General features: G+C 43.2%; 14 protein-coding genes and 2 long non-coding RNA genes across 66 annotated transcripts; 9 read left to right on the top strand and 7 right to left on the bottom strand.

The window, feature by feature from the left end:
* Positions 1–7,999: 7,999 nt before the first annotated feature.
* On the bottom strand, positions 8,000–24,962 carry wt1b (WT1 transcription factor b). Of its 2 annotated transcripts, none has more exons than XM_048969339.1 (9): positions 24,228–24,962; positions 20,539–20,682; positions 19,560–19,662; positions 17,207–17,287; positions 15,309–15,408; positions 12,790–12,937; positions 10,451–10,540; positions 9,609–9,701; positions 8,000–9,220 (listed from the first exon to the last, which is right to left on the bottom strand). In XM_048969339.1, exons 1-9 carry the CDS (start codon positions 24,622–24,624, stop codon positions 9,099–9,101), a joined length of 1,278 nt encoding a protein of 425 aa, XP_048825296.1. In that variant the 5' UTR covers positions 24,625–24,962; the 3' UTR covers positions 8,000–9,098. The 2 variants fall into 2 exon arrangements, with proteins under 2 accessions (XP_048825296.1, XP_048825297.1); XM_048969340.1 differs by having other exon boundaries at positions 9,618–9,701; positions 24,228–24,745.
* On the bottom strand, positions 10,553–12,671 carry LOC125704051 (uncharacterized). 11 transcript variants are annotated; one of them, XR_007381030.1, is made up of 6 exons: positions 12,639–12,671; positions 12,471–12,554; positions 11,911–12,162; positions 11,558–11,658; positions 11,297–11,391; positions 10,553–11,184 (listed from the first exon to the last, which is right to left on the bottom strand). It is a non-coding gene; the product is annotated as an uncharacterized LOC125704051 (long non-coding RNA). The 11 variants fall into 11 exon arrangements; XR_007381021.1 differs by lacking the exon at positions 12,639–12,671 and having other exon boundaries at positions 11,911–12,246; positions 12,499–12,616; XR_007381024.1 differs by lacking the exon at positions 12,639–12,671 and having other exon boundaries at positions 11,586–11,658; positions 11,911–12,246; positions 12,499–12,616.
* A 135-nt stretch (positions 24,963–25,097) lies between the features above and the next one.
* LOC125704050 (uncharacterized) lies at positions 25,098–30,419 on the top strand. The gene is made up of 3 exons (XR_007381020.1): positions 25,098–25,283; positions 25,447–25,532; positions 29,383–30,419. It is a non-coding gene; the product is annotated as an uncharacterized LOC125704050 (long non-coding RNA).
* Positions 30,420–47,886: 17,467 nt separating this feature from the next.
* Positions 47,887–56,008, top strand: eif3m (eukaryotic translation initiation factor 3, subunit M). The gene is made up of 11 exons (XM_049031503.1): positions 47,887–48,044; positions 48,630–48,762; positions 48,995–49,133; positions 49,950–50,073; positions 52,701–52,795; positions 52,881–52,964; positions 53,056–53,155; positions 53,360–53,441; positions 54,863–55,006; positions 55,226–55,286; positions 55,826–56,008. The coding sequence occupies exons 1-11, from the start codon at positions 48,003–48,005 to the stop codon at positions 55,947–55,949; spliced, it is 1,128 nt and encodes a 375-aa protein (XP_048887460.1). The 5' UTR covers positions 47,887–48,002; the 3' UTR covers positions 55,950–56,008.
* A 1,724-nt stretch (positions 56,009–57,732) lies between these two features.
* On the bottom strand, positions 57,733–75,372 carry LOC125751808 (coiled-coil domain-containing protein 73-like). 28 transcript variants are annotated; one of them, XM_049031104.1, is made up of 20 exons: positions 74,373–74,689; positions 73,942–74,007; positions 73,558–73,596; positions 72,257–72,335; positions 72,043–72,180; positions 69,470–69,541; positions 68,620–68,691; positions 67,982–68,017; positions 67,697–67,771; positions 67,211–67,249; positions 64,426–64,561; positions 63,729–63,808; positions 62,342–62,458; positions 62,134–62,193; positions 61,837–61,941; positions 60,414–60,521; positions 59,850–60,101; positions 59,508–59,670; positions 58,989–59,267; positions 57,733–58,832 (listed from the first exon to the last, which is right to left on the bottom strand). In XM_049031104.1, exons 3-20 carry the CDS (start codon positions 73,572–73,574, stop codon positions 58,015–58,017), a joined length of 2,646 nt encoding a protein of 881 aa, XP_048887061.1. In that variant the 5' UTR covers positions 73,575–73,596; positions 73,942–74,007; positions 74,373–74,689; the 3' UTR covers positions 57,733–58,014. The 28 variants fall into 28 exon arrangements, with proteins under 28 accessions (XP_048887061.1, XP_048887059.1, XP_048887063.1 ...); XM_049031102.1 differs by lacking the exon at positions 74,373–74,689 and adding an exon at positions 74,162–74,340; XM_049031106.1 differs by lacking the exon at positions 74,373–74,689 and adding an exon at positions 74,162–74,272 and having other exon boundaries at positions 72,257–72,369.
* Positions 75,373–75,758: 386 nt separating this feature from the next.
* On the top strand, positions 75,759–82,335 carry prrg4 (proline rich Gla (G-carboxyglutamic acid) 4 (transmembrane)). 2 transcript variants are annotated; one of them, XM_049031132.1, is made up of 7 exons: positions 75,759–75,874; positions 76,162–76,277; positions 76,582–76,745; positions 76,830–76,857; positions 80,844–80,982; positions 81,112–81,291; positions 81,536–82,335. In XM_049031132.1, exons 2-7 carry the CDS (start codon positions 76,172–76,174, stop codon positions 81,561–81,563), a joined length of 645 nt encoding a protein of 214 aa, XP_048887089.1. In that variant the 5' UTR covers positions 75,759–75,874; positions 76,162–76,171; the 3' UTR covers positions 81,564–82,335. The 2 variants fall into 2 exon arrangements, with proteins under 2 accessions (XP_048887089.1, XP_048887090.1); XM_049031133.1 differs by lacking the exon at positions 75,759–75,874 and having other exon boundaries at positions 75,881–76,277.
* A 1,233-nt stretch (positions 82,336–83,568) lies between these two features.
* Positions 83,569–97,556, top strand: qser1 (glutamine and serine rich 1). The gene is made up of 13 exons (XM_049031284.1): positions 83,569–83,967; positions 87,857–87,960; positions 88,054–88,215; positions 88,423–91,998; positions 92,229–92,500; positions 93,376–93,492; positions 93,797–93,930; positions 94,034–94,254; positions 94,770–94,907; positions 95,044–95,141; positions 95,581–95,727; positions 96,115–96,210; positions 96,409–97,556. Exons 1-13 carry the CDS (start codon positions 83,861–83,863, stop codon positions 96,547–96,549), a joined length of 5,313 nt encoding a protein of 1,770 aa, XP_048887241.1. The 5' UTR covers positions 83,569–83,860; the 3' UTR covers positions 96,550–97,556.
* Positions 97,557–99,627: 2,071 nt separating this feature from the next.
* depdc7a (DEP domain containing 7, paralog a) lies at positions 99,628–107,065 on the top strand. Of its 4 annotated transcripts, none has more exons than XM_048969372.1 (9): positions 99,628–99,779; positions 102,230–102,641; positions 102,915–103,045; positions 103,331–103,523; positions 103,828–104,048; positions 105,444–105,586; positions 105,795–105,920; positions 106,286–106,364; positions 106,440–107,065. In XM_048969372.1, the coding sequence occupies exons 2-9, from the start codon at positions 102,241–102,243 to the stop codon at positions 106,652–106,654; spliced, it is 1,509 nt and encodes a 502-aa protein (XP_048825329.1). In that variant the 5' UTR covers positions 99,628–99,779; positions 102,230–102,240; the 3' UTR covers positions 106,655–107,065. The 4 variants fall into 4 exon arrangements, with proteins under 4 accessions (XP_048825329.1, XP_048825328.1, XP_048825327.1 ...); XM_048969371.1 differs by lacking the exon at positions 99,628–99,779 and adding an exon at positions 100,306–100,410 and having other exon boundaries at positions 102,233–102,641; XM_048969370.1 differs by lacking the exon at positions 99,628–99,779 and adding an exon at positions 100,306–100,410.
* A 348-nt stretch (positions 107,066–107,413) lies between these two features.
* On the top strand, positions 107,414–114,637 carry tcp11l1 (t-complex 11, testis-specific-like 1). Its single transcript, XM_049030178.1, has 10 exons — positions 107,414–107,696; positions 108,865–109,031; positions 109,276–109,408; positions 109,644–109,764; positions 110,410–110,630; positions 110,971–111,107; positions 111,375–111,565; positions 112,063–112,244; positions 112,834–113,006; positions 113,339–114,637. Exons 2-10 carry the CDS (start codon positions 108,899–108,901, stop codon positions 113,563–113,565), a joined length of 1,518 nt encoding a protein of 505 aa, XP_048886135.1. The 5' UTR covers positions 107,414–107,696; positions 108,865–108,898; the 3' UTR covers positions 113,566–114,637.
* On the bottom strand, positions 114,635–131,045 carry cstf3 (cleavage stimulation factor, 3' pre-RNA, subunit 3). 2 transcript variants are annotated; one of them, XM_049030168.1, is made up of 21 exons: positions 130,880–131,045; positions 129,903–130,004; positions 129,638–129,733; positions 123,432–123,464; positions 122,538–122,635; positions 122,371–122,437; positions 122,255–122,289; positions 122,036–122,162; positions 121,789–121,866; positions 121,381–121,543; positions 118,733–118,842; positions 118,529–118,645; positions 118,087–118,161; positions 117,718–117,861; positions 117,270–117,372; positions 116,872–116,941; positions 116,543–116,738; positions 116,207–116,357; positions 116,013–116,107; positions 115,868–115,928; positions 114,635–115,412 (listed from the first exon to the last, which is right to left on the bottom strand). In XM_049030168.1, the coding sequence occupies exons 1-21, from the start codon at positions 130,904–130,906 to the stop codon at positions 115,210–115,212; spliced, it is 2,151 nt and encodes a 716-aa protein (XP_048886125.1). In that variant the 5' UTR covers positions 130,907–131,045; the 3' UTR covers positions 114,635–115,209. The 2 variants fall into 2 exon arrangements, with proteins under 2 accessions (XP_048886125.1, XP_048886126.1); XM_049030169.1 differs by having other exon boundaries at positions 114,635–115,409.
* A 4,799-nt stretch (positions 131,046–135,844) lies between these two features.
* On the top strand, positions 135,845–180,321 carry LOC125751408 (homeodomain-interacting protein kinase 3-like). 6 transcript variants are annotated; one of them, XM_049030151.1, is made up of 17 exons: positions 135,848–135,992; positions 136,110–136,217; positions 144,996–146,202; positions 170,115–170,238; positions 172,111–172,230; positions 172,319–172,405; positions 172,791–172,975; positions 173,212–173,371; positions 175,132–175,255; positions 175,479–175,600; positions 175,990–176,117; positions 176,202–176,381; positions 176,916–177,233; positions 177,630–177,776; positions 177,865–178,118; positions 179,404–179,543; positions 179,649–180,321. In XM_049030151.1, exons 2-17 carry the CDS (start codon positions 136,142–136,144, stop codon positions 180,102–180,104), a joined length of 3,828 nt encoding a protein of 1,275 aa, XP_048886108.1. In that variant the 5' UTR covers positions 135,848–135,992; positions 136,110–136,141; the 3' UTR covers positions 180,105–180,321. The 6 variants fall into 6 exon arrangements, with proteins under 6 accessions (XP_048886111.1, XP_048886109.1, XP_048886110.1 ...); XM_049030154.1 differs by having other exon boundaries at positions 135,845–136,217; positions 175,993–176,117; positions 176,202–176,369; XM_049030152.1 differs by having other exon boundaries at positions 135,845–136,217; positions 175,993–176,117.
* Positions 180,322–180,641: 320 nt separating this feature from the next.
* Positions 180,642–242,106, top strand: LOC125751407 (UPF0606 protein KIAA1549L-like). 3 transcript variants are annotated; one of them, XM_049030147.1, is made up of 22 exons: positions 180,642–186,155; positions 211,748–212,077; positions 214,995–215,480; positions 215,688–215,803; positions 217,828–218,047; positions 219,039–219,172; positions 219,527–219,695; positions 221,400–221,459; positions 222,863–223,014; positions 223,371–223,542; positions 223,954–224,117; positions 224,225–224,260; positions 227,294–227,484; positions 232,303–232,436; positions 233,405–233,529; positions 234,524–234,747; positions 235,507–235,639; positions 236,810–237,175; positions 237,476–237,573; positions 237,884–238,032; positions 239,425–239,576; positions 239,941–242,106. In XM_049030147.1, exons 1-22 carry the CDS (start codon positions 185,945–185,947, stop codon positions 240,223–240,225), a joined length of 4,107 nt encoding a protein of 1,368 aa, XP_048886104.1. In that variant the 5' UTR covers positions 180,642–185,944; the 3' UTR covers positions 240,226–242,106. The 3 variants fall into 3 exon arrangements, with proteins under 3 accessions (XP_048886104.1, XP_048886106.1, XP_048886105.1); XM_049030149.1 differs by lacking the exons at positions 180,642–186,155; positions 211,748–212,077; positions 214,995–215,480 and adding an exon at positions 232,131–232,193 and having other exon boundaries at positions 215,696–215,803; XM_049030148.1 differs by lacking the exons at positions 180,642–186,155; positions 211,748–212,077; positions 214,995–215,480 and adding an exon at positions 232,128–232,193 and having other exon boundaries at positions 215,696–215,803.
* Positions 242,107–247,731: 5,625 nt separating this feature from the next.
* Positions 247,732–251,528, bottom strand: LOC125751406 (uncharacterized). Its single transcript, XM_049030145.1, has 2 exons — positions 248,185–251,528; positions 247,732–247,865 (listed from the first exon to the last, which is right to left on the bottom strand). Exon 1 carries the CDS (start codon positions 251,512–251,514, stop codon positions 248,431–248,433), a length of 3,084 nt encoding a protein of 1,027 aa, XP_048886102.1. The 5' UTR covers positions 251,515–251,528; the 3' UTR covers positions 247,732–247,865; positions 248,185–248,430.
* LOC125751409 (uncharacterized) lies at positions 250,634–258,365 on the bottom strand. The gene is made up of 2 exons (XM_049030156.1): positions 255,044–258,365; positions 250,634–254,724 (listed from the first exon to the last, which is right to left on the bottom strand). Exon 1 carries the CDS (start codon positions 258,335–258,337, stop codon positions 255,290–255,292), a length of 3,048 nt encoding a protein of 1,015 aa, XP_048886113.1. The 5' UTR covers positions 258,338–258,365; the 3' UTR covers positions 250,634–254,724; positions 255,044–255,289.
* LOC125704129 (uncharacterized) lies at positions 258,339–262,093 on the bottom strand. Its single transcript, XM_048969458.1, has 3 exons — positions 261,903–262,093; positions 258,403–261,583; positions 258,339–258,346 (listed from the first exon to the last, which is right to left on the bottom strand). The coding sequence occupies exons 2-3, from the start codon at positions 261,359–261,361 to the stop codon at positions 258,339–258,341; spliced, it is 2,967 nt and encodes a 988-aa protein (XP_048825415.1). The 5' UTR covers positions 261,362–261,583; positions 261,903–262,093.
* A 3,080-nt stretch (positions 262,094–265,173) lies between these two features.
* LOC125704127 (uncharacterized) lies at positions 265,174–273,780 on the top strand. The gene is made up of 4 exons (XM_048969457.1): positions 265,174–265,179; positions 267,110–267,448; positions 267,485–268,048; positions 273,664–273,780. The coding sequence occupies exons 1-4, from the start codon at positions 265,174–265,176 to the stop codon at positions 273,778–273,780; spliced, it is 1,026 nt and encodes a 341-aa protein (XP_048825414.1).
* The last annotated feature ends 12,534 nt before the right edge of the window (positions 273,781–286,314 follow it).

The raw sequence follows: 286,314 nt of genomic DNA, 5'->3' as shown, positions 1-286,314 counted from the left end.
TATGATACATTGTTATACAACATATGATTTATGTATCATTACAGTTTTTTCAATTGTTAAGATATGTTCTGCAATACTGAAATCACTTTCTCAAATCTCTTCACACAGTTCCCATAACATCAGTTTATATAGGCTACCCTGTGCTCATTATTTTCATACAAAATGCATTCAGTGCCTAAATGCTTTAAAATTCATGGATTCGTCTCTCACTCAAAATCCACCATCATAAAAACTTTATGTCACACATACTTACATACTGTTATTGAAACTGTTAAAAAGACATTAAAACTGGATTTCTGCAATCTGCTACAGAACTATCAAGATCCTTCCAAAATATATTGTATAACTGACATGATATAATGATAAAATTAAAATGAGAAAAACACAGCAGGCTATCCCAGGTGATTACCTAATCAGGTGTGTATTGTCAAGAGCTGTTTCCTTACTTGTATCACTAGAGAGGACATCAGATGTGATGTTGATCAGAACGTGTGCCTGAATCCAGAGGAGAGGATAGATTAGCAGTACTACTACTATACCAATGGCAAGTGTGTGTTTATGTGTGTGTGTGTGTGTGTGTATGTGTATATGGACAGTGTATTTTGTTTCTGTAGTATTTCCTGAAATCTTGCATTTTTCTGTTTTTGGATTTTTAAAAATGATTGATTACACTACAATAACAAATAAAGGCCATTGAAATATACTGCAACACAATTTTCTCATTCCTTGACATTTTATAGAAAAAGCGTTCTGTTTTGTAACGCAAATGACAAATGACGTAAGGGTCACTTTACAGATGATCCTTAATGATGATCCATATTATACTTTATGCAATGCTGCCTGTTAGTACTGTTAGTGCCTTTTCTTTGTGTGTGATATATTGTCCTTCTAGAAAGATATTAGGTGCTAATGTTTGTGGAATGAAGTCTCTTTTATGAGGTATGAATTAACTGTTTTGGTGGCTGTAGAGTTTTGAGAAAGTGACTTCATTATTGCAGAATGTATCTCAGGAATTGAAAAAAAATATATAAAGCAGCGTGTTTTTTAAAGATTTGTATCATCAATAGGAAGTACATTTGTTTTTCCTTTGATAACAAGAATTCTTCAAAAGCATAAATCTATGTCAAGAACTAAGATGAAATAACATAAAATAAAATGTAGTCCCTATGCAACTGTGTTACCTAGTTTTTTTTTCTACATAAACACACCAAAATAGCTTGCAAATAAACTTCTTTTCCTTAGCTATGGGACTCTTAAAAACCTCATAAGTTTTTAAAGAGGAAGGCTAATTTTGTTCTGAACTACATGCTCTATTTTTCAATGCACCATTGTCTACATTTTTTGATAAATCATTGGTATTTCATAAACAATTACTGGAGACATTATCGGGTAACTTTAATTAGTGATAAACAGGGGAAAATGTGCCAACATGATAACAGATGGGTGCTGTGATACTGAGACACTGCTACTGGCAACAAATGGTGGAATGAACATGCATGTATGAACCATGGTTGTTTACATGAGTACAAGTGGGGAAAACCCATGGAAGATTTCCCTAGGAAATGCACAGACTGGATTTAGGCTACGTGTCATGATAAGGCTCCCTTACAGTGTCCTTAACAAATTATACCTCATTGGGCCATTATAAATTGTTATTATATAACAAATTAGTTGTAATAAATAACATAAGCTCAGATGCAGAAAGACGGTTAGGTACATTTGTACAATTTGCTGTTAATTTTTCCTTTTTAATAAGTCATTTGGTTAGTTTTTATGGCAGCTATGAAGCATTTCGGCGGAAATATCTGAGCGTATCACACACTTTATTCAGAGAGATTGTGATTTCGACATTAAGGGATGACTTCACACGCATTACTGGAAGCGCCTCGGCGTTGATGAAGACCAGCACCCGGGCCGAGAGGGAGAAGCTCTCGTCCACCAGAGACGGGAATGTTAAAAGGCATTTAAATCAACGGCCAGTCCAGTCACTTTGTTCCTCACTTTCCTCGGGGGGGTAATTCATTAGCCCCCTGCGTGTAAAACAAATACAGCTGCAAGCTGGAGCTGTGTTCTGGGGGCTGGGGAGGGGTGTGTTCATTCGCTGGTAGTACCTGCTCCTTGTGAAAGCTGAAAAAGCTGCACCATCCTTAAAGGGACGTGCAGTGAGATGCACAGGAAACACATCACCTCTGTGGCTTCAGAGCTGCTCATCTGTTTACCACCATCCCATCTGTCATTCCCTTTAAAGTCATTAATTTTGTGGCTCAATCAAAAAATGCAGTTAAAATATTATCAGAGCTTAGAACTGGTGACAGGAATGGGTAACAGGAATAGCGTCTCTGCTCTGCAGTGAATCCATTTAACAACGACAGTAAACACTCTCTGTGGAAGATTAATAAACTGGCAAACTGAAGCTGGTCTGAAAGTAGCATAATAATATTATATAAAGAGGCAAAGAATGATAATATCTGTTTATCTGCATCGCTGTAAGTCAGGTGGGCAGTGGCACCTGGTAGGACAGACCCGTGTGAGGCGCTGCCTGTGCTCCACCTGTGTGGATCCACCTTGAGTAACTTTGCCCACTCCTCCCACAGCTATCTCTGGAGAGACATTAAGATCCACAATACCAGTGTATCAGAAAACATTCACGTCGCAACAAAATCTATTGCAGCAGTTGTCATTTAACAAACTAATAATGGAATTTTTATATAGCCTGATTATTAAGTAACATGGTTAATATTGTTCGGTGGATCTAATATAATTTCTTACTGTCTGTTTGGTTAATTTCCAGAGCCCCTCAAATACAAATAAAACCAATACAATACACCACCATAAGCTGAAAAATTCTTCATCCACCTCACAAAGGTCACCTCTTCAGAAATCACAGGAAATACTCTTGCTAACACATGGATAGTCTTCAGCGTTAAGTGAATGGGTCCCAAGTCAGTTGCATAGGGGATCAGCAGTACTGCCTGGTATTGTGAAAAAATTCCTGACAACCAGGAAGTGATCTACTTCACTAATTACAAAATGAGACCACCAGCAAAAGGCTGCCAATTGTAGGTATTTGACGCTTTGATTCCTACTGCAGGGGGCACGTTCACACCCCCTGTGATCTCAGAGACATGGCATGGATATAAATTCATTTTCAGTGGCTCCGATTCTGTGGGTTTTTGGTTTAGCCTTCAGCCGCTTCCTCCAGCGTTACTGATGGGATAATTAATTACGGTCCAAGTGAATAACACCCCAAGCAGCCCAGTGCACCACACACTCACCGCAGGGACTGGTGCACACATCACCTCACACCCACTATTAGCGCGCCGGTCAAGGCAGCAGCACTGCAGCATGTCAAAGCGAAATACTGCATTTCATTTAGTCATGAGGTACAGTCACGGCATGGTACGCCACAGTAACCCCGTGCTGGGGCCTCGCCGGGTGGGAACTATGCCAGAGAAGCCAGCCTTGCGCAAGCCGGCAGGATGAAGTGGTGCTTCACTGTCAGAAACTGACAGAGTGCAGCTGCAGCAGCTCGTACCAAGGGCCTAGTAATGGGGTATCACCCGTACCAGGGCCCCAATAATGGGGTATCACCTCTACGGAGGCCCTAGTCACGGGGTATCACCCGTTCCAGGGCCCCAATAATGGGGTATCACCTGTACGGAGGCCCTAGTCACGGGGTATCACGCGTACTGGGACCCCAATCATGGAGTATCACCCGTAGGGAGGCCCTAGTAACGGGGTATCACATGTACCAGGGCCCCAATAGTGGGGTATCACCAGTACCGAGGCCCCAATTGGTGAGTATCGCTTGTACCGAGGTTCGAATGACAAAGTATCACCCGTACCGGGGCCCCAATCATGGGGTTTCACCCGTACCAGGGCTCCAATCGCAGGTTATCATCAGTGCCAGGGCCATAATTGGTAGGTATCACCCGTACCGAGGCCCTAGTCACAGAGTATCACCTTTGCCAAGGCCCTGGTTGTGGGGTATCATCCATACCAGGGCCCCAATAGTGGGGTATCACCGGTACCGGGGTCCCAATAGTGGGGTATCACATATACTGAGGCCCTGATCATGGGGTATCACCTGTACCAATCACGAGATATAATTCATACCGGGGACCCCATTGCAGGGTATCATCCATATTGGGGCCCCAATCGTGGGGTATCACCCATTTCAGGGTCCCAATTGTGGGGTATCACCCATACTGGTACCCCAATCACGAGATATCATTCATACCGATTGGAATGACACACTATGGGCCCCCCATTGGAGGGAATCACCTGTACCGGGGCGTAAATTGTGTAGTATTATCCATACCACGGCCCCTGTCGCATGGTATCACCCATTCCAGGGTCCCCATCACATGGTATCACCTGCATCGGGGTCCCAATCACGTTGTATCATTGGCCATACACTCATGGTCCAATAAGTCATTTCCTTTTTAAACCTCAAAGCATTTAATACATCTGTTCAAATAACTGCAGTAATGTGCTTAGCCGGAACGCAATAAGCCCAATTTAGCTGCCTTCTCAGTTGTTTTTCAAATTAAGAATTTGGTTACACTGGCTTCAAAGTAATATGAGCAGAATCACATGAAAGACCCTACGCACACTGTTTCTGCTTAAAGTAATCAAATTCAAGATAATTTTATTTCTGTGCCTTTTTAAATACTGTTCATTGACTTCGGAACCTGTAGAGCTCAAACTGAGATTATCAGGCACCTGTAGTTTGCTTTGATGTTTTTCCCACTTTTCCTTCTCCGTTTCTTACCTCTACAGACTGGTGTCTCGCTCAGGTTGCACAAAGGGCGTGTGGGTGTTTCCCACTTTAACTGTATGCCTGTGTGAGTGTTTTTCTTATCACAGTATGTTTTCCCACAAATACTTAAGTGAACTCAACACACCAAAAACTAATTGATGAATCATACATGTATCACCATAGCAGTCAGCCACTTTCACAAGGGCAGTGCTTTACAGGAAATCAGCTGAAAATGAGTCACCGGGTTTAGACGTTCGAACTGTAAATCACTCAGTGTTACTTATTAATGCAAATCCCTCAGTATCACTCCATATGTTCATACATGCATATAATGATAAGTGAAAAGTCAACTTACGTTACAATAGAGTATTCATTTTTTGTTTGGTATTTTTTGCTTTTGTTATTTGTGCTTATTAAACTTACTATAATATTTGTGGTGTTTAGCCATTGCGACGTGTGTGTGTCCTGTTCCTCCTTTAATTTGTTTGAAATTGTAAAGGACTCACATCTCATAACTGCATAACAAAGTCAACAATATTTCTACTTCTTATTTCTTCATTCACACACAAATGACACCCTGAGGGTTCCCTCAGCACTTTGGTGACCCAGAGAGCAGATGACACTACAGCTACTATTAGGTTTGATTTAACTTGGTTTTGGAGAAACCGCTGCAGTCACAGATACACTTTCTTTCTTTCTTTCTTTCTTTCTTTCTTTCTTTCTTTCTTTCTTTCTTTCTTTCTTCTGTGTTCCCTCATCCCTGTTTTTTAATTATTGTGTACAAATAATGCAGTGATGTATTAAACCCATGTAAAGGGCCCTGGGGTGACTCTGTTGTGAAAGGCGCTATATACAATAAATGGTGGCACATTCCTTGAGGGGGCACAAATAGTAACTCACTACTGAAGTACAAATCAAAAACATATATACAAACTGAATGAAATATATGGACCTTTTTGAGTTACACTAACGAACACTTACTTTCTGGTTAATTGATACATTAAGTAAGAGTGCAGTACTACATTATTTGTGCCCCGCAAGTAAAAGTGTTACCAAATAAATTGAACTGAATTGAACTGAATATGTTCATGAGACTCAGCCACAATATTTTATTGGTTTTACATTATGTGGCATCGCAGATGTGAGACTTAGTTTCTTAAGTTGATTATGAAGTGTCACTTCTTAAAAGCTGAGACCTGTACTTATTTTCTGCCTCTGTTCCTTGTAAATGCCAGACAATGTCTGAAACACTAAAGTGGTGAATATAAACAAATATAATAAGCAATATATATATATATATATATATATATATATATATATATATATATATTCATAATGACAGGAACATAGCAAACGAAAGAAGTATTATCAACGGTACTTGAATTTGGATAGTAGAGTAGCAAGTGCAGGTAGTTAAGTATAGTAGTAAGTAGTATGTTCAACTATAACATTAGTTATTAGTTGCATTCCTGGAAAAACAAATGTATGTTATAGAAACATGAGGGATTATGGGGAAAAAAAAGGGGCTGGAGTGAAAAATTTTATAACTTTGTAAGTAGACACGATAAAAAACAGGAACCTGAAAAGAATGATACCATCGTCTGATAAATAATAAATAGATCAATTCTGCAATAAATATGGGCCTTTACCGCCCCCCAGCCAAAAGCCTGACTTTTGCTGGTGGAAGTTTGTGTCAGAAGGTTTCTGCTCTCACATCATTGGTTGTAACACAAGATACAGTTGACTGCAGTACATTGTTCTCTTGATGTGTTTTAAAATACAAATCCAGCTTTTGTTCCTTTATCAATGTCCTCATCTCATACAAGAGCTGCTCTTATGGCTTATGATCATCCTTTTTCCTATAAAAGTTAACAAATCAACGAATGTGGAAAAAAATAAAAGTAAAACAGGATAATGTGAGAAGCAGGTGTTTCGACACACGTCAGTTCATCTGGGTGCTGTTTTATGTGTCCACCTCATTCTCATTGATGACATCACACATCAACAAACCTGGACATCATGGGTTATAGGAGGATATACTGTGCACATGTTAGTTATTTATGCTGAGGGATGAGGAAGGAAAATCAAAAGCGGATTTGAATCCATGGAAGAATCTAATGGAACCAGTTTATATCACTATTATGTCTTTTATGTAGCAATCGATGCAACATTTTGTGATTAAATGTCAAATACTAATGTGGTTAGACACTAACTTGTGGGGAGATTACAATAAAAAATGCAGATGTAAGGTGTTTAATCACAGCAGTTTGTACTTCTGTAATTCTCTTGTGTGATGACCTTTGACCTTGAAAGAGATATGAACTCCCGGGGTAATGCATTGTGGGATAGGTTCCTGATAACCATGGGCGTCTTGACTAAGCTCCTTTAGTCATCCAGAAGGCCTTGGGTTTTGGTGATCTCATCCTGTCTTTTTTCCCCATAGGCTTCTAGCCTCATACTGTAGATCAGTTAAATCTGCTTAGAGCTGAAGTTTACATAGAGACAGGAGATTTTCATGTTCTAAAATAAATGTTGCACTGTCAGTCAGGCACTCTGGTAGCCTGAGAGCATTCAAATGTCTTCTAGTAAAACCAATGCCGTGCCGTCCTCCTACATTTGTCATTTACCTCATTATGTGGTACAGTACCCAGAATTCTCTCTGGGTTTCTGATCATTATTACCAATTGGCCCTTTTATCAGTCATCCCTAAATAAGGAATGCTCTGTGGTAACAAAAAGCAGCGATCCTTCTTCAAAGGCAGCTCAGCGAGGACATGGACCAGAAATGTGGGACAGAGATTATGCACTGTCATTTGGAGATATGGTGGGGGTAGGGGCTGCTAGGGTAGGGTGGGGTGGGGGGAAGGGCTGGATGAGTAATTGGGGGGGGGTCAGAAGGATTTACACAACACTAGTGCACTGAGTTGTGAATTATTAGATGGATTCCCCAAATACATCTGTAGGAGAACAGTAATGCAGACCAAGCCTTCCAGGGGCAAGAGCTTGAAAAAGCTCATTTTAACAGTTAATATCTGAAAGCACTCTAGCCTTTTATTCTTCTATTCCGTTGTGGCTCTTAAAAAAGTTCTTAACAAAGAAATTGTTTTATTTTGCAGGTGGAGGGCAAATATAACCACAGAGAAAAGGTGTGTAATATGCAGTGAGCCGCACTGCTGGACTGAGGTGGGGGGTGGATGCTGAATAAGTGGTGAGGAGGTATTGCTGCTGGACATTGTGCACAGGGACAAAGACAGTGTAAGACATTTTATTTATGAGGAAATCTAACTGAGGTGACCCCCCCTCTTCCCTGCCTGCTCCTGACAGGTGAATTGAGTGCGGTCAAGACCTGGGCAGGTTACTTGCTGGTCAGTGACTCGCAGAGGCGGAAATCCAACACCGGCGGAGAGCCCACACAGCTGCCCGCGAAAGTGCTCCCTCAAAGTGGCCTTTAATTCAAAGCTTGGTGAAAAAAATAACAAACGCAGCTTACAGATTTAGAACCGTGGCATGGATACATTTATGGGCAACGACAAACAGTTTGATGTGCTCTACATTTAATACACCTTCTAAAATTAAAAGCGTTTTAGTAATTGGTGTTATCAGACATATAGACAATAATTTTGAGTGACCTATGTAAAATACACGTTAAAAACCAAAATACCTCTTTCTCACACTATCAATGTATTCTTTATAGCTCAACTCTATAAATTTAAGATTTAAGTTATATTTTTGTATGGGGAGTTTGTCAAATGGTATCCGTGGACCAGCACTTCATAAAATGACAATTCGCACAACAATTTAAGTCACATATCCAGTGTGACTTTCACATATTTTACAAACTTCACGGTTAGAGAATGTTGTCAAGTTTTCATACAATTACTTATCAAAGAAAGAGGCTCTCCCCAAATCACTGACGTATTTCAGCGGGGTAAGTTAGGGTGCTGGGTATTAGAGTCATCATCATCGATTATTGTCATCTGGAAATGCAATCATTCTGGCCCCGAAGTAATGTTGAGGCCCAAGGATGAGAGAAGTTCTCCTTGTGAACTGTTTTTGCAGAATTTTTAATTTAGAAAATTAAATAAGTTAGTATTAGACTCCTCACACGTACAGCTATATAAAAGGGCTCGCAGGTTGCATTTCCATAGTAACAGTAAGTAAACAAAATGCAAAGCTTTGTCACTGCAAGGATGCACAGAAAACAGGGCACTTTGGTGCCAATGGGGACAGCCGCCCGGCATCCTGGGTCCCAGTCAGGTCTGAGCACCACTGCACCATACACAAAGCCACACCCCCCCTTCACCGGCAAGCCGTGGGTGCTGGGTGGGTCCCCCTCCTCACAGTGCCAGCTGCAGTTTGCTCAGGTTCCTCTGGTGCATGTTGTGATGGCGTACCAGCTCATCCGAGCGCGCAAATTTCTTCTGGCAGTTGGGCCACCGGCAGTTGAAAGGTTTCTCACCTGGGGTAGGAATCATAGTTTCACTATGAACCAGTCTAATAAAGTTAGTCGTAAAAAATAATTTAATTGAGAAAACATTTAAAAAGTTAATAATACTAAAAGAATACTAAAGTTTACGGAATAACACAAATAGCTATAAGACTGTATTGAGGCTATGTAATTTCACATTCAAGCTGATTTGAAGAGACTGCTTTTTGAGAAATACAGCATATTAGTACCAAATTTACATGGACATGCTAGGAAACCTAAACGATTCCTCTGAAATGTTTCAAACTCAATGTCATCTCGAAGAGAATGACATGACTTCAAAGCCATTTCACTGTTTGGGATTCTGCTCCTTAAAGCAGCACGGTTTTAAATAAATGTGAAAAATAAAAATGTTACGCACTTGTTTTACCTGTATGAGTCCGGGTGTGGGTCTTAAGGTGGTCAGACCGCGAGAACTTTCTCTGACACGTCTCGCACTGGAAGGGTTTAACTCCTACGCACACACAGAAGAGGAGAGAGACACGTCCAGAACAGGAATCGACCCGGAAGGGGGCCGAGCCACTGCGCGTGGGGGACGGACTCCAGTGCTTTTATGTCACAGGGGAGACTTTTTTACTGTATGTACGTATATATGAAATATAAAAAAATATATTAACCCTAACATCCATCCATCTTCCATGCTCGCTAGTCCTATGCAGGGTCATGGGGTGGTTTGCAGCCTATCATGGAAGCTACGGGCGCGAAGCAGGAAATAACCCAGGATGGGGCGCCAATCCATTGCAGATAACCATTACGATTTGTAATAAGTTTTATTAAATTTAAATCTACTAATACTATGTTATAGTATGTAAATGCATTACTCATTATTATTTGGAACATTTTACAGTTTCCATCTTCCAATTTATTGTCTTATCTTCCTATGATATTCTATTTTCAATGAAATCATGCGCCTGTCTTCAAGCCATGATGAGGAAATATTTATTACCTTGATTATAATTCATCTTGAGAAATTATTTATAAATTACAAATTCTGCATTAACAAAACTACTTTGGAATGATTTAATGATCAAACCGTAAAATACAACAGACTGTAAAATATAATTGTATGTTCTGTAATGTCCCGGTTCCCTGTGATACTGTAGTCAACGCTGGTGGAAGGCACACGATGAGGACAAAGGGAGCACGTGTGTGCGTGTGCGTGCGTGTGTGTGCGTGTGTGTGCGAGGCGGGAGCTGTGCTGACCCGTGTGCCTCCGCTGGTGCCTCTTCAGCTGGTCGGATCGGGAGAAGCGTCTGCCGCAGTCGGTGAAGTCGCACTGATACGGCTTCTCACCTTAGAAGGAGGAGTCGCGTTTAGAATAAGCCTCAGGGCTAGAGACTGATATATGGATGAGGTCTAGCGTGAGATTAAGTGGCTCCTCAGAGTAACTTCGTGGCGGCGTTTACAATCATCTAAAAGTTACTTGGTCATCTTCATAACCTGGATGAACATTTTCAGAAAGGACGTGTGTTAATGAATCTAGCAGAGCTGCTCCATTCCCAAGTAGTGCATGCTGGAAACGGACACAGATCCAGGTACCTGAGGCTGCAGAGTTATAAGCAGGTAATTAAATAAAGGTTTCATGCAAAAACTAAGAAAAAACATTGATTCTGGCCTCTGGCCCTTCTTCTGAATTGTGTGCTCTACAAATCTATCCTGTTGAACATGTAATGGCTACAACATTATGGAAAATTCATCAGTGAAAAGCTCATTAAACTCATGGTTATGAAGCTCACTAAGTTCGAAGCCATCTGGGATTTTGTGATGTATTAGTATGCAACCACACCTCCCCGTGTGTTTCCAGCATCTTCCACTTGCCTGTGCATTTTTGGCACCTTTCTTTTACACTCTTTTTTTCTCTAACCCGTGTATTTCCTGCACCTTCCTCTGACCCGTGTGTTTCCTGCACCTTCCTCTTACCCGTGTATTTCCTGCACCTTCCTCTGACTCGTGTGTTTCCTGCACCTTCCTCTAACCCGTGTGTTTCCTGCACCTTCCTCTAACCCGTGTGTTTCCTGCACCTTCCTCTGACTCGTGTGTTTCCTGCACCTTCCTCTAACCCGTGTGTTTCCTGCACCTTCCTCTAACCCGTGTGTTTCCTGCACCTTCCTCTAACCCGTGTATTTCCGGCACCTTCCTCTAACCTGGTGTTTCCTGCACCTTCCTCTAACCCGTGTGTTTCCTGCACCTTCCTCTAACCCGTGTATTTCCGGCACCTTCCTCTAACCTGGTGTTTCCTGCACCTTCCTCTTACGCATGTATTTCCGGCACCTTCCTCTAACCCGTGTGTTTCCTGCACCTTCCTCTTACCCGTGTGTTTCCTGCACCTTCCTCTAACCCGTGTGTTTCCTGCACCTTCCTCTAACCCGTGTATTTCCTGCACCTTCCTCTAACCCGTGTGTTTCCTGCACCTTCCTCTAACCCGTGTATTTCCGGCACCTTCCTCTAACCTGTGTGTTTCCTGCACCTTCCTCTTACGCATGTATTTCCGGCACCTTCCTCTAACCCGTGTATTTCCTGGACCTTCCTTTAACCCGTGTGTTTCCTGCACCTTCCTCTTATCCCTGTATTTCCTGCACCTTCCTCTTACCCCTGTATTTCCTGCACCTTCCTCTTTCCCGTGTATTTCCTGCACCTTCCTCTAACCCGTGTGTTTCCGGCACCTTCCTCTTACCCGTGTATTTCCTGCACCTTCCTCTAACCCGTGTATTTCCTGCACCTTCCTCTAACCCGTGTATTTCCGGCACCTTCCTCTAACCCGTGTATTTCCTGCACCTTCCTCTAACCCGTGTATTTCCTGCACCTTCCTCTGACCCGTGTATTTCCGGCACCTTCCTCTAACCCGTGTATTTCCTGCACCTTCCTCTAACCCGTGTATTTCCGGCACCTTCCTCTAACCCGTGTATTTCCTGCACCTTCCTCTAACCCGTGTATTTCCTGCACCTTCCTCTGACTCGTGTGTTTCCTGCACCTTCCTCTTACCCGTGTATTTCCTGCACCTTCCTCTGACCCATGTGTTTCCTGCACCTTCCTCTAACCCGTGTATTTCCTGCACCTTCCTCTGACTCGTGTGTTTCCTGCACCTTCCTCTTACCCGTGTATTTCCTGCACCTTCCTCTGACCCATGTGTTTCCTGCACCTTCCTCTAACCCGTGTATTTCCTGCACCTTCCTCTGACTCGTGTGTTTCCTGCACCTTCCTCTAACCTGTGTGTTTCCTCCACCTTCCTCTAACCCGTGTATTTCCGGCACCTTCCTCTAACCCGTGTATTTCCTGCACCTTCCTCTAACCCGTGTATTTCCTGCACCTTCCTCTGACTCGTGTGTTTCCTGCACCTTCCTCTTACCCGTGTATTTCCTGCACCTTCCTCTGACCCATGTGTTTCCTGCACCTTCCTCTAACCCGTGTATTTCCTGCACCTTCCTCTAACCCGTGTGTTTCCTGCACCTTCCTCTTACCCATGTATTTCCGGCACCTTCCTCTAACCTGTGTGTTTCCCGCACCTTCCTCTAACCCGTGTGTTTCCTGCACCTTCCTCTTACCTGTGTGTTTCCTGCTGTGCATCTGCAGGTGGGACAGCTTGAAGTATCTCTTGTTGCAGCCAGGGTAGGAACACATGAATGGTCTCTTCTCATTAGTCTCCGATGATCTCACGATGGAAGGCGTGATACCGGGCACCCGCCGCACGTCCTGCTGAAAGGGGCACTTGTGAGCAGGTGGAGCCACCTCCCATGAACATGTGGTGGGACAATGTGACATTCCATGTATAAATGGACAGTTATGGGGTGTGAGCACAGTCGATGTGTTAATCGAGTAGCTATGAGGTGTAAGGGCAGCAAACATGTTAAACGTACAGTTACGGGGTGTAGGTGCAGTGAGCGTGATAAACGCGCAGTTATGGCATGTGAGAACAGCAAGCGTGTTATACATACAGTTACGGGTGTGAGTGCAGAAGACATGTTAAACCTGCGGATAGGAGGTGTAAGTGCAGTGGACATATTAAACACATAGTTATGGGATGTGAGTGCAGTGAACGTGTTAATTGCACAATTATAGAGTGTTAGTGCAATGGACATGTTACATATGCAGTTACGGAGTATGAGTGCAGCAGACATGTTAAACGGGCAGTTATGGAGTATAAGTAAAGTGGTTGTGTTAAGCATGCAGTTACAGCATGTGAGCACAGTGGACATGTTAAACGTGCCGTTATGGGGCACAAGCACAGTGGATGTGTTAAACGTGCTTTTATAAGGTGTGAGCTCAGTGGATATGTTAAACATGCAGCTATGAGGTGTGAGTGAAGTGAATTTGTTAAATGTTTAGTTATGCGGCATGAGCACAGTGGACATGTTAAATGTGCTATTACAGGGTGTGAGAACAATGGACATGTTAAACATGCAGTTATGTGGTGTGAGTACTGCTGACGTGTTAAACCTAGAGTTGCAGAGTGTGTGTGCACAGTAGATGCAATAAACATGCAGTTAAAGGTTGAGAGTGCAAAGGATGTTTTTAATGTGCAGTCATATGGTGTGAGCCCAGTGGACATGTTAAACATGCAGTTATGGCATGTGAATGCAATGGACACATTAAACAGGCAGTTACGGGGTGTAAGCGCAGTGCACACGTTAATTGTGAAGTTACAGGGTGTGAGTGCTGCAGACGTGCTAAACTCACAGTTACAGGGTGCAAGTGCAGTGGACGTGTTAAACTTACAGTTACAGAGCCTGAGTGCAGTGGACGTATTAAATGCACAGTTATGGTGTAAGCACAGCAGATGTGTTAAACGTGCAGTCACAAGGTACATGCACAGTGGAAGTGTTAAATGTGCTTTTACAGCGTGCGAGCACAGAGGACGTCTTAAACACACAGTTGCATGGTGCGAATGCAGTGGATGTGTTAAACATGCAGTTACACAGTGTGAGCACAGTAGACATGTTAAATGCGCAGTTATGGGGTATGAGCTCAGTGGACGTGTTAAATGCGCAGTTATGGGGTGTGAGCTCTGTGGATGTGTTAAATGCACAGTTGCAGCGTATGAGAGCAGCAGACGTGTTAAACGCGCAGTTACAATTCATGCAGCCTAAGGGACGTTAATCAGGCCACCAGAGACAGACAGGCAGACAGTGCTACATGGCGATGCTTTCCAGCTCAAGAACAAATCTATTTATCTTTCCTAATGGCCACATTATGTTAGAATTAGCTGTAAAAAGATCATGCGAGTTTCCCTATGTAGCTGATTTGTTATTTAAATGGGGGCCGTTCGTCACGGACACTGGGCAGCCCCCATCTCGGCCAATCTGCCCGGGTGCGCAGTATTGCCCTGCGCTGCACCCCATCTGCTCTTAATTAGTGGCAGCTTAATATAATGGGCTTTTTATGCCCCAGTGGTGTAATTAATGCACTTTGGAAGTTATTGATAAGTAAATTACTAAAGAGTTTTATGACTCTGCCTTGTGGATTATCTGGTGACCCCACTGGAAGGCCGACACCAAAGTCAGGGCGGGAGTCTGGGTTCCTCAAATCAAAGCCATCTGCCCACCTCCATTACGTCACGTTTGTTGCTACATTACATGCTGTTTATTTTTGACTGCAAACATATTGGCTTAAAATACACTTATGGAAAAACAAATATTCCGCCCAGGGCCAATTTAACCTCATTTCAGAAAAAAAAACAATGATGAGGACTAGATTAAATACGTCGCTGTCACACGGAACGTCTCCAAAGCTTTCCCTGGAGAGCAGCTGCCTTCCGACGTGCATTAATTAAGAGATAATGATTTATTAATGCTGGCGTGCACACAGAAACGCATCTTTATTGCTAATGGACTTTCTTAAGGTGGTTCCCATCTATTTTCATTCTAGAGTTTCTGTGAAGCGGCAGGGCCAAAGCGTGCCAGCGAGCCCGCGGGACACAGGACAGCCCACAAAAGCCCCAATCATGGTTAGGCACTCGGGAACGCCATGCTCTGTGGTTCGACCTTGGACATGTTGGATGAACAAAAGGCTCGGGGGGGGGTGACCTCCAGGCGAACCCCGGTGTGCTGGCGGAGCGGCGGCTGACCTGGATGCCGCGGAAGACACCATGGGTGTGGATGCGGTACTGCGTGCTGCAGCTGTACACCATGGGCGTGTTGGGGTCACTCTCGTATCCCGAGGCGTGGCTGCAGGGAAACAATGCGGGCGCTTCAGCACATCGTACTGCATGCTGGGCTTTTTGTCTCCACTGTGCCGAGCGGGAAAGCTGACAAACAACAAGCTACATCTGGTTATTTACAGATACAGAGCATAAGTGGAATGTTAGGAACGTCACATTAAAAAAAAAATAATTTCCTTCTACTTCAGGTCAAATGGCCTTTCAGGTTCCTAGAAGGTAAATGATCAACTTTGCATCACACAAAAATAGATCATTCAAAGATTATCTGTAATGTTAGAAAATATGAAAGTGACTAAATGTAAGTATTATGACAAAAAAAGTTTTTTTTATATCACATTATGTCACCTTCCACCACAGCCAGTCCTCACAAGCCTGGCTTTGCAGGATCTATACTAGCCAAAGGAACTTATCTTCATAAATGGGTTATTGGAGTCACCTTGGACAGTACAGCCAAGTAAAAACAGTTACCTGGGACAACCACTATGCCCAAATGAAACAAGATGTTTTTTTTTTAAACAGAAAAACATACTTCTTTTCTAAGAAGTAGCATAAACATAGCATGTGCTGTAATTCACTTGACGTTTGAATATTTTTTTAATATTCTTTGAGTATTCTTGAGACTGAGTTGCAGCCTACACCCCGGCACAACCAGACCGACAGGAATTGTTGCTACGTTAGAGAGAGAAAGTGGCTACATTAATGGAGGGTCTCTCTCTCAGCCCCTCTCCTGCATGATTTCAGTGCCATAAAGCTCTCTTTATCCAGACAGCCAAACCTGGGATGGTGAGAGCTCTTTGCATGAGTAAATCGTCACACAGTTCATTCATTCATTCATTCTGCAGATAAACGCCTCAGGTTCATGGCAACTCTGACTTGAGAGATTGGGAACTGTGGCATTTATCTGGAAAACACCCATAAAAACTTTGGCTTGTGTCCCCAGAGATGAGACCACGTCTAGGGCTGATTTTCCACAGCTAAACACTGTCGTCCCCACACTTAACAGCAGATTACTCATTCAGTCATTGCTCTGGTGGGGTGGAATCGGGGTCAGACCCTCCCCCCACCCGGGGTGGATCTGGGTGCTCTCTGGGGGCCTCGGTGCAGAGTCGTTCGGTTGTGTGCTAACTGCTTGCCGGCTTTCCGGGCATGACCTCTTCCTCCATTACATCTTGGAGCACGGTCAAGGCTGATGTGTGCTTCAGGAAATATATCACAGGATATATTCCGGAGGACAGACAAAACAGTGTCTAATTCTGCTCGCTAGTGGAGTGAGAGCACATGGTCCCAGGAAGAGGGAACGACAGGGAGGTGGGGACCTGCATTAGGACCCTGTGGCAGCAGTCACGACCACCTCCTGCACTGGAGATAACCCCTGGACGGGCCACCAGCCGGCTATCAGCATGTGTCAGCGGCCTGTGGCTCAGAGTTGCAGGCCACAGAGTCGCAGGCAGTCATGCGCTGACGGAACCTTAGATCACTAGCACCAGTGGCTTTGATGGCGCACATTGCCAAAGTGGCAGGGAGATGTGATGGATTGGTTCAGATAACAAACGATATCAAAACCGGGACGTGATTAGAGTGTGATAAGTTTAGGGCCAAACAGACAGCAAACAAAATGAAGCATAAGAATTTCTCAGACCCTGGGTGATTGGTATGCAGGGCAGCGCGTCACATGATTCATCAACATAATTGGTGGAGTGTATGATTTAATGAAATGCCTACTGTAGAGGGGCTTACAGTAGATTAATGGATGCTAATTCTAGTTTGAGAAGAATCTGTGAAGCAGTGCGGGCAGAGTGACATACCTCTTGATGGAGGATGCCAGGGTGTTGACAGGGTTCCAGGCCACACATTCCAGCTGCGACGCCATTTGGTATAAATTATCACTGCCGGGATCGAAACAGCCAGGAGAAATGGTCAGTTTCATTTCAGCGCCGCCAGGGTATAAGCAGGCAATACTCCGAACACTACAGGAAAACTGGACAAAAGCTGCCACGATTGAAAAATGACGTCCAGCGCAGGAACACGCTGGGTAACTGTTAATAAATGTGCTATATGAATAGGAAAATCCACACAGCGTGCGAGAAATTCATCCATTTTCACCACTTGTTCAAGTCAAATGCCAATCCATTATTAAAGGGCAAACTGCAGGGTTATTAGTTAACTTGGCAGATTCTAACACGACATTTATGTATGTGTATGTATGTATCTCCCATAAGAAGCCTTATGTCTCAATGTTTCAGCAATACATGGGAGTGTATGAGGCAGCTTGGTGCCTGGTACTCCGCAGACAGTGAGGCTTTAAATCGAATGTTATCAGGACGGGATTTTGGATGGGGGCACATTCCTGGCCGCGTTGCGTGAGCCTTATTAAGCTGAGGCCTTCAAGCATGCAGCCTCTCATTTCTCACAGGCACGGACGATGTCATCCGTTATGCTGACTGCGTTGTTAGACTGAGCCCGCAGCAAACGCTCGGGCTGGAGGAAGACGAGGGGCACCTTCGTCATCTGTTATCCATAATCCTCACAGGGTCAAAGGGCATCGCCCCCCTATTGGACAGGTTCCGGGCCAGTTCGGTTCGGTTTCGACCGGCTTGTTTTATGAGAAGTGCAGCGTTTCAGTGCGTTCCAGTAGATCAGTGGCTGTGTGTTTAATGGAGCCCATTTCAGCTTGACAGAGTGCGTGCAGTGCCGCCCGTACCAGGCATCGCCGGTGGGTTTGAGGACTCCCAGCCACGCTTTCGACTGCTATCGTGTGTTTATGACAGGGGAAGTAGCGAGCCCTCGGGAACGGACCTCAGCGCCAGAGATGCCGCTGACTCATGGAGGCTTATCAACGCCTGATGGTTATTTTGGAATCACTCTGTTCCCCCAGCTGAAAACAGCACATTAGCGGCATCCGAGGAATGCTGGCTAATTTAGCGGCTGCTCAGGCCTTTTGCATATAAATAATATGGCGGTTCAGGCCCGACCGGGGCGAGGCCCCCCCATGCTAATCGGGATAAGAATTCTGAAGGAAATCGGTAGTAGATCATGCAGAGTTTATTTTGGCCCCATGGACGCAGCTGTGCAGCCTGCAACCTTTGCACAGACAGAGTTGTACTAAGGGCTAAGTTTAAATTGATATGGTACATTCCCCAGGTAAGGTCTGAATTGTAAGGGACGCCCAGCAAACACTGCGATCACAGGCAGAGTGGATGTGCCCCCCCCCACCCCCCCAACTGCAAGCGCAGACATGGTAGCGGCCATTTCGTGCATAAAAGGAATTACGACTTTCGACAGCTATCATCATTTTTTCTTTTTACAAAAAAATGAAAAACTCAATTTTGATTTTTTTTTTCTCAGCGTTGCGGCAGTTAATAGTTTTACAGCAGACTGTGAATCATACCGGCGCTGTCGTTCTCGGACGCAGAAATTCAGTTACGGAAAGTACCCATCATAAATCTGAACCGTAGGAATGCTGCTGTTTTCAGCCTTGAATTTACAATTGTGACTGCAATTTGAGGAAAGTGCTTCCTTAACCCAGCTAAAAAATAAGTTCCAGAAAAACAGGAACTACAATGTAATCAAGCACGAGTTTCACTGAAGTTTCACCGAGTTTCTATTTTTATACGAATGTAGCGATTTAATCAGGGCGGCGCGGCTCTATCCGTTTGCTGTGTAGCTACCAGCTGTTGTTCTTGTGATAATGGTACACGTGAAGGTCCCCTGAAGTCCGCAGGCTCACACCGACCCGCTTCCTTCCTCCTTTACCTCGCTGCCTCCTTCCTCTGCAATGGGCAGCCTGACATTTGGACTCCAGTTAAAAGCTGTCAGTTGCCTTCCACCAGATCACGCCAAAGAGGATTTGGCGTCTGTGCCGGATATCCAGCCTTGGGCATTAGGTCCAAACCTCTGCTGGGTGCATCCGAAAGGCCCCCAAAAATCTATTTCAAGCATTTATTTCAGGTAAATTTATATTCCCTTCAGAGAATATCGTGATAATTATGGTAAATGCTCTTGAAATTTTGTGAGTTTCCCCCAATGAATCCTCAGCTTTCTGCTCAGCGAAACCCAAAACACATCAGTCAGACAAAAAGGAAACACTGGCAGGGAGGATGAACCCACCCTAACCCTAACCCAAAGCTTAACCTTGATGGAGCGCCCCCCGCTGGTCACCTGTTGTATGGATTCCTCAGGAGCAGCGCTTGGCTCCCGGCGCAGCTCTCCGATGGGTTGTGGCATCCGTAGACTGGGGGTGGGACAGGATACTGCTGCTCACCTGAACACAACATGTGCCTTGTCAGACCCCTGATGGCAAGCCGGTGCCCCGCCCACCCAGGCTCTGCCCTAGCTCCACCCAATCCCTGCCTCTCCCCACGACCTCACAACAAGCCATCTGTGAGGCAAATATAGGCCTAAATGCCAGGGCAATTGGCTACATCCATTAATAAAGCTGACTTGCTGATTCACAGACAAAGGGCTTAAAAGGTAGAATGAAAGGAGAATTGGAGCATTGGAGAGAAGTGCTTTGGCATCAGAAAATTTACTTGGGGATGGTATAAATGTTTTAAAAACATTTGCAAATACAACCAGTGGCTGAGCAGTGCTGCAGTGACCCGGGTTCTCCTTCAGGAAAGCCGTGGTCCATGCGAAGCCCCGATGGAGATGCAGCTGCAGACTCGGCAGTTATGAAAACAGCAGCGCTTTCTTTGAAAGCGAAAGCTACACCCAGCCACTCAGGCCTTCAAAGCGACAGTGAAATATCGCTGCTTTTCCTTGCCATCAAATTTTGTGAATTGGTCTCATAGCAGCTTTAAACTTTTGGGAAGCTCTTATATCGTCCTTCCTTCAAGGTAGGATTTACGTTGGCAATATCAATAGCAAATAGCCCTTGTTGTTTACTGATGTTTCACACACTGCATGGGGGAGCTGGAGTAAGATGTTATGCATTTATTAGCCTGACATGAACACACTGTGTAACGTTTAACCTTTGCATGACTTCTCAGAGGTAACCATAACCTCAGTAAAAAGCCACACACAATGTCTCAAAGCTACCAGTGGCCTCACACACAGACACACACAGGGGATATTTCCTCAGATTACTCCATGGTTGCACATACGGAGGCAGGCCGGGTATGAATGTGATAAACGTTACCCATGTTGGTCTGCTGTGCAATGGGGTCCTCGTGTTTAAAAGAGTGGTTGGGGAACTGGGAGGAGTGGTTGGGGAACTGGGAGGCATGATGGGATGGTGTGTGGCCGTAGTTGGCAGCACTGTCAAACGGCATGGTACTGTAACCTGCGGAGAGAGACAGACAGACAGAATTGACAACGTGTGGAAGAAAACGTCATGACAACAAAACAGTTTATCCTCTATAGATTAGGGTTAGGATTATGGTTTGGGTTTACAATTACCTTGTACTGTACTCTTCTGTAGGTTAATTCATACTATATTACTCTAAATGTTAATTTATGTTATAGGTTAATTATATAGGTTCATTCAGACTGTACTTTTCTATAGAAGAATGCATACTGTGCTCTTCAATAGGTTAATACAGACTGTACTGTCCTGTAGGTTAGGTACAGTTCTGTAGGATATTTCAAGACTATACAGTATTGTGTAGAAATAGTGAAAATGGGGGGGGGGGGGTCACTGATAAGTTCAAGTACTATACATCATGGGTCAAACACTGATTTATCTATTCATTCACTTATCTGTCTTACAACTGCATACAATTAACTGGTACAAAAGCTTTTTTTAAAAAAAATTCAACATACATCTGACACATTAATTTTCATATCTGCCCACCCCCCCCACATAAATATAATTTACCCCCCTCCCCGCACCCCCAATCACTGTCAGAGATACTTGGCTTTGTGAAGGCCAGCCCTGTCCTGGTCTGCTCCTTCTGGGTCTCCAAACAGCTGAACACCGTCCCGCTCTGGGACAAAACCCAAGCCCAGCGTAGGAGAGACCGGTCTCCGAGCCCACGGTGGCACTGCCTCATCAGCACCCCCACCTGGCTGCTACAGCCATTCACTCATTATAACTCCTTGACTCCTTAAAAACAGCGCCCTGCGCAAAACTCATTACAGGCCCCAATTTGTCTTGTACTGGCCTCTGCCTCTCGGCGCCAGGGCGGGGCAGCATCATTATAGAGAGCCCCTGAGCCTGATGGCAGTGCCACCCTGGGGAAGCTGGCATCCACACATCACACCCCCCACCCCACCCCATTAGCTTTGACTTTTTCCTCGTCCATGTTCCGGGAGCATGAGTTGGGTGTGAACTGTGCAAGGAGGGGGCCGTAAGCTGCCATGGGATTCCTCCCACGAATTTCGGGAGGGGGGACAGAGCGCCCTCAAATTACCCTCGGAACTCATTAACTCCTTATCAAAACGAGCAGCTCAGCTTCCAAACACCCTCCACAGGAGGCTGCCATCCACAGCATTAAAGAAGCACATGCCCTGTATCAGGGTCCCCCACAGGAAATTTGCCAGGGAAATTTTTTTTTTAAGTTTTGTCATTAATTTACACTTTAAGCTTACATCAAGATGGAAAATCATGTGAAATATCCTGAAAAGTAAGACAAGCCAGTGGGATCCATTATAGACCTCCTCATGTACTGTGCAGACTTTTGGCTTTTGAAGAAAAAGCAAGAATAAATATTAGTAACATTTGTTTATTCTTCATACATTTAGTTAAATAATTTCCCAGTATATGAATAATGTTTATCTGCTTCAGGTCAGTTTTAAGTGAAAATTATTAAATAAGAAAAAAGGAAATTGAAGAACAGAGTTAAAATATTGGCTCTCAAAATTCCCTTTGAGGGAGCAGGGGTGGGGGGGCAGGGGGTAGTAGGCAAAACTAAAAAAGTAATTTCCAAAGCAGATCGTATTAAAATTTATGTCTGTTGGCCCTGATAATTACATTTTGAGTTCAATGCTTGTTTCAACATTGCAACAAAAGGGTCGTCTTTCACTTGCTATTGTAAATCTTGAGGAAAAGAAATATTTGCAAGTGTGGTCTCAGAATCATGGGGTCAGATGCAAAGCGAGCAGCTGCCCGGGGCGGGGTCTTATCAGCCCAATAACTCACACACCCACACACACACATACACACACACACACACACACACCAACACACCGACAGAGACACACACGGACTCACACACACACTGAGACTGCTCGGACCCTGGTGACCTTCGCTCATTCCCGGCCACATTTTCCGGTGTTTTCCGAGCCAAGCCCCGCAGGAATGTGATACGGGGGTCACAGTGTGGGGCAGACTGTTGTGATATCGAGGATTGTTTAATAAAACCTCGTAAAAAAACAGCGATTGATTAAGATGTGTGGAAAGTTCCAAACAACATGCACCCATCTCTACCAAGTCCCCCCCCCCCCCAAGTGAATCCAGATATGGGGGTAATACCTGTTGATGGGGGCTAGAAGGAATAGAGGCCAGAAGCTGGGAAATATTTTAATTTCTTGAAAAACAAGGAGCCAGACGAGGTGCCACTGCATCACAGACAGAAGCCTGATGACTCTCTGGCCCAGAACAGCCTTTTGCACTCATCCCCGTCAGATCATAAGCTGAATACTTCTTGGCTGAATAATTCTCGTAATGGTAATCAACAGCACAATAATCCAGTTGAAGAATCACATGATCATCAACCTGCCTTCTAGAACTGAAATTTTCCATCGTGTCTAAAATTATTACCATAAAATGAATCCATAAAATTATATGGATATGACAGAAACTCTTTATGTGGTACTGTGCTCATGTCATTTACAGAAACATACAGTTTATATTAAAGTAACCCTAAATATCTGTTACTGAATTTATCTATTTTTATATGTATTTAGTTATGAGGCTGCTTTTGTGTCTTTATTAGCAATTAATTTCACTAAATATATACTCATATTTATTTCTTAAAAATACTTTAACGTTATGCCTGTTAACTGAAGTTATTTCTTGTAGTAAATTAAATTATGTAAATTACATTTAGTCAGTTTCGATTTTGGCACTTTTATCTGTTTAAAATATCAATTTAGATTTTAAAAAGTTAGAAAAATTTTGATTTTTATAAAATGAATTTGCATTAGCTGCTGATAGCTGGTCTGTTCATTTTAAGAGCAATTATTAGTTAATTATTGGTTCACATTTCATGAAAACTGTTATTTATCATCTGGTTTAACATCTAAAACATATAGTAAAAAACCTAAAATGGTCCACCAAACGATGCCAATTTAATTAACATATGTTATTAAATGTATGTGCTGTTGAAGGCAATTGATAATATTTCACTCCACACACACAATATAAAGTAATAGTTATTTTGAGTAAACTCTAAATATATAGATATGATTGAATGATCTTGGTGATTCTATGAAAAACTTCTGGTGAGATCAATTAATAATGTTTGCTCCTAATGGCGCTGAAATATATATTACACTTTGCTGCTTTCGTTACAGCTTCTGTTTCCTGTTTTGAAATATGATACATCCTTAAAAAGAATGAATGAATGTAACAAAAAGCACAGCAGTGGATTGGGATCCACTTCAGTGACAATGACACAAGTGTACATTTGCCGTCACAACAAAACATGGAGACTGTGTGTGTGCCGCACTCAGGGTTACGTAGCAACAACAACAATAATAATAATGACAACCAGCATCTTAGTCCCTCTAAACAGGTGCCTTGCATCACAGCAGAGATGCCACACTATTTTCTTATAATACACAGAGTGAGTCAAATTCTTCCAGAAGGGCAATGCCAGGGCACCGACTGTGACACAGAGCGGAGCCTCACCACCTAACCCCAAGTTCGGATTCACGCTCTCTTACCCTGGTTCCTTGATGGCGGTTGGCTCTCCATGCAGTTGGGCAGGTACGCTCCATTGGCAAACATCCTGGGCTGGCTGGCTGTGGGCTGTCCCGGTGGAGGGGCACCAAACGCTCCGTACCGGCAGGCTCCTGTCCCGGTGAACTGGCCAGAGAAGTGCACGGTGAAGGCACTGAGGCCGCAGTGCGGGTCCTCGTGCGGCTCGGCCGTGTTCCAGCCTGGCTCCTGCTTGATGAAGGAGTGGGAGGAGAGTGAGCTGTAGGGAGACCCGGCATGAAAGTCTAAGACGGGTGCCCACTGTGGGGCGCTGCTCACGGGTAGGGTGCAGCTCCCGTTACCCCCCGGGAGGGCGGGCACCGCTGGCAGCAGAGCATTGAGATCTCGCACATCCGATCCCATCGGGCCTGCTAGAGGTACCGGGGTTTGGCGTACGCCGTAGAAAGTAGCCGATTCCCCAGCGATGACAGTGTCCAAAAGCAGCTTGAGGTCAGCAATGAGAGAGAAATTAAGTCCAAGGAACTTTCATAGTCACTCTGTGGAGGTATTCTTTAAAAAACCAGAGAAGAAGCCAAAGGAGAGCGCTACAGTCTGGTGGAAGAGCATGTAGCAGCGAAGGTGGTGCGGCGGCCGTGCGCAGAAGCAGCCGTGCGGGCGATGAGGCGAAGTGTGAGAGTGGAGGAGCTGCCTTCAACTTCTTTTCTCATGTGTGTTTTCTCTGAAGTCCCGAAAGCTCAAATACAGCCTGACTCTGGGGGCAGAAGGCGGAGCCAAGGCCAATGAGCAAGGACGATGAGTCTCCTACATCACTCCCTCAACGTCCCATCTACACACACCGGCCCGCTGGGCGTCACAGAACCATGAGCAGCAGAGAGTGTTTCTGTGTGTGTGTGTGTGTGTGTGTGTGTGTGTGTGTCAATGCATTTGAGTGAGAAAGAGGAAGGGGGGGGGGGGCGGGGGGGTCATCATAATTCAGCCCTAGCATGCACATCTTTCCATTTACTCCAAGCACAACCAAACTTACTGTTAAACAAGTAATGAGTGCATTCTGAGACTGAATTGTAAGTATATTTCATAATGGAAATTATTTCTGTGCATTGGGAAAAAATCACAGTATATGTATTTTAATTAAGAAAATAAGTGTTATTGCTACAGCGAATGTTTAGTTGCATGATTAGAGTCAAGGATGCTGCTATTTATGTTAATTTTTTCCTTGTGCTACAGATTTATGATGACTTGCGTTGTCGAATTTCATGCCGTTTTCATTCGAACAACAGAAAGACTGAAGCAGATAACACTGGCTCTAAACGGTAAAATTTACGTATATATATGCTTGCAATATTAAATGTTTTTCTCTGGGTGCCTCATACAAACGGAAAACACGAAACCTACGTTAATATTTGGAGAATACCAGAAATCCGTTAAGTACTTAAATAATTGGCAACTGACATACATTTTAAAGTTATATAACTGACAATAAGAATATCGAAATTTGTACTTTGTTATATGTTTTCCTTTTCTGAGGATACAGCTAGCTATAACAAATGGTAGAGACAAAATAAGAGGCGAGCGCTTAACTCTGAATGTCGAGGAAGTCCATTAACATTCCCGCAGACCCGACGCATTCACACGCTCCATCACTGTCTGCACAGGGTCCACTGCGCGTTTTATGTCACGCCTGACATAAAACGTGCCTAAAGGCAATTATGGTTCATAACTTCAATTACTTCGCAATGAGTAGACGCTGATAAACTAAATAAATAAGAAGATAGATAGATAAATAAAATTGTGTCAACGGATTATTTATATATGCAAAAGTAGCGGTTTAAAATTATATAGGCTACTTTAAAATATTTCATTGTACGTAGTAAAAAAAACTAATATGAAAATGACGGCGATTTTAGATAAAAAATTATTTTGTTTGTAAATTTAATTTTTATTGCTTTTGAAAAATTCGTCTCAACATTTTTATACATTAACAACAGCAGCACTAATCAAAATAACAGCGTTTAAACTATAAACGCATAATAATAATAAGAAGAAGAAGTATATAAAATGCAAATAAAGCATTCGATATTTTTAATCATCTTGGAGGTGAATCAGACATTATACATATATAATGTTGAGAATAACTTCTAGTTGATTATTCGCGTGATCGATGTACAGTACACAGAACTTTCTGTTCAAATTTAGGAAGGGCAATATCTATGCTGATAATAATTATTAATAGTCACAGTATTTAGGAAATAATATTTATTATTTATTGCACGCAACAATAACAACAAGCACCAGGCGATATAACTAGTCTAGTATTACTAGTGCTATAGTATAAAAAGTAATGGTGACGATTTTACAAGTATAACTACTGTAAGACCCAGGTTAATTATAATGAAGTTGTCCGAAACAAATATTCGTTTTGAAGAATAGATAGATATTCGTTCAGAAAAGTCTTTTACGAAAACGCTCCGTTAAAATTTGTACGACTTAAAACTCCTCAATGGGGTAAAAAGAACGATTTTTATTAACATGAAAAAAATTAAACGCAAGAGAAGGCGACATTCTAATTTTATACACGATATACATATAAAATTTAAAACCATACCTTTCTAAAAACCTTTATATATAATATCGACAATCGCACAATTTGAAATATTCTTTAAACAATCAACATTCATTAAAACAAAATAATTATGCGAAAATAAAATAACAAAAAGGTATACTTATTTTGCTATTTTAACAGGTGTGTAGTCAGGGAGGGCTGTACAAATTTGTAACATCAAATTCTTCAAATTTCTCTTTAATTTGAAAGTAGAAATGTATGTTTATTGAGCAAGTATATCAGTCATTGTCAATAATATGCATTCTTTATATCAATCATTGTTACAAGGGAAAACTAATGCAAGAACGTAATAGATTTTAATAGAATTATAAGGTAAATATGAAAGTTTTATCACAATAGAATACGATGTTCTTTTAATACGACCCATTTCCCGTCTATTACATTTTGGCACCTGCTCCTCAGTGCATGGAAAGTGTATAGTTAATGCTGATTAATATACTTCGGCGACAGACAAAGTGCATTTTGAATACACTTAAATCAAATCGCTTATTAAATGCCACAACGGCACTTTGTCAAATGATCACCGGCAGGTCTGCATGCGCTTCAAGATGGCTTGTCTGTATTCGGCAGCACATGTATTAGCGGAATCAGATGCGCAACGTCAGTCGCTTTTACTTTTATTTGCTGAATATTTGTTTTGTTTTGCATTGTGATTTCAAAGCATTATTTCTGTCTATCTATAAGGCCAAAATCACAAACGTAAAAACAGGGGCACAGTGTGACTGACGAGGTATCTGTCACCTACAGACACAACGTTACATACATTTCAGGCCTAGATGACAATTTCAGTCTGATTGGACTGGATGAATTTCACCTTTTGACAGAAAAGAGCCATTAATATACAGCACTGCTTCTACTGCAAAGCCCTCATTTAGCTGTCAGAAGATGCCGGAAGTCCATCCTTATTTGTTGCCATTTTGCCAAAGCCAAAGGAGCAAAAAGCAAGTGAGGTTGCTGAGCTGAGCTGGACACATTATGAGAAGGAAGTTGTGGGAATCCGCTCTGCTGCACAGCCAGTTTTGTGAAAATGGCTAGGGCGCATTACTGGAGATTCAGCAGCTTTAGCATTACCCAGTTTCTGTTGAGGGCTTTGAACGCCTTAAAACCGGGGTGAAAGCGGGCAGGGAGCCAGCCGTCTGGCAGGTGCTACGTATGCGATCTTAAACACATCAAATGGACACAGTAATAAACAATGGGTGGGGGGGGGGGGGGGGGCACGACTTTGGCCCATAGCAGGATGATGAGAAATTCTGGGGGGGGTCATCATCAAAACACATTGGAAAACACGGGAGGATTCCTGCCTAGCAAATCATCAGGGAAATGCAGCAGGCAGAGTTTGTGTCCATGTGCGCGTCCGGAGGCTCTTAAGGCTGAGGGCAGTATGGCTGCTTTTGCTCCTAGCATTCAATGACAGAAGGATGAACAGCTAATGTAGCATGTCCAGCTACACGCATCTGAGCGATGCAAGTTTCAAAGCTTGTGTATATTAAATTAAACAAAGTGATCTAGACACTTTCACTTTCATCAAGTCAAAGAATTGTCAAACTTACAGACATATTTTCAAGACAATAAACTATTAAACCAGAAATGTTAGCAAACATTTAGTTCAAACAGCAACAAACAAAACAAACAAAAAAAAAATCTGAATATATAATCAATAAATGCAAATATTATCCTGCCACTGACAGTCGGTCATAATTTTATAAAGGTATCATTTGCAAAGCACAGGCAAATTGCTAAAGGTCAATGACATATTTTTAACAAATCTTAAGCTTATTTTCTATAATTTCTTCTGTCCAAAACCAAGTGAGGTGCTTATTTTGCAGTCTTTATCATTACTTTTATTTTATTGTGGCACACATTTCCTTTCCTGCTGATGATGCGAAGAAAAGTAAACATGAAAAATACTTATTTACTTAGCAAATCAAAAGAAACAATTTAGTGTGAATGTCTACTATAGTAAACGTAAGGAGCAAACATAAGAGTAACAGACGCATTAAAGCATTCTCTGAACACTCTTCATGTAACTACAGATTGGTTTGGGCTCCATAAAACATTTATGTTTTAACAATATCTACAGATTAAGAAGAATAACCAGAATCAATATAATAATTGTATTATCTAATATAATGATTATATGAATATTATTCATTTCATATTGTTTTTCAGTTTTTTGATTGCAGTCATAGATTTTTATAAAACTGAGGTTTATAAAATGGGAACATTTCCCTACAAGTTACAAAGTAGCAGGTTTTACCACATTGTGGGGAGACAATGTGATAAATACAAACACTCATACCCACACACACACACTCATACGCACCCACTCATACACACTCATACATACACACACACACTCACTCACACACTAATACACACACATACACACTCACTCACACATTCATACACACACACTCACACTCGCACACACACACATTCGCACACATACACATACACACATATCCTCCCATGTTCAGTGTAAATCGCCGTCATCCTGGAACCAATTAGTAAGGATGTGTCTCAATTTGTTCCGTGTTTAGGGCGCAGTGGCCTGCAGCTCAGCCTGCGCACAGGGCTGCAGATATGCGGTGCGCATGAAATTGATGAGCTGAGAGCTGCCGCTGCGCCGTCGACTGCACCATCTGGAATTCCAGTCTGGGCTTCTGCTGAAAGCTACTGACCCAGGATTCAACTTTCTAACTCAGGGAAGGGAGCAAGAGAAGAAAAAGGCTGTCATGTCAGAGAAGCCACTGTGTCAAAGTCCTTTATCTTGCCATTGGCTGGGGAATTAAAGAATCGTTTGGAGAAAGTCCATTTCTTGGCTGGACTGGGGGGTACATAAAGATACTGAGTGATGAAAAACAAAATAAGGTCCTTTCACCTGGACTCGTGTGCTAAATCACCGCAGTGGGAAATCAGACAACAGGAGGCCTTTACATGTACTAATGTCTCAAACAGCATCTCCACTCTCCAGAATTCTGTGTGCCGTATTGCGCTGTAAAAATCTCTCTTGATCAGCCAGTGCAGAATTAGAATAAATATCTCCTAACAACGGATCCTGATGTAGCTGAAGGTTTTCAAAGGGGAGAGCTGTGTACCACAGAGTACAGCAGGGGGGTCTTATTTGTAAGTGTTTGACATGCGGCTCTGCGACAGTACTTTTCATTTTAGCCTAATATGAAGAATCTGAGAAGAATGGAGAACTTATCTCATGGCAGAGATGAACACGTCTGTTGTAACCAGTAAACATATATGCTCTGTGCCCAATGTTTATACTATCGATGTGTATAGTCATTTAATCTGTGATTCAAGTACTAATATATTTATATAAAATAAGTAATTTAAACCTTGAAGATTTAAATGTTGCCAACGTACTTCCTCTTGTTATACTCATATGTCTTCAATTTTATGACACTTTTTAAACCTTATTGAGAGAAACAATGAAACATACATCACACTAAGGTTGTCATCCAATCTAGTGCCTAAAATCCCATTTTTATATCGTTCACTTTCTTTTTTAAATGTATTCCTTTCATGATTGCTGTCACTAAAAAAATAAACAGCACAGTGAATGACACTAGTAGTAACTTCAATTGAATTAATCTTCAGATGTTGAAAGTTTAATGTGTGTTCCGGCGGAGGAGCCCCGGCTTGGAATAACAAAAGTTCCGGGTCCCCTCGGTAACCCTGCTCCTCGTCCTGGAAAAGGGCACACAGGCTCCCCATGTCCCACAGGAACACAGAGGTTCAGTGGATGTCTGATGAGGCATTTTTAAATAATAGCAGAGAAAAATAATGACTCCCTTGGCTGTTATAATGCATTTTTCCCGCACAAACAACAAATTGTCTTAAAATAAAACCTGACTGCGCTTTGCCCAAGAGTTCTCCAAAAGAAGTGATCTGACTGACCTGAAAAATCTGTCAGTTATCTACCATCAGTAATTATATTTAATCAGATTTTCATTATGATTGACGCCCAAACTGCTACATTCATTCTTGCTGTTGATCTGTTTTATCCAAAAGCCCCTGTTTTTTTCATGATCGATCTTTGGATAACTCAGAGTTTAAAATAACAGCCCTTACATGAAGAAGAACGTCAAGCCTTTGTTATCCCAAAGGTTTGCAGAGGAAAGGGCCACAGAGGGAAGTCCATAGAGGAAAGGGCCTCATAGGGGCTACCAGAGAAAGACTGCAGAGGAAGGGGCCACAGAGAAAAGGCTGTGGAAGAAAGAATCACAGAGGAAAGGACCATGGGAGAAAGGGCCACAGAGGAAAGGGCCTCATACAGTAGGGGCCATGGGAGAAAGGGCCACAGAGGAAAGGGCCTCATACAGTAGGGGCCATGGGAGGAAGGGCCACAGAGGAAAGGGCCTCATACACTAGGGGCCATGGGGGAAAGGGCCACAGAGGAAAGGACCTCATACAGTAGGGGCCATGGGAGAAAGGGCCACAGAGGAAAGGGCCTCATCCAGTAGGGGCCATAGGAGAAAGGGCCACAGAGGAAAGGGCCTCATACAGTAGGGGCCATGGGAGAAAGGGCCACAGAGGAAAGGGCCTCATACAGTAGGGGCCATGGGAGAAAGGGCCACAGAGGAAAGGGCCTCATACAGTAGGGGCCATGGGAGAAAGGGCCACAGAGGAAAGGGCCTCATACAGTAGGGGCTATGGGAGAAAGGGCCACAGAGGAAAGGGCCTCATCCAGTAGGGGCCATAGGAGAAAGGGCCACAGAGGAAAGGGCCTCATACAGTAGGGGCCATGGGAGAAAGGGCCACAGAGGAAAGGGCCTCATCCAGTAGGGGCCATAGGAGAAAGGGCCACAGAGGAAAGGGCCTCATACAGTAGGGGCCATGGGAGAAAGGGCCACAGAGGAAAGGGCCTCATACAGTAGGGGCTATGGGAGAAAGGGCCACAGAGGAAAGGGTCTCATACAGTAGGGGCCATGGGAGAAAGGGCCACAGAAGAAAGGGTTTCATACGGTAGGTGCCATGGGAGAAAGGGCCACAGAGGAAAGGGCCTCATACAGTAGGGGCCATGGGAGAAAGGGCCACAGAGGAAAGAGCCTCATACAGCAGGGGCCATGGGAGAAAGGGCCACAGAGGAAAGGGCCTCATACAGTAGGGGCCATGGGAGAAAGGGCCACAGAGGAAAGAGCCTCATACAGCAGGGGCCATGGGAGAAAGGGCCACAGAGGAAAGGGCCTCATACAGTAGGGGCCATAGGAGAAAGGGCCACAGAGTGATGCTGTGTTTGAGGCAACTTGTTGCTCCTCGAGGGTAGATGGCACCCGATGAAATGATGAAATGTAAGTTTTTTTGCAGGTGGAACAGAACAGCATAGCAACCAGGCATGTATGATGGGGATACCTAATGGTGGGTGATATCGGAGGGGGTATGTAGCAGTGGGGGGGTGAATCATGTGAAGGGAGCTGTCTTGGGGGGGGTGTATCAGTGGGAGATCTTTTATGAGGAGGTGTATCATGCAAGGGGATCTATTTTGGGGGGGGGGTGTATAGTGAAGGGATCTATGTGGGGGAGTGTATCAGTGGGGGATCTATATATAGTTAGGGGAATCTATCCTGAGGAGAGTATCGGTGCAGGAGTGGGGTGGGGGGATGTGGGGGCGAGGGGTTGGAGCTAAAGGTTTGGTGACACAGGCTGTTCCTGAAAAACGTCCACAGATGTGTGGGTAGTTTAATCGCAGTGTCTCCTTATCAGCAAACTGCATACAATGTAAAAACGTTGGTGCTCAGCCTGAGCATGAACAAGGGCAGCTCTGTTCACACGCGAGCGCAGGACACAGCAGCCAGCCGGCAGATTACACTTATCCTGCCCCCCAGCACATTCATGGTCCTCACTCTACAGTAAATGGGGCATAAGCACTGGAGATAAAGGGGGGGCATACTTGTGTGCAATGAAGCCTCTTTTTGTTCAGGCCTTTGAGATGGGCCCGTGTGATGATGGAGCCCAGGTTGAGGGAGTGAGCTGACGCAGATCAGGAGGAGGAACAGCCAGCACACAGGAAGCAGGGGCCGGGCCCTCAGCCTTCAAGGGCCGCATCCTGACGGACTCTGAGGAGCAGACAGTCGTCGGAGGACACAGGGCACTGAGCACCATCGGTACAGCGCACTTTCTATGTAGATCTATTCACATTTATTCACTTATTAACAGCAACTTACACGTTCATAAAAGTAAAAATTAAATTTAATATTAACAGCTCTCATTAAACCAATAAACGTCTGTGTCACACTAGCTGGTGTTCTTTATAGCATAATGAAACAACTCAACTTAGCCACAAGACAAACTTCTCAACAGACCCGATATATCCAAGAAGCAACATATAACAACTGAAAAAGTGAGAGAAGACTTGAGTTTGAATACTCAATTGAAAGGCACGGTGGGTACAAACAATGTTTGTTGCCTGGGCAGATATTAACTCCATTACCTACAAATGGAAAATAGGCACATCAAAAATCTGAATTATTTCTTCAGAAATAATATTTTACACTTACTAATGAAACTTAATAAATAACGCACGGGAAAGTTATATTTGGGTTATAAATTTTGAAGTTATCGGTTAATTTATCCATCAGAGAATTCGGTGATTTTGACCCAGAGCTCGGGCAGACAAAGGAGTCGTTGAAAATGCAAAGTTCAGCGTGGAGTTTTATAACAATATGGGATAGAATGGTACATTAGGGAAAGATAAAACCTCTCTGTAAAACACACTCTAAAGTATTTCAGAAACTGGCGTCTCTTCAAAAGGCTGAGCAGGGAGATACTCTGTATTAAACGGGATGTGGGAAGCCATCCAGCATTAGCTAAACAGAGGAGCGCAAAGGCAGCGAGGCAGATAGCGGATAGCAAGCGCACCAGAGTGGTACCACCAGCTGCAGGGCTATTAATTAGAGCACCTCAGCATTCTGCACCACCGACCTTGGAGACGTGGTAAGAGCAGAACACCAAATTCCTTATAGGTTACCATCAGTAAATCTTTGGTTCAGGGCCGCGACCCCAGAACATTCTGACCGTGTGTCGTTTGACAGACTGGTTGCATGGACTCTTTGGGAGGTGTTAAAACCCGTTTGACAGTTTTTGGACTGAGACCTCAGAACCCCTCTGGTCTGCAAACAGTGTGCAGTAAAACATCTAGAAAAAGCAAGAAAATGGCAACTTCTATACCCTTGGAACACACAATCAATCTTTTGAAGATAAATATTTCAGCCTTCACTAGTTTATAGGGATGAAAACTCAAGAGAGGCTGGCCAGGATCCAAAAGTCAGCAGGAATGATGTTTCTGCAGGACATGTCTGTGAAGATAGCATCTCCACATTTGAGTACTATGCCATTGCTTTAGTAGAAATCAAATAGCAGGGCCTACAAATCACAGCAGGGTGCTTATCTCCTTCCTGACAGAGAGTCCCGCACTTTACGCCAAGGAAGATGTCAAACTTGTTTTCGGTTAAGGGATCAAACTCTGGCCATAATGAAGGAGAAAAAGGTATCGCTAAAAATGTTACAGTGTTTGAATGAAAAAAGAAATTTCCCAGCCAAGGACACGGACTCACTCATGTGTTCACGGTCAAGTCTTTGTGGTTTTGCCACTGCAAGCCGGATCTTGCATGTAAGTAAGTAACCCTGATAACTGCTGTCAGCTGCTGAGCAGAGTCAGAGCATCTGCAGGTGGCTCTGAGTCATGCTGCCGGCTTGTGGCTGGAGGCGGAGCCTGGACACCAGCCCCCCAGGGACTGCCCCCACCAAGGGGATTTCATTCAGAGCTTCATCACACAAATTTATATCATAAAAATTATTCATACACAAAAGTTATTCTTTTCCATCTGAATTTGACTTAATAGCATCTTCAAGCTCAGCTATAAAATTCCTGAACATTATTATTTTTCTAAAAATCAGTTTGATGCAAGCAATAACAATTTCATGCAGTCAAAGAAATGCCTGATCACTCTATTTTTAAACATAGACTGCAACACATTATTATATAATTATTTCCTTTTATACACTGTAGTGTAAGAATTTTGAACAGCAGGGCTTCTTTTCGGGTTGATCTTAACTTTATTTCAGAAAACAGCAGCTATGTGGGTGAATGCCGTGCCCATCTCCTTTGGAGCCACAGGCTTTAGTTAGCGAGCACCAATGATTTAAACGCCCTCCAATGACTGGAAAGCAATCTGTCATCCTGGGGCCGACTGTGATTCATCTCAGCGATTGGTCCACTCCAAGCTGCGGCATCCAAATTCCTGAAATGTCGTGGCTCTCGCTCCGCAGGTTAAGATAAAAACACATTCCTCCATTAAATCATTGACATTTAACTTAACATAGGTTTCTGTTCAGTGTATAAAAAGTAGCTTTTTTACTATCTGTGACATAAAAGATGTAAAAGTTTTTGTTTAATATGTTTCTGCGGTTGTGGTCCATCTGTGGTTTAAATTGTACCTTTCTTTAAATTCCTTTCATATAAAAAGTGTGCAGTTGCATCTCGAAAGACATTAAACAGAATTCCAGCTGCAGTTTGTATGACCGCACAAATAAACAATATATTTCTTATCATATCGCAGAATGAATGAATGCACACAGAGGCACCAGCAGGGCAGGAACTGCTATTTGCCATCTAAAAACATTTTCCTTCATTAAAAGACCCCCTCTCTCTTTCTCTCTCTCTGTACACACACACTACTGCTCAAAAGTTTTAGGTCACTTAAAAGTTTCCTTGCTTTTGAAAACATCCTTTGAAAATGTGAATAACTTTCTTGTCCATTAAAATAACACCTGATTGATTAGAAAACCTTTGCAGACATTGTTAATGTTATAAATGACTATCATAGCTGGAAACGGCTGTTTTTTAATGGAATATCTACATAGGTGTATAGAGGTCCATTATCAGCAACAATCAGTCCTGTCTTCCAGGTGGAATATTCTGCTTGCTAACTCAAGTTTATCATTTAGGGGCGGCATGGTGGTGCAGTGGTTAGCACTGTTGCCTCACACCTCTGGGACCCGGGTTTGAGTCTCCGCCTGGGTCACATGTGTGCAGAGTTTGCATGTTCTCCCCATGTCATCGTGGGGTTTCCTCTGGGTTCTCTGGTTTCCCACCACAGTCCAAAAACATGCTGAGGCTAATTGGAGTTGCTAAAATTGCCTGTAGGTGTGCATGCGTGAGTGAATGGTGTGTGAGTGTGCCCTGTGATGGGCTGGCCCCCCCATCCTGGGTTGTTCCCTGCCTCATGCCCATTCATTGGATAGGCTCCGGACCCCCCGCAACCCAGTAATATAAGAGGTTTGGAAAATGGATGGATGGAAGTTTATTATTTAAAATTTTTAATTGACCATTATAAAACCCTTCTGCAATTGTGTTTGCACAAATGAAAATTGTTGTGCTGATTGAAGAAGCAATATAACTGGCCTTCTTTGGGCTAGATGGGTATCTGGAGCATCAGCAAGTGTAGGTTCGGTTACAAGCTCAAAATGGTCAGAAACAAAGAACTTTCTTTTGAAACTCATCAGTCTGTATTTGTTCAGAGAAATGAAAACTATTCCGTGCGAGAAATTTTCAGGAAACTGAAGATCTCATACAATGATGTATCTCATACAACGATGTGTACCCCTCCCTTCACACAGCAGCGCAAACTGGCTCTAACTACAATGGAAAGAGTAGAGGAAGCCACTGATGCACAACTGAACGAGAGAATAAATATATTAGAGTTTGAGGTCTTCAACTGGCAGCTTCATTAAATAGCACCAGCAAAAGACCAGTGTCAACGTCAACGGTGAAGAGGCACCTCTGGCATGCTGGCCTTCTAGGCAGAATTGCAAAAAGAAACCTGCAGAATCCCAGAATGGCCAATAAAACATGCTGAGATCGGCAAGTGAACATGGACAATGGACAGAAGAAGATTGACAAAAGGTGCTATAAATAGATTCTAAGATTCTAAAGTCTATAGAATCTTATAGCTATAAATAGAGTCTAAGATTGAGGTGTCCGGATCACAAAGAAGAATGTCTGTAAGATGCAGATCAGATGAAATGACGCTGGAGGAGTGCTTGATGACATCAATCAAGCATGGTGGAGGCAATGTGATGGTCTGGGGCTGTTTTGATGACGGTAAAATGAGAGATTCGTACAGGTAAAGGGGATCTTAGAGAAGGCAGGCTATCACTCCATTTTGCAACGCCATGCCATAGCCTGTGGATGAGGCTTGATTGGAGCCAATTTCATCCAACAACAGAACAATGATCTAAAAACAGCTGCAAATTATGCAAGAACTAATTACAGAAAAAGCAGTCAGCTGGTATTCTGTGTATAATGGAGTGGCCAACACAGTCACTGGATCGCAACTCTACTGAGCTGTTATGGGAGCAGCTTGACCGAATGGTATGTAAGAAGTGCTCATCAAACCAATCCGACTTGTAGTACATGTTTCAGTAAGCAGTGGGTGAAATCTCATCAGATTACCTCAACAAACTGACATCTAGAAGGTCTACAGGGTTGTAATTGCTGCAAATGGAGGACTATTTGATGAAAGCAAAGATTGAAGAACAATGTTTAATTTCTAAAATTATTTCAAATTTTGCCAATCACTATTTCCTATTTATATTTTTTATTCAAACTCATTTCTTGTATGGAAAACAAGGAAATTTCTAAGTGACCCCAAAATTTGGAGCAGTAATGTTTTGTTTGTGTGTGTGTGTGTGTGTGTGTGTGTGTGTGTGTGTGTGTATGTGTATATATATATATATATATATATATATATATATATATATATATATATATATATATATATATATATATATAGCAATTTTGATACATTGATTGATTAATACTGAAAATCTGCTGTTCTAGAAACTTCCTTCGTGACTCTCCCATTCATAACTCACCCAACAAGAGCAAAACAAACAAGGTGAAGGACTGCAAACACAGGAATGTATTTCACAGTCACACATTAGGAGGGAGGGAGGCGACTCACCACTCTGTGGTGCTTTGAAAGAAAACATCTACTCAGCCATTGTTATTGGGTAGAAAATTAGAGAAATATTGCTCTGTACATGCTCCATAAGAGCTCTGCCATATCCAGGCCGTGTCACAAAGTGTACTGGAGGAAGAGAAAGCACCTGCAGGGTTTGCTGGTTCCCCACCATTAATCCTCACCCACCCAGGCCTGTTAGGGTCCTTCCACACGCAACATACCGGCCGTTCACTCAGATGGAGCATCTTCTGATGAAATCCTCCGTGCATGATGGGAACCTGGAGACCAGGGCCAGGCCAGTGAAAAACGACACCCACTCGGCTAATTGGGAGTCAGCGGGATTGTGGGAAACAGAGAGCCTGAGGCCCGTCGTGGAACTCAGAGAACGGTATGGACAGTCCAGCCACCTGGCCTCCTTACACCGTTTGCCCGTTTCAGGACTTTTTTCAGGTTTTTAAAGCAAACATTGTGCCTTTTGTCCTCCCCCTTTATCACAGCTTGGCTTGGTGTCTTTTTTGGGCAAATAAAGCTCAATGATATTTATATATTTTACAATAAGAAAAGAGTCATCGTGCAGGTTCAGTTTTCTACGTTGAAAATAAGGAACTTCTCTTTCTCACGACTCACAAAGCTGAGGCGACACGCTGCGCAGACCTCAGTACGTTCTAATAAAATATGACCAAATGAGCTGAGAGCTGGTCAGTTTTACCAAAGTCATCTGCCCATGTTTCGGTCTCATGGAACCTCAGAGTGGTAACTACATGTAGCGGTGCTTGTTACATATTCCTTGCTGCAGACTGGCCATCCAGGGTCAATCCCTGGCCTAGGAAGCAAGAGACCACGGAGTCCCAGTGACATCAGGAGGCCCGACTGAGCCATTAATCAACCGGGGGCAGTCAAGGGTCGCTGGGTGAAACTAATGATGCGCATGAGTGGGGCGACATGGGGAGCACAAAGAGTCTACCCCCCCCCACTGCTGTCGTCTCATGGCGACAAAGAAAACAGCGCATCATTCTTATCTTAATGGCGTTATGAGCCTGCATGCCCAGCTCGGCACTCAGGAGTCGTGATCTCAGGTCTTTTTCAATACGACAGAACATTCCTCCCATTTTCCATTTTATAAGAGGCAACATGTAAAATGGACAAACAGAAGAACAATAAAAGCACCATCCGCAATTGATATTATATAAATCATATAAGCCTTCACAGGCACTGAACTGCATGACACCAACATAAATCGCAATATATCACAGAACGCAGAAATCCTGCAGGTTTACCTCAAAACATTCACGTTGAAAAATATCAGGATGTCTGATTTATCGTCTATGATCCAGAAAAATGTTCATTGTTTTCCACAAATGCCCTTATTCCTGCATTTTTTGTAATTATTGTGTAACAATGATTAATCATGGGAGCATGAAGCTCTTTTCAGATGTGTGTGCTATCCTGGATTTCTGGCTTTCTACTGAGGAATACTCATCTGACAAACCCCATACTACAACAGAAACTCATAACAACAGGGGGGTGACATATACATAACTTCCACTGACACACATGAAGGCACATTCTAGTATGACGGCTGTACACGGTAAACCAACAGCCTGAGGCAGACACTCCGACACTGAAAAAGCTGGGGCAAAGCAAAGACTTTTCCTTTCCACCATATACAAAATTGCTTTGATTTAGTTCTGAGTCAAACTAAAAAAGACTCAGACTAAGGTCACATTTAACAGAGGTTTTATGCCATTATCAATATATTTTGTCTCAAGGTAATTTTAAGTTCACGAACATAAAATGTTGTCAAGGAAATCTGATACACCTTACACTGTATATAGCCTCCAGAAATATCAGACATTTTTCACTGACTCCAAAGGCATTAAAACAATGGCTATGTACCAAGTGACAAGCACCTGGAGCTACAAATAAAAGCTTCTTCTCAGTTAAATATAAGGTCACTTGACAACAGCGGATAATATCACTTTATGAAATACTTTATGTTATATAAGCAAACCATCATAAATTCCCATATATAACATGCTTAACATCAAAGCACCAGTGAAATTGCTCATGCAGCTCGCTAGTCCTGCCAGATACGCATAGTGCAAAACACTTCTCTGCATCATCTTTACATTCCGTTTAGATTTCATCCCATTGAACTCAAAAGTAAGCGGGTCTCCCTCGATGCTACTTAAAAACACTACCGTTACAATCTTTAGAAGTCACAGTGACAGACGTTCAGGCATTCTTTATCAGTATTGTTGCTGAGTTACTTCCTTAGTAATGTTTTGGTACAGAAAAAGGAATGTATTCTCTGAGTATGTGAGGACTTGTTTATGGACAAGAGTGTGGAGCAAGCAGTGGAAATGGGAGGTAAGGAGTGCTGCACCAATTCATAAGATGGTTTTCTTCAATTCAGCACTGTCATTGTCACAATCAACAGTCAAAAATTTACAACCAATTGCCGATTGTTTCCCAGCCTTCTTTACTGTCAAATGTGGGTCTATTTATTTAGAATGCACGTGGCAATTATTGTAAATAATCGTATTTTAACTGGAGCTTTCCAAGTTTACAATAAAAACAAATTAATTATGCAAAAATAACACCGTGAAAAATCTAAATGGCTACTATAAATGTGTTTGGCTTTCCGAAGCTCCATTTCCAGGTGCAAAAGCAAACTGCAGGCCAAATATAACATTGGAATTCTTCCAAAGTGCCTTTTGATGTTATAATAATGGAATTCATCCTGCTAATTTTCACTATTTTTGAAAAATCATGTATTTTTAAGCCAATATAGTAAAAGTGAATCTAAAATTATAGATCATCTGAAGAAACTGCCCCAAAAACATTACTTTACCAGATCTAGAATTGTCTCAGAAAGCTCATGGGAATTAAATGAATAAACACTTCCTGTTGTTCCAAAAAGGTTGATTTAAGCAATGTAGAGCAGACAGCTTGGGGATATTATTAGGAACAAGGTTATTTATCTCAAATTTGACTTTAGTCTACTTGTACAGCAGATGAAGATTGCTACCAAAGATTATGATTCTTTATATTAATTCTCCCATAAATTAATCGTTTTATTATTGCGCTTCCTGACAAGAGAAGAAAAAAATACAGTTGGAGTTTTAACTTAATCATCCTAAATAACAGTAAAAATAACATTTGATTCCTTCAGTTCCTGAAGAACCCGTAACGTTGACCCTAAGTAAAAAATGATCATTAAACGACAGAATTAGGCCGCACAACTAAAATGACATAATGTAGCAAACCATGGGGTCATTTCTATCACAAAGCACTTAAGTGAAAAAAGTGCTTTAAAAGATATGTGTGCTTGAGCTTCACATATTCTCCCCTCATCAGCGTGCACACACCCACCGCACTTAACCGGAAAAAGATGCTGTGGCAGAGAAAGAAGTATAATTAATTCACTGAGCAAGAGAAGCGGGTTACGCCCTAAATGATTTTGCCAACAAGCAAAGTGTGGAACATGGACTTTTTCACTTACATTGTGAACCTAACTGAAATCCACAGAAACCCTTTAATTTGCAAATTGAAAGCATGGACGTAGCCTACTATATGAGAATCCTTTGACAAAAGACGAAGTGTTACAGTGAAATACAGTGTTTGAATAGTGTGCAGAGTGTTTAATAATTATATTAAAATTGTGTAATTTATAGCTCTAATTTAATGATTTGTCAGCCATTTAAAGGATTTTAAGATCAAATAACACAAAACTAGATAAAAATGTTTTTATATCGTTCAACTTTGCTACTAATAGAAAAACATTGAGTATAGTATAATTAATTTCTTCAGTTTTCTTGCATTGTCTATTGTCTTACTCCAGAACCGATTAACTACAAGAGGCAAAATCAACATTTTAGGGCCACTATTAATAAAAATAGCATAAAAAACTTCAAGAATAAGTTGTAACTTTCAAGAATAAAGTTGTCATTTGTGAGAATAAAGTCAGAATAATTCATGAATGAAGTTATAAATGTACAAGATTAACATTTTTTGGAATAACATCAAAGGCCACACTCCATTGCTTCCAGGATAGGCTCCGGACCCCCGCGACCCAGTAGGATAAGCAGTTTGGAAAATGGATGGATGGATGGATGGATGGATGGATGGATGGATGAAGTTATAAATGTACGCGATCAACATTTTTTGGAATAACATCAAAGGCCACACTCCAGGTCGGCAGGCCCATCCTGGGTTGTTCCCTGCCTTGTGCCCATACCCTCCAGGATAGGCTCCGAACCTCATAAAACTACATTTAAAAACTAGAGAAAATCGACGTGTTACACTAATGAGTTCATAGGAATGACCTGTATTGTTCAACACTATGGCGGTGACTCTTAGTATCTTACAAAGACTAGCTTACAAAAGGTATTTGCTTTCCCACATATGTTTCCCAAACAATCTCTTAAAAGACTGCTTGAGGGAGAGCTTCTTAAGAGGGACCTAAATAGGCACCGGAACAGCTAATAGGTTTACATAAATGGCTTGAGAATTGATTATTCCCTCCATGCAGCAACTGCTTAACTGCCGCATGAGATAAAGTGGTGTTCTTTATAAATATAACATTGCATGAATGCTTCAAAAAATAGCATTAATCAGAACTGGGGAGAACCTAAAAATAAAATTCAAAATTAACAAATTGGATCATCTAACAGTAGTTATGATTTTCGCTGATTGGGTGCATGAAGCCACCTCCCCAGAATGTAGTATCACCATTTTAATTTGTTATAAAACACCTCTGTACACCAATATGTGTGCATGTCATTGATATAGAGATGAGCAATGGTGCAAAAGAAAGAAAGAAAAGTTGCATTACAGTCTTAACATAAGAGAATGTCCTACGTATGTCAGTCTGCATAGCATATTCCAGGGTGCATTTTTGGGGAAAAGACAATAGAGAAATATGTAGATGAACCTGCAGTATCAACTACTATCAACCTCATGAACAAAACGTTTTAAATACTGTGACTTTTGCCCATATAGAGACGTGCGTGTCACAGAGCCAGAGCATGGTGCGGGCAGGAAAAGGTGATGATCCACTTGTGGTTCAGAAACAAACAAGAGTGGATTGATTTAAACAAAGACCACTGGGGAAAAACTCAAAGCAACACCATGAGGGGCCAAAACAAAAATGGGACAAAAAAAACCCCACAGATCAACAAATTATAGAAACCATAACTAAACGCAGCTAAAGAGTGGGACTGGGAAAAGCAAGCAGAGCAGTAGAAACCTAATATAATGACTTACTGGATAACAGCGCAGGGAAAGCACTTAAATACACAGAAAACTGGGGCAAACAAGGAACAGGTGTAAGAAAATCAATTAACCAATCAACAAACACTGCCACAAGGAAATGGGCAACAGGTGGAACTAATAACTAATGGGCACAGAAACTGGAGAGCTTTGCAAATACCAAAAACTAGGTAACGTTAGCTGGGAATTAAACACTGGGAATAAAATGCAAGGATAATCAAACCTAACCAGAAAGGAATAGAACACAAGTACAACCTAGGGCAAGAAAACTAATATGGAAGATAGACACTAAATAACAAAATTCAAGAAATAAAAATAAACAGATAAGGTTAGCCCAAAGGCAGCCACAAATCCCTGATCAGCACTTCACACACTCAGCCTACTGAGCTATATGGCAGTCAAGGAAACAAGAGAAAACACACAAGGACATGATGAGGAGTGTCAGGACGGGATGGCCAGCGACACCTGCTGGCCAAACGGGGAAGAAACACAAAGGGTACAGGTGCTGACCCTGACATGTGTGTGCATTCCAGTGGTGTCCCCCCTCCCTTTCCTTCCCAATCAATAAATAAATACGTTGTTTATCTTTCACTACAAATCCGCCCATTACTTAGGCCAGTTCACAAGGATGAAACCTAACGAAGATTGCAGTCATGAATCAAACAAAATCATTTTACCATATGGATCAGATATTTTTTTACTTAAGTGATATTTGGTTATAAAACTGTAGCCTTAACTACGTTAATCTTATTTAAAATGAACAATATGAGCCGACAACAGCGATAAGAGACAGCTAAGAGAGACTCAGGCCAACCTTACGAAAGAACAGAAGATAAACTTAACTAAGAACGTTTCGGGAAACACGTCCAAGTGTTAGCCTGATAAGTACATTCCGCTAAAACACAACTAATCCCTAGCAAAGTAATCATGCTTGTGTTTCTTGCTGAAAGTGCGTAAACTAGTTACTGTTTTAGTTCCTCTTCCAGACAGCAATCGTACGTTCTTCCTCTATATATAAGCAATGATAGAATAGGTTTGTCTTTTTTTGTTATGATTGTTATTGTTATTATTAAACTCCATAATTTCGTAACTGGGCATGATTTATGTTAATTGTATAATAATGACCACTACCGGTGCGCTGTTTATTTGGGCAACATTTCCTGCTCCTGTTTCAACTGGGGAAAATAAAAGCTGAAAAGAAAGCCTTATTTGTGTATTCAGTAGTTTCGCATTTGTCATGATAAAAGTGACTTTCACCTGCTAGTCTCGCTATAGACTGTAACGTGTTCTGCCCGGTAGCCCTGCTTTGTAATACAGAAATGTAGGTTTTACAAAAAATGTGATCCAAATATTAGAAGTTGTAGGCTGTACACAACTGTTTGAATGATATTTTTAAGAAATAACATTACCTACGCTTGCAAAATATGCTATATAAACGTATTTTCATTCATGATTATGTGTTGAGATATTATCAATAATCTTGATATTTTTGTAGCAATAATACACAATCCAAATTCAGATATCGGCGCAACCCTACTTTGTACATTTAGAATATTTTCTGTGTTGATATTTGCGTTACTTTGACTCTTGCTTTGCGGGTTCCGCGGTGTGTAATTGCAAAGCTAAAATTCCGTCATAGTGTCTCTCCCGTAATTTTAATTTTCGTCTTAATGATAATAATTAAATTTTCATTCAGTCATTTTTATTTTTAATGATTATTATACATGCTTATATATTATGTATTTATATGGGTATGCAGGGAAATGATGAACAGAGAGACCCAATTAACGTGCAGTCATTTCATGTTAATACCACACAAAGAAGATGAATTTCCTTCTGGATAAATAAAGTCTCTCTTCCGCTCTCTCTGTCTGTCTGTCTATCTATCTATCTATCTAATTTCCCGCAGTCACATCCTCCACCGCATATCTCTTTTTTTTTACTTAGATTGTCAAGGCTATCACAATTATTGGCTAGAAACTTAAAACACTTGCCGTGACATTAATGTGACATTAATATGCACACTCGCCACCAACTGCACAGGGGCGTGAATCACTTTGAGTCACGGCAAACTTAAACTTATTTTTCTGTAACATTTTCACAAAAACAGCAACTGTATGGATAGCACAAGCAATTTAGCTGACTGAAATGTTACCGGAAATACGTCAGCACCCCCGTATGCAGCCTACGCTATTTTCTCGGGTTAAATGCGGTGGGAGAACAACTTAACTCAAAAGTGCGTAACTGTGTATGCGTTTTTTTAACGTAAGTGTTTGATGGGAGAATCCACCCAAAGTGAAAATAGCTAGCACCTGCGTGTTATTTTAACTTAAGTGCATAGGAGACCTCTATGCAATCAGATAATCGTAGAATAAAACCGTTAAAAAGATACGGCTCTAAAATAACAAAATGAATTATTCATTCGATCAATGAATGAATGAATCAATTTTATTATTATTATTATTATTATTATTATTATTATTGCAACCATACTAGTAGTTTTTCAAGTTTTAATGTAATAATGTGATGAGCCCTTTCAAACTCATGTAAGTGCAGGTACTAATCAGGGATTGTTCTACCTTGCATTTTCCGGATTTTTTTTTCTTCAAATCAACATGAGAATTGTTTTACGATACGATACCTAGTATTAAAGTTGAATAAATATTAATATCGTATTGATGCGTTTATCCAATATTAATGGAGAGATATTATTCCTACTTCCGTATCACCAGTCACCTTCAGTACTCTTTAACTTTATATCAATCAACCATAATTCCAGTGCAGCTTTTAAGTATATTGATAGATCTACTAAATGTTTTATACAGTTACATTTACTATAAAATCTATACAAAATGAAACGCTACAATATAATATAAATGAAAACCAAGTTAAGCTGTTTAAAATCGACCTACTGTTATGCCTACTATTGACAAATTATTAATTATGCAAAATAACCTTTTAAAAAGACCGTATCTGGTAGTAAATGAAGTCATAAACATAAACAACAAGCATTGTTGTGAAACTGATAAGAAAACGATACTTTTCAGCCAATGAAAGGGACTGTAAAATAGCCCAACTGGGGGCCCAACAAAGGGATGATACGAAGATTTATGGGCTGCCGCCTTTTAAGAAAAGGGTGCAAAACCCAGCTCTGGTTGCACCTTCAGTCACTGTTAAATTGTCTGGTCCATCACGCATAGGCCACCAGATCCAAGCGGCAGTCGTGGGAGGAACCGTGTGCCAACGAAATGAAATTGAAAAAAAAAACGTTGGTTTCTTGTGTATAATTTATTCCAAAATACTGAGTATTACACTTACTTTCACTTTTTGCACTGAAGTCATTGACTTCAAATGCCTGAACGAAAACAAGAAGGAACTGTAAGAAACGCGATGATACTTATTTATGAGCAGATAAATGACTTGACCTGTACACTTTAAACCCCGACGGCCTCTTCCTGCACTGAACAGACGGCGGTTATTTTTCCTTGCGCAAAATGGTAATATGAGATAGGGAGTAGGGAGATGTGTCACATTTACCGCACAGTACTTTTTGACGTTTCCCATAAACTAGACAATTATACTGAGTTTAGACGATTAATGGAAGCATACTGATTTTATTTTAATATGAATATGTTAAATAATAGCTAAAGAGATTACTAACATTGAGGCTCCAAACTAGTATCCCAATATCCAATACTGACTGACTGCTGTGAAAAGTTTACTGAAAAACAAATGTCTCTAAATATCCATTTAATTCCTGCTATGACAATATATGATGAACTTTTTGTGAGGCTCTATCACTTTATGTTGGTTTGAAAAGTTTATATGCCTGTTTTATAGGCCAGCAGCTGTGGTTTATCACTAAAGCAGGCGAAGGGCTTACACAGCCAACACTGCACTCAGCTTCTCTTGGAGGACATTTTCCCTTCAACTTAATAAGATTTCCTGGCTGAATTTATTATGATGCCTTTTGAAGTAAAGTGGCATATTATGACAAAAAGAGCTCTATAACGAAAGGGTATTAAAAAAGCATTCTAAGAAGACTTGCAGAATTTGCTAAATATTACTACCCTATTTTCTTCTCTCACAGTCATTATAATTTTGGGATAAGTCAATTCTTTATTCATGTTCTTGTACATGTAAATTGTTTTACTGCCATATATAGAAAAATGTCACAATGACTATAAAACTTGCTAATGAGTACATCCTGCGTTTTATAAGATAAATCATTTTTTCATCAAAATAAATCAGGTCTAGCCAACACCAGGTAATAGGCCTATTTTTTACCAGCACTTTCCAAATACCACTCCATCTGCCACTTGTTTTCACAGATATTAAAATGTTAATTAGGCTAAGGCTGTCCAAACTGAATTCAGCTGAAAAACCTGACATATCTTGAGGGAATTTAGAACCTTAAATTTGCAGTCAAAGATCAACAAAAATAGTCACTCGGTAATTTTTACACCGCCCTCATGTAACTCAACAGTATCTCCTTAATTATGAGCAGAAAATCGAGGGTGCATGAATTATACATAATGTATTCATTTCCTAGGAAAAACACGCGAATGATGTATCAGTAGTCCAGTTAAAATGCATAGGTGACCATAAAAAAAAATCTGATAATTTAGAAAGCTCGTGCGAATATTCCTCTGATATTCAATATGAAGGGCAAGTAACAACTGAGACATTTCCATAAAAGGTTAGGCAGTGAACATATACTCGTGGAAAATCATGTCGTTAAAGCGTTTTAATTTTACATACTTAATCGCCAGCGGAAGCTGCACTGTTTCTTTAACGACGTGACCTGGAAGTGCATCATCTGGCCGGGCTACCACTGAAGGAGCCCTTTTGCTACCTTATCGGAGCAGTTACGTTTGGCGGTGGATTGAGGTTCACGAAACTGCTTAAAAATGAGCGTCCCGGCATTCATCGACATAACCGAGGAGGACCAGGTGTGGCCATGAAAGGAAAAGGGGAACCGAACTCTGCGCTTACGTTGTACATAAGACGCGAACAGCTGTCTGTTATACCGCTGCTGCGCCTCGCGTGCGTCGGGCCGCGTGAGCTCGCGAGGCAGAGAGCGCCAGCTGAGGATGCAGCTACGTAGCTAGTCACCTAGTAATGCTAATGCCTAACCATACTTAGCGCTGGTGGAAACCTGCTGCATAACTCGGCTTTTACGCATATAATTAATCTTTATGTGTATATGTCTGCGCTAAATCACTGTCTGTATGATCATTCATCCATGAAGTGATGATTTTCCTCGTTTCGTGTAACTAAGAACTGGCTTTGATAGTCTCGAGATGTCTTAATACAGCGTCATCCTCGCTGTCAGTCTTATGCAAAATTAAGGAAATGTGGTATATTCTAACCATTGCTGAAAAGTCTTCAGTAAGAGAAGCAGGCTGTAAGTGAGACTTTATGAACAAAGGCAATGCCAGATGGTGCTAGTGATCATGTATGAAAACCAGACTGATAGTCAGAAATAGACTGTGAATGTGTTTTTTTCCATTGAACTCCTTATGTTTCACCTGTAGGCCTCAGAGCTCAGAGCATACCTCAAATCAAAAGGGGCTGAAATTTCGGAAGAGAACTCAGAAGGTGGACTTCATGTGGATTTGGCTCAGATCATCGAGGCCTGTGATGTTTGCCTCAAAGATGATGACAAAGGTAGGTGTCTATATGTACTTTGACTGACATACACAGACCAAGGTTATATAAAAATGTTTTTTTCCCCAAGTGAAAATTACAGTAATTTATTAAATTATGTTTTGTCTTTTATAAGTGTCAAATTTTGTCACATGCACAAACATACATTGAACGTTTGCACAGTGAAAAGCTTTTAAATGGTATCATGTTAATACTTATCCTGATGTACCCTGATAAACTGTCATCCTTGCAGATGTGGAGAGTGTAATGAACAGCATTGTGTCTCTGTTGCTGATCCTGGAACCAGACAAGCAGGAGGCGCTGATTGAGAGCTTGTGTGAGAAGCTGGTTAAGTTCAGAGAGGGGGAGCGGCCCTCACTGAGGATGCAGTTGTGAGTGTTTCAGTAGTTGCCGTTTTCCTTTAATTAGGTGTCCAGTCAAAATCTCCATTTCCAGGATTACTGCTATGGTAGACACTTTTGTTGGCCTTTATGAAAGTGTAAAGCAATATGTTATCATAATCCTGGTTTCCTGTTTTAACCTGTAATAATGAGCTACAGGGTCACTCAGTTAATAAAATGAGCAGTACTTAATATCTCACATATGATATATACATCTACATAATATACATTATTACTGAAGTACTGGTTTGAGACACTCGACATGGAGGTTCTCAAAAGTTAGAATCCCTTTATGGTCATTGTCAGCTGTATGATGCATGGATAATATCCTAAAATGAAATAATGATCATGTTGTTTATAGTGCTAAATAGAATATAATGATAAATAGAATATAAATATGACATTTTAATCATGGACAGTCTGACAGTTTAAACAAGATATACTGAGACATGGGTAAAGATGGAAAAATACAGTTAAAAAAATATAAAGCTGTGCAATTGGGCAAGAGTTGTATTGAACAGAAAGTGTAATAATAGATTATGGTTGCAGCATTGAATGTGCAGTATGGGTTTTTTGATACAGCTTCATGATTCCAGTGCAGAGTTGGGAGAAAGTTGGTCTTTTTTTTAATAGATCTAGTCTTTGACTAGGGCCAGACCTTTTAGCAGTCAGATTGCCTGGGGAAAAAAAGCTGTATTTTAAACTTTATGTTCCTGGATATTGTCAAATGGTGTTTTGTTGAGCCTGGGAACCTGGCTTTTAAATGTCTAATGCTACTAACTAATTGGAAACTCTTTTCGAGTCTAGGTTGAGCAACCTCTTCTATGGCATGGATGAGAACACCCCTGTGCGCTACACAGTGTACTGCGGCTTGATCAAGGTGGCTGCTACCTGCAATGCCATTGCGTTCATTCCCACAGAACTGGATCAGGTGTGTACAGGAATCAGTGGAATAAGCTAAGTGCTTACGTGTGCTCATATACTTGCATATATTTATTTAGATTCTGTTGTGTGTTACCTTGTGGCAACATTTTCCTGGTCCCCACAAGGAGAAAATCAATTTTATAAACATCTGTGGCAATCAAAAAACTGAAACTGCCAAAAGTTTGTATTTTGTTTGGTCCTTATGGTTAAGGTTAGGGCTGGGTAGGGCTAAAAATTAAGGTTGTCATACTTAGGATTAGGGTTTTGCCAATAGAAATGAATGGAAGGTCCAAAGAAAAGATATAAATAAAAGCTCTGTGTGTGTATAAAATATAATAATATGACCATCTCCACATGAAGCCAATAATGTTGACTAAAAAATGGTGCTGATTAAAATCTGGAATGTCACGTGGTAAGCTAATGAAAGCATTGGAACTGGACCTTGGCACAATGGAAGAAGGTCATCTGGGCCTATGGAACCCATTTTTGGTTGTATCATGTGGACACCCGGGTACATGTCTGGCATCTGTGAGTTGTGTTGGAACAAGAAGTCCAATCCACAGCTGTGCAGTATCGTACACAGCAGGGCTTGATGCTCTGTGTGTTGTGATACATTACTTCCACCACCATTAAAATAATCTGTAATTTGTGTCATAGTAGCTCTTCTGTTGGTTCATACCAGATCTGATAGCATTGAATCTTGGCCACCTTGTTGGACAATTATTGTTTTACCCTCCTTGGACCACTCTCAGTAGGTACTCGCTATGGCTGACCTTGAGTGCCCCACAAGCCTTGCCGTTTTGGAGATGGTCTGGCCATAACAATTTGGTCCTTATCAAAGTCATTCTGATTTTTACCCCTGCCCATTTCTTCTGCATTCAAAACTGAATGTGGACTTGCCATTTAATATGTCCAAAACCTTGACATGTTTTTACAAGATAATCGACGTTATTCATGTTACCTGTATAATCCTCCCTCCACCACCTTTATACTTGGCACAATGCAGTCAAGCAAGTACCATTTTTCTGGCAACCGCCAAACCCAGACTCATCCTTCCAATTGTCAGACAGGAAAGCATGATTTGTCACTCCAGGGAACACATCTCCACTGCTCTAGAGTCCAGTGGCAGTGTGCTTTACACCACTGCATCCGACACTTTGCATTGCACTTGATGTAAGGATGTAGCTGCTTGGTCATGGAAACCCTTTCCATTAAGTTCTCTACACACTGGTCTTGAGCTAATCTGAAGGACACAAAGTAGGTCTGTAGCTGAGGGGGGACATGGTCCAGGTATACAAGATTCTAACGGGTCTGGATGCTGTTCAGCTAAATGCCTATTTCAATATTAGTTTAAATACTAGAATTTGTGGCCATAAGTAGAAATTAGCGGGAGAACATTTTAAAATGAATTTGAGGAAGCACTTCTTTACACAGCATGTAGTTGGAGTATGGAATAGTCTTCCTGCTAGTGTAACACAAGCTAAAACCCTGGGTTCCTTTAAATCAGAGCTGGATAAGATTTGAACAACTCTGAGCTATTAGTTAAGATCTCCCCAAATGAACTAGATGGGTTGAATGGCCTCCTCTCATTTGTAAATTTCTTATGTTCTTAAGCTTTGCAATTTAATGATGGTTCCGTTTCAGCATTATCTGCTATGTTTTTTTTTTAAAACGGAGTATAAAATTTACCGCCACTGCTTTTGCATGAGGTCTGTGTGAGCTCTCTGAGACAACCATAATCTTTCTGCTCCTTAGTCTGCTCCAGACTCACTCAGACAGTGTGACATGTTTGAGACATTAAACAAAAATGAGTGAAAAGGAGAAAAGTAAACAAGAACCGGTCATGAAATGACATTGGTCTTCTGCTGTATGGAAATACTTTGTATTTCATTGAAATGAAATTGAGCAAAAGCATGTGATTTGTTAGCACTGCTTTGTCTGTTGGCATAACTCACAGCAACACCAAACTTACTTGATAGTTTCTTCTGCCAAACTCCACACATCAATCGTATCACTGTGCAGAAGATATGAACACAAGCACCCTGTCGCTATCTTATGCACAGTGATATGATACGTGTGTGTGTGTGTGTGTATGTATATATATATATATATATATAATTATTTATTTTATTTTTTTTGTTTTGCTTTATATTTGTTGCATGCACTATATATTTATCTATAGCCATGTCTATCCTCATGCCTTTTGTACCAAATACAATGCCTTGTGCCTGTTTGTGTTTCATGAATAAACCTTGTTTCTGATTCTGAATTGTTTCACCATAGTATTGCAAGCGGTTTTCAGACTTGAGTTTTACCAAGTGATTGCAGAACAGTTCTACATTTTTACTGTAATGTTTCTTGGTGCTAATGGAATGAAGGTCTTTTCCACAGTTAATCATAATGGACCTGATGTTAACAGAATTTCCCAATTAAAAAGTTACACAACTGTTATGAATGTTTCAGAAATTATTAAACCAGATTTTTTTAATTGCCGATTATGATCTTAAATGTTACACTGAAAGATGCATTCCTTTGTGGTTCTCAGATCATGATGAAAGAGCTTTTGTCAGTTTGTTATAGTAAATAGATGTAAATGAATTTCGCCCATAACATTCATAGTGTTCTCCGCTTCAGGTTCGGAAGTGGATAACAGACTGGAACTTGAACACTGAGAAAAAGCACACGCTCCTTAGAATGGTCTACGAGGCCTTGGTGGACTGCAAAAAAAGGTTTTTCCCTTTACTAATCCTACATGGGAACAAAAATAAGTGATTTGTATGTTGCATTTTTTTTCATGTCTGTTTGTTCTGACAGTGAAGCTGCAGCTAAAGTGATGGTGGAGCTCCTGGGTAGTTACACTGAGGACAATGCTTCCCAGGCGCGCGTCGATGCCCACAGGTGATGCAACTTTCATCATGTCTCTTGATCACATTGCATGTTTCTGTGTATCCAGCCATGATCTATATGCTATGTTCATGTTTTTCACTAGGTGCATTGTCCGAGCTTTGAAAGACCCCAATACTTTCCTGTTCGATCACCTTCTGGTCCTGAAACCAGTGCGGTTCTTAGAAGGGGAGTTGATCCATGATGTGAGTGCACTCTTTATGATGATTGGTTTATTTCTGTTAAACCCACTTTACAAAGTATATATGCAGAAAAAATATATACAGTACTAAATTACAGCAGACTTTCCCCAATACAATATTTATAGGTAATACATCTGCTGTTTAATTCAGTTATGAACCAGCAGAAAATCCTTGTTTCCTTACACTAGTACTTTCTGTGTTCTGTAGCTCTTGACCATCTTTGTGAGTGCAAAGCTTGCAGCATATGTGAAGTTCTACCAAAACAACAAGGATTTCATTGATTCCCTTGGTAAGTCTGTCTTAGGCAATGGTACTGTATCGTCTTTAATTTTATTGGACTGTAAACACCCAAAAAAATGTATGTGACACCTCTACATTGATTCAGTAATTAAAATACTGGATTTGGTAAATAGACTTTGGTTTGTCTGAATGAAAATTGGAAAGATGCTAGTATATCCTAGTATATAGCATGATCCCTTTTTCATTTCTCAGCAGTTGGTTTTGAGTGTTGTTCTAATTGTGAAGGGGTCCGCTCAGACCAGCGGAGCATTCAGTGGACCCGGCTAATTTGCTTTGGCACTCGGGTCGCGGTGATGGAATGTCAATGTCAGCAGCCTCTCTATTTACACACTATATAAAAAGGGACTAGTAATTAACACTGAGGCCCTCCCTCACTGCTGTGTAATTGACTGTTTCAAAGGAGCAATGCTTCATAATCTAGTGTGTGTTAAAATTACGCTCTCCATATTGCCCCCCCCCCCCCCCAGAAGATAAGGGTCAACCCTATTGGAAGAGGCGTAGAAACACATAAGGGTTCTTTATGAGAGCATTAATATTTTGACATATTAATAATGAGTTAGTGTATTCTGATTTTGATGAGCTTAAGGTGTAGAAAGCTTCCCCCTTTCCTAACAAAAATAATATAACTTGGAGTTATTGAATTAATATGCTTTATGGTGTGTATTAAAAAAAAGATTAATTTCCTGTTTGGCACTGAGCAAAATATTTCTTGAAAGCAAATGTTTCCTGTATCAGAGAACACTTTAGTATGTGTAAGACTTTAAACAAGGGGTAGTTAAAAATAAGCATTATAACACTGTGTTTTGCTCCAGAACTTTGCTGTTTTGGTCTTTTTTAATTACTGGTAAAAATTTCTTTATGATTAGCCATATATTCTAAACTTATTGCTCCTGACAGCTTGAGCCAGGTGCAGTAATATATTTTGTCAAGTGTATCGCCCTAACATGTGTCTTTCTGGTCTCCAAGGCCTCCTTGCAGGGCATAAACTTAATGAGCAGCTCATTTGCATTTGTTAATTGTGGTTAATGTGCATTAATTGATTCTTGTTGCTTGTATATTTTAATTAAGCCCAGTTATAGGTGTGCATGCTGATCATGCTGCAAATGATCTATTTTCCCTATTAAATTTCTCTTGATGCACTGTCAAATTGTTCTATATGTAATTAGTGCTAATTAACTTGTAAAATTAGTCTGAGGTGCTTCCCCTGTGTTTATTGCTCAGGTTAGTTTCAGAATGCAGATGGAAATATGACAGATATCAAGGATCTTTCCCTTTTTGGGTGCTTTTTTTTCCTACTTGCATTTTCACGCTTCCTGATAAACGATCATTTGATATGTTCTTTTTAAGCATGTATTATAGAATTTCATCAGCTTATGACCATATAGTTCATAAAACTGTTTTTTCCCCTAGGTCTCTCACATGATCAGAACATGGCCAAAATGAGGCTGCTTACATTTATGGGAATGGCTGTCGAATTCAAGGAGATATCGTTTGACACGATGCAGCAAGAGCTGCAGATTGGTGCAGATGATGTGGAGGCATTTGTCATTGATGGTAATGCCAGTTAGTTAATGGATGAAGCTTTTTCTGTGTCTCTCTGAAAACAGGATGTCTGTATACAGCCAAAGAAGGCAGGGGACCAAAGGCGAAATGGTTTTAACATTGGCTGTCATTTTTGTCTTGAGGACTGTCTAATGGGAATGTTACATTGTTGATGTGCCTAAATTGTCACGGGATATCCCACCCTTAACTGCCCCCTTCTCCAATTTTTAGCTGTGCGCATTAAGATGGTGTATTGCAAAATTGACCAGACACAGCGCAAAGTTGTGGTGAGGTAGGTCATTTTTTTCCTGTTTCATTTTATTTAGTTTACTTTGCTGTTAGTGCTACTTTAGTGGTCTGTAGTTGGTAATTTATCAGTTTATTAAGTGTAAGCCTGAATGTAATTAGCTGCTGTAATGAAAGCAGCCTTCTTTCCAGCACACTTCCTTTAATGACAGAGCCTGGTCTGGAATATTAATGTACCCACTGGCAATGCAGCTGTCATATTTTCTTCTTCCTTCTAACACATTCACTGCTTTGTCTGAAGTGAGAGCATTTTTTTCCTGTGTTTATAAAACCCTGCCTAGAAACAGTATTGTGATACTTAGATATTGATTCTGAATACTTATTTTTGTGCTTTTGAGTAAGATTATATTTTTTTGCACTATTCTGAAATTGAGCTGTGTGAAAACTGGCTTTAGTTAGAAAGATGATTATATAGAGGAAACCACCCACATTTCTTGTCAGGGTTTGTAGCAGCCAGGGCTGCAGAAGCTGCAGGTCTTGATTTGTCTGTGGGGTGTAACCCAGTGGTGTGGCTCTTGTCTTCAGCCACAGCACACACCGCACCTTTGGGAAGCAGCAGTGGCAACAGCTCTATGACACCCTGAGCTCCTGGAAACAGAACTTGGCCACTGTCAAGACCAGCCTGCAGGCCCTCTCCACCACCACATAGAGCTCCTTCATGTATCTTGCATTTTTATATTTACTCAATAAAAGTGGCTTCGAGAACAATTGTTTATTCCCTTCATTCTTTATGTTAAACAGCTGAGTTAAAAACTCCTGGTAATACTTCTTGGGGAAAAATTAGTGTGAACTGTTCTGTCTTTTGGCATGCTTGTCTGAGCATTGGATACAGATATCTCGTTTGCTTTCCTGTAGGCAATCAGAAATGTTTGCAAACCCAGGTTTGGTGACAACTTTTGTTATGTAAGTGGAATTGGAAATCTTGGAGAAATGGTTATCCAGCAGTGAGCTGATGCCCGCAGATAAGTATACAGGAAATGCAGATGTTTGTGTAGAGCAGGAAATCTTAGTTCTGGTCTCTTAGGATAAAGGAATGTTGCTATCAAAATAGTCCTCATTCATTTGATGCTACGTTAACGATTGTTAACTGCACTTTTAACAGTGACTTTGGAGAAAAACCCATCCCTCACAACCATCAACTCTGCTGTTCTATCTTAAGGCAAAAAAACATTATAAGAAATGTATCTATCCATCACAATAATAGACCATTGTGAGAGTGTAGTTTCTCTTTTAACCTTAATACCAGCAGCTTCTACCGTGCCAAAACAGTCAGAGGAAATGGCCAGAGGCTGTCTTCTCATCCACAGAAAATTCTCCCATTGCTCTCGCAATTTGAAGCATCTGGCTCTAATAAAGCACAAAGCGACAGAGTGTGGTGGGATATGAGAGAGTCCGGGCCCAATGCAGTAATGAGGGTTATAGGCTAGCTAGTCCCCACAGGTGATCCATCGTCAGCAAGCTTCATCTCGGAGCAATGCATCCAGAGGTGTCTTTATGAAGCTTCCAAGTGAGTTTTTTTTAAGTGTTTAAAAGTAAGTCTTTCCTGTCTTTTGAAAGTACAAGAAGATGCCAAGTATTTTTGGGAAATTACTCCAACTGGTGCTACTCATGGCTTATTTAAATTGTTCCAAAAACACAGATATCCCAGTGTGTGTTCATTTTAAGCATTTTTTGGCAACTGCTGTTAAAAGGAAGAATTTAATCAACGCTTTAAAATGTTCTGCTAGGCAGTTATGCTTTCAGCACGATCAACAAGTTGCCCTTCCCTTCCTTCATGGTCCCTAAATGCTGGCTTGCATCTATTTAGTTTATATGATGTGACTATCCTTCTGTTCCCCATCAGTTTTAAAATACTGCCATCTTGCATCAGATAAATATTTTTGGAAACTGAAATGCCCAGACCTATTCAGAACTACACATATCTTAGGAATTAATTCACTTCATCCTCCGCTGTAATACCTTTGGTCAACTTATATGTTCTGCTGAGATTTCACAAAAGGCCTGCATGATTACATTCCAGTCCCCTTGCATATCTCTCTTGTGATGAGGGTGGATCCTGGAAGCATTCAACATGTCAGCAGTCCTTTTAATTGTAGGAGAATCAGAAGGACAAAGAGGAAATGGTAGCTAAATGCACTTACTCTAGCTGGCCAAGCAGGAATGGCATTAATGCTTGTTTTGCACTGTAAGAAGCCTGCTCTCACTATTCTCTACATTTTAGCCCCATATTAAAAACTGAAGCCAGAGATAATGAAATTTACCTTAAACCTACAGAAATACTTGTCTAAATGTATAATGTACATGCAGCAGCAAAATGTGAAGAGCCGGGCTTTGATCTGTTGGGTAAAGCACTCTTCAAAATACCAGTTCTTGCTCCCCAGTGCAATAACTATTTAAAGTTCATTAAAAAACTTGATCTTACTTCATAAGTGTTATGCTTAGAAGCAATCTTTTAATGATCAAAGAACTTGAGATTTTGAATACACCAACACCTAAAATTCCCCATTTAAACCAAGGATGTTGAATAGTGAACTGATACTTGTTCACATTTTGCCATCTCGGAGGATAGATCAAGCATTGTAACAAAAGACATTTATCATCTTCCATTTGTATCCTCTTCCTGTAAGTAGTAATTTCTTGTTCAGTTTATCATCTTGAAGTACAGGCACAGATATTGCTTGAGGTGAAGGAACACCCTTGCATCTTAAAAGGAATCATATTTTTTCTGCAGAAAGAGAAGCTGCCACTGATGCTGAGGAAATATTTATCTCCTGATTGCTCTGAATCCCTTGTGGAACCATCATGAAACCAAAAGAATTTCTCACAAGTGTGGTCCATTTCCATTTCTCTGGTACTCCTAAATCGAATGATGACCTAAACCTTTTGTTTCTTGGATAAAATGAATAGTCACTTCCAGCAGAATTGTGCTTTATATCATCCTTGAGAGGCTCTGATAAAATAGTAGTAATTTCAGTTTCACTGAGTGGTGCGCCATCCTTGCTTTCACCTAGACAAGTGTTACCTGAAGTAATATCTATGTCATTTGATAATGATGCATACTGATGCCTATTTTCTGCCATGATGTTTAGTGAAGTGTGTTTTTCAGGTATTGAAGTTATTGAGTTGTCTGGACTTCCTCCAGCTTCTTTTATGCCATAAGCATGTTTCACCTCCATTTGTGGACGTGTGCTTTTGTCAGATAGCTTTGCCTGTGACTCTTCAGGTTCGATATGGGAGTGTGCAGTGACCGTAGCAGAGTTGTCAGAGATGGTGTTATTTTTTTCTGAAATAACCCCATGATAATATTCTCTACTTAACTCTGAAGGTGGGCATGAATCTGAGGAGTTAAGAGATTCTCCTAGGTTTTCATATGGATATCTCTTAATACCAGCACCCTCAACCGTGCCAAAACCTACAGCCCAGGTTCTTTTCTGGTTGATGTCACTGTGTATAATGGTGAGCTCTTCTCTCTTGACTGGGATGCACTTGATTTGCTCCTGCCTCCCGCCTTCTTTTATTTGTTCTCCATCACCTGTAATTTGAGTGCTGCAGTCAGACAACTTGCTAATAAAGTCACCTTCATGACATGGGAAGCTGCTGGAAACACAGTTCTCATTAAATATACTGTGCCCTGGATGACTTTTACCCATGCAGAGCTGCAGGTTTTGAGAGTCTGGAGCCTGCTGACCTGTACTGCCTCCACCGACACCCAATGCATCAGCAGTATGTTCAGACAGAGGCCCTTTGGCGGGGAACCGTGCCAAACGAGCAGGACATTCTGGCAGCTGGACAGCTGCACAGGCAAGGTCAGCGTCACAGCAGCCCCTTCCGGTCCCCTCGATGTCTGCATGTCCAGAAGTGTAAACAGTGGTGTCCGGCGCTTGGATAACTACACGGTAGTCTGCCTGTGGAAGCCTATCGCTCACTGTCTCCCTGAGCCTGGTGGGACCAGGATTCCTGCCTTCATCTGTGTGGATAAATCACACAGCACATACTCAAGAAGAGACCAAATTATATTCCGGAAGGGGGGAAGAGTATAGGTTTTGACAAATGTTTTCAAAGAGATGCCTCTACAAATACTTATGAACACAATGACCTGTTGCTCTCTGCAGTACAATTTGATTTCTATTTCCAGCTGATTATGTCATACTTAGGGACTATGTGTTTTTTGAGATTTACCAGTTATAGATCTACTCATTAATCTTACCATTGTCATCTGATGGACCTTTTTTAGTGCTTGCTGGATAGCACTGTTGGACTAGCTCCTTGCCATTTTGCGAAAGCTTATATTCACTCTCTTTATTCTTTGTTTCACAGCTGCTGTCACCAGATGTGTCCTTATGATCAGATATGTAGTTTTGGATACTGTCCTTTAAAGAATTGCAAGAGATAGCAAAAATAATATTTAGGTGTCAATTTCATGATCAGTCTTGGCTTATATATATGGCAGGTTCTCATAGTGATTCAAAAACATTGTAAGCTATGAGATTCTCCACACAAACAAATTGAGGTTATGTTGCTATGATGATGTTCTTGCTGAAGTGCCCACCTGTACTGACTGTGTGTGATCCACAAGCTGCAGGTCAGGACACCCCTGTACTGTCTGTGTGTGATCCACGAGCTGCAGGTCAGGACACCCCTGTACTGTCTGTGTGTGATCCACGAGCTGCAGGTCAGGACACCCCTGTACTGTCTGTGTGTGATCCACGAGCTGCAGGTCAGGACACCCCTGCATTGTCTGTGTGTGATCCACGAGCTGCAGTTCAGGACACCCCGGCACTGCCTGTGTGTGATCCACGAGCTGCAAGTCAGGACACCCCTGCACTGTACGCCTGTGCTCCATGAGCCATTTGCTACAACACGATATCTGGTTCTCCATATAACCATGGCTCTCATTCACTTCTCCAAGTCCATGCTGTAGCTCATCACACAAACATATATGCAAGTGATGTATAGGTACCTATCTAAGTTTCAGCACATATTGGCAATTTGTACAGGCATAAGTATTTAGATAAAAAGTATACTGAACAGTTCTGAAACATTTTGGAAATGTGCCTATTGGCTGAAACATTTTATTGAGAATATCAATTAAAATTAAGAATGTTTTTCATACCTCTTCCTGCTTTGTTTTGGAGCTTTTATATTCTTCCCTCAGGCTTGCAAATCTATCATTCTTCTCTCTAGTCCTAGCTCGAAGCAGTTCATGTTCTCTCTTAAGAGTCTGTCGTAAAATTAATCACCCAAGAAAAATTTTATACAATAATGAATTTTTTATATGTTTGTTTAACCTGGACAGATGATTCCAAACATCAAGAGAGCACTACAGAATCAATCAGATTGTGTCACCATCACAAACTCAATATATATTATTAATATATGGGGATTCTATGCTATAAACCAGGTGCAGAAGGACTGGACATGGGTTCCATAGAGGAAGAGGCAGTAAATGGGAAGAGAAAAACATTAGCAATTATTCAGTTGCAGTTCATGGTTCCCAACTTGCAGTATAATGTGATATATAAGCCACATAGCCATGTTTATGTGCAGTGGCTTCATTAATTATCCTGCTCCTTATAGATTCATGTCATAATCACAGTAAAGTACTCAAAGAACCTGTCATCCAATGTGCTGCACAATACTGATTTGAAGGTTTTTTGGCAATGCAAATTTATAATCATGTCCTACCCCCCAGCAGGGTACAGAACGTTCTTAGATATTGACAAAGTGCACATTAATTTGTAACATACTTTATATTGTATGTCACAAGGGCTAGAGTTTGGCGAAATAAAAGGGATTTTATTTAACTTGAACAAACAGGGACTGGAGAGGGACTAACAAGATCACAAGGGATCAAAATGAGAGGGCTAGAATGGACATGTGCTGACAGGAGGAGCGACATTAATGATCAGACAGGCAAGGATGAGACAAACAGGTACTTAAACACACAGAGTAACGTGGGGCAATAAGCATCAGGTGTGGCCCATAAGGCTACGCGAGGGAAGAGACCAGAAGGTCAGGGAGTAGTAGTAGGCAGGATGTGACACTGTATTACTGCATGCCCATCTTTAGTGCCACTCAAAGTAACAAAACTACATTTTAATACTAAATTGTTTTAGAATGAATTATACAAAATAAAATAAACACATTTCAGGGTAGTGACCAAGTGTAAATACCTCTATATTACTGATTTTTTTTTTTATTTTGTGGCAGTGTTTCAAATAAAGTTTACATACAGTGTTAAGCTACTGAAATTGTCAACATGTTCATTTTTTCTTCAAATAATGAAATACAATTCTAAAAAGATTTTGATTGTTATCATATGAAGAGTATTGACTGAAATGCCCAGCAACTCTAAATTAATCAAAATGGAAGAGAAAATCTTGAGAACGGCCATGAAAAACACAAAAATCTCAGCACAATCTTTGTTTAAAAGACCTGTTTACAAGAGTCGTTAGGAGCAGTTTTCTGCCAATAAAGGCCAGATTTCGTTTACAGTTGGGACAGACACAGACAAACGACCCTTGGAAGACCCTGACCTGATAGTCCTCCCTCTGCCTGGTCAATTCTAGCTCCAATCTGCTGACGGCCTCAGTCTGCATCTGCAACAGCCGCTGGGCTTGTTGGAACAACTTCACCACCTCCTTGAGCACAGTTGACAGGAAGGGGGATTCCTATTAATGACATACATCCCTGCCTGCTCACTCACCCCACTACCGTTCACCCCCACCTTTCAGTCTTATTTACCATTTAGACAATGTTGTCTTCTAGACACCCCAAGCATGGCATGGCCCCAAAAATGGTAATAGCCACAATGGGTGACAAGCCATCCTCACCTGTTTTTCAGCCCTTACAGCAGAAACCTCCTCAGATAGATTTTTATTCATCTCTGCTTGCTTGAAGTATGAAAACAAACAAAAATGCAGAACTAGTTGTAAAGTGATTAATTTTATAAGCCTACTGAAAATTTTATAATTTTTTGGTTCAATGTATTCTGATTCAATGAGCACACATGTTTCCATTTTAACAATTCAGAAGAATTACCAAATGTAGCTTGTGCAGCAATTCTTTCTGGTCTTTAACTGAACTTCTCTCTTCTCCAGATTTACACACTGACATGACTTTAAACTTAACAAATTCACAGTTTAGTTTTTCCATGTCCTGAATAAAAAAGAGGAGAAATATTTCGAAGCAAAATACAAACAAATTAATTCGGTAAGTTTTCTTAAAAGTTTTCTTCCAGCAACGAAAAACGATACTTTGAAATATCAACGCATGAGCAAAAGTTCACTTTAAGATCTTAAGAGTTCAGAAGATGGGATGTAACTATGACATTAATATTTGTTTCGGTGACACAACTTCTATTGATAAGCGACAATCCTTCCAAAAGACATTTCTATGCAGAACAGAAAGGTGTAACAATTAAATACGGCTGGCTTTAATCTCCCTAAACGGTAACTGATTGTGGGGCACACTTGCAGATATAGCCTCTTTTGCCCCAGCTTTCCCTTTTTGTTGCATAGCTGTCTGTTTCCTGCCCCCCCCCCACCCATAGGACACTGACATGCTCCATGCTGATAGCAGATATGCTTCCCCTCCATAGCAGTGGCACGATGCGAATAGAACCGTCTGGCATGTGATGCAGTCTGTTTAACCTTTCTCTGAGTTCAGCCTTAATATGGAATTCCTCACATTTCACTAGCAGGCTCAAAAACGGTAAGAAAAAAAGAAATGAGAAAGAGCAGGTATCTTTAACCTGTTCTTCCTCATTTTTCTTGGTTTTTCTATCAACCCAATGCTAAGAGGTGACTTAGATGAGCTGCAAAAATGTGGCAGTTTATCAATCATTTTATCTGGCAACTTCATTGATATAACATAGTCTGATATTAATAAGCATTTTGCTTTGCGACAGTTCATACAAAATCACATTTAGGTGAAACATACACAAATGAAACTTGACAAATTACTCTTAATATAAAGGTTTGTTGCAATCATCATCTGACTATGTAAAAGACAAATGAATAAAGAGTAAAGATAACCACATAATTTTATCTAAGAGATGCAATATTTGCTGACTACAAATATGCAAATATTTCAAGATCTGAGAATGATAGAGTAAAATCGCCCTGGCCAACGCAGACCCTGATATCAACCTATACAATTTTATGACAAAATGGAACACAGAACAAGGCAAAGATGGCCTTTTAGCACTGGGGTTTGGAACTGGTTTCAAGATATAAGAAAACAAGATACCACCACCCTCATTCCAATCACATTTACAAAATGTCCGTAATTTACTTAAGTAATCATTAACATGGCCAAATACAGATCAACATGTATTCCATTTTCAAACAAAATTTAATTCCTTCCTTAAAAATGTAAGTCACAAAAATAATCCACAGAAAACATTCATTCATAGAAAATATTTTACCTGTTTTAAGCACTTAATAGTTACTTCGTGTTTGTAATTCACAGCTGATAGGTTCTTATTAAGCTTCACAGTTTCTCCAACTGTAAACACAAAAATACATACCTAATATACAAGTTGTTCTCAACTGTTTTATACAATAGTCATATATGTTCTAATACGTCCTTCACTTAATCATATTGTTAGTGGTAATGATTATGATTATTATATACAGTTTACCCCAAGTCTTTAAATTAAAGTTCTATGATATGTCATTTGCCATGACCATCCACTTGGGCGTGTAAAAGATGAGACTGATTCTCCCTGTCAGACCTGCACAGTAAACATTAATGTGCAATAGTTTCCAGACCAGCTTTACAAGATGTAAAAAATGTTCCCTATCTGTACTGAGACAACTGTGACGATATCACTGCTTTAAATAAATAATGATACTATGGTTTAGAAATAACAGATACACATGTTTATAAAATTCCACTTGACATAAATACAATATTAATGTAACCAAATATTGGACAGACGCCAAGCAAGAACAACTGCCAGATAGTGGAATGCTCTGTCAATGTTTAAATTTCACTGAAACATAAATTCTGTAACTTAAGAAATTTTCATGCATCCGATGTTTGCATGAAGGGCAAAGAGCAAAGCTTGTTATCCAGTTTCCAAAGGTTGCATGTCCCCCTGATCCCAGCAGATCATGTACCGCTTTGTTCAAGTTTTCCGTGGGCCTCTTTCACTGTGGCACATTGACGAGTCACAACTTCCAAGTGCCTCTCCACCTCTTTTAGCTGCCTTAGCTGACTGTCTTTAGTCTGCATTTGCAAGTACAACTTCTGCTCCTGCCAAATACATTTAACACGCATTCAACTTTCATGCTCCACAAGGGTGTGTCCTGAGTGTACTGCTGTATTCCCACTACACTCACAACTGTGTAGCCAGATACAGCATTACTGTTATGTTCATGGATGACGCTGTAGTGGTGGGTCTCATCTCTAACAATGAAAACGCCTATCTCATTGAAGTCGGTAATCTGGCATCCTGGTGCAAGAATAACAGGCTTTCACTTAATGTCAACAAAAATAAGGAGTGAACTGTGGACTTTAGCAGAAAACAGCAAAGGAACTACACCCCTCTCAGCATCAGCGGGGCCATTGTGGAAAGGATGATGTCTTTCAGGTATCCTGGAGTACACTCTCTGAGGACCTGTCATGGACCCAGCATGTCCAAGCTTAGATCTCAAAAGCACAGCAGAGACTATACCACCTGAGGTAGCTGAGGAACTTCAATGTCTCCCCAGCAGGCCTAAAAACTTTTTAAACTGGTGCTATGGAAAGCATCCTGCCCATGAACATTGCATCCTGGTATAGTAACTGTACTGTTCAGGACTGCAAAACTCTGCAGACAGTGATCTGCCTAGTGGCACACACCTCCAAATCTGCACTCCCCTCTCTGCAAGACACCTACATCAGTTATTGCAAGACCAGAGTCACCAAAATTCTTAACAAATCCACCCATCCCAGTAACTGCCTGTTCAGCAACCTGGAAAACGTCTATGCTATCTGATGGCCAAAACAGAAAGCCTCAAGAGAAGCCTTTATCCTAAGGCCATTTGGTTTCTCAGCTTGGACATGCCTAAACATACACTATATTGGCAAAAGTATTGGGACACCTGCCTTTACACAGACATGAAATTTAATGACATCGTATTCTTAATACATAGGCCTTAAAATGGAGTTGGCCCACCCTTTGCAGCTATAACAGCTTCAGGTCTTCTGGGAAGGTTGTCCACAAAGTTTAGGAGTGTGTTTATGGGAATTTTGACCATTCTTACAGGAGAGCATTTGTGAGGTCTGGCACTGATGCTGGACGAGAGGGCCTGGCGCGCAGTCTCCACACTAATTCAACCCAAAGGTGTTCTATCGGGTTAAGGTCAGGGCTCTGTGCAGGCCAGTCAAGTACCTCCACACCAAACTCGTTCATCCATGTCCTTATGGACCTTGCTTTGTACATTGGTGTGCAGTCATGTTGGAACAGAAAGTGGCCATCTCCAAACTGTTCACACAAAGTTTGAAGCTTGAAATTGTCCAAAATGGCTTTGAATGCTGCAGCATTAAGAGTTCCTTTCACTGGAACTAAGGGACCAAGCCCAATCCCTGAAAAACAACCCCACATCATAATCCCCCCTCCACTAAACATCACACTTGACACAATGCAGTCAGGCAAGTACAGTTCTCCTGGCAACCACCAAACACAGACTTGTCCATCGGATTGCCAGACAGAGAAGCGGAATTCGTCATTTCAGACACGTCAATATATTTATGTATTTGTGGTTACAAGCAGGGCCAAAAGCATGACTAAACCATGCTGGTTGCATTACCACCATCTGACTGATCGAAATGCACAGAGATACCAGTGATCTGTGTCAATATGCATTGATTATCTGAAGGAAAAAAGAGCATATTCTATATATTATCCATTATTAGTAGTACCGCACATCACAAAATGAAAATTTGCAAATCCCTACTTAAAAATGTACTACAGAACAGAATGGATTCGTAATGCAAATGTATATAAGCTAATGCTAATTCTGCTAGCGTTTGATGCTAACATAGCATGACAATTCTCATAGACATGCTAGAGAAAATTAGCACATTGTAAATCATGATGTACACTGCGTGAACAGTAAACAAGCTTCTCTTTGGTTTTACATCACTGTCACTATCCAAATTCGGCAAAGCTTTTCCAAACTTAAACCATCTGCAGGGGAAAATCAACACGAACTAGAACCTCACCGTAACTAGTGTAGCTTGGGTATGGCTTGGTTCCTGTATGCCAATTGAGAAGTGCCATTGTACAGCTCACTGTTAATCAGTCACTGCATTACATGTCTATTGCAATCTGCACATCCATGTTTAAGACTATGCCACTTGTGCTTTACTGTCTCCTTTACACTATTGAATGTATATTTTCAATACAGTCTTTATATACGTTTGTATTTATATTATGTGCATGTTTGTACAGTACAAAGAGGAACCAGATTTTCATTTCACTGCAGTTTGTACCTGTATAACTGTATGTAATGTATAAAATATCTTGAATTAACATTTGATTTTACAATGAAATACAAGCTGGAGACAATTTTCCACAGATACAGAAGGGACAACACAGCTCACTGCTACTCTATCTTATACAATCTTTGTCTAACATTTAAACCAGCAACTTCATTTGTCAAGATGCTTAAGAAGTTTTGAATGTTTATTATTAATATCTATCATTATTGTTTGATTGTCTGTATCAGGCAGTTTTTCCCTTCACCACAGAGGTTCAGCAGAGCGGGCCTTAGTTATAAAATATTTTGATAGTGATTTTTTCTATGCTGCATCCGAGGTTCACAGAATGTCACACACTCCCTATCCGTTACTCCTGATGAGCCTTTCCCTCTTGTGTTCCTCCCACTCCCACACAATACATATCACTGAAATCCTTACCAGTTCGTTTAATGTCTTCTGCAAACTGCACTTGGACAACTGTAAAACAGTAGCAAAAGATATTATCTTTTTCTGTGTATCTGGAAATTATATAACCTTAAAATATTTATTGTGTATTATCTGATCAAATTTTTTTAAAAGTAAAGTTTTTTACTTTTTATATACCTTTTCTATGTCTATATAACATCCACAGTAACATGAATACAACCACAAATCGTTTATTTGTGCTATATACTACTAATTATACAAAAAAAATATTATAATATTCTAAAAATCCCAAGAGCCAAATAATTCATTTATTGTACAGCACTATGTATGGCTCATATGTGCACTGGAGCATAAGAGACAGCAGCCATCCTGTGCCATGCTACAGCCAAGACAGTAGCCCCCACTACAAAGGTTGCCAATGAGAGCACTTTTCCCAGTCATCAGATACAGTTAATGAAGAAGGGCAATTGCCCTTTAGGGAGCTTGTTATTTTTTTACCTTCAACAATTTAAGCTCTTCCTTAAGAGTTCTGATCTCCTTGTCCTTCAGTTCAACAGTTACCTGGTATTTTCCCTTCGAAATAAAGAGTGATATTAAGTTAAAGTTCAATGACAAAATGTAATATAAAGCAATCTTCAATACCTTTCTCAATTCCTGTGTTTGAGCCACTATACAAGCACGTTATTCAATCTGACAGTTAGCTAACATTATTGAACCTCAACAAAATAATATTTGACTTATTGTATGCTCATTAGCAGAGAACACCAAATATTTCAGCCATACCTTCTCTTCTTCCAGCCCCTTGATTCTTGCCTGAAACTGCTTGTTAGGATTTTTGTAAGGATTATAAGTAAATTCTTCATAATTTATTTTGTCAGTAAAATATTATTGCATCTATGAAAGTGAATCAAAAAGTTAATACAATGTTTTATCGATATAAACAAATTACTTTCTCTTCTACAGTCTGCTCCTCTAAAATTCTCAGGTTGTACTTAATGTCACCTAAAGAAAATATTTTCACTAGTTTATTATGCCTCAAGGAAAGATAACTCTGTTTGTCAACCACACATGCAAACCATCCCACTTATTCATGTACCTTTCTTTGGTACACAAACACATATTTAAATACACATCATCAGTATATTATATTAATATTCCTCCACTAATCTGTGAATGGCTGACCCCTTCTGACCAGTAGGGGTCTTAAGAGCAGTAAGATATATCTTATGCCTCAAATGAACAAAACAGACAGAGCTGGCAAGATACATCTAGACTTGCCTAACAGTGGCAGAAATGATAGTTAGGAAGCATGTTCCAACAAGTACTGTCACTTTTGCATACCAACTACCTTTAGTTATTGATTTACCACTGAATATTCGTTAATCGGTAGTTGATGGTCACATATAAGACAAATACAGCACCTTCTTCTTAAGAGCAGTTACAGATTCAGTATTTTGGTTTTGTAACATGTCAGTTTGATGTTGGAGGGATTCCTGAAAAAAGAACACACGCTAAATGTTAGAGGTGTGAAAAGACACAGATTATGGGACCAATAGAAAATCAAATGAAAGTCTCTTAAAACACAATTAAGTCAATAATTAAGAAAAAAGACTAGGCCATCTTCCCATACTAAATGGTGAGATAAGGTGTAAGGATATTGGTAAGAAATGCAAGCAGAAGGCCTCAAATGACTAATAATGCCATATGCAAAATAATATTATGTATATATCAGCTAAAGAAAATATAAATTTTGCCGAAGTACAAGCTAGAATGAATGCAGCTAAGCAGGAAATCCCCAAGGGAAACCTTTTTATGTTTCAGCAGAACTTATTCAGGCTTCGGTTTACAGAAGACTGAAGCTCAGCAAGAATTCACCTTTCAGTGGGTCAGTGCCCTGAAGTATACACCAAAACAACTAAGGAGTATCTTATAAACAAGAGAGCCAATGACCCATTGCCCTGAAGCTAGACCTGAATCACACTAAGAATCTGGAGCAAGAAATAAAATCCCTTTCTACGATAACAGTTATTTAAATAATGTTGGTAAGATGAATGAACAAAAAACAACATAGCATGTAGATGGAGGGGTTATACTCAGAGAAAACAGTAAAAGTGCAGAGCGAATACTTCTTTAAGGTGCTATCTAGGACCTATTCTACATCATGTGAGATACAGCAGTTCAAAGAAATAAATATAACTGACAGTACAATACACAAATACATTTTGAAAACTAAAAAGAGAACCATGTGTCTTTACAATAACATGTACATACCTTTTGCCATTCCAGTTCTTGCTTCTCCAACAAAAGTTGACTGATACGCTCTTCAAATTCTATTTCAGCTTCCTAAAAAATATTTTAAAACAAAATATGTTAAATATACACATTTTAATTATTTAATTTTTTTTTTAAACTTTCTATTTTTCTTCACTATTCTTAAGATGTTTCACTTATGCTCAAGATAGAATCCTTTAAATCATTTATGAACATGTTAGTATATGCATTTTAAACATTATTTTAAGGTTTAAACAAAAACTGCTAGTTTGTGTGTTACTCTGGATGCTTTCAGCAACATCTTTCAGATTATTCACATATGACATGAAGCCAAAATGTAATGTTTGCCCATGACTTTGTTCATTGAAGGAAATAGTGGACATTAGACCTGTAATATTAGCACATAGCCATCCTTATCCGCCTTCAACTCTCAAAGGTAGGTAAAAGTCAATTGCTTTCTACTATGTAGTGACTTTTTATATGTATGTGGGAGTGGGCTTGTGTGGTTTATTTATAAGTTCCCATTAAAGTGTGCTCCCAGCATGGAAAATTCTAAAGAAGTGCACACTAGATAAAGCAGTTAACAGTTTGGAGTGAAATAATGAATAGATGTTTTTTTTGTCCTGTAAAGACACCATTAAACTTGGTTATCCTTGTAAATATTAGAGACAAACCCTGATCTAGTGGAATATAATCCATAGTGAAATACAATTCCAAACATTGTGTGAAAATACAGAAATAAGCCAAGGAGCAACAATTAGAGATGCACAAATTGTATCGGTCAACTATCGGTATTGGCTGATACAGCAGCAATCCACCAAAGACTGAGACAATATTTACTGTCGATAATCCCTTTTAAAATGGTGATCCATAATGCTTTGCATACCTGCGTACTAAACAGTTAGAAAAATGTCTGCTGTGTATAACTATTTTAATGTTAGTGAAAACAACATTAGAAATGCATTTTGCAATCATTGTTAAAATTTCACAAGGAGGGTCTAATAATAAACATTTCAACACAAATTTGATTGTTCAGCTTAAGGAGAGACAGTAGAGTATGAAGAGTTGAATAATAATCTGTTCCAATAAAAGCTGCAGTACTGCCCTAATAAGGCTAGTCCATCAGTAACGCAGGCGTTTGATAACAAAAGAAAATTCAGTGCAAACAAAATAAAGAAAAATTACTCAGAAAGTTACGAATTTTACTACACTTGATGATCAGCCGTTCTCTGTTATAAATGTTATACTAGAGGCATAGTTATAAAATATAGTGCTCTGTTGTTGTTGTATGTCACTTGGTTTTTTCTTATCCAAAAAATATACTTTTTCATATTTTGTGATTTATTATTTTTAAATTTATTTGAGTCGAATGTTTAAACTTATTTAAGAAGAACCTCCCAAACAATCGGTAGTAGTATTGATGTCAGTTTTTTTAAATAATCAGCTATCGGTACTGGCCAGAAACTTCCTTATCGGTGCATCATTAATAACAATGTTTTTCCTATGTACATCAATGGTACATAACGATATATAAAGTACATAGAGTGCCTACAGCTCATGAGATATCCAAATACAAAAAATATTGCATTTCAAATCACTTTGGTATAAGTGAAGTATTTGCTTATTCCTTGTTCCACACACACTGTATTAAGAAATATTGAATCACCTTGTTTTGTACAGAAGTATGTTATATCCGAAGTACAGGAATATTTTAATAACACCTTCTATAGCTAAGACTTAGAGAAATACCTCTGTTTAGCTTAGACATACACTTCTTGTTTAAGCCTATATCAACAATACAATGAACTGTCAAGTGCTTCTCTAATGCATGCCTGAGGATCATAGTTATTTAATCGTTCATGGTTTTTTGTGATGACCATAACAATAAAACAGAAATGATTCAATCATTTATTTATTTGTTATAACCTTTAAAACATGTTCAGAGCCTTTTAAAGTGTTTGCTCCAGGGTACCATTTTACAAGCAAGAATAGGTACTAGCCAGATCCTTTGTTTGTGACCACATACTGATGTGATGTCTGACTACAACTGATTGCTAAAAAAGTATGTTTAACTTCTTCCGAAAACTCATAATACACCTCCCACAAAATGACATCCCTCAGCTCCTCATGACTTCGCCAAATTGAGCCCATAACTCTCGAGTTCCTACTACCAAATGACAATATGGAAAACTACACTGTGGAACCTGGTACAATGACGTCCTTTCTAAAGACACATATTCCCACTTTGCTTGAACACATTAGCAAATGGTTCCCTGTCTCTTTATTTTAAGTATTTTCAGATTATGTTATTTGCCACTAAAAGGAGGGATTCATTCTTTGTCCACTTAAAGCACTTCTTAAAAAATTGCAAAACAATTACTTGCTATTATTAAACTTTTAAAATGTGAAAATACAAGACATTCTTTAATATAGAAAACCACATTTACACATTTTCTTGTAAAATATTAAAGCTTTCTCTACAGATTGTAGTGAACAATTATGTCATCAAACATCACCTTAAAAACAGTACTAAATATATAATTAAACAGAGTTTGTGGTGCTGAAATCCATACCCTATGAAAACGTAGCTCTTCCATTGCTTCAAGAAGACTGGCTTTAAATTGTATAACTTGAACAGCCAAATCACTCTGATCCAATTCATGTGTGGCATAAGATGATGACAGCTGATATTCAAAACCCTCCTCTCCAGTCTAAAAATAAGCAAAATGTTAACTTGGACATATAATACTGGTATAATGTTAATTTTAAAAATGAACATATTCTTGCCTTGTCATCAGAAACATGCTTTGCTGTTTCTGCCTGAAAGTCCATCTCATGTTTGATTATACAATTCTCTTGAGACATCCTGACAATGCCGGAGAAACCTTTGATGATTAAACCTAAGCACAGATCAGTATTATTATATAAAATACTAAGTTGGCACTTGGATTGTGATTTTTCATTATTATTGACCAGCAAAATATTAGTTCCCCGAAGATAGAACATGAAATACCTCATCTTGAGTTTTTTGAGGATCACGTTCACCTAGAAGTCTTCACAATTCTTACATAAATATTATGCACAACATATGAAATTGAGCTAATTCTGACTAAAGTTTAATTAAATGACATGAGAAGTTTTGTCATGTGTGTTCTTCTCACTATTTACTACTCTGAAAGCTGTATCTTTGGTTTATCAAGGTGGAAAGGAGGCCGGCCTAAGAATCTAATGGGGGTCAGAGTAATAACAGTGAATGGACAAATTGCACTGTCATTTCTCTTAAATTATACAAGTTATTTAATTTGACCTATGGATAGTCCCCTGTCTCCTCATCATGTCTGACTTTTAAGTGGGAGGTCTTCACTCAAGATGATCCTTTAATAGAAGAGAACCTTTCTCCATTTAACCCATGCTGTTATCAATCATGTGCAGGAATAAATGATCCTGTTAGAATTTGCTACTACCACAAATGACATTGTGACCCGAGGCCAATGTCTTTATTTGCTTCTCCACTGATTCACTTCAGCAGATATTAAACAATTTTATAAGCCATGAACAGCAAAATTAAAAGGACATCATCCATAAAACTGAATAATTCCTATCAGCAACATGATGTCTGTATTATCTTTTCTGAGTTATATGACTATATTGCACTGCATTATAATAGGGTAAAAGACAGGCATATCCAAGGTCCTATGCGTAATAACAAAAAGTATTATATAGTTCATGAAGAAGGTTTTTGAAAACATTCTACTAGGCAGTAAGAATAATATAGTAAGAATAACATGGATAACACGGCTAATTGTTATCTAGAATTTATTTAGACCGCTAAAACGTTAAATGTTATTTCATAAAGAAATAACCTAATTATCAATGCCAACTGATACTGTAAAACACCGTTTCTTGCAGATATTATCATTCGATAAAAAAGCAGTATGAGGCACAGATACAAGATTGAAAACAGACGATTAACCAACACGTATATCAATTTCATATTTCTAATGTTAAAGAAATAAAAGTTGAATTAAGAAAATCGGCGTCCTAACGTATCAGCAACAGTGTTTTCTTATGCAATCTCAAACACTTACCCAGCTATAGTAGTCATTAGATTAAACAGTTGAATTAGCCTAGATACAGAAAAAAGCACCATTAACTAGCCTAGCGGGTGGTCAAGCAATGGCGCGTCTCTGAACCACCAATAACGAACCAGACACTCTCCTTAAAAACGATATATAATAACCACAAATACTTGCGCTAATGCTCGTAAAATGAAGCGCACATTTTGGCCAGCTTCAACTCTCTAATATGCTAATACCGCATTCATTAGCTTATCAAGTAACCGTGGCCATAAACTGTTTCATACACAGCCACAAATGAACAATTTAATGACTTTATCATTATATGTACTTGTATTTCGTTTCACGAGTAGAATGATTTAACGGTTTTATCATTAGATAGCCATTATAACTCACCAACGGTGGTTAACTGAAACAAATATACCACAGATAGGGTATATTTAGGCCTTAGAGTTGTCCCACCTACAAAAACATATTTTGAGTTACATTAACAAGCTTTACCACTGCCTTCGCTTCACAGTTATGTTACAAGCAATTCAGCAACGCTGTCCTAAAATACTACCGAAATGCAATGTAAAATTTCAATAAGTTAAAACGTTTTACTAGGTTTATTTACCTTGTCAAAGAACCGTTACCTTCAAATGTCAAGCAACACAGCGATTTTAGCGCGAGAACACTTTTGGCGGGTTTAGTCATAGAGTACTACGCCAATGGGTTAATTACAGTCCTTTTGTAGGGTAACAAGTTACAAACGTTGGTAAAATACGTTATTAATATAATAATATTATATTAAAGAAACCACTACAACTTTGTAACATTAAACCTACTGTTATAACTGTTATAGCCTTAATTCACTGTCGATTATTTTCCGTGCACGCCGCCGTGCGGCTGGTATTTCAGAGTTTCTGCTTTGTGGATGATGACTTGAAGTTTAACGAATCTTCGTTTTTAAATGACGTACGGCCTCAAAAGCACTGTATCTGCATGTGATAACAACAACCATTACTCCCTAAAGTAATTAAAGCTTTCCTCCCCCCATAAATAACAAACACATTTATAATTTTCTGATGTAAATGCATATCCTACAACCAAATAGTTAAAGGAGGAGGCGAAAAAAAGCTAAATGTTGCCATCTTGTGTTAGAAAAAGGTAGGCTATTGAAAAGCACTTCGGTGAAATTACATTTTATTTTAGGTTGCTTTAGCTGACGTCCAGGGCGGGACTGGCTGTCAGGCCTACCTGGCATTTTCACAGTGGGCTGACGGGGTATGTGTAGACATTTATTGCCCGGCAAAAGTCGTTACAGGGAAACGTCAGTGGTCGGCATAATTTATCGAGGGGACCCCAAAGTCTAGTACAGATTTTAAATCCTAATCAAGTCCTGTCGAGGTTTTAAACAAAACAGATTCACGGCAGTTTTACTAAATATGAAAACCTGCATTAAACGCAGAATATTTGCATTTTGGATTACATTACTTAGAATTGTTGCAGTTGGTTTCAGCTTTCTGACAAGGCTTATACAAAAACGCACTACTACGTATACAATGTATTTAATTAATTTAATTTGGGAATACATGTTTTAATAGCCTACGTAATATCCACACATTATCAAGTTAATTATCGCTGCCGCCTGTCCTGTGCGCATGGTCTTGGTAGTGCGGAGCCTATCCCGGAAGCAATGGGCGGAAGGGAAAGCAGGGAATAACCCGCGCAACTGCAGCTCATTTTAGCATGTTTTTGGACTGTGACAGGAAACCGAAGAACCCGGAGGAAACCCCAAGAAGAACGAGGAGAACATGTAAACTCCACACATGTAGAGGCAGGGCGGAGACTTGTTCTCCAGGGGTGTGAGGCAACAGTCCTATTGTACTGCGTAATGTCCAGTCATCCTTTTTTACATAAATGATTAAAATGAGCAAACATGATTTTTTTTTCTCCAGGTAAACAGATATTATAGAGACATGTTCTCATAAAAGGTTAGAACTGTGTTTTGAAGCGCGAAACGGATGTGCAAGAACAATTACATCCAGTTTCACACTGACATCTCTGGCCGAATCACGTTTCCAAGCTGAATGAGTACATATAGGCCTAAGTTTGTATATTTCACTGACAGTTTATTTATTATTCAATTAATTGTTGCAAACTTTCACACATATTACCTCTATTAATTTTTCTCGAAAGTTATTTCAGTTAGAAATAACAAAGATGGACTAAATCAATGTTTTGTTGGAAAATCAATATGTAGCAATCCGTTTATCCAGGTGAAACTTCAATTAGTCAGGTCTGAACGAATACTTGCTCCGAGGCGGTGAGGTCACCGGAGTTGGAGGTAAACAATCTGTTTATTTGCGGTCATTATACTTGGTATTTTCGTGTCTTTCATCTATAAAACTATCCTTTACTTGTGTAAATATAGCTTTTTAAAATGTACTGAACTTACTTGTTTCGATACCGCCTACTTTATATTTTACCGACGTTTTTCGAAGAGGGCGGTAACTGCGTAACTAGCGAAGTGCTTTAGATACTTTGTATGCTGATAAGATACTGATGTCTAAATACCTGAAAACCAACAAATGATTACTCTCCGGTTACACACAGATTTTTAATCCTTCGCAGGTGGATAGAAATGCTATTATATTTATTTCTATTGTGCCAAATTCTTCCATCTGGACAAACGGCATGTTTAAGACACTTGTCTCAAATCGGAAACTCGGTGGAACGGTCAGATAATGGTGAGTTATTTAAACGAACACTGTAATAATTGATTTAGCTTCTGTAGCTGATACTTTCTAAATCTCAAATGTAAAGTTATGTTGCAAACGAAGGATTTTGAAACCTTCGTTCTCATTGTGATTATAATTTTTTTTTTATTTTAAAATTCGTTTACGCATGTTAATTTGCGGGTTAAATAAGCGGAAATAACAGGTTGTATGACACTTAGGTTAGTCATTCATTAGGTTAAAACGACAGTATTTACAAGTAATGCCTTTTGATTTGTGTGTGAGAAAGAATGATTGAGCCATATTACGCTTTTAGTGTTCTTGGAGGAGGCTGGGGCAAACAACGTGCTAAGGCGGCATCTGCTGTTCAATCGATTCGACCTGGAGGCCTTCACGCCGGGGAACCTGGAGAGGGAATGCTTCGAGGAGATCTGCAACTATGAGGAGGCCCGGGAAGTCTTTGAGAATTACCCAGAGACAGTAGGGGCCGCTCCGATCAAAGATGTCTCAGGGTATTTGGATGTCGAGAAGACTAAAATCCTTTAATGTTTTAATCTTTTCCAGGATATCTTCTGGAAAGGCTACGTCGAAGGTAATACTCGTGGAATACAATGTAAACCGGTCTAAATGCTACCTCTTTATTTGGCTTTTCTAGAATTGTATTCTTTGGGACACTGACAGAGCACTAATTGTCTTTGGGTGTGGTGGGTGGTTGGATGGAGAACACAGCTTTAGGGAAGAAGCTGCGTTTCATTCTTTGCGCTTGCTTTGATTACTGTGAAGCGCTTGCTAGAAGGCAGAGCAACAAAAAGGCTGTAACCGGAGTGAGTTTTGCCCATGATGATACTGTCCAGTTCTGGCAGTTCTGATCCGATGACCTGTTGTGCCGCTTTCAGCACCCATTGAAGGTCCCTCAGATCCCTGATTGTGTAGTACCAGACAGCTATGCAGTGGGACAGTATGCTTCCCATAATGCACTAGTAAGAGTGTGGAAAAATATATATATATTTTTTTCAAGTAATCATTTTTACAAATGTATCTGATTCTATATTGATCTGTAAAATTAATGGATGGATCTTTTAGGCTAATAGGGTTTTTTTCTGGTTTTCTAGGTTAATTTCTGCAATGGTTTAACATAGTGTTGCACCGGACCATATTGCAACATTGGTTTTGGTGCCACTTAAATGCCTGAGCCGTTGATTGAAATTTTTGCCCTGTGGTGTTAAGGCAACAGGAGTATCACTGCACATCATGTGCCATGTTAACATTACACTTGCCCTGATGTCAGCAGACTTCTAACATTTGCTAATAGCTACCGTAAACACGGTTAAGTGCCTAAAGGTAAACGGTCTGAATTGTGGCTGTATTTCACTCAAAAAGGCTTTCTCTTCATGCAAAAAATGACTGATTTATGTTTTAGCGCGTATCTTTAAGTTGAAGTCCTTCTGAAACGTAGCATGTTAGTTTTAGACTTGCCCATTTTTATTTTTAAAATAAAATATTTTTTATTTAAAGCTTTTTTAACATCTCTCCAAACATTGAAAGCCACTATATAGTGTTTCATGTTTCATTACTATTTAACTGATACCGAATTGTTAGCTTGTGAATCAGAGTTGAATCGGGCATCTGTGCCCGTATGCAGCCCTATCAGCAGATGAGAGGGCAGATGGGCATTTTTCCGTTTTCTGAGGAAAACAGGCTTTGTTGATTTTTTTTTTTTTTTTAGCAAGGGTTACAGTGTTAAGAGACCAAGAAAGATCTTTTGTTATGTAGATTCAGAGGACTTTGATGCTTTCCACCCTTTCTCCATGGATGGGGAAGGAGGTGGACCTGCTTCATTTACCTAATGTATACAGTTATGCTATGTTCCATTTGAACTCATAACTGGAATGCCTGAAGTCAGAATTCCGACTAATGAAGTCCAAGAAATCTACGCATCCCCGAGCTCAGAATCCAAGATGCCTGCACCCTTTATCAACAGAAGTGAAAGTTGTAGTTTTATACTGTTTATTGGCACTTGCGTCTTATTTGTGGCTCCTTAAATCGGTCGTACAGACAATACGGTGTGTTGCTACAGAGTTTTATGCACAAAACACCCTGCAATGTGTTATCAATTGATATTGCTAACAATGGCTAACACTTAAGTGGGCTAGAACTGGATTTCATGTTTAGTCTGATTGTTGGATTCATGGTAGTCCAGGATAAATTTAAGTGAATCAAGATAAACCCCATGTAAGGGGTCGTGTGTGATGTCGTTCCGAGGTCTGACCTCCGAGGTAAATGGAACGCAGCAGTATCTCCTTGGTTTTGGTAGTGTTCACAGCCAGGTTGTTGACTAGGAACCATTTTGCTAAATGTTGTACCTCCTCCCTGTATGCTGTCTCTTTGTTGTTGGACATCGGTCTAATTATGGCGGTGTAGCCCACAAATTTGACTATGGTGCTGTTTGGGATTATCGGAGTGCAGTTACTAATGAAGAGAATGAAAAGGATTGGGCTTAGTACACAGCCCTGTGTTATTAGTGTGGAAGAAGTGAGTTTTCTTATCAGAATCATAATTCACTTTATTGGCCAGGTACAACTATGTACTAGGAGTTTGTTTTGGCAGTATTGATGCATATGTTCACAGACAACATAGGGCATAAATCCTTTCTGAGATCTGTCTGATTGGAAGTCCATAGTCCAGGTGCACAGTGGGAATTATGGTAATTAATGCCAAAGTGATGTCAACAAATAACCTCAAACCCCTATGTCAGGATGTTTTCAGATGCGTGAGAGTGGAACCGACGCAAGCAGAAAATGTACACATAAACTGTGCACACAGCTTTATGATTTAACAAACGCATCATTACAACACACTTACTGTTACAGATCAACAGTTTCCAGGAAATGCATACCATCCACATCATCTCATGACAACGACACTCTGATAGCTTGATTTCAACAGAGCCAACAACGTTTACTGACATAAAGCAAATGAGTGTTTTAAGCAACAGCCAGTCATTTTTTTCTGGCTTGCCTGTGTTGACCTGAGCAGTTGGATGGTCAGTGCTGGTTGATATGCTAGTCCCCGGGTCCCTCTGTCCGTGTTTTTTTTTTTTTTTTTATCAATTCTTGGATATTCATTTTGTTTGGTAAAGGTCAGAAAAACTAAGCTAGCTACCTTTATACTGAGTCCACCACACACAACGCAACCCAACAACCTTATGCTACGTTAATAGCTCGCGCTTATCCAGACAACCACTCAAGTGGATTTGTGAGGATTAAAAATGTAGGCTTCAGTTTTAGCAAATTCAGCACTTTTTGTGTTGAAGAAAACACAGAAAGAAAAGCGCTATCACACAGTACAATGGAGTTCATGATTAATGTCCTTTGTGGTTTATTTGGAGTAGTTATGGCCCAATTATTTATATATATATATATATATAATATATAATATGCAATGCAGCAGTTTTCATTTAATCCTGTTGCATGTTTAAGAAGATATTTTACCAAATATCTGAGTTTTTATGTGCTGCATCCAATTGTTCCTACTCTTGTCAGCTCAAATTTCCAGCAAGCACGGCACCTCTGCTGTAGACCAAAGTAATCCCTTAGTGGCAACGTTTGTTAAATATTCGTTGCTACCCAATCTGTACAGCCTACCCAATCCGTTCTTTCCAGGTACGGCATTGTTAATACTGAAAAAAATGCAGACACCAGACCATTGTTATATGTACTTATGTACTTTTTTTTTTTTACAATTTTTTTACTGATAGCATATTGTTGTCTATGTAGATAAAAACATTTTAATTAATTAACAATTAATATAGGCTAGTCATTTTTCAGCAACAGTTGTTACTCCTTTTTTTTAGCAGTTGGTAAATTTAAATTCTCAGCAGTTTGCCCATCTCCGGTACTTCATTCAACAACATAAGAACTGCACTACACACCGCCTAACTCTGTATGTGACTCAGTCAAAATTAGTGGGTTTGTTGTGGGAAGCATGTCTCTTCCAGTCTGTGATCCCCTTTCACATACAAAACCCATTAATGTATCAGGTAAAAACTACAGAGTACAGATAAATTTTCATTCCCATTCAGTCTTCCATGATGGTAAAATATCAGGTATTATGTACTCCCAACTAATATCAATATAGGGAATAAAGGAGAGAAATCCCCTCCGCCCTTCGCGAACATTGTAATCTATTATGGTTTTGCGTTCACACTGGAGCCATGATAGAAAGTTACTGCTGATGTTTACATGGTCACCAGGGGACAGATTAACGGTTGGACTTTATGTTTAGCTTCCATTCCCACACGATTAGATGATTGATTGGATGTATTTTTACCATGTCGGCAAAGATTTTGGCATAGTGGGCTACCACGGTGAAATACTGCCAGCAGTAACACTGGGGATCATAATAATAATGATAATAAAGTTCCATTTATATTTCGCCCTTCACAATCCCAAGGTGGCTTTACACACACACAAAAAAATGTAGTTTGTGTTTGTTACGATGCTTCTGAAACAAGTGGTTTGGTAGATTCTGGCTACACATAAAGTGTATAAAAATACTGAAGTACTTCATCTGATCCAGGATACAAGGACACTAATACATCAAGACTAGATGTGACTGCTCTTTTGGTTGGCATCGTGGTGGCTGGGGTATCCATTTTCCTCATTGGTCTGCTGATCTGGTACCTCTGCCAGCTGCAGTACAAAAACGCCTCCCCTAGGTAAGTATTCTACTATGTGTTAATGTTGGAACTGCTCATTTGTGTGATGCTATTGTAAGCTTATTAACACTCAGAATGAAGAGAATGTGGTGATGAAGTTCTGACTGCCATTATGTGGGGGGGGGACAGTTCCCCCAGGTTCTCTCTGCAGCGGAACAATGCATCCCTAATGCTTACGAGGCTGGAAGAGATCTCCCTGCAGCCTGTAGGTCCACATTCAGAGGAAATGCAACCCCCTGGGCTCCCCTCCTATGAGCAAGCCCTGGCAACGTGCGGGCCTCACGATGCCGCTCCGCCACCATACCCAGGGTAGGAACAGATGTAGTGTTCCTGTAAAAACACCTGTGTTTCCTTGCGACACCAGAAGTGAATTTTACACGGAAGATGCCAAGATCATTACTATAGTAGCAGGGCAGCTGTATATTGTTTTGACTTTTGATGATAAATATGTAATACATGGAAAACATGAAAGGATGAGTCAGGTTTATGCTACCAGACGAATTCATGGTGGCTTTGAGTGGATTCACTGACAGTTCTCATGGTTTGGTTCTAGGTCGCGACCAGGGAGTCTTTCAGAATGAAGCCTATGATGTGATTCGGAGTGACATTTTGGAGGATTTCAGTTTTGTTTTGTATATTAATGAGTGTAAATATGTGCAGTTTTTAAAAAATTCTTCAATATATACATTTGCTAAAACTTGGATCATCAATGAATATGCCATGAGATAAATGGGAAGCATGTTTAAGATGCTGATCAGAGTGTTTCTGTAAAATGTTTCTGCCAGTTCCTCTTTTTTCTTTCACAGCTCTTATAAAACACTGCTACTCACTTTAGGGTCTCTGACTCAAACTACATATGACGAAATGAAGACCCTCTCCCTCCCATACATAGTCAAACTTTTTTTCTAACATGGCAGTAGTTTTTTTTGTTTACCATTTTAAATACAAGGATTGTACAAGGCTTTACTGCTTGTTGAGGGGTATTTTAAATGAATGTATCAATGTTATAGTGCCGTATGAAATGCTCAGGGTTTCGCAGGTTTTAGGTTTCCTTGCTGTAGAATCGGAAATGTTTAGTACCTAGAGTTCAAAGTTCAGCATCATTTTTGTTAATTCTGCTCAGGCTTTGAGGAAGAGGGGTTGGCTGATTGTCGTAAATGGTTTGTCTATTCTATAGCCTATTACAGTGGAACATAAGCTGATGTGTAAGTTATTAAATCCTATTTGCCCTCCTAATGAGTGACAATTTCTAATTTATGTAAAAGTTGTTTTTGTTCTAAAGAATTAGTAGTAGTGCTTTTATAGGGAATTTTTTGTAAAAAAGAATGTTATTAATAAATCAGTATGACAATATTTGTGTTGGTATGATGAAAATAATTCAGTTGATTTTATTTTATCTTATGTTTTTGAATAATTCATATTAATTCACAATAATATGGAGACTAACAAATGATGTAATTGATGGATTATTTAATTTTACTATATCTGAATCTCATTGAGCACGAATGGAAAGCTACAGAATTTGATCAGAATGTGTTGTCTTCATCATGTGACCCTGAACTGCATAAGTGCTTGGAAGATGGGTGAATGGTTGGATATATGGGTGGTTGAATAGTACCTGTCACCACGTCTTTGAAAATGACTACTTCACAGGTGTGTGGAGATGGAGACTATCCCTTGCAGCACAGGGCACAACACACGGGTAAACCCTGAATGGGACGCCAGTCTATCACAGGTTGCACACATGTACCAACACACTCTGAGTGATTTACAGATGCAACATCACCATATGGCCCTTTTTGGACTGCAGTAGAAAGCTAGAGTACCGAATAATCAGAGTAAAGTAAGCTATAGCCCTTAAACTGGATTTGACTGTTTTGCTGTCTATATTGACACAATTGTATACAATATTTCAGTATCTTTAGCTAATTATATAGTATGTATATTTTTATACTTGGACAAAGCAAAATAAAAGCCGCAATATCACAGATGTTGAATAAGTCCACACTTTTAAAATAATGTGTAAATTGATCAGTTCACCGTACCGTATACCCGATGGCATCAGCTGAGCATAGATGAACTGCATCACGTATATATTGCAGCTATTATTAATTAATACTATATATTAATAAGGTTTAATCTAAAGATGAGAGTTTTTGTTTCAAGTGTATATCATGGACCTCTGACAAGATTTGATTGCTTACGTTAATAATTACCGAAGGGTAATTAAATCGTTTTCAGGAGGTATGATTTGAGATACCGTAAATTGCTGTACATTTGAAACGTTACAAAATGCCATGCGCATTGTTCCGTTTGTACTCATTTACCCCCGCACAAGTTTCCACGATTTATTTGTTTGTTTGTTATCCCCTTTTTATTTATTGATCCCTGCACACATTTCCATGATGTATCTGATTATATGTTATCCTGTTTGAATTCCTTAATCCACGCACACATTTACATGATTTACCTGTCTGTCTTTTTTTTCAATTTGTACTGCTTAACCCCAGAAAACGCACACAATTCAGTGATTTACCTGTTTATATTCAGTGACATAATTTAAGAAACTTCCAACTCAATGTGTAGGAGGTGCATCCTGGGAAATAAAGCAACATGGGGATCTGATCCAAGCCGCACCATGCAGCACCGACACCATGACTGACTGAGAGACAGAGACAGTAATAATAATAATCATCATCATAGAATAATCTGATATTAGGAGGAACCTTGCAGATCCCCCAAGCTTGCCGGGCAGCCGGCGTGCATTTCCCGATTTATCCTCCGAGAATGTGATCGCTCCTGGCCGCCGGAGCGATCGTATGTGTGCCTGCTTCGGGAAGGGCGATCGGGGAAGCGCATCCCTCCACATCTCTGCCGGATGATGGACAGGAATTACCCGGTTTCCAGCTTCGCAGAGCCGGCAGCTCCAACAGCACAGCCCGCAGCTTGGGCCTACGATCGGGGCACCGCGGGCATTAAGCCGAGGTGAGGGATGGAAGAGAGGAGAGCGGAGGGCCGTGTGGTTGCCGAATAAAGCCCGGTGATGGAGGGCCTAGCGTAACAAATTATTAATGTGTTGAGCTTTTGAAGTTTGTAGGGCATCCGGCGTTCCGTATCAATGCACTTTTTTTTATTATTTTAACAAGCGCAAAGAACTAATTTGCAAAAGGAAATGGGAGGATTAGTGAAATAAGTAGCAGACCCATTGTAGCACATGTATAGCAGTGCTGGAAGTTGATTGGCATTATGCAAAGAGCACCGTGCATTGGGTGATATATAAATATAATGCGCCTGCTTTGATTAGCAGAGATAAAGGGCTCGTATCCGCGTCTTCATTTTGTTGCGCTTGAGAGACGCAAACGCTTCACTAAGTGTACCGAACTGGCCCATTGCTAAAGAAAACAAGTTACCAGCTGCTTATAACGTGCAGCTCACTAATGTAGCACGATTTCGATTTTTCATTAGCTGACGTGTCGTGTATTAGCTTTGGTGGAGTACTTGTGGCAAATGCATAAAACCATGTTTACACCCACTTTTGATCATTTTACATGCAGATAAGAGGCGTGTGTGGTGAGACTTAAACTCCGATAGAAGTCCTTTTGTTCGTGTCTATTTGCAGCATATCATCGATAAATAGTCTAATACCGGCGATGATTGATCTGCTTTCTCCTAAAACGTGGTCGAGTTCTGCTGCAGCGTTAAATTATCGCGGTCTGATGTGTGTCACAGTAACAGTACAAAACTATGTATAGCATATGACATTATTTTATGTTTTAACAAATAAAATAACTTTTGGTTGCAGTCTGTTTTGAGCTAGAGATGTTTGACTAATAACTCGATTTCAGGTCACTAGCTGGTTTAGAGGTTGGGGCATAATGCATAATATCACTCATCTTTAATGTGATAATATTTTCAGGGGACAGAGCAGCCATTCAGTGTACCTGTCGCCTGATACTGCTATGACCAACCTGAGCCGATATAACAATGACAGTTTGCTTGTACAGCTTAGTAACATATTCAAATAATTGGCTCGGGACATCTTGTCAGATAGTGGAGAGCTTTTTTGTTATTCTGAATCAGAGCTATTGCACAGTGTTTCGAAGCACAACTTAATTTCTTAAGAAAACACTGGGTGGGCGGGATGATTCCCGCACGACTTGCGGGGCTTTACGGACAAAACGACAGGAAGGCAAACGCTTCTGTTTGACAGCAAGTATTTCTGAAGGGATTAATTTTTCGTATTTTGATCAGTGAAATACTTAAGTGGGTGCTCAGGTTATTTGCTTACTATAGCAGTGGTGTTGTAGCTGTTTTTGGGTCTGTTGCCGAAGAATGATTGCTGTTTCAGCATAATTAAACCTGAAATAATTCATGAACAGACTGCGATAAATGTGCTGCCAGCTTTAAGCTGGGGCAGGCCATTTTCATAAAAGTATATCCATGTGCTTCAGATACCTTTAGGTGTGTCCAAACATGTCTGCCGAGGTAATGTGTGTGCAGGGACGCTTAACTGTGACATGCTGTCTGTAACTCATGCAGAGCAAACAACAAACATTGCGACAATTTGTCAGATATTATTACACATGAAAAGGGAGTCAGGGAAATTGTCTTCTGCTTCACCAGACTTTTTGGGGGCCTTAAACCTGGAATGTGTCCAGCAGTAAGTCAGCCTGCCTGGGTTTGCCCCGGTCGAGACCGGTGTCTTCAGATGGGGGCCCTGTATTATGTGGCTCGGATTTTAGGTTGCCGTTCAGTTTGCCCCCAGGTAAGACGTATTCGGTGGAGGTGCCCCTCCACATGAAGAGCAGAGTGAGGTCATCTCACCAGTACTGTCCTCTATGTGGGACCGCAAGCTGAGATACAGAAGCACAGAGGCTAGAATGGCTTCATGGACCCTCCTGCAGGATACAGGCTCGGCACAAGACCAGTATATACATTTAATGCCTTTTTAAACTCCTGTCATGCTGTTCATGGGAAGGTCAGGTTCCATAAAAAATTTTTTTTTTTTTAGAGAACTGTGATACATGCACAGTGAATTGAGAAGTTGGCTTGCCCAGAAAGTTAGCTGTTGTAGTTTCAGTATAGCTCATCCATTTTTGGTTCCTCACCTGAAAGGCACCTTGTGATTAACTGCAGTGTGTATCGTAAGCCTTCCTATTACCATAACGGTCAAGCACATGATGTCTGCACAGTATGAAAGTACCAGTATGACCAACACACAATGTTATCTTCTGGAAAACTTTATTTATTCTACATTTCTGGTCAGTGTTTACTTTTTTTTTTCCTTTTTACATACATGTAGGGAAATGGTTTCCAGTCTAATTTGGGAAGAGCAGATGTCGATATTTAAACATTGATCCCATGTATCTTTGGTGTCCTGTTGTCTGCCTGATGCTGCCCAGTACACTCTGTCATACCCCTGACACTATCCCAGTCTGAATTTCAGGCTTAACTTGTACTTTCCTGTTGAAAAGTGAATTGTAGGTGTGTAGCATTGGATCAGACTGTTTTAGACCCTGTCCAGCCTTCCATATCTTTTAACGTTTCTCTGTCGAGCCTCCAGGAAAGTTCCCCAAAACCAAAGTGGCAGTAACGCCTGTAAACTTGGGTTTTTACCAAATTTCTTTTGCATTACCGAGGCTCCACATGCATGCTTTGGGACATGTTACTGAAACTTTTCAGCAGAGTGTAGGATGAGTACAGCTGGTAGCATGTTAGCAATTATTTTGGGATATGAAATGAACTGGACAGTTGAAGACCTAAGACAGGAATAGTGTTCAGCTCAGTTAGGCTGCTCTGCCTGTTATAGGAAGGATCCTGGTTCAGTTCTAGTCCCCAGCAGAGTAATTCTCGAGCAAACCCCCTATCACCCCCCAAAAAGGGCTCCAGGCAGGCTACCTGGATGGCTGGCCCTGCTCTCTGACCTCACCTCACTTATACATGTGTGTATATTTCTGTCATTACAAAGACATGATGGCATACGTGAAAACACACCTGTGTACCTGGGCCTCTACAAATGGCAAATGAAGCTTAATTTCATTTTCATTTTAGAGGTTTTAGCTCTGAACTGTCCCTATGTATTCTGGAATAATGATAAACTGAGCAAATAAATGGTACAGTTTTTCATAGCAATTGCTGGTGGTACTACATTGGTGTGGTAATGTGCCGTACTCTAGGTCAGTCTTCATGTGCCTGCTGAGGCCACTCACCTCTGAAACTGGTTTTCAGTTTCGTATTAGCTGTGAGGAAGGTCTTGCTTCCATAAAATTGGTCTTAAATATACTCATAATGCTCTAATTCAGTTTACAGTGTACTGTTGCATTGTTTACTTTGTTTACTGATTTATGCATTACAACTTGATTGAAATCTAATATTAGAAAAATGACTTGTCAAATGTTTCCCCTGGGTGTCATGCCTATGATTATATGACCTTGAGGCTCTAGGTCCATATCCATATTGGTGGAGCAGAGTACCTCTCACTGGTGTGTCTCACTCTCGGGGTGTAGAGCTGAGTACCTCTCACTGGTGTGTCTCACTCTCGGGGTGTAGAGCTGAGTACCTCTCACTGGTGTGTCTCACTCTCGGGGTGTAGAGCTGAGTACCTCTCACTGGTGTGTCTCACTCTGAGGGTGTAGAACAGAGCACTTCAGTGCTGGGGTATCCAACATGTAGAGCAGAACACCTCTATCCCTGAAGGAGTCACACTGTCGGGGGGTGGAGCTGAGCACCTCTGTGGAACTGTCTCACTCTTGAGGTGTGAAGACCCAGCTGTGTTCTTTATGTTAATGCTAGTTAGTTTTTCAGCTCATCTTTAATTATTGCCATTTCTGTACTACAAATGTGTGATTGCTTAATAATATCATCTTCTGTACAGCTTGAACTATGAATCCTCGCACCCAGAACCTGAGCTCATCCACCGGCAGACCTACACTTCCACTCCTCAGATCCCCTCCTACGCTGCTGCTCACCACCCCATCGGTGAGGTGTCCCAGGGTCTACTGGATCTTATTGGCCTTGGTCCATATCTAGTTCTTCCTCGTTGATGCTTCATGTTTGTATCTGTCCACCTAGGCCTGTCTGGGATCTTTGATCCCAGTCTGCACACCACAGGTAGTAACACTACCGAAACGCCCGTCATGAGCTTCCTGTCTGCTATTGAACCCCGAACCCCCCAGGCTGGACCTGCTACTGCTTCCCTCCTTCCCCAGTTCAGGGCTCCGTCATGGCAGACAGGTATGGAGGAAAGAATGAGCCCGTGAAGACGAACACCTATATGGCTGCTAGAGTGTCTGTGTGTTCATGTGTGTCTTTGCCTGAGGTAGAATATTCCATGTGTGTAGAACATGCTTCCATAAGTTCTGCAGGATTTGGGTGTCTCTCTCTAGACTTGCTTACTCGCATATATGAAAACAAATAATGTGCATTGTGTGTCCCTGTCAGGCATGAATTCATCTCCAGCTACAGAGCTGTTTATCACTGGAGCCCTGCCTTCATCAGGAACGTTCCCCTCCTATCAGCACCCCAACAGCTTCTCCGCTCGGAGTTTCACCGCCCCCTCATCGCTAGCCATACAGGATGCCGCCTTCAGCCTGCCCTCCAATGGCTTGCTTTCCTCCCATGATCCTCTGCTGCAGATTAAATCTACCCAGGGTGCGGTTTGCTCTACCCTGACCTATGATCGCCTTGGTGCAACGGCCCTGAGTACCAGCGTCCCGCCGCAGTCCTCCACTTATCGCTCCGCGCAGGAGTCGGCGCCGCACCACCTTCAGCCTCAGTTCAGCGTACTGCCTTCTGCGATGGCTGGCCCTCAACAAGCCCCACAGCCTTACAGCCCGTCCGTCTTCACGGGCTCCGTCGAGAGAGCGCTTCAGCGGGAATGTAGTGTGATCAAGCACCATCAGCGGCCTTCCAGCACCCCGTCGGTTCAGGCACAGCTGCACGGCAGCTCCCAGCATTCCCTGCAGGGCTACCTGGCTGACAAGAGTGACACCCCCTTCCAGGACCCCTCACGACAGGCGGTCGTTCCTTGCAGCCCCTCAGGAGATTCTACTCAGGTGAGCAGTGGTGGTCTACAACAGAAGACATCTCAAGCCACACTGGAGCAAACTCAGGCCTATGCCTCTTCTATCCCGTCCCCAAAGTTTTCCCCAGTGCAGTCCGCTGCAAAAGTCAGCGACTCTTCCTCGAAAAAGACTCCGCTTCCCCTTGAGGTTCCCACATCCATCGGCGCCTCTCCTGACCAGCCACTGCAGAGCTACCCTTCTCCCACTCAGCAGCTGAGCCCGGTGATTGCCAGCCAGTCGCAGGCTTACACATCTGCGCAGCTGCCCAGCTTGATGTCCGTCAGTCCCTCACAGAGCTACGTTACATCCCAGAGTTTGCCAAACAGTATCAACCACTCACAGATGTATTCTTCCAGTCAGTCCGAGAAGTTGCCTTTATATAAGATCCCTACCACTTTTGCGGATCAGTCTGTCAGTGTATCTTCTGCAAACCTGGTGCAAGTTTACTCTTCCAGTCAGCCGCAGGGCTTGGCTCCGGCGGGACATCGAGAGGACTATGGAGTTCAGGCACAGGTGCTGTGTTCAGGGAACCCCTCTCAGAGGTATCCCTCTGGTCACTCTCAGGATTTGCCTGCTGTGAGCTACTCTGCAGCATCCCAGAGTCTAGTGACAGTGAGTCCCTCTGAGAGTTACGATTCAGGCCAGTCGTCTCAGTCCCTCACCTTTTCCTCCTCCCGTGGTCATAATATGCCAACGCTGCAGCCAGCGCAGGACTACATCCTTGCGCATCCACCCACTGATGGGAAAACGGAAAACACAGTGTCCCCACAGCCTCAGAAGTATGTGACTGTTCAGCCTCCCTCTTTTGCCCCTGCCCCTCTTTCGGAAGCCTTACAGAACAACAGACCCTCTGATGAGTATAAGCAATCTTACAACAGGAGAAAAGTAGGATCTGAATCATTTGATGCAACTAAACAGGAGGGAACGGAGTTTTCTGTTCCGGATTTGCAGAGCCTACAGCAGACTTCCTTGGAGGCATCAGCTCAAACCCTTGTGGGCGGCGACATGGGAGCACAGCATGTTGTATATGTCGTCTCCAAGATGGATGACCGGTACAACTCGCCGAGCGTGATCAGGAGCAGCTTGCGTCCAGAGGACCAGATGAACCCGGCACTCGCAGAGTCCAAAAAGAACAATAGAATGGCTTCCATGAGCCATCACGGACATCACCTGTTAAGTGCAACCAGTCAAGCAGAGCTAGATACCAAGAAGAATTCCCCCCAATTACAGACTTCACATTTAAGCATGAGCTCAGAGGAAATGAGTCAGCGTAAAGAAGTGCAGCCTCAAGGCCAAGAGTCCGAGGCTGTGGGCATCCAGCATGGTCAGATCCACGCTGCACAGCCACATCTTGCACAGTTTATTCGCCTGCCTAGTGCTCAGGTCCTGCTGGAGCCTGAGCGTGACCTACAAATGATATTATTGCAGCAGCCCAATCTTCACCCAGGCACAGAACCATCCAAAGTTTCAAATCAGATGCAGCAAATTCCAATGCAATACCTGCATATGGACAATCAAATTATTAGCCCCACCAGTGGGCAGAGCCAACAGCAACCTACTGTTCCTCAAAACTCCGATATCCTCAAAATGGACCTCTCCGATTCATCGAAGTCACTCCACCAGCACCTGATGCTGAAAGAGAACTTCAGCCAACCAAATCAGCAGGATGGAAAGCAGCACTTTGCTCTCAGCTCCATCTGCTTTTCTGACTCCATGCTTCTGGGCGATGAGAGGAATATCTTGTCCAATGTTGATGACATTTTAGCTGCTACTGCTGCTGCCTGTGGAGTCACTCCTCAGGATTTTGTCAAAGCCACCTCCTCTGAAGGGGAAATGACGTCATTAGCAAGCCCTACAGATGCAAAGGGACACTTTCAGTTGGTGGAAAGCAGACATATGTCTCCTAGCTTTTCCTCACAGCATTCAGCTATTTCCAACACTCAGACTATTACCATGTCTCAAAATGGAGGCCACTTACCTATGGGACTCCACTCCCTACCTAAAGGAGGTGTCACAGATCACCAAGCACTTGACTTGTTAAACTCGCATAGTTTGGCAACCTCTGTCAACTCTATGTGCGAGAGGGTGGTCAGCTCTTCACAAAAGCCCCGAAGCAGTAGCCATGGTTCAGTAGAGGACAATGAGGATGTGCCGGAAAAGCATGCTATGAACCACAGAAATGGCATAGAATCAACTGGGAAGAGTAGCAGTGACAGGAGCCCGGTGTCTGAGAATGACATCCGCCTCACTAGCGAGGAGAGCAATCAGATGGGACTTGTAAGCAAAACCAAGCCGGCTCTGGGTAAGGAGCACAGCCAGTGTACCGAAATGGAGAATCTCATGATGGATTCTTCTGCGGATGGTTACCCCAAGAAGAAAAACAAGTGTAAAGGCTCCACAAAGCTACCTAATGAGGAGGAGAACAGTCACCCGAAGTCCATAAAGCGCAGTGGCCAGGGCAAGCGGCAGAACTCCCGTGGGAGTGACACCAACTCCCCCTCCACATCTGATACCTGCTACGATGGCTACCAGCAGCAAGAGAGGATGCGGCAGAAGATCCGAGAGGTGGAGGAAAAACAGCCAGAGGTCAAAACTGGCTTCATTGGATCCTTTTTAGACTTCCTTAAATCTGGACCAAAACAGCAGTTCTCATCTCCACCGATAAGAATGCCAAACAGATCCAGGAAGCCTTCTGCATCATCCAGGCGGGCCTCCTGCCCTCTGCCCTTGCCTCCCAGGCCTCAACCTCCACTGACGCCACTAATGTCACTAGAAACCTGCAGCTCAAGTCCATCCAAGCGGCTGGATGATGAGCTGAACAGAAACCTAGAGACCTTACCGTCTTTCTCTTCTGATGAAGACGATTCTATGGGCAGAAATCAGGATCTTCAGAAGAGCATCAATTCTGCACTCTTTTCCCTGGATGAAAGTGCAGATAAAAGAAGCAAGCTAGGTAACAATGGAAGCTCCATTTGATTTAGTTCATTATCTCTCTCTTTTTTTTTTTTTTTTTTTTTAATAGGTCAGCAAACTCTGTAATCTGAGATGTACTTCTCCTCTCTCTGTGGGAAAGGAACCAGAGATGCAGTCTTTATCTTTTTAAGTTTTATTCACCTAGTTGAATAATTTCTTCTGTTGAACACCTTCCTGCCACTTCTATACACGTGCTGTTTCACTTTACAGATAAACTTCCCAGCGCTGCTGTAAAGCCAGAGAAATCTCCCAGCATGCCTCTCACTGAACAAATTGCCCAAGATCAGCTTCATGCTGCAGCCTCAGAAGCTCCTGTGCAGGAGTTCCTGAAGGACGTCCCCCTGGATCAGCTCGCCATGAAGCTGACGTCCGTGGCCATCGAAGGCTTAACAGACGAGGAGCTGTCTGACAGTGGCGGGGAGGGGATGTACCGCGAACGGGACGAATTCGTCGTGAAAATCGAGGACATTGAGTGCCTGAAGGTAAAATACATTGAATCTAGGGCTGTAGGCTTTTAAATAACTGCACATGTTACATTTTAAAAAGGAAATCATACAAAGCCGTGGCACTACGTAAGAAACCGTAAGTAGAAAGTATCCTATTTACTGAAATATTTTAAATGCAATAGAAAATGTGTACCTTTTTTGTTTAATGGAATTTTATGATCTCACCACGTGGCAGAGAGTAAAGCAGGAGGGAAATATGGATTTTTATGCCTGCGTGTGTCATCACCCACCCAACCTCAACTTATTTTCATCTTGAGAAAACAACTTTCGTAAATTCCACCCAAACTTATTTCCCATTTCTCTTTTTTCTTTTAAATTTAAATTTAAAATAAAGATTCATCTAGTTATGTTTTATTCTACTTCTAAAAGTTTCCTTTTGAAACCAAATATTTCCGGGGGGCTCTCTAGGGTTGTACGTATTTACAGGTCTTGCTGCTACTTGTCCTGGAATTTTGATTGACGTGTATGTGTTTGAATATTTGACTCGGCTAGCATCCTGACCCACACCGCATGGAAACAATAGTATTATCCCAGCTTTGTTAGAGTTATGATCTGCAGTGTTGGAAACATTTAAGTTTCAGGCCTCTAGATTTTTGCAGCTGTTTTCACAATATAAGATCACACGGTATTTTCTTTCTCACTTCGTGCAATATTAGTTTGGTCAAACATCTGGAAGAATAATCATTCATTTTGCTCTTCAGAAATGGAAGCTACAAACATATTATAGCTACAAGGTATATCTAGAAGGTTCCAGTGGGAGTAGTCACACTCTACTGCCTAAGGCCTCTGATGTTGTAGTCTCTCCTCTGTTAGCTGTTGGATCCATTATTGGGTTGTTGTTGTTTGAGCAGATGACCCTTAAAGCCGGACGGGAGCCACCCGCCATCTGGAAAGTGCAGAAGGCCTTGCTGCAAAAGTTTGTGCCAGAATTAAGGGATGGATCCAGGGTGTTTTCAGCTACTAACAGCGTAAGTATAAGAGCATGTTGATGAGTGTAGCATTGTTCCAACATGATGTGCTCTTCAGATCCTGTTAAGAGAGATTTAAATCTGGCGCTGTTCTGAGATCAGTTGTGGTTGCCATCCCCGTACTGGCTGAATGATCAGCCTGCTATGCATTCAGTGTATATGTAAATACCAATGTGTAAAATTAGAATGTAATTCATGCTAAATAGAGATTCAAATAAAAATTCTGCACTTTATGCAAAGGGACTTTTTCTATATGGAAAACCAAGTTCGCTTCTCTATTAATCTGTACCATTTTTTTCTGTAGTATTTAGGCTACTTTGGAGATGCAAAGACCATGTATAGACGAGTGTATGTAAAGTTCATCGATACTGTGAACAAGAGGGAATATGTCCGTGTCTGCAACAGGAAACCGCGATGCAAGCCGATGCACTCAATGAGGTAAACGGCGAGGCATGCCATCCTTCTCATGTCTGTGTGCAGTCTTCAAGCCCTTCGCATTTTCCCTCCATCTCCGGGCTTACTTAAGTTTCATTCTGTTCAGAGGGTCGCAGGCCAAAGCCCTGTTTGGTCACAGGATTACAGTCGGTTCAGCCTGTGCTGCATCTGTGCCGAAAGCCGTGCCCACCAGGCCGTCGGCACGGCCCAAAACCAAGCAGAGCAAAGTGAAGGCAGAGCCGCCGCCCAAAAAGAGGAGAAGGTGGAAGGAGGAGTTCTCTCCTTCTCCCTCGGAATCCTCCTTGGAGGCTCTGAGTGAAGATGATGGTGAGTTCAGTAGACATTGCTGGGTGCTGAATCTTAGGTCTCATTTCAAGACTAAGGATCTTTGGCAAAGGAGTAACATTACAGGAAGCGCTTACAGTCTGAGGGTAATGAAAAATGCCTGTCATCTGATATATTTAATTTCAAATGTGCATTCTCTGTCCATACACTGTGAACTAGACATGTTCCTGATCTCTGTTTGCCTCTGCATGTGTCGTGCTTTGTTAGTGAGGAGGTTACCGTCATTGCCTCGTGTTACCAGGGCTGGAGCTTCAGATCCCACCTTTTGCTCCGAGTGTGGAGCTACCATGTTCTTCCCGTGTTGCATGGGTTTCCTCTAGGTACCCAGAATTCCTCCCACTGTCCAAGGACATGCTATTAGGCATCCTTCCCCAACCCTGAGTGCAATTGGATGGATGGATGGGATGGATGGATGTTTTATACTTGGCTTGTATTGATTTAAAACAATCCTTTTTCATGTAATTTTTCTATAATGTTTCCTCTGCTTTATGTCCCAGAGTTCACACCTCCGGTCCCCTTTGCCTCACGGTTCCTGAACACCAGAACCATGAAGGAGACCTTCAAGAGCTTTGTGGAGCTGTTGATTAGTGTGGCCCTGGATCCTGATGTAATGGATGCACTGGAGAAGGAGAGCGGTAGGTGTTGCTCTTCTGGTAAATAAATGCATAGAAACATATTGCTCCTGAGAGTATGCCATGAGGCGTAGCTACTAGCTGTATTATGAAGGCGCATGCTGCACTGACCACTGTGGTCTCTCCATACTCCACCTAGATGAGCTCCTACTTCCTCATGTGAAGAAGGTGGATGGGATGATCACAGACAACAGGAGGAGGCTGCTGCCCAAACTACGCGTTGGCCAGCTCTTCAAGGTGTCTCTTTCTCTACTGGCAGCTCAACAAGTAGAGCATTGTGTTAACAGTGCAAAGGTTAAGAGTTCAAATCTCAGGGAGCGTGCGATAATTTGGGCGACACACAAATTTTATCCCTTCCCTCAACCGAAAAATGCTTTGGGTAAAAGTGTCAGATAAATAAATGAAATGAATCTTCACGCTCAGATTGCCCTAGAATTTCTCCTGGTTGGATGTCATATGTAAATTTTAGAAGTAGTTTTCCAAATGTCAGACAGATCTGGGCAGGCTTTCGCTGGCCATTTAGAGTTGGCCTTGGGTTGCAATGTGCAACCCGTGATTTTGATGAATTTGGAACAACGGCAGGTGCTGCGCCCCCTATTATTAGTAGGTGATTTTCTATTCTCAGTAGACCTAAATTTACCCACCCACCCCCCCCCCACTAATGTTGTATCGCTAGAGTGCATTGGACAACTTCCCAGAGTTATCCCTGGTGACCGAAGCGAAGAAGGATGAAGACAACCCCCCCTTTAAAGTGCGATTAAGCGGAAAGGCCTACAACAGGAAAACCATGAGGCCTTCCAAAGCCGCCAGCAAAGTACCACTGGTAAGTAACACAAAACCATTCTCACTTTGGTAGGCAAATCCATGGTTTTTGTTGTCAATATATAAATACAAAAATAGTTAAACGCTAAAACTTGCCATAGTGTCATCAAATTGCCCATGCCTGAATTTGCACTTCTGGCCGCTGCCCAAATGTAGCGTCTTTGTTCATCTCTGATACCTACCTGTACTACAAGGTCTGGCCTCTAGGTGGCAGCCATGTCTCTGATTACATTTTTCCATGTTCTCCCCATTGGAACTCAAGCTAACAATTTTTATGTAAATGATTTGCCTCAGCATTGAATATTTGTTTCTCTGAATGTTTCTCTAAGATGATATTTTTTGTAATCTTTAAAAAAAAAATGCCTAAGAGTAGTTGCATCTTGTACAGGAATACACGGTGGACAAAGAGAAGATACAGTGGATCTCACTTTATCACTCGCTTCAGCACTACAAGTACCACACATATCTGCTGTGCAAAGACGAGGTGAGAGAGCATGTTCCATTCTGTGGCTCCTGGGCCCAGCGAGTCTCCCGGTCCTGGGCCCTTGTGTTTCATCCTCATCCGTGCTTTAGCATATCTTGCCCTGTGTTGAGTGTATATGTAGCTAGAGCTGATTCGACCTCTCGATTGACCTGCTGATGTATTTATTAATGCCTTATGCCCCCATCCCTCCCCGGGCAGATTGCATCCCTGCAGACGGGGGGGCAGGACCTGGGCCAGGAGGAGACCGTGCAACTGTGCATGCGAGACCGGCGCTGGGTGGAGAGCCTCTTTGACAAGTTTGGCCACCTGCTGACCCAGGTGCAGCAGACCTGTCTGTAGGCAGAGCAGGAATGCCCCTCTGCTGTGACTGACACAGGTTCAGCTGAGTGGGGACGCCCCCCTCCCCCATGACTGACACAGGCACTTCACACTCTGACGGGACTTTTTGAAAGCACTAATGGACATGCAATGAGGTCCAGCTCGGCACGCTGCTGTCCAGGTCTTATGTGCCCTTAGGAATTTGGTATTGGTCTCAGTCATTAGAGGCCTTAATACCAGAAAAAAAGTAATTAAATCACATTTCAGAAGGGTTGTTAGACTTTTTATTTTGATTGCCTTGATGGATCAAGCATAGGAATCAACACTTTCGTTTTATATTAGTATGTCTCATCACAGTGTATGATCCAGACAGGTCAAAGTGAGGACTGTGTGTAGATATAAATGCCTGTGTATGTGTAATGTTAATACACACACACATGTTGTATGGAAAGACATCCATTCCTACAATGGAGTGCCAAATTTATGTAGAATATTGTATATTTTGTAAAGAGAAGTTTTGTCAGTATATTGTCAAAGAGAGAAATTTACAAAGGGTAATATAGATGCTTCAAAGACTCCTTTCATTATATAACACTGGTTATACATCTGAAAATGGAGTTGGTGCAATTCTAATACCACTTTTTGTGATGTATTTTTATTGTAATGAAATGCAATTACCTGAACTATTTTCTCTGAGTAAAAAAATCATTTATACTTTGAAAATGTACATTTTATTCACTAATAGGTGTATTTTTCACAGAAGAAAATATTGTGGTCCAGTTTGTTCCCTGTACTTTGTAATACACTTTTATTGTTCTCCAGAGAAGTTATAGACTCTATACATTTATATGTCTATTTCCTATTGTACACTATATATCTTAAGATAATCTCTTTGTTATTAAAAGTTGGCCTCGATTTTAACCAGAAAATGCTTACAGTATTGCATTAGTTTTGCTTTACAAGTGTAGCCTTGTTACACACTGCAGTTATTTTCTGATAAATGAAAATAAATTTCCTACTAAACCAGACCACCTGAGCCTCATTTTTTCTAAAGCTGCTATAGGTTTTTGATGGCCTCCTGTAGACAAATGTCATCCGTCTTTTTAAATGTGGTGTCACATTTGTTCGCATAAGCAGTGTCTGCATGCAATCTGGCCTTCAGATTGTTTGCAAACATTAAATCTCTAGAAATATCTGATATCAACAGCTTGTCGTGGCAGAAGACGGGAGGCGATATCACATGCATACCTTTCTGGAAAACAGCCATGGGCTCCCTCGTGTGACACAATGACCCGGGAGAATGCACTGTCTGTGATTGTGTATGGATGTGTAATCCTCCTTTTAAATCCCCCCTATTCAAATATGGCACTCGATTCCAAATCCAGGCCATGTTTTCAGTTTTCCCAGGCAGTTAGTTAAATAATTATTATTGATTCTGATTGGCCAGAGGCTTCACACCAGGCTCGCAGGTAAAGAACGGCTGGAAAATCAGCAGTGCTTGACCCTTGAGGACTGTGATTTGAACAGCCCTGCTTTAAATGCAAATATCTATTTCTTTATTCTCTTCAGTGTGAATGACAGAGACTAACTGGTCAGGTCAGCATTGTGTGATGCTGGTAGCATCTGGTACTAGGTCTCTTTCCTTTTCTCACCCTTCCAGTTTGAAGGTAACTTCCAACATACAAAAACAATAATGCTTAATGAAGTTAGTTATTGCCATCTGCTACTGCTTACTGCTAGTGTTAGTTGCTACCTTTTTTAGTAAGAAATAAAAAAAGACTAACACAGAAGCTTTTATAATGTTTCTATGGATATTTTCCAGCACTGTCAGCTCAAATAATAGGCAATATTGTTAAAGAGAATGTGCTTCTGCAACAGCTTCCCCAGTTAATTTACATTGATTTATGCATTCTTGTTTCCTTGTCATAAATGGGGAACTTTCTGGGGACACGCTAAATAAAATATGACTGCATGGTGCAATGCAGCCGCTTCCCAGTTCCTGCACACAAAAGCACATCTGTCAAGTCGGGCTCAGAAATCAACGAGAGCACTGTCACTAATGGTGATGTCTGTCCAAGTGCCCAGCTCAGAATTCCACTCTATGTCACTGGAAGAAATGAATGTTTGTTAAAAGCCAAATGTCTGGATGAAGCTGAACATGAATGAATACCGATTTCGTACATAGTTTCTCAAGTGGGCTTGACCTGACAAACCTTTTGTGGGTGTGGGTGCAATTGGTGGATCTTTCTTTGCTAGCACTGGCCTTTAACATAACAGTAATTCAAATCTTTTGCTGATAATGGCTGATAATTACAACAAACATGTTTTGAAAATTTGAGAATGTGTTTAACTGAACTTCAGTACTTTGTCCTATCCTGAGCAAACACTAAAATATGAGGATGTTAGAATCGTGAACTTGACTGAGCCATAAAGTGTATTGTGACGACACTTGATAATCAGGCTGTCACTTGTTGTCTGAAACTGCCCGCAATGTTTCGAACAAACAGTTCTAAGCTGTGTTCTCACAGGTCCCTCCAGCCCTGTTTGATGGCACTCATGCGGTGCCCAGGGCCATAACCAGCTCTCGCTATTCTGCCGATGACAACACAGACAAGCCGATTTACAAAACATCTCCATTTGGGCTGAAGCAGCTAAGTGAACTTGTCAAGCCAGTTTGGGTCACTTACGGCACATTTCCAAGCCGCTCGCCGCGCTTCCTCTCGCGCCTTCTGCTATTTGGTGTTTCAGTTTACTGGAATATGCTTAATTATACTAGTACTCAACTGCAAAATAAAGGCAAGCATTATTTTATAGTGATATTTACATTATACATGCATGTTAAAGACTAATTATTAGCTAATTACTAGCTAAGTACTAGAAATATTATACAAACTCATTGCTTTCATATGGTTTATGTGGTCAGTCATTTTTGGTTTGAAATGTAGCCATTTTGATTCTTTGAAAGAGTAAACAGGTCTGGTCTGCTTTCTCTGGAATGTGTTTGACACTCTGAGGAATGGCAGCTCACAGGACGCCTCTAGTCAGACCAGTTCTACTGCATGCTACCTTTTCCTTTGTATTTGTCTTTACGCCTGTAACAGTGACACTTATTGGTCTGTTATTTCTAAATAAAGCCAGAAGGGCCCGCCCTACCGTATAAATGCCTACATAATCTTAATGACCTCAGAGGCTTAAAGTTTCTAACCCTAAGGACACCCTTATGTCATCAATGGGTTGTTTGTGAGTGGAAGGTAAGTGCAGATTTTGACCATATCCTTTTCTTTGTCAAATTTTGTCTGGGAGCTACGTAAAATCCTTAGGTATAAATATACAGGTGCTGTTTTAACTGGGTGCCTCTTTGCGGGGACAGAGGAAAAATTGCCACAAAAGTGGTCAAAAGATAAAATTATCGGGTTTAACGTAGCACTGAAGAAAAATCTATTGATAAATTAAATATTACAATTTCCAAATCTTGCCATTTCAGACTTCCAGCCATTGCCTCTTGCTCATAAGCTGTTAGGCCCTAACATGTATGCACCAAGCGTTTATATTTAATAAATGTTATCACAACTGAGGATAGTATACTGTTAAAGAATTCCGTCCCTTTTGCAAAGTCAGTTGTTCTGTTTAAGGTGGATAGTAATATCTTCATGATTTAATAGTTTGTTCGATGACTGTTTAATATCTCCTGATGTGTACGGATGTCTGTGACTGTTTAATTGATGTAAGGGTACAGTAACTTTAGGGGCCGCTTGCTCCCTGTGTGCCCTATAAGAGGCGCTGTGGGGGACGCTACCGGCGGACCCATGGCTTCGGTACGGGAGAAAGCGGCCGCTCTCAGTTTCTCCGCAGCGTTTTTCAGCCCCAGGCGTAGACCACCCGGTAAATTGTCTTTATTTTATTTTTTACGCTGCGTCGCAACAAACTTTGTCGGGTTTAGACGATACCGCGTTTACTATTTAACGATTTCTGCAGATTCCCGTTTGTCTGCCGCTGTACGATCTGTGTGCAACCCGTGTAATCACATCATTATAGAATAATTGTTCAGAAGAGATACATGTATTAGAAATCATAGGTAAAGTCATATACTGTTTCTCTCTAAAAGAGTGAAATATAATACTTTGCCTGCTTTTTGTGTCTTTGAAAGTTGCGCTCGCTCAGTCATTTCCAATTTCTAAACTCATAAAACTGAATATTTTATAGTGTGGAAAAAAACAACTCGTGTTGATCATTTCTATTTAAGCGTTATGTGCGGAACGTGTTTCCCACGAGCACTGTGGCGTTTCCATGATAAGATACCAAACCGGTCCGACCGGAGCGCGGCCAGCGTAGAAAGTAGCGTTAGTCAACCAGCCCATCATAACCCTAAACCATTAACCCACCCTAGCCGCAACTAGAACCATAAAGCAGCGAATTCTGCAGACGGCAAAGTCCTGTAGGTTACAGGGAAAATGACCTGAGTGGTTTCACTTGATGAAACGCAGCGTTTATATATTTCACACGGACGCGACATTAAAGCGGCAGGTAAGTGCCGTTACAAAGTGACCGAAAAGTGCGACGGTTCTTAAAGCCTAAGCGTTTCACACGGACTCCGGACGCTTATGGGATTACGGTGAAGTCAGTTTCGCTCCCTTTGCGGTTATTTACCCGTAGTTGTGCAAACAAACCGCGCGTTGTTACCTCTGAATGAGCGTTTAAATCCCGGCTGGCTGAGTTAAATCCCTCGGTCCGGGCAGCCGGGAGAAGACCTGCTCTGAAGCTTAATTTTAATTGCCAATTTGGAAATTACAACTTTTTAAAAATGATATTCGTCGTTATATTTCATGGTTGCTTGTTGAACTGGCTGGTCATTCAGATTTGACAGAATTTCCCCGGGGATCAAGAAAGTATTTGGAATGTAGATGAGCTGACATTGTTTTAATAGTTGTAAGCTGCATCCGTATTCATTGGAGTTGGTGAGTGTACGCACTTGTATATGCTAATATTGTACAGCGAATTTTTAGCCAGGATGAAGGAAATGCCAGTGACGCGCTTCACCCTACTTTGCTAATTAAATTTAATCTTGATAATTTCTCTTCCTTATCCTGGTATACAAGCATTTACTGATGTCCTGATTTATCTCGCATAATATTCAGTACCTCCTCCCTGTTCGATGTCAACATAGGTCTGTCTACGTTTTACTCCAAATATAAAGTATACAAATAGTTAAACCCTCTCCTCCCTTGTATTATAACCACCACCCACCCAGGACTGACAGAGCAAAGCTCTGATCAAGTGGGTAGATGTTATGAACTTGAACTGGGGCCATCCATTGTAGGGCTGTACAAAACGGGGTGGGTTTAATGATGTCTGAATCTGTAGCGAGTGTCTGTTCTGTGAGCTGCCTTGAGGAACACGAGCAAAGCCACAGAGACATTGCTACAGACTCGTCATTGTACTGTATTTCGGTGGTTCTTATGATGGAGCAGGCTGCAGGACCTGCAAAGGCCTTCTAGTGCACTCATCGGACATGGGAGGAGTTGGTTTTGGCTTGGAATATTCTTTACTTTGGGCTTGGAACCCAGGCTGTTCTTTGCTTTCCTTGAAAATGTTCAAAACATTGAAAATGGTGGATGTTTTGTGTGTGTAGTACTCATTGGTGTCAAAGTAAGACAGTCAAACCGTATGTGGCTCTTTACCGTTCATTTGTAACTCTCTCTAGAAGATCACGGGATGGCCAACAAGCCATTCCGTGCGACATTTATCTGGAGCAGCATCATCACCAACCTGCAGGCAAACGTGGAGGTCAAGCGGAGGCGACACAACCTCAAGTTCCACAATGACTGCTTCCTGGGCTCGGAAGCCGTGGACGTCATCCTGGCTCACCTCATCCAGAGCAAGTTCTTTGGAGATGCCGAGATTCCCCGGGCCAAGGTGGTCCGAGTGTGCCAAGCTCTGATGGACTGCAAGGTGTTTGAAGCGGTGGGCAACCGAGGCTTTGGCAAGGAGAAGAAGCAGATGACGTTTGAGGACAGCAGCTGCAGTCTGTATAGGTTTCTGAACACGCAAACCTCCACGAACAGTCATTGTTCTTCCAGTTTGCAGAAATCGGTGTGCACTACTGCCTCTGGACGGTATGATATTTTTTTTGCTTTTATTTTAAATTTAATTTTTTAACAATTATTTATTCTGGTTATTAGATTTTACATGCATGTTTGATATAGACTCGAAGTCAAGTCACACACGATTGGGGCTTTACTCTGCATAGCTCTAGTATTTCAGCTAGGTAATTGTATACACCAGCCCGCTAGGAGCAAGAAATGAATTTCAGTTTGTAATGGTACCTGGGCGAGATGATCAGTGGCTATATGACACCCAGACTTGTGTATGTTCTCTTGAATCACCAGGTCAGACGAATCATTATATTCAAACGCCACGCCTGTCAAAACTGACAAGTCTTTTGAGGAGCTCTTGGGAAACTTAAACCTGAATCCGAACAATACGGCGCACATTATGAACCCAGAATTATCTCAGCCATGTGAGTGTTTCTCTTAACTGGAGCTTATAAGTATCTAAAACACCATTGACACAAACTGTAATTTCATCCTATGCCTCTTCTGTTTGTTGTGCCTTTTTAAATACCAAATTAACTCTATTCATTTATTGCATTCTGGTCACTTCTTAATGTTGAGCTCTTTTCTGGCTTTGTGCTGCATGTTGGTTATCTGCTTGATAGCATGTGAAAGTGTTCCTGGTGACCTTGTGGCATAATGGTCAGGATTTCTATCCACCCTATTCCCCCCCCCCCCCCCCCCCACCCCAGTGGTGAACGAAGTGTGGCAGGAGCAGACAATCCTGCGGTTACTGCAGCTGATAGAGCTCCCCCTTCTGGATAGTTTGTTGGAAAGCAAGTCAGGCCCCCAGCCCCAACTTCACAGCATGGACAGTGACCCCGACCTGTTGCATACCAGCAACTACTTGGATCGGGAGATCCTGAAGGCTTTCAGTGACTCTCAGTACGTGCCAGTTTGATTCCATTCTGTAACCCATCGGTAGCATTATGGGTAGTTTCAGTGCAAGGTTTTCATACTGGACTGAAGTTTGTTCATGTTCATTAAGTGCACATGGTCATTTTCATCCGCTCCTCCACATATTTGAATTCCGCAGTTGACACTGTAACCCATAAACTGCACCATGGCTACTGAATCCAGTGTCCGCAATGTTGTTGCTGTCTTCGCTCTCTGCTACGTGCCATTGTTAGACCCTTCAGCCTTGTGATTATTTTGTCGTCTCAGTACTGGAGTTCGCCCTCTTCCACAGGGCAGACCGCTGGCTTTCGGCTGCCGTCAACTGTCTGGAGTTCCTGCCTGACCGGCTGGTGGTGGAGGTGAGCTGTGGTCTGCCCAGATGTTCGGACGACACCCAGCAGTGCAAGCGGCTCCTGTTTGACGTCCTTGCCAAGCACTATGACCACCCACAGCAGCCGCCCCTACTCACCAACCGTCTCTTTGATATCCATACTGGTGTTGCAGACCTGCTGGGTAAGGGGGTCTTTCTCTGAGGGGTCTTCACGAGGAGTCCATCTTCAGGAGGGTTGGTGTTTGGGGTGTGTTTAAGATTTAGTTGTACTGCATGAGATCTACCATCATTTTATTTGTGGTTCATTGCAATTCTGTTTTGAATAATATTGTTAACTATTTTGGGGAAATAAGTGAAATGGACAAAAAAATATTTTTTTAAAAAAGGAATTACCTGTGTTATCTAGCCTAAAACAATTAAATGAGGGCTGTTACAAATTGCAAAGTATTTAAGAGCATAAAGTCGATCGACAAAGCAAGCTTGAGAAGATGCTGCTCTAGGCTTGATGCAGTGACGAACAAAAGGGCTGCTTCACTTAAACAGGAGGTGTAACCTGTACGGCGTTGCACAAACCAAATTTGTGAATAGGCACCATTTCAGAACTACACACGACATAAGAACTTTGTGTAGCCTATACGTTCAAACATGTCAAGTTAACCTTGTTTACTGCCTCTGAGATGCTGTGAATGTCACAATGCAACAACCCGATGTGTAGAGTTATCAGTACATGTCAGGAATGGCGAGACATAGGAGGGGTTGAGAGATGCATTTTTACTAAATATTGGGTAGGCATGTGCCTACTCAACTGTCACAACCCCACTGATAACCTGTAACCTAACAAGTCATGTGAATTAACACTGAACATTAAACGTTGTACTGCTTTTTAAAATGGTGGAATTTTGGTGATTTCCCGATCTGGCATCGTGATTTGCATGCATTAGAATTTCGGCTACTCCCGTACCATTACGGAAATGGCTTTAAATCTGCTATCAAATTTGGTCACTGGGTCTAGTCCTTTCTGTTCCAGGAACATTTTAGCTAGCGTCATACCACACCATAATCCCAGAGTGCTCTGTTTTGCACTTTCCGCTGACTGAACAGGGTCTTATTTTTATATTTTTTTTAACTTTTTATTTTTAATTTTATTTTTCCTTTAAATGTTGTGTAGTTCCTGCTCCAATACTGTTCACACTGGGCATTTATTAGAAGCTCAGGTAGAATTGTTGGTAAAAATTTTTTTATCAAAGTTGATCCCTGGCTTGGAATTCTGCGCTGGGTCATTTGCTTTTCGTTTAATTCTTCAGCTCGTGGCTGTAACGTGGCTGCTGTGTGCAAAGGAGTTTGACCCACACATCTAGAGTTCTGTAGCTGACATGGCTGCCGTTCATTTCAGCAGAGGTAGAGATTTCAGGTCCAGAGAGTACAAATCCAGATTAAGATTTTGTTTCAACTAACCAATTGAGTATAAAGAATCAGTCAAGGTACTCAACTAGTTGGTTGAAATAAAATCTTGGTCTGGATTTGTACTCTCTGGACCTGAAATCTCCACCTCTGCTTTTTGGCTTGTTTTTCGACAGTGAATGGGAAGCTGGAGCAAGCGCTGGAGGCCCTACAGCTGTGCTTGAAGCTCCTCAACGAACGCAACCGTGAGGAGCTGCGTAGACTGCTGTGTTTCATGGCTGCAGCTGCAGACCCAGCTGAAGTCCGACTGCACAGGGAGGTGAGGCTGCACATCCAGTGTGAATCCTGGTTAACACGTCGACGTGGGCTCGCTTCAGAATCCCACCACTATTGACCTCCTTGTGATGTGCGTCATTCCTCACCTGTAGAAGGGTCTCTCTACCGAAATATTTAAACACCTGGTTAATGTAATATTTTCAGCAGACTGTTCCCAGAATTATTCGGTGTAATTTGGTTGTATTTTCTAGATCGAGAACAGGATGGCGGTGAAACGGGCATTTTCCAGGGCAGTCATCAACCACAAAAACCTAGCAAAGGGAAAGGTGGATCTGCTTCTGCTCTTCATGCTTGACAATCATTGTGATTTGTTCAAGGTACTTTATTCACATGAACTCCACAAGCCCCCTCTCGTATCTGGTTATGCAGCCAGAGGATTTGCTCAGTCAGGGAGCAGAGATTGTTTACACTGGGTAGCAAGCAGATTCCAAATCAAATAATGGGCTTGACCTTGAATGATTTGAAGGGCATATTGCCCCCCCTCCCCTCCCTTTTTCATGTTTACTCTTCCAGTAAATCATGAGCTCTGAGCTCATTTCCTGCTCTTGATGTGTATATTGACACCCTTTTGTTCATTTCAAAGACTAGCTACATTGCAATGGAATAAAAAAAACCCCACCTATGGTCCTTTCTGAAGGGGTCGTGTTTTCATACATTTATGATTAGCTTTGCTTCCTAACAGATACCCGGATCATTGCACAAGCTGGTTAGTGAAAAGCTTGCAAGCCTTCTACAAGGAAAGGATACAGATTCAGTAACCGGTATGTCACATTTGCATAGAACATTGTGCCTTGTCGACAACCTGTATTAAATGATATATATCTTTGTACCTACAGGTTCTGCATTTTGTCAGCGAGTCTCAAGCAAAACTTACACAGAAAATGTTCAGAAAACTACAAAGGAGGAGCTATGGGCATTACTCAGGACTATTCACGAGAACCCAATGCATTCCACAAAGGAGAAAAAACGTTTGCTTGGGCAGTTTTACAAAGGCCATCCTCAGATTTTCATGCAGTATTTTGAAATCACAAGTTCAGCTGTCAATGTGTAACTTAAATTTACTGGTGTATATGTTGTACAAAGTAGTGTGTGTGTGTGTGTGTGTGTGTGTGTGTATATATAAACTGTTTTTGTCAATGTGTAAATTTATATCTAAATAAAATGTTTTATAGTGGTGTATCTGTGTAAATGAATACTGTACATGTTTAAAGCACTAAAATTTGTGAGGATCCGAAAAACTGAACATACAGAATGTATGGTATTTTATAGTTGCTGTATCCATACTTAACTGTTTTCCTGCTTTGCTCATACATACCCTGTATCTCATTCGGTTCCACACAAGTGTAGATTGATTTGGACAAGTTATCAAGTTTAGTATCAAATTATGAAAAGTGATTGTATATAAATCAATACACAGTTGTGTAGCACATACGGCACATGTAGATTAAAATTTTAAAACTGAGTTTGACAATGTCCTAATACTATTCAATTCTAATTACTCCCGGTAATTGCTAATTTTTCGCGTTTATAAATTTGTGCTGACATTTTATCTGAAGAGCCTGTCCGAGATCTTTACATGCCGAGATGGTAAATATTCATCTCCTAATTTGTAGGATAATGGCTGTGTCCAGATGACCTAAGTGCAATGAAACTGGGAGTTTACATTAATCACTGCAGGCGTCCTCCACTTCCACTCTGAAGATTCCTGGCCACGCCGTTATCCCTGCGATGAGCGGAAATCTGTCCGGACGGTCAGCTGCCCTCTGGTAGTTGTAGTTCAGCCTTCGTTTCAAGCAGAACCGAGACCCCAAGCAAACTACATGAGTCAAACTGATCACTTCCGTAAACAGAAATGGCAGCATGTAGAACATATGAAGGAGTGCGATGCTATGCATATATTTAATGCTTTAGGCTATATTGTGGCAAAGGGCACATGGATACCTATAAAGTCCTCTACCATAATTTGACCGCTAACGATTGATCGCTGTCGGCGGCTGTGAGGCGTTTCTGCCGCTGAAATCCGCAGGCATCCAGTCATCAGTCTTGCTGACTATAGGCGTGGATATTATTGAATCACGCTCCCAAATTTAAAGGTGAGTAAAGGTAAATGGGCGACTTGGCTCTCGTATGGTCAAGCGAAGCTCTTTTTCACTGAGGGATTCATCATACTTCATGAAGGCACCGGATATATATATTATGTTCCATCGGTCCATCATATCCAGCACTTTCTCACAAGTGATTAAAAAGGAATATCCTTACAGGGTTATAAATTTTCCATTATAAAAGTGTGATAGATGCCTTAACGATATTAATAATGGTTATGGTAATGAATGCTACACATAGAACATGAAACTGCTTGCTTATTTTGTTAATGATAAATATAGGGAACGTTATAGCTACTTCCCATCCATCACCGTTATCGCTTAATCCCAACCGGGGTCGCGTGGGTTTCCGCTGGAGGCTCCGGTTTCCTCCCACAGTCCAAAAGTATGCACGATAGGTAAATTGGCGAATCTAACTTGGCCCCGTAATTGTGTGAGTGTGCGTGTGGCTGTGTGAGTGTACACGGCTTTGTGAGTGTGTGTGTGTGTGTGTGTGTGTTTGTGTGAATGTGTGCCCGACTGTGTACGTGTGGCTGTGTGTGTGAGTGTGCGCCCGGCTGTGTAAGTGTGCGCCCGGCTGTGTGAGTGTGACTGTGTGAGTGTGCGCCCGGCTGTCTGAGTGTATGTGTGAGTGTGCATGTGGCTGCGTGAGTGTATGTGTGGTTGAGTGTGTGTGTGAGTGTATGTGTGAGTGTGTATGTGGCTATGTAAGTGTGTGTGTGACTGTGTGCGTGTGGCTGTGTGAGTGTGTGTGTGGCTGTGTGAGTGTCCATGTGACTGTGTGAGTGTGTGTGTGGCTGTGTGCGTGTGGCTGTGTGAGTGTGTGTGTGGCTGTTTCTGGAATAGGCTCCGGTACCCCTGCGACCCCAGTTGGGATTAACCGGTTACGGTGATGGATGGATTTAACTACTTTCCTGTAGTATAACAATATTTGTAAGGTAAGTAGCTTATGAAGCATATACAAAAACTCAGTTGTGTAATATCACGCTGGAGATGCCAAATAGTGTGTGTAACTACAGGCAGTGATACAAATTGTACTGTTTCGAAATTTATTATTATAGTGATGTTGTATTTGCATATGTATGACAGTGTAATAATCTGATACCATAAACACCAATATACATTGATCAGCTGTAGAAGGACCATGTGTTTTCTTCAGTTTTGTCAACAGCATTCTTTGGCAGAAGACAAGCATGCCGAACTCCACTGATAAGCCCAGTGAAGAAGAGCAGCAGAAAGACTCTGGCCAGGCTGTGGGGGGCGCTGATGCCCACGAGCCGACTGAGCAGTCCCTCAGAAAGAGGGACCGCCAGAGCACGCCGCACTGTAAGCCGTACTCTCACATACCGTATCACATGTTTTATTACCTATCGCAGCTTAACTGTTGTCTGAAACTGTTGTGCATTACAGACCTGGCAGAAGAGTAGCCAGAATGAAACTATTTCCATAGTGCGTATCGCACATCAGAGGTTCTTGATCCATGTGGTGTGGTCTCCTTCACCTCCTCCACCTCCTGTTCCTGTCTGTGGCTCAGTGTTCATCTGATGTGATGCCTGTGTGTCCCTCACAGCCAGCCCCCCCCGCTTCGTGTCGGTAGAGGAGTTAATGGAAACTGCTAAGGGCGTCACCAACCTGGCCCTCGCCCATGAGATCGTGGTGAATGGCAGCTTTCAGGTGAAGCCTGTACAGCCTGCAGAGGGCAGGTAAGGTCTGGAGACACCAGAAGGGGTCAGAAATGTTCTGCATGAAGAAATATTTCAAGTAGGCTTTAGTTATTAGGCTTTAGTTATCATTTAAATAATACAGGTGAATGATAAACATTTAGCGATTATAGTTTCTGCCACCACAAGTTCTGCTATGTATGTATTTAAAATTCTTTACTTTTGCTGTGGCATCTGATGCCGAATGATATCTATGGACAATAAAGTCTCCCATTAGTTTGCAGAAGAGAGTGAAGGACATAATGCACAGAGCATTCTGGGACTGCCTGGAAGCTCAGCTGAAGGAGGACCCGCCGATGTATGACCACGCCATCAAGCTTCTGGGAGAGATCAAGGAGGTACACTGTCCTCCAGCATCCTATATTATAGTCATTATGATTGGCAACACAAGTTAATATAGCACATTATCATACACAGAGATCATTCAATGTAATAAATAATAATAAAATGCAACAGTAGTATCTAAATAAGAGTGCAATTTTTTGAATAAATTAAAAGCAGTAGGTTAAAAGTAGAGGGAACTAAATAAAAGTGAAAGTATTGTGGCAGTATTACAAAGACAAAGGAAAATAAACAGATTTTTTTTGTATAGAGATAATGGCATCTGTTTTACCGTCCTTAATGGGTGACCTGGAAGCCTGGAGAAAGAATGGGCGGGTTAGGGCTAATCCTGACTCTGAATGAGGGCATCCACAGGCTGTTAGTGCAAATGTGCTTGGTTGGTAGGCAAAATCTGGCATCTTCTCCCCATTTAGAAAAGCTATAAGTTAAACGCTCAGATTTCACCCCCCGGTGTACCTGTAAGTAAGGCGACTCACCTTGGGTGCTCCTCAGAACATCCAGTTACACGTATAGGTTGCGGTGTTGAAGGGCCAGGCACTGTGGTCAGCGAGCAGGAACCTTTTCCGTCTCTATCTCTGTACCCAAATCCAGGTGACCTCCCCTCTCACCCAACACCTTTACCCACCATCCACCGTTCACAGACGCTGCTGTCCTTCCTGCTGCCAGGACATCGACGCCTGCGGAACCAGATCGAGGAGGGACTCGACCTGGGCCTGATCCAGCAGCAGGCTGAGAAAGGTGCCCTGGACATCAACAAGGTGGCTGAGTTCGTCATTGGCATGATGGGCATGTTGTGCGCCCCATCTCGAGATGACGAGATTCAGAAACTGCAGGCCATCACTGGCATTGTGCCCCTGTTCAGGTATGTCAACATCACAAGAATGACTGTCACAGCATGAGCAGTTCCTCCTGATGCTTTATGTGTGTTTTTAATCTCCCTGGCCATCTTAAACTATTAGAGTATTTAATGCTCTAATAAAACTTACCTTATGGATTTTTGTTACTGTGTTCCTAGACACATGGATGGATGAACTGTGTGGAAAATAGAAAGATAGATAGACTTGCGGTCATGAGTATGTGCAAGAACATTGAAATATACAGCATCATCACTTTTCTTCTTACCGCTGCAATATATGAATGTTATAAGATTTGTGTGATGTGTAAGATGTGATTGGATGGTCATTTTGCGGTTGGCAACACAGGGCCATTTTCCAAGTGCTGGACCTGATGAAGATCGACATGGCCAATTTTGCCGTCAGCAGCATCCGGCCACACCTCATGCAGCAGTCAGTCGAGTATGAGCGGAAAAAATTCCAGGAGTTCCTCGATAAACAGCCTAGTGAGGAACTTCTGCTTTTTGTCAGTCGTTGCGTCTTTTCAGACGTGAAAAATTACAATCAGAATGCAAAATGCTGCTGTCCAGCTGTTATTGACCCACTAAGCCATTGGTTCTAAACTCGTGTAATATTTTCAAAATATTTAATCTAGAAAGTAAAGTATTTGGCAGTGACTTCCATTGTGATTGTGTTACCACAGTAAACAGTTGTTTTGCACCAGTGTTGTGCAGATTCCTGGAATTACCCATGAAGTATGTTGCTCTTTTCAGATGCCCTCGATTTCACCCAGAAGTGGCTGCAGGACACAGCCAAAGTTCTGCTTAACTGCAGGTGGGAGGAGCAGGTCCCTGGGGTGGAGGCTGCTGCCCCCAGATCCTCTGTGCTGTCTCCCTTCAGCCTACATAATCACGCTTACCTGCGTTTGCTGAAATGGGACCACACCGCAGCGCCCTTCCCTGAGGTACGCGACAGGCCAGAGATAGCGGGAATCAGGGTCCATTTAAGTGTTCTGGTTACACTGTAGTGCAGGCTTTGGAGTTTGTGTGTGTATGTTTGGTGCCTCAAAAGGAAACTCTAAGGAGGATGATGAGGTCAAAGATCAAGAAGCCATATTTGATGTAAGAGATTTGTGAAATAGGGATGCAAGCACATTCCAGATACCAAGCTAGTAAACTCTGGTTTGCTATTATAAACAGTTGAAATTGTAATAAGGAAACAAACAGAGAGGCTTTTGCACTTTCCTTGTCAATACGTGGCAAGTTTGACTCATACAAGGTGTCTAATTAGAGATCAAGCTTAGCCACAGTATTCTATTGTTAGGTCCTTTGTACAAAACTCGTACAAGTATTTTTTGGCTAAGCTACATGTTTATGTGTATTTGTTGAGTGTTGCATCATATCATGTAATCAGGAAATTACAGAAGATGATTCCCTCCCACCCACCCTGTGTGGGTTACAGACCCTCCTGATGGACCAGAGTCGCTTTCAGGAGATGCAGCTGGAGCTGGAGCAGCTGGGCGTGACAGCGGCAGTGCTGCTCGTCGTCTACAACAGTACTGGCGCCGCTTTGACGGGCCTGCCCGACCTCATGAGGCGGCTGAAGAGCGCCGCCCTAGTGCTGCTGGCGGCAATGCACTCTCCGTAAGAGCAAAGCCGAAACACCAAGTGAACCAAGTCAGAAACAAAGAATTCATAAAACAGATGCTCTGTTAGACTGGGTGTGTCATGTTGAGTTATAAAATATATCAGTTATCATCATATCTGGAAATTTGATCAGCTTGGCAGCTGTCTTCGGGATCCTGAGGGTGAAAAGCAGCTTAAGACGCAGGCTGCCTCTCATTGTCAGCCAGCTGCAGTATGATTGCACTCACATACGCAACAGCTTATTTGACTTAAGAAATCCAGTTAATATTTCAAAAGGGTCCAACAGCAAGAAACCCAAAGGATTAGCTATCTGTTTTGGTATTACATAAGTATTTCATAAAAATGTCATACCATAGTGAGACAATAGTGAAAAAATAGCTTACTAGGCCACCAGCGTTCAGTCATTTCAGTGTTCCTGGATTTGGTTAAAAATAATTCACACAAAGCAGCTGCCCCCTAGTGGTAGTCTTATTAATTAGACTCTATCTTCCTGGATTTTTAAACTTGTTCAGTATTGCGTTTTTACTCCCTTTTAAGGTGTGTTTATATTTAATGGACATATTTGTTTAAATATGTCTCTCTCCAGCTCCTTTGATGCCGAGGAGGTCTTTTCCACCATAGCAGAGAAAATGTGCGCAGAGGTTGCGAGCTGTCTGGTCCAGCATGGCTACTCTCCACTCTCCCCTGATGGCCAGCGTGCCCTGAAGGGTCAGATCACTGCAGTCCGATGTCCAGACAACTCCATTCGCAAACTTATCGGTACATTTTTATTCTGGTGATTACTGCAGTAGGAGTAGTAGTAACCCTTTACAATAAGGGTCCCTGTTGCCACTTGTAAATGGTAGTAACTCAATAATAATAATAATGAAAAAAACTGTTTATAATTGTCTATTAATGATTTATAAAGTGCTACAACCTAATTAACTTTATTATAAACCATTCATAAACCCTTTATAAGGGTAGTCTTATTACAAGGTGTTACTGTAGTAGTAATACAATATAAATATTTAATGAGAGGTAGCGTTAATACCAATGATTTAACCATTACAAATGTTACATATATAATATATTTAAACATTCCCCTGTGCCAGACTCACGTATCTACACTTTCCTGCTGGGATTTCTGGAATCCAGTTCTCAAAGGTCTACGCCACCCCTCCCTGGGGGCTTGGCACCAATTCAAAAGGAGCTGGAAGGGATTGCAGTCAAGCTCAGCCACCTGGTCAACTACAACAAGCTGGTGTTTGCCCCATATTACCAGAAGATCCTGCAGGATGTCTTGGAAGAGGCAGCGAGGACGGGGACCTCAATAGGCTAAGTGGCATGGATCAGTGTCAGCATCTGAGAATTGCCAATCAGCAACTACATTAAAACGCCACTGTTACTAAAGAGATAAAACAGCAGCTTAATACAGAGTGCAGCACTCCCAATAGTTCTTACTAAAGTTAGACCATGTTTCTGGTGTTAAGCTATTTTAACACATTTATAAGCTTTTTAATGTAGTTATAGCAGCAATGTGGTGCCGTATTCTAATTAGAATGTATGAACTAACAAAAAGAATTTAACTTGGTGATCCCGGTTTCTGCATCATATAAGGCTGGCGGATGTATTTGATCCGTGTCCAGAACACCATCAGTGGTGTGGACTTGGGCTTCGTACGTTACCAAGTTCAGGATTGGATTAGTTATGCACATCATCTGAACTAAGTCTGTTGGCATTTATCCTGGTACACAAACAAACACTGTCATTTGGTTACATATTTACTTTGGTGGAACAACTGCTTTGGTGGTTTAGCTGCTAATTTGGAGAGGATTGTTTCGAATCCTGTGATCTAATAACGAAGGGTAACAGTGTCAATACAGATGCACTCACTTCACTGATAATCATTCAGGGAAGAAAAAACCTCCATCTCAGTGTCATATAAAGCTTATGGTATAAAATGATTTATAAAATTAGTGATGAAACCTTGAAGAATAAGAAAAAAACAGGTGAGCACAAGGATTCAGAGGTTTTGGTAAAATTATACATTTAAGTTACTACTATGAAGTTTTCACCAACCATCTAAAATGTATTGGCAATTTGACAGTGGATTGTATGTCAAGTTCAGAATTATTTCACTGAGCCCTGTGTAATATGAAAATATGTTTAAATGATGTGTTTACGTGGGCATCATGTGCCAGTTTTGATTTGTATAACTTTTGCACATTATTTTGCACGTTGCCCAATGCTATCCCGAGGTTTATTGTATGTTTTATATTGTTTATCTACAATGTAGGTGAGGGTACATTGCTGTTTCTTACTGTATGGACACTGCCTGGAGTGCTTGCCTGAGTAATACGAATGTGGCTTTTAAACCAACGGAAAAAAATAAAAACATGCATCCACACTGAGGTTTTTTCCCTTTTTTATTGGAAGGAACTGAGTTTACTCCATTTCACAGGAAAGAATCAACCTTGCCACCAGCTTCAGAACTACACAGAGATGGCCAATGCGGTGTAAACCAAGGTGTGTGATTTTAAAAATTTGTACAGAATAAGCCACTGTCTTTTTAAAAAGAAACTGTTAAAAAAAATAAAATAAAAAAGCTCGATGCAAAGAATAGCATACAGACTCTGAAATGTCCTTGTCAAGTAATCTTCATCTATGACAGTGTTTCACAAGATGGTCCTCGGGGACCCACAGCCAGTCCACGTTTTTGCTCCCTCCTAGCTCTTGGTAGCAAAAATGTGGACCGTCTGGCAGGGAGCACAGAGAGACCAAAAACGTAGACTGGCTGTGGGTCCCCGAGGACTGGATTGGGAAAAACTGATCTATGAGATGCCAGGCTTCCGGCTCGGGCGGCACCAGACGCTGCTGATGGTCCCTCTCAGCGGCCTGCCCTTGTGCCAGATGATGGCTGGGTCTTGAACAGCTACTCAAATCCCGTGGGGTGAGCTGGGTCCAGGGCGCCCCGCCCTCCAGCTTACCGGATCCTTTTTTGCTGCCGCGCCCGGTAGATGTCGTGCACAGGGGGTGCGGCAGTGCCCTTGTCCTCCTCCTCGTCCGAGTCGGCGTTGGGCCTCTTCAGGGCCTTGCTAGCGATGGCGTTGCTCTCCACAGGGCCGTTTCCCTCGCCGGCGAGCTCTGGTTGCCTCCCTGTGATGATCTCCACGGCGGCTTCCACTGCTGGGCAGAACAGAGGCAGTGTTAGGGCACCGTGGGTAAACACAGCCCATGTAACACCTCAATGGAGGGCAGTTTTAGGGCATTTCCAGAGTTACTCAGTAGGACTGTTGCAGTCACATAGTAGTACATAACCCAAAAAAGGGCAAAACCTGCTTCTCTGAAGCACAAAGGAAATTTGGGTTAAACACTGGCTCTAACAGCAGGATGCAGTGTCATACGATTTAAAGTGACAAATGTTGAGACCAAAGATGAGCAAACCAGCCCTTTCAAAATCTTTGGCTCAGATCTTGTTTTGTATTATACATGAAGAGAATATAACAGTGAAGTTAGAGTAATGCTTTAATATCTCACTTAGGTAGCAGTTCTGTGTGCCTGTTTCTGCAAACTCATGCATTGTTGTACCCAGTAACTGTTCAGATAGATGTGAACAAATAGATGTGAACAATCAAACTCACTGTCTGGAAGTGTGCATCTTCGGAAGGACTCCATAAGCTCATCTACCTGCACAAAGGGACCCTGTGCAGAAGAAATCGGCATGTAAATCTACTGGCCCGGCATCCACAGCATTTAGCACGAGAGGAGGAAGGTGTCATTTCTGACCGTAAAGCAGATGGGCGGGGGCAGCAGTTTCATGAGGATAACAGCAGCAGGGGGCACAGGGAAGACACCTCCTGGAACAGGGTGCAATCCTGGTGCTACATGCAGGGCAGAGGTATGATGTTACAGCAGGTCTGCCTGAGAGCCCTGGGAAATGAAACCACGCATCTTCGGTCATTAACTCCATGGTGACTCACGGGCCAGGTGGCGCGGCTGGAAGGGGATCATCTGATTAGTGTCGGGTTTCGGGTATTCAGGCTTTCGGTCAGCCTCGTCTTTCAGTGTCGGCACAGACGGCGTTACCACCGCCTCCGGAATTAGAGATGCGAGTTTGGCACGAGATACGTCCTGAGGAGAGGAAAAGAAAATGTAGAGGGTATGTTCAAAGGCGGTTGGAACCAATGTATATTTTAAATATTCAAGGGACAGACAGAGAGCTCAACAGTCATATGATTACACCCTATATGGTGAAACTGAGGACACAGAGACAGACTGATGGTTGCAGGCAGAGGCCCAGGGCACAATGGTTATACCTTATAGCCCAGGGCTTTGAGCTCACTGGCAGAGCAGGGATAGAGGTCCATGAACTTGTATCTATCCACGAGCAGCGCCGTCTCCTTGCCTTCATACTCCTCTTTAAAGGCTGTGAAGCGTCTTCTCTCCACCTTCAAGATACTTGCTAAATCACCAATGTTGCTTTCAAAGGCCAAGAACCTGGCCCAAACCTCCCTGCGACACACACACACAAACAGCAGATATCAGATGCAGTTTCAACAGGGCACCACTAGGGGATGCTAAGTTAACCACTGTATTGAAAGCAGACAGTGAGAGATTTATCAGACATGCTGTAAGCTTCACCTACCCAGACTTTTCGGGTGACAGACTTCCAGATGTTAAAACCCTCTCAAACAGAACTCTTGTGTTGTTGTCCTCTGTTGGGATGGATCAAGATACGGAAAAATAAACGTGTTGTCTAACATGCCAGGCCTTTTCCGCTTGGTGTTACTCTCCTCCTGCTCTTTGTGTACAATCCCAGCTTACAGAGAAGGAAGCCCTGTTATTTACTGTCCCCACCAGCATAAGTGACAGCCTTTCTGACAAATTAGAGCCTTCTGCAAAATGATCTATGATCAGCTGAGCAAGGCAAGGTTCTGGGCCCATGCCAGATGAAATATACACACCCAGCTCTGTGCAAATTTCGGACATGAATGCTGGACCTGATCAGAAGCAATCACGACTGATCCAAGATGATGAACTTACCATTGAGGTGAGAGAGGTAATCAATGTATGCCAGTATGTACTCTGGAACATCTCCATATTTCTTCAGGCCAAGCTCAAATATCTTAAAGGCCACCGATTTGTCCTGTATAACACAAAATTGTAAGGAATGAAACAGTGGGAGGAACAGAAAACCACTAAGAAATGGTCCACTATAGCCTATGACTGAACTCTACCACACTATGAGACTGCTACCGGGGGGATACACACCACCCATTCCACTTTTAAGGGCTGGTCCAAACCTACTGTGGATGTGCTATGAACCAGCCTTTAGTGGTTTTACTCCAGTGATTGCCCCTAGAGGCGAAGTGTGAGAGCAGGCCTTCCTGAGCCCAGCACAAAATTACTTCACCCAGGCCCCCACGACTGGGGCGTGAGGCATCTTGCTCAGGTGGCCCTCAGAGGTGGCAGGCCTGCAAAAGATGATCACCTTGCTGCAGTAGTACTCCATGAGGGCGGCCGACACGTAAACGTGGTGCCGTGTCCTCGCGTCCTCCCGCGCCTTCTTGAAGATCGTCCGGCCTGATTTGATGCCCTCGGCTCTTCTTGCAAACTTCATATACTGAATGTAAACCTGCCATGAAAAAAAGTTAATTTACACTGAGGCACTGAAGGTCCTAATATATAAGATTTTAAATGTCTTCAGATGAGATGGAAAATGGCATTTTAACATCTTGAAATCCACCCAGCAATCATGTGGCCTTCCATAAATGGCCTGCTTTTAGTGATTGATTATCCAGGTGTCTAGAGGACTGTGAAATAACAAGCATGACCCGAAGGACCTGGTCAAGCATCTTACCAATGTTGGATCGATGTCTTCTATGGATAAGAGGCGGTTGTAGATGCTGTGCACCTTCTCATACTTCATCCGGCTCTGGGGGGGAGGGGGGGGGGTATTTGTTATTCATAACCGTATGGTTGTACAGTTAAGGCATTTGGCGAACAGGTAAAAACACACATAACCCAGCTAGAACACTGAAATGTTACAGACATAGTATACCAAGTGTTACTACGCAACAAGCAAGCTCGGATCATTGCAACTCACATATCATATAGTAACCTTAGAAATAATTATGATTTTGGTCTAAAGTTCTACTTCACGTACTTACAACTACATTCAATAGAGTTTCACCTTATAACCAGACTGTCAGTAGCTGGATGCATGCGAATATGCTGAACTGGAAAGAGTCATTTGCTTGAACACAGAGATTCCCCCAGCTGGGCATGAGCATAAATCTCACCTCCTCATAGTCAGCAAAGGAGAAATACAGCAGCATGTTCTTCTTCAGCAGGTTCCCGATGGCTCGCTCATAGATATTGGCGGCTTCGTCGCTGAACAGTTTGGCATTGTTCATGTCCTGCGCGGGTGGGAAGGGACAATGCACCCGTTTACAGTTGACCTATAAAGCGTGGCCTCATAGAGAGTCTTGACGGGGAACACATACCCCCTTCTCAGCCAGCAGCTTGCTGGACTGCTCCAGGTACTGCGCCGCCTCATACCACACGTCAGGATGGTGGCCCAGCACCAGCAAGCACTGCTCGTACGCAAACATAACTGTGGGTGGGAGAAGCAGCCACTTACAGAGATGTGGAGGGGGGTCGCTTGCAAACACACTTTGTGGTTTCTCTGCTTTTCAGCATTTCACATGTTCATGAGTGTGTGTGACGGTCATGTGATAAACACGCATTTGTGCAAAGCAGCACTAAACAGTGCAATAGTCAAGGGTTTTAATGACAGCACACATTCAGTCCTAAAATCTCACTGCTGGCAAATGGGAGTAGAGTGCCATAGAGCGTCACTCTACAACTTCAATGGTTGTGAGAGCAACAGTAAATCGCTGACCCCACTGAACTGACATCTTTATTATGTATGAAACTTGTAACATGCTTGCTGAAGGACCTTTAAAAATTGAAAGATTCAAGAAGAAAAATCCACATTCAAATAATTGGTTAATAAAAATTCATGTTATTCTGACCTACATGCAAGCTCATTTATACCCCTTTTCCAAATGACAAAAAGTTGGCTAAGGACAGCACACAGACATGAACTTAACATTAGTGTATCATCCATAAGGTTTTGAAACAGCGGTACATAGCCTACCCCTCTTGGCAGTGTGTGTCTGGTCCTCGGTACAGAACGCACCACTCTTAGCAGTGAGGATTTAGTCCTCTGTACAGAACGCACCCCTCTTGGCAGTGAGGATTTGGTCCTCGGTACAGAACGCACCCCTCTTGGCAGTGAGGATTTGGTCCTCGGTACAGAACGCACCCCTCTTGGCAGTGAGGATTTGGTCCTCGGTACAGAACGCACCCCTCTTGGCAGTGAGGATTTGGTCCTCGGTACAGAACGCACCCCTCTTGGCAGTGTGTGTCTGGTCCTCGGTACAGAACGTACCACTCTTGGCAGTGTGTGTCTGGTCCTCTGTACAGAACGCACCCCTCTTGGCAGTGTGTGTCTGGTCCTCTGTACAGAACGCACCCCTCTTGGCAGTGTGTGTCTGGTCCTCTGTACAGAACGCACCCCTCTTGGCAGTGTGTGTCTGGTCCTCTGTACAGAACGCACCCCTCTTGGCAGTGTGTGTCTGGTCCTCTGTACAGAACGCACCCCTCTTGGCAGTGAGGATTTGGTCCTCTGTACAGAACGCACCCCTCTTGACAGTGAGGATCTGGTCCTCGGTACAGAACGCACCCCTCTTAGCAGTGAGGATTTGGTCCTCTGTACAGAACGCACCCCTCTTGGCAGTGAGGATTTGGTCCTCGGTACAGAACGCACCCCTCTTGGCAGTGTGTGTCTGGTCCTCGGTACAGAACGCACCCCTCTTGGCAGTGTGTGTCTGGTCCTCGGTACAGAATGCACCCCTCTTGGCAGTGTGCGTCTGGTCCTCAGTACACATCCTACCCCTCTTGGTAATGTGCGTCTGGCCCTTAGTACGCAGCCTAAAGCAGGTATCCGACCGAACGCAGCATGCGCCGTGCGGGGTTTGCACTCCCTTTCAAAAAACAGCGAGCGCGCTCAACGTGCTGTGCTTGCCGCGGGGCTCAGCGCAGTAAGTAGGCGTGGTTTTCTAAACTCTCCTGTTTTGTTGTTGTCCCGGCCCGCGGTCAGTCACGACAATGTATAAAACAAAAACACTAGCACTAGCTCTGTTAGCACCAAGAAAGAACAGGCTGTGGGTGCATGAGACCCTCATATCCAGAGAGCAGCTTGGGGAATTCAGGCTGGTAAAGGAGCTGCGGTAACCTGGGGACTGGAGGGTCCATTCTGTGAGGATGGGGACATATTGGAGGAGGTGGCCCTCTCCCTGACATAAGGCTCCAGAAAGCTCATAAAAGCTTGCTCTATTAAAGTGGAGAAAATATGTTTTAAGACATCCCAACCTCCAAAGGGTCATTTCAGGGAAGTCTTTCTGTACCTATGAAAACCACGCCTCATTATTTCAATTAATAAACCTAAAATAGCCTGTAGCTATCACATGGTATTTCAGTCATTTATACAGCCAAGAATAAGCAAACACACCTGGCATGCCTATATCAAGAGAAATCTTTCTCCAACATATTGTCTTCCTCCCGACGTCCCAGTAAGACAATAATGTCGTGTTGTAGATTTTCCTCCATATCCGCTTTGTGTGTGTGTGTGTGCGCGTTTCAAAGGGGCAGACCAAACACTAGACCGCTTCGATGCTTTGATCCTATTGGTCGCGCAAAAATGCGTCATGGCGCACAGCGGTCAAAGTTCAACAAATTTCAACTTTGACCGTGGTGCGCGCACAAGGCCACCAAATGGCACGCTGCGAAACCGCTCTTCCGCCACGCAAGCCATAGAAAATAATAGGTTTCAGAGCAAAGCGCAGCGCATGGCGCGTTCGGTCTGAAACTCACTTAACCCTCTTGGTAATGCGTGTCTGGCCCTCAGTACGCAGCCAAACCCTCCTGGTAATGAGTGTCTGGCCCTCAGTACGCAGCCAAACCCTCCTGGTAATGCGTGTCTGGCCCTCAGTACGCAGCCAAACCCTCCTGGTAATGAGTGTCTGGCCCTCAGTACGCAGCCAAACCCTCCTGGTAATGAGTGTCTGGCCCTCAGTACGCAGCCTACCCCTCTTGGTAATGAGTGTCTGGTCCTCAGTACGCAGTGGGTTGCTCTTCTCCCACTGGATGTACTTCTTCCACATCTCCACCTGTTGGGCTTCCTGGGGGGAGTTCTGGGGGGGGACTGATGGGGCGTTCCTATCCAGACCCTTCATCACAGTTTCATATTCCTGCATGCACAGAGTAATGGGCCTCAATACCATTTAAAGCCCCGTTCACCACTCCTGGATTATTAGTCCAGAAATGTACTTTTGTGGCCTGTCACATTAAGATAATTTAAACCAGCTCATAGCCACATGGTTAAGAACAGTAATAAAACAGGCCCACTTCACTAGGAAAAGTCAATGCTCAACAACAGATAATTACACATATATTTTAAAATGATCACTGAAAAAATACCCAGAAGACTACTCACTTTAGCCACTCTCCTGGCATTCATATAATCTCGGCTACGGTCCTCAATCATTTTCTTGGCAAGATGCACATTAATGCCCTAAAACAAAACATTTTCAAAACATTCATTCCCACAAATTCTATCATGAATTCCTCCACCTAGAATAAAGCCTCATACAAATAATTAGGCTTCACAAAATATCTAGGACGTACTGTGTTACTCAGACCCAAGATAGCAGCCAACAGCCCACTCAGAGAGGGGGCCCTACCTCTTCATACTTGCTGTAGTCCCTCCAGAGCTGCTCAATGTTGATCATGGGGTTGACACAGCCCCTCTGGTAGACTCTTCGTACAGCTGTGATGCGCTGGTTCTCTGCATATGAACCCACTGCCTCACTGAGGATATGGGGTGCACACTGTCAGCTCTTCCTCCAATCACCATGAAGAGACTGGCCATTTTACATAACTATGACTGAAAACCTACTTACACTCCTTTCAGGAAGTTGATATAGTCCACCCATATCTGACAAGAAATTGGGCAGAATTAAGATCCGACATAGAATTTTGGCATGAAGATAACCGTAACTGACCATAACTATGGTACCTGATAGGACATGATTTCCATTCCGATCTTATCCAAGGCAAAATCGTATGCTTGTGCCATCTTTTCTCTGGAACGATGGAATTTGATTTAACACAAAGACATCTGACACTGTGTATACAGGAACACAATGAGCACCATGGATTCTCAGAAAAGAGTGGCCATCTTACTTGTAACTTGGCAGCTTGCCTTTGGTCTCTCTGACATATGAAAGGTAGCACTTCCACAGATCGATGTGCAGCACTTTCATGAGGCATCTTTGAAAGAGCTAAGTGGAGAAAGGTGCACAACAAGGCCCATTTCAGAGCAGCCGCTGGAGAGAGCAGACAGAGCAGGAGCACCCGGAATGGGGGGCACCAATGGCTCCATATCATTTTCCAAGATTAATAAATTAACCACCATGCTGGGCTACAGACGTATTCCAAGAAAAAAATGACTGCTTAAATCCTAATCTGGGGAAACAATGCATGCAGCCACTTGATCTAGATGATTGATTGTGCTCATAATGGAATGCATGGACTCCAAATGTCTGAAAATCAGGAACGCCAAACTCCCGCTTAGAAATGGGCTTGCAGTAAAGAGCCCAGTACTGTACTTTAAACGGATGGGATGTGGAATGTGCAGTTGTTGACAATCATCAGAATATCCCCAGATGTAAATCTGCGCAAGAACAGCAGGTTCCAGTGTGAGGAAGTGGGGACTGATCCTGAGTCAGCCTAGTCTTGATCCACAGAAGCCCCTAACATCATTCATCAACTGTATTACTTTTGCCTAGTAAAACAATGATGGTTTTTAATATGTAATATAACACACATTTGTCGTATATTTCTGTGTGCAAATTGTTTGCTTTTTAAGATCAGAGACTGTATCAGATGACATTTCTAAGCGTGCCGGCAACCGCACGCCCCCCCCCCCCACTTTGTGGGCCTTCTGCGGATTGCTGATGGTTACAGACCATGCAGGACAATCCTTCACGACGGGCAGCAGCAGGGGAGTGTTGGTGATCCTACACACTGAGAGCACAGAAAAGCCTGCTGCTAATCCGCAAAAAGCATCCCACTCACCTTCTCAACTTTGTCATAGTTTTTAGCCTTGATCTGTGAACAGATTGCAAATCAAGTGTTAATACACTAAGCTAATGCTGTCATTACACGTGTAAAGAATGAATACACATCCAGCGATGCACGCACACCCACGCATACACACTCAGATCAACAAGGTGAAGTTCACACAGTGCTGGGCAAAAACGTTTTCACGAAGAAAGGACAATATGTCTGTAATGTCTAAGAGCAGCATAACAGTTCACCACCACCACAACTGAACAGATTGCTTTTTGCTTAAAAAGACAAGATTCCAGGATAGTATATCAATGCTCCTCAGTTTTCAAGGACTCACTGCTGCACATAAAAAGATAGCTTGCACAAATAATACAAGCAGTTGAACTTTCCGGCCACCTGAAAACTATTCTGGCAAGTGGTTTTCACATTCAGGAAAATGGGAACCTTATAGTTATTAAAAAGCGACAAATGTTCACACGAGCCACAAGCTGCTGCAGTATTGTGTAAAGTAGTTTTAAACTGCAACATACACCTTACTTGTAAAAGCCCTGAGCTTTCTGCATTGTGCAGGCTACTTTAGGAAAAAGAGGAAATGTACTATTTAAGGGCCGAACCAGATGTTAGTTATAATTTACTGTATTTTGGTTAGATTGGTGTTTGAAATTAGATAATTCACACACAGTTTTTCATGGTGTACCACTGACCTGTGAAACTGCACCAGTGTCAGCATGATTACAGGGTCACAAATGATCTGGGAGCAGGCAAAGATTTGTAAGGTTTGATGAGCTCAGCGGCTGCGAGATGCTGTGCCAGATGCTGCCCCCCAGCTCACAGTTGGCAATGTCCCTTGTGCACCAGCATTCATTCCCACCACTACCCACAAGGCAACCACGGTCCCCAGGAAGTCAAATCTATAAGTTACCAGAATAAACAGCACGAGTTAAAACATGATGATAGCTCCCTGTAGCTCCTGAGAGCATCAAGAGCGACATTCTAATCAAAATGAAAAGTGATAACCCAGAATCCATCACCATTACAACATCCCTTCATCCATCCATCCATGTCACTTATCATGGACAGGCAGATGCCTCACATGGGATGCAAGTACCATTAAAACTTGCACATAAAGAGTATTAGAAACTAAAAAAGTATTCCTCCGGAAGCTCCTGGGCACTTTTTACCTTATATTTTGAATAGCATATTCCTGTCAAAGAATGTTATACCAAAACAATCAAAGCTTGTCAGAAAACTAACACTTGGAGTGCGCCAAAGCCAATAACTTAAAATAATAAAATTAAAAATCTATTCTTCACTAGTCCTGGTGCTCAGAATGAGATAATGTAAAAAAAACTTTGAGAAAACATTTGCCGATAAAAACAATGTCAGTCCCTGCAGGCAAAGAAAACCAGAAGAGAATTTCTTCCAATCATGTCAGGAACACAAATGTCAGAAAAAGTTCTCACATCTTGAAACACTTGCGGAAACTTCTAAACTATTAGAAAAAGCCAAGTGCTAGTATTTTTCCATGGGACATGTAAATGTTCAAAAAACAAAATACTGAATAATCCATCTTAAAATACCTCTTTAAGAATGTAAAGTAACATATGGGAAAATTAACAGTAAGATCTAAAAAAAAAAAAAAAAAAAAAAAAAAAAAAAAAAAAAACTGATATGGAAGAAATTTTATTTTTGAAATTTAAAAATAAAATCAGAGAAATTGCAAAGCGCAGTCAGTATTATTGCTACAAGAAAAAAAACGTACTACTTCACAACAACTGGCCGATGTTTAGACATGTTTACAGCCAGTTATGCACTTTACGTTTAACAGAGCAGCTACATATGTACAGGCAAGTGCGAGGGTTGGTGACTCTTACAGTAGTACAGGAGAGACAGAAGCCGGACATCCTTGTTAAAGGACAATCATTTGCTTGCTCCTGTGAAGCAACTTAGTGGGAAGCTCCACGTCTTGCTATGTAAATGCTGCCCCGTTTCATGCAAAGACAACCACACAGAACTCCACTTCCTGTTATGGAAGAGCATGTGATCCTGCCATTTAAACATCGCAATCATCATCAATTGCTTTTCAGGCTGCTTTATACAATAGCACAGCAATTATAACACCTACATTTAACATGAGACACATAAATGCATAACAGGACTTCAAGATCCAAATAGAGAAGAGAAATTTAAAATTGCTGCTCTCGTCACCATGAAGGGATCACTACAGGGTTTCGGGGGTGGGGTTCTCTTCCAATCATTCTTACACGCACACACTACACACACTGCACGCACACACTACACGCGCACACACACACACACACACACACACACACACACTGCACACCACAAACTATCACTATACACAATAAGAAAAAGCAAGATGCAATAATTCAAAGTACAGAATTGAGGTATTTTTTTATTACACTGTCATAATTCAAATTTCATTTCTTGGCAGTAATTCAAAGAGGCAGCAAAGTTAGAAGGGGGGCGCAATTAAAAGTATGGAAGATGCTGAGGAAGACATTTACCTGGGTGATAACCACATGGCAGAAAAGGCTACAATGCATTTCTGAAACATCCCCAAATTTCACAGAATATTGCTGCACCAAAAAAAAAAATGTGGTTAGTGTGGAAAATCAATTTCATGTGCATCTTGCAACACACTCAGAATCAGACCCGCAATAATTCTGGCCCTGTGTGTGTTCTTATGGAGGTATAGGAAGTCTGGCATCTGCCAAAGCTGAAGTCCCACTTTAGAAGGATGTGTAGCAACCAGAAGACTACACAGAACAAAAAGCTCCCATACTCAGAACACAGTGAGTTGTATTGGTGAAGGGATTTATGAGACTACAGCTCAGTGGGGGGAGGGAGAAAAAAAAAAACCAGCGAAGGTACAAGTCAAGGTCCATGTCTAGAGTCCATCGACTTTGAGACTTTAGATAAACACTAGGGATGTCCCAATGCACTTTTTTGGTACCCTCATCTGACGCATTTAATATTTATATCTGCAGATAGGAAGTCCCAATCCGATCTTTTAATAAATATTTAAATGACACTGATATATTTACAGAGGCATTCTTCATCAGAGTAAACCTTGTGATTTTGCTGTATTCTTCCTTATGACCCATCTGCAAGTACCTAATAAGATTCCTTGTATTAAACACTCTCTTGCTGCCTCCTCTCAAAAGGATGGCATTGCAAACATGGCAGGTAGCTGTTCGGCTACTTTTAGGTTTCAGTTTAAATAATTTATGCATGGCTGAAATATCAATGGTTTGTAGTTTCAAGCCATGGGCCTCAGGCTTACTGTAACCTCACAATCTGCGCAACTGATATACATCAGGCGGATGCAGGAAATTAAATAGATCAGGCTTTGGATACCAATACTGGCCAATTAAAAAATGCCTGGATTGGACCCCGGATAACACTGTAAAGCATACAACTCATTTCACGTGTAGCTTTGAAACTTCTCTTCTAAACCTATAAATTTAAAAAACATTCTAACAAAAGTTTCCATAAAGTCATGCACAATGCAGAGAACCCATCATGCACACGTGGGGCTTCTCCACAGCACAAAAAGGCGGGAGACTGATGAGGCGGAGAACCCAGCGTGCGAAGAACTTGACAAAGTCAAACTGACATTGCAGTCAAGAGCTTAAGGACGCAACTACACACATAAAAATGCAGAATAGAATGAATGAGGATAAAGGCACCATCCTTTAATCTGTAAATAAATGTAATAGACTCAAAAGGTAAGTTTTGTTCTTGTTAAAACTAACAAACGATGCAAAAATTGTTGTTTTTAAATTGAGAAACCAAAAAGTTCACAAAAAATACACTGACAAACCGATAACGCTGAAGATCCTCCTAATGGAGATCAAACTCGTGAAGCACATGTGACGGTATATTGAATATTTAATCGTTTCAGAGAAATACATGCACATCATTTACCAAAACAGGAATCATCATATCAAGTTATTTCTGCCAGGGGAAATCAAAGTAATTCTTTAAGTATACCTTAGACATGTTTGAAGGGAACGTGATTGCCACTCATTTTTCAGAATTGGGACACCACCAAAAACAACATGCACTAATGTAAAATTTGAATATTTAAATTCGATTTAAATGCTTCTTTTTCACCATAATCTATAAGTCTCATTTAAAACCATAAGACACTAACATCAGTTTTCAAAATTAAACTCCAACTATCCATGTCCATTTTAGACAGAGCAGAGATTCCATTTTGATTTGTAAAATTGGAACAATTTAACTACTAGTGTATTGTGTACAGATTACACAAAATTGAGAGTTGTCTGACATTTATATTAGAACAAAACATTTAAACTGAATGACAAAGTCCTTGACGAGAACTAATACCAAAGCTTATATACATCAAAAGTAGCAAAAAATGTATTAAAAGTCAAGCATATATCGCAACATTTAAAAGGGAAATGTGCAAAGATATGCATCAGCGGTACAGGCCTCTGGTGTTTTAGGAAACAGCTCTTCCGAGGCCCTGAAAAGGTTATTGTGGCGTTTAAGCTTAGATGTCTCCTGTCCATAAAGATGTGGTAAAAGTGTCAACTCAAACCCGGAAACTTTTTAGAGCCATGAATTTCATTAAATCATTCTTAATATTCAGGTTTAGATGTGTACCAACTACAGCAGCTATCCACACAAAAAAATACTAGCGACCAGCACTCGGGTTAGACAATACACAATTTAGGGAAGGGCAATTTGTGTACTAATCTTCAAGAACAATTGTATTCCAAGCATTCTTGAATCATTTTAGCAATGACAAATTCTCAAAAAAATAAATAATGAACTATCAAAAATTTCAGAACCCTCAGGAAAAAATGTGAGTTGTTGCTAGAGCTTGGCCCAGTTGCTTTTCTCCTGGTCCCCATGAGATTAACATGGGTCATGAAAACACCAGCATGCAGTCTACGCAGAGAAAAGCAACCTGCCTTACCTTTGCAGATAAGCTTAATTGTCCAGTAACGTCCAGTAAAGCCTTTGAAGTTTTCGTATACTTACCAAGGCACATTTGGCATAAAGGATTACACTTAAAGCAAAATCTGATATGGAATTAAAATGATCCCCAATCAGACACTTGGCAAGGCAAACATTAAATACAACAGTTAAATTAACCATTAAAATTTAACCTTTGTAGTTTAAATGTAACAATGTCTTTGTATTTATAACAAAGCAGGTCTTATGACCAAAATCCAATCAAAACTTAAGGTGGGTGAGCAGAGATAGTAATCTCAGTTCCTGACCAGCAATAACATCTCCAGGTTCCTTCTACTTTCTGCAGAACAGTAGTAATTATTCATTCAGAAAGACTGCCAATAATTTTTCAAATATAACTTAATCCAATCGAACAGTAAATGTATCTGAGGAATATTCACTCAAACAGTTGCTTTTCAATGGTTTATGCTATCAGATATGCTTTCACAACTTTACATTAACAAGAGACTGGCACAAATTCAAGAGTTTAAGTAAATATATGACTGTCACACACTCTAGAAGTGAGAGGTCAGAAAGGAATTAACCGAGAATACACGACTTAAGGAAAAGAGTTTCGTAAACATGACTTATTAGTTGTTGGGCTGGTTGGAGGGAGGCTTTAAATTGGTCATAAGGACAAGAATGCACACTGACATTAGTACTACATTGTGTGGGTACGTACATGGGTATGCTGTACTGAGAAAGATGCTGAAGGTGCTACAGTAGAACAAGCTTGTCAAAGGAACTGCAAAGACCCGTGTTTGACAACTGCAGAAGTGTTGGCTATTACACTTTGAAAGCTAAACATGTGGAGTTGAAACGGTTACTAAAATTAAAAAAAAAAAAAAAAAAACCTCAAAGAAATGACACAGGAGGCAATAAATTGACACGACAAGTGAATAAAGGCTAAAGCACTCCAATACTATTAAAATAGTTTTAATGCTGTTGCAGATCCAACATGCAACATTGTTGTGCACTTGACCCCATGAACTGCAAAGCAGTAAAATAGGCAGATGAATGCCAGAAACATTTACAATTTGCTGTGGAAAGAGGTGGTTAAGCTTTAGCTCCTCAGGGCTTGATCACCCAAAACCTTTTTGTATTTTGTCAAAGTAGTGTGAAATTCACATTGTTGATACTGTTAGGATACACACACCCATGCACACAACACTGAAAATATAGGGAAAAAAATATATATTGACCTCAGCTTCAATGTATAGTTTCCAGAATCTGCCAGAACTTGGGAACTGGGCAACAAGGCGCTCGTACGTCTTCCTTGCTTTGTCTATAGGTTGGTTCTAAAAAGCAGAGGGCATTTACACAATTTAACTCTTCACACAGACTATTCTGTGTGACACACCCACCTTTTGTAGAGACCATCATATGCCGCCCTGCCCCCCACCCCCAGAAACACATGGCCCACCCCTGACCCCAGGTAGAAGGAAATGCAATCCTGCGTCACTAAACCTGTGCTTCTCGAATCAGAATGCTCCAAGCGTCAAGGTCATATGGGTTTTCCTCCAATTTCTTCTCTGCCTTTTTCACCTTTTCGGGGATGTACTCCGCTGCCTGAAAAAGATGCCAGCAAGATCAGTGTTGCATCGTGTGACAACACAAACAAAACTGATTAATGGGTACATATGTGACAAGATGACCATGCAAAGACTGAACACCAGCTGAAATTACTTTTCTGGGTCTGAAACATTGTCCCCCCCCCCAAAAAAAAGAAACCCTCGTGACATTACGCAGACGATAGGTTTTCAGAACCCATAGAAACACTTTAGTGTACAGCGGCCGTAAAGGAGCTACACGCGATGGCCTTCAAGAACCTCTGGACGATTGGACCTTAACACCCTGTTCAGCGGAAAACGCATCCCGGAGTAGGTTCCGCAGGATAAGAAGCGCGGAAGTGGGGCGGCAAAGCCCAGTAGCACAGAAAAAAAGTACGAAAGGGAAACACCGGGGCATCTTAGGGAGCCGCATGACGAAATGCCCCCTACATGGCCGAGGCCAATGCCGCGGCCTAGTTGGCTTCCTGAAACACACGCCGGCCGAGCCGCCGCGGAGGACTCGGGGATCTTACAGTGGCCACCCGGTGATTAAAAACCCAACCGAATCACAATCCTTAAGCGACCCTTAGTAAGCGACCGATAAAAGAGAGCGAATGAACGGCGGCCATAAGCAGTAAGGCAGAATGCGCGGGCCGGTCACGCGCTGCTCTTGACACGCGTAACGCCGGTATTATGTATATTATATTACATATATGTGTATATATAAAAATGGAGTACGACTACAGTAATAACTGTAACCCTGTATTATTCACCAGAACCCAAGTGCAATTCCCGCTCCGCCAGGGCCGCGCCATGATTGCGAATATAGGCCTCAGGCGATGCCATAGCGGAGAAACCGAGAAAATCTGAAAAAATCCCGTCAAAGGCGCCTACCTGCTCGGCCGATCCTTCCGCAGACATTATTGGAGCACTTTAGGAAGAAAAGAAGCCACCGATATACAGCCAGTAAACCTTAAAAACCTACACACATTAAAACAAAACAACTACAGCTGCATGCCTACGCTGCCGCAGGAGCATTTGGGATAAAATGGCGCCTCACTCTATTTCAGTACCGACGGTGCTTAGAAACAGCACCTCGCATCGGCCATTCAGAGTACTGCAGATAAAATTCTCTCGACTTTCGACAACTGTGCTGTTGATTCAGATCACGAGTTTCAGACTACTAAACAAGCTGCAATACATCCTAAAGGTCATGTAATAAATATAACTAATTTACCATCGTTATTTAAGTAATTAATTCAAAAGAACATGGTTACCGTTAGCGATCAATCATTTGTATTAAAACATATCCTATATATTTACTTCTCAGTTAGACACGTCGTTAGACAATCAAGAGTCAGTTTATTCATATTGCCTCTATAGCATCTGAATTAGGTTCTTGTTTGAAGGTAGGTGTCTTTGAAATTGTACTAGTCCGATGTTTTACTAGTAACTTTAACAATAACCGTAGATAATTAACAGTAAATTAAAGGAGAAATATGTGCTTCATATCATTCACTCATCAATCCTATTCCCAATTAAATTCCTCAGTGATTTTAAATTAGCGAATATACTAAACCATGCAATATTTAATGAGTCAGTGTAACAGTATACATGACGAATCGAATGGCGCGTCCATGAAAGTGCTGACGAGAAATAGGCTACATTTTCCAAACACTAGAGGGTGGCAAAAAACTACAAAGGAAATATGAAACTGGAGGAACAGACTGTATTAAAGGATCACAGAGTGAGTCATTCAGACACGTGCTACAAAGGAAACTAATAAGAGTGTTGTCACTCGCGCATAGAAATTTTCAGTTGCCAACTGATTGATGGAAACAGGTGTGACGGATGCTTTACGCGTGTAGGCTCCACCACACGTGTAATAGCCATAATCGTAACTGGATGTTGGTGTGAAGTGTCCTCTTCTCGGGAAGATCCTCCTACACAGCCAGTTATGTCATTGCAGTATGGTCAGTAGACACAGCTGTCTTGCGAATGAGTGTATATGCTATTCGAATAGAGATGCAACTGTCTTTTCACACTACAGAAATGCGCAGGAATAAACCATAGCCAATACTATGATCTGTAAAATAAAATTAAAAAACAACAGAATTTTGAAAAAGGTAGACTATTAAGTAAGCTATTTAAATTAGCATTAAAATTTCAAAAAGGTGTATTATTTGCAGAATATGCTAATATTTTCACTGCAGCAGCAACTATTCCACTATTGTAACTATGCTTGATGTTACTGAGACATGGATGGTAATGTAAGAATATTAAACAACAATTGCTATATGAAGTCCATATTCTTATACTATAGTTCAAAAGGCTAAAGCATTTTAGGTATTGAAGTAGAACTGGTTTACACCTGCCATCCATGTGAATCCAGGCCTGTTTATTCTCAGCTGTTCATTCTCAACAGTTGCCTGCAGGATTAGATTACTGATGTTCCCCAGTTGGCTACACCCAGCACGTGATGTCTATGACACCCTGTGTTTTTTTTCTTTTGTTAGCCTAGTGCTTCCAGACTGTCTGCTAATGCATGTACAATGACTGTTTTAACTGAGGGTAAACTTAGCAGATAGCTGTTTTCTATTTGGTGTAACAGAGAAGAGCACTTGTTGTTACTCTTGTATATACTTGTAAAGTAAAGGCTGCACTTGGTATAAAAATATATACTTTATGTACCATTTAGACAATTAATTCATGGGTAGTATTATGTATTCTAGGTTTTTCTTCTCTTGAAGGGTCTGGCTATAAATAAAAAAACAATAACCACAAATAGCTAATGAAAATAGTCATGTTTAAGAATGACCTCAGTTTTTAAAACTTAATAAGAAAACACAGCATGATCTGGGGCTGGAACATAAATTAGTACTCATCTAAGCTACAATATTACTATAAAGTAACAATACAGTGCTCACTGAAAGTCCTGGGAGGCTTGCTTAATTCTGTAACAATGTTACAAATTTATTGGTTTCATAATAAAAGTCCATTGACAAGCAATGTGTAGCATCTGCACATATTTTCCGCACAGACATTTTCTTCTTAATTGTCAGGTTTTTTTTTGACTGTCTCATTCAGTTCTGTTCTTGACATTTTGTTGTTAATTTCAATTGTAGTTATTGGCTCCCAAATGGATACTAAACACAAATGTCTCTGATACTAATCAAAAAGCACCCAATGAGACTGCTTGTCAATTAACTTTTTAACTTAGCACTTCAGTAACTGTAATTTGGGTTTCAATTTATTATTACTGAAATGAATGTTTTACTCAAAACAACTGGGTGATTCTAATGTCATACAAAAAAGGAACAAATAATGATTTTGTTATAAAACCAATAAATTTGCAATTTTTAACAGAATTAAGCAAGAATACTAAGACTTTCTGACAGCACTGTGTTTGGATAATTTATTGCCTGGTTTATTCAACATATTCCATGAACCCACCTTCTGTAAGCATTTATGCAGTACAGGGCCACATATTGTATGACATTACATATAATATGATTCTGACATTCATGCACTAATTTAATCTTCTGTAGAATGAATTAATCCATCACACATTTATGGATGAATGGATAAGCTGTGTCTGTTGCTTTGTGTTTTGTATTTGCTATTTTGGCTGGAGTACTGCAAAATTACTCTCTGATGGAGAAAATCTCTTTGTTTTAAAATGTCTTTAATGCAGCCCTTTGTATTCTTAAAGCATGTTTGAAAAACAAGTGTTAGCAAAACATGGTAAGCAGCTGGCAATGTCTCCTACCAAAAGCGCGACATTAGAAAATGTCAGCAGCAATAGGCCATTTGGCCAGCTATGTTTGACCAGTTGGTGATTTGTAATTCCTGCCCTGCCTTTTAAGACTCTTAAAAAGCAGAATCCAATGGATGGCATGGCTAGTCTGCTCTATATTTCACTCAGATAATGTTGTGCTGTTTTATTAGTTGAGCATGGCATGCCTTACCAGTTCACACACAAGGCACGGCATATATAGTACCTGGGTTTTCCAACTCAATTTCATTATTTGTTTTCCAACCAGTTTTACTGAAACATAATTTATATTTTTAGACGTCAGGAATTCTAGCAGTGCTTTTATAAAGTTTATGTTCATTATTTGACTGATACTCTCATTATTGATCTCTGGACTCAATAATGCACTCTGTTGGAGGAGTTTTTATAAGGAGATATTTTATGTTTGATGAATTTCACATGCTTTATTGACTGATGGCAATAATCCCTGAGATGTAAGATCAAGTATATTCACTTGTGTACATTTTGGTGTGACATTGCCCACACCCAGGTTGGGCTAATGTTTTATATACAGAAATGACATACATGCATACAAGAAGGTGAAGGTACAGCAGCTGCTTCCCAGGCGCAATAGCTCTGTGAAACCCACATGAAGCATGTGCATGTTGTTATACTCCTTCCTATTTATGTACGCTATTCTTAATAAAGATATGCGAAATGGCATTATAATTTTGGTCATACATAGGCAAGCTCATTTGTACAGACCCCAGTAACCATCCTGTAGCAGCTTGAGGTAATTTTCCATTTTACATGACTATCTTATTATGCATATTTTGTGTATCCACCAGCTAAACAAAGCATTCTTTGCTGGAGTTTTATAGTTGCTATGGGAGCAAGTGGTTTAATATCTCTGAACAGCTAAACATTGTTGCTACCAGATGGGTGTAATATTTCTAATGGTTGTAGATATTTTCTGTATAAAAGTAATTGTATTATAATGGTCCTTAAAATATATTCAGTATAATATTCAAAGTAATACTTTGTTTTATGTGTGTGTGTGTGTGTGTGTGTGTGTGTGTGTAACCACAAAAACATTGCGGGGATTATGTAATTCAGGAGCTACAGAATTTATAGATAGGAGATCTTTACCTTATGACACATACAGCCAAATTTAGGGAACCCGGACACGTTTCCTTTAAAAGGCTGCAACCATTCATATTTGTCAGCATTACTCATTTTTATAGTTCTCGTCATGCACTTCGAATTTCTAATGAGGACCCACGAGGACAATGTGACTTCTTCCATCGCAGGATTTTTTGAAAAATGGAGGCAGTTTCCTTGGCAACTTGCATATTGATACAACTATTCAAATAAATATCTGCAGGAATACACAACTATTATGTTTTACATTCTTCCCCACAAGACATGTAACGATGAAATATATTTAAACAAAATTTTGCCAATAAGTTAACATGTGACGATACTTTTAAATGGCATTATAATGATTAGACATATAGAAATGACGAATGACTGTATTATGAGAAATATAATATCTTTGCATGCCACAATTTGTGTACTTAAACCCTGTTTGAAAAACACTTGTAATCATTTCACCGTGTCTCTTACCAAAGTGTGATATTAGAAAACGTCTTAGCCTATACACAGTCATGTGTGAGATTTTATTTTTTCTTGTTTTAATGCCAATGTTCATTATTTACACGTTTAAAATTTACAACGTTGTTATAGTCACGTGTTCGTGTGATGTAATATTAAATATAAAAATTCTGCAGTTCGGAATAAATGAAGAAATGTTGTGCTGCATGTGGAATGTTGCAATAGTCGATTACCGTAATAAAAGAAAGAAATGACAGAAACTACATTAATTTATTTAAACACACACTAATACATACTTAATTTGTCAATTCACTGAATAATTCTGGTTTTTATTAAACGTATGAAGAAACTCTGCTCTGTCATGTGGCTTACTGTGCGCTTTAAATTTTTGGAATAGAATATTACGGTAGCTACGTGCAGTAAACCTGAACTCGTCGATGGATTTTTCTGGTCTGACAAACACCCAAACATTCCACGCGCTGCGCAGAGCGAGAGAGACATGTTAGAGTGAGAGACAGTTACAGCCAGAAGAACGGCGGGGAGTCAGGGACGTTTGTCCCTTTTCAACTTTGGAAAATGGGCTTTATTGCCCTTCGAGCCAAGAGTAAAGCTATTTTTTATGAAAGCAAAAGTCGTTAGGTACAGAACGAGCTCGGTTTGGTTCGAATAGATGCATTTCTGCGAGAGTTATTTGGAGTTTGAAATGTGGGCGATGGTGGTTTTGACGAGCGCGAGGTCTCCCCTCCTGTCGTCCAGGACAAGATGGCAGCAGTGCAGGCAGACTGAGCATGCTATGGGTGCGTTATAACTCCATAACATGTCCGGAGAAGTCCTGGATTTTATCAGTTGTTACACTCTGTGAAGGTGAGTTTTCCATATTTTTAAAGATATAACTACGTAGTTGGAGGTATCTCATTACAGGTAAGCGGCAAGTGCGCAGTATGCTTAGATCACACTAAACTAGCGATATGTCAGTATGTTCGGACATTAAATGTAATATGTTAAGTTTTACTCCTTAGGTAGATATGAAACTAATACTTATAGTTCATTGTGTGGTATCCGACGTGGGGGTGACTTGCTTTAAATAACTGTTGCCTTTAGCTCGTTAGAAAACAGGTCAACGGCTAGCCGTTAAACATTGTTTAACGTAGCGATGTCCAACTGTCTTTCATATAATTTTCCAACAGATCAGCCGTGACCTGCTGCCAGTTCTTTACCAAATGCTACCAACACCTTAACCAGCGCTACGTAACTGCGTTGTCAACACGGGACTATTTTCGGCCAGGCTTAATGGCTAGCGAGCTACCATGCCCTTTTGTATCTACGCCCATCACGACGCCTTTGTTTACCGTTTACAAAAACAGTCAACGAAAGTAATAATTATTTTCCACAAGATTATGGTACACGTAAACTCGCTGGTTGTAGCTAGAGTTGATTTATCTGCCTGTTTTTCGTTTTAATTCTCTAGCCGCCGTGGCTAACACTGCGCTGTGTTCTGCTGTTTATTGCCGTCTCGCCCGGCCTCTGCCCGCTTAACCATTCGGCCCTGTCTCCTTGTCCTTAGTCTTGGCTACATTTTTACCCACAATTTGTTAAACCAGACAGCCTGCCTGTCGTCGTTTCAGCGTCGGAAGTCGAGGTACTGCTGCAGTTTACATTACAAGTAAGCATACTTGTATTAGAGCAGGACTCTCCTGTCACCTAGCTGGGCGCCTAGTCCTCGCAATATGCTGCTCCAACGTTCACAGTTGAAGCTAGTTCACTTTGGAGAGTCATTGTGAAAAATTCTATTTTACTACTTTATGCGACTGTACAGATATTGGTTCCGTTAACATTTACTACTTGCGTACAGAAAGAAACTAGAATTCTCGGGGAAAGTTTCAGGACTGCTGATATCTTAGCTCAGATAAAATGTAGCGACTTTAAGGATTTCGGCTGTGCATTTTATGTTTTTTACTGGATAAACGTGACTACTGTGAGCTTTGTTTCTGTACCATGTAAGTCCAAGTGTGTATTATATATTGGAAATGGACATTACCCCTTCCCCCTTCTGTCACTTAAGCAGTCACCACCAAATTCCACCCCATGGCTAATACAGGAAATGCATTGGCTGCTGCTGTTTCAGAAGAATGAACTTATTTATTGGCTATGGAAGTCAAATTGGAGTCACACGATGATGCGCCTGCCATCTGGGAATATAGCCCAAAGGCAGGGTCGCTTATGTTTAATCAGTCTCTGGTTACTAGTTGAATAGTATGAGCTTGAAGTAAATTAGCATGTGGATAATTAAATGGCAGTTGTTTTTGTCTTGGCCCAGTTCATTGTAAGATGAGACCAGTTGAATCCCCCCACTTCCATTTCACCCATGCTCACCAGTTTTTAAGAATTGCATAATGTTTTATGAAAATAAAATATATATTGGTTATCATATAAAAATTCATGATAAATTGCTGTTGGTGCTACATTGGAGTTTAATTTTACAATTTAATGCATAGCGTAGACTTGGTGTTAGGGCAGCATGCATTTAATAAAATGTGCAAAGGATTTGAGTCACCGTCTGCAGTTGATTAAAAAGTATTCTTAAACATAAAGGCACTAATATGCTATAGCACAGTATGCATTGTAAGTTCTGTAGTCTTCTCCTATTGCCTCTTTTGAAACAATCTCTCTGAGGAATCTTTACCTGACACAGAACCCTGTGTTCCTGAAAAGCAACCAGCTGGTCTATGGTTTAGATGGTTGTCTTTTGAATTATGAGAATTGGACCTTTTAATGCAAGTCTTAGATTGTTCAGATTACTCAGAGTGGTACAAAATCTTTCTCATCTCAATATTTATGTTGAATGTTAGTTTTAGTCTTTACCTCTTAAGAATGACAATATGTATGTACCATTAAACATAAGGAAAATGTCAGTTTATTACTGGAAAAAAACTGGCATATACATACACACCTATAACTGACTTAATTCTGTCTCCATGTGACTGGGACTTGCTTGATTGCATAGTACCGATTATGTGAACTTATCCCTAGCTTTCTAAGTATCTGGAACACTTGTGTAGTGTAATATCAGGCACCCAGGCCCATTATAGACCATTTTCTGCAATCCTGGAGTCAGTTGACCAGCTTCATGGCTGAAAATTGTGTCTGCAGTGAATAGAGTGTGTGTCTCTTAACACACTGCCTCAGCTACATCTGGAACTGGAAAGTGATTCATTTTACACTCTGCTATGGTGTAGGTCAATTTCAGGTCAAGTAATCTTTAATATTAAACACTACTAAGTTGATATTAGCTTTTCTCTCGGGGTTAAAAAGGTTATGCGGGTTTTTTGGTTTGGAATTCTTAACTTGGCTATTGTAATAATCCCAAGATGGGGCTCTTAAGATTTTTTGTTTGGCTTCTCAATTCTTAGGAATGCTGGGGAACTTGTAGTGACAAATAGGGGTGATTTTATTCATGTAACCGAATCCCCTTTTGAATATTATATAAGACGTGTAACTTCTGAGTTATAGTCAGTTCTTTCTCATTTGTGAAATTCTCTGGTGCTTTTAGCTGTGCATTCCTGATGACCTTCATTGGTGCTGCCCAGTGTTGTCGGTGCTACTCAGGTAGAGTCATCTTCTTTAGTGCAGGGCTGCTGGCAGCTGTGTCTTGCTGGTGATGACAGGCCTGTTCAGGTCCATTAATGCTAGCAGCATATGGTTGCCGCTGCTGCTTCATAAATTGAGATAATGCAGCTGGTTTCATCTGTCTGCCAGCAGTCACACTGTCCCAGCAGATCCTAACCCTTCCATATGCTTTCACCCATCATGCATTATTTTTCAGAATGCAAAAAATGGGGCCAGCAGACTACTTCCTGAACAGGAAATGTTTCATTTCCATTACATAATAGAAGCTTCCCAGCTAATGTTTGAGGATCAGAAAAGGGTCCACCCATTCAGAATGGTTTTATGCTGTGATGCAGTTTGCAGAATTCCCACTTTATCTTGGAAATGTAGCACTCTTAAAAATACCAGTGGCAGAATCTACTGACCTATACAATCAACTGGATGTATTCAAAATGCACTAAACCACTGGAATTTCTTTGGAGTTTATGAAAGTAACTCCAAATTGCACAAACTACCGAAAAGAGAACTGAAAAGTGCAGTAAACTGCAACCAGCTGACTTTTTTTGGAATAGTCCTATTCCACTGACTTCCTGTGTGTTTTTTTCCCCCTGGTTTATCACTGTGCAGTGATGTTTAAAAAAACAATTGCATTTACTTATGTATATGGAAAATCTGATTTTAGCTGGCCTGTAAGAATGACAAAAAAATTTCTGGGCCAGCAGAGGGTGGTAGATCTAGGTAAGTGCTGTTTTTGTACTCAATGAATAAATCGTCAATTACACTGCTATTGCGTTAGTTTAGCAAGATTTTGTGATCAGGTCACTTGAAAGTGATGTCAGGCTGGGTGACTGTTTCACTCAGTTTTAGCTTAAAGGTAAAGTGGCCATAATGCATCTCCAGAGATTTCTGTGCTTCTCAATACTCACACTAGGAAAGGCCTAGAAAATTGAAGTGCTTTAACCATTAGCCAACAAGGCACATAAATAGTAAAGTGTGTAACCCAGTATTAATGGAGATTCCTCACAAGCTGCAGCCACTGATATGAGATCTTACTGCTGTACTTCTACTCTACTAGGCCTTGTATCTCTTCCTTGTTGTTGAACTTTACTGTTGCCACATTGGATCCTTTGTGCCTTACCATTGAAGTACATTCTGTTCCTTGCTGCTGCTGTTGAATGTTACATGAAGTCTGGCTTATCTGGTCATTTCCGTGAAGCCCAAGTTGGACTTGGACATTGTGTGGCACGTGTTGCATGGGGTGTGAAATTTACCGCCCATCTGGGTGCAGCTGATTTCTCTGCTGTCTTGATGAGCTAATGCATTGAATGGTTCAGGTTGTGCTACAACTTGACCCTGATAGTTGGCTGTTCATTTGATACAGATATGCTGTGTGAATGTCATTTGTGTCTTATAAATGGTACAGTTTATTTTCTTCAATACTTTATTGAAGTACCAGAAGTATGGTACCTGGTGCAGTAGAAAAGCACCCAAAGGGTACTTTGAAGCAATAAGGCTTATGCCATTCCCATATTTTGTTAAAAACAGCATGTCGATAAAATAGTTGAGGTTAACAACCACACTCAGAATCTTGAATGTCAGTTTGCAGCTGATGTCAGTAATACTTCACATTTCTGTTTAATCTGCCGAAACTGGATTGGACGTGAGTCTGGTTTCAATACACTGTAAATAAGTCGGGTTATATCCATAACACAGCTTAATATCAGGAGATACATAAAGCTAAATTAATGAAACAATGGTCTAGTTACAGTGGGTGTGTGTATACACACAGTCACACATACATATATATACACATACATACATACATACATACATACATATACTTTCTTTCTAACCCTGAGTTTAATGCACACCAACTCCACTTACATGTTTGTACTTGAAATTATTTTCAAATTTTTGAACTATCAAGGCATTTATCAGTAGAACTACTATTTAAGCTTAGGCAATATAATTGCACACCACGGTATTTCCTTTTGACAAAACTGTGTTTTAGGAGATTTCAAAATACTGGAAGAGTGGTGCTTTATAAAACGCAGCCAAAATACCGTATACCTGACTGTGATGCCTGGACGGTATCAAAAATTGGATATCGCCTACTACTATTAAATATTTTGGTTCTATATGACCAAAGCCACAATATTCAACATTTCTCTGTAAGCCAGTTTTAAGTGTTAACCCTTACATAGTTGATTAAAAATGCACATATAGGAATAGATAAGTGGAACTGTAATTCAGATGCCTTATTGAATTCTTGGTTCTTAAAAATTTAGAACATTTCTAATTTGGAAACTAATTCTCACTACCCAGCCTTACACACCAATCCTCATTCCCGGTGTTTTACATGATATACAATGATGGTTCTTAAAAATGGCAAGTCACACTGGTGCGCCTAATTTATAAAATTTAGTCTCACGGTATCCAAAAATGGTTTGTCTGAGCCCTGATACTAGCTGATAGCTCTACCTTCTTCCCTGGAAAAACTGTAGGCCTCAACACTGACGCATTTGAATATTTTACATTATTTAATGATTTTTTTTTTTTTGCCATATGCTTTAATCTAAAGCAGGCCATGGCCTTGCTCCAGGGCCTAACGGTGAAATCACTTCACTAACCATGGAATTTGAACTGACATGGGCACAACCCTAAGAGCCAGGCAGCACACACTAATATAAACTTTAGTGCTATGCCGGAACTGGTATTTACCTGGGTTGACTTCAGATATACTGTTGTAGCCAGGTCAATACAAATTTGCCCCATCATTGTGTCACTGGACACTTAACGGACTATTTTTTTACCAGCAATTAAGCGTGGGAAATAAAATCAGGTCTCCCAGCAATGACATGAATAAGTTCCACAGATGATGAGGACAGTCTGTCTGTGTGCTTCAACAGTTGCTGATATTCTAGTTCTCAGACCATACTCTACAAGTCTGAAGTAACTGGATTTATCTTGCAAAACCAGTCCCAGGACAGCTTGTTTTCTCTTACAGTGACAGTGTTGTGATCCTGAAAAGAGAATTGTCCTTCACATTATTAAATAAATGCTTATAAGACCTTTTCATTTAAACATATTTTGATGGTAGCTATTTGTGTGAATTTTCTACTCTATCAGTAGTATTTAAATTGTGATTTATGAGTTACATTCATACTTTTTACTGTGTTCAAAAATTTTAATTCTAGTGGAGAATCTTCAGTAATTTTCAAGCATGTGATATGTTTTAAGAAACTTTGAGTAAACTACAGAATTCCCCAATTAGATTAACATTTTCTGGAATACAGCTAATCTATATTCCAGAAAATTCCCTTTAATCAAGTTTTGTCCTTGACACTTTCTGGCTTAGTTACAAAACTTAGAGCATGGTGTGAAGTTCTGACTTGCAGTCATTTGCGTGATATCAGTCTGCTGCTACACACCTTTTCACCAGTCTGGGCATGTGCTATGAGCTGTCCCTGTGTGACTTGATATACAAATAATCCTAAAGCCAGGCACTATTGGGAAAGTTGGTAGGACATGCTTGTCAAAATCACATTCCCTATGTTCTCTAGTTTGTGCTGTAAAGTGTGACTGCCACCTGTTAAACTTTGATAGTCATGATGGAGTTGACAGTTGGCTTTTGGATGTGTTCTGTTTTGCTGCGGTTGTGTGTCTTCGCATGTGTGCCTGTGCTGTGTGGGGGAGGGTGTAGGGGTTTTCGGCAGCTGGGGAGGTTCTGAGCTGCAGAGGCAGTCGTGCAAAGGGGAAGCTCGTGGGCTGCCTGTTGCAGTCACATGGACTGCCTGTTGAGCAGTGCACTTGTAGCCTGCTCCCTGGAGCGGTGTGACGGAGGCAGGCAGGCAGGCAGACACAGCCTGTCATCCTTTTAAAAAAAAAAAAAAAAAAAAAGGTGCCAAAGGTGTGGGTTTGAGCATCGGCTTAGATCTGGGCATGGCCAAGATGGTGGAAAGAGAGCAAAATGAAAAACAAAAGGTAGGCTGACACCTAGTGTAATGTTTGCTGTTTGACATTGCTGTCCTTAACAGCAACTCTTTAAGCAGGGTGTTGTTTCACTGCTACTGGCTAATTATAGTGCTGGGCAATAACCTATGATTTTAAAGCTATTTTTGCCCTGGCTTTGGTAATGCTATTACTGACCACTTGGTTTTGAGTGCAGGGGGAATAGAAAATACAGAAGAGGCAGTTGGGTGAGGCATGTCTCCTTTTTTTGTGCTGCCTGCCCTGTTCTGTTTCATTACAGCTGAAATGGCAGCTGGCCTGTGAGATGATGTTTCTTCCGGGACCCTAATAAAGAACTGGGTCGACAGCACCAGTAGTGCTCAGGCGGTCTAGGTATTGTCAGTGTGTCTGAGCTTTGAGTGGGTAAATGAAGCAAGGTGTGGTTCCCTCGCCAGAGCCTGAGGCAGGAACAGAGAGTTGTGCTTCTCGTCTCTTGGCATGACTGCACCACCCCAGGCTTTGGGCTTTTTTTTCTTTCAAACTGGGAAAATTGGCTAAAAGGTCTTTCAGTCTGTAATTTGAGAGGACCCTAGCGTTCAGGGTTGCTGCTGTGGCTGTAGGTGACGCAGTGTGCCTCCAAACTTTCTCTTTGCTGAGTAACATTCAGTTGATGCATCAGTTGCCTAGAGACCCAAAAGGTGCTGCTAGGAAACCAACTATAAAAGGTCATGCAAACCTTTTGAAGATGGATGTTAGTCATTCTTTACCTGCCCTGGATGTTGGGCACATCACTTTTCGTTGTGTGACTGTGTCCCAGTAAATCGACTCTCATGCTGTTCAGTTTTACAGTATGTGAATTGAATGAAGCACTGTCATATGAGGTCTCCGGCCTCTTTTGTTCCAAATTGGTGAGCGAATGTCTGTCGTCGCTTGCATTAGCTTGTCATACTGGTGAAAACTGGCTAATGGGCTTATCTTGGTATATGATGTGTCAACAGCCAGAGTGTTGCTGAAATTTGTTGCTAGCTTATGCAATCTCTCAAGCAAATATTACAAAATGAGCAAGGTTGGATAGGCGAAAAAAGAAACTTTGCTTCCAGTACTTTTCCAGTACAACACTGGAAAGCTGCATTTCAGAAGCTTACTTGGGGTTTGCCCATTAAAGCATCTTGTAAATTTATTGAAATTAGGGCTGTGCTTTTTTTGGCATGAGCTATTATAAAAATGTCAACTTATCTTACTGTCTGTTTCATATTTTAATGCACACAATTTTCAGTTCCTTTTAATCAGCCTCTCTGGAGAACAATTGAAGTGTGTAAAAATTCTGTATACATTATACTCAGCATGTAAAGCTGGGTATTAAGTTAGCTTTCAGGTTTCAAATGCAGCTGTTGTTGACTTCAGTGTGGTTGCCTCTCTGTCATTGTTTGTGAATCCTAAACAGTAGTTTTCGCTTAACGTTTTTATGACCCTGGAAAGTTGTGTCTTGGTCTCATCTTTATAATGGGTATCTATAAAACACTTGCAATGTGCTTAATGGTAAACTGACAGCAGGGTGTCTTAATCCACCGTGCAGCAACATGCTGCATTCTAAGCTCATGAGTGTCAAGACTTGGCCCCAAACAGAAACATTTCTTTTCATTTTTGCAGTGTGCCATTTATAAATAACTAGAATGACACCTTCTTTCAGCAACACACACTTCAGCAGCTGTGCCACCAAGCTGAGGTTAAGCCTGTTCATTGCCAGATATGCTGCTATGTTTGAATGCGGGTGACCTGTTTTAAATTAGATGTTAAGTTGTGTGTTTTTTACTTTGATGACAAATTCAGTTATGCAGATTTCCTTTCTTAAAATGTGTTTATGCTTCACGAACGTTATAGCTAATGTTAACATTGTTAGCTATTTGCAGTTTTGACATATAAGCACAAAGCTTACAAATGTTAATCTCAAACTAGCATAGAGAATGTATTGGCTTGATAGTAAGTTGAGCAGGATATGATGAACATATGTCTTGGTGATTCTGTCTGTGTGGTGGACTTTGAACCTTCTCTTACTGTGCTGATTTATCCATTTCTCTTCCACAGGTATGGCCTCACAAGTCTTGGTCTACCAACCACATGTTTATCAAACCCAGACAAGTGCCTTTTGTAGTGTGAAGAAACTTAAAGTAGAGCCCAGCAGCTGTGTTTACCATGAGAGAGCCAACCCACGGACCTATTTGAATGGTAGATCCTTCGGCGTTGTGCACTCTACGAATATCGTACCTTCATTTCAGAGAAAACACTCGGCGGCTGGGCGGAACTTTTCATTGCAAGCCTTGAGTGACGTGACAGGCGAGCAGGACAAAGGAGACGGGCTCACCTCGCAGTGCAAGGGGGCACAGCAGGAGGGTGTGGGGTGTGGAGGAACAGCGGGGAGGGTAAGTGGACGGGACGGGGGCACCGCTGGCCAGAGAGGCATAGGCGACAGCAGCAGCAGTGGCCGGACAAACTGCGAAGAACGAAAAGAGCAGCAGGAGGAGGACAGTGACGAAGGTTTGAACTTGACAGAGAAAGCCCAGCGATGTGGGCTGAAACGTAAGAGCGAAGACTTGGAGAGCCGCCGAAGCGCCATGCAGATAGTGGAGGATCTGTCCATGTTGCCTGCAATGTTGCAAACGAATGTGGGGAACCCAGCGGCAGGGGGTGGGCCCAAGCCAGGTGGGGGAGGGGCTGGGCCCGGGGGTGGTGAAGGGGATTACCAGCTGGTTCAGCATGAGGTTTTGTGCTCCATGAAGAACACCTATGAGGTGCTGGACTTCCTGGGCCGGGGCACTTTTGGGCAGGTGGTCAAATGCTGGAAGCGTGGCACAGGTGAGGTCGTGGCTGTGAAGATCCTGAAGAACCACCCTTCTTATGCACGCCAGGGTCAGATCGAGGTGGGCATCTTAGCACGGCTGAGCAGTGAGAACGCTGATGAACACAACCTGGTGCGTGCCTATGAGTGCTTCCAGCACCGCAGCCACACCTGCCTGGTGTTCGAGATGCTGGAGCAGAACCTGTATGACTTCTTGAAGCAGAACAAGTTTAGCCCGTTGCCACTGAAAGTCATCCGGCCCATATTGCAGCAGGTGGCCACGGCCCTGAAGAAGCTGAAAGCTCTGGGCCTCATCCATGCTGACCTGAAGCCAGAGAACATCATGTTGGTAGACCCGGTGCGTCAGCCCTACAGGGTGAAGGTCATAGACTTTGGCTCAGCCAGTCATGTCTCCAAAGCTGTGTGCTCCACATACCTGCAATCGCGGTATTACAGGTGGGTTTGTAGTTTGCGTTTGCTGCGGGCTCCTCCTACATTCCTTCCTGCTTTAGTCGCATTTCTAATGGTATAGTGAAATTTTCTCTTTGGCTTTTCACCACTATTGCAGTTCTGAGTTTGATAACTTTTCTTTGATATAAACTTCCTTTTACCCAAATAGCATTGAAACCGCCAAATACTGTTTTGTCCAGAAAGTTCGGAATCATTTGAATAACACCACTCATGGTCAAAAGCATATATTCATCTATCTGTCTTCCATACCAGTAATCTAGTATGTGGATCTCTTTGAACCTGGAGCCTATCCGAGGAATCATAGGACAAAAGTGGAGGAAAACACTATACAGGATGCTTGTCCCTCACATGGTATTTTAATATGGTTTGATTGATTATTAGCAATTGTTCTGTTTACATTGATTTTTAAAATTGTATCTGTGTTCCTACATAATTATTCTATCCACTGTGGAAATGGTGAGACATTCACTGTTTATCCTCATGAGGTTTAGAGCACTTTTAGAAAAAAAGTGCTATCTGAGAGCAGTTTGTCAGACAAGACTTATTTTTGTATTTTTGATAAGTTGTATTGTCAGCAGGAAATGAGTCTTGATGCAAGCTGAGCATCTGTTGTGCTAATCAGCCTAAGAATGTGCAAGAAATATCTTCTTTCTTTGTTTTTCTGTGTATTAGATTTTTAGTGGGAATGCTCCAAAAGATGAGAGGAATGGATTATTTTTTTAACCATTGAAATGCCTTGCATGCCATGAGCAGTTAACATGTTAAGCTGACTAAGTTCTGAGTAATGACCTGCAGATCTTAGTATGAGCGGTGCAGCCAAATGTCTGCTGAAGATCAGAGTCACACCCAAGTGTCTTATATAACTGGTCAGCAAAGCCGATATGTTTATAGCAGCAGGGTCTCCTTTATTATGTCTTGCATATTTCTTGACTGGCAAATGGAAAATTCTTTGATTGAATGGCCACTTCTATACTCACATATTTCCTTTTAAAGTATTTCATGCCTTGTGTGCAACCAAGAGGGGTGACACATTTGGCTGCCCCAGTGGCGTAGCTGGGTCACGTGTCTCTTGAGGTTTGCAAGGCCAGCTGCCTTCAGCTGTACCTCTCTTGCTCCATACCCTGTTGCCTGGGGAATGAGCAGTGGGCATGGACCTGCTTCCGGTCTGGCTTATGGAATACTCTGAATGATCGGTGTATCAGCAGAGCTCTATGTCTTCAGCTCGTCAGCCTCTAGCTGCTCTGCTCTTCTGGCCTTTGCTTGTGGGGATTCCAGCTGTCCTCGCTTCACCATCACTTCTTGTAAATGCTGTGTTTGTCAGGAAGTGGCATTTTTCCTACTTCCTGTGTCTCAGAATTGTTCTCTGCAGCTTTTTAGAGTTTCCTGCCTGTAATTAACCCAGACTGCAATTAAGGCCAGTCTTCGTCCTGGGGAGAAGTGTTCAGCTGCTGTCAAGTGATATTTCTCATGCTTTTGTTAAATTAACTACTAAACAAGTGAACAGGTCTTTTTTACCCCAATTACTTACCTCTCCTAAACACCTGAGGGAGTTGGACTTTTCTTATCTATTATACGCTGTACAATGAAACGTGTGTTAGCTTGACTAATCTTTGACTTGTGTAGCGAGGTTATCAATTGGACTATAAGAAAGGGTTCAGTGCACATTCAGAAGGTCAAATCTGTTTGAAATGTTAGAATGCCTGTGCCTTGCATTTAGCGTAGGCCCTTGAATCAGCAGTCTGCAATTAGCAACACTAGTGTCTTGGCTAAAATGCATGTCTCTGGCATCATAGGTGATTGGATTAAAGCAGCAGATGCATCATTTGGCCCAGGTTCAGGCTAAAAGGACCTAGGCGGTAATGCTGAATGTAGTGATTGGGAGGGGGGGCCCAGAGGTGCACTGGCTCTTAAGTAGTTAATTGGATTTTAATTTCAATTACAATTTTGGGTACGAACAATTTTCAAAGCAAAATAAGATAAAACGATTGTGCCGCATTTCGTTTTGCAGTGATGCTCCTCTTTTGTCTTGTTATAAATCTAGTGCACCCCTTTTTGTTTCTCAGTTAAATTATATTTATAATTTTGCCTTAAAATTAGTTTGAACTATGTGAGGCTTTCCCCTCTAGACCCAGTTCAGTCCACTATAGCTGAGGTTAACGTGTTTGATCCACCCGAGGGATAAGTAAGCTCAGCTTTCGAGGCCTTCATGGGGTGGTTCTGCAGTCCAGCCTGTACAGGGTGACCCTGGTGCAAGTGCTCCAACTTTTGGGGAATAAGCCATGTTACCAATTTGTACCAGGGTCCAGAGAAAACCAGGTGCATTTTATTCCTGGCAGTCTGCATGTGCCAGTCGAATGTGCATGTTCAGCAGCGTAGGGAGATTTCCTGACATTAACACCTTAGGTTAGTGGTAGGGTTGTGATGACACCCAGTCAGATCTACTAAATGGCCGTGAGTGACTTCACCAATGGTAATGTTCTTAGCCGGCAGCCGTGGACCCCAGTGCCAAGACACATGACTGCATTTGGGCAGTCATGAAAGTCGGGCTTTGCTTTTTTGCTTGGTAGAAATTGTGCATGGTTTTGTGCCGAGAAGAACGATCCATCAGCTGAAGTATGGACTGTGTAGCAGATCAGCTTTGCCTGTTGCTATTGATTAGCTTCTGCTAAGCTTCTGCCTGGTGTCAAGAATTGGGAGTGTAATGTGATCTGATAGCCATCTAGTGTGATTAATATAGTCACCATGTGATGAGAAGCGCGTATGTAAAGTGTATTTATAGAGCGTTTTGCTGTTGGTGACGGTCACTCAGCTTCCTACAGGTATGGGGCATGTGGGTCTTCCTGATCAATCCGAGCTGTTATCTCAACAGTCCTGTTTTGTGCTGTGTGTGTGTGTGTGTGTGTGTGTGTGTGTCTGTCTGTCTGTCTGTCTGTCTGTGTGTGTGTGTGTGTGTGTGTGTGTGTGTGTGTCTGTCTGTCTGTCTGTCTGTCTGTCTGTCTGTGTGTGTGTGGTGCTGGTGGGGGGGCTCCTTGGCAGGCCTGTTCCCATCACTCTGTCCTCACATTCACCTGCTGAGAATGGTTTGGCTGCTTCTGTTTGGATGAGCCTCCTGATTGGATACAACCATGTGCCCAGCTAGTTTATGTCTCGTTTAACAGTTTCTGTTTTAAAAGCTGCTTTTATGATGCCACATACCTGACCAGGCCCAGTTGCATAATGTCTTGCAAATCTCATTGATTGGTGAGTTTTGGTGGTGACTGTTCGGATGGCATGTGTTGCTGTGCTGCTTAGGTGTTAGGTGTCCATAGCCACCTCCCCATATCCAACATGATCCTTAAGATGAATCCAAAGTTCAAGGTACAGGTAGTAATGCTGTAAGCTGTGTGGCCCGAGGCTCACCCTCAGTGTGAAATGGCTGCTTTGCTGATGCTCACTTTGATCCTCCCTTGTATTTGAAACTGCTGAACAAACGTGACACCTGCAACTATACCTGTAAATAAATCATATCAAAAGTACTTGTAATAGGTTTAATCTTTCTCCCTTCACAACATATACATTATTTTTCTGTTATGGTATCACCCCTGGACCGTACCGTACCATTACCAGAATCTGTCTACTGAGACAGACATAATGAGAAAATTGAGTCTGATTGTACATCGTCATTATCCTGTAAAGGGATCAGTTCAGCATTTCAAGCCTAATATTGCTATGCAAAGGTTTTTTTTTTTTTTTTTTTTTTTTTTACCTCATCAATTCTACTTGTTTAAGCTGCCTAATTTGGCTATTTTGAACAAGTGGCACTATCCTGTTTACTGTTGTTTTTATACATTGTTCATAATTTATTTATAATTTTCATTTCTGCATCATTTTTTTCAAATCTGGTAGCAAATGCTACCAGCATTCTACATGTTTTATATGCTTGTGTTGTAATGCAGATCATTAGTTAAATTTGAGCTGTAAACAGGAATACATTTTGCTGAAATATGAATGCTGTGGTCTAACAGCAGATATCTCTGGGATCTTTAAGTGAAGATTTGTGTGCCATCACAGGGTACATATGCTGCTCTGTACTTGTTGCATATGTTTTACCGGTATCAAATGTGACACACGTCACTGATCTCCCCTTCTGCTTCTTTGGTAATGTTGTGGACTGAACATCATTTGCCTGCTCTGTGAGACTCTTTTCAGTCTTACATTCCTCTGAGGTTTCTGTACATTTTGAGCATGAACAGGAAGGATTCAGGTCTGGGGATTTGGCATGTTTTCAAAAGCAGGCTGGGCGGTTCGCTGTGACACGCACTGGTGGCTGCGCCTGCCCCTGGCCCCAGAGCAGAAAAGCTACCACAGCCGCTGCCCCTGCACACTCGGTCCCCATTTGCTTGTTTCTGGTAAACGCAGGACCTTTCAGGAAATGACTCAAAATAGAAGAGTACATTTGTACTTTCTAGAACAGAGCGGAAGTTTGGTGAAGCACGCAGAAGCAACTCAACATTGTCAGTTGTTGCTGTTCATCCACCAAGTGGTACTGCTAACTCTGTGTGATGAAACTGATAATACTTTCAAGATTACTTAGCAGTTCACCTTTATTCACACTTCCTCACTTTTATATCAAGAATATCAGTATTTAAATGTCTTGGTGTTATATTAGAAGCTTTATGTATCTTCCCTCTGAAATCTAGATGTATGACAGCTGTATTCAGGCAACTAATGCTACAACACAGAAGATTTTTTTGGGTAGCAAAAATTTTGCTGTGATAAACTACATGTCCTCAACTATAGATTTCTTAACTTCTCTGCTTCACACATGTACCAACTACAGAGCGGCCTACTGTTCAAGGGGGGGGAAAAAACGTAAACAGGAAATGTGTGCTCTGTGCTGTATAATGTGTGCCGAGACAGAAATCTGGGATGTATACGACTTGAAAAGAAATGTGTGGAATGCCATGTCTGCAGTTGTTTTTCTGCCTCCGCCCTCCTCCCCCCCACTTCCCTGCTGGTGCCCGCGTGCTTGATGGGTAATCGCCAATGTCACTGCTGCGTTGCCGGGGCCAGTGCATGAGTACACGAGGAGCTCCTTAAAATAGCCAATGGGAGGTGTCCAAAGCCCGTGCACTACTATAGATGGTGATGCTTTCTGGCAGTCAGGGGGAAATAAGACAGAACTGAATGCTACTGAGGTCAATCAGCAGTTCAAGGTCAGTGCACTCTCATGTCAGCTGTTTTCCTCTTTGCTCTTCTGACAGCACTGAGGCGATCTGGAGAGCAGAACAGAGCAGTGAAGTGTAGGGCAGGCTAGGGAGTTTCATGCTTTTTTTTCATTAGAAAAGGCTGCTGGGTTTTTTTGCGCATACACATAAAAATACATTTAAAATATCTTATAGTATCTGCTTCATTACTTGTGCCAAGTTATGTGTAGTGTCCTTGGATAACTTTGATTTTAATTGCTTCCTTGCATGAAACTTCATGCAGATTCTCCAAAAGATCCTCTACCCCTTTGGTTTCTATGTAATTACTGTATGCATTAACTCATAAATGCCAGCGTGGAGCTGCTGTAAATTACAGTTAATTGTGCTGCAGCAAAGTATATGTGAACAAGCCTATTTCTATTATTTCTAAGCTTTTTTGTGCTAAATGTAAGAGTTGACATTTAAAATGGCCAAAATGTGTGTTAGCTTCGAGTCAATTTGAGTCAACTGCTCTTATGCAACCTCATTTGTTTCATACTGTCAAAGCTGCTGTGCTTTTATGCTTCGAAACACAATGCCGCTAAACAGTCAATGTTACTGCCTGAAGTTAACAGCACATTTAGCCTGTTAATGGTGCTGTTCGTCCACGGAGACAGTCTGTGTCACATGTAGATGGCCATGCATCTTTGCTTTATGCACTTCACATATTTAATCCCATGCCGAACTTGTCCTGGTCAGTTGTTCTGTGTGTTTTAGTTGTGTATTTTTGGATGGGAATGTCATGAAGTGTCGAGGTGCTGAATCCTACCTGTTTCAATAGATATGGAAATTGTGAAATATTACTCTTTGGGGACATACGATTTCATTGGTGAACAATTGTGACCCATCACCACGAAATGAGTCTTATGGGTGTATTTCTACCAGTGCGACTTAAGACTCATTTCGTGGTGATGGATCACAAATAAAACCGAGATGGGTTCTAGCCAGTCTGAAAAGTCTTTGCATTATGTTAAAAGTATTAAGAGAAAATTAAGCTGATTTCAGTTTAGTATTATCTGCTGCATATTCAGGGTCGGGCTGCTTGGGGCAGTAGTCTCAACAGGCACCACCTCCAGCTCCACTGGAGCCATATCAAGGCGTTCCCAAGCCAGCCAAGAGAGAGATTCTCTCCAGTGTGTCCTGGGTCTGCACCAGGGCTGCCTCCTGGTTGGGCATATCCAAAACACCTTTCCTCGGAGTAGTGCAGGAGGCATCCTAGATAGATGCCCGAACCACCTCAACTGGCTTGTTTTGCAGAGGATCAGCAGCTCTTCGTTGAGCTGCTCCCAAATGTCCAAGCTCCTCAATCTATCTCTAAGGCCAAGCCTAGACACCTTGCGTAGGAAACTAATTTCTGCCGTTTTTATCCACTATCTCATTCTTTTAGTCACTACCCAAAGGTCGTAAACATTGGTGAGGGTTGGAACTTAGATCAACTGGTAAATTGAAAGCTTTGCCTTCTGGCTCAGTTCCCTCTTTACCACAAAATAGCACAGCATCCACATTACTGCCAACGCTGCACGATCTGTTTGTTGATCTCCTGCTCCCTTCTCTCACCTGTTAATAAGACCCTAAGATATTTAAACTCCTCCGCTTGCTCATTCCCCACTAGGGGAGGCCAATCCACCCTTTTCCAGACAATGACCTTGGCCTCAGATTTGGAGGTGCTGACCCTCATCCCAGCTGCCTTACACTTAGCTGCAAACCATCCAAGTGGGCCTGAGGCCCTGACCCGGACCCACTCCGCCCCTTGGGTACACCTAGAAATTCTGTCCACTGGGAATGAGTCTGACTTACTTCTACCAATGAGAACCTATCAATCACTCTGTTCATTCAGGGACCTAACGGCCCATAGCAACGGACCCCGTTCCCCATACTCCTGAAGCACCCCCCACATGATCCTTGGAAGCTCCCATGAACCCTCCAGTATCCTTGTGAGGGTAAAGTGCTGATCCAGTGTTCTGCAACCCGGGCAGAATCCTTGTGGTTCCTCCTGGATCCGAGTGTCGAACGAGTGGGCCCTCCTTTCCAGTTCCCCCCGAAATTGGAAAACATCCTCCAGTCCCCCTATTTAAAGACTGGCAGACTGGGGTGATAGTCCCAATCCAAAGACACCATCCCAGTATCCATGCAGTGTTGAAGAGACGTGACAGCCGAATAACATGAAGCGATTTTAAGAACTTGGGGCAAATCTCACCCCCCCCTGGAACCTTATCACCAAAGAATATTTTGACTACTTCGGTGACCTCAGTCCTAGAGATGGGCAAGCCCTCCTCTGAGTCTTCAAGCTCTCCTTCCTCCAAGGAAAGTCGTATCAGTGGGATTCAGGAGGCTCCCGAAATATTCTTTTCACTGTCTGACTATATCCCCATTAGAGGTCAATAGTTCTCTATCCCTACTATAAACAGCATGGGTAAATTTACTAGAATATTTTTGAGGCTGACAGGTGCATCTAGCATCTTACTTTTGGTATGGTATTTTTGGTACTTTAGCTTTAAGTACCAAATGTACAGTACCTGGCGCAGTGAAAAAGCACCCTCTGATCACAGGCATAAGGGCCTAACCTGTTGAGTTACATACCACCCTCCAGAGTACATCACCATGTCATAAAGATTCAGACCTGCGTGGGGAAACCCCAGTGTATTTCAGATCTAATGCCGTAACATCATATATAATTGTTCACCTGAATGTTCCCTGTTTGTTTTAGGTGAACAGTTAATATCCTTTTTATTATGCTAATATACTTTCTTGCTAGTATAACACTATCTATAGTTTATGGTTTCTGAAGAAAGGGCAATGCAGAGTAATTCTTTGTTTAATCCAACAAGAGCTCATATTATTGCATCACAAGCAGCTTATTTTTTTGGCTAGGTTCAGCAACCAAGCCAGGTACATGGGATGCTCACAGTTTGGCTGCGTTGTGTTTCACTGTGGTTTTGTTCACCATTTGGGGAAACAGATCACATAATGATTTATTCATTATTGTTAAAAATGCATGAATAGTTCTGGCTGTTTTCCTCAGGTTTCTGAGAGAGGATCCCGGGAGTCTCTCTGATGAAGGGACGCTCTAGGTGCTTAGAGGAAATTACATGGAACCACCCCATACATTACCAGAGTTGGCTGTTCCACAGAATCACCAGATTATGTACCTCTTAAGCTCCTTTTAACACTTATCTGTATCCCGTTATGGTCAGTGCACTGTGCGTGTGATGTAAATCACCAGTGTCCATACAACCCTGACTTTGCATGTAGTGGATGTTTTGTGTGTTGACTGAAAATGTGCAAGGAATTGATAGTCTACTGGTCTGGTAGAATATCATTCTTGTACGTATGCGCCAACAGCGACCATCTTCTTAAACAGTCAAATGTAGTATGAATGCAAATATCTGCGTGCTGATGGCGTACAGACCATTTCCACTTATGGAAAAGTGAAGTTTTAACTAGGCTTAAGTTGCATACTCCTTAGGACGTTTTTTCCATCGCACCAGTTACCATACTTTTTAGTTTGGTCTTTTAGTACTTTCCCTGTTCCATTGACTTCTGTTCGAGTACCAGTATCTAAAGTGCCAGACGAACTGGGGTACTTCTTTTGGTACTTGGGTACTTTGGGGTGGGACTTGAAATGCTTTCTTTGTCCGTTGGTTATGCAAATAGCCTGCCCCCAAAACACAATACAACTGCATTCTTGAAAAGAATTTGAGAACTCAGACACCAATGGTAAATTAAGTTGAGGAAAAAAATAATAATAATGCATGCATGGACAAATAGAGACCCAAGTTTAAATTGCAATCTGGTCGGAAGAACAGATGCAACAAGTTCAGGTTGGCATGAAAAAATTGAGTTTTTTGTAAAAATTTAATCTACTAGAGCAGCACTGTATTGAAATTTTTTTTGAAGATCTAATGTGATTTTATTGGAATAAATATTGGTGTATTTATAAAGTACAAAAGAGTTCAACCTAAATTTCGCAAACCCATCTAGATCTGATTTATACATGCAGTGCTCATGTAAGTAGTGGAGGTAAACTTTAAACTGATTTTTAAATATGTACTAGTTAATTCAGGTAAGGGATAATCGGTAAAATTTCAAAACTTGCAACGTTTTTCTTTCTCTTATGACAGAATAAAAATATTGTACTGAAAGTTAAACTCCCTGTGCTGCTATGTCCCTAAAGGATTGAAGGTAATTAACAGCCTGATCTTAATCTAGCTGCTGAGTGATGTGAGTTGCATGTGCATTACAAGCAATGTTATTGCACATTGTCCAGTCCCATAATATACTACAGTCATTTTTCAAATTTAGCACAAGTCATGTCATTTGGTGCCAGTACCAGTTTTTCCACCAGTGGAAACCCAGCGCTGTGAATTATCATACTTTTGGTTCTGAAAGTACGGAACCTGGTGCGATGGGAAAAGTGCCCTTAGTTACTCCTGCTTTTCGGTGTCCCACATTAACGCACCACTTTTCTAGATATATCACTTCTGATTCAAAGGTTTCTCTTGAAGCATTTGTACTTTGGTCTGGATCCAGGCTGTTTATAAAGAATTAGCTGGGTGTCTGTCAGTAGCTGTTACTCTTTTGGGGGGTGGGATCTGAGCTGTATTTTTGGGTATGTGACATTGCTGTGATGTGATATATGTTAATATGTAGTGTTTCTGAATTCAAAGCTATAACATTTTACCTGTTTAGCACTGACCCCTCATCCCTAACTTGGGGTCCTGAATGTGAAGCTTTGGATGAGACTGCCTTCCCAAAAGGGACCTGTGGCTTTCGTGATTACATCTTGGCTGGAACATTAAGGCACACTCTGAATCTTGTGATGTTCCTAGTCATTACAGTAACATTTTCACGGCATGTTTTGAGCTCTCTGTGTAAGATGGGTCCCCCTTTGGGCATAGGTACTCTAGCTTGCTGTGATGTTTCCAGAGCACCTTCCTACAGATTGTGGATTCCACAGTTTTTCCCAGTAAGTGGGTAGACCTCCTGTTCTGTCCATTTTTATTTGCTTTTAGGCTTGGAAACTTTGACTTTTAAACAATTGTGTTGTTAAACTTTGTTTCTGCGAAGTGTAGTGCCCTTTGATTTTTTATTTTTTTTCCCCCCGGCTAATTTTGTTGCAAGGATTTCAAAAGTACACCATATTATTTTAATGCCGCCCAAACCTAGTAAGAACTTTTAAAATTTTGTTAAAGTTTACCCATGTCAGTATGATGTTTGTGTTTGTTGCAATACATCTGCTCTGTGCTGATCATGGGCATTATCATTGTGTGCATGTGCTGACTGTGACCATCTACATCCATTGACAAATTTAGTATTAATAGAGTCTGAGCTCGGGCCAAGAGTGTAAGCTGAAAAGTCAAGTATGGACCAGGCTTTAGCGTGCTGCTTTGGAGTGCTGCATCCATAATGCTGTCCTCAGTGGAAAGCGAAATGGGGGCAGGAGCACGAGTCACCCTATGGGGTCATGTCTGGCACAGCCCCCTCTCATTCGTCTCTTTCTGAACGTTTAGCATGGCTGAGATGATGGGCGCGTAATATTTCTTGACCCTACGTCATACATGAGTGAGGTGTGTGCAGTGTTAGGGATTGAACTTATCAGACTCTTTTGTCCCAAGTGGCGTACAAATGAGGAAAACTTTGGGAAAAACCACGGTGAGCCAGCATCCCTGCAGCAGTCTGGGTTAAGGGCCTTGTCCAACAGCCCAATTGTGATGTAATATTACTCTGTCAGGATTTGAACCCATACCCATACAAGTACAGCTCTCTAACCACTGAGCTACATATGACACACTTGTATCAGTATAGCAGAACCTTGTAACGCATAGGTGTGTGAGTGACTTTATTGTATTAAGGTTTTTTTTGTGCTGTGTGTGCTTGTGGCCTCCTGGCGCAATATAAACTGAACTTTTTCCTCACATCATCCTGTCATATTTTCTTTTCTTGTGGGTTTTTGTTGAATGCCTTCAATTCATGTTATATATATTAAAAATATTTTTTTCGTCATGCGTCTGTTATGCTCTTGTATGAATCTAGAAGCAATGGATCTGAAATCTTTTTTTTGCAACATCTATTCAGGCCTTCAGCTGCTTTATGGTCTGTGTGGCCTTCATCAGTTACAGCATCTCACCAGCTGCTATATTTGCAGAGCTGATGGCCCTGACATGTTAAAAGCATAATTAGTGGGCAGAGTTATTTTCTGCTGTCATCCTCTTTTGTTATTCTAGCCTTGACGTCACGTGCAGGACCGACCTCAGTGCACATGGAACAACCCAGTGCTGAAATATCAAACGTGTCCATTGGATAAGCCCCTAACAGATGATGGAAGACTCATATGTGAAGGAGGTCGTTCCACGCTCGCCTCACCTGTGGCTCTGCCCCTGCGCTGTGGCAGACGGGAGGCTCTGAAACACTGAACAGGGGAGCCAGCATTTCAGTCTGTCAATAATTTAAGCTGCAGTTTGGCTCTGTGGATTACGTTTCCCTGTGGGGTGCACTGGCCATATACTCCAGTCAGCTTGTCTCAGACGGGGTGGATGGCATCCCGCTTCGCTCGCCCCCTTGCGAGTGTCTCCTCTTAGTGCTGTGGAGCCAGTAGCACAATGACAGCATAGCCTAGTGAATAAGTACCATGTCACCCCTCCCCCCAGTGAAATATTCCACATTCGGCACTTTCGTGAGCACAGCACTTGTTACTCTATACTCAGCGATCCCGTGACGCAGGACGGATCTCCTGCTAGCAGTGTGGAAGCATATTTCTGAAGCATGAGATCATGTCCTTGAATAATGCATGCCCATCTAGCTAATAGTCAGGGCACACCCAGTCCCTCCTGCAGGCGTGCATCTCATTTGCAGAGGCTCTTCGAACAATAGTTGTTTTTCATCAGTGTGATGTGAAATTTGTTGACATTGTAGAAGGACCTTTTTCGTGTGTGTCTGTGTGTGTTAAAAGGAAAAGCATTTTCTTTTTCAAGATTACTGCTTAGTTTTTGACTAACATACTTCTTAAGGGTCCCTTCCATGAACTTCTAGATCTTTCTCGTTTTGTCTTTGTGCTCTTCTGAACTCTATCGATCTTACAGATTGGCTGAACACTTCATTGAGTGAATTTTATCTGAGAAAGCCCTTGTGTATGTTATGAAAGTTATTTCTTGATCTCTGAAGAAGCTAACTTTTTCCATTCTGCTGTCCTCAGGCTGCCTTCAGCATGCTGGTGAACAGCAGAAGTCTCATTTTGTTTTAAATAATGCAGCTTGTAACTCTGCAGGCCATATGCACTTTTGTGGCTAATTATAACAAAAGTAGATCACTGGGAAAGGTGATATTAGCTGGCAGGGGCCCGCATGCAGAGCCATTACCATTTAACCGGCTGCATGATGACGGCGCTCGGCCCCATGAGCCTGCGCAGAATGTCGGCCACTCGGCTAGCCTAACTTTTTGTGCTTGTGGGTTTGGCCGTTTATAGACACCCTTTGCTGGCATGCTAATGAATGTGTGCCTAGCTGGTCATGTGTCTTGGGGAATGGCACCATGCTTAGTCCATGTGTGAGCTTTCTTGGCGACAAAGTGATTTCGCCTTGCCGCTGGCTGGGACTTCAGAACCAGTCCTACAGAGACGCCTTCACTGGGGTGTGCAGCCTCACTTGGCCAGACTGTTGTATTATGGCTGAGAGCGTCTTGGAACAAGCGGCAGTTTGTTTGGAGCGGCCTCCTCCCGCCTCAGTCTGAAGTGTTTAGCTGGAAGCTTCGGCAGCTGATCTACTGGGAATGAAAAGGCCTGTTGATGCCCTTGTATTGTTTTGCCCCGTGGTGCTGGCACTTCACCTGGAGCAGTTCCAGGTCAGCGTCTCTGAGAAGCAGAGGACACAATGAAATGTCACTAGCACTAGCAGTGTTAAGAGTGTTAAGACCAATCAGTACTTCCTCTTTGAAGCTGGTGGCTTGGTGTGGTGCTTTCAGTGAAGCTACCAGTGGGAACTGTGCTTTTATTGAGTTGTTTGAGAAGAAGTTTGAGTATGTTGTCAGCCTGGTGAGAGCACACTTGAGTGCCCATGTTTTGAGCCTATACATGGAATTGGCATCATGCTTGCAAGTCGGCATCACTGGCAATATTTTATCATGTGGCAATAATATGCCAATTCTGATTATTTTAATTTGTATCTTTACAACAAGAAAAGGCAAAGTTGGGAGGTTACATCTAATTTGACAGCAGGGTTACCTTAGTCTAAATTAAGCATGTAGCATTTGTGCCAAGGAGTGCTGGGGGTCGTGTGAATGATCCATGCACAATAGGGAGTCCTGCCAGCCTGGTTTGTGCCGTGGAGAAAATGACCGATGCATAAATGGACATGAGCAGATCACTAGCTTCCTCATGAGCACTAGTCGTGCTGCTTTCTCCATTAGAGTCTAACGGTGAAGTAAAGCTTATTTCATAATGTTGTCCTGCTTTAAACAGGGTAAGGCTGCCATTCACTGCCATTTGCCTTTATGTGACAGTAGCACTGCTACTGAAATTAGCTGCTAAGTCATTTTCAAAATGTGATTATTCTTTGACTTGCAAAAGGTTATGCTTTTTTGTGTTTTTTTTATTTTCTTTACTTCAAACAAAAGTTGGTGGGAAAAATGGTTAATCTCTTGGCATTATGAAAAATTACAAAGTGCATATTAATTTTTCTTCTTTGATTTTTCTTATATGGTTGTTCTGTGTTTTCCATCATTGTTTTTTTTCTTCAATACTTTATATTATTATTCTGCCCTCAAAAAATATTACCTGATGAGTGCAACAAAATCTAGAATTTTTTAATCTTATAAAGCAAAAGGTAATGTGTAGCATTTTTAAAAATAATGTAACTAGTTTGCATGTGACCTTTTCATGTCATTGCGTCTGAATTTAGTATAACGTGACAAATTATTGAGATTCAATAATTAAAATTGAATCCTAGTAACCTTATAAAATAGTTGTTCAAATTAAACCAGTTTCTGGAGTTTAAACAACAAATGTGAAATTTAGTTTGACGCTCAAAAATACATCCAAAAACACCCATGATGAAATATAACACCATTGACTTTATACTGAAGTATTTCAAATATATCAGTTTGATTTATTTTTCCCATTCATCAGATAAAATATTGTATTTCAGTCTAGTAATTTAAATGAACTTGACAAAACAAATGGCAATAAAATAGGCCCACACAAATGAAGTAGACAGTTTGATACAACAAATACAGTGCCTTGCAGAACTACTGAACTTCCCTTAAAATGATCAGATTTGCCTGATTTGCAAATGATACATACATATTATTCGTCAGCAGTTTTATTGCAAATCAGTCTTTTTCAAACATTTCAAAGACATTTTCAAAGTCAAAATCAATTGTCAGGTAATCGTTTAAAGAAAATCAAAAAGTGAAAATGCCTTGTATAAGTTTTCAGTGTAGTGTTTGGTATAGCCACCTTTGGTTGCAATAACTGCTCTAAAGAGTCTGAGTCTCATTCTTCATGGCAGACTTGCTCCAGATCCTTCACATAGGTTGTATCTCACTTGTTGACTACAGTTTCCAAAGAGTCAGAGGTCCTAGGTATTTAGACCTGTACTTTTACCTGGTCTCTTCACGATATTCACCTTTTTGTTTTTAATCACTCCTGTATTGCTTTGGCCTTGTGCTTAGGCTCAGTCTCCTGCTGAAAGACAGATTGCAAATTAAAGCAGGTTTTTGTTTTGTAATATCTTCCTGCGTTTTACTCTATCTCTTCTCTTTGACTTTGACAAAATGCCCAGTTCCTGAAGATTAGAATCATGCCCTAAGTGTAATGCTGCCACCACCATACTTTACCGTAGGGGTGGTGTTAATTGAGGCATGGGTCGTATTATGTTTGCATTACACACAGTGCTTTGAATTTTGGCCAAAAATTCTCATCAGACCACAAAACCTTGACCAGTTATGTTAGCTGAGTCACTGTCATTTAGGGCTGCAATAATCACATCGCCAGACATGTCAAGTAAGGCAAATCAAACATGCCATGCTACAATTTTATTTTGTTGCTTGATACAAAAAGAAAACTTACATGGTTCACATTTTCCATGATTAAGCTACAAGAGAAGTCTGTCTGATAGTTACTCTGACTTGAGTGTTTTTGGATACATGAAGTTTGTTGCCAATGAGTGACTTGGCCTCTACGTGCACAGTGAACCACCAATCACAATTAGGGCTGTACAACATGCGATCTTAATATCGACATCACATGTTATGCACGTGCAAATTCTCGCATTGCAAGGACAGCGATAGCAGTGTTGAGATCAGGTTTTTCCATACACTCATACTGTCAGGATATTCAAAGACAATACTATTTTGCAACACAGCTTAAGTATTTTGAAGTTTTGCTGAAAAGTTTTGAGTATGGGGTTTTGGTTTTGCTAAAACATTTTTACTTTGTCCTGAGAAACAACTTATCAAGCTGTGCAGTTTTAATGATGGTTCCTTTAGAAGTATCTATGTTATGTTCAAAAATCAGCTTAAAGTTTACTGCCGCTGCTTTTGCATGAGCTTGGAATGTGTCATAATCATTTTTATCCTTGCTGTTTATATCACTCATAGATGGGTTTTTGGGAAATTTTTGAACTCCGTTTTAGATACGTAAAAATCGCATTATATATGAACATCATAATATCTGCAATTTTCCAATATCATGCAGCCCTGCTGTCATATTTTCTGGCAAACGCTGGCTAGCTCTTCTTGAGTAATGTCATTCTGGCCGCCATCCCATAAGAGCCAGCAGTATGCACTGCCACAGTATGCTCTTGACATGGTTGACTAGTGCACCTTTACTCCTCTCAGCCACTGAACTCCGTAGCTCCTTCACAGTAATAGTTGGCCTCATGTTGACTTTGCTCACCAGTATCCTTTTTTGTGTCATTGCTGGGTTTTAAGGGATTGCAGGTTTATTGTGACTTCCACTTTCTCAGTATTGATCCAGTAGTGTATACTGGGAGGACCAAGCTCTTGGATATTTCTTGTATCCTGTTCTAAGTATATGTAATTTGATTAGTTTTTCTTTAGCTTTATTATAATGCTCTTTAGTTGGGGTGTAACAATACACAATCAATTTTGTACCTACCTTGGGTTTGAAGTCACGGTTCGGTATGTTTTCAGTACAGTGGGGCTAAAAGAAACACAACAAATTGCTGCAGTTTTCTTTATTAAACGGAACTGTTTAAATGGTCTTAAAGTCTCGTCAATACTGCTGCAACCTACTAGTAAAGTAAGATTTCTTGAAAGTAAATCTAAATATTCTCTCAGGTAAATAAAAATTTGATGAATTTCCATTAAGGTGCACATTTAGGAAATTAATTGTACCTGAACCTAAACTGTACCTCATTAGCAGTTTTCAGCTTCATATTAGAACTGTGCAAAGCAAATATTGTCTCAAAACATACAAAAGCATAACAAAATAAATATCCATTATGGTGCAGCACAAAGAAAATACCTGTGCTGTACTTGTATTGACATTAACAACTTCCAGCTTCAGATTCGGATGTTCGCGTGCATGCGTGGTGGCGCGGGTTCAAACACTTGGCTTTTTCAAGCACTTGGCAGTTTGAAATAAATTTAGGGGAAAAAAGTAATCAATTTACACAGCGGCTGCACATACACATGGAGTGCAGACATGATGGAAGTGGCAGAGCAAGATTCGATGAATGCAGTAGGCCGGGCTCTAAAGTGTCACGGACTGACCCTGAGACACACGGCGCCCCTAACAGATTTAATCTCGCTCAAACTTGATGAAACTTGAGAGCCCTATTAAAATATAAATACAAGGCTGTGTCCCATTATGATCGCGATCAATCCCCCCTGTTACTACGCAATAACTAACAAAAGAACTTGTTCAAATATAAGATTAGTGCTGTAATGTTTAATATACAGACGCTCCTCTACTGACTAATGAGTTATGTTCCGTAGCCATTCGTAACTTGAAATGTTTGTAAGTCATTATTCAGCATAATTTTAAGGGTATACGCAAGTACAAAGAACTAGGATGCTGGGAGTACGCACGCTACACTGCTGGTGTGGCAGGAGCAGTGGCCAGAAGTCGTACCAGGCCGAATTGGTGCACAGAAAAAAAAAAAAAATGTTGCGAACAATAAACGGGAGCCTAAGGAACACAATTTAGAGTTGCAGTCCTTTTCGTTTGTATATCTGAAAATTCGCAAGTTGAAAGTTCATAAGTAGAGGAGCATCTGTATTTGTGTTGTTGAAATTGATTTAAAAACATATTTGTATTGAAAAAAAGTATTCCTCAGGAACCTATATTGAAATCAAGGTATCGTTCTGGTACTGGCATTGAAAAATTTTGAACGATGCCCAGGCCTACATGTTTGTCGCCGCATCTTGTTTTTTTGTCTTTAACCCAAGTTGTGCCCATGCTGGAAAATGTCTCTCTCTTGCCAAAAGACTTTGGCTAAGTAATTAATTTTCAACTTGGCAGACAGTGAAAACCTCGCTGGAATATTACTGTCCCCTGAGCTGGGCCAGCAGTGCTTCAGACTACTCCTTGCACTTGTTTGGTGATAGTTGTAGGGTTGCACTTTTCATCATTTAATTTGCAGGAAGCACAACAACTTGCTTGCTTGGAGCATCATAATGTGCTCAAGCAGTAGCCTTTGAAGTCAGTTTTGCACTCATTTTCCCATAATGGAGCAGATTCCGTTCTCCTGGGCTCCTGTCAAAGTCTGAGGAATATGACAGTCATTGCGGCCCTGTTTCCGTAATTGTTTTGCGGAGGTTTGAGGGTTCCCCAGTCCTGTTAATTCAGGAATATATCGACACCCCTGTGTAACTGATCCCATGGCTTTTCTTATGTAAGAGTAGAGTTTCTATTCCCTGCCGGCTTCCTTAAAACGGCTGATCTGTGTGCATCTGGGCATGAAGCGTGTGTCTGGTCTGTCCGTGGTCTTTGCATTGAATATTCTTTGCTACATTGTAACATAAAATTGATAGATTTTGTATTATTTGTAGCTCCCACATAATTTGTATAAAGCATTGTTTTGGATCTGGTTTTAAATTAAATTGCTTTTGATGAATTCTTTGTGCTGCGTGGGACGCCACACTGCCCCGACCTGGTGGCCATGTTCCACTGCTCATCCTCTCTGACCCCCAGCCTCCTGCTTTTGACACCTTCTAACTGCAGGCCTGAACTTTGGTCTGTTCAGGGTTCAGGTGGATGGGCCAGTTGTAACCACCTGGCTGGGTTCTCTCGTTCCTGGGTCTTTTGTGAGAAGGTGGTCTCATGGAGCTGCCTCTGCCACCTGCACACATTTGCCCTGTCTCACTTGGGCTCAGTTGTTTGCTGTTCTGTAGCGATTTGCAGTGTGAAGCGCCACATTTCCAAATTGCTGCTTGGTGTGAATTTACAGGTCTGCTGCAAAATGTCCCTAAGCCTGAATGTGTTCTGCATGGCTGTGTTGAATTGCAGTGCCTTGCAGCCGCGTGCTTGGCTGTGGCATGCTTGGCCAGCGGGTTCCCTCCATCCACGTGACTAGCTGTGCTTACGGCCCTCTGCCTCACTGCAGACGGCAGGCATCAGTCACCCGCACTTCGTACAGCGAAAGAGAAAGGGTGGCACTGCTAGGGAAGCTTCTGAAGTGCCCTGTTGCCAAGGGAACGGCCACGCAGCACAGTCGGGAGGCGCTGTGCCTGCTGCTCCTGAGGTTCACATATCAGCTGTGTTTGTTCTCTGGGAGCTGCACCAGATATGCAGAACATGAATGACGTCCAACTTTTTTATTTAATATTTTTTGTATCTGTTAGTTGAGGCCTGCCCCCCCCCCCCAGCCACATTGGGCATAATTACATCTACTTAAAACGTGTCACATGCCTACAGTTCTGGCCTCGACAGATCGATGGCTGTTAGAGCCAATAAGCTTTTAGTGGGTCACAGTATTCCTCATAAAGACTGATTGCTCTGACTAGTGACCACCCAGCCCGTGACGGTTTGTCTTTGCCAGCAATCTCTTGAAGCATCTTGGATGGGATGGGCCTGAACTTTGTACTGTGTTTACATTTTATGCGGCTACCATTGTTCTGCAGACGTGCCTTAATTGCCTAAAGCCCCTCCTTCCCGGCACTGTTCATAGGGCTCTGGATGGCCCGGTATGCTTTAATTTGAGAAATAGTCACTCAAGGCATGTACTACATCAAAATGAAATTAGCTAGCACCCCACCCGTTGCTTGCTGGAAGTGTGCCTTTCTCACAGGGTGTGTCTGGAGCTTGCTGCCAGTGGCAGGTGCTCTTCAGGAAGTTGAGTGTATGTTGGGCTGCCCTGTCTCTGTAACTTCTATATGTTGTGATTACCGCCATTTGATGGTGTTGGCTTCCCCCTTTGCGCACTGGGCCTCAGCTTCATTAACTTTGCTGTCATCTTTAGTCTTGTTCTCTGCTGCTGGAGGGTACCTCTTTCTGATTGGCTGTGCTCAGATGTCTCAGAAGGTTCTCCTGCCCCTGGGCCAACCACGTTTGTCAACGAGTGCAGACAACGAGTGTCGTTTCCCAGGCACAGCAGTAAATGCCGTGTCCGTCTTCAGTTTGTCTGCCTGCTTTAGGTCCATTTGTCCTACATTCTTGTTAAACCCAGAATCTTGGTGTGATGGTCGCTGGGACAGGAGCTGCTGTTGGGGACCAGGCTTTAGGCCCTTCCCATGATGCTAAGTGTTAAGTGTTACCCTTTGGGGGCCTGTGAGTGGAGGCCTGAGGTCTTAAGTTTCACAGACGTTGGGCTCATGAAGCAAACGCTCATTCTTCCCATAATGTCATGGGTTGGGTTTCTTTCGCTCATGTTGCTTCAGGGATGTTTTTAGATCTGTTTTCATGCGGAGTAATACAATACTGCTGTCTGCATGGGAGAAATGAATAGATGAAGAAAAGCAGCATTTGAACGGCGTCCCTGAAACCGGCAGTCTCGGCTCTGTGTTAATGTTTGTGTGGCTTTGCATGGATCGTGTCGGTGTGCGTGTGAATAGCAGTGTGAGTCGCAATGCTGTCTACGCCCTGCTCTCAGCGGACTTCTATAGTTTGGGATGGTTGTCTTCCTGTTTTGTGTAGCTGTCTGCTCACCTGACACCTTCAGCTGCTCCTTGGATACCTGCTGTCCGTAATGGGCTTTTATTAAGTATATAGTACCATCATCGCACTCAGCAGGTTTTATACCGTTCACAAGCATTTGTTTTATTCGATTTAGTGCTGATGTGTTTTCACAGTGGCTGGTGTCCTTGGGTGATTTTGTGGTTAACTATTGTTTCCATGGTGACCTGCAGAGCTGCAACTGGATAAACTGCGATCTGTAAGCAACATTCACCTTTTCCAAGCCCCAATGATTCTTCAGTGATTCTCTCACTCTTGGGTTGTAAGGGTGTGGAGGGTCTGTCCCTCTTGGACTTGGTCCTGTGAATTAAAGATGATCTTTAGCGAAGTGCGGTGCTTCGGAGGCAAGAGGAAGATGAGCGTTTTGGTAACCCCCCCCAGTGGCCGATCAACCAAGTTCACCACCCCCATGAGCCACAGCAGCTGTGATTGCCATATAGCGATGAAATCTGAACATATATTTAGCTGTGTCATGTTATGAAGATGGTAAATGACTCTGTAGTCTGCTCTTTCGCACATGGGATGGCATTGGGAAGCTGTCAGGGCTGCTGGCTGAGAGCTGCAGGGTGTCTGCCTGGCTGCCACGCCACCCAGCAGAAACAGCCCTTTGATTGCTTTTCACATGTTTGGGTGCTCATTTATATTCTTCAGGTCATTGTGCTGGTCTTGTTAGAATAGACTCTAACAGAATATGATCTACACTTGTATCGTTTTGTACATAGACTAACATGTCAGGAAGGCTTGAATGTTCTGAATTTCTTCAAGTTTCTTTTTGGAAAAGAACAAACTTGAGGTTTGAGCATATGAGGTAGGAACCATTCTCCTCCCTTCTCATAGTCATACATGCCACCTTGCAGAAGAACAGTGTCTCCTTATTGTTGCCCTTGGTCTGGAGGGTCTTGGTTGCACCCTGTGTGTTGCCTCCTCGCTGGGGAGCCTGTTTCTGTCCTTGGCAGATAAGACGAGGTGATGCCAGAAAATCACCTTAGGAGCCGCAATGGTAGGCGCTCTTTGTTCTGTGTGACTTTGTATTTGCTCTAGAGGGTTGACTGGGATAACCAGGTTTTCTGCTGTTTCTTTTTTAAACTTTCCATGTCTCTAACTTTTCCCCTGTTTATTTGGGGGGGGGGGGGAATTAAACTGTTGTTAGACTTTACCAATCGGGTTAACTATGTCGTGACACAAATGTGTGTCTTCTCCTGACGTTTACTTTAGAGAAGTGAATGAGGGCTTTAGTTTTCTGAAAAGCTTACATAATTTCAGTTTACAATGTTGAATTTACTGCCACTAAAAATGGCAGTGGTTCAGCATTCTGTGAATTGTTCTTTTCCTGTCAGTGAACATGTGTTTAAAATAAACTTGCATTTAATGTATTTTAAAGATCCCACCTGTTGTCTATGTATTCTTAGCGCTGTCAGCTACTCTATCTGGGCTTCTTGTCTCACACCTGCTGCAGCCCCCCAACTACCAGGATGCTTCCTTTATTGTTATTGGTGGCTGGTGTCCGATTGGGCTGAGAGCTCTTTCTCATTGTCTTTAACTGTTGTCCTCTAGGCCCTGGGAAAATGTGCTGAAAGAAAAGATGTTTAAATGACAGACCCGTCACCCCCGTCTAATCTATACTCCTCCTACAGCCCCATCCTTACTGGGTGGATCAACTGGGAATGTGAAAGCCAATAAGTGTTGTTACCTGGTTGTGACACTCCTTGCGAAACAACTACGAAATGAACAAGCTTGATTTTCTGAATTTTCTAAAATAATCTTGCGCCACACTGCTTGATTATCCCTGATCTGTACAATGTTCCTGAGAAGTTTGCAAAAGTATCCACTGAATATGTTTAGATGGCAAATGGCTCTTTGCAGGCTCCCTTTGCTGCCCCCTATTGCTGCTGTTTCTGTCTTCTGCTGCCCAATCAAATTAAAGTTTATTTATCAAATGCACAACAGTACAGCAATGAAATGAGTTGCAATTGAATATCCAGGAGACCAATTAGTCAGTTTCCTCAGTTTGACCAGGGCATGTTTTCCTACAGTATTGTCTCCATCCCACTGAAGGTAAAAGTGGGGACACTGAAGTCCTGATTATTGATCATGGTTTGAGTAGCTTTAAATGTGCCCATACTGTGGTCATCTATCTTAACTGATCAATGACTGACCAGTGTGTGCACATAGAAACAAATACAATAGAAAACAGCAATAGATAAAAAAGAAAGGAGTAAGAACAAATGGGCATGTTTTATGGTGTCCATACATGTTGGCGCCATTTTGATATTTTAGGGAAACGATGGCAGTGAATACAAATGATTACTTTTCAGGCTAAACCAGAAGTCATAGATGTTCAACTTTGAAAACATTAACTAACCTATGCCAGAGACACTCCTACGTAACTTAAATCGGTAGTCTGAAAACTTTTTGGTTTCCTGATAAATTTCACTAGCACCAGAGAGAGTAGTTGATAAGATGAAGCCTGTCTGTAAGCTCTGGAATCACATCCAACATGCTTGCCCATTTTAGATGACATCCGAGTGCATGTCCGACCAGAGCAAGGCAGAAACAGCCTTTGTAACTGAACAAATACATCAACAGTAACACATGTAACCAACCTGATTACAGTAACCTATGTTTCCATCCATCCATTTTCCAAACCGCTTATCCTATTGGGTCGCGGGGGGTCCGGAGCCTATCCCGGAAGCAATGGGCACGAGGCAGGGAACAACCCAGGATAGGGGGCCAGCCCATCGCAGGGCACAGTCACACACCATTCACTCTCACATGCATTCCTATGGGCAATTTAGCAACTCCAATTAGCCTCAGCATGTTTTTGGACTGTGGGGGGAAACCGGAGTACCTGGAGGAAACCCCACGACGACATGGGGAGAACATGCAAACTCCACACACATATGACCCAGGCGGAGACCCGAACCCGGGTCCCACCCAGAGGTGTGAGGCAACAGTACTAACCACTGCACCACCATGCCGCCCCAGTAACCTATGTTTAATATTTAAAAATATATTTTTTTAATCGTGTGACATTTCACAATCGCCACCTAAAAGAATCGTGATGTGTAACTGAATTGAACATGAAATGCTTCATGATTTGCTTATCTAGACTTCTGGACGTACTTGTATCTGGTTATAGTGTTACACAATGGACGATGATTTGCTTCTGGATTTTTAAAGTGCATATTGTGGGTGTCTCACTTCCATGTTGAACAATGGCTTGTTTGTGAGTAACAGGTCATGTCCCTGATTGGATCCCTGGCTTGCATGTAGACATGCTAGTGTGTAAAAGGGTGTACGGCACTCTCTTGCGCCCAGTCACTGTGCGAAGGGAGATAATTCTGTGTTTTCTTACTGGGTTGCTTAGCGACAGTATGCTGACAACGCTCCAGTAATGTGTTTATTATCTGCAGCACAGCAGCATGGGACCAGCGGCAGAGATGCAGAGAGTAAACATCGTATGCTTTGTTTCTTTAATGTTTAATGGTTTGTCGCCTTCTGCATGGTGGCCACTAAACGCCTCACCCTGGCCTCCTTTGCAGAGCTCCGGAGATCATCCTGGGGTTGCCATTCTGTGAGGCCATCGACATGTGGTCACTGGGCTGTGTCATCGCAGAGCTCTTCCTTGGCTGGCCGCTCTACCCTGGCGCACTGGAGTATGATCAGGTACGTTGTCTCCCCATCACCCCCCCCCCCCCTCGCTGCCATGCTCCTTTCTGCTCCAGCCCCATGCTGCAGCTGCTGAGCTGTGGGGAGCCCCGTCCTCCCCGTCCTCCCTGTCCTCCGATCCACGCTGGATCGCGGAGCTCCTGGGAAGACACCAAAGTATTTTGGGATTTTGCCCAGCTTGGTGTCGCTTTCAGCATCAGGTGCCCTTCACACACATTTTGCTTTGCATGCATGTTCAAGACGTCGCTGCTGCGCCTTCAGCCTGGGAGGCACACGGGCACTGCTTCCCCCCCCATGGTGTGACAGCTGCACACCTCGCTGGGCACCCAATGGAGGTGCTCAGTATAAAAAAATCATGATATCTGTATTGATCCGATTTGTCAGTCTTGGTTGACTTTTAAACTTGGCTAATATTCAAAGTTGGTAACAGTCCAGAACTAAAGACATAACTACAAAAATAATGGAAAAGATCACATTGGACAATCATTTTCCATGGTGGAAGGCAAAGGATTTTGTTGTGTTGGCTCTTCTGCCTCTTAGAAGTAGGATTGCGACATTCAAGCTGAAAAAAATACGGGACAGGTGGAGAATTGAGATGACGTAACACCATTCCACTAATTTATGCTTGCAAACTCCCAGTCTCTGCTCAGTAGGAGATGCCTCAGAGGTTTTCCGGTTATCCGTATTGGTGATATTAGACTAAAATGTATCAGTTGGCATCTTTCACACCCAAATATCTCCAGTGGCAGCAGGAGGCCTGCGGCCCTGCCTCCGCTCATAGGCCCTGCCTTTATCCGCTAGAGCGCAGTGCTCTGTTTGCTTTAGTAGTATAGGACTGACTGCTCTTTAGATATAAGCTTATTGCTCTTTGTGTGTGTGTGTGTGTGAGTGAGTGGGCTGTCTCTTGAATCGTTCGTAGATATACAAACAGAATTGGACCATTATTATATTGGTTCCTGTCTTTGAAACCTTTAAGTATGCTGGCTCTTTAAATCTCTCTGCGGGGGCCCCGGGGCAGATATGTCGGGGGTCACCCAGCAGCTCTGTTGGCTGGTTGCTCCTGTTCCCCGTTCCAGCTCTGGGTCCTGTTCCGCTCCACACAGCAGAATGTATTTATAGCATCTGGGGGGCTCACATCCCCACAGCCCCATCAGCAGCCTCTTTTCGCGTGGGTCCGACGCTGGGCCTCTGCTTGTCTCTGCTACTCGCTGTAGCTTGACCTGGCAGCACAGCATGTGGGCGTGGCAGGGAGCAGGCCTGCTACATCTTCGCTAGGTGAGGCGCTGTATGCCTGTGATTGCTGCTGTGGTCTGTGCGTGTTTGTGTGCTGCGGGTGGGGCCTCAGCTAGATGGCATAGCATGCGATAGGAATCCTGGGAGGTCCGGAAACGGTGAGGCCGCAGAGTGGGGTGGGGCGCTGAGATTGCTCACAGTCTGGACATGCCGGAGTGCTTACCGCTGGTGCCCTTCCCTGTGTGGCAGGCCAGTGCTAATGGAAGCCTTCGTCCTTGCACCCCAACGTCACAAACGTCAGCGCCGTATGCATGCAGGTGCAGCATCGCATTGCAATACTTTACCTCACCGCATTACAGCCTCCCTTTGCTAATTGATCATGCAAAATATTGTTCATGTTTTAAGTTATTTTCTTTGAAAATGATGATGAACTACTAGGTTACAGCATTTGTTTTGGCATCTGTATTCACAAAATGTTTCCAAGGGAGTTGAACGGTGTGCCTGGCGTTCTTTCCCAGGAGTCTGTGTGTGATGTGTTTTGCCCTCCGACTCCACACTGAGCAGCATCAGGGAAACTGCTGTGTGAACAAGCCTTTATTTACTGGGCAGTATTTAAACACTCGTACACTTCCGCAGATCCGTTACATCTCTCAGACGCAAGGCCAGCCGGCCGATCATCTGCTGAACGTGGGCACGAAAACGAGCCGCTTCTTCTGCAGGGAGTCGGACTCCCCATACGCCTCGTGGAGACTTAAGGTGAGCGCAGTGTGCTTGTGCTCGCCAGGGATGCTGCCCGTGCACTGACGGCGCCACCCCCCTTGTAATCTCCATTCCCTCTCTGCAGACGACTGAGGAGCACGAGACTGAGACGGGCATGAAGTCAAAAGAAGCGAGGAAGTACATATTCAGCTGTTTGGATGATGTGGCGCATGTAAGTGACATGGAGCACCAGGTCTGGGTTCCGTACCCACCTTTGGCCCAACCTGTAGTCATGCTGAATATGGGGCCTTCTCGCTTTATCCGCTCAAAATCATTTATCTTAAGCCAAAAAAAATGAATGGATTAAGTTTTGATTAGTCATATCAGGAAGACATTAAAGAAACAGCAGGCTTTGTGTTTCATCCATGTAACCCAATTCAGGTCCTGCACACACTGGGTCATGTCCACCTAAGGAGGAGTATTCAAATGTGTGCCTGTGTGTTTGCTCATGTATGCAAATAACTTTGGTGGAATGACAGCATGAACCTGGAGCCATTCTCCATGGGCTCATGGCTTTCCACCCCCCCCCCCCCCTCCCCCCGGACCTGCCTCCCCAGGTGAACTTGGTGATGAATTTGGACGGAAGTGACTTGTTGGCAGAGAAGGCTGACAGGAGAGAGTTTGTTGGCCTCCTGAAAAAGATGCTGTTGATAGATGCAGAGAAGAGGATCGTTCCCGCTGAGGCCCTGAGCCACCCCTTCGTCACCATGCAGCACCTGTTGGACTTTCCCCACAGCAACCAGTAAGGGGGGGGGGGCATGCACATGGCCTCAGACTCTCTGGAAGTGCGATTATTAAAAGCTGCACGATAAGCTGCTCTTATGAGGAATGTGACCTGACCTGCTCCTAAAGTGCTCACTCTGCTCTCTGACAGCAGTATAGCAGCCTCGTATTGCTCAGGATAACATAGGTGTGTTGCTCATACAGCACTCACTATTCAGCAGACACTGACGCTATTCCTTTGCTTCCTTCCCATAGTGTCAAATCATGCTTTCACATTATGGACACATGCTGTTGTCGTACCAACACCTATGATGTCATCAACCGCAATAAGGCTCCGTTCATGAGGCCTGTGGGCTCCAGCAGCACGACCAACCTGACCGTGGCCTTTAACAAGATGGCTGCGGTCCACACGCAGGTGAGCCATCGCAACCGCACTCTCTGATGCCCGTGGGTGACCCTGTGCTTGCTGGCCTCTGTGAATACCAGCCTCTTCCCATGCAGTGTGAGCAAGCGTTAAGCCTGGTAATCAGGCCAGGGGGGTACACCATGAGCTCCAGAAGGTAGCTACTCTGCTGTTATAACGTGTTTTTTGTGCCCAGAATTTTGCCACCGATAGTTGCTTCTCTCCAGATCACGTGACACCACTAATGCCTTGTGGTAACATGCCACATCTTGGAGACCCTACTCAGTGGTTGCTGGAGGAGGCAGTCTCCCACAATTCACACGAGGATATTTTCTCTAGGGCCTCTCAGTCATTCTGAGAACTTTTATTCAGTGCATGATTGGCTTTCAAAGAAATTCACTCGAATTCAGAACTGTAGAGAAAAATAAGAAAAAATACACTAGATAGGACAGCTTTTCTCTGTTGTGAATTTTTCTACGCTTTGAATCTGGCTTTCATTCAGGTTTAGCTTGTTAGTGGATTTTATGAAACAGCTACCGCTGCAGAAGTATCTCATGCAAAAAGAATGTTGTTGATGTTACACTGCTGTAGCAAAACCATATCTCTTCAGATTTGGAATTTATGAAAGCTAATTAGATTAGCACTATTAACATAGCAACTGTGTTTAAAAAATGGGCAGCATGTGGGTCAGCAGGCTAAGCCTCTGTGCCTGTGATCAGAAGGTTGCTGGTTTGAGCCCAGCCACGGCAGGGTAGTCGTGTTTGTGGGCTCTTGATTAAGGCCCTTAACCCCCAGCTCTAAGGGCGCTGCTGCAGGTGGCCGACCTTCGCTGCCTGGCTCTCTCACCTACATAAGTGTCTGTGTTTCATGGAGAGAAAGATGGGAGGCAGAAAGAGAATTTTCCCACAATAAATCATTAAAAGTATTATCACGTGGTATTAATCATTATTAATTAATCATTAGTAATATCAATAATATTATCAATAATTATAATAGTGGTTAATAATAATAATAATAATAATAATATTATAAACCGTAGACTTATTTCCTGTAACAAAGATGCTTGGGCGAATGATCCATTATGTTTATGTATCATGAGCTATAAGTTAATGCCCATTATTATTTATTGCACGAGGGGGTGGCATGGTGGTGCATTGGTTAGCACTGTTACCTCACACCCCTGGGACCCAGGTTCGAGTCTCCAACTGGGTCACATGCGTGTGGAGTTTGCATGTTCTTCCTGTGTCATCATGGGGTTTCCTCTGGGTACTTTGCTTTCCCCCCACAGTCCAAAAACATGCTGAGGCTAATTGGACTTGCTGAATTGCCCGTAGGTGTGCATGTGTGAGTGAATGGTGTGTGAGTGTGCCCTGCGATGGGCTGGCCCCCCATCCTTGGTTGTTCCCTGCCTCGTGCCCATTGCTTCCGGGATAGGCTCCGGACCCCCCGCGACCCAGTAGGATAAGCGGTTTGGAAGATGGATGGATGGATGGATGGATGAATTTGTTTCATGATTGGTGTTGGTGAATTTTGATTAAAGAAACCAGCATTTTTTCAGCATTGACTCACCCGAATTGTCACAGACTTTACAATATTGCCACCTATGGGGCTGTTGCTGTAATTGCAGATGTTTTTTTCATCCTTCACCCAGGCCCTTCCCCTCTCAATTCCTGTTAACATTGCTTGCTGTTTTAAGACTTTGAGACTTTGTTTTTGTCTAACATTTCTGTATAGCCGGGACCAATATCTCTTCACCTGATTTTTCTGTGCAGGCTTTAGCACCATCTGCTCCCAGTGTGATGCATCCTGGGATACAACTGCAGACAGGAAGTGCTCAATTTGGCTGTAATGATTCCTTCCAGCAAGCGCTGATCCTCTGTCCCCCAGCCATTCAAGGTATTTGTCGGTATTTGTATTCATTCTTTATAATATTTATTTATATATAATTGTAAATTTCCACAAACTCTTATCTTAAGATTTGTTTTTTTCCTCATATAACTTAAAATTAATTATTGCAGTGATTGATTGGAGGATTTACCAATATGTGCTTCTCAGCATGGCTTGCCTACAGAGCTGCCCTAGCCTTCCCTTAACCATCAAGCACTCGCTTGTCCCACAGGAATCCCCCCAAACCCAAACAAACCAACAGGATACCCGGTGCGGATGGAGAACGCCCTGCCGCTGGTCAGTCAGGCCCCCGCAATACAGCAGCTGCCCATGCAGCCGGGAGTCCTTGCACAGGTGTGACATGTGGGTGTGGGTGTGTGTGTGGGTGTGGGTGGGTGGTCATGCATATATGTGATAAAAAGTTTTATAAAAATCTGTGACTGCAATCAAAAAATGTAAATAGCCAAAAGTCTTGTATTTTGTTTGGTTATTTATGACAAAGATTAGGACTGGGTAGGGGTTAAGGTTGTCATAGTTGGGATTTGGATTTTGCCCATGGAAATGAATGGATGGTCCACACAAAGATATGAATACAAATATATGTATGAGAGTGAGAGGGATGTGTGTTACTGTCTGGCTTTAGCCTCTGGGTGGGATGTGTTGCGCCTCTGTGTTGAATTTTGTTGTTTTCAAAGATGTCTTTCTACTGCCCTCGCATGTATAATGGTATCTCTCCCGTACAGCAGACATGGTCTAACCGGGCCCAGCAGATCCTGGTCCCGGCCTGGCAGCAGGTGGCACCGGTGGCTCCCCCCTCCACAACACTGGCGTCTGACACTGTGGCTGGCCCACAGAGACTGGGGGATTGGGGGTGAGCAGCAGGCCTGAGGCTTTAACATTAGCAGGACAGCAGCCTCTCTCTCTGCTGACGCTTCCTGTTGCCATGTGTTTTCAGGAAAGTGAGGCCCCATGGCAGCCATTACAGCTCCATGATGGCCCAACCTCTTCTGACCAACCAAATGAGCATGGCAGCCCACCAGCCAATCAGCATAGGCATCGCACATGTGGTGTGGCCGCAGCCCACCGCCACCGCTGGCAAGAGGAGCAAGCCCTGCCAAAACAGGCAAGCGGAAAGGTGCTCTGGGGCTATGCCGTGTGAACAAACGGGACGCATACACCTTTGAGCAGGATCCCCGGGACTGTCTGGCCACAGAGCCTGCTCCAAGTAGGACGTGGGCAGTATGGTCAGAGTTCGGTTCTCCAGTGCTTTCAACACCAACTGGCAAATAACCTGAAGGAGATGCAGCGTAATGCCCCCATAGTTTGCTGCATCGTGGGCTACCAAACAACATCTTGGCAGGCTTTGGGACTGTGTTAGAACTGAGATGGTCAGCAGAGGAGCCATCGGCTCATCCCACCGAGATGTTTCAGAAAGCGCTGCCGGGGCTCCTGTCTCTGTATGAAGCCTTTTCCTAGTGTTCTCATGTTCATCTGTACCAGCTGTAACTGGACTGGTTCCTATCAGAGTCAGTACCTGCTGGGTATATCGTGTTTACTGTCAGCAGTCCTGCTTATCTGTCCACATGCTGCTTCACACTACTGTTCTCTGGCCGTATTGGGTTGTTTTTTTTTTTTTTGTAGCTCTCATTTAGATGTTTTCCATCTGCAGGGCGAACACTTTCATACACAACACCAATGCCCAAAACTCAGCGTGCCAGTCCCCAAAGATAGCAGATCCAGTGAAGAGCGTGCAGGATGGCCGGCCTGGCGTGGGGCAGGAAGCGGAGCCCGAGCCACCCCCGGAGGTGGGCAGGGAGGCTGAGGGGCATGAAGCATCCCAACAACAACAACAACAGCAACAGCAGCAGCAGCAACAGCGTCAGGCCATAGTCATCGCAGACTCACCCAGCCCCGTGCTCAGCGTCATCACCATTAGCAGTGACACTGACGAGGACACCGACGCCACGCAGAGGCACTCGCTGGGGGAGTGAGTACCCGCCGGGATCCATTGGCACTCTCTATGCAGGAAGGTGTGGGGCAGGACCCCCCTACTCAGGGTTTCTTATTCCCCAGGGAGCTGTAACCCTCTAATCCCAGCCTTGTGTGAAAGGTCAGAGGTCCTTGCAGAGAAAGAAGTATTCCTGGCCTATGACTTTACAGCTGTCCAGCGGTTTAAAATGCTGGATGTGTTTTTGTCTCTGCTTGATGCTTTTGGTTGAAATGCTGCTGTAATCTGTCAGGAAGCCTTCCCTGTCTGCTCTAGCTGTGGGATCGTGGTCTGAGGTCTCTGTGTGATCTTCGCTACTTAGTCGTCATCTTCGCACACGGTTGACGGCTTGACTGCTGTCTCTTAAACATACTCCTGGTTGCTGCATCCTTGCAGGTGTAAGGGCAGCCCAGACTGTGAGGCGTGTCAGAGTACCCTGAACATGGAGCGTGTCTGTTCCCTGAGCAGTCCGGATAGCACCCTGAGCACCAGCTCGTCCGCCTCAGTGCAGTCCAGCCCGTCTCCGTGCAAAAGGCCTAACAGGTAGAGTGCTCAGGCGGGTCCCTCTGCAGTGGGGCATGCTCATTCACAGCTACCGCGTTTTCTGAGTGCGATTTCTCTGGACTTGTAGCATGTCTGACGACGAGCAGGAGAGTGGCTGCGACACGGTGGACGGCTCGCCGGCCTCTGATTCGTCGGGTCGGAGTGATAGCCCCTTCATGGAGCAACGCTACATCAACGAGAGCAACCAGAACCGGTCGGGTCGCGAGGCCCGCGTGTCGCCCGAGGCAGAGGCCAGCAAGCCCGGCGTGCGCACCATGGTGGTGCCTCCCATGCGGGTGCAGAACGGCAACAGCATGGCTGACGAGCAGATGACCAACACAGGTAACGAGCTCTGATTCCCTGGCTGCCGTCATAGGCTGTGCGTGCCAGCCTCTATCCAGAAGTGGGTACGGCTGTATTTCACCGTCACCCCCCAGCAAAGTGCCCGCCTGCTGTATTCAGCCGTTGCTCACTGTTATTCTTTACGCTTAGCTTGTTAGGAACCCAGAGCTCTGCTGCTGTTACCTGACAGCTAGGTGGGGGCATACCATCAGATGACACAGCCTTTACCGCCCCTACAGACACCATGTAAAAACAGATCCTTCCCAGAGCAATAGGGCATGTGCCCCGGGGCAGGCGGTGGGTGTGGGGTACCAGTCAGGAGGAATCACTGGTGCTGATGTCTGCTTTGCAGGTCACATGGCTTGGGCAGGGGATAACACGTCCCTTATAGGTCACAGCGCCTGTCACAGGTGACTATGGGTGCTGTACCAGTCAGCCTCTTTCCGTGCATTCAGCTCACAGTTCTGCGTGCACATCCCTTCACTGTCTCTCTCGTCCATCTCGGTTTTATTGGGACACATTCTCCAATTCATTCTGGTGTGTGTTTGTGCACACAGTCAAATATATACATCAAGGTCTGTGATATGTATATATCTTACTGTGCTGTACTATTCAAAGTGCATGTTATAAAACTATATAATGCCTCAGTGCTTTTCATAAGCATTCGGAAATGTTTGAGCGGTCCTGATGACCTCGTGAAGACCTTACGCTACTGGCATTTTAGGAATGTCTATGGCAAGCGTCTCTGGCTTTATGTAGGGTTTGCAGCATGCACTCTCGATGTTCCTGGACGTTCCCGTCGCTCTGTATTACCCAGCTAAACCTGTGGGGGGCGCCAGGTAGAATATAGACAGCTGAGTTTTGACTGATGAACCCCATCTAAAGCTGATATTCCCAGATATCATATTTCATTGAAAGAAGCCTCTTACTGTGCCCACCCTCCCCAATTCCAGAAATAAATCTGTACATAAAAGCCCTACGCAGGCTATTTTCAGGCCTCAGCTGTTAACTATCAGAGTGTATGTCAGACTCTCTCCTTCCAGGAGAAATGCAGCTGGGGTTAAATTGGCTGCCCGTCTGATGCTCTTTAGAAGGTCGCTCCCAAGTCAGTCGTGTTTGTATTTTATGTTAAAGCTGCAGCTGACAGGACTCAAACTGGCCCACCCCCTGCGAGCTCCAGCATAGCCTGTGCCCGCATTTGGCACTGAGAGCTCCAGGACTGGGTTGGCCACTTTGGCCCCATCCGGCAAGCCCTTGAACTGACTTGGCCTGCTGTCTCCTGCAGTCTTAGACACCTCGTGCCAGTCCAGGGGGCGCTGTGGCCTCGGCCGGCTGAACCACCACTCCACCCCGCTCCTCAACCGGCAGCAGAAGATGACCTGCGCATTCCAGCAGCAGCAGCAGCAGCCTCTCGGCTTTGGGCAGGTCAGCAGGCGGCTCTCTGCGCCGCACCATGGGGATGACAGATTCTGATCTGAGGGCCTCAGCTGAATGTTTCCTCCTTCCTGTTCTCTCCCCCCTCCCCTCCAGGTCCAACACTTCGGCTCCTGCCACCAGGAATGGAACGGAAACTACAGCCACCGCCGGCAACAGGCCTACGTGCCCCCCTCGGTGCCCGGGCACACCTTCACCCTGCCCCACGGCAGCCCCAACCACACTACAGCGCACCCGCACCTGGGGGGCCCCCAGCCCGCGCTGCTGTCCTACCCCCCCGCAGCGCCCCTGGTCACTGCCGCGCCAGTGACCCACATCCTTGCATCACCCTGCACCACGCGGCCCGTCCTGCAGCCGCCTTACAGCATCTCCCACCCGGGTGCCATCCTGCACCAAGTGACTGTGGGCATCAACCCGCGCCTGCTACCCTCTCCCACCATCCATCAGAGTCAGTTCAAGCCTCTCTTCCCCCCCCACTCCTACATCGCCTCTCCCGCCTACGCTGGCTTCCCCCTCAGCCCCCCCAAACTCAGCCAGTACCCCTACATCTGAGCTCTGGGCCGGTCCCCAAGCAGGCCGGCCCGGCTCCGTCCTTGAGCAGCCTGCGCCTGCGACGGCAGGGGGCGCCAGAGAGCAACGTGGTTTTCATCTCCAAAGCCATGGCACAACAGAAAAACAACCTATTTTTTGAATCATGTAGACTTGGGTGCAATTGAAACTTTGAGCTTTAAAGAGTTAATGAAAAAGAATAAATCAAACTCACTTTTAATGTGTTTTGCACATTTGATATACCTTCCCATTGGATCTTCTATGGTTACTCTAAAACAGCTGAATATCGGGGGCGCCCCACTATTTTTCTATAATGCCTTCTACCTTGTGCAAGACACATCTGCTCCATTTGTAAGCCATCCCCGTCTCGAGTCTGAGGGTGACAGGCGCACATGCCTCTCCAGGCCGTGCGGCAGTCTCACTCTGCGTATTTTTTCAGTGTCTTCAGTGTGTTCGGTGTCTCAGAGGTTTTCACTTATCAGAAAAGGTTCCTCACGCTGCATGTCTTTTGCATGGGCAGAAAATGTAAGGAAAGATGCCTAGACGTTGCTCTTATTGTTCGTGTCCTGAGACGCTGCATTGTAACTTGTTCCCACACATAGTGCCTTAAATATTTGAGGTTGTTAATGTTACTACTTATATTAATGTACTGGACTGCAGCACTTGAAATTCAAAGCTGTCAATGCGGTCGGTGCGTGCGTGTGTGTGTGCGTGTGCGCGCGTGTGTGTGCCTGTGTGCGCGTGTGTGTGTGTGTGTGTGTGTACACGGGGCACACGCACATATCTGCATGGATGTGACGGATAGCATTGATCAGTGGTCATTTTTGGGTTCAGCAGATATTTCAGAAATTGTGAGTTTTGGAAGATGGCATGCTTTGCTGAGGCAAATGTTTGCTGTATTTTTTTTGCCCCCTCCCCCCATCAAATGAACTAGTGTACAAAGAGCAAGACGTTAAATATTGCTTAATATTTGATAATCAATTTCTATTTAGTATACTCTTATTACTAACAGTATTTATACTGTTTAATGAAACTGCAATACAATCTGAATACTTGTTGATTTTGTTTTTTGTATTTTCCTTGTGTTTGGATTTCTTTGAACATTTAGAGTTGTGGTGGGCATGGCTTTGGGTAGATTAAGACAAATGCAAATAGCTCTTCACAGTTTGGATTTATCTTAGCTTGAGTAAACCATGCAGTATTTGGTATGTGATTTTATATATATATAATTGTCATATATATATAAAATGTAGATCTAGATTTAGTGCTGAAGCTTGAAAAGGTGTGAGTTGTGTGCAATTTCCTCATTTATGCATGTGACAGAATTTTTCTTATTTTCTCCTTTATTACACCATTTAAGGCTTGTTGGTGTCGACTGCTTATTTTATACATTCCGTCAGGGAGAATATATATGCTGTGTGCCCCCCTCCCCGTTGTCCGTTTGCTGGTATGTGCATAAAGTTTTTGTCTTTACTTTTAAATGAAGTTGCTTTTGCAGCACCAAAGACTGTAATTGATTTTCCTAAGCAAGGTAGCTACTCTTTGCATAGACCTCAAGTACGCTGTTTTTCTGGAAATGGGGTAAACTTACAAAAAAGGTATTGAAAAAATGGTTGAGGCTATGTTTAGCTTTTGGGCGAGTAATAAGTTGTATCCTTTATCTTGAATGTATCATAGATAAGCTGCTATATAATGATTGCCACTTCAGATAGCTGTGAAATTAGGTGATTAACTTAGTTCAATCTTAGCATTCTTATTTTTGTATGTCTAATTACCTGAAATAGAAGTGGGTTTTTGATTTAAATTTTTTTGCTTTCATGTTTGGAGTGTCATTGTAACTACTGTATTGCAGATTATGGAAGTTAGTTGCATTTTTTTCTGGGGTGTTTTTTGCATCAGTATTTTATCTTCATTAACCTTTTGGGCTCATCACTGCATATAAATGGTCGTATTGATGTAACTTAATTTTTTGTATGTTTTCTTATTGGCATTTTGTAGACAAGCAAAGCTATAGCTTGCAGGATTGACTTAACTTTTCAATGTGGCGGTTAAGTACTAACAAGGATTAACTCCAAGACGTATGGTTTCCCTGGCATAGAGCAGAAAACGAAATGCCAAGGCATTCAGTAATGTCTTCATGTAATAACACACCACTAAGCACTTGACTGTCAATAAGCTAAAACTAGACGAAAATCATATACCTTTTTCCTGTTTAGTGACATTGCAGTGTTCGGCTGAAAATGTTTGTCAATGACATGAAATTTGTGCTATCAGTTCAATCCTTATGAAAGTGATTTTAAACCCATTTTTATCAAAGACATGAATTACTGTACGTTTTCTACCAATTGTTTTTACCTGTTCGGTGTAATATTTAATCAGACTGGGATGTTTCAGGGTTCCTCTCCTGGTCTCAGTGTAACTTGGCTGAACCATATAAGAAGCTGGTCTGATTGGTCTGTTCGAAGCCCTCTTTACCCCCCCTTGCTAGTCCTTTCATATCAGAGTGGACTCAGTGACTCGCTGACCACTCCATCTCCTTACTTTGTTGACGACAGTGTGAGCAGCACTGTATTTGTGCCTTGAGAATCCAGTGGTTTAGAGCACTGACCACCACCACCCCCTGAACCCCCCCCCTCCCCCCAAACCTGCTTTTCGACCGCTCGCTAGATAGGGGACAGGGGGAATGGGGGGGGGGGGGGGGGGGGGAGTGTAAAGAATGGTGAAACTCTGTTGCAGAACCAACAGCGAACGACGCAGCGCTCCAAAAGTTGCAGTTTGACCAAAAAAAGAATTTGTCATGCTGTTGTCATTCCAGGGATCTAAATTCTGCTTTTACAAGCTGTTAAGCAGAATAGCATTATCTGGGAATGACGACAGGCGCTGAGGACATATCAGCTCCTTGGCTGATTTCAGGAACTGTTGCCTGTCTACAAAGCGTCAGCATGTTGCACAATGGCCACCCCTAAGAAGGCACTTTAGCTGTCTGACATCTATTGCTCCTTTTGGAAATCCGACTGTGGCAGAATGGAAGCTGGAATCTTTTAATTTGTTTCATCAGGCTGTTTTGATAAGTGTTCTTAGAGTTCTCCATAGTCGTCAGCGTAATCATTGAGTTGAATAACATGAGCACATTCAAATTGTTAATGTGAAAACTCTGGCTATTATTTTTCTCATAAAAAATAAGTTACCAAGGAAATTATAAAATGGCTTTCTGCTTAGTCAGGAAATGTGTTCGCAGTGCTTAACACACAGAGCACGCTTGTCGTCTCCGGAAAGCTTTACTTCTACACTGTGAATGTACACATACTGTTCCAGGAGATTATTTGCAGTTTACAGCCATGAGGAAAGTCCAGCTCCGATCTGAGTAGCTTTCAAAAGAGAACTGCCTTTACTGAATAACCTTTAATGCTCCAAGGGGCTGCGACCGATCAAACTGGGTGACAGGCCCCAAAAGGAGTGCGAACGAGTACAGACGAGAACCGGGTATGGAGGCTCGCTGGTGGTTTTTGCATCCAATTTAAAAATGTTCTTTTCAATGAAAATGGCAAGTTATAGGCATTGAGAACAATTAATTAAAAAAAATGCATGATCTTGACAAATCACATGCTGCGAATTTGCTGTCTGATATGCATGTGTGACTTAAGCTGTATTTTGATGTTATCTACCAGCAAATATGGCTGCACAAAATGCCCACGGTAACCAAAACTACAGAGAAATGCAATTGAGTAGGATTTGATTTAACAGGCAATTCCAGTGTCATCATCCAAAATGGGATTTGATAAACAACAAAGCATTTTCTAAGCAAGTATAGAACTAATCAAACACTGCAGTTTTAAAATTTCCATTGAGTTTTTAGTTTGCTAAATTATTTTATATACTGGTATTACTCTTAGACATGCTTACAAAGTTAATTCAGGGTCTTTGTATTAATCCAATGTGCTACTGTATTAATCTTAAATCCTTACTACTTGGTTGATTGCTTTGTATTATTTTATTTTTTTTAAAAAAAAAAAAACATTTATTTCCTTTTCAGGTTAGCTGTGCTAGAAAAAGTTAATTCACGCTGCAAGTTATGGAATCTATTTAGATTACACGGCAAATAGACTTGATTACTAAATTTGAACTGTTACTGTTTTAATATTTGTAGATTTTGTGGCTTTCCTTTGTGTTATTTTTTTTTTGCTTTTGATTTTATGCTACACTAGTTTGCCATGTAGCAATCGCACTGTGCAATATTTACAATATGAGGACTGGGAAAATAAATTTCTGGATGTAATGTCTCTTACAGTTTGCGATAGTATTTCTCTCTAGTTCTCAGTGATTTAAATGTGACCAAGCCTTCTGTACTTTGTCACAAAAAGCGGGTTTTCCAGGTGACTATTTTGGTGAGTGTCAAAATAAGAATTTATGGTGTATTATTGTCAAGATTCACTTTGAATTAAATATCTATTGCTGCAGCAAACTGGTGTGTGTTTTAATTGGTTTAGAAATGGCTGCATGGATAAAAGTTCTTTTTCCTTTTTATACTCTTGTTAACCGCTCTGTAGATGGGTAGTGAGGATCTGGGCATTTGATACAGGTGATCAGCTGTTTAAACTAGTTTGTATGCTAATCGGTCCTGTTACATCCCCAGAGTGAGAACACAGCAGGGGAGGATTCAGTGCTTAAAATGTTCCACCCTCTGAGAACATAAGTCTGTTGTGCAAAATTAATTCAAATCCTAACAATGTCTTATCTCTCCCTTTATGTATAGCTTTTGGATACTAATGCAATGCTGCTCATTTCAAGCTAGGGTGATGGCTATGCAAAATGTCAAGGGGAATGTGAATTTGACCTTCTGGCGGGTGTGGGGGTGGATGGAATATTGTATTACAGCTGTGTTTGATTGGAATTGAAAATCTTGATGTGGTATTGAGCTCCTCACAAATTAGTTGAGTGTTGAGCTATGAAAAGAGTCACCACAGATTGTGCAGCTGTGGCTGGTGAATTGCATTATGGCCTCACACCTTCAGGACCCTGGGTTTGTTTCTCACTCCACTCTCTTGTTGAGGTTTTCGGTGATGGACTGGCACCCTGACCTGGGTGTTCCCAACAACTGTAATTATAATCAGCCTGGAATTTTCCTGGTGGGTCAATGGGCTTGCTGGCAAAATTTATAGTAGGAGACCCCAAAGTTCCGCCCTGATTTAAGAAACATCGAAATTCAATGTATGTATCATATCCAGTTTTATCATTGCTTTGCTTTGTTTTTCTATGAATGTGTTAGCAGTACAAAATAATACAATATCCTCTACAGGCTAGTCATCTTCATTTAAACGGTTATAAAAGCCTGTTTCTCACACGCACGCTCAAACACGAGAGAAATGTCAGCTACAGTGGTGTCTTCAACGCACCGCACGAGGGTTTCGGGAGGCTGACGTAATAGCAGGAATCGCCACCAGGTGTCGACAAATCCTTCAGTAAAGCGCGCTACCCCTTCGTACTTTCGCACAGATGCTTCTGTACGTGATTTTTTTTTCTAATGAAATGACGTCTTGCAACAACTGCAGTAACACACACACACACACACATCAACGGTAAACTGCTGGAAACTATTTATCCTGCTTCTTTGTTGAGCCGGAAAAAGCCTACAGGAAAGGGTTATAGCTGAATAGAACGAAATATGTACATCAGTGTTTATCTCTGCAATACTGCGGCGCTGCAAAAGCATCCCTCTAGGTTTCAATGCCGCCGCGCCTGTTAACATACGTGCGGAAAGGGGACCACCTCGTTTCTGTCAAATCTGGAATCGATCAAATGCCTTTTTCACGACTAAGACTAGCACATATGTTCTGGATACGCAAATGGCTTCAAGTGTGAGGAGCGCCGACAGCCTTTCGCACGGTGCGGACACCGGCGAGCGGCGCCGGGCTGCAGTCCCCAATTCACGGGGAGGGAGAAGCTCGGAAGCCGCAGGATGCGCACTGAAGACCGGGAGGGAGGGATCGCCAGCTAGGAGTCTGATAGCATTGGGGATGCTTTTGCTTCTGTTGCAGGCGGCTTTTGCTACTGAGGGTAAGGGTTAAAGAATCCCTTTCTGCGGCGGGATGCCTGCATGACGCGTCCTGATATGCATTACAAACGCACCTGCTCTCCCGCTCCATCCTTTTCACTATTTTAAAATCACATTTTCTGTGTGACACCCCGTATCCAAGGCTGACGAGCTAATTAAAACCACTACCGAATAATCCTTAGAGTTGTCACGGAATAACTCGCAGTAAAAAACATGTATGTACCGTAATGGGAAGAAGTTCAGTCATTTGCAGGCAAATTTTATCGAGGGTGAGAGTGTGGATGCATTTAATACTGGATCGCTGGATTTTTGCATGGGAAATTAATGGTTTGAACAGATAACTTCACACATATTAAAGTTTGAATGATAAAATTAATATTTGGTTGAGATACAGAGTGAAATGTTCTTGCATGTAAGGCGGCGGTTTGCGTGGGAGTCCGGGTGGGGAGAGGAGGGTTTTGGGCGCTGTGTCGCTTTATCTTCAGCCTGACAATTAAATCTGGGAGCTCCATTGAATTGGCTGTGTAAACGGCAGCATGACAGCACCGTGGTTGTAGAAGCAACGCCATCGCCTCCCTAAAATACGTTTAGCTTAATTGAAATTGTTAAATTTTGTTCGTATCTATGTATTTACGAAGGTCCACTTACAACACGTAAGTGTTACATAAGTGAATCCCCATATTTTGGTGTTACGTTTAGTAACTAGCAATGGGTATGAAATTGCCTTGCTGGATGTAACTCAGTGATTGACTGCATTTATGCGGAAAAATGTACATTTTACCCTCGAAAATAGGCGGCGAACGTGTCCCCAGCACACGGGATGCTGGTCGGAGGTTAAGCACTCAATGGCAGCCGAACGCGCCCATTTGAAGCTGTGCATCTGGGTCACGATGTTGCGGCACTGATCTAAATAATGAGGAAAGAGCTCGCTAAGTTTACACATGATTACTGCCGTTTCCTTTGAAAATGTCTTTGGAAAGACGAGGCACAAGTGACCAACTTTAAATTTTTTTATATAAAGATTCTCTACAGGTGTATGTTTCTGTTTACTCTTATTAATACAAATTATTAATCTAACGTGTTCCCCGGGAATGATAATGCGTCCAATCCAACCCATTTTGGGAAGTTGCTAATGTCAAACTAATCTGAAAAGAAAGGAAATTAGCTAATGCTCGTTCAAACCGCCCATTTTAAAATGTGTTGCTCTGATTTCCAAGCATTGTCCCAATCCTCAGGCCTAAGAGAAAAGCTATTTTGGCTGTGAGTTTGACCCTTTTCAGGCTTGCAAAGAGCACCTACATTGCTATAGATCCTTCTTTGTGAGGGTTAACAGATCCACAGAACCTGCATTGGGGCTGTTTTATTGGCACCATACAGGATGCTGTTTGGCCAAAGAAAACGATTTACCCATCAGGGTTGAGAATGGCCAGTGCAAGAGTGTGCTCTAGCTGTCTGCTTCAAGGAGCCTCAGAAGGGAGCTCGGCATCACTGTTGTTAGCCCCGAGTATTTTAGCCCCGATGCCAATCTTCCTTCAGAGAAAAAGTCGAGCCGCAGGTTAACTTGACTCAGCCCCTGATCTTTTCACTAGCTAGAAAAACCCCCTGAGGCTTGGCTTTTGATTCTGGTGAATAACAGTTCTTGCCAGAATTTCCAATATGCTTCAAGTTTCAGGATGGGCAAAAGTCACCTCCGCCCCATGGCACATTATACTGTACCCCAAGATAATGTTGTCCTTTAATATCCTTATACATAGGTACCTTTCCTGTTGAATTGTCAGTTTGAATGAGCTGTGGGTCCAGCTCAATACGTGAGATATGATGACATAACAAGCTCTACACTGCATGTTCTCGTATAATGCGTGATTTAAAAATGTGAATCTGAGAACAGTTGCAACATAAACCAGTATTCGCATTTATGCATGATTTTGTCTGCAACAAATACCAGTAAACAGCGACCAGCCGATCCGACCCACCCCGAAATACACACACCCGAAGCACCCAGTAACTGCATGAATTCACTGTACATTATCCTGTTTGTTTTGGTGTTCTTCTGCACTCATCTATTTAACAGCTATTAATTATTTATAACACTGCGATCATTCCTTACTTACAAGGTTTTTGAGTGTCGTGCCCCAACCCCATTTCTCCCATAATCCCTATTGTTTATACAGCGAGAATTTACTTAAGTCCAGGTTTTTCAGGAACACAACTGTCACATTCTCCACTTTTGAAAATAAACTATGCTCCACTAGCCCTGCCAAAGTTTAGGTGTGACCAATACTTCCCAAAAACAAAATAATTGTGGAATCCTAAGTCATTAAGCCATCTTAAGTTATCTGAAGCCACCTGTCTTGAAGGTGCTGTCATGTGAAATGACTTCACATGGGATATTAGTAATATTAGACTAGCACTGGGAAGTCACAGTGCTCTTGGGGGGTACACTGTAAGAGAAGAGCACTGCATTTCACTAGAAATGCTCAAACTGAACAGGAACAATGACTCAAAGAGGGAATAAAATGGGATGTGGTGTAGAGGCACAAAAGATCAGAATAAAAGTAGATTGAGCAGCATAATCGGATCTGGCTGCTGTGAGATTGTGATTCTGCTGTTTTATATGGTGTAATTATGCTTCATGTGCTACATCGTTCCATACTTAGTTGTACTCTTGTGACCCCTCTAATATTCTAACTGGCTTTCATACTGATTCAGTTTCATGATTCAGTTGCAGCTAAAGGAATCAAAGGCCCTGTTCACCCTTGATTGTAAAATGCGTCTTGGGTGACTGGATCACGAGTAGACAGCCAAGATGCATTGCCGTTTACACCTGTACCTCTTACGTATCTCCAAGGTGTTCCGCTGACCGCCTGGGTTCAGTCATCACTGCCCTTCGCATAGTTACTGTGAAGTCTTTGTTGAGGGAACATCAGGACGCATTCGCATTTACACTAAGAAATGCGGTCGAATGCATTTCCAGCCACCTCAGCAAGTGATTTGAGAGACCGGATCACAATGCATCTTGGTGGCTATTTACACTTGTGTTTAGCACTTGCAAGCCGATTACACAAGACGCATTTTAACTGGGCCAAAACCCCCCTTTTTGGTAGTAACTTTAAAACTGCACCAGTGGCATTAGGATGCATTTAGAAGGCCCTGCAGCCAAATTGTGATTCTAAACAGTTCAGGTGTTACATTTATACATTTCAATGCATAGAAGTCTATGAGAGCCATGGTTATATATTCTTGGTATTTATGATGGTTGGGAGCTAAAATGATCAACAGTTGTAAATACTAATGTTTGAAAAGTGCAGTTAATTTTTCATTAAGCAGTATTCAAATATTTATTTTTAATATTATAAGCATAGTCTATTAATACATATTGTTTTGTTTATGCTTTTCATGAATGTAGAGTTCTGATAAGTTTAAGCCTCTTTCTTACTATTGACAAAGAGTTACTGATGGTACCTCGTACCCTTCAGGATTGCCAAAAGCATCTGGGGTGCCTGCAAGTGGCAAACAGGCCAGTCAGCAGTAGCGAGGAAGGAGAATATTTGGGCTGAAGTTACATTCATGCCTATGACTAGTGGTGATGTGGTTAATAAGATGAACTTGAGAAAATTAAAGCAAGTTCATATCATTAGAAGGAGTTTCTGTTCACTTGGGAAAAGATAATTACTTATAATATGGTGAAGATGAGAGATGTGGATGAGTGTGGAATTTAGAACAAAACAGTTTACTTTGAATAAGTCTCAGTCGTCCCTGTGACCCTAACCATGATAAGTGGCTTGAGGACGGATGGATGGATGGATGGATGGATGGATGGATGGAAGGAAGGAAGGAAGGAAGAGTATTTCTTGTGGAAATAAATGAACCTGTACTAAACAATCTGCCTCGTGCCCATTGCTTCTGGGAAAGGCTCCGGACCCCCCCGTGACCCAGTAGGATAAGCAGTTTCGAAAATGGATGGATGGATGGATGTACTAAACAATGTCCCACCCGAAACGTCCCATGATACCTAGGATATGTGTCAACAAGCAGTTATGGAAGATGGATAGAAGGTGATTAAAAGGATGAACTGAAGTGAGAACTGTGAATTTGGCTTAACAGGAGAACAATGGTCGGGAGTAAGTGGCGGTGGTTGAAGTGCTTCTTCATAGAGTCCTTTGGGTGTCTTGGAAAGCGTCACATGAATGTGACATGAATTCATTCATTTATTCAAGATGTAGCTCCTCTGAACTTAAGAACTATTCATAAGACTGTTTGAAATGTGCTCTTGTCTCTTATTTATTTGATGTCTTCTTGCAGTTAGAGGGGTGTGTCATATTTCTAAAGCAGTAAAAAAAAAGCAGTAAAAAATTGTGAAAGGCCATTATTTAACAGAGAATACTTTATAAATGAAGCGTAAGTTCGAAATGAATAGAACTGCATCTGTAAAGAAGAGTCTTAAAAATTATATCTGTTTGGGAGCCTATGAAGTGTTTATGCAAACAAGAATCTTTTTGATTATATACCAGATTTAGATCATTTGTCATTTTATAATTATGTAATTGTTTAATTAATGGGAGCTGGTTGGATTTTAATGGTTTAATTGTGATGTTTTGTAATATCTAATAAGTGAAAGAGGCAGATGCTATCTCTGCTCCCTCTGTCCTCAATGAACTGTCTCCATCGTAGACATCAAAGCAGGAGATTCTGTATTCAGTTGCTGCAGAGGGATCCTGAATGAGGTGTCATTCCACGGGCTTTTTTTATAGCCCTCTGTATGTCACCACCCACCATTTATTTTTTTCTAGGTCAGTATCTCGCAGTCCAGTCCTCGGGGCCCACAGACAGTCCACATTTTTGCTCCCTCCCAACTCTGAGGAGCAAAAACATGGACTGTCTGTGGGCCCCGACGACCGGATGTGGGAAACACTGGTCTAGGTTAAGAGATGCAAAACTCTACATCATGCTGGGAACAGGGAGTACAAAACCACAAAGTCATATCGCTTGGAAACCTGAAAGCACCACTTGGGTCTGGTCCTGACCGGTGCTTAATTTGTAAATTAGAAGGTGCCGGAAGGGCAAAGGGCATATGAGAGTGGAGGGGGTACCAAGGCCGACGCAGGTTCCAGAACGCATATAAAACATGGTGCTGAAAACATGCCCATGTATTTTTAAGAATAAATGTAAACTAATAAAGGATGTAAAACTGTGTGACAACTGGTGTGTAAATTAAAATACATACTTATTTAATTTTATTGTTTTTTTTTTTTTTTTAACCAGAGTGCTGTCAGATCCACTGATATAGGTGCTGGAATGCAGACAGTCACGGGCCCAGACCGTGTTCTGGCAGGATCCGGCAGGAATTAAGCACTGGTTCTGACAGAGTAGACATGACGGAACACCATGGTGTTTGGGGATGTGATGTACTGACCGAAGCAGGGGGATGACGGGGACCACCCTCAGCGTTCTTTGGGGGAGGAATGCCGTTTGGTGCTTTTCCACCACAGAGCAATTGATGCATGGAGCCTTTCAGCCTGTGGTTATGGCAGAAGAGCTCACGCCGGCAGGCCCTACGTCCTCCCGCACCGCCGTTGTGGGGGCCGCTGTGGGGGCCGTATCTCCCCCTGGGAGATGATGGACGCGGGTTGGGCACACAGACGCTGCTACTGATAGCCAGCCTGGGAGGAGGCCCATCTTGCCGTTGAGGAGGCACTCGCCGCGGAGTCATTATGGTCTGCGCAGGGAGACACAGACCTCCTCCAAGGCTCCGTCTGCCAACCTCCTTGTGCGTCTGAGTGTAACAGGAGGTGCAGATCAGGGCTTCCATTGCCCGTTACGCTTGTAAATACGCCGTGCTCTGATAAAGCTCTGAATGCCGCCTCTCAGCTCACTGTCACTGCTGCCGCAGATAAGAGGCGTTTTAATCCAGTGGAAGTGAGATTAGCTGTCCCTGAGCTGTGGCCCTCGTCTCAGCCTTGCTGGGAGAGTAATTAGCTGTCAGTCTGTGCTTTGGTCATTATTGGCCTAAAACTTGAATTAAAGCACCTTTAAGTTTCATCAGGAGCAAACAGGATGTAAGCAAGGAGCAGAAAATCAGATTTTCATGCGGAACTGCGGTGATCAAAATGAATGTTTTATTGTGAGGATTGGAGACCTTGTGTGGACCCTTAAAATCTTAATTTGGCTAACAAAAGAATATTAGAAGCAACATCGAGGTCAGTGAGCAAGTTTCTTATTCACTGGGAAAAGACATTTTAATGTCCAGTTGCTCTTTTCATTAAATAACGGTGTGAAGAGCTGAGCTTCCTTTATGCATGAAGGTTTCGCCAGTGTGTCTGTCTTAGTGAATAATCAGATTGCTTCCTGACTGCCTCCAGTAAAGGGGAATCACAGTGCTGTCAAAACACTGTCCTCCTCCGTCGGGAAACAAAAAGCTGCCGCAGTCTGTTTCACGTGTGTTTAAGGGACAGCATGTGAAACCTGGTACTCTAGGGGGCGCTGTACTGCCCCCTGGATCTCTGAGACGCTGAAGCAAAGGGTGGCCTGGCCCAGCTTGTCCTGCTCATGTGTTGCCGTAAAGCTCTGCTTATTAAGAGGGAAACAGTCCCTGGCAGCTGGAAGATTGTGCCTGTCGTCTTCTTTGCTCGCCCCGCCCTGCTGGGTCCATTTTCTTAATGGATGGCGAGACCAGCCTGAGTGTTGCTGCGTGGCAAACCTGCCCTGCCTGCCCCCCACCACTATCGAGCCGTTTGACAGATTTGGGGGGGGGTCTGTTTAATGATTATGAAATAATATTAATCTTACCCCTTCCCCATCTCACTGATCTTCTGCAGACTCCCTCCCGTTCCCTCCGATTCCCATCAGCAGGTCTCTCTTCTGTCCCAGACATTAAAGTCTGCCCCACGGCTGCTGGACCTTTTTCCCACACTGCAGCCAGACTCCAGCACGCCTCCCCCCTGCCCACGTCTAGCACAATATAAAGCTGCCGTTAAAAATCTTTTTAGGGTGGCATATTCACTTGGAGTCCATCTACTTGAAAGCTCATAACTTATGCCTTGACATGTATGATTTATTGGTGTTTTATTGTTAATAATAATAATAATAATAATTAATAACAATTCAATCCAGAAGCAGTGAAGCCCCACTGCCATTACACATCACTGACCCCTGCATTCTGACCTGCACTGGATCCATCAGCACACTGTTCTGCTTCCTCTTCCTATCACACTAAGTCTTTTCACAGCTTTAGCTTCTCAATGAATGAATCCCGTGTGACAGAGAGGCTTGAGGAGCTAACAGATGCCTTTTCAGTGAGGCTGCGGTGCTGCTGCTTCGCTGCTCTGCTCGCTGAAGGCTTGAGGTCCTTCCTTGGCTCTTTGGCTAAGAAGCGGGAAATCAAGCCAAACCTGCCAGCTGCTCTGAAGAAAACCTCAGAAAGACTTTTCTGCAAAGACCCTTGGTGTTTACTAGAGGGCTTCTATACTGTGTGATCTAATCCCTCCTGGGTGTTTTACTGATCATCCTGCAAGGTGAAAATTGGTGTAAAACTCCTCAGAGTAGGTCATTCACCTCAGAAATATTCTCCTTTTAGTTCTTTGTGAAATGCATGGATGTTAACTCTAATTACATGAGATACACAGATGAGCCACAATATTATGACCACCCCAACGTAAAAACGGTGCCTGTCAATGTCTGGGATATATTAAATGGTAAGCTAACATTCTGCACTCATAGCCTACATGTTGAATGCAGTCAAAATGGGCAGGGGTAAAGATTGAGTGACTTTGATAAGGGCCAAATCATTGTAAGAAGACTGGGTCAAAGGTCTGAGGAGGAAAAAATCATGAACTGACAATAAGCTTTTGGACAGCCAAGACTCGACAATGCAGGGTGTGAATGAGGGCTATCCCATGTGGTATGAATCAACAGAAGATCTACTGTGGTACAAATAATAGTTGCAGGAATTATTCATTACAACACATAAGCATCGAGCCCTGCTGCGTATGAGCCTACGTAGCCGTGGATTTGACACTTTGGTCCAACTCATCCCAAAGATCCTTACCATGTACCCAACCATCCAGTTGATGCAAGAGAAAATGGGATTCATCAAACCAGGAGACCTTCTCTCATTGCTCCATGGTCCAGTTAAGAAACCTGCTTGCTTACCCCTTGTAGGCGCTTTTGAGAGTGGACAGGGATTTTCATGAACACTCTGACTGGCCAGCAGTTACACAGTCCCATACAATTTCTATCAAACGTGATAGTTTTCATTCACATCCTGCATCGGTGATGGTGTCATGTTCTGTGATGGACTGGCACCCTGCCCGGGGGGGGGGGGGGGGGGGGGGCCTGTGTCATGCTCTGCGATAAACTGGCACCCTGTCCGGGGGGGCCTGCATCATGCTCTGTGATGGACTGGCATCCTGTTGGGGGGGGGGCCTGCGTCATGCTCTGTGATGGACTGATCTTTAGCTCTAAAACATGTGTGTTAGCAGCCCTTAGCTCAGGGATTCATCCAGACAGAATGTTTAGCATCTTTTCTCTGTGCAGATGGTGTAAATATGGAAACATGCTGTCATTGTCTGTGCAGGCTGTTAGTGTAGATTTCAGTACCGTTATTACAATGGCTAAAGAGTGTAAAACAGTTTAAAGCATCAATCCCCTGGCTAATAGCTATGGGCTCATTTTGATGGATCCACACAATGATGCCAGTATACATTTTCCAGTTCCGTAGAAAAAGGCAGTGTGGTTTTTGCCCTTGACTCTTTTTCAGGCTGTAACATTGACAGGATGACTGGAAATACTTTGGAAAAATCCTGATGTTTCAGTATCCAGCTAAATGCAGTGTTTTAATATAGCCTGAATGTGGGTTGAGGTGATATGAACTCAACTGACTAAGTTTCTATGCAAAAATAAATCCATAAATGTAGGGAATTCTTCATAATTTACTGATTTGTAAGACTCCTTTAACTCAGGTTCAAAAGACAAATTACTGACGAACACAGATTTTTTGCAATAAATCCTCTGAGTATAAGAACATTTAGTCAGATTTGAACTGATATAATTTATTTGTACTTGGAGCCTTAATGCTGTAAATGCTTTGAATGCACATGTTCAGTGTTGATTAGTTTGTCATAGGCTCGTCGTACAGCTGTCACAGAGGGCCGATCGTGTAAAGTGCAGTGCAGGGGGGGGCCCAGGCAATCCCATGAAATTGTAACGGAATTTCCGTGGAAAGACTGTGACAGCAGGAGGAAGAGGAGGATGAGGACACATAGTGTGATTATGGATAATGGCCAATGGTGAGAACAACTGCACACCGACAGGTAAGATTTCTAAATATGAGCGAAAGTTGTTTCAATATTGTGTTACTTCCAGGTAAAACCGCGAGATTAAAACCCTGAGCAGTATAGCAGGATGATGCTAACCGCTAAAAACGAACGTATCTTACGTAAGGAAAACCAGCCATCTTGCAGATATATAGGGCCCAATGACATGTGACAGCGCCTGCTGTAAACCATGATTTGCTGTCCAGGTTGAGATGTGTGGAAGATGATCCTGATTAAACGAGCTCGAGTGTGACTGTCGGGCTGCGTTCAGGATGTTATATATCGATTTATGTCCTGGTGATTCTGATAAAGATGTGTGTCAGACCAGTGAACCAGCGTGATATCTGACCAGACTAGCAAATGAAGGAACAAGGCGACTCATAAACATGAGAAAACAGCAGCCGATGACCTGAGGCAGGTCGCTGAGCTCTGGAATGACTTTTTGTACATTTTGTAGCTCTGGGTTGGCCCCCATTTCGGTCTCTCTCTATAGATATCCTGCTATTTAAAGCAACTCCATTGGCAATCATTAGCCATTTAGTGAAGTATACCAATATTCTGTTGCTGTGCTGATTGTAGTCTTTGTCTCTGGTTTGGTTATTATAATTAATCTCAGTGCTCTCCAGGAAAAGTGGTTTGAAGGAGAATGAATCTGTGTATGTATTATTAATTTTAGTATGCAAAAATCGTAGCACAGTTTTGCATTCATGAGACTGGCTTTACCTGATACCAAAGGAGTAGTCCTTTAATCTTGCATTTTTCTCAGTCACTTTGGTACATTTTTCAAATCATCCTTAACATTTGCATAACAGTAAGTGCATTTCTTGAAACAATTCATACAAACAGCACCACATGACCTGCAAAAGCCTGTGATTCTCTCAAACTCCTTAGTTTATCCTTCAAAAGTAAATATTTATGTCAACAAACGTCAGTGCCGCTAGAATGAAAAGTCCTTGTGTCAAAATGCTCAGCCATGTTGTCAATAGAACTAGGGTGTACTCTGTGAGTAAATAGGGTGTACTCTGTGAGTATTTTCTGATGTTTTTGATGGTTTTGATGACAATAATTGAAAATGCACAAGGTCGTACTTTTTCTGTATGACACTTTCAACAATGGTTTCAACAGTACGAAGTCGCACATACTGCACATATAATGTAACACACAACCACACAAATATGTATACACATCCAGGTTGCAGGTAAGTATGCATACATATGTGTGCGTGCTGAATTACACACAGTATGTAACTGTATAAAGTAAATTTGCTGTATACAGTACTATAAAATGCATTGGAATACTGTAATACGAAGCATTGCAGTTGGTATATAATGTTAGAGTACAGTGCACATTGTTGGAATACATACCTGTTGTCTCTATGAAAGGTGTGAATGATTGAGGACATGGTTGTTCTCCTAACATTTGGTAGCATCCTTCAACCAGCCTCTGGCATTGTAAGACCATGACTGAGGACATGGTCCACTATTGAGGCCCTTAATTCATCAGGAACGTGCCTCTGTCCTTGGTCTCTTCTACCTCTTCCTCTGTTTTGCCTCCCTACCTTTCTATCAAGCAGCCTTACTCCTCTTCTTCTTACCGGCTGTTGATCCTGTTCATTTCCTTGTTTTTCCATTGTCAAATTGTAACACTGTACTGTGCTCTGTCAATATATGCTTCCAACTTCATTAGCTGTACCTCTGAGATATTTTAGAGAACTGGTTGATCATTGGTCAGATCTAATGCTTCAAACATTCACCTCTAACGCTGAAAGTCAAGATTCAACTGAGAGAACTTCATCAGCTCAGGACACCTTTATAAAAAAAAAAACTGTAACGGATGTATAGAGAATATGCTTGACAGATTATGACAACTGGTTAAACCATTTTGCATGTAATGACTTATACAATAAGCTAATGCCTGGATGTTTTGGAGGGTTTGACTATTCGACAGAGAACCAATAAATACATTTTGACCAACATGTCATAAACAATTGAAAATGTAGGACTCGGCAGCTGATTGTACATAATCATTTGCATTTTTGTGCCAAAGCATTTGCAGTTTGACCAAAATAATGAGACTTAGCATTTAAGCTGGGCATAAGTGACTCGATGAAAAACTGACTGAGGAAAAACTGTAATGGTTCATGAATCTCGTAGAGAATTTCAAGGTAGTTATTATCAGCAGAAGAAAATGAAACAAGAAAAATTCAACCAGGACTGTAGCTCTCTTGATGTTATGGGAAACGGCACATGTGAATTTGGTTATGACACCACCATGCTGCGAAATGGGAATTCACACATTTGCAGAAGCCTGCTCAGCCCTTACTGCTGCTGCTGCCTTGGCTCTGCTCCATTACGTCTGACATTAATGGTTCTGAACAGTGCTGTGAATACAGGACCAGCCACCCGCTTATCTGTTTGGTTACGCTTTACATTAACTGCACCTTCATAAACCATTCATTATGCATTAACAGAACATTCAGTGCACTGTCATAGTGCATTCATAATGCATTTATAGAACACTCATAGTAAGCATGTATCTATACCTTAACATCCTAAAATACCTTCACAGCTTTAATATACATTATCTTATTAAATGATTATAATGTTTGTTATCACATATCACATGTTTTTAGTGTATATTAAGGCTGTTAAGGTATGTTAGGATATTAAGCTATACTTACATGCTGCTTATGAATGCTCTATAAATAGCATGCCTTATGTAGGGGTACCAAATGTTCTATGAATGCATTATAAAGGCATCATGAAGCTGCAGTTAATGTAAAGCCATTTGTTTTTAATGGAATTTAAGGACTTGATTTCACCGATTCCTGACAAAGAAAAAGCTCTTTATTCTGGTACTTTCTTGTAGCTTCTTTTAACTAGCATTCAGGACACACTCATGATAAAAAACACTATACAAATAAAATAGGCTACAATGAATGTACAGTCAAGTATTTCATTACTTTATTAACGTACAAGGGTTTAACCTGGATTTCAGCCATAATAATTTACAAGAACACTGGATACCTGATAACTTGGGAATGACAGATACAAGCCCTGCACAGGGGGATTTTGAGCCATTCCTTTTGCAGAAGAGTGGCCAGGTTACTACGTGATGTAGGTGGAGGAAAACGTCTCCTGACTCCTCCAAAACACTCCAATGTGGCTCGATAATATTCAGATCTGCTTACTCTGCAGGCAATGGGAGAGGCCAACTTCACTTCCAAGCTCATCAAACCACTCTGTTACTAGTCTTGCTGTCTGTATTGGTGCATTATCATTCTGATACACAGCACCAGCTTCAGGTTCACTGGGTGAACATGGTCCTCCAGAAAGGTTTGGTAGTTGTTGGCAATGATGTGCCCATCTAGATCATGTAGTGGCCCTAGGGGATGCCATGATATTGCATTCCAGAAAAACAATGATCCACCCCTGTGCTGCACTCTGGGTATGCAACAGTCTGGGCAGAAAACTTCCCTGGGGCTTCTCCACACCCTTACTCTCCCGGATGTGGAAAGACAGTGAAGGTGGACTCATCAGAGTACAAAACATGTTTCACATTGTCCACAGCCTAAGATTTGCACTGTTGGCACCATTGAAACTGACATTTGGCATTGGCACAAGTGACCAAAGGTTTGGCTATAGCAGCCCGACCATGAATATTGACCCTGTGGAGCTCACAATGAACAGTTTTGGAGGAAACAAGACAGTTAAAGTGCACATTTAATTCTGCAGTGAGTTGGGCAGCTGTGGTTTTGGGTACAGTTTGGATTAATGCCTGGACATCCCTTTCAGACAGCTTCCTCTTTTGTCAACAGTTACTCCTGTTGGATATGATCTGATGATATGGTCTTTTGTGGTGGTATGTCAACACGCACCAACAATTCGTCCTCTTTTGAACTCTGATGTATCTTCCATTATGTTGTGTGGATTGCAGTATTTTATGTACAGCTTTGCTATTTCTCTGCTAATTCAACCTTCACACTCTGCTCTTAGTAATGGAGTGTGCAATTAGTAAAGATTGGCCATAAGGCCATGCATATATAGGCATGAATCCTCAAAAACTATATTGGCCAATGTTTCATCTCATTGTCCAACCCCTGTAACTAATATATTAATAATGATAATAAACTTTATCTTAATATAGATAAAGTTGCCTATGGAGCAATGTATGTGAAGGACAGCTATGCCTTAGATCAAGGGTTTCCAACTGCCATTGTCCTGGTGAGCTACAATCCAATAAGTTTTTTTTTCTACCTGGCTTATGATGAGCCACCCATGTTCCTGTTATTTACCTGAGAGTAGATGTGGCTCATCAGAAGCCAGGTTGGATAGAAAACGTACTGGACAGTAACTCTCCAGAACCACAGTTAGGAGATCCCTGCCTTAGATCTTCTCCGATGCCTGAGCAGATAAATGCAGGCTCTGGACAGGGGGCTCTAATGTCATTTGTCACAGAAAAAAATGCCTCTGGGTGTCTCTCTGAGGCTCTGTCCTGCCTTGCAGGGTGTCTTTCTCAGGCCCTGTCCTACCCCATAAGGTGTCTCCTTGAGGCCCTGTCCCACCCTGCAGGGTGTCTCTCTCAGGCCCTGTCCCACTTTTCAGGGTGTCTCTCCAAGGCCCTGTCCTACCCTGCAGGGTGTCTCTCTCAGGCCCTGTCCTACCCCATAAGGTGTCTCCTTGAGGCCCTGTCCCACCCTGCAGGGTGTCTCTCTCAGGCCCTGTCCCACCCCATAAGGTGTCTCTCTGAGGCTCTGTCCTGCCCTGCAGGGTGTCTCCCCAAGGCCCTGTCCCACCCTGTGGGGATGTCTCTCTGAGGTCCTGTCCTCCCCTGTGGGCGTGTCTCTCTCAGGCCCTGTCCCACCCCATAAGGTGTCTTTGTCAGGCCCTGTCCTGCCCCATGAGATGTCTCTCTGAGGCCCTGTCCCACCCTGCAGAGGTGTCTCTCTCATGTCCTGTCCAAAAATGTGGGGTGTCTATCTAAGGGCCTCTCCTGCCCTATAGGGTGTGTCTGTGAGGCCCTGTTCCGCCCTGCAGGGTGTCTCTGAGGCCCTGTCCCGCTCTGCAGGCTGTGTCTCTCTGAGGCTCTATCCCGCCCTGCAGGGTGTCTCTCTGAGGCTCTATTCCGCCCTGCAGGGTGTCTCTGAGGCCCTGTCCCGCTCTGCAGGCTGTGTCTCTCTGAGGCTCTATCCCGCCCTGCAGGGTGTCTCTCTGAGGCTCTATCCCGCCCTGCAGGGTGTCTCTCTGAGGCTCTATCCCGCCCTGCAGGGTGTCTCTCTGAGGCTCTATCCCGCCCTGCAGGGTGTCTCTGAGGCCCTGTCCCGCTCTGCAGGCTGTGTCTCTCTGAGGCTCTATCCCGCCCTGCAGGGTGTCTCTCTGAGGGTTTGTCCTGCCCTGCAGGGTGTCTCTCTCATGTCCTGCCCTGTGCTGTGGGGTCTTTATCTAAGGTCCTTTCTTGCCCCACAGGATGTCTTTCTGAGGCCCTCTCCTGCCCTGCAGGGTGTCTCTGAGGCCCTGTCCTGCCCTGCAGGGTGTGTCTCACAAAAAGGATGCAGTCTGTACGGCATTGCTGTTCATTAACGTGATCTCTTTATTATTAAGTCGGCCTTTCCCACCATTTTCCTCCCACAGTCCAAAAAAACACAGCCTGTGGATTTATACTGCAGATTCTGCTGGAGTGTCTGTCATAGACTGGCAATCCCACTGCAGGGATATGGCGCCACTAAAAATGGATGCATGGTAGATTTACTGCAAACACTAAATACTGTATTGAATTTTTATGCCAGTAAAAGTAAAATGTTCTATACATACTCTGATGTTGGCTGTTTTTATTTTCTGATGCTAGTTTCCAGTTGGCTATTGCAATTCATGTTAAGGTGGTCATGCTTACATTGTTCTTTACTTTTACTTGCTATTTTCCTGAGTGATTTTTGCTGTTCATATAGGTACAGTTTGCAGACCACACGTGAATTTTAAGGTCCCCATTTAGTCTTTTGTTAAAATGATGTTTGAAACAGCAGGGTAAGGGTTGGATGGATGGGTGTATAACATCTTTATCTATCCCTCCATCCATTTTCCAAACCGTTTATCCTACTGGGTCGCGGGGGGTCCGGAGCCTATCCCGGAAGCAATGGACACGAGGCAGGGAACAACCTAGTATGGGGGTCCAGCCCATCGCAGGGCACACTCACACATCATTCACTCACACATGCAATTTAGCAAGTCCAATTAGCTTCAGCATGTTTTTGGACTGTGGGGGGAAACCGGAGTACCCGGAGGAAACCCCACGACGACATGGGGTGAACATGCAAACTCCACTGAACCTGGGTCCCAAAAGTGTGAGGCGACAATGCTAACCACTGCACCACCATGCCTCCCCTAACATCTTTATGTTTAATGTTAAACTTTTTGTTTAATTTGTTGGTTATACATATATATTGTTTGTATTACATATACCGATCTGGAAAAAAATTAAGAGACCACAGCAGATTTTTTACTTTCCCTCATGTTTCAGTTTATGGGTGTACTTCTGTGTATAATATAAATTTTTTTCTTTGTTGGATAATTTGAATGCCATCTCTGGCATTAGAAAGTCTTCTTTTTCTTCTGCCTGACTGGTATCTGGTCATTCCCAGTGTCTCCTGCTTCACCTTGTTCTTATGTACTGTGGTCTAAGCAATTTTGAACCTGCAACTCGGTGCAGCCTTCTGCCAGGAGAACCATGATTAAACCAGGATATAACAACACAGTTTTTAAAAATATTAAAAAGCGGTCTCTGTAGAGCTGTACATGTATACACACACACAAATGTCGGGCCCTTAGTTCCTGCACTTTATGTATTGTGTTATGTAATGTAATAGATTACCACGCCGGCACAAGAATTTTGTTGCATTTCCGAATGCACGTGACAGAAAAGTTGAATCTTGAACACCAGATATAGTGGTATGGTTGAGGATTTCTCAACCAGGTCATTGGAGACTTCCTGACAGTCCACATTTTTGCTCCCTCCCAGCTCCCAGCCTATCAAGAACACTGGATACCTGATACAGGCGTGTAGGGAACTGGGAGACAATACCACAATTGAAATCAACTTTCTTTTAGTAATACAACGCAGTATGAGCAGTGATTACCATGTCATAACACCATCTGTGTAAAGTCCTGAAGACAAACTTTTTATTTTGCTCTGATCCCACCCACTGTCCATGATTGGCTGACGTAATGTGATGCTGTGGGGTTGGTCAAAACACTAATTATGCAGTTACTGGCATGCTTTGCTCCATGGATATCGTTAAATAATGTAAATTACTATGTATTTGAGTATTTATGGAGTATTTACATAATAGTACATTTCCTAAAAATATAACGTTTATTTCACTAGCATGTAACCATGAGTGTCGTGTAAATTATTGGTTTCTCTGTCTGTGCAGCTATTAGTATTAACCCAATAGGGACCATTAATTAAGAGGCAACTTCCATTTTCCAACACAATTTGTTTATTTGTGCTCGATATCTGGGTCTGCTGCCCTGGAAACATTCTGCACCCTCTAGGGCTGCGACATGACATAGAATGAACAAGATGGTGGCATCATTTTAAGTATGTGACAGGTTACTCTTGCCGATGTGTTTGATCTTGGGGAAATTACCATTACTCTGTGTCTGGGGAAGTTTCCCTTACTCTGGCAATGGGACAGTTACCATAACTCTGGCACAGGGAAAGTTATCATTAGTCTGGCACCAGAGGAGTTATTGTAACTCTGGCACCAGAGAGGTTACATTATTCTGGCACTGAGGCAGTAATTGTAACGGTAGCACAGGGGAAGTTACCATGACTCTGGGTCTGGGGAGGTTACTATTACTCTGGCATAGGGGAAGTTATCATTACTCTGGATCTTGGGAGGTTACTATTACTCTGGCATAGGGGAAGTTATCATTACTCTGGATCTTGGGAGGTTACTATAACTCTGGCATAAGGGAAGTTACCATTACTCTGCCACCGGGGAAGTTACTATTACTCTGGCACAGGGGTATTCTCTGGCACTGGGATAGTTACTATAACTCAGGCACTGGGGAAGCTACCATTACTCTGGATCTGGAGATGCTAGTGTTACTCTGGCACAGGGGAAGTCATTACTCTGGTGCTAGAGAAGTCACTGTAATGCTGGTACCAGGGAGGTTATTGTAATTCTCACACTGGGGTAGTTACCTTAACTCTGGAACTGGGGAAGTTACTATTGATCTGGGTGTGGGGAAGTTGCCATTACTCTGGCACTAGGGAAGTAACTATTTATCTGAATCTGAGGATATTACCATTACAATAGATCTAGGGACATTATTATTACTCCAGTTCTCTGGAAGTTACGGTTACCCGGGCACCAGAGAAGTTACGGTTACTCTGGCATTGGGGAAGTTATCATCACTCTTACACCAGGGAACTTACCATTACTATGTTCTTTCTGCTTTTTGATTGTGGTTTGGAGCCCCTGGGTCTTTTCATAGGTGATGCAGCATTACTAAGCAGTATTGACTATGTGCATCTTCATGGTTGGAACAATCTGCTGGTTCCACATGGAGGCTCCCCGATCTGATCTCCATTTGAGGGGAAAAATACCAAACAGAACAAATCAGAGAGCCTGGCAGTGCCAACCTGTTTCCTGTGGGGAAGCATGCAACTCTCTGCAGTAAAAAATAGATTGAGAAAATGAGGTCTTTAATTTGTGGGCCATAGGAGCTGAGTGTATCGAATGGGATGGGCTTGAATATCTCACGCAAACGGGCTTGGATTTGCCATGGAAGTGATGCACATTTCTGGACAAGCTTTTGTATACCCTATTAATCTCTGACGGAGATTCTTTACGCATTATACTATTGTGTATGCATTATTTATATTGCCGTTTTATGATATTTTAACAAAATGTTGGACATCAGATTAATAATTCAGTAATGACACGCTTAGCTTGACCACAAACACAAATGAACTTAATGCTAATGGGGGATGATGTAAATCTAGCAAAATGGTCACCATATGTGTGTTGAGGAAGCATGATATTCAAAATAGCATCGTTTATGTGAATAAGATTCCAGTAAAGATCACGTATTACACATATTGTGGAAAATAAATAAACAAACAAATAGATAATCATAATAATAATAAATACATTAGTTACTGGTATGATTGCATTTTAAAAAACATCACTGGACTTCACGGTGACAAAATGGGCTGCTTTCTGGCGTGTTGAGTAGCTGGGGGTGGGGAGTGGCACACTGGGAGGAGGCGCTGTGGTGTGTAATGGCAGCAGGCAGGAATGATCCCCAGTAGTGCCTTTTATAACACTGTGCTGCAATGAGCCGGTGGGTGAATGTGCTCCAGACCACACGGTTATATATATATATATATATATATATATATATATATATATATAAAAGCTCTCTGGGTTAGAAGACTGTCTGCTAGATATCCGGTGTTGGGTGGCAACAAAAATTCCTTATGTTATACACAGAAATAACAGAAGTACTGCTAGCTGCTCAAAATAAGTTTGACAATCTCAGCCTCGGTGGTCTTCCTACTCACCTTAACGCAGTGGTCAGAGATCTTTTCAGATTTATGTTTCAATGCTCACATAAGAAGTATTACTAAAACTGCATTCTACCATCTACAGAACATAGCCAAGCTTTGGAAGATGCTCTCCTTTCAAGATGTGAAATAAACTAATACTTGCCTTTATATCTTCCAGACTGGATTACTGTAATGCCCCCCTTTCTGGTTGCCCATCCGGATCCTTGCATAAACTTTAGCTAGTAGAAAATGCAGAAGCCAGAGTTCTTACAAACACAAAAAGAAATTACTCATATTAGTCCTGTTCTAATCTTCCTTCACCGGCTTCCAGTTAAGTCTCGGATTGAATACAAAATACTGCTATTAACTTAAAAAGCACTGAATGGCCTTGCACCAGAATTCATTAGAGATCTACTGGCCTCTTACAATCCTCCTCGCCTCCTTAGATCTCAAGAAGCAGGATATCTATTAGTACTTAGAGTAGAAAGAACTATGGCAGGCTGCAGAGCTTTCCCTTAAAGAGCTCCTCAGCTGTGGAATGGTCTTCCACCGGATGTGTAAGATTTAGGCTCACTCTCAATGTTCTAGACTAAAAACACACTTATTTAGTCTAGCTTTTAGGGACTCAAGTTCCAGCTCTAGTTGACTGCTCACTCCCAGTTAGACCTACAGTGTGAGGTGTAGAGCTGGGTAGGGATCAGTTCCATTGGTTTTGATTAACTGAACTGTCAGTGCTGTCACTCTAGCTTCACACCCCCTTGTGGAATTGGAGTGCTAATGTGTCAGGGATCCCCCTCATGCCTGCATTCCCACTTGCCTCTCCCTCCTACTTATGCTCCCATAGCCTTATCTGCAGGAGCTTACATACTGCACGCACCAAACTGTTTGCTCTGTCTCTAGTCTTCCACGCTTTAGCTAACTGCACATTTTATTTCCTCTACCCTGTCTGGGGTGTGCTGCCTGGAGATCCCAAATTATCAAGATATTTTGCCTACCCTGCTGCCTACGACATCTCCACTGCTTGTGGTGTCTTTCCTGTCTGCTTGCCCTTCTGCCTGTGACGTCTCTCCTGAATGCCCTGCTGCTGTACCACTGTTTGTCCTGCCATCAGAAGCAGCAGCAGCACCTGCCTGCCATCACCTGCCTGCCCCCCACCTTTGAGACTCAAATGTTAAAATTGGGACAGTGTGACCTGGAACTTTCTATCTTGCTCATTTGACTTCCTCTGCTGCCCCCTGGAGGATGGGCTCCCCCTTTGAGTCTGGTTCCTTCCAAGGTTTCTTCCTTCTAGGGAGTTTTTCCTTGCCACCGTCGCCTCTGACTTGCTCAATGGGGGCTTTGGGTAGGGAGGCTGTAAAGCGCTTTGAGACAATGTAATGTGAAAATGTGCTATCCAAATAAAATTGAATTGAATTGAATACCCCCCCTCCCACCCCCCGACACACATGGGTTGAATTATTCACAGTGTTGTTTAGTTTTGCCAACTTCCTTTTCTCTGCCTCTGCCTCCAGTGGGTTCGGGGTCAGTTCCGTGATGGAGCTGGCCTTCCTGATAAGTTTCGCTGAACTGATGCTAACAGTTTAGCTTCTCATTTTACACCAGGGGTGGGCAATCTTATCCACAAAGGGCCAGTTTTACACCATGCGCGCTATTGCTGGAACCGCCATTTTTTGTTTGATCCATCCTGCTTATTAATAGCTGCTGGACAAACTGACGCCATTTGCTGAAATAAGCATTTAGCGCTTTGCACCAGGGTTTCCCCACCTGGTCCTCGAGAACCCCCAGACTGTCCACATTTTTGCTCCCTCGCAACTCCTGTGGATTGTCTGGGGGTCCCCAAGGATTGGAATGGAAAACACTGATATACCCAGTGAAACGCTGTGTGACCCACAGGTTTGAGAACCTACGGCGTCCCTGCCCATGGTGTTTCCTCTCAGTAGTACCAGATCTCTGAGAGCAGATTCTTTTTGATGATCGTGGGCTGGATATTATCCATCACAAATCTCCAGCTCCCCCCTCTTAGCTGTATCTGTTGGGTCCTGCCTTGTTGCCATGGTTTTCAGGAAATTAATGCCGAAATACCTTATGCCTGGTTAGTTGGATTTTTGCTAGATTGCACAAACTTGTACAATAATTAAACCAGAAGCTAAATGTTACGTAGGCTGGGCTAAATGTCGTGTTTATTTGTTGAATGGACCTGCTCTTTTTATGCAAAGTAATATTGCACTTGCACATGACTAGATGTAGAATATAACAGATATCAAATATAATTTTTATTCATGCTTGTATTCAGCTGAACACTTACACTCAGTGCCCACAGTTGTATTATTATTCGGTGTCCCTGCATGTTAGCAGGTAGGACCCGCCCCTGCACCACTGCAGGGCCTGGAGAGTTGTGTGTCCAGTGAAGCCTTTCTGCACGCCACTGTTACACTGAGCAGTTTTTTTGCACTTGTGACCTTCCTGTTAGCTTTAACCAGTCTGGCCTTTCTCCTCTGAACTCTCTCATTAACAGTAGGTTTTTACCCACAGTACTGTGCCTGCCTGGATGCCTATTGCACCATCCTTTGTAAACTCTAGACACTGTAGTGCATGAAATTCAAAGGAAGGCAGCAGTCTCTGATTGGCTTGAACCACCATAGAATTAAGCCAGCCGGACAGTAAGTGAACCTTCTGAGTTTGTCTGTGTGTTTATGTATTTGGCCGCTGTCATATGCCTGCCTGTAATACGTCACATTGAACAAAATCATATGGCAAAAATAATAAAAATAAATGTAAATGTAAAAGACCAATTTATGGGTCAATCCCACTATATTTGCACATATTGTTGACACCTCCAGAGGGATTTGAGATTTAGTGCAATAAAAACGTAGATACTGAGTGCACTGCAGTTGAGATGCTTTTCTAAGTCCCAGCTGGGCACCTCATAAGAGGAGAATATGTGACAGGGTAGCAGATCATTGTAATTCCCAAAACCAAATCACTGGACAGATGTGTGGAGGTTATCGTTGACAGCATAGCAGCTGACTGAAATTCCCAAAAGTACAACTCTGACACGTGGGTTGAGACAGAGGTTAATTGCGTTAGACTTTCTCGTCCGTAAGTTTTTGACGGACAGGGTCGTAACAATTCCATCAATTTCTCCTTAGCGGAGGTAATTATTTAAGGGTGTTGTACAGAATCCCTTTAAAGGTTTCCTTAGATAAGGAAAAAAATAAGGAAATTACTGCAGCGAAAGACATTTCACTACAGTAAAATTGTAGTTTCCATAGAGAGCGTTTGTTTCCTCGCCCTCACGCCTGCTCATGATACCTGGTATCGCCTCCAGTGCTAATTTCGTTTACAGAAATGTTGACGAGAATATACCCTCACGAAGGTTTTTGCGTAGCAATATTTAAAACAAAAAATGATTTAAATATGCGTTTAATGACAATGACGAAATGAAACGTGTTATTCGTCTGACGAATATAAATAACATTTAAAAAGCCAGATTGTGCCCACGCATTCCTTATCTGAGGAAAATGTGGATTGTTCCCCCTGCTGTATTGTGTTCACTGCCAGTAAGTACTTTTCACTCGACTAAGCACAACTGAGTGGAGCATATAGCGATAATCTTTGTTGAATGGTTAAGGACAAGCACCGGTGCTAAGACACGCAGAAGTACTGGGAAAAGAGAAGCAATGGAGGAAAATCGAGCAGATAGAATTATTGTTGTATCTCAGTTATATTCAGGGGCGCCGCTAAGGGGGGGAAAGTTGGGACAATTCTAAGGGCCCACGCCCTTTAGGGGCCCCCAGAGATCTGAATGGGTGTGGTAGGGGGGCCCAACCTCATATTTTGTCATAGGGCCCTAAATTGCTAGCGGCGCCCCTGGTTATATTAAATATATTTTGTATGTGTCTGCTTATTTTTGCATCGGAAAAGTCGTTCCAAAACCGATGTACTTCTGTCTAATATTGCCAATGCCCATGGTGAAACTTGCCAGCACTTATTAGTGGGATAACGTAATTTTTTTATTCCGTGAAACCGAATGATCGATTTGCTAGCCAGATTTAGTAATGAATTACAAAAATGCCAAGGGACATATAAATAAAATAATAAATTCACTGTCGGTCAGGTAAAATCAATTAATTTCCTTCAATTTCTTCATTAATCGCCATAAACTCAGCCGGTTAAGATACAGTCAGAGGTACCTTCATTTTTTTCCTTACTGTGGTTAAACTCGTTTGTGCAGCCGTTAAGGGAACTTTAAGGGATTCCTTAAAGACCAAGAAAAACTTAAATACTTAATGTTTTAAGGAAACCTTAAGGAGAGGTCTAAAGAGTGTGTTGTGCAACCGACTTTATTTTAAGGAAACCTAAACTCGGACTTTAAGGAATATCTTAACTAAAGATGTTCTGTGCAACTGGCCCCTGCTTCTGAGTTCCGTGGGCATCTTGACTGGGAACTTTTTGTAGAACCGCACAACAGGAATATGCATGTATGCTAAAATGAGAATGTGAGACACAAAAACCTTGTAGCTTAAACTTCACACGTAATTTGATATGAAACTACACCGCCACCGCAAAACAATGGAGGCAAGTTGTTTTATTAGTTATTGGAAGATCAATCATAATCAGCCATACAGCCATTTATTTATATTTTATTTCTACACCTGCAACATGTTTATAATTCAATATTAAAGCTGGCCAGCAGATCGATCTTTTGTTTTCCACAGAATAAAAACGATCTAACAATATTCCGCCAAGGCCTGGGCACGTTCCACTGTTGACACTGTTATCTATCTAATTTCCGGTGTACAAATATGATGACATAAGCAAAAAGGTAGTCATTCATCCATGAAAGGTAACTGAGGTACAAAAATAATTTCATCTACTTCCACTATTTTTTGTACCACTACTTCTATCTTTTTTCCAGGCTCTTCCAACACTTGTGAAGTCAGCAAGTTCATTAGTATTACATAATGAGGTCATGAATGTGAGATCAAAGACAAGACTAGACAATAGCTAATATGTATACTCACCACCAACTGGACAGTGGTCTAAGTTATGGTAGATCGCCCTCAGTGTTCTAATCTGTCAAAATTCAGAGTTTTCTGTCATTGTTAAAATATTCCGTCAATAACGGAAAATATTCGGTGACTTCAGGTTATCGCAATATGCGACAGGGAAGCAGCTCCTTGCAATTCCCAAAACCAAAAATCACTTACTTGTGGTTTCACGTTTGTTTTCTCTTACTAGGGGTTACATTGTTGTTTCCTCTTGCTTGTGGTTCCATGTTTGTTTTGCCTTACATATGCTGCATGTTTGTTTTGCCTTACATGGGCTGCATGTTTGTTTTGCCTTACATGGGCTGCATGTTTGTTTTGCCTTACATGGGCTGCATGTTTGTTTTGCCTTACATGGGCTGCATGTTTGTTTTGCCTTACATGGGCTGCATGTTTGTTTTGCCTTACATGGGCTGCATGTTTGTTTTGCCTTACATGGACTGCATGTTTGTTTTGCCTTACATGGGCTGCATGTTTGTTTTGCCTTACATGGACTGCATGTTTGTTTTGCCTTACATGGGCTGCATGTTTGTTTTGTTTTACTTGCAGTTCCACATTTGTTTTCTCTTACTTAGGGCTACAGATTTGTTTTCTCAGTAACACTTTACTTGATGGGGCACAAATATAGTATTATACTATTATTTATTTATTAAGTAACCAGAAATTAAGATGTAGTTATACGGCGATCTCATGTTAATTCATCATTAATAAATTGTAACAAATGTTTTATCTCAAGCAGTTACTATATTTGTTATTATATCGGTTAATTCTGTAAACCTTTGTGAATTGTTGAAGTAACTACTAAGGAACTACTGAAGGAACAAGCAATGAATAACACAAGTGAAATACTGATCTCATGTTTGTTAATCTCTGTTTAATAACAGAAATTTTTGTGTATCATTCTTATGTCATTAGAGTGGATATTGATAAACTATTTTTAGATAATTCATCTTTTTAAAAATAATGTTTTACCTTCTTCTGTAATCCATCCATCCATCCATTTTCCAAACCACTTATCCTACTGGGTCGCGGGGGGTCCGGAGCCTATCCTGGAAGCAATGGGCACGAGGCAGGGAACAACCCAGGATGGGGGGGGGGCAGCCCATCGCAGGGCACAGTCACACACCATTCACTCACACATGCACTCCTAAGGGCAATTTAGCAAGTCCAATTAGCCTCAGCATGTTTTTGGACTGTGGGGGGAAACCGGAGTACCCGGAGGAAACTCCACGATGACATGGGGAGAACATGCAAACTCCACACACATGTGACCCAAGCGGAGACTTGAATCTGCATCCTGGAGGTGTGAGGCAACAGTGCTAAACACTGCCCCACCATGCCACCCCCCTTCTTCTGTAATATTTAATTGATATAAGAAATAATTTAAACAGTCCGTGAAAATTAGCCTTACTGTATTATTTTTTACTCATATTATCTTCTTTACTTTTCATATAATGTATTACATATTAGTGTATTTACTGCATTCTCTCGGTATTATACATTGTATGTGATATTGGAACAAAATCCTAGAATGATATATAAAACAAAAACATTCTTGTGACAAATGGTCAGTAGTCATTAATGAATTTTCTTTTACATTTTCTAATATATCTGCTGGAATTAAGGATCTGAGAATACAATGGTCCCAACTGACTCCAATAATCTGCTATTTCCTGCCTGCAGATGAAGGAACCTCAGGTTTCTCGAACCCCTCAAAGGAGGCAGGGGCTTTGGCTGGCTCCGTGCACCCATTCGCTCGATTGCTCCTGGGAGACGGGGATACCTTCCCAGGAATTCACACGGGTCCACCAGGGGCAGCAGAGAGCACAAGAGTACAGCCAGCGTTCTCATCCATACTGACTCTTATGGCCAGTTCTGCCAAAAAGTCCCAGACCTTAGTTCAGTCTTTGGCTTCTCCGATCATATCTATCAATGGGTCCAGTAATCCCAAGAGTGAAATAGAGCCGTTCTCCTCTGCACCTGCTGCCACCAGCAACTTCTCTTCAAGCTCAGGTTTGATTTGGTTTACCACCATGCATAACCAAAATGTATCTGTACCACAGCCAGAACCAAAGTATTTGCTCAGTATCATTACAGAATGCATTATTTCATTGATCCTTCATATCAAGACTGTCACTGCCATTGTCGTCATCATCGTCTTCATCGTCACGTCATTGTCGTCATCCTCACCATCATCATCTTGACTATCATCTTCTTTGTTATCATAAGCATTGTCACCATCATCATCATCATCATCGTCGTCGTCATCGCTGCTGTCGTTATCATTGACTACAACAAAGTTCATGCTAGCATTAACCACGTGGCTTCTCTCTTGCCCAAATGCAAGTCTTCCAACAGTAGCTATAAAAATATCTTTAAAATTTGACATTTCATTCAAATCCAGGGTATCCACTGTACCACATACCCACATCATTTCAGATTATATGGCAGGGGGCCAGTCTACCAAAGCTTTAACTAGTGAGACACAGCCAACACTAACTGGACAACCATCATTAAAAAGTGCCTTAGATACCCAAAAATCCACAGAATTTTCTAGTGCAGCTTCCATTGGGTCATCATTTAAAGCTACTGGAGTTTCTTTTGTTTTGTTCCCAACTTTTGTCTATATTCTGTCAGCTGCAATGAATGTAGCATCATCAGCTGTAAACCATTACCAACAAATTTATGAATCTGCAGTTCATACAGTATCTGTTTCTTTCGATCTGATAGTGACAGAGGTCAGCAACTATGTACAAATGATCTCTCCCAGCACTTCTCCACCTGCCCTGAAATATGCTGCAAGCACAGAACAAACATCAGCACCTGTCCTATCCCCATCCACCCACACAACACAACACCTGAGATGAAGTCTCAAGCCCATCAGCAAAAACTTTTACTGATGTCCACCTATCCATTCACTGAAAGAGCCTCCTCTCTTCCATACCAACACTGAAAACAAGTGAGCTGTCTTTAGTCAGATCACCATAGATGACACATTTTCATCCAGGAAAGGCCTGTCGTATACCATATCGTACAAGACTGCAAATTTCAACGTCTATAATCCCTAATTTATTGTTTTCAGCTCAGCCACTAGCAAAGTCTGACCAATTGTACAATGAACATACAACTCCTTAAACCCTGGAGTGATTATTTCCCTCTATGAGCTACAACACGTGTTCCAACAGCAGGATCCTCTGCAATGGAAGTGGTATCTGATTGTTTCAGTTATCAGTCAACTAACATGTTTAAACAGGCAGAACACCAAAGATTAACATCTGTGGATTCTTTGTCATCCATAGACGGACTATCAACAGGCACACAATCTGAATGGGAATTTTTGACAAGTCCCCTTGACATGAAAGACCCTAGCCAAAATCCAGACAATAATTTCTGAAACAAAGGCTTGGACTGATTCTGCCTCAGTTGATGAAATTCAAATTACTACTCTCTTCTCTAAAGATTTGTATACTGAGAATACCAGTGAAATAAGTACATTAGAGATGACATCATCCAGAAGCAGTGTTGATACGTGGATGTCTTAAAGTACAAATGTTGAGGATCATTTGACTAATTTTGACTAAACTGTGCAATGCACATTGCTGTTTTCATATTAAACACACAGTTCCTATCAAGAAACCCTCTGAATAATCAATGACTTTACATCTAGTTGCAACTTCTATACCACCATCTCTTTCTGATGATGCCACTTTTTCTGTCAGTGATGTAACCTTAGAATGGGCTTCAGTGGTCCCATACAGGGGTCCACAGGTACATCTGTGGCATATTCCACTCCTTTTCTTAAGGGTTTAATGATAGTCTACTCATGATTCAGTTTGACAGACGATTCGGTGCTCACGGTTTGATACACTCACAATGTATTCAACAAAATAAGGCTGAAAACAAACTAAGACCCATATTTGTTATGTATTTCCTTTAGGCATGTACATTTACCCAAAAATCCACTTTCAAACCGTTTATTTTTTTCTTGCTGTTTTTTCCCTTTATTCTGCAGACTCCAGTGCAAAATGAAAAAAAATAAATAAATCTCAAAGCAAAACGAAGATTATGCCTATTGCTCCTTCTTGAATTAACATTAAAAAATGATTTTGTGCCACGGTTCATTGTTACACCCTTAGCTTTTTTACACAAATGATCTCAAACAGCAAAAGCGAGTGGCATCTGACATAGCTAAGGACACTATATCTCAGACATATCAAAATAAGTCTTTCGGCCACTTGAGATTTTTACCAACCATCATCAAGACCAGAGCCTTTCATGTCTTCTGATCCTGGAACACTCTCGGTGGCTGATGTGGTAGACAACATAAATTCAACAGCAAAGGCAACAACAACAAAGCCTTTTGGTCCATGCATCTAGGATTGAGTATTCCACCATTCACCACAAGTGGACTTGACTTTGTTTCTCCTATAAGAAGCTGTACATCAATCTAAGTATAAACCACAGAAGGAAAGGGAAGCAGGAACTTCTTTGAGCCTCACCACTACCTTACACACTGCACTGTCAAAATCACATCTATGTCTCTTGGGTCAACTAGTGAGTCCTAGCTTCAGCCATGAATTTATCTGTCTCTCTTTCATGAGTAAGAAAGGATACAGAGCATCCCACTTCAGAAACATCATCTGGTGAAGTTCATATCATCATTGTGACCTTGCTTGACACTCCAACACATGTGCTCTCATTTCAAGCTCATGCAACTAAACCATTATGGTCAAGACCCTCCTTGTCCACTCATGACTCACCAGTATCCCCAGTCAGATTCATTTGACTTCTGGTGGGACAATGTCTAGTCCTTTGTTGTCTTTAGGTTTGACATCATCTGCTTTTAAGATGCTGCGTGACATACTCTCATCCAGAACCATGATGTCCACTGTAGGTGCCACTGTGAATGTTACTCACTTTCTCATTACAGAGGAGTCATCAAGGGATGACTTGTCTACAGCTGCAGCCCCCCGAGATAGAGATGCACTAGAGAATGTGACTAGTGCATTAGATGGCCAATTAGGGAATGCTACAGCACCGGAGAAAGTTAAAAGCACGTCCAGAAAGGCATCATCTGCAGCAGTAATAAAGGCCACTCAGGGCACGAATGGCATGCCTCAGCTTATGACAATAACCAACACAACCGTGGCCTTAACTACAAGAGTCCCAAGGACCACTATCACCACAACAAAGCTGACCAGTAACCGTCAAACAACTATGAGCATGGTTGAGACAACAACTTCAGAAAAGACTGGCAAACAATCAACAACTACCCTGACCACAACAGTGGCTGCAGCTACCCAAACACTCAAGATCCCAGCATTTAGGCTAACCACAACTGGTGCTCGTAGTACCTCTACAACTGAAGTTTCTCCACTGCAGTGCAATGTTACAGAGGCTTTCTGGTTGAAAACAGGTATTGGAGACCATTATCATTTGTAAGGTATTTCTTGCATTCCAAATGTTAATATAGTTTTTTCACAGGTACAATGTCAAAATGATGCATTTTTTAAATGAAGGTTAACTGAAGACCTGAATTCTTCTATGGGTAGAGTGTTATAACATGCAATATCCATATGATGTTAGGTGTCTACTCCTGTCATATTCTACTGTTCATTTGCAGTTCTGTCAGTACACCCAAGGAGAAACCGTCTGGATAACATACTGAAACAGAACCTCCCAAAAGGCCTTACACAGGCACTGCGGAAAGCTTTCAACAGCAGCACCGTTCGTGTTCAGGTCAGCAAGTTTCTGCATGATATCAGACATGGAAGTTAATTATACTTTTTTTTTTTTTTTTTTGGGGGGGGGGGGGGGGGGGGTGATAAACATGTGTCCCCGAGGCAAGGTTACTTCATACTTTAGACACTTCTTATCTTCAAATTCAAATTCATGAAATTTATGTATAGTGAATTTTAAATCAGAGTCAGAGTTGGCTTTATACAACAAGTACTTTCAGAAGTAGAAGCTTATTTGATGTTGAGTATTAAGGACAGGGCAGGAAATATGTGCTGCATACACAGTAACTGTGCATATAGTAAGGACAGGAAATATGTGGTGCATTGACTGTCACAGTGTGTATAGTAAGGACAGGAAATATGTAGTGCATTCACTGTCACAGTGTGTATAGTAAGGACAGGAAATATGTGGTGCATTCACTGTCACAGTGTGTATAGTAAGGACAGGAAACATATGGCGTGTACACAGTTACAATGTGTATAGTAAGGACAGAAAACATGCAGTGCATGCACAGTAACAGTGTGATAGTAAGGACAGGAAATATGTGGTGCGTACACAGTAACTGTGCATATAGTAACGACAGGAAATATGTGGTGTGTTCACTGTCACAGTGTGTATAGTAAGGATGGGAAACATGCAGTGCATACACAGTAACTGTGTGTATAGTAAGGACAGGAAATATGTGCTGCGTACACAGTAACTGCGCATATAGTAAGGACAGGAAATATGTGGTGCCTTCACTGTCACAATGTGTATAGTAAGGACAGGAAATATGTGCTGCGTTCACAGTAACAGTGTACATGGAAAGGTCAGGCAACATGTGGTGTGTAGACAGTAACAGATCCTATAGTACGGACAGGAAACTTGTCTTATTTGACGGCCTCAGATTACCTGGTGGAAAGTCACACAGCATAGGGAAAATATCCAAATTCCATACACATTGAGAAGACTGGAGGCAGGATTTAACCCCCCATGTGTGCTATTAGGGGGTTAAGTTTTTAAATGAAACAATGATCTTGGACTCAGGAGAGGTGTCTGGGTTTGCTGCCGATGGTTTGAATGCTTCCAGTGTTTTGCATGAATGTTCCTAATGTTGCACTTCTCATTATTCAGCTGCCTTATTAGCTTTGTTGGAATATGTCAAGCATGTTTAGATTTGAAGCCGGGCATTCATCAGAAGCCCAGAAAAGCTGCACTTATGCTTAGGTAACTCCTCGAGAGTAGTTTGTTAGTTTGTAATGTGCTATTCGCAGCACAATCGTGTTGCTTTGGAGAAAGACTTTTTTTAATAAAATAAACGTATTGTAAAAATAAATAAATGTAAATTAATTTCAAAGTCGTTTCAGTTTAACATTTGTGTATATCATAGCACTGGTTGTTCTAAACGTTAGAAAAACCATCAGCTGTTAAGAAATGGAATAATAACTAATATAGAAATGGAAATGTCTTTCTCATACAGCTTGGCCCTTAGGAAAGACGTAGATTGCAAAGAAAATTATATGTATTTTAATTACAGGACTGAAACTTTTAAAAAGGAATAGAGAGAATCCATGGTAATGAATATATGACACTGAATCTGCTGAATTGCAGTGGTGGGCCTTAGCATTAATGCGGAGCTTGATGAAATGCAGTTTCTCAGTAATGCATTCACGGCAAAGGCGGGATCAGAAAGCAGTGTTAGCAGCACTGCAGTGAAGAGTCTCTTCATAGTTCTTATTGTTGGGAGGTGCTACAGAGTCACAGCCGCTTCTTGGGTGGTCTCACACTAAGGACACTGGATGGTGATTGAAGTCGAGGTTGATAGTACGTTTCAGTTTGCCTGTCTATGATATTTATCATGATATTGTTGAATGGCTTATATTTCGTAAATGATTCCGTGTCCTGCTTGAAAAGGCGCAGTGACTCAGTGACTGGCACTGTCGGGTTGTGGGTACTCATCCCAGCCTGGCCCTAAGAGTGCAGTGTATTGGTGATGTATAGACACAGCACAGGATGTGCCTGTGACCTCCTGTGTCCTCCTACAGCTGGAGAACCTGACGGGCACCTCCAACGTGACAGTGGCGTACTCGGTGGGCAGCGGCAGCATGGTCTTCATGACTTCTGTGGTGATCGAGGCCCTCGCTGTGTACGGGATTGACAAGTTGATGACTGACATCCGGCAGTACGTGCCTCTGGTGCAATCCCTGTCCATACCTGTCGCCCCCTGGAGGCCCAGCCCTGCCATTTCACTTCAGCTCAAAACAGGTGATGCTCAGGAAGCTCCAAGTCATCACTGCAGGGCTGTGGTTTTGTTTCATTTGTGAGCAGCTCAGTCTTTGATGCTGCTTTGACATTTACAGAACTGTGCAGAAGTCTTAGGCAGTCAAAAGAAAAGCTTAAACCTATTTATCTGTGAACTTTAGCTAAGATCAAAAAATATAATTTGGCATTAGAACATATGCAAGTTAAGAATAACACAATAAAAACTAGCAAGAATTTCTTCTGCTTTCCAAAAAGTTACTGATATCTAGTTGGATGGCTAGATGAACACCGCTTCAGTTCTCAAACCTCTCCTCGGGGGGCATTCCATGTATTTGTTAAATTTCACTACCAGCTCATTTAACTAATTAGTTAAAAAAAAAGTCAATGAGATATTGATTAGCTATATGAGGTGTGCTAGTGGTCGAGTAAAAAAAATATTTGGGTGTATATTGGATGTTTGCTGCAAAAACTGGAGTGATTTTAAGTTTTGAAATGGCTAAGCTAACACACTTTGACAGGCATGACAGCATAGTTATACCAACATGAAGATCATTTAAACATCATTTTCTTTGGCTGCTTAAGACTTTTGCACAGTGCTGTATATAAACACACTTATATGATGCAGTTTGCTATGGTGTACTTTCATATTAAGCTTTCAGTAAACGTGTAAAAGTAAATATGCATAATCACTGTGGGTGTATAAGTACTGGTAATATTTTACTTAAAGCCAGATTTTTAGTAATTTCTACATATATTCATAACAAATAATAATACATTCATAAAACATTATAAACATGACTATAAATATTTATCCAATATTTGTTTATTTATGCATTGTGATTGCCTTATGAAGCTCTCATCTATATTGCACAATAGATACCTTTATAATGCATTATAATGGTTAGTATAAGCATTAAGGATGCTTTGTACTATATCTTTCACAATGGGCATGTAAGCAACCTTTCGATTTCGACTGCTGTCTGTTTCCATGCAGTGCTCCGGTTTGTGGGCCCAGGAGAGAACATCAAGTCTTGCAGTTTCTCTCAGCTGATGGAACGGCGACTGGAACTCGCATTTGCAGAAGCAGCATCCAAAGTGCTGAATTCCAACAGCAAGCTGACTGTACAGGTAACAAGATCCAGTAGGCTGTGTCTGTATTGGAGCTGCACCTCTGATCACTGGGATCCTTCAATGCCAGATGATCACAGTTTCTCTGTGGCTTATTTTTACACTTCCTTATGTAACATGATGTTTTCTGGTGGTGTGAATTTGTGTTTTGGATGTCAACCGATGGTAGGCAGCCTGGCAGATGAAGTGATACAGCACACCAAATATAATGGAGACGTTGTTTTATTGAGTAGATTTTCATACCAAACGTATTTTAATCGTTCTCATATTTCGTTTTGTCCGGAGTAAGCGGACAGTCTATCACTGGGCGTCCCCATGCTGACATGTGCTGCCGTGGGGGGGTTTCTGGGTTAGATCCTGGGTTCCTCGCGAGCGCTGAGCTCCCCGGCTGTTTCCCTCGTCTATGTGGTGTGGAACGGCAGCGTCCCTCTGAACGGCACCACCTCCAGCAGCCTCCTGAACCAGTTGACTGCCGAGATGGTTGGCTACTTCCTCCTCTTCCCCCCACTAATCATTGCGGAGCGTAAGTGGCTTTTATTCGTGTGTCCCCGTGAGGCCAGCGTCACTGGGGTGCAGGAGGTGACGAGGTTATGGCCTGATGATCAGGATGGAGCGCATGGGATCGTTGGGTTTCTGGTCAGTGTGACAGTAGCAGCCTCATAGCAGTATTCTCTAACACAGTGTTTCCCAGCCCGGTCCTCAGGGACCCACAGACAGTCCACATTTTTGCTCCCTCCCAGCTCCCTGCCTGATAGTCCGGTAGATGGGAGGGAGGAAAAACGTGGACTCTCTGCAAGTCACTGAGGACTGGTTTGGGACACACTACTCTAACAGACCATCTCTGCTTTTATCTTTTATTTGACTTATGAAATATGGAGGGAAATTAAGAACAACAGGCTGACTTTACTGGAACTAACTGGAACAAAAGCCTTGATTTAGTCTACTGGGGGGTTCGCTTTGTCTGACATCGAGAATGAGCCTCGTGTTATCAGATGAGGATTCTAAACAAGACAGGAGGACTGTTAGCGGACTCACCTGGGTCACCAGCGGCTTTTATCCCCCTTCTCTCTGTTTCTTTGCTTGAATAACGGGTTGGTAAATATGTGAAGTAAAATATGTGGCAAATTTCATTTATATTGCTTATAATAAGACGCAGGCAAATATGCCACACAGCAGAAGTTTGCTACGCCTGCACTTAATCCAGTTATTAATGATGAATCTGTCGAGCTGTTATGTAAACACACGATGGAGTGGCGAAGGTAGTTCTGCGTATCACGGCTCTGCTCTCTGCTTGTTCATTCGCTCAGTTAGAGACATTTCCCCCATATGTTGATATTTCCCACATCAAAGTCGACCGCAGAGGTGAATCGTTCACACTGAAGGCTCTCCAGTACAGAGAAGTCACCCTGCAGGCCATATTCCTCCTGTGCTGGGCTGCGGTGGACAGCATTTTATGTTTATTAAAGTGCTGCTTCACCTTTGGGGTACATCATAAACATTCGGAACATTTTTGATGATTTTTTTTAAAGCTGTCCCCCTAACATGACCATCTGTGGCTGAAAGATACTGGCTGCCTCAGAGGTTCCCCTGCTTGCAGTGAAACATGTGCTTATCAGCATCTTTCATGGCTGTGTGGGCAGTCAGAAGGCCCAGCGGTGCCTGGTCAGCACCAGCGCATGCCGTGCAGTTATGCTGCATTACAGTTATTTATCTAGCAGGCACTTTTCTCCCGAACGATATACATTTTTGAGAAAGCAGGGTCAGCCAGTCCTGGAGTAACTGGGAATTACAAGCCTTGCCCAAGGGCCCAACAATGACATCACTCTGCCAAGCCCTGGGATTTGAACCAGCATCCTGCTGATCATGAGCACAGTGTCCTGATCCACTGAGCGACACAGCACATTAGAGCCCATGCCCCAGACACCAGCACCCGCGCCCCTCTCAGTGGTGATGAGTGGGTGACGTCGCCCTTCCCTGCCTGAAGGGGGAGCCAGTCAGCATGCATTCTGGGGGAAGTGTGTGCTGGTCTGTACAGTCCCTGCACTCACACGGCCTGGTGTATGTAGGGCCGACTGGTGAACACGATTTGACCTGACTTTGCTGGGTCACTGGAGGCCCATGCAGCACTGCGCCTGGCAGGTAGGCTTCTGCTGCCACTCTGAGCCGCAGCAGATAATGCGGAACCGAGAGTCTAGCTGCTGATGGCGACCGTGTCCTTCCCTTACAGCCCTGGAGTACCACAACCTCAACACGTCCACCGCCACCAGGGACTATTGGGTGATCACAGGTAATTCACATCATCACAGTGTTTACATTACAGGGATACACAGAGTTACACATACATGATACCAATGTGTTCAGGTGTTTCAGAGCCGTCTCATATATTCACAGCTTACTGAGCTGTCAAAGCAGATTCTCAAAGTGTGGGAAACAGCAGTCTCTCCATAGCGAGGGTGACCGGCAGGAATGTCCTCTACCCTCAGTGCGGTGTGCAAAAGCCAGCTCAGAAGCCAGTAAGATTTTATTACACAGCGCTCTGACCTTGGGTTTAGCTCTGGGACTATATGAAATAAGAGAGCACTCAGTACCTGGCATTATCCAATAAGAAGGAGGGAGATAAGAATGAGCCTTGTGTATGCCCTGCGATGGAGGGGCATCCTGCCCAGGGTGTCCCCTGCCTCAGGCACTCTGATGCCTGTGAGAGGGTCCAGGCTCCCTGTACTGTATAAGGTGCTGGAAGATGATAGATGCATAGAGAGATTCCTGAAAGTCTTAGGCAGTGAAGGTTGTAGACCATTTCTACTGGTGAGTGGGCAGACTGTGGCCAGTTGTTCTGTTTGGGGGGCAGATGCATTTGATCTTAATATCCTCCAAGTGTTACTTACACTGGATTGCCAGAATTAAGTAGCAAAAGAATATTTTGAAAAGTGATGTTATTTATGCAAGGCTTTGCAGTTTTACAGTTTTTTTTAACTCACTGATTTCTTCTTTAGACTGTCTTGCTTCCACAAGCTTGATTATTTTTTTCTGTCATTCACTTTGCCTTTCACTGACTGAAGTGACCCCCAGCGCACACATGTCATGAGTCTGTCATGAAAATACGCTTACGTTTGTATTTCGCCCGTTCCCAGCGTACAAAATTTTAGCCCACATATAAAAATGTAAATAGTAATAATAAAAATATATTTATTTCAGACCCAATTAGCATACAATTAGCATACATATTTAGGGGGGTGCCACGGGGGGGGCATGCATGTTGTCATGGGGGAACTGCCCCCCCCCCCCCCTGCCCCCCCCAGAACTGCCCCTGCTGTTATGTCAGTTTTGGGCTTTACGCAGTCAGGTACTCAGCAACAGATAAGTGAATCCATGGTGAAGAGCTGCTCTGAGATCCCTGTGCTGAGAATACAACAGCTTTCTCCAAGCGGCTGACCCTCGCATTGTGGTACTGACCCACTTCCCGCTGACGATGTCAGACCTTAAATTAGACTGGATAGCAGCCTCCTTCTCCTGTCCCTGACTCTACTTATGCATTCTGGCCATTGACGGCTAATCTGGGTACCATCCATCCACCTGCTTCAGCTCTAGACGCAGGAAGGTGTGGCTGGGGTTGGCTATCATTGTGTCTCTGGGGCTCCTTTATGACGAACACCCCCACCCCACACCCCCCATCCTGTACACTGCCCGCAGTTGTCCAGGATGTGGACAACTCCTCCCTGGAGGGAAACTACCAAAGCTTTGCCAGCCTGATGGAACAGCGGCTCGCAGAGGTCTTTGTCATCGCCAGGCAGCAAGGGACACGTTTCCGCCGTGCCACCACAGTGGGGAGCTACACCGTCCAGGTGGGACGGAGCGCCGAGCCCAATGGCATCACCTGCTGGGGGGCCCATCTTAGTGCCCTTGTCACTGATGTAATGACAGGAGTCCGAGTTGTAAGGATACTGCGGATCTGGGCCCCCCACCTCATACTGTGATTATGAATCAATGACAGCAGCAAAGACACTGAGCTGAGCTGCCCAGACAGACCTGTAGCTGATATGTTCACATTCTGCTGAAATTAGCAAAATATTCTGTCGAACCGTGTACCTTTAGCGGAAATGTAATCTTTATAATCATATTCGTTTTTCTTAAAGCGAATCTAGGACAAGTTGACTGCCCACAGCTGTGTAAGCAAAAGGGCTGCATCTTATTGCTTTAGATGGTGGGCATACGGCGGGTTCCTGGCTTGAAGAATCCTGCTGAGATGACCTACTACGTCCAGCTGAATGGCATCCCCATGCCTGGCACATCCGCCGCCAAAATCCTCAACACGGTGGACTCGCAGACGATGGCCCTTACGCTGGGCTACTTCGTGCAGTTGCAAGCCGAACGTACGTGAGCAGCGTGTGTGAATGGCACACAAATGATGTGTCTCAAACCAAAGGCTGTGCCTCATTGACTTTCACACAGCTTTGAGGAAGATGCACCAGGTGGCCACATGCTGCCGGGTTACCTTTCAGCAGAGAGCTGGTACCTCAATTGATATATTGAAAATACAGCTATATTGCTGCTTTCATACATTTTTGCTTGTTTAGTTGGATGCATCTCTAAAATTATTTGGGCTACATGCACTCAGGGATGCCACCTGAATTCCTCTGCCTTGGTCGGTGTGTTGGTCCTGAATCCTGGTCTTTTCAGCCGCTTGTCATGCCTGATTTCTTCCAGTTGGCGTATGTGCAAAGCTCTCTTGTAAGCGGTTAGTGGCTAGATTGACTGATATCTTATGACATGGGCTTGAACAGCTGTGGTGAAGAACCCACCAAATAACCTGTGGATCATCGCCGCCATCCTGGCACCCATCGCCGTGGTGACCGTGATCATCATCATCATCACTGCTGTGCTGTGCCGCAAGAACAAGGGCGACTTCAAGGCCGACACCATGGGCAACCTCAACCCCAGGAGCAAGGTGCCCCCTGCCACCCCCCAGATGTACACGCCAATCAGATGCTCTGCCTTGATCCACCTTGGCCCGGAAAGCAACTTTTAATGAGACTAATTTGCTTCCTTGTTTAGACGGCGTACCGGAGAGAGGCCAGTTACTACCACCAGGTAACGATACTCGCTGCTTGGTGTCTACATGTAGTGCGAAAGTGAAAGGCAGAACCTGGCTAGGCACTGCTACTTTCTGGATCTTTCACAACTGCTCTGTCTAGACTCTAGAGTAACTGGGGCAGTTCTTTAGACCCCACAAAATCAAGGGGGCTCAATCAATCTAGCTGTGAAAGCGCAATTGTATTCTGTTTAGCATCACAACATTATTCCCTAAAGAAGTAGTGAGAAAGAGGAAGCTCATGCTGATCTATACTATTATATGCTGATGCATACAGTACTATCATATATTGATCTATACTATCACATGCTAATTTGTACTATTATATGCTGATGCATACAGTACTATCATATATTGATCTATACTATCACATGCTAATCTGTACTATTATATGCTGATGCATACAGTACTATTATATACTGATCTATACTAACACATACTAATCTGTACTATTATATGCTGATGCATACAGTACTATTATATACTGATCTATACTATCATATGCTGATCTCTACTATTATATGCTGATGTATACAGTACTATCATATGCTGATCTGTACTATCACATGCTGATCTATACTACCATATGCTGATGTATACTGTACTATCATATACTGATCTATAATATCACATGCTGATGTACTGTATACTGTCATAGGCTGATTCATACAATCAAAGTGTTTATGCTATTATTCACACATGGTGGCTCTGAGCAGAGCACTGTTGAGTCACACCTCCAGGGCCGGTGTAGATTTGATGTCTTTAAACTGCCCATTGGGTGTGAGCCCTCTGATGAACTGCCGCCCCATCCAGGGTGTCCCCTGCCATGTTTACTGCGATCCTGCCCTGGAAAAGTGCTTAGGACAGATGGAAGGATAGATTGTTTAAATGATTTTTATTACTCTGATGATGGACATTAATGCTGTATCTATTGGATTACACAGGGCGATGTGGAAGGTACAATGTGCAGCAAATTCCATGTGATTTTCCACATGAGTGTGTAGTGAAGTAAATGCACTGCATGTTGCACAATTGGGGTCAGATATTCCCAGGCTGGTGTTAAAAAAATAGGTCAGTGCGGCGCCACCTTAAGTAGGGCTCCTTAGCGGCGTGTTGTGTGCCTGTAGATCAGACGTGGCGCACTGGGAGCTGCGCTCACGGCCCCGTCTGCCTGCCCATGCACTGACCCATGCCGCATGTTGCTGCCACTATACCTCACTGACACACTGCTGCTTTACAGACACCATACAGGACAACTGACCATGCGATGCCGGTTTATCGTAGTGACACAATTGAGTATCCACTAATTAATCTCTTAGGTCTGACTGTCATAGTTTTCACAGATTTATCTAATGAGTCCAAATAAATAAATGGGTTTGCTTGTTATCATGGAGTGTATTTATATATCTCTGTGAAACTGGTGTAAGTTAGCTATAGTTATAAATGAAGACGGGAGTGTGCAAGGAAGCAGGTGTCTCTTTAATGGTGATGTTGTTAAATGCCAGAGTTGCTTTGGGATCATAAAGATGCACAGTGATGGGCTGGCTTGGGTTTTGCAAGCTCAGCACAGATATACAGCCGACCGCACCTCATTAGTCAGGGTGGGTCATTCAGATGTCAGCAGATGGGCACAGACTCATGATATTGGCCCTAACATGTGTATGTGTTAATGTTTGTGTGATGAGAATATGCATGTTTATTCAGAATTAAAGAATAAGTTGTCCTCCCGAACTGGGCTGGCATTTTGCAGGGGACTGCCAATTCCACTGGATCCCACCTATATCTCCAGTGCCTTTTGATGATCAACAAAGTTATCTTTAGGGTAATCCTATCAAGAACACTGGCAGTGAATCCATCTCAGCCAAGCTGAAAATGGAACAGTTCAAAACCGCGAATCGGGAGGAGACAGCTGGCATCGCTGTGGATGAATGACAGGGAATCTCCAGCCATAAGTCCAGTAGTCATACTTCAATCCGATTATTTCGTGGAGAATTATAGTGGCAGGCAGCAGTTTGACCTGGAGCAAGGTTAATGACAGCATTCCTGTCACCATTCCCAGGGTGCATTCAGCAGAGTCAGCTTTCTGTCTGCATCTCAGTGAGTGAGTGCGGCCGCATCCCAAAACTAATTCCGGAATGAGGATCGACGAAGCTGCAAAAAATCCATGTATTGATTTCTCCTTTGCTGGGCGGCAAGTGAGTGTGAGCCGCAGTGTGAGTGTGAGCTATAGTGTGAGCCACAGTGTTAGTGTTGGTTACATTGCGAGTGTGAGCTGCAGTGCAAGTGTGAGCCACAGTGTGAGTGTGAGCTACTGTATAGTGCGAGTGTAGCCTATAGTATGATTCTGAGCCACAGTGTGAGTGTGAGCTATAGTGCGAGTGTAGCATATAGTATAATTCTGAGCCACTGTACTACTGTGACCTAAATGTGAGCCACAGTGTTAGTGTTGGTTACATTGCGAGTGTCAGCCGCAGTGCAAGTGTGAGCCACAGTGTGAGTGTGAGCTACTGTATAGTGCGAGTGTAGCCTATAGTATGATTCTGAGCCACGGTGTGAGTGTGAGCTATAGTGCGAGTGTAGCCTATAGTATGACTCTGAGCCACAGTGCCACTGTGAGCTAAATGTGAGTTTTAGCTACAGTGTGTGTGTCACCTATAATGCAAGCCACAGTGTGAGTGTGAAGTACAGTTTTAATGTCAGCCACAGTGTTTGGCTCAGCATGAGGTTTGCATTTAAACATTTCTCATGGTCCCCTGGGACAGCGCGATGCACAGACTTGCACCTGAATGGTGTTCTGTATTATGCGCAGTATATGTTTGTGCACGGAAAAGAAACTATGAAAACAGGCTGTTTGTATTCAAAAGTCCACTTTGCTTGCTTCACTTTGGGCTGAGTATATTTGTACTAGAATATCTTATGTAAAAATTGGAGTTTAGATGCCAGGCAGTTTTGTACCTGAGACATCATGTAGTGAACAGGTTTCTTTACTAAGCAAGCAGAAAATACTGACCAGTGGTTGTTATCCCTCACAGCCAGTACAAGGGTTTGACTATGCCAAGCAGCACCTTGGCCAACAGGGCGGCGATGAAGAGGCTCTCCCTGTTACCCAAGAGACGATGGTCCTGCCCCTTCCGATCCGGGATGCCCCACTCTCTCAGGAGAGGGGTTTGCATCAAGATGGCACCACCTCCAAAAAGACCCTCTCCAGTGAGGTGCGCAAAAGGTATGGACTTCTGGCCTTTGGTAACCATTCATGGGTTGGGCTGGTGTGCATCTCTAACTCTAGTGTTAATTGCCATTAGAGAGTAGGATGTTTTATATCCATGGTATGCACCAGGTCAAAAGTTAGCAGGCTTTAGGTTTAAGCAAAGTTAATAACAGTAATCATGTACCTGGTGTACCTAAGATAGTCTCCTGGGACAGGAGACCTTCAGACCATCTAAAATGTAGTATATGGCTTTAACAAATGTTGCTTGTAATAGAGACTATTAAAACTTTCAACACTGGTGTGGTGGAAGCTTGTGGAGAAGGAGGACTGTACATCTTTTAGATTTCCATTGGGGACTTTTTGGAAAAACATAATTCCATAATTCCCTGAAATGATTCCAAGGGAGGTGAGAGAGAAGCTTTGGGAGCCATTTAAGCGTGAAGCTGAGGTGCTCGGACTCCTGCTGTTGATGGCACATTGGTGCTGTGACCGTAAACCATACTCAGAAAGTCTGCATCCTACACCCTGAACAAGCCACACTTTCCTGATGGGTTCCTGTGTTGTGCAGTGCTTCTTCAACCTGGCTGCTGTTAATTTAGCAAAGAGGATGCAGGAATCCCTGTGAATTTTTCATTATAGAGGAGATCCAGCTGAGCTGCTGGATTGTTGGTGAACCAGCAGCTCATGGGAATCATTTTACTTCCAGGTTCAGGGCTGGAGGGTGTCGTTGGCATTTCATTCAGTTTTCATTCAGCTTCATTCATACAATGGGTTATTAATGAAGTTAATGTTTTTTCTTTCTAAGAATGGATGATAAATTTATGACCAGAAAATTAATTATTGTCAAGTACAATCAAACATTGTTCCCAAATACGGTCAAGATAAAAAGGACAAGGCAATATTCCAGATGTGTCTGCTCAAACTGTAGCTATTTTGCAGTTTTAGCAACATGAATCCTGTCTTTCAAATCATAACGTTATGGAAATTGCAAATGGCTGGACAAGAATTCAATTTGCATTGACCACCGGAGTGTCATTCCCTGCATTACAGCACACTCCCCAGTACAGGTCACCCCCATTACAACACTCCCCCCATTACAGGTCACCCCCATGACAGCACACTTCCCATTACAGATCACCCCGATTACAGCACACTCCCCATTACTGATCACCCTCATTACAGCACACTACCCATTACAGATCACCCTCATTACAGCACACTCCCCATTACTGATCACCCTCATTACAGCAGACTCCCCATTACTGATCGCCCTCATTACAGCACACTCCCCATTACTGATCACCCTCATTACAGCACACTACCCATTACAGATCACCCTCATTACAGCACACTCCCCATTACTGATCACCCTCATTACAGCAGACTCCCCATTACTGATCGCCCTCATTACAGCACACTCCCCATTACAGGTCACCCCCATTTCAGGTCATCCCCCCATTACAGGTCACCCCCATTAAAGTGCACCCCCTTATATCAGGTCACCCCCATTACAGTACACCCCCTATTATAGGTCACCCCCATTACTGCAAACCCCCTTATATCAGGTCACCCCTGTTACAGGTCACCCCCATTACAGCAAACCCCCTATTACAGGTCACCCCCATTACAACACTCCCCCCATTACAGGTCACCCCCATGACAGCACACTTCCCATTACAGATCACCCCGATTACAGCACACTCCCCATTACTGATCACCCTCATTACAGCACACTACCCATTACAGATCACCCTCATTACAGCACACTCCCCATTACTGATCACCCTCATTACAGCAGACTCCCCATTACTGATCGCCCTCATTACAGCACACTCCCCATTACTGATCACCCTCATTACAGCACACTACCCATTACAGATCACCCTCATTACAGCACACTCCCCATTACTGATCACCCTCATTACAGCAGACTCCCCATTACTGATCGCCCTCATTACAGCACACTCCCCATTACAGGTCACCCCCATTTCAGGTCATCCCCCCATTACAGGTCACCCCCATTAAAGTGCACCCCCTTATATCAGGTCACCCCCATTACAGTACACCCCCTATTATAGGTCACCCCCATTACTGCAAACCCCCTTATATCAGGTCACCCCTGTTACAGGTCACCCCCATTACAGCAAACCCCCTATTACAGGTCACCCCCATTACAGTACACCCCCCCTTACAGGTCATCCCCATTTCAGGTCAACCCCCATTACAGTACACCCCCCATTACAGGTCACACCCATTATAGGTCACCCCCATTACAGCAAACCCACTATTACAGGTCACCCCCATTACAGGTCATCCCCCCATTATAGGTCACCCCCATTACAGTACACCCCCCATTATAGATCCCCCCTATTACAGGTCACCCCCATTACAGCACACTCCCCATTACAGGTCACCCCCATTACAGCACTCTCCCCATTACAGGTCACCCCCATTACAGCACACCCCGTATTACAGGTCACCCCCATTACAGCACACCCTCCATTACAGGTCACCCCCGTTACAGGTCATTCCCATTACAGGTCACCCCCATTACAGCACACCCCCTATTACAGGTCACCCCCATTACAGCACTCCCCCCATTACAGGTCACCCCATTAGACCACACTCCCCATTACATGTCACCCCCATTACAGCACTCCCCCCATTACAGGTCACACCCATTACAGGTCACCCTCATTACAGCAAACCCCCTATTACAGGTCACCCCCATTACAGTACACCCCCCCCTTACAGGTCATCCCCATTTCAGGTCAACCCCCGTTACAGTACACCCCCCATTACAGGTCACACCCATTACAGGTCACCCCCATTACAGCAAACCCCCTATTACAGGTCACCCCCATTACAGCAAACCCCCTATTACAGGTCACCCCCATTACAGGTCATCCCCTATTACAGGTCACCTCCATTACAGGTCATCCCCCCATTATAGGTCACCCCCATTACAGTACACCCCCCATTATAGATCACTCCCATTACAGTAGACCCCCATTACAGCACACTCCCCATTACAGGTCACCCCCATTACAGTACTCTCCCCATTACAGGTCACCCCCATTACAGCACACCCCGTATTACAGGTCACCCCCATTACAGCACACCCCGTATTACAGGTCACCCCCATTACAGCACTCTCCCCATTACAGGTCACCCCCATTACAGCACACCCCGTATTACAGGTCACCCCCATTACAGCACTCTCCCCATTACAGGTCACCCCCGTTACAGCACTCCCCCCATTACAGGTCACCCCCATTACAGCACTCTCCCCATTACAGGTCACCTCCATTACAGCACACCCCGTATTACAGGTCACCCCCATTACAGCACACCCCGTATTACAGGTCACCCCCATTACAGCACACCCCCCATTACAGGTCACCCCCGTTACAGGTCATTCCCATTACAGGTCACCCCTATTACAGCACACCCCTTATTACAGGTCACCCCCAATACAGCACTCCCTCCATTATAGGTCACCCCATTACACCACACTCCCCATTACATGTCACCCCCATTACAGCACATCCCCCCATTACAGGTCACCCCCATTATAGCACTCCCCCCATTACAGGTCACCCCCATTACAGCACACCCCGTATTACAGGTCACCCCCATTACAGCACACCCCCCATTACAGGTCACTCCCATTACAACATACCCCTCATTACAGGTCACCCCCATCACAAGTCACCCCACCATTACAGGTCACCCTCATTACAGTACACCCCCCATTACAGGTCACCCCCCATTACAGCAAAACCCCTATTACAGGTCACCCCCATTACAGGTCATCCCCTATTACAGGTCACCTCCATTACAGGTCATCCCCCAATTACATGTCACCCCCATTAAAGTTCACCCCCCAATATAGATCACCCCCATTACAGGTCACCCCCATTACAGCAAACCCTCTTATATCAGTTCACCCCCATTACAGTACACCCCCCATTACAGGTCACCCCCATTACAGGTCACCCCCATTACAGCAAACCCCCTATTACAGGTCACCCCCATTACAGTACACTCCCATTACAGGTCACCCCCATTACAAGTCACACCCATTACAGGTCACCCCCATTACAACAAACCCCCTATTACAGGTAACCCCCATCACAGCAAACCCCCATTACAGGTCACCCCCATTACAGCACATCGTCCATTACAGGACACCCCCAATTCAGGACACCCCCCACCATTACAGTACACCCCCAAAGGATGAAGGAGTGCCGAATCTGTAGGTGCATGGTTTCAAACACAGCCTGTTTCCCTGACAGTTAGAACACAGGCTAGAATTCAGGCTTTGTGTGGTTTGTTCCAAAATGTACAGGGCTGGCACAGAGGAGGTGCCCCCTCCCAACTGTCCGCCCCCACTTTTTGATACTTGGTGCCCTTGGTGGCTTCAGTTCCTGAAAACGTCTGTTTAATTTCCCTCATGTAAATGCAGGTTTATGTATCAAAATGTTCTTATTGATCACTTCCTGCCCAGGGTGGGGCCTGCTCCCTAGGGGCTTTTACAGTTACACTGATAACATGGCTGAATCTGAACACTGGAATTGCAGTGTCCTCATCACACAAAGCAGTAATTTAAAGCGTCAGTTCAGTGTGACGCTCAGCTGGTCATGTGACATTCTCAGCAGCCTTGCTGTCCGGCCATGTCCCTCCGGAGATGCCCCCCCCAGCAAACACTGCAGTCAGCACAGGTAAGTGTAGCACCTCGGAGGAGGGGGGGGTGGTGTGTCACATGACCGCTCGCCAGGGCCGAAACGTGGCCCACTTGACTGCTGCTTTTGTTGCTATGGTTACCTGCAGTAAGTTGCCTAGTGAAGATGGTTCCGTCATCAGCAACGAATCAGGGAACCTCACCTCCGGGAGGGGGACAGCAGCGCAAAAGAAAGTGACAGCACAGCAGAAACTGGTGAAGGAGGAAGCGCGCGGGAGGACTGGTGAGCCTTAGGGTGTGGGGGTGGGGGGGTGGCGATAAGCCTGGGGGCAGGAGGAGGGGTGAACCTGAGTAATGAGGGGTCAGAGGGCTGGCTAGGAGCAGAATGCCTAGGGGACTGGGAAGGGGACAGGAGGAGCAGTGAGCCTGGAGAGTGAGTGGAGGCAGGGGAGCAGTGAGCTTGGAGAGTCAGGGGAGGCAGGGGGAGCAGTGAGCTTGGGGAGTGAAGGGAGGCAGGGGGAGCAGTGAGCTTGAGGAGTGAGGGGAGACAGGGGGAGCAGTGAGCTTGGGGAGTGAGGGGGGATGGGAGGAGCGGTAAGCCTAGGGGGGCAGTGGGGGGCAGAAGGAGTGGGGATCGGATGTCCTCTTTATGGTTTCCCTAATCTAAATGAATGTTAATGTGCAATATGAAGTGCATTTCTCAAAGTGGTCAAATGGAGGTAAATGGGGAGGGTCTTGTATCTGGGTCACGTGATGTTATAAGATTACAGGCATATTACAGCAAAGTTTGGTCTTGGCGGGGGCAGAAGGAGCAAGGGAGGAAGGCCGCTCACCCTGACTCTCCAGTTGTAGGGAGAACGGGAGGGAGGCTGCTTACTTCGACTCTCCACAAGGAGAGAGAGTGAGAGGGGGAGAGATAGGGAGGCCACTCACTCTGATTCTCCGCTGGGAGGGAGGAAGGAAGGGAGGCCGCTCACCCTGACTCTTTGCTGGGAAGGAGGAAAGGAGGTCGCTCACTCTGACTTTCCGCTGGGAAGGAGAGAAGGAGGCCGCTCACCCTGACTCTCTGCTGGGAGGGAGAAAGGGAGGCTGCCTACTTTGACTCTCCACAAGGAGAGAGAGTGGGAGGGAAAGAGGGAGGCTGCTCACCCTGACTCTCCGCTGGGAAGGAGGAAGGGAGGCTGCTCACCCTGACTCTCCGCTGGGAAAGAGAGAGGGAGCCCCCTGACTCTCTTTCCATCTTTCTGGCAGACCCCTACGACTCCTCCTCCGGCTCTCTGCAGCTCATCTCCATCAAGCCCATGGTGGCTCAGCCCGCCTACTCTCATCCACCATCATCGGACCGCAGCCAGGATTCAGCCATCATCAACGGGGAGGTGAGCCTCAGCACTGTGAACTCAGATATTCTGGACACTTACATTCGCTTGGCTGTTTGTGGATGGATATAAATGCGCTCAGTGGCTGGTTTACTAGGTAAAGAAACAGCCAATCATACCTCCAAAAAGGCAGTTGTGTGACTGTAGTGAAATACATACAGCACAGATAAGCTCAGAGTGTTCACTAACTGGTTGGCTGAGCAGTAAAATGGCCAATAAGCTTGATCTCAGTCATTGTAAATGTAATGTGATTGTTGGTGGTTCAGACTTCTCAGATACTGCCACTTTCTTGAGAATTTTGTGTCTAAAGTTTACAGAGGATGGCGCAATAAACAAAAAACACCCAGGCAGCAACAGTACTGTGGGCCAAAACTCAGGGGAGAAAGGCCAGACCGGTTAAAGCAACCAGGAAGGTCACAAGTGCAAAAAAAAACAGCTCAGTACAACAGTAGCACGCAGAGAAGCTTCACTGAACACACAACTCTCCAGGCCCTGCAGTGATTCTGAGGATAAACAGGGTATTAGATGCGTGTACCTAATACACTGGCCAAATAATCAACCAAAGATTTTCAACGGGGGTGGCCAATCTTATCCACAAAGGTCCAGTGTGTATGTAGGTTTCTGGGATGACCTGTAGGTCAGCTGTTCAAACGCAGGTGTGAGGACTCTTCAGCCAATCGGTCCTCTAATTAGTAATCTAATAGGGAGTTGCAGTAAAAACGGGCCTTTCTGGGTAAGATTGTTCACTTTTGTTTTAAACCAAAGTACACTTGAAAATACCCTCATAAAAATGGCACTGACTGAAGCCCCCCACCCCCCACAATAACCCATTTTACAGTACGTGCTCAGGCAGCAGTGGTCAGAAAGTCAACATGAGCTGATGCTTGGTGATCTTGCACAAGCTGCGTAATGTTTCCAGATGTGTGTCGCATAGACATAGGGGGGAACTGTCAGCACTCTCAGTGTGCCCCCTGCCCCCCGTATCACACACCAGGTGAGCATGGCCCTGAAGCAGAAGTCAGACATTGAGCACTACAGGAACAAGCTCCGGCTGAAGGCCAAGCGGAAGGGATACTACGACTTTCCAGCCATCAACTCCGGCTACAAGTCTGGGGGCCACAGGCAGAGGTACAGCCACGAGAAGCTCCAGCTGGAGTTCAATAAGGGCCAGGATGCTGATGACGAGAAGGCCTCCACTTACGTCAAATCCAGGAAAAGGTGACATTTGGCCACGCAGAACGTTCTACTGCATTCTCTAAATCTGTGTTCCATTTTGGACCATGCTGTAGGTGAACCACCTGTTCTCCTCTGTTAATACAGCTCTGCTTTAATTGTAGTGTTTCTGTTGAGTGCATTACTTCATTTTATGTGGTTGCCTTGTTGTGGGTCAGGGTTGCCTTGTTGTGGGTTGGGGTTTAGGGTTGCCTTGTTGCAGCTTGGAAATCATGGTTGCCTTGTTGCGTGTTGGGGGTTAGGGTTGCCTTGTTGTGGGTCAGAGTTGCCTTGTTGCAAGTCGGGGGTTAGGGCTGCCTTGTTGCGGGCTGAGGTTAGGGGTGGGGTTCTGTAGTTATTTTCACAGCTGTATGCTGCTTTTCCTGAGTCACACACACATAGCACCTGAGAGACAAAGATGAAAGCAAAAAAACCACCAAAGGAGTCAAATTTGATGAAATCTGAGGTGTGTGTCACTGGAAGCTAATATGTTGATATTAATCATAATTCATCATCCAGAATTCCTTGATGCATAGAAAAACAATCCACATATTTGTACTGTCTGCTTCGCACGTCTTCTGCAGAAAATTTAACAGTGTGGCAATGATACAAATGTGTGTGAGACCAAAGAGGAAAAGGTTCACACCATATCAAGGTCAAGGTGAAGGTTATGTGGGGCCCAGCAGCGTGCTAGAGCTGCTGCTGAGGGAGCTGATGATGAGGATGGTGATGATAAAGATGATGACGACAGTGACATGATTTCAGACATTCCCAGCCAAGGAATCCTGTCTACCGGAGCCGCCAGTCGCTGAACAGCCCCAGTCCTGGAGGAACAGAGATGGACCTGCTGGTGATGAGGGAGCGACCCAGGAGAGGGATTCGCAACAGTGGCTACGATGTAAGTGCGAGCGTCTCGAGAAAGACCTATGTGCAGTGATGAAGGATCCGTGTGGTAAAGGATGCATGTGGAGGGACATGCATGTGCTGTGGTAGGGGATGCGTGTGGAGGGATATGCGTGTGCTGTGGTAGAGGTTGTATGGGGAGGTACAGAAGCTTATTCTGGAGAGCATTCAGGGCTTTGCTTCAAAATATTCTCAGATTTACTTTCCTGAGCAAATATGCTAAGAAACAGACAGTATTCAGAGAGTAGAGTCTTTCAAAATGAAGTGCATGCAGGACTGTGGGAAGTGTGAGAGTACAACAGAGAAAGCCGGTCATTTCCTTAAATACCTCAGTCCTTCTGGACCGTTCTGTGCTGGTTTCGGCCCTCGTGCTTGCAGGAGAAGTCGTCCTTCCGTGCCGTGCCACTTCTCGATGTGTTGTGGCTTTGCACTGGTGTTGGCACCGTGCACTTGTGGCTCGAGGCGAGAAAGCTGCATATTCAGCTGCCCGTGTTGTCGCAGGACTTATTTATCAGGCATTCATTTTCCAGGGGTCCACTGCGGCTCACTTTCAGATGCACAGGAAGTAGGGCAGCCGTGCCTCCCCTGATTTATCACAGAGAGAAGGAAAGGCACAGACAGAGAGGACGAAGCTGCAGCAGTTAATTGCTTCCTTCCTATTTTCTGGACAGTTTATCAGAGCAATTAACCCCAAGGGTGAACAATAAATAAACAAAACTTATACTAAACTGTCCACTTGTTAACCCAAGGGACTCATATCAGACTCTTGCATCAGTCTTTGTGACTAGGCTAAATCGAAAGCTAAAGTCAATATTCCTGCTCTGAGCTTCAGTAGGTAATGGCAGAGCTGCAGGCAGCAGGACCGTCTGGCTGGAGAGCACTGGCATGTCGTCTCTCCTCGTCTGTGTTTAACTCCAGCTTAAGAGGTATAAAGTTCAAATGCACCTGTATAAGTGAGGGGATGATGCCACCTCAGGCAGACATAGACAGAGATAGAGAATGTCACCTTCATGAATGTCAGTGAAGGGGACCTTTGTCGTGGGCTGGTTCTGGAATCCGGTGGGAGATGAGTTGCCCACAATGTGCCCATTCGCAGAGTATAAATAGAGGACCAGGTGCACTATGGGAAAACTAACCCTGCGTGTATGGTGGCTCTATCTGTCAGACGGAGCCGGAATTAATCGAGGAGACCAACGTGGACCGATTGATAGGCTCCCGGATCTGTGGCGGTGGGAGGCAGGTCAAGGGTCACTCGGACACATCCACACTGAGCTCACAGCCGTCCATCGACGAGGTGCGACAGCAGATGCACCTCCTCCTGGAGGAGGCCTTCAGCCTGGCCTCAGCTGGTCACTCCATGGGCAGCCGCCGGCACCACCACCCACATCACGGCCCCTACAGCCTGCGGCACCCCGGGCCCTACGCTGAGGTGGTGACCAGCGCCCCTGGGACGATGAGCCGGCCGCGCGGGGCCTTGCAGTGGGTCCCCGCGTACAGGCCTGACGTTTACCAGTACAGCCTCCCCAAACCGGTGAGTGTGATGCTCTCAGTGACAGATTGCATGAGGAACCGAAGGGTGGGTCACTCTCAGCTGTGAGGAAAGTGCAGAACAGCAGCCAAAATCATACTATATAGTCCACTCTGATCTGCATTTCACATGAGGAGTCCTTACGTGTCTCGTTGTGTCTGTATTGTAATAGATGCCTGTTGCTGCCTGCATGCCTTAAGGCTCTTGTTTATTTGAGGCTAACACCCCTTCTCCATATGCCCCGAGTGCAGTGCGTCCAGGTGTAGGGGTGTGGAGCCCTCACCTTTCTTCTTGCCCCCGCAGGCCTTTAGGTTCACGCAGCTTCCTGACATGGCCATGGGCTCCCCGCCACCCCCCATCCCCCCCAGAAATGCAGCCACTCCTGGGGCCTCACTCAGGCGGTAGGAGCATCATGCCCATCACCACTGTTCTTCTGCAGCTGATCGCATTTAGCTGCCATCTGACTGTTTATGCAAGGAGGCCCAAAATATTTATGGAAATGTAAATTTTGGCAAGCCTAGTGTGATTTTTATACCATACTCATGTATAAATTTAAATCCTAAATTATTTAAACTGAACTGATGTGAATATCAATGAATGTGCTGAGAAGCTGCGGTGTCCCGCAGGTCTGCTGTTAGCTGGAGTACATATGACACCTAGTGGTCAATGGTGGTGTAACAATGCTGAACATTTTAATGCTTCTGCTCTCAGTTCCTCTTCCGACATTGGCCCGAAGCCTCGTACCTCAGATTCCTCTGCACCTGAGACACGCAGTCAGCATGACAGCGCCCCCTATATGCCGATCACAAGACCGCCAGTTCCTTCTGTCGCTGCTGCGCTTCCTATGTCAAACTACTCAGGTTGGAGACTGTTTCTCTGTGGGTCATATAAAACATGACACTGTGAATGTCTTGCTTAATTATCTAAACATGTGAGAATGTCTCCCTAAAAACATGATCGTGGTGTGTCAGGCGTCCTGTATGCCATCTGCCCTGCACCATTGTAAAGGCTGACCCCTGCTGGCTCACCCCTGCCATGCAGCCGCCATGTGCTGGGGAAGATACTGCCCCCCAAACACACACAGTCACTGACCCCCCCAACATACGCATTCACTGACCCCCCAACACACGCAGTCACTGACCCCCTTAACACACGCAGTCACTGACCCCCTCAACACATGCAGTCACTGACCCCCCCAACCCACGCAGTCACTGACCCCCTCAACATACGCAGTCACTGACTCCCCAAAGACACGCAGTCACTGACCCCCCAAAGACACGCAGTCACTGACCCCCCCAACCCATGCAGTAACTGACCCCCCAAACACACACATTTCTTGTACCCCCCCACACCCATGCATTCACTGATACTGCCTACAGACCAGCGGGTGGAACTCCATTTAGCATTTCTCAATATTAACTTTATAAATGAATGTATAATTGGATAAATAATATATAGATACTACAGTGACATTTTTAGAAATGCCTTTTGTAATAAATGTTTTGGTGCCACATTAGAGTGTTTTAGATTACGTAGTACATTTAGCTCATTTATCTGACACTTTGATCCAAAGCAACTTGTAAAAGAGGGAATGGTTACAATATAGAAGCATTCCCAGGGATTTAGCACAATGCTCTACCTATCCAGCTAGTAGTTCTCAAGCTTACTATGTGTATTTTGTATTTTATTGCATTTGTTTTTTTCATGTTGCCTGTAGTTTGTGTGTGTGCCCTGTGACGTATTAGCTTCCTATCCAAGGTGTTGCCCTTCTGTGTGCCCTGCGCTATCTGCATTATGTTCCAGGGCTCACCATGAGACTGGAAGATGGATAACAGACATCAGATCTAAACAGTTTATTGATAGAGGACAAAATAAATCCCATGCAATGAGTTATGCTTTTTCATTTATTTTTCCAGCTACTCTCCAACCAATACAATGTTATTTATCACTTACTGTACTGGTACATGATTAATTACTCGCAGTTCTGATCTCAAAACTGTCATGGTTTAACTTGAATGGATGAAGCCTGAACTTCTGGGGTTCGGATTTTTCTGAATATAATGAGGAACAATTCTGTCATTTCTGGAAAAAAAATCACGCTTACCTCAAGAAAATGTGAAATATGAGTTTTTTACTTTCCATAAAAGCCATAGATATTGTCACAAAGCACCTAGACAATCTTTGGTCTGCCACTAATAGTTTATGTTTGAGAGGCTGCTCTCATTGGCTCAGCATACTGTCAATCTCCTCAGGAAACCCCATGTCAGCAGTCTACGCCATACCAGCCAACCGGCCCGACTACTCGGGCTACGTTGTGTCCACGCCCCCGAGCTCGTACCGTAGCCCTTCCTGGATGTCCTACCCCCCTGAGCCCGAGGATGTTCCTCCCCAGTGGGCAGATTCTGTAAGTCAGTCATCTGCTTTTTTAAAACTTTTTCTTCCTCTATCCATGGCACATCACCTGGGTTGTATGGACTCTGTTCTCTGCTGTCCTCTGTCCTTCAGCCAGATGCTCTCGTCTTTTTACTAGTACCATTTAGAAACCTTTTAGAAACACTTTTCTCAGCTATATGTATCATTGACGCTGCGTGGACACAGACACATGCCAAGGTACTTGAGCACATCTCTTAAATCAGCACAGGAATATTTTTATGGAGTCTCTAGCTGTATTTGTCAAAGATGATGCATTTACAGAGTTATATATTGCAGTGGTTGTGAACAAAGTGGTAGGTAATGATATAACAATGTCTGCATTCCTGTCTGTCTAGGTGCCCCTCCCGGGCTATGTAGAAGCCTTCCCACACCCCCGCTACCCCCAGGGCAGCCCCCCCATGCTGCCGAGGCAGTACAGCCAGGCATCATCCAGCCACAGCGCCCCAGACCACCCAGCGACACCATCAACTGCTGCTTCCCAGCAGAGTCTGACCGGCACTGTGGACACCCCTGACACCTCCCTCAGCAATCTCTCCACGGCCGCCCTTGTTAAGGCCATCCGGGAAGAAGTGGCCAAGCTGGCCAAGAAGCAGACGGATATGTTTGAGTTTCAAGTCTAGAGCCCCTAGTGTCCTGGAGGCCAAACCAACTTTTGTCTACTGTGGTACAGAAAGCCACCGGACCAGGCAAGACAGAACTGTATCTAAAAGTGTCCCCTCTCCCATTTTTAAATAGGATTTGCTTGATTTTGTTTTGTTGTGATTTCCCCTTTTATTTGTCTAAGACAAACTGTTTACCTGTGTTGTTTGCATTCAGTTTCTGACATCTTCTTCGGCACTTACAACTGAAAAGCTATATTTAACAAACATCCTGTGTGATTGTGTTAATCATTGACAGCAGCATTTTACTCAAGGAAAGAATCCTAATGAAGATGAAAAGCCTAGAGGCGCATGTCCTCACAAAATCTGTGAAGGTAATGTATCAAAGAAAAGTGAGCTGTATACATCCTGGAGAATCCCAGGACTACCCGGAAACAACCATCCGATTTACATGCTGTGTAATAGTGTCATGCTTATCTAGATGGAAGACTCCGGCATGGAACATTTAATTTATTTTTTTTTGCTCTACATTACTCAGAGACTTTCAGAAGACACTGGTGAATCCAGCGATATGGTCCACTGAACAGAAATGAAACTGACAAAGGTTTATGTTGCATGGTAATGGGTAGCTGTCAAGAGGCTGTCAAACCTAGTAAAACATACCATTTTAAAAGTGTGTTAAATAATTTGTTTCTGTCTCAATTTTCATAATCACTTATGTGACTATGACATTACTGATCAATTCCTAGTAGTTTCATTCATGACACATAAACACGGCATGATCAGTGTGAGATGATGCTTGTTTAGGATGGGGTGATTATCACTGCTGTTCAGTGGTTCTGTATTCCTGTCTTATTTTCATTAAGTCAGCAGGAAATCTGTAACTAACCTATGCAGTCTGTATCTGTAACAGTGACAGTGGTCATTCAGATCACACAAATCAGAGATCAGCTCCAGTAAGTCACCTTAACAATGAAATCTTGCTCTAACGTACATTACTGTGGAATTTTTTAAGCAAATTATTTAACCATGAATATCACAAAAATATATTTGAAAGTGTAGCTAATGGAAATTACTTTAGTAAAGCAATGGATTGATACTTTCTTATGAATTGTACAAAATCACATATTTTCATGAATTTATTTAAATGATCACCACGCTACATATTACTGAAACCAGTCGTTGTGTTGTCATCTCAAAACATGCAACCTTATTTGACTATGAGGTCACTCTCTTGGGGTCACTGTAGCGCTAAAATATTATAAAATGTTACCATAGAAAGCGTAATACCAGCAATAAATGCCCTCTTAATTTATATATGACAGCAATTTGTAACATTTTTAAATATTGCTTATCACAACATAGAAACGTTTGCTTATTTCTTAAACTGGATTGCAGTAGGAGTTCACAGTGAGTGCATCCATATTGGTGAAATACGGCTTTATTTGAAATATGCAGCTTTTGCCAGCCCTGAATATCCAGTTTGCAGAGAAAGGTTTAAATGGGCGGTTCAGGTGGACAGTTTGTTGTGCTAAATAAGGACTTCGTGCCAATTAACTGAAAATCCCTTTTCTTTTGGCAACAAGCCTGTAGAAACTTAACATGTATCTTTGTACACGTTTTATTGCAGCCTTATAAGGAAAACCTGAACACAATTTTTAAATATTTTTACTCAGTCTTTTGTAAAGTAGCATTAGTCTTTTAAAATACATACGTTCATAATATGTTTTTAAAATACATATATCATTTACATTTGCAGTAATTTGGGATTTGTTTGTGAAAATTCAGTACCAAGAAATATGTATGAATATAAAATATATTGTACTGAAGTGACTAAAATAACATTCTCAAAAATGATGGTATAGCTATTTACAGGTTATGCAGTTCTTACCCCCCCCCCCCCCCCCCCCAAAAAAAAAACAAAAAAACCTTTCCGCTTTATCCATGTTTTCATGGACAGTAATGTTATACCTTTAATGTGTTACATGTGTTGATGTAACTGGCATGTGCTCTTCCAAAAGAATGTGTTTGCTGCATGCAGTGTGAGTAACTCTGACACAAAGGGCTTTTTGTACCTGTGCTCCTTCTTAATGGTGATGGAATTGGAAACGCTGTGGCCCCCAGTGAAACCCAAATTGGTGATTCATCACTGCAGACTGTAAATGTCCTTTGTGCACTTTCATTGCCTCGTAAATGATGTACTGTGATGCATAAATGAAAGTACTAAAATGCACTTTAAACCACCAAGCATACATTCATTATAATGGATTATTTAAGAGACGCCCGGAAGTCCGCTCGCGGTATTCCTCAATTCTGATATGTACCAGTGCAAGGATTGTTAAACCAAACCAGTGTTAACATCTTTATTGCAACAAACGCTACATATCAGTTTGTACAACTAAAACACCCCAGATACCAAATGGGGATGTATTAAATACCTGTGAGTTTGATATATGCTTTACAGTGTAGTTGAAATTGTTTATATTGACAACATAGGGTTTTATCCATAGAGTGTAATTTAATTGTTCCGGGACCTTCACTGCTTTAATATCCTAATGATCTAACCACTAAAACTCCTCCCAGGAGCCCATAGAAGGCAGTTTCAGTCTCCTGTAAAGTCTATCTGTGTCTCCTGTCCCAGCAAATCCTGTCTTACAGCCAGCTGCAGCACAGCCGGCTGCAGCACAGCCAGCCACGATGGCTCATTGTCCCTGCAGCACTTTGTGTTTTCTCATTACATATGACCTTAAGGTAAAAAAAAATGTACAGTTCTGTTGTTTTAATGAACTTTGCTACCCAGAAGGGTTTGTATGTAAATATGTTACTTATAATTAAGCATTCTCTTACTTTTAAAATACTTTCCATTTTTTCCATGTTTACTAGTACTATGACTAACTGCTATTTGAAAAATGTATAAAACAAATGTCTTTCAGCGATTAATTTTATTTATAAGAATTAACATACGTTTACATACATTTTAAAGCTGAGTTTTATCTGAGTTCATCTGAACAACTTAAATGAGTGAAATAAATGTGTGAACATTGAAACTGCACTTTTTTCCTACTGTCTGCATCAAAATAAGTTATATTTTTGGAGATGGCATAGCAACTTCTTGTAGCTGATTATGAAACTGAATTTGGGCTCAGAATTCGGCTAATTTATCTTATGTACTCTTTATTAGGTGTACAACCCCCAAAGGCTGGGACAGTGTGAAGCTGATTAGTTCAAACTACATATGATATTTTTATATTTTGAATTACAAATGAGTAAAAGAGAATTTACAGCTTGTTTATCATTGCATTTTTCACTGTCCCAGGGGTTTGCAGATTTCTTTTATTCTGCTGAACATTTTAATAGGCCTATACAAATGTAGCAAATATTATAACATGATGCCCATTACAATAATATTAGCTCCTGGTTAGTACTGTTATACCAACACAGCTATTTGGGTCCTGGACCTAACAGTCTGGCGTAACCTGTACAGCACCGGAAGTATGCTGGTTCAATATTCCCATTACGCCGAACACCCCTCTTGTTGCTTTTCGGGCGGTTTGTTCAGTCCTGCGTTTCGTTTCTGGTTTTCAGATTCCTTTTATCTTTCTTCATTTCCGGCTGTTTGTCCTTTCTGTCTCCAGCTTAGTGGTCTAGTTTCCGAACCCCGTTTTCGGAATTTCAATCCGTTTTTTTCGGCGTCAGGTCCCTGGCTTTGCGGTTTCAGTTCGCCGCCATATTTCTTTCATATATAGCGCCATGTCCTGGCTCCCCCGGAGCCCTGCATATCTCGTCTTGTAGCTGCCCGTCCAACCAACGGCCCCATGTGCTCCCTTTTACCTGTATTTCCAGAAGGGAGTGCATTACAGTTAAGACCCAGCGCCATGGTTTGCTGGGTTGTCTTGTATACTTATTTGTTGGTTAAGGACATAAATAAGATTAGCTTTAACCATTTACATTGGGTCCTATATCTTGCTATGTACAGAATGTACTTTACTTAGGAACATCTGGTAAAGATGCTCGTATTTGTTTTGCTGTAGCTGTCAGTGTGATTTCTATTAAATCTTTCAGTCGTTAAACTTAGGTGGCGGGTCACAGTGGGTTTAGTTCTTCAATTCTGATATCCTAAAACATATTCTCATAAATGAAACAAAATTATATTTAATCAATATGATTCCAATTAAAGAGAATCTGCTGTAATTTCCTTCATGATAATATATTACAATTGAATTTTCGTCAGATCAGTAGGGGGTGCAATTATACCGTTTCCTCCGCCAACAAAATCACCTAAGGGAATATAATTGTAGTCAATTGTATTGTGGTCACCATATTGTAACATTGTGCGTGTGTTAGTATATACAGTGCTGAAACAGACCATGGATAGATGAATACTCTGACTGTTAATTGGGGCATCTTCACCAAGCACTCAGGGAAAGTAACAGGATGGCGGGCTCACTGGTAAAAAATGCGGTAAGGGGAACCATGTCACCAAGTTCACGCACTCACATCACAGGAAATCAACAACAATAATATTGATATTAGTAGCTGCTACTAAGTTACATGTTAGACAGATAAATCTTTCGTCTGAGATCATTTTTCTTTCGTCTGAGATCATTGACATCTTCTGAGATCTAAATCTTTATGCATTTGTTGCTCTCCCACTTACAAATTTAAATTACATAATGAAATGATTTATATTAAGAAAAAGTGAACTAGCATTATGCATTCAACAGTTTTTGTTATGTTGTATCTAAGGCTGTCTCTCATGCATGCAAAGAGTATACAGTGGTACCTGTACCCACGAGCGTCTCAGGCCACGAGTAACTTGAGTCACGAGCATGTTTATTTAATAAAATCTGGCTGTACCCACGAGCAATGTTTGGAGCCACTAGCGGTACCATGAGCCAGCCCGCCTCGTTCTCATTGTTTTTTTTTCCATTTTTTTTGTCTAATGTAACAATGTTACAAATTTCAGTTTTAAAACTTAATGAAAACAGATGAACAGTCACAAGTAACTTTAGTTAACAAATATCTATTAAACTGAAATGCACAGTTAAATGGAAGGAAAAGATACGATACGATTTCTCTCGATTGCTTCAGCTGGCTCATTCTGCCAGCTGTTTTGTGTTGCCGCGACGTACCACCCGAGCGGTGCTATGATAGATATGTTTACATCCACTCTTGTAAATGTATGAATGTTTTTTTATACATATAAAATGCTTCCTAAAGGTAAATCAGTCCTTAATGTAAGATACATACGTACAGATGTGCATCACAATACGGAAAAGAGGTACGTATCCTTCCCACATAGCCTAACTGATTGCTGCATCCTAAGCAATTTTTCGTAAATTTGTGATAGCACTGATAATTTGCCTTTTTTTTACATTTTTATTAGCAACACGACTTACTGTAATATTTAGACTTTTTTTCAATGTTTTATTGTCATCAACAATTTTTTATGCTCGTTGTAGGCTACGCCGAGCAGCCTAGCCTAGCCCACGGGACTTGGTCTCTTTCGTGTATGGCCATAGCGCAGTTTTTATGCATTTAAAGATGAAAGTGTGTCTAATATGCCGAAAAATATGATATTCTCAATCAATGCTACTTATATTGTCACTAAAATCTCAATTATTGTGCCTATAAATGTTTTATATTGGGATATTTTGGGACCGGAAAATTAATTGCCTTCCCAGTATTCCGTATGGGAAAAATTGTTTGTACCCACGAGAAATTGTACCCAAGAGCTGTATGTTCAAACCAATTACACTCGTGGGTACAGGTATCACAATTGTCATGATCATCATGACATCATTACAGGCTTTACAGCAAATATTCAACCTTAGGATCATAAGTGAATAATACATGCAGCATCAGCAAACTGCGTTAATAAGGTATTGATAGCGACAGCTAATTGAGGTACAGCATCCCCGAAAGATAAAATATATTTACTGTATTTAGAAAAGTGAATTTGTGTGGATCCAACCTGCCTGTAAGGAAATGCTCAGAACACACAACGTGGCACTTCCTGACAGTATTGTCGTTTAAGTTATTTTGATTGATGGCTTTTAGCCAAGCTTTCTGTCGCCTTTCTCTTAGTTATTATTAGTTCCTATGCCTTGATTTTTACGAACTGAAGGTATACAAAACAAATTTAGCTTTGATCGTTTTTCTTGCCGCTGTTACAGCCAAACACACAACAGTCCATACACATGGTCATCTAACTTGTTCCCTGGTAAAATGGCCGCCATCTCGTTTTCATTTATGTGTAAGTTAATGACATCAGTATTTTAGTTGCGCTCAGGTTGGCCACAGATTATAATCTGCCAAAACAAGTGAGTAATAGTTGTAACAAAATGCATTCACGTTACAAATTATCAGGATCAGGATTCAAAATAAAAATTCATTAAAACACACGACCATATGAAGGCGCTAGCCTCATATATCAGGCTTTTAAAGGCGTCTTTAATATTTTAATTTAATTTTTTGTATTAAGCGCTATTTAAGAAGAATAATATTTCTTCAGTATTTACTTTGCAGTACAACAAATCAGTTTCGCACAATGTTAAATAAACCTATACAACACTGAAGCAAACCGAAATACTGCAGAAAGCTAAACGCACACTGGCAGCAGCATCGTCGATAAACAGCACGTGCCTGGGCAGTAACGTGAAACATTTACCATGGGTGCGCGGTATCCACGATCTTAGTGAAAAATCCCTCATACAAAATATGCTTAATTACATATTTCCCTCACATCAAGGGGGTATTTTCCGTACGTGGATTACTCGTTTAGCCGGATGTAATTGTTGACGATTTGGCATGATCCTGGGATCTGTCGGTTTCCCGAAACTCCTGCTGGATGTGTTGTCATAGCGGCACATCCAAATCCTCAAACCTGCTCGGAGCAGGTTTGTTCTGTGTAAACAAGGATTAGCTTGTACACGTACTCGCTGTCCGTGCCTTGAAATCCAATCAACCATGGCCTCGCCATTCATGGATGAGCGACCAATTGATATCGGTGCGCACATTATAAAAAGATAATTTCATACAGAGAGGGTTTTGCGCGATCAGCAAGATCCTTTATTTCTCCAGGAGGAAATTCTTTTCGAAAGATACGAGGGGGAATATTGTGCCTAAAAGATTTATTAGCACTTTGTATTGCTAATATATCATTTTTTTATGTCAACAATTCTTTAAATAGTCATATACCAAAATTTACCAGTTTGAAGTATATTCTTGTACTTCACTTTAACCTGTTCCCATGTTCTCATTGTGCTTATGTTTGTTTTGGAATTATGACATACAGTAAAATCCTGTTATAGTGGACTTGCATATAACGGAATTTCGCTTATAACGGACAAATGCTTTTAGCTGTAGTTTTGTTCGCTATAACGGACATGCAGGCTCTGCCTACAAGGCGCGGGGCGTGCCGATGATATCCAGTGCAGATATGTAGTCGGGATTATTAATAGTCACACATCTGGTCAGGTTAAGTTGGATTACTACATGTGTAATATAATAATCTATACCTGTTAAGTTCCACTCTAGTTCCACTCCAAAAGGACACACCGGGACAACTCTTGATTCACCTTTCGTTGAGTTTTATTTACCAACTTAGACTTGTTGGTTTCAAGTTAATCAACCAATGCTTGAACCGTCAGGTTGATAACCTACAAAGCACAGATACAGAGGTTCACTATGTCATTTTGTAAGATGTTAAAACAATACATGAGCTTTTTAGATTACATTAATTAAATTAAGGTAAACAAATGAACCATTGTAAGTATTTCAAATGAATTAATAACATTAATCTAGTGAATTAAGTTAAATCAAATAATAAATTTCATTAAATGCTCGCTTCAAACAACAGAACAGTTAAACATCAAATGTAATAAAGACAATCAAACGTCAAACAGACAATCAAATCAAAATGAAAGCTTTTGCATTTTAGTTCTTTTTAACTAATATAACCTAATAACATTTACCAACCATTGGTGTCTTTGGAGTAAACTCTTGAGTAGAGCTTGCTGTGCTGTTCCTTGGCTTGTTTGAAGACTGAGCTACCATTCCTGTTCAGGTGTTTTCATTTGTGATCAGCAGCCATTTTGTTGGTGCATTATGGGAAATGTAGTTTGACGGTGGTGGCAACCTTAGACCTTCAATTGTTCAGTTATAACCCAACACCTCCCACTTGAGCTCATGGTTTCTCAAACCCAATGAGGTCACACCAGTCCGTCACTCTTGTTCTTCAATGGGAATCAGAATGACAAGGCGCCTTACATCTCTATGAAGGGTTGTGGCCGGGATTTTTTGTTTAACCCTGTTGGATCCTGCGGCCGGCTCCTTTCCAGCTGCCTTTCTGATGGGAACAGGATAGCTGGGAAAGGTCCTCACAAGCACATCTCTTACAATGCCTTTGTTGTCAGTGTTGACGCTGACAACTCTGGCCAGTCTGTACTGTCCTCTCAGAGCATTTTGGTCAGCCAACCAGACCACATCTCCAACAGCAACATTTCGCTCTTTAGTGTGCCATTTGTTCCGTACAAACAGGTTTGGTCCAGCCAATTGGCTCCACTTCTTCCAGAACTTGCTGACTTCTGTTTGGATACTTTTAAGCCTTTTATATGGATAGCCATCGAACTGGAAGTCTCCAGGGTCTCCCTTTGGGTTTGCACGCCCTAAAAGCAGAGAATTTGGGGTAATGTACTCTACACAGTCTTCCCTACTTTGAGTTCTGGCATCAATAGGTCTTTCGTTAGCAAGGTTGGCTGCCATAAAGAGAAAGGTTTGGAATTCACCCCAGGTGAAAACACCATCTCCACCAAGGTTGCTTAGAGCCCGCTTCACTATTCTGACAGCCGCCTCTGCTGCACCATTTCTATGCGGAGAATCTGAGGGGTGGATCTTCCAAGACCATTCCGTTCCATGCTTGGCAGATAGGTCTTCAAATTGAGACCTGTCCAGTTGGTCAAAGAATTTGTATAGCTTCTCCAGAGCAGGTTTGGCTCCAACAAAGTTAGTACCAGGGTCTGACCAAAGTTTCCTGGGGTGCCCTCTCAGTGACGTGAACCTTTGGTAGGCCAGCAGGAAACCTTCAGATGACTGGTCACTTACCACGTCAGTGTGTATGGCACGGGAGGCCATGCAACAGAAGACAATTCCCCATACCTTGAGTCTGGTTCTTTTCTTAACTTCATCTTTCACTTCATATGGACCGAATAGATCCAAGGTGGTGAATTCGAAAGGAGCAGCTGGGCCTGTTCGCTCTGGAGGCAAGTGCGCCATTATTTGTTGACACTGCTTCGCCCTGTTCTTCCTGCAGCTCACACAACTGTCAACCATCTTCTTGGCAATTCTTCGGCCTTTTATTACCCAGGCTGTCTTCCTCATCCGGAGAAGGGTTGCTGCTACACCCTCATGGTTAACTTCATGGGATTCTCGTGCCAGCAGAGTAGACACCCATGCTTCAAATGGCAGAACTGGCACGGCCGTCTTCTCCTCATTGAACATCTGGATTCTACCACCACAAAGTAGGAGCCCAGTGTTCACATCTTTGTATACTGCTAATCTGCTGAGAGTTGTTTCTGGAAAAGTTACACCGACTTGAGCTGCTAGTAAGAGGTCGTCACTTGCATCCTCAAGCTCTTTGCTGGTCAATCCAGCCAGCTTGGGTGTTGTTGCGTCCCACTTTGGCCGTTTTGGGTTTAAAATCCTCTTCAGCCACTGCTCGGCAGCTCGACGGATCCAGGCAATTACTCTCTTCAGTTTGGTCAGACTACTGAACCGTGTTATGTCCACGAGATGTCTAACCCAGCCAGTGGGCCTCATTCTTGGCAGAGTGGATTTTCCCTCTTGACAAGGACTTTCCTGAGTGGTTAGTGGATCTTCATTCTGTTGACTCATTTTGGCTTGAGCTCTGGTCAGTACAGCTGAAAATGCCTTGCTTTGAAGCTTGTTTACACTCTCCCTGGCCTGGGCTGCAACTTCTCCAGCTGAATGAATAGGCCACTCCTCCACTGGCCACTTCAGGAACTCTGGTCCATTTTGCCATGTGGAACTCTCCTTCAAATCGTCAGGAGTGCCTCCTCTTGTTATGATGTCAGCTATATTTAGATCTCCACGAATCCACCACCAGTCTTGCACTGGCCCAGCCTTCTGGATTTCACCTACTCTGTTTGCGAAGAAGGTTTGGTATCCATAATTGTCTCGCTGAATGGCTCCTAGGATTATTTGACTGTCCAGTAGATGGAACCATCTCTCAATCTTCAATCGTGCATGCTTCTCCACGTACTTCCTGATCCTAGCTGCAAAGACTGCGCCACATATTTCTGCCTTCACAGCATCTCCCTTTTGATCCAGGGGTGTGAGTTTGGCTTTGGCTTCCACTAACCGGACTTCAATGCCTTGAGTTGTTTCCCATCTTAAGTACATGACAGCTCCGTATGTTTTGTCACTTCCATCAGAGAATGTGATGCCCCAAGGTTTACCTTTCCAGTCAGATGGTGTGAGGCTCCTGTGGAATTTCACTCGACCAAGCTGCACATATTCTTCGAAAAGCTGTATAGCTTCTTCTCTGAGGCCTTCTGAGAGAGGTTGATCCCAGGTTTCTTGGGTCAGTTTGCCACCCCCTCCTTCTTGAAATGCTTTACGAACAAGAATCGCTCCTTTCTGCTTGACCGGTGCAACTAGGCCAATTGGGTCATACAGTGCAGCAACTTGGCTTAAGAGAGCTCTTCTAGTCAGTGGGTTAGGTGTTTCAGTTCTCACCTCCTCTTCGAGAAGATCTTTGCCAACTCGCATTTTCTTCTTCCTTTTAGAAAAGTTCACAGCGGTCAGCATGTAGAGCTTGTCCTCATCCACTTGGTAGCCAATGCCCAAGGCTTTGTTGTCCCCTTCCCTCATTTGGTTTGGAAGAATTAAGGTTTTCCTTTGCTCCTGGCTTAGGACATCTGCTTCAGCTCCTTTCCTCCCACTTTGCCCTGACCGGACCCATGGTTTAAGGAAGAAGCCTCCAGCTTTTAGAATCTCTTCAACATTTGCTGTGATGTTGTCAAGTCTGTGCAGGTCATTGTGGGAGGTTAAGAGGTCATCCACATAACTGTCTTCTTCGATAACTCTTCGTTCATCCACCAAGTGAGTGAATTTGGGCAGGTTCGCAGTCTCCCTCATAGCCAACTGTGCAATGCAACCAGCGGGTTTGTCACCGATGTTAACTCTGGTGATTGCGTATTCACAGATCTCCTTTTCTGGGCTGTCTCTCCACAGGAATCTGTGTAGATGCATCTCACGCTCCTCCAACCAGACAGAGTTATACATCATCTTTACGTCTCCTAGAGCTGCATGCACGCCTTCTCTAAATCTTAGTAGGACGGCTCTGATGGGGTTAAGGACATCTGGTCCCTTTAGAAGAAGATCATTCATGCTTACCCCTTTGTATTTCTGGCTACTGTTCCAGACAATGCGAACTGGTGTTGTCACTGAATGAGGGTTAGGCGCCACCAAGTGGCTGACATACCACACTGGTCCCGTCCACTTCTCCATGACTTCACTGGTGAGTTTCATGGCTACACCTCTTTCGACCATTTCATGGATTTGGGTTGCATAAGCGACTTTCCATTCTGGTTCCTTGCTTAGTTGCTTTTCCATCCTTAAGAAGCAAGCCTGGACTGCCCTTTTGTTTTCAGGGAGAGATGTAGGACATTCAGTCCAAGGATACTTTGCATCCCAGTGTGGTGTAGGTGTGTGAGCATCCCTTTCCTTGTAGGTGAGGCCTCCTTTAATGATCTCAAGCTCCCTCTCCTCTGCTAAGGTCATGTCTCTTCCTCCTGGTGAGCAGTTTCCACATCGACACCCTCCACATCTTGGCTCGCATGCGGCTCCGATGCTGTCCCAGTGCCACCACTCAAGGAACCCACGGTTACTGGCAGATGTAAATTTGGACAGCGCATCTTCCTGCAGTTGCCAGCCTGGTTTGGTTGTTGGAACTGTGATCTCCTGATATCTGACAGCAGCGGTTCGCATGGAGCGAGCGAAATGGGTTCTTGACTCATATGCTGCCACCTCCACTTCTTCAAATAAGTCAGGATGGGCTCCGCCCACTGTTTTCCCCAATGGGCTTTCCCACAAAACAAGGTCTCCGATGACTTTGACTCTTTGAGGTGCAAGTCTTCCCTCACGGTGGCTTATGAGAAGCTCAACTTCGGCTGGTCTCTTCAGGTCTTCGAGCTGGACATCTGGGAAGAATCTTTTTAACTTCTCAGGCTGAATTGTTTGATATACCTTAGCAATTTCATCCAGGCCATAGCAGACTAGTTGATGTGCTCTTTCAGTCCCTTTTGGAGTCTTGACTCTGACCTTTAGGAGGTACCTTCTTGTATTGACTCGCATAGTCATTCCACCAACCCCATGTATGACCAGGGTTATCTCTTCACTCCTCAGGCCCAATCTTTCAGCAGCTTTGTGGGTTATGTAATTGGTGTCAGATGCTAGGTCAATGAGGGTACCGATCTTTTGACCTGCGTTCGCCGTCACCTGCATCAGCATCATGATCACTGGAAGTTCAATCAGCCCATTCTTCTTCAGTAGCTCAGACTGGCCTGCTGTTTTGAGTGTCACTGAGGACCTGTTAGTGAATGCCTTTCGACATTGCTCTGCTAGTTCTGGGGAAAGTTGTGACAAGAACTTCTCCTGTTCCTCTGTGAACTTCCCTTTACTTCTTTCATCTCTTCCACCTTTACCCCCTTCTCCTCTTCTGGATTCAGTTTTTGGGCACAGGAAATAATGGTGGTCTGAACCAGTTCCTCCCGTTTTGCAGTCTGTATTCCTGCATAAAAAATTTTCCCTGCAGTATCCGTCATCATCATGGTATCCTAAGCATTTGCTGCATGCTCCCAGTTTCTTTAGAACAGACTTCTTTTCGGACAGTTTCAAAGCTTTAAATTTCTTGCAGAAGAAGACCTTTTTGCTGTGTCCACGATCACCACAGACACCACAGCCCTCATCAACTTCTTTCTTTGTAGCTCTGGTTGATGCAGTCTTTCTTTCATGCCTTTTCTCTGGCTTGTCTATCTTGTCCACAATTTTAAGTTGTTCAAGTCTCTCCAGTATCTCTTCTTGATTCTTCAGGAATTTCAAGAGCATGTCAAAGTGAGTATCTGCAGTGACATTATTTTCAGGGTTGACCAGGAACATTAGCCAGTCTCTTTTTATGAAGTCGGGTAACTTGCTTTCAATGGACTTGATGACTAATGGATTTTTCATGGCTCCCACGTTCCCCAGCTCTGTCAGATCTGCCAGTGCCTTCTCCACAGATTGAATCAGGTCAATGACTTTCCTCGGCTGGTTCCCCTTCACTGGAGGCATATTGTCTAGTTCTTCGAGGATTTCAACTGTAATGGTGGACTTGTTGCCGTATCTATTGTCCAGGACCCTGAACATGTCAGCTGCTGTTGTATAGGTTGAAAGTCTTAATTCTTTTGCAATGGTCTCGCTCACACTCTCCAGAAGCTGAATCTTCAGAACTTCAGGTGAGCCAGTGGGCTCCCCCTGCCTTTGCAGGCTCTCCCAGTCCTTTCTCCACCTGTGGAACTCTCTCTTACTTCCCTGGAAGACAGGCAGAGTAGTTGGTTTTATCTTCACAACAGGTGGTGGTGGTTGGACAGGTTTCCCACTTGTGCCTTGATCAGCCAGCCTCCTCGATATGGCAAACTCTGCTTTTCTCAATTGTAGCCTGTTGTGGGTTGCTCTCAGTTCTTTAAGTCTCCCAGCCAGTTCATCTTTTGATGATTCGGGGATCCATCTCTCCCACTCAGACATTGCTGAGATGGCTGCGTTTATCTTTTCTTCCAATAAGGTGAGGTGAACTTCATAGCCTTCTAGATTGTCACTTCTGACTTGAACCCTGTCAGCTTCATCAATTGCTTCTTCTGCTTCAAGAATCGATGTTCTAAGTTCGTTCTTTCCATATCTTCCCCACAGGTTAGTTTGTACAATGTCCCTTACCTCCTCCATTTTAATTTCTGCATCTTTTATGGTTGTCTTTATGTCGGTTTCTTGCTGCTTATCAAGTTCTGCTTCATTATCCGCCGCCTTGACGTCAGCCTCCAGTCCGATCCTGTAGTCCTCATTAGAATCAAGCACTGACCTGAACCGGTCTGAAAGTTTTCCAAATTCCTCCTTTAATTCGGCTCTCAGCATAGTGTTTGCTCCCCTTGAAATGAAGTTGGCCAGTTTGGTGAAGCTGCTCTTTGCAATGGTCCTCTCCTGCTTCAGTAGTTTGACAGTCTTCCCCAAGACCTCTTCAGCCATCTTTATTTCCTTTTTCCGTCCACAGCTTATCTGGTATGAAGCCCTTTATCTTCCACTCCAGGCTGCTCCGTTGGTTATCAACTGTTAAGTTCCACTCTAGTTCCACTCCAAAAGGACACACCGGGACAACTCTTGATTCACCTTTCGTTGAGTTTTATTTACCAACTTAGACTTGTTGGTTTCAAGTTAATCAACCAATGCTTGAACCGTCAGGTTGATAACCTACAAAGCACAGATACAGAGGTTCACTATGTCATTTTGTAAGATGTTAAAACAATACATGAGCTTTTTAGATTACATTAATTAAATTAAGGTAAACAAATGAACCATTGTAAGTATTTCAAATGAATTAATAACATTAATCTAGTGAATTAAGTTAAATCAAATAATAAATTTCATTAAATGCTCGCTTCAAACAACAGAACAGTTAAACATCAAATGTAATAAAGACAATCAAACGTCAAACAGACAATCAAATCAAAATGAAAGCTTTTGCATTTTAGTTCTTTTTAACTAATATAACCTAATAACATTTACCAACCATTGGTGTCTTTGGAGTAAACTCTTGAGTAGAGCTTGCTGTGCTGTTCCTTGGCTTGTTTGAAGACTGAGCTACCATTCCTGTTCAGGTGTTTTCATTTGTGATCAGCAGCCATTTTGTTGGTGCATTATGGGAAATGTAGTTTGACGGTGGTGGCAACCTTAGACCTTCAATTGTTCAGTTATAACCCAACACCTCCCACTTGAGCTCATGGTTTCTCAAACCCAATGAGGTCACACCAGTCCGTCACTCTTGTTCTTCAATGGGAATCAGAATGACAAGGCGCCTTACATCTCTATGAAGGGTTGTGGCCGGGATTTTTTGTTTAACCCTGTTGGATCCTGCGGCCGGCTCCTTTCCAGCTGCCTTTCTGATGGGAACAGGATAGCTGGGAAAGGTCCTCACAAGCACATCTCTTACAATGCCTTTGTTGTCAGTGTTGACGCTGACAACTCTGGCCAGTCTGTACTGTCCTCTCAGAGCATTTTGGTCAGCCAACCAGACCACATCTCCAACAGCAACATTTCGCTCTTTAGTGTGCCATTTGTTCCGTACAAACAGGTTTGGTCCAGCCAATTGGCTCCACTTCTTCCAGAACTTGCTGACTTCTGTTTGGATACTTTTAAGCCTTTTATATGGATAGCCATCGAACTGGAAGTCTCCAGGGTCTCCCTTTGGGTTTGCACGCCCTAAAAGCAGAGAATTTGGGGTAATGTACTCTACACAGTCTTCCCTACTTTGAGTTCTGGCATCAATAGGTCTTTCGTTAGCAAGGTTGGCTGCCATAAAGAGAAAGGTTTGGAATTCACCCCAGGTGAAAACACCATCTCCACCAAGGTTGCTTAGAGCCCGCTTCACTATTCTGACAGCCGCCTCTGCTGCACCATTTCTATGCGGAGAATCTGAGGGGTGGATCTTCCAAGACCATTCCGTTCCATGCTTGGCAGATAGGTCTTCAAATTGAGACCTGTCCAGTTGGTCAAAGAATTTGTATAGCTTCTCCAGAGCAGGTTTGGCTCCAACAAAGTTAGTACCAGGGTCTGACCAAAGTTTCCTGGGGTGCCCTCTCAGTGACGTGAACCTTTGGTAGGCCAGCAGGAAACCTTCAGATGACTGGTCACTTACCACGTCAGTGTGTATGGCACGGGAGGCCATGCAACAGAAGACAATTCCCCATACCTTGAGTCTGGTTCTTTTCTTAACTTCATCTTTCACTTCATATGGACCGAATAGATCCAAGGTGGTGAATTCGAAAGGAGCAGCTGGGCCTGTTCGCTCTGGAGGCAAGTGCGCCATTATTTGTTGACACTGCTTCGCCCTGTTCTTCCTGCAGCTCACACAACTGTCAACCATCTTCTTGGCAATTCTTCGGCCTTTTATTACCCAGGCTGTCTTCCTCATCCGGAGAAGGGTTGCTGCTACACCCTCATGGTTAACTTCATGGGATTCTCGTGCCAGCAGAGTAGACACCCATGCTTCAAATGGCAGAACTGGCACGGCCGTCTTCTCCTCATTGAACATCTGGATTCTACCACCACAAAGTAGGAGCCCAGTGTTCACATCTTTGTATACTGCTAATCTGCTGAGAGTTGTTTCTGGAAAAGTTACACCGACTTGAGCTGCTAGTAAGAGGTCGTCACTTGCATCCTCAAGCTCTTTGCTGGTCAATCCAGCCAGCTTGGGTGTTGTTGCGTCCCACTTTGGCCGTTTTGGGTTTAAAATCCTCTTCAGCCACTGCTCGGCAGCTCGACGGATCCAGGCAATTACTCTCTTCAGTTTGGTCAGACTACTGAACCGTGTTATGTCCACGAGATGTCTAACCCAGCCAGTGGGCCTCATTCTTGGCAGAGTGGATTTTCCCTCTTGACAAGGACTTTCCTGAGTGGTTAGTGGATCTTCATTCTGTTGACTCATTTTGGCTTGAGCTCTGGTCAGTACAGCTGAAAATGCCTTGCTTTGAAGCTTGTTTACACTCTCCCTGGCCTGGGCTGCAACTTCTCCAGCTGAATGAATAGGCCACTCCTCCACTGGCCACTTCAGGAACTCTGGTCCATTTTGCCATGTGGAACTCTCCTTCAAATCGTCAGGAGTGCCTCCTCTTGTTATGATGTCAGCTATATTTAGATCTCCACGAATCCACCACCAGTCTTGCACTGGCCCAGCCTTCTGGATTTCACCTACTCTGTTTGCGAAGAAGGTTTGGTATCCATAATTGTCTCGCTGAATGGCTCCTAGGATTATTTGACTGTCCAGTAGATGGAACCATCTCTCAATCTTCAATCGTGCATGCTTCTCCACGTACTTCCTGATCCTAGCTGCAAAGACTGCGCCACATATTTCTGCCTTCACAGCATCTCCCTTTTGATCCAGGGGTGTGAGTTTGGCTTTGGCTTCCACTAACCGGACTTCAATGCCTTGAGTTGTTTCCCATCTTAAGTACATGACAGCTCCGTATGTTTTGTCACTTCCATCAGAGAATGTGATGCCCCAAGGTTTACCTTTCCAGTCAGATGGTGTGAGGCTCCTGTGGAATTTCACTCGACCAAGCTGCACATATTCTTCGAAAAGCTGTATAGCTTCTTCTCTGAGGCCTTCTGAGAGAGGTTGATCCCAGGTTTCTTGGGTCAGTTTGCCACCCCCTCCTTCTTGAAATGCTTTACGAACAAGAATCGCTCCTTTCTGCTTGACCGGTGCAACTAGGCCAATTGGGTCATACAGTGCAGCAACTTGGCTTAAGAGAGCTCTTCTAGTCAGTGGGTTAGGTGTTTCAGTTCTCACCTCCTCTTCGAGAAGATCTTTGCCAACTCGCATTTTCTTCTTCCTTTTAGAAAAGTTCACAGCGGTCAGCATGTAGAGCTTGTCCTCATCCACTTGGTAGCCAATGCCCAAGGCTTTGTTGTCCCCTTCCCTCATTTGGTTTGGAAGAATTAAGGTTTTCCTTTGCTCCTGGCTTAGGACATCTGCTTCAGCTCCTTTCCTCCCACTTTGCCCTGACCGGACCCATGGTTTAAGGAAGAAGCCTCCAGCTTTTAGAATCTCTTCAACATTTGCTGTGATGTTGTCAAGTCTGTGCAGGTCATTGTGGGAGGTTAAGAGGTCATCCACATAACTGTCTTCTTCGATAACTCTTCGTTCATCCACCAAGTGAGTGAATTTGGGCAGGTTCGCAGTCTCCCTCATAGCCAACTGTGCAATGCAACCAGCGGGTTTGTCACCGATGTTAACTCTGGTGATTGCGTATTCACAGATCTCCTTTTCTGGGCTGTCTCTCCACAGGAATCTGTGTAGATGCATCTCACGCTCCTCCAACCAGACAGAGTTATACATCATCTTTACGTCTCCTAGAGCTGCATGCACGCCTTCTCTAAATCTTAGTAGGACGGCTCTGATGGGGTTAAGGACATCTGGTCCCTTTAGAAGAAGATCATTCATGCTTACCCCTTTGTATTTCTGGCTACTGTTCCAGACAATGCGAACTGGTGTTGTCACTGAATGAGGGTTAGGCGCCACCAAGTGGCTGACATACCACACTGGTCCCGTCCACTTCTCCATGACTTCACTGGTGAGTTTCATGGCTACACCTCTTTCGACCATTTCATGGATTTGGGTTGCATAAGCGACTTTCCATTCTGGTTCCTTGCTTAGTTGCTTTTCCATCCTTAAGAAGCAAGCCTGGACTGCCCTTTTGTTTTCAGGGAGAGATGTAGGACATTCAGTCCAAGGATACTTTGCATCCCAGTGTGGTGTAGGTGTGTGAGCATCCCTTTCCTTGTAGGTGAGGCCTCCTTTAATGATCTCAAGCTCCCTCTCCTCTGCTAAGGTCATGTCTCTTCCTCCTGGTGAGCAGTTTCCACATCGACACCCTCCACATCTTGGCTCGCATGCGGCTCCGATGCTGTCCCAGTGCCACCACTCAAGGAACCCACGGTTACTGGCAGATGTAAATTTGGACAGCGCATCTTCCTGCAGTTGCCAGCCTGGTTTGGTTGTTGGAACTGTGATCTCCTGATATCTGACAGCAGCGGTTCGCATGGAGCGAGCGAAATGGGTTCTTGACTCATATGCTGCCACCTCCACTTCTTCAAATAAGTCAGGATGGGCTCCGCCCACTGTTTTCCCCAATGGGCTTTCCCACAAAACAAGGTCTCCGATGACTTTGACTCTTTGAGGTGCAAGTCTTCCCTCACGGTGGCTTATGAGAAGCTCAACTTCGGCTGGTCTCTTCAGGTCTTCGAGCTGGACATCTGGGAAGAATCTTTTTAACTTCTCAGGCTGAATTGTTTGATATACCTTAGCAATTTCATCCAGGCCATAGCAGACTAGTTGATGTGCTCTTTCAGTCCCTTTTGGAGTCTTGACTCTGACCTTTAGGAGGTACCTTCTTGTATTGACTCGCATAGTCATTCCACCAACCCCATGTATGACCAGGGTTATCTCTTCACTCCTCAGGCCCAATCTTTCAGCAGCTTTGTGGGTTATGTAATTGGTGTCAGATGCTAGGTCAATGAGGGTACCGATCTTTTGACCTGCGTTCGCCGTCACCTGCATCAGCATCATGATCACTGGAAGTTCAATCAGCCCATTCTTCTTCAGTAGCTCAGACTGGCCTGCTGTTTTGAGTGTCACTGAGGACCTGTTAGTGAATGCCTTTCGACATTGCTCTGCTAGTTCTGGGGAAAGTTGTGACAAGAACTTCTCCTGTTCCTCTGTGAACTTCCCTTTACTTCTTTCATCTCTTCCACCTTTACCCCCTTCTCCTCTTCTGGATTCAGTTTTTGGGCACAGGAAATAATGGTGGTCTGAACCAGTTCCTCCCGTTTTGCAGTCTGTATTCCTGCATAAAAAATTTTCCCTGCAGTATCCGTCATCATCATGGTATCCTAAGCATTTGCTGCATGCTCCCAGTTTCTTTAGAACAGACTTCTTTTCGGACAGTTTCAAAGCTTTAAATTTCTTGCAGAAGAAGACCTTTTTGCTGTGTCCACGATCACCACAGACACCACAGCCCTCATCAACTTCTTTCTTTGTAGCTCTGGTTGATGCAGTCTTTCTTTCATGCCTTTTCTCTGGCTTGTCTATCTTGTCCACAATTTTAAGTTGTTCAAGTCTCTCCAGTATCTCTTCTTGATTCTTCAGGAATTTCAAGAGCATGTCAAAGTGAGTATCTGCAGTGACATTATTTTCAGGGTTGACCAGGAACATTAGCCAGTCTCTTTTTATGAAGTCGGGTAACTTGCTTTCAATGGACTTGATGACTAATGGATTTTTCATGGCTCCCACGTTCCCCAGCTCTGTCAGATCTGCCAGTGCCTTCTCCACAGATTGAATCAGGTCAATGACTTTCCTCGGCTGGTTCCCCTTCACTGGAGGCATATTGTCTAGTTCTTCGAGGATTTCAACTGTAATGGTGGACTTGTTGCCGTATCTATTGTCCAGGACCCTGAACATGTCAGCTGCTGTTGTATAGGTTGAAAGTCTTAATTCTTTTGCAATGGTCTCGCTCACACTCTCCAGAAGCTGAATCTTCAGAACTTCAGGTGAGCCAGTGGGCTCCCCCTGCCTTTGCAGGCTCTCCCAGTCCTTTCTCCACCTGTGGAACTCTCTCTTACTTCCCTGGAAGACAGGCAGAGTAGTTGGTTTTATCTTCACAACAGGTGGTGGTGGTTGGACAGGTTTCCCACTTGTGCCTTGATCAGCCAGCCTCCTCGATATGGCAAACTCTGCTTTTCTCAATTGTAGCCTGTTGTGGGTTGCTCTCAGTTCTTTAAGTCTCCCAGCCAGTTCATCTTTTGATGATTCGGGGATCCATCTCTCCCACTCAGACATTGCTGAGATGGCTGCGTTTATCTTTTCTTCCAATAAGGTGAGGTGAACTTCATAGCCTTCTAGATTGTCACTTCTGACTTGAACCCTGTCAGCTTCATCAATTGCTTCTTCTGCTTCAAGAATCGATGTTCTAAGTTCGTTCTTTCCATATCTTCCCCACAGGTTAGTTTGTACAATGTCCCTTACCTCCTCCATTTTAATTTCTGCATCTTTTATGGTTGTCTTTATGTCGGTTTCTTGCTGCTTATCAAGTTCTGCTTCATTATCCGCCGCCTTGACGTCAGCCTCCAGTCCGATCCTGTAGTCCTCATTAGAATCAAGCACTGACCTGAACCGGTCTGAAAGTTTTCCAAATTCCTCCTTTAATTCGGCTCTCAGCATAGTGTTTGCTCCCCTTGAAATGAAGTTGGCCAGTTTGGTGAAGCTGCTCTTTGCAATGGTCCTCTCCTGCTTCAGTAGTTTGACAGTCTTCCCCAAGACCTCTTCAGCCATCTTTATTTCCTTTTTCCGTCCACAGCTTATCTGGTATGAAGCCCTTTATCTTCCACTCCAGGCTGCTCCGTTGGTTATCAACTGTTAAGTTCCACTCTAGTTCCACTCCAAAAGGACACACCGGGACAACTCTTGATTCACCTTTCGTTGAGTTTTATTTACCAACTTAGACTTGTTGGTTTCAAGTTAATCAACCAATGCTTGAACCGTCAGGTTGATAACCTACAAAGCACAGATACAGAGGTTCACTATGTCATTTTGTAAGATGTTAAAACAATACATGAGCTTTTTAGATTACATTAATTAAATTAAGGTAAACAAATGAACCATTGTAAGTATTTCAAATGAATTAATAACATTAATCTAGTGAATTAAGTTAAATCAAATAATAAATTTCATTAAATGCTCGCTTCAAACAACAGAACAGTTAAACATCAAATGTAATAAAGACAATCAAACGTCAAACAGACAATCAAATCAAAATGAAAGCTTTTGCATTTTAGTTCTTTTTAACTAATATAACCTAATAACATTTACCAACCATTGGTGTCTTTGGAGTAAACTCTTGAGTAGAGCTTGCTGTGCTGTTCCTTGGCTTGTTTGAAGACTGAGCTACCATTCCTGTTCAGGTGTTTTCATTTGTGATCAGCAGCCATTTTGTTGGTGCATTATGGGAAATGTAGTTTGACGGTGGTGGCAACCTTAGACCTTCAATTGTTCAGTTATAACCCAACAATACCACAAGTGTGTCTGCTGGGGTGTGGCATGAGTAAATGGTGTCCTATAGTTGTGTTCTGGGCATACTGCAACTCTGGATATAACAGACTTTGAATACAATGGATTGTTTTGCCAGGTCCCTTGCAGTCCGTTATAACTGGAATTTACTATATTAAATAGTAATTAATCTGACACATAGGAAATGAAACGCTGCATTCAGTAAGTACAATAAACACTACTTCCTCGTTTAATTTGTCGGCCACTTTTTGCCAGCCATCTTCTGGTTTGGGCTGCTTTTGCCGTGTTACCCCTTGTGCATATTCCATCCATCCATCCATCCATCCATCCATCCATTCATCATCTTCTGCTTATCTGAGGTCGGGTTGCGGGGGCAGCAGTCTCAGCAGGGAAACCCAGACTTCCCTCTCCCCGGCCACTTCATCCAGCTCCACCGGGGGAATCCCGAGGCGTTCCCAGGCCAGCCAGGAGACATAGTCCCTCCAGCGTGTCCTGGGTCTTCCCCGGGGCCTCCTCCCAGTGGGACATGCCCGGAATACCTCACCAGGGAGGCGTCCAGGAGGCATCCTAATCAGATGCCCGAGTCACCTCATCTGGCTCCTCTCAATGTGGAGGAGCAGCGGCTCTACTCTGAGTCTCTCCCAAATGACCGAGCTCCTCACCCTATCTCTAAGGGAGAGCCCAGCTACCCTGCGGAGGAAACTCATTTCGACCGCTTGTATTCGCTACCTCGTTCTTTTGGTCACTACCCACAGCTCATGACCATAGGTGAGGGTAGGAACATAGATCAACTGGTAAATCGAGAGCTTTGCCTTTTGGCTCAGCTTTTTCTTCACCATGACAGACTGATGCAGCACCCGCATCACTACTGATGCCACACCGATCCGCCTGTCGATCTCCTGTTCCATCCGTCCCTCACTTGTGAACAAGACCCCGAGATACGTAAACTCCTCCACTTGGGAAGGACTCCTTCCCCGACCCGGAGAGAGCACTCCACCCTTTTCCAGCTGAGGACCATGGTCTTGGATTTGGAGGTGCTGATTTTCATCCCAGCGGCTTCACACTCGGCTGCGAACTGCTCCAGTGAGAGCCGAAGGTCATGGTCCGATGAAGCCAACAGAACCACATCATCTGCAAAAAGCAGAGACCTTATCCTGATGCCACCAAACTGGACACCCTCAACATGCATCTAAAGATGAAAGATAAAAGTTATGAACAGAATCAGTGACAAAGGGCAGCCCTGACAGAGTCCAATCCTCACGGGGAACGAATCCGACTTACTGCCGACAATGCGGACCAAGCTCTGACACCAGTCATACAGGGACCGAACAGCCCTTATAAGGACTTACAAAGGGATGTGGTCGAATGCCTTCTCCAAGTTCACAAAGCACATGTAGACTGGTTGGGCAAACTCCCATGAACCCTCCAAAACCCTGCGGAGAGTATAGAGCTGGTCCACTGTTCCATGACCTGGGCGAAAACCACACTTCTCCTCCATGAATCCGAAGAGGTTTTTGGAGTAACCTATAGGTCAGCTGTTCAAACCCAGGTGTGAGGACTCTTCAGCCAATCAGTCCTCTAATTAGTGGCCTAATTAGGGAGTTGCAGCAAAAACCTGCATACACACTGGCCCTTTGCAGATATGATTTCCCACCCCTGACCTAGAGAGAGAGAGAGAGCGAGGGAAAGCTTATATTTTCCATAAATTTGCATTAAAATCAGCATTTTTCACATCAACCGGTGCTATACACGTTGTTACTGATTAACTTCCTGTCAATGTTGTGGACAAAATGAAACAGCAGATGGCTATCAGCACACAAAATATCAACACAAACACAAGGTGGAATCATTTTATTACCTATAAAATTTAAACTATGCTAATTGCCTATCTATACTAAAGTAAACATTGACCAGTTAGAACACTACTTTTAAGTGGTGGAAGCTTTAATGGGGGTTTGAAATAACAGCGTAGCCTCGACTAATGCGCTGATAGATGCACTTCAAGCTTAGGAGAACAGGAAAAGTTCCCCTATTTAAATAGAACTTTTAGCACAGCTGCTGACTGATAGTGCAGAACCTATTTGATGTAGTGTTTTGTTCCTTAATGCGATTCCATCTAATGTTTTTCCCCACTGAGTAACGTTTGTAATGTTCATCCCTGTAGGCAGCATGTCCAATTAACGTTCTGGTGGTATCACAGAAAATGATGTGCGTATGCAGTATGTTTATCTAATATCTCCCTTAGCCTAATGTGCACTGCAGAGTAACGTTTACATTAATCTTCATGGTTTCTTTATGAAAAATGGCTGTGAAATGTTTTAATATTCGGCCACATTTCTTTGGCAGATGTAGTCAAAGAGGTTCTATCCATGGATGGGAAGGAAAGCGTGGCCACAATCCCTTGTAAAATAACAGTGAGGAAAACTTGTATGGTCACTTTGCATGTAACTTTGCAATGTGTCTGCCTTATATACATTCATGTTAACAATGAAAATGTGCAGATTGTATTTGTGCATTGTTTTACTACAATTAAATTAATGTGTTAAAAGTTTGTTTATTTCTGAAGTAATTCTTTTCTTTTTCTGTATTTAGTTGTGCTCATTTTAAGACGGGGTGGGTGGGCAATCTTACACACAAAGGGCCGCTGTGTTTGCGGGTTTTCGCTGCAGCTCCCTAATTAGATTCATAATTAGAGGACGGATTGGCTGAAGAGTCCTCACACCTGGGTTTGAACAGCTGACCTACAGGTCATCCCAGAAACCTGCATACGCACCGGCCCTTTGCGGATAAGATTGGCCACCCCTGGTTTAAGAGCAGCAGAAAGTTACATCACTCCGGAATCACTATTATACTTGGGTATGGGCACGCGGTCTTATTTAGAAAAGATACTAAAAGAGATGCATATAATGTTTATTCATTTGTTTTAAATTTGTCCGAGTAACAAAGCAAAGGAATGATAAGCCACTTCAGTCGAAAACGGCATTTTACTTCTCATTTCAAATAAAATGCAGGGTTGGCAACTTTGGTCAACTGCATGGAGTAAAATTTTCTGTTCTCTGTTCTGCACATACAATTACATGAATGTAAGTTTTATTACCATGTAAATAGTCTGTAGGGTTTGCAAACTGCCGTAACGTTTTTGATGCTGCTAATTTTAAGTTCAGAATGGAACATAGATTTGCCGAGATTTCTTGCGTGAGAGTCTAAAAGTTTGCAACTGTCACGATCGGGGTGCAGCGAGCGCGGCGATCGTGCGTGTAAGGAGCAATGAGCAGGCAGACAGGCGAATACGGGGCAAAACGGGAGTTTACTGGGGAAACAGGGACCAGGAAACAGCTCACGCTTACCAACATTAGGAAACACCAATGACGGACCACGCTAACAGGTAAGACCAGGACTTAAAACCAGACAAGACTAATCAAAGTAATCAGATACAGCGGGGTACAATCAGGGAAATACACGTGGGAAGGCAGGGGGCGTGGCACACACGAGGAGCGGACGAGCCGGGCATGACAGAGCCCCCCCCCAAAGGCGCGCTTCACCGGGCGCGCCCAGGAGGAGGCGACGAACGGGACGAGGGGACCAAGACCTGAAAAAACAAAACCCAAAACCAAGAACAAGAGACCGGGAATTAAACAGAGAGACAGAACAGGCACAAAGACAGGACCAGGGACAAAACCTGACAGAGGACGGGGAACACGGACCGACAGAGAAAGAGAGGGGACACAGAAGGAACCGGCGGGACACAAGGGCCAGGAGTGAACAGAGGGCACAGAGGAGGACGGGTAGCAAAGACAGGAGGAATACGAGGAGCAGAGACGGGCGGAACGAAGGGACGAGCAGAAAACGAAGGGACAGAGACAGGCGGGACAAAGGCAGGGGCATAGGGAGACAAGGAGGGGGAACCAAGGGGAGCCCGAGGGAGACCCAGCGGGCGACGGGCGGCAGCCGGAGGGGCCGCAGGCGGCCGGGAGGCCGGAGCCGGAGGGGACCTCGGAGGGGCCGAGGAGGCAGGGCGAGGGACCCGCGGAGGGGCCAGGGAGGGAGCAGGAGGGAGCACCGGGGAAGGGGACGAGGGAGCAGGAGGGGCCCACGGCGAAGGCCCGGAGGAGGGGGGAGCTGCAGCAGGCGACGACGTCCGGGGGAGGGCCGGAGGTAGGGGCCCCGCAGGCGACCGAGGAGCCGCCGTCGGGGAGTCCGCAGGCGACCGACCAGGCTCTGGAGAGGGGAGCGAGGCGGGGCGACGAGGCACTGGAGAGGGACCCGCAGGCGACAGCCGACCCGGAGGGCCAGGACCCGCAGGCGCCAGCCGAGCCAGAGCGCAGGCGAGGGAGGGCGAGCCAGGGGGCAGGGCGGGCGGGACCCCAGCCCTGCGTCTGTGTCCCCTTCCCCTGCGGGACACAGACAGGCCGACCCTAGTTCGGGGTCGAAGTCGCCGGGGCGAGGGACAAGGGGTTACAAGTTCTGTCCCCGAGGGGTCCCATTCCAGCTCCTCCACCTCCGAAGAGGGAGGAGCCAAGATGGAGTTGTCCAGGACCACCTCGGGGACTAGGACAGGGACTGGAGCTGCAGCAGTCGGAGGGGGCGCCTCTGGAGCTGCTGCAGTCGGAGGGGGCGCCTCTGGAGCTGCTGCAGTCGGAGGGGGCGCCTCTGGAGCTGCTGCAGTCGGAGGGGGCGCCTCTGGAGCTGCTGCAGTCGGAGGGGGCGCCGGGACAGGAACACGGTCAGGCGGCCGGGGCATCAGCCCGGAAACTGCAGGACGCTGCAGTGGGGACCTCGGCCCAGGTGCTGCAAGCCGCTGCCGTGGGGGCGCCCGCCCGGGAACTGCAGGACGCTGCAGAGGGGGTGCCGGCACGGGCGCTGCAAGCCGCCGTCGTGGGGGCGCTCGCCCTGGAACTGCAAGACACTGCAGTGGGGGCGCCGGCCCAGGCGCTGCAAGCCGCCATCGTGGGGGCGCTCGCCCTGGAACTGCAGGTGACTGCAGTGGGGGCGCCTTGGAAGCAGCTGTAGCAGGCGGGGACAGAAGCGTCTCAGAAGCGGCTGCGGCGAGATCAGGAACTGGGGCGAGATCAGGAACTGGGGCGAGATCAGGAACTGGGGCGAGATCAGGAACTGGGGCGAGATCAGGAACTGGGGCGAGATCAGGAACTGGGGCGAGATCAGGAACTGGGGCGAGATCAGGAACTGGGGCTGCAGGCAATTGCTGTGGGGGCGCTCGCCCGGGAACTGCAGGGGACTGCAGCGGGGGCACCTCAGGAGCGGCTGCAGCAGGGCGGTCAGGGACAGGAGCGCAGTCAGGGACAGGAGCTGCAGCAGGCGGCTGCAGTGGGGGCGCCTGCCCGGGAGCTGCAGGTTGCTGCAGTGGGGGCGCCGGCCCGGGAGCTGCAGGTGGCTGCAGTGGGGGCGCCTGGACAGGAACAGGAGCGCGGTCAGGAACAGGAGCGCGGTCAGGAACAGGAGCGCGGTCAGGAACAGGAGCGCGGTCAGGAACAGGAGCGCGGTCAGGAACAGGAGCTGGCTGCAGTGGGGGCGCCTGCCCGGGAGCTGCAGCAGGTGGCTGCAGAGGGGGCGCCTGCCCGGGAGCTGCAGCAGGCGGCTGCAGAGGGGGCGCCTGCCCGGGAGCTGCAGCAGGCGGCTGCAGAGGGGGCGCCTGCCCGGGAGCTGCAGCAGGCGGCTGCAGAGGGGGCGCCTGCCCGGGAGCTGCAGCAGGCGGCTGCAGAGGGGGTGCCTCTGCAGGAACTGGAGCGCGGTCAGGAACTGGAACACAGTCAGGAACAGGAGCTGGCTGCAGTGGGGGCGCCTGCCCGGGAGCTGCAGCAGGCGGCTGCAGAGGGGGCGCCTGCCCGGGAGCTGCAGCAGGCGGCTGCAGAGGGGGTGCCTCTGCAGGAACTGGAGCGCGGTCAGGAACTGGAACACGGTCAGGAACAGGAGCTGGCTGCAGTGGGGGCGCCTGCCCGGGAGCTGCAGCAGGCGGCTGCAGAGGGGGCGCCTGCCCGGGAGCTGCAGCAGGCGGCTGCAGAGGGGGCGCGGCTGCAGGAACTGGAGCGCAGTCAGGAACAGGAGCTGGCTGCAGTGGGGGCGCCTGCCCGGGAGCTGCAGGTTGCTGCAGTGGGGGCGCCTGCCCGGGAGCTGCAGGTTGCTGCAGTGGGGGCGCCTGCCCGGGAGCTGCAGCAGGCAGCGAAGGCGGCTGCGCAGGCGGCGGCTGCGCAGGCGGCGGCAGCGGCGAAGGCGGCTGCGCAGGCGGCGGCAGCGGCGAAGGCGGCAATGGCGGCTGCACGGGAGCGGGGTCCGCCGGCAATGGCGGCTGCACGGGAGCGGGGTCCGCGGGCGGCAGGAGCGGAGGGAGCTCCTCGGGTCCGGCCGTTGCAGCGAGCAGCGGAGGGAGGTCCTCTGTACCGGCGATCGCCGGTCTCCTTCTCCCTCGCTGGCGCCTAGCGGTGGCGGGAGGCGGCGCGACGTCCGTAAAAACGGACGGCGGAAGAAAGGCCTCCGGCTCCGGGTAAGGGTAGAGGAAGGGCTCCTCGTCCTCGTCCTCACTGGAGAACCAGTATTTCCACACGGGATCGGGGTCGCGTGTGGTCAGCCTCCGGGCTGGAGGTAGGGCGGGTACTTCCCTTTCGTCCCCTGTCGGGAGCCAAAGCCTGGAGAGCGAGCAGGCGCCGAGACGGATCGTCTCCTGCGGGACTCTCCTCCTCCCTGTCCGCTTCTTTTTGTGGTCCGTCATTCTGTCACGATCGGGGTGCAGCGAGCGCGGCGATCGTGCGTGTAAGGAGCAATGAGCAGGCAGACAGGCGAATACGGGGCAAAACGGGAGTTTACTGGGGAAACAGGGACCAGGAAACAGCTCACGCTTACCAACATTAGGAAACACCAATGACGGACCACGCTAACAGGTAAGACCAGGACTTAAAACCAGACAAGACTAATCAAAGTAATCAGATACAGCGGGGTACAATCAGGGAAATACACGTGGGAAGGCAGGGGGCGTGGCACACACGAGGAGCGGACGAGCCGGGCATGACAGCAACCCTGAACACGTACATTTTTTTGTTTCAACTGAACTGATTTGTATAGAAAATAACAGTATACAGTTGTTAAAAAGCAGAAACTTCGACCAACATGAAATCACCACAAACTTCTATTTATTCAACATTTTATAAAATGCATACTATGTTGAAAAATTTCCAGCTTTACGGACAGAACAGCCACTCTGTTATGAACATTACGCCATTTTGATTGTTGTTAGCTGCTGTTATTAACACTAATAACACATTAGCGCAAGCAAAAGGGCTACTTACACCGAAGAAGTTCTTGCTTGTTCATTGGCGTGGGAAAAGGCGGTTCTAGTGTTATTATGTGGTAATCAGCTATTTATTTAATCACTATTTTTCTTTTTGCTACAATTGTTTTCATTATTACTTTATTTAACTTGACACACCACATCTTTAAATTCTCATCCTTGCATTGGAATACAGACCAGTTAATATTGATGGTATCTCATGCTGCGTCATGTTTTAAAATTACTACACACTGATTATTGAACTGAAGCTTGACATAAAAAAATTAAATGGCAAATCGCAATCGCAATGTTTGTCAGAAAAATCACGATTAGATATTTTCCCCAAATCGTGCAGCCTACCCAGCCCTATACTTAATCATAAGTAGGATGCGAGATACAAGACTTTTGGAATTTTTACTTTTTTGATTGCATTCACAGATCTTTGTGGGGACCTAAAAAATGATCCCCACAATGCCAAAAAAAAACAGATTTTTATTACATTGTGGGGAACATTTGTCAAAAACTCCCCACGAGTGTCATCTTGGCATCATGTGGCCTTTCTCTGTGGTCTCACAGTCTTTTCCATCTCTGACACACAAGCTGCTGTCATTTCTTAAGACGTCATTCTTGACTCCTAATGTCTCAGCTAGTTTTGTCCGTCTGTCTTAAGCTACCAACAATATTGAAATGTGCTCTAGTCCCCTTCCCTCCCCCGCCCTCACGTACATTGCAGGGGGTGAATGGTCAGCTTGCAGATACACTCCAAAGAATTCTACTATCACAGCAGCTTCATCGACATGCTCTGGCTGTCATGTTCATAAGCATCAGTGCCTGTAGTTTTCATAGCAGGAGATAAATGAATAGTGACCCTGAAAATGTGAAAGCAACACCCTTTGTACGGAATAACGTTTATGATGATGCAGCAACTTCTATTTCTCTCTAGACCTCAGATGTCAAAGTTAATAGTGACGGCATTGATGCTGAACTCTTGTCATCTGAGATAAATCTTGAACAGTGGCTTCAATTGCTGTCTCAGAAGGTGGGCTGACGTTGCCTGACTCAGATTGGATTGTAATGAATTCTCTAATATCTTTTATACCTCTGACAGATGAAACAACAATTCTAAACACATTAACCAACTGCAGAGTTGGTTACAAAGCAACTTTGTACTCATCAAAATTTTGATTAGTTACTGTCATTTAATTTCATATTTTTTCTCAGTAACTGTAACGGATTACAATTACATTTATTTTGTAATTTCATTATGTAATGCTGTTATATGTAATTAGTTACTCTCCAACACTGCATTCATCTGCGGATGATTCATTCCAGACCCCCCACTGATACCAAAATTTGTGGATGGTCAGGTCCTATTTATCAAATGGTGTAGTGTTTGCTTATGACCTACGCACATCCTTCTGCAGACTTTAAATAATCTCTAAATTAATATTTAATGCAATATACAGTAAATGCTGTGTACTTAGCTATTATACTGTACTGTTTAGGGAATAATGACGAGGAAAAAAAAGTGTACATGTTCAGTCCAGATGCAACCATTGTAGTCCTAAGTACATAGTACACGCCAGCAACAATGTAACTTTTTCTTGCTGTCAACACTTATAGATTCATTTGTGTGGATTTAGTGTAGTGCTTGCCGCATGACAAGTTTTGCTCTATTTTTTCTTAGAATATTTTCAATCAGTAGATGCAGAAACCCTGGATATGGAGAGCCGACTGTATATCTCACCACAGAAAGTCAAGTCTTCCACTAAGTTATTATTTCTGCAGAAAAGCATGGCAAGTCAGAACACATCATAAATGCAACTGACCCCAGAATCTGAAATTAACTGTTGATACAATATTAGCTGAAATGATTTTAATCACCACAAGTTGGACAAAGGGATTCCCCAATCAGAAATGAGATGCACCTTAATGTCGGCTAATCATTTGTGCTCTCTGTCTAGGGATGTCAAAGATTGAGCATGTTAATCCAATCTTTCTTGGCATCAGATAGTGGAGACAGTTATAGCTTAAGATGAACTGTCTGCAGATCCCTTTCCTTCAGAACCTCTACTTATGGGAGGAGCAACCCTTGAATACCTGAGATATCCTTCACATCATTTCATTGACATTTTGACAGCTGGCTTCTCAGAAGTCATACAGAAGTTGCATTATTTACCTTAATTAACTGACATGAGAGCAGTTCCCGGAGCGGTGGGGGGGAGGATACATTGTTTATGTAAATGAACTATGAAATGTTCTCATCTGAACCATACCAGGCAAATGATAGAGTAGTTTTTCAACACCACACCAACAACCTGCTACATCCATCAACACCAAGACCATTGTTCTAGATAGACCATCTGCAATAATTGAAACAAAGATTAATGTGAAAACATTACTGACAAACCTTGGACTGAGGCATTATCATTTACAAACATTTATGGGCCTTTGACAGCCATGGCAGGGTTGGATTTACACAGTAATGGCTTTGCCTCTGCTGAGCCTGCAGGGCTGTCTTTCACATCTGTATATACAGACGTGACATTGTAACCTGTGAAAAATAGGGATTCAGTCCTTTCCGGTGAGATAATATGCTAGTCTTCTCTGATGATTCCCTGTAGCTTAGTCTTGACTTGAAATCTCCACCTCTGGATGGAACTAAGTATTTTATACTTAACTGGTTGGTTGAAACAAAATCTTGGTCTGAATTTTTACTTTCTGGACTTGAAATGCTGAGCGAAGGCCTTTAACTCCAAGCTCTAGGGTGCTGAATGCTGGCTGATCCTTGCTTTGATCCCCAAGCTTGCTCCATGAGACACCTGTTTGTGTGTCTCATGGAGAGCAAGATGGGGCAGATAAAGAGTGAATTTCTCCACGGGGAATAATTAAGTACCAGTATTCTACTGAATGATCAAGTAGATGCAGCTGGTGTAAAAAGTGTGCATTTGGAGTCCTTGACACCAAGCCTGCAAAGTGTAATTTCATCTGACAGTCTAATGCATTGGCCCTCCATAGGAATAGATACACTTGTAAATGGATGACTCAGTCTTCATTTCTCTCTTCTTCTTCATTCTTTGTTCTATATTAGACAATGTTGGTTCTGCTTCAGACTTGTATCAGGTGAATGTGCTTTACTTTAACTCAGAGCCACAAGATCAACTTTTTGTTATGAAACCTAAATTTCTGGTACATGAGCTTTGTGAAGTTTGAGGATTTACTTAGCACTAAACGCACAGCTCCCTTGTGGATACCTGTGCCATATTAATCTGTAATAGTATATTCTTCTCCATTAAAACCTCTTTCTCATGTTCCCTTGAATTTGTACCTAGTCTTTGGGATAGTTTTGATCATTGTAACTGTGGTTTAGCAAGTACTTCCTTCATATCTCCACAAGAGGGCAACAGCGACTCTTTTTCCCTGAATCCATCCAAGCTTAAATCTTTCATCATGTTCAGTGAAAACCTCAGCTGAATTTTTGAATGATTTGCCATACAGCTTATCTACAACACCAATTATTGATATCCTTGTGGATATCAGAATCCCTGCTTACTGGAGCAGGATCTCTCTTGATAGCACTGTGATGGCAGCTCTCTGTAGTATTGCAAGGAGTTAGCCAGTAAAGACTGTGGCTGCAGGGCTGTCAGCATCTGTGACAGTTCTTCCCTAAGATGGTTTGGAACGGCAGCCTGTAACCTGAACTGTTCTTTCCCTTACTGTGAACTGCAATGCTGGAGATTCTTCTTTGTCTTGGCCTTCAATGGTTTTTTGCCTTTAAAACAATCCATTCAGCATTTACAGAAAATAACCTCTGCTGTTATGAGTTTCACTCTTCCTGCAATAGAATAATCCATTGTTAATCCATCCCAGTTGATTGAACACAGACAATAAAGGTAGTGTTTCTGGAGCCCCACTTACTGGATCTGTAGTCTCTCTCTCTGTTAGCCCTGAGACTCTTGGTGTTGACAAGCACACAGTCTCACTCTGATGCTGCGGAGTTCGGCAGGTCTGCCTTTAAACATCTGATCCACTTCTCACCTCCTTTTGTTACTTCATCGCCAGCTCTTCCTCTGCCCGATATTAATGCTGGAAGCTCTGTTGTGGAGCTGGCCGCTGTTTATCCCTGCAGTGGAGAGTCGTCCTCTGGCATAGCAGTGATTTAGCTACATCCTGTGTTCTCCCTACTTGATGTTAGCTTGGTGGGCAGCCCATATTGCTGCGATGGGCATCATCATGTTCACGCTATCCATCCAACAAGAGTACAGATCTGCTTGAGGTCACCCTGTAGGTCAGCAGCAGCATGCGCTTCTTTGAGAAGTGCTTCCAGGCCACTGTCTCCAAAGGGCCTGTGGTTGACCTTCTGGTGAGCAGCGCAGCTGAGGCGGACCAGATCGATAAGCACTGAGCCCCGCGTTACACTACGTGATTACCAGTCGGCACTATGTTCTGCTCTATGTATTGTTCCATGGTGTAGGTCATTTCGTAAGCCTTATCAGCGGCTCTCAAAAGCACAGCGGAGCTTTCAGTGAACCGAGACTCAGAATTCATGTGTAAATGACGGAATCTGGATGGAGCTTCTGTTGAGAGATTAGAGCAGCCCAGCCTGCTGCAGTCCTGCAGGCAGAGTGCTCCCCACAGCCTCATAATGAGATTGTGGTCATGGAGTTAAACTCATTAGTTAAGTGCATTGATTTGTGCTCTCTCAACTGAATTGAAATAGATTGAGCACCAGAAGTTTTCACTAGTGTATTGAACATGCCAGTCTAAGCACCATTTAGTCTCACTCATGCAGACTGATCTGAGCCTTCAAAGAGTATATGGACTTGAGCAAAAGAAATACAGAAAGAAGACAAACTAGAGGATGCAAGCTTTGTGATTCAATAGTTAGCCAATCTATATATTTTTATATGATTTGGAAGGTCCATGCCAATCTGGTGCATGAATTTATCTTTGCTTGTTTGTCCGACCTGGAGTTATACCTCCTTTATGCGAAGCAAAATGATTCAAAGTGTAACATTGATTAAAGATATTGATTTTCCCATCATCACCTTGATGGTGGAAATTTTCTCAGCTGGTAAACTTACTGGCAATAATGTTCTGGTACAGCATCATGAAAAACCCATGAAGGCAGTAGATGTTCAGGACATTTACAGAAGACTTCTGGACCTTTTGGGCACCTTACATGCAAACTTACCTTTTCGGGGTATTGTATCATCCATTCTTTTATAAGTCAGTAAATTTCCAAAGAGACAGACAGGGACTGGAACTGAATGTCAGTGTGTGACAGAGCGCTTGCCTGTCGGTTATCCGTAGGTGCCAGCAGCTGAATTGGCAAGCTGGCAGGTGCTGCTATTGGATGTCAGTAGCTGGCTGTCGGTGGTGCTGTTGGATGTCAGCAGCTGGCTGTCGGTGGTGCTGTTGGATGTCAGCAGCTGGCTATCAGTGGTGCTGTTGGATGTCAGCAGCTGGATATCGGTGGTGCTGTTGATGTCAGCAGTTGGTTATCAGTGGTGCTGTTTGATATTAGCAGCTGCCTATCAGTGGTGCTGTTGCTGACCTTTGTCTCCTTGCTGGTGCTGCTGTCCCTCCTCACAGTGTCCTTGAAGACATGCTAGTCGATAGGAGCAGAGCAGCCTGCTCCCTGCAGGGACCTTAATCCTCCCAGGTGAGAGTCTAGGGGTGAAGGTGATGTTCGTTACAACAGTCTTTTCAGACTGGTGTGCCGTCAGAATTGGCCAGTTTTGCCGTCTATATACAGCTCTGGAAAAAATTAAGAGACCACTCTATATATTTTTTTTAAATTTTCATTTTAAAATCCTGGTTTAACCCTGGTTCTGCTGCTGGAAGGTCACACTGTGAGGCAGACTGCTTCCAAGCTCAAAGTTTCTAAGACAGCAGTACACAAGAACAAGGTGAAGCAGGAGACACTGGGAGAGATGAAAAACCAGTCTGGTAGAGGGCAGAAGTGACTCTCTAATGCCAGAGATGGCTGTCAGTTTATTGGCAGGACCTCATAAATTGAAAGATGACCTCAAGTGACCTTCAAAAAGAAAGGGAAACAATAAGTGGTGTGAAGTACATTGATAGGATAATTTATAACAGGCTCCTAGAAGCAGGACTGAAGGCATATAAAGCAAAGGAAGAAACCCTTCATCAGTGAAGCAGGGAAAAGTCAGGCTGGAGTTTTTTAAAACAAAAAAAGGTGTATTTTACACAGCCGCCTACCCATAAATTTAAAAATGAGTGAAACTGAAAATTTTGCTGCGGTCCTAGAGCTGTATAAACTAAATAAAATATGCTGATGTATTAACAGTTAAATAATTAACGTACTTTAACTGGCCTAGACGAAGAAATCACTTTGCATGTACAGTTAAGGTCATTACTATTAGCCCCCGGCCAAAACTGAACAAAACTATATCTAATCTTTTTCTAAGAAAATAGTATAGATAGAGTATAAGAGTATTTAAATGTTTGCTTCCAAAAGAACAAAGACACAATTTCCAAGAGGTTTGCAAATATTTCACTGATGCACTTAATTGAAACAAGGAAAACACAAAAATAGCACGGCCAAAATTATTGGCCCTCTGACAATAGTCAGTAGTATACCCCTTCTGACTGATAGCAACCTCCTCTTGTAGTTCCTCAAAAGATTTGCACAAGTCTTCTGAGGGATCTTAGATCATTCCTCCCTGGCAAATTGTCTCAGCTCTTGCAAATTAGATGGTTTTCGAGCACGGACCTTAACCTGGAGCTTCCACCAAAGATTCTCAATAGGGTTGTGATTTGGGCTTTGAGGCTCAGAAAAAAAATAATCAGAACCAACTGTGGTATGTGCTTTGGGTCATTATCTAGCTGAAAGGCCTAGCGACGACCCAAAGCAAGACTGGCAGTAGATTTCTTCAAATCATCCTTTAAAATGTCAACGTAATCTTCTTTCTTTATGCCTTGTACTCGAACAGGGTTTCCTGTGCAAAATGGCCCCACAGCATTACACTCCCACCCCCAGGTTTGAGTGTGGGAACCGTGTTTTTAGAGTTAAAGGCCCCTCCTTACTTTCACCAGAACAAAGCTGTATCCATGTGCCCAAACAGCTTCAGTTCTCTCTCATCAGAGCAGAACATATTTCCAAAATTCTGTTCTCCTTGGCCGATGACATCGAAGCTTCCCACGATGAAGAGCCCTCACAACAGGTTTTTGGAGACTTCAGGTCCAGAAGAGGCCAGTTGGTCTTTGCCGTGATCCGGAGGTTCTTATTAGCGTTATTTTCCTCTCCAAAGTCTTTGAAATCTTGCACTGGCAACGACGTCCAGGTTTGTTTCAGACAGAATGGGTCACTTTGCCTTTTGCAATGATGCAACCATCAGCTGATCTGGACACAGGGGAACGCTTAGAAAGGGTCGTATCGCCATCGCTCTTAAGACGAGCATCCCCCATCTTATCTCCGAGGTCCTTAGTTATTTCTTTGTTTTTTGTCATGATGAAATTTCTTTTTACAAAGAATATAAGTGTCATGCCCCTCCATCTTGCCTTTAAGTACCACCGCTGCTCATTTCAGTCCATTTATTAGATCGTGGTGCTAACTGATTGAGCCAATCATGTCATATGTAGTTCAGATGTGGTTTGACATCAGAACATTTAACTTTACTACAGTGTTTCCTGTCAAATTCACATGGGGCTAATAATTTTGACCACACCAATTTTCAATATAGCTGTTATACAGCAATACAGACAGAAGTTGTTTCTTAAATAAAAATGTACCAGTTGGAGGTTTTTACATTGATGAATGTTTTTCTTTGTAAACTTTGATACATGATGTTAATATTGGACATAGATGAAGGAAAATGTCCAATTTCTAATAGAGGCTAATAATTATGACCTTTAATTATTCATTTTTATTTGTTTAATTGTCCAATAGGCTGTAAGCTTACTTCTCATATAATGAAATGCTGCTGGGAATACGACTGCTCTACTGACACTCATTCATGTACATTATGTTCATTATGCCCTGTAGTAAAAAGACAAGATCATGGAGAAACTTCTGAAAAGGATCATTTCAGAAAACGTACTTGATCCTGAACCAACAGGTTAAGTTAATATCAGTCACTGCTATTTCTGTTATGTTCTTCCTGCTGTTTTCAGTGTGAATTGAAAAGAGGCTTTAGAGCAACTTTATCATGCAGGATGGCTATTGTATCTGCATCATGCTGACAGCAGTTCCTCAGTGTTCAGCTTTTAATCCTTTGCAATGGTATTTGCCAGCACATCCTGTTTCCGAATGCATTGCCTGTTGCTGCTGGCTCTCTCTGAGGTCTGTGTGCATTTGTCAGTGGAACGTCTTCATAAAGCTGAGCTCTGTGAGTTCGAGCTTGTGGGGTAATGGGGGAAATGTTCATGTCATTGTCGACACTCAACGGCCATTACTAAAGAACAAAAATAAATAAACAGAAATCCAAAATTGCAGGGCCAGTTCTGCAAAGACTTCTTCTGTTTTTCGCAATCAAGACATTATTGAGTTACTCTATGGATAAACGTCGTTGAATTTATGGAAGGTGTGAATATTATTGACGATAATTTGACAAAGTCAGAGTAATGTCCTAGCTGTAGGCCATTGGTCAGTCATGCAAGGCGAGTCTGCGAGCACCTTTTACAGGGCTGTTCAAGATTTATGACTCAGGCTTTGCAATGAACCGTAGTAGAGGTCGGATGTTAAGGATGAGGTTATGGCCATGGTTGTAGTATATGAAGTCTTCACTGTGCAGAATCCTGCAGCTTATATAGTTGCAGGGACAGATTATTGCTTAAAGTGATTTGGGGTTAATTCTGGATAATTAATGGAGATAGAAGACTTACCCAAGTATGTGCCAAGATATTCAGGAGGCTCACTCTGGCTACATTGTGTCCTGTCAGTAATGACAGTCCAGTAACATTTATCATTTTATTATAATACCATAATTAATTTGTGTCCATGACCCTGTATTGGACAACCATGTATGGAAAATGTATGGATGCATGGATGGATGAATGCATGAACGAATGGATAATATATTTTGACCCTAAGCTTTGGTTTTATTTTATATACTAATGATGGATGTCTTTGGTCTGCCAAAGGAAACTGTAATATGTGGAGAAAAGCCAAGTGAACATTCAAAGCAAGCCCACAGGGAGCAGAGATGGGACTCAAATCTCCAAACCTGCAGACAGGAGGCGCCAGTGTCACTACTGAGCCACCGTGATTGGCAGAGATATTGCTGCTGTGAAATGGGTAATATTATCCCTGTAGGTCTTCCTACAAGCATATGATGATGGCAGCAAGTCCTGTGTTTTATAATTTAGTTGTTTGTGTGATTTGAGAACAAAATGTTTGCAGTTGTGCACAAATAAGGTTCACTGCAGTGTTTAAAAATGCACCGAACGTAATACCTCTGCCAGTCACGGGTGATCAACCTCTCTGGAAATCCTTGAACTTCTTTGTAAAATGGATGAATACATCAGATGCAGGTGGTTTGTATGGCATGCTGGAACCCTTTCTATTAAGTTCTACAGCTTTCTGTTAAGTGATTCTTGCAGTGAGATCCCAGCAGTGGTTCACTGCTTCTTGTTACAGGTGGCATTTTAATCTTTGTGACAGATTTAATTTTATAAAATGTAGATGCAACCAAATACACAATAGACTGTGCCCGAATACAGAATACCAAATTGCGTTGAATTATCATATGAATAGTGCATGTTTTCACTGTAGATTTACAGTACTACAATGAACAATGCTGTGGTTCAAATTCAACCCTAAAAGCATGTCTCCCCTGGTCCTTTGAAATCTTTTCATAATTAATGGTTTTGTCTGAAATAAAGAATGGATTAATTGGTTAGGAATTGTCTGGCTGGTGATCTTGGACAGCTTGGGGCAGTCGACCATTTCACAGAGAAGAGTCTAGCTTCATGCCACAGCACACAGCTCACTTAGAGGGGCACGTTATGCCCGTAAGGATCGAGTGGAATGAAGGTGGTGCTAAGTGTACTAAGAGTTGATCTGACTGAGGCATCGTAGCAGCAGGGAGACCCTATGCTGGTCAGTCATCAGGATCTGCAGAGGCAAAGGCAGGATGTGGTCTGTTCTGTTGGCTGCGGGTGGCGGTGATGGCTCCAGGCCTGCGAGGCTCCATCAGCACATTTACGGCACTCTGCTATGAAGTGGTGGGCTTTTGAATGGGGGGGGGGGTGTGGACCGTGGAAAATCATGGAATGAAGGTGTGAAGAGAGGCCAGCTTGATTAGGACAGGCTCACGGAGAGAGGAGAAAAGGACACTGGCTGGTCAGCACCAAGTACCACCTAGGGGTAAGATTTCGTTTCAGTGTGTGACACAGATGGATAAAAAGCAGTTAGAGAAAAGATTCTGCACAAGGATGTAGAAGAACCTGAGACACTGAAAGCAGTCCTGCTAGAATTCCCTACAGTTTCATGGCTCCAGCTCAAAGGGAATCTCAAACAGGATGAATTTCAAGCTACTAGAAGTAGTTCCAGGGCTGTTTCCCGTCATAGGCCTGCTTCATAGAGGATTGATCTGCACAGATTAATGTCTGTGTACCTCTGAAGTGTCCATGTGCTGGGTGATTATTCACTCTAAATGCCAGGTGATTATTCACTCTGGCTCTTGTCCTGACTTGACACTCTATAGGGTAACGCAGAAAAACGCATGACCACATCCACCCCTTTCATTATTACATTTATTTGCTCTTTAGATGCTTCTTTTCATTGTAATGCTATAGCATTAGTCAAAATGACACCCCCCCCCGTCACTGGAGGATTAGGGCCCGAGGTGACTGCCTTTAGGGGCCACACTGAGGCCCCCCATTGTTACATGAATGATCAGGGGCTCAGGTCATCTGCCTTTACACTGACGTCCCACTTTGTGGCATGGAGGATCGGGGGCCTTGGCTATCACACTATAGGAGGGCTGTGGGAGTGACATCGATGTCCCCTGAATGTGGACCTGGGAGAGACCCAGTAAGGATCATCAGCTATAGGGAAGTCAGCAACCTGGACTGGGTCTCGCTATGCCCTGACCTCCACAGCGCTGCCCTGTTGGCCTCCAGTCCTGGTGAGCAGAAAGAGGTGAGTATGCAGCTATCTACATATGCCACGACATGTAGGATCTCTGGGCTCTCCGTTTTACTGCCCGAATCTCTCTGGCCTATGATCACTCCTCCAAGGCCGATAATTTGCTGAACTTGCTAATGCTGGGTGACTACATTCAGCTTTATTACAATTAAAGTGAGCTGGAGTCCTTCAGGTACAATAACTCATGATATTATATAATACTAATAGTAACACAGGTTGTGTTGTGTTAAGTGGGATCAGTAGGAAATGTCCCTTCTTACTGTCATTCATTTTCAATGAGACATGACTTAATGCATCCTAATGAAGCTGAAGTGTGATCCTCATGGGGACGGCGTCCTGTTACGTGGTAAACGGCAGCCTAATCTTAGTGTAAATGATACACTCACAATGCTGTCTCCTCACACCCTCGCTTGACTCCTGCAGCAGTTTCATTATGGATGTGGCCCTGAATCCACAATCGCGGGAAAATGAGGTTGCCCCGTTTAGCCGGGTCATTAACTCGCATGGCCTCAGCAGGACACGAAGGGCATGTAGGGCTAAAGTTGGTGAAAAAAGGATTGGGCACACATCTGATTAATGGTGAATGGCTTAACTGTAGCATTTTTACATTGGCCTTTTAATGTGTGATGGACCTTGTGGCAGATATATTTATGTACAGTTTGCTCCTGAGCAATCGTCCAGAGTCTCAAGTAGCAGCACAACGTGTTCAGCAGGTGTCTGACCACCAGAAAGGGAGCAACTGAAAAAATAGCAAACAGCTTCAGGAACAGAATTAATTTTCTTTTTTCATGATTTGACTTTTTTTTCTTCTTTCTCGTGTTGAATCACTGTTCGTGGTGTATTGCACTTGGGATTCGGCCAATTATCAGAAGTAGGCTTTATCATCTAGGAAGCGCATATCACTTTTATGATTTGAATGGATGGTACAAGCTTCAAGCACTGAATATATTTTCTGTTTAATGAAATATATGGCAGGAAATAAGCCAGGCCAGTAAGATCCTGCAGCCAACCCATTGGTGGTTTGCACACAGCAAATTCTATTGCCCGTTAGAGACAGAGAGTAAATGGGGATTAGTTACGCTTCCTAGACTCATATCAAATTGGATTTCTCACTTTAAAAAAAAAAAAAAAACTAGCACATTTTCCTGTTGACTCACTTGATTATTGAAATATTCCCTGCAGCAATGCAAGGTGCTGCGTTTGCACTGTGTCACCTGCACTGCTGTGCACTGAAGGCTGATTTCCCAGGCTTTAATGGGTGTGGACCACTAAGGTCTTTTTCAGAAAGGCAGTGGGAGGCATGTCCCAGATGGACCAGCAGAGAAGCTGTAGGAAAGCTCAGGCTGCCCTTCATGGAATAAGCCTCTTATTCACCCACAGGCCCTTTGCCCTTTGGCTTCATGCTTCTGTCCTTTAAGTGCCGTATCCTGTTTGTTGTCCAGTTTGCCTGATTTGCAACTTTACAACTTGCTGTAATGAATACAAAAATATTTTTGCTTCTCCATTAGTACCTTTACTTAAATGTTTATTTGCATGAACAATTCACCTGGTGAGCTGCCTAGTGGAATAATGGAGGGAGCTTGTACTTCTAACTTTCCTCCAGTAGGTGGAGCTCTGTATCACCTGAACTCTGACTCACTGCCCCTTTGTCCTGCATGCTACACAAGCCTGGCTTTTGTCCTTGGAGTCTGGCTGCAGAGATAAACTGTGACATTCAGGGAATTGTGGGGCACTGGTCCAGTGCTGGGAAGCATATGTCTTCTCGTTCTCCTGACAAACAAATGGTCCTGCGCTGAGTAAAATGCGGGCAGCCAATCAGAAGCAGCTTTCAGTGTGCAGTCCATTTTGCACAATACTGTCTGTAATTGTGTCACTTTACCCCGAGAGACTGGGAGTCGGAGGTGACTGAAATGAAGCGCCGCTCCTCTTCCACACATGCATGACACTAGCTAAACAGTTTAGCACTCACAGCCCTCATTGTAGTCGCTCCCCTGCTGTAGCTCAGCCAACGCCTGACTGAGAACGGAACATGGTCTTGTCACAGCAGCTAGCCTCATGCTAACTGCCTGCATGGTGAACACTGCCTTGTCACAGTGGCTACCACCTGTGCTTAAGGACAGGTCAGAGCATCACTGTCACCCCCCATACTGAGCGCCAGCTTCTTTCCCAGAATTACTCACTTCTCTCTTGATGGGCAGGATGTAATGTCTTTTGAATTCTGTTTTGTTGTGATGGGTATTAAGTATGATGTATTACCCTGAGGATTTTTTAATAGGCAATAATGAGAGCTCAGACCCTCGGGTATTGCACTGCTGCTGCTCTGCGCTGGTGCTGCTCTGTGCTGATGCTGCTCTGCGCTGGTGCTGCTCTGTGCTGATGCTGCTCTGTGCTGATGCTGCTCTGCGCTGGTGCTGCTCTGTGCTCTCCGGATGTCATGTTGTTTTGCTAACCCAGCCGCTTGGGACTATTTCTGTGCCTGCCTTTCATATGTCCCCTGACAGGCTTCCACCACAGAGCTGTCACAGAAAGGCCGTGACCGCAAAGACCATAGAGCTGCCGTGAATCGCGGTGTGATTCATGAGGGCACCCCCAGCTTTCCTTATGCACCTCACATGCTCCCTGAATGCCCCCCCCAGCCCTTTGCCTGTAAATGGGCATATAATAGCAGCTCACATTTATTACTCACTCCTTCCCAAAAGGGCTGTGGTAAACAGACTCCGCTCCTCACATACCCCTGCCCCCGTCACCCCTACAGGTTCACGTCCTGACCCATGTCCTTGGGCCATTTGGAATGTCACCCATGGAGATCGTCTCCCGCCCCCACCCCCCACAGATGTAAACCTGCTTCACAGACGTTCTCAGAGTAAATAAAGGAGAGTCGGGGGCATGGGAAAATGGGGAAGGTCATCAAAGCAGTGTCCTGGGGAACGACGGGAATCCCTAACTTCCCCCACCCGCACAGGACCAGCCCCCCATCAAACCAAAATTATTTCCAAACCAAATACACTGCTTTGCTCACTATCTCCAGTTCTAATTCAGTAATTCACTTTGAACCATATAAAATCTAATGGGGGGGGGGGGGGTGGTTTCCACAGTATTGAATTAATAATGTTGTGGGAACACAACGGCGACTGTGCAGGAGGGAATAGGGGCCCATAATGAGGGGGCTATTATCATGAATACCTGCTTTAAAGCCACAAACAAAACAACCAAACAGGGGAACAATTTTCCAGAGGAAACGCAGTCCCGTAATTAGTGGAAAACAGGAAACTGAGGAATGTATTAGTGGTACATGAGAGGACAACTTCACTGCATTAAAGTGCCAAATGTCGCCCTTGTGTTGCGAGTCTTTGGTTCTCGCCGCTGAGCTGCAAACGGCGCCGTGCTCAGGGTCGTCGAGGGAATATCACCAGGCTTCATTATTCCTCTGACTTTTTCAGATGTAATGGGTACCCTCTAAAGGTCAAGAGGTGTATTTTCTCCAGCACTTTATAATTCATTATTTCCTTTCGCCGTCTATAACAGCCCCCTTGTGGCGATTATGTAAAATGAAGGGAGATGTCTTTCTGATGACTGCAGTATAGCTCTCAGGGAGAGGCAGGCAGGCAGAAAGTGCTCGTTCAGGACGCAGCTCCATGTATCAGTGCTAAATGGGCTTTCCAGAGCCGTGCACACTTATCTGCTTATCGATGTCTCCACACTTTAGTCTATTTGCATATTCTAAGCTTATATTCTCAGTGTTAGGTACAGAAATGATCAGTCCCATGTCGTTCAGACGTGGCAAGATGCTCCCGGCCTCTCTGGCCATAACTTTCTCACCCGCTCCGTACCTGCAGCTGTGCGTGTGGTAACAGCTGCGGCCATTGTTCAGTTACCATGGGGCCCTGGCTATCTAAGGAAAACAATGGCAGTAATCCACATTAAGGCCACGTTGTACGGGTGCCAGCGGGAACATGGTAATATCAGCATCAGCATTAGCATGCAGGGCTTGGGACAGCCACATGTGCCTCAGTGTGCGAGGTCTGTCTGTAGGGAATATGACTGTGGTCAATGGGATTGACAGCAAAGAATATGATCTTTGGTCAGCGAGGGTGACAGTTTGACTAAAGGACATCCCAGGATTCAGACAGGGAATGACAGGAGATTGAGAAGGAGCTGAGACCTTAAACCTATGCAGTAATTAGATATGCTGGTGGAGTTTTAGTAAGGGCTGCCCTGAGAGATGTAGAGGTTGTGGTGGGTGGAGTTTTAGTCCGAGCTGCCCTGAGAGATGTAGAGGTTGTGGTGGGTGGAGTTTTAGTCCGAGCTGCCCTGAGAGATGTAGAGGTTGTGGTGGGTGGAGTTTTAGTCCGAGCTGCCCTGACAGATGTAGAAGTTGTGGTGGGTGGAGTTTTAGTCCGAGCTGCCCTGACAGATGTAGAAGTTGTGGTGGGTGGAGTTTTAGTCTGAGCTGCCCTGAGAGATGTAGAGGTTGTGGTTGGTGAAGCTTTAATCCGAGCTGCCCTGAGAGATGTAGAGGCTGTGGTGGGTGGAGTTTTAGTAAGAGCTGCCCTAAGAGATGTAGAGTTGATGATGGGGGGAGCTTTAGTCCGAGCTGCCCTGAGAGATGTAAAAGTTGTGGTGGGTGGAGTTTTAGTCCGAGCTGCCCTGAGAGATGTAGAAGTTCTGGAGGGTGGAGTTTTAGTCCGAGCTGCCCTGAGAGATGCAGCGTCAGACTCTTGAAAGTGCTGCCTGTGAGAGGTATTATAAAGTTTGGGCTCAAAACACTTTTTCTAAGAGCTTTCAGGAACATCTGCATAACCCTAGAGGCATGACATTCAGATTTAGGGGTGCACAGCTGCACAGTGTCACCCTGCTGTGCCTATAGATTTGTGGGTGTCCTTCTCTGCTGCCTCATGGGACGAGTCTCCTCCAGATATGTATTTTAAATGGCTTCTTCGCAATAAAAATGTCACACGCTGAATAGAGTGAGGCACATATAGATCCACAGCTTGGAGTAGGGCCCCTCCAGGGAATGACATCAGTGATTCACCCCCTCCCCATCGTTGGTAGTAAAGCTAAAAGACAGTCAAGAGCTGACAGGATATTTCACTGTGGATATGCCTCATTAGAGCCCTGAGTTTATAAGAGTTTAGATGGAATGATCATAAGCAGAAACTTGAATAAATCGTCGCAGTATCATTGTCTCCCATCTGCAGCTTGTGCCTTTTCTCAGACTGGGTCCCCAGTATTGCGATGGTAGCTTTTATCTCTCAACAGCAGCTGCTGTACTGCACTGATACAGATCCTAGCAGGCTTCCCATCCATATACTCGGGAGAAGGAAGCGATACAAGAAAGGAGAACAAGTAATCGCTTTTGGTGTGTTGGTAGAGAGGTGTAAATAAAGCCGCCCCCCATATAAAGGACAGCTTATTAAGGGTGGGTACGGGACAGGCAGGCTGGAAGTGCTTCCGCATGACAACAGAGATGTCATGGAGTGAAAAAGGTGGGAAGCACACGATCTGCTCCACGGGTCACGATGAAGCGATGCCGTAGGGCTTGCCCACTCTCTACTGAGCATCCGTACCTCAGTGCTGCCTCTCCGGCGCCCCGTCACCTTCCCGAAAAGCCCAGATGTGAGCATGCAGCAAATGCGCACAGCCAGAGCTCTTCACCAACCTTTCTGGTTCATGTTTCAAGATATGCTGCTTTGCATAACCATTTCATTAAATTCCATGTGGCATCGAAAGGAGGACCTGACATTTTGCTATCTTCCTGCCGTTACTGAGGTAAAGCTATGGTTTTGTTTTCCATCAGGTTGCTTCCAGGTGAGACTGTTGATG

The sequence above is a fragment of the Brienomyrus brachyistius genome, chromosome 11 (genome assembly GCF_023856365.1).
Source record: "Brienomyrus brachyistius isolate T26 chromosome 11, BBRACH_0.4, whole genome shotgun sequence".
NCBI classification, from domain to species: Eukaryota; Metazoa; Chordata; class Actinopteri; order Osteoglossiformes; family Mormyridae; genus Brienomyrus; species Brienomyrus brachyistius.
The sequence above is the reverse complement of the archived record's forward strand: the minus strand, read 5'-3'. Positions and strand labels throughout refer to the sequence as shown.

Excerpts from the sequence above, each read along its gene's own strand:
- wt1b (XM_048969339.1), bottom strand. The coding sequence starts at position 24,624 with ATGGGATCGGATGTGCGAGATCTCAATGCTCTGCTGCCAGCGGTGCCC. Across the intron at positions 15,409-17,206 it reads CTGGCATCCTCCATCAAGAG|CCACGCCTCGGGATACGAGA; the intron begins GTATGTCACTCT and ends GTTTCCCTGCAG. Across the intron at positions 12,938-15,308 it reads GTGTCTTCCGCGGCATCCAG|GACGTGCGGCGGGTGCCCGG; the intron begins GTCAGCCGCCGC and ends CCCTTTCAGCAG.
- eif3m (XM_049031503.1), top strand. The coding sequence starts at position 48,003 with ATGAGCGTCCCGGCATTCATCGACATAACCGAGGAGGACCAG. Across the intron at positions 48,045-48,629 it reads ACATAACCGAGGAGGACCAG|GCCTCAGAGCTCAGAGCATA; the intron begins GTGTGGCCATGA and ends TTTCACCTGTAG. Across the intron at positions 48,763-48,994 it reads CCTCAAAGATGATGACAAAG|ATGTGGAGAGTGTAATGAAC; the intron begins GTAGGTGTCTAT and ends TCATCCTTGCAG.
- LOC125751808 (XM_049031104.1), bottom strand. Across the intron at positions 64,562-67,210 it reads AGAAGACATTAAACGAACTG|GAGCAGAAGTTGTACTTGCA; the intron begins GTAAGGATTTCA and ends TGTATTTGGCAG. Across the intron at positions 63,809-64,425 it reads CGGAAAACTTGAACAAAGCG|TTGGAGAAACTGTGAAGCTT; the intron begins GTACATGATCTG and ends TTGTGTTTACAG.
- prrg4 (XM_049031132.1), top strand. The coding sequence starts at position 76,172 with ATGCTATTATATTTATTTCTATTGTGCCAAATTCTTCCATCTGGACAA. Across the intron at positions 76,278-76,581 it reads GGTGGAACGGTCAGATAATG|TGTTCTTGGAGGAGGCTGGG; the intron begins GTGAGTTATTTA and ends TTACGCTTTTAG. Across the intron at positions 80,983-81,111 it reads TACAAAAACGCCTCCCCTAG|TTCCCCCAGGTTCTCTCTGC; the intron begins GTAAGTATTCTA and ends GGGGGGGGACAG.
- qser1 (XM_049031284.1), top strand. The coding sequence starts at position 83,861 with ATGATGGACAGGAATTACCCGGTTTCCAGCTTCGCAGAGCCGGCAGCT. Across the intron at positions 92,501-93,375 it reads AGGACATTGAGTGCCTGAAG|ATGACCCTTAAAGCCGGACG; the intron begins GTAAAATACATT and ends TTGTTTGAGCAG. Across the intron at positions 95,142-95,580 it reads GCGTTGGCCAGCTCTTCAAG|AGTGCATTGGACAACTTCCC; the intron begins GTGTCTCTTTCT and ends TTGTATCGCTAG.
- depdc7a (XM_048969370.1), top strand. The coding sequence starts at position 100,335 with ATGGCTTCGGTACGGGAGAAAGCGGCCGCTCTCAGTTTCTCCGCAGCG. Across the intron at positions 102,642-102,914 it reads TGCACTACTGCCTCTGGACG|GTCAGACGAATCATTATATT; the intron begins GTATGATATTTT and ends TTGAATCACCAG. Across the intron at positions 105,921-106,285 it reads ATCATTGTGATTTGTTCAAG|ATACCCGGATCATTGCACAA; the intron begins GTACTTTATTCA and ends GCTTCCTAACAG.
- tcp11l1 (XM_049030178.1), top strand. The coding sequence starts at position 108,899 with ATGCCGAACTCCACTGATAAGCCCAGTGAAGAAGAGCAGCAGAAAGAC. Across the intron at positions 111,108-111,374 it reads GTTCCTCGATAAACAGCCTA|ATGCCCTCGATTTCACCCAG; the intron begins GTGAGGAACTTC and ends TGCTCTTTTCAG. Across the intron at positions 112,245-112,833 it reads CTGGCGGCAATGCACTCTCC|CTCCTTTGATGCCGAGGAGG; the intron begins GTAAGAGCAAAG and ends GTCTCTCTCCAG.
- cstf3 (XM_049030168.1), bottom strand. The coding sequence starts at position 130,906 with ATGTCTGCGGAAGGATCGGCCGAGCAG. Across the intron at positions 122,290-122,370 it reads TGGAAATCATGTCCTATCAG|ATATGGGTGGACTATATCAA; the intron begins GTACCATAGTTA and ends ATTTCTTGTCAG. Across the intron at positions 122,163-122,254 it reads ATCAACTTCCTGAAAGGAGT|TGAGGCAGTGGGTTCATATG; the intron begins GTAAGTAGGTTT and ends CCATATCCTCAG.
- LOC125751408 (XM_049030150.1), top strand. The coding sequence starts at position 136,142 with ATGCTATGGGTGCGTTATAACTCCATAACATGTCCGGAGAAGTCCTGG. Across the intron at positions 172,976-173,211 it reads GACTTTCCCCACAGCAACCA|TGTCAAATCATGCTTTCACA; the intron begins GTAAGGGGGGGG and ends TCCTTCCCATAG. Across the intron at positions 175,601-175,989 it reads AGCCGGGAGTCCTTGCACAG|CAGACATGGTCTAACCGGGC; the intron begins GTGTGACATGTG and ends TCTCCCGTACAG.
- LOC125751407 (XM_049030147.1), top strand. The coding sequence starts at position 185,945 with ATGGCTTCAAGTGTGAGGAGCGCCGACAGCCTTTCGCACGGTGCGGAC. Across the intron at positions 224,261-227,293 it reads AGGCCAGTTACTACCACCAG|CCAGTACAAGGGTTTGACTA; the intron begins GTAACGATACTC and ends TATCCCTCACAG. Across the intron at positions 234,748-235,506 it reads TACGTCAAATCCAGGAAAAG|ACATTCCCAGCCAAGGAATC; the intron begins GTGACATTTGGC and ends ACATGATTTCAG.
- LOC125751406 (XM_049030145.1), bottom strand. The coding sequence starts at position 251,514 with ATGATGTATAACTCTGTCTGGTTGGAGGAGCGTGAGATGCATCTACAC.
- LOC125751409 (XM_049030156.1), bottom strand. The coding sequence starts at position 258,337 with ATGCATCTACACAGATTCCTGTGGAGAGACAGCCCAGAAAAGGAGATC.
- LOC125704129 (XM_048969458.1), bottom strand. The coding sequence starts at position 261,361 with ATGGCTGAAGAGGTCTTGGGGAAGACTGTCAAACTACTGAAGCAGGAG.
- LOC125704127 (XM_048969457.1), top strand. Across the intron at positions 267,449-267,484 it reads CGCCTGCCCGGGAGCTGCAG|GTGGCTGCAGTGGGGGCGCC; the intron begins GTTGCTGCAGTG and ends CGGGAGCTGCAG. Across the intron at positions 268,049-273,663 it reads TGGCTGCAGTGGGGGCGCCT|GTCAGCAGCAGCATGCGCTT; the intron begins GCCCGGGAGCTG and ends GTCACCCTGTAG.